General features: G+C 40.8%; 6 protein-coding genes across 8 annotated transcripts in view; 5 read left to right on the top strand and 1 right to left on the bottom strand.

Moving 5' to 3' along the window:
• LOC141007708 (ubiquitin carboxyl-terminal hydrolase 2-like) overlaps positions 1-4728 on the top strand; it is an 11314-nt gene extending 6586 nt beyond the window's left edge. Inside the window, exons 4-12 of the mRNA XM_073480095.1 lie at positions 774-885; positions 1004-1114; positions 1827-1891; positions 1988-2091; positions 2456-2536; positions 2655-2733; positions 3197-3304; positions 3409-3529; positions 3825-4728. Coding sequence (XP_073336196.1) covers positions 774-885; positions 1004-1114; positions 1827-1891; positions 1988-2091; positions 2456-2536; positions 2655-2733; positions 3197-3304; positions 3409-3529; positions 3825-3930 — 887 coding nt within the window. The 3' untranslated portion in view covers positions 3931-4728. The remainder of the gene's footprint in view (positions 1-773; positions 886-1003; positions 1115-1826; positions 1892-1987; positions 2092-2455; positions 2537-2654; positions 2734-3196; positions 3305-3408; positions 3530-3824) is intronic.
• A 21441-nt stretch (positions 4729-26169) lies between these two features.
• Positions 26170-54977, top strand: tlcd3a (TLC domain containing 3A). Its single transcript, XM_073480137.1, has 5 exons — positions 26170-26472; positions 37158-37244; positions 42115-42334; positions 48179-48274; positions 52192-54977. The coding sequence occupies exons 1-5, from the start codon at positions 26351-26353 to the stop codon at positions 52495-52497; spliced, it is 831 nt and encodes a 276-aa protein (XP_073336238.1). The 5' UTR covers positions 26170-26350; the 3' UTR covers positions 52498-54977.
• An 11702-nt stretch (positions 54978-66679) lies between these two features.
• LOC141007463 (uncharacterized) lies at positions 66680-78431 on the top strand. The gene is made up of 14 exons (XM_073479828.1): positions 66680-67261; positions 67392-68283; positions 73865-73934; positions 74021-74170; positions 74261-74419; positions 74518-74679; positions 75934-76149; positions 76273-76413; positions 76563-76625; positions 76744-76801; positions 76918-77043; positions 77129-77243; positions 77550-77701; positions 77863-78431. The coding sequence occupies exons 2-14, from the start codon at positions 67741-67743 to the stop codon at positions 77987-77989; spliced, it is 2082 nt and encodes a 693-aa protein (XP_073335929.1). The 5' UTR covers positions 66680-67261; positions 67392-67740; the 3' UTR covers positions 77990-78431.
• A 1600-nt stretch (positions 78432-80031) lies between these two features.
• On the top strand, positions 80032-91365 carry LOC141006924 (adapter molecule crk-like). The gene is made up of 3 exons (XM_073479226.1): positions 80032-80536; positions 82647-83245; positions 86172-91365. Exons 1-3 carry the CDS (start codon positions 80317-80319, stop codon positions 86304-86306), a joined length of 954 nt encoding a protein of 317 aa, XP_073335327.1. The 5' UTR covers positions 80032-80316; the 3' UTR covers positions 86307-91365.
• Positions 91366-92842: 1477 nt separating this feature from the next.
• Positions 92843-108448, top strand: LOC141006932 (14-3-3 protein epsilon). Its single transcript, XM_073479240.1, has 6 exons — positions 92843-93060; positions 99150-99352; positions 100926-101032; positions 101857-102063; positions 103537-103673; positions 107252-108448. Exons 1-6 carry the CDS (start codon positions 92997-92999, stop codon positions 107302-107304), a joined length of 771 nt encoding a protein of 256 aa, XP_073335341.1. The 5' UTR covers positions 92843-92996; the 3' UTR covers positions 107305-108448.
• A 4793-nt stretch (positions 108449-113241) lies between these two features.
• On the bottom strand, positions 113242-252011 carry gria4b (glutamate receptor, ionotropic, AMPA 4b). 3 transcript variants are annotated; one of them, XM_073479216.1, is made up of 16 exons: positions 251921-252011; positions 245730-245888; positions 183072-183311; positions 168209-168393; positions 163182-163235; positions 161974-162132; positions 157889-158056; positions 157261-157365; positions 154872-154982; positions 146599-146805; positions 140814-141187; positions 129188-129386; positions 127712-127959; positions 124143-124257; positions 121354-121491; positions 113242-113919 (listed from the first exon to the last, which is right to left on the bottom strand). In XM_073479216.1, the coding sequence occupies exons 1-16, from the start codon at positions 252009-252011 to the stop codon at positions 113755-113757; spliced, it is 2718 nt and encodes a 905-aa protein (XP_073335317.1). In that variant the 3' UTR covers positions 113242-113754. The 3 variants fall into 3 exon arrangements, with proteins under 3 accessions (XP_073335317.1, XP_073335318.1, XP_073335319.1); XM_073479217.1 differs by lacking the exon at positions 124143-124257 and adding an exon at positions 123411-123525; XM_073479218.1 differs by lacking the exons at positions 113242-113919; positions 121354-121491; positions 124143-124257; ... (2 more) ...; positions 140814-141187; positions 146599-146805 and adding an exon at positions 153763-153795.
• Positions 252012-288358: the final 36347 nt, after the last annotated feature.

Below are 288358 nucleotides of genomic sequence, written 5' to 3'. Positions count from 1 at the left end.
TAAACCAGAAAATATTCACATTTAAGAAGCTGGAATCAGAGAATTTTAAAAGAGATTACTCTCACCGATTAACTGATTATCAAAATGGTTGTTTTAGTTGATTACTAATCAGTTAAATGCTGCAGCTCTACGTTTTTCCAGTTGAATCTTTCCGTGACAAAATATTCTCGACTCAGCGTCCACTGAGTAGCCCTGCCAGAGCTTTCAACAGCACGTCAGGGAGATGACGTCAGTGGATGGAACTGGCTCAGGTGTCATCGCTTGACCCACTTTGAGTGAGTGACAGTACGTCACCGTCGCCCGACGACACCTGAGCCAGTCCCATTGGCTGATTAAGACCTTGAGATGCAGTCGAAGTAAGTCGAGCTGAGATCATTTTATCGCCTAATGACCTTCGATTGCCATAAAACTCTGCCCTGGTTGGAGTCCAAGCTGTCTGCTTTTTTTTTTTCACATCAAGCTTAAAGCAGAATATTTGTTTTCACACAAATGAGTGTAAGTCTCCCGTGAGTTCAGGCTGGTTTGCATCACAGCTTGATTTACATTTACATTTCTTACTCGAGGTCAAAACTCTGCATCCTGAGGCAAGTTAAGGAATGCAGATTACTCTCAAAATCCTCTGTTTGTGACTTTTAGAAGGTAAAGAATCGTCTAAAATGACGACACGGACCGGATCTTTTAAGAGAGTTGCTCACAAATCGCAGGTATGTTGTTTTAATGATTATGGTTTCATTTTCTGTCTTCGTTTCTCTTCCCTTCGCCTACTGCCTCAGAGTTTGCGAAGCTGACTCAGAGCCTGTGGACTTCTGTGAACAACGAGGCCATCAGTCCCTCTGATTTCAGGAGCCAGATCCAGAGATACGCTCCCAAATTCGTGGGCTGCAAGTAAGTCTTCCCTCTCTCCTTCTGCTGTGAGCCTTTTCTACTCAGTCCACTTGAAAAATGATCGCTGATTTCTGGGAAATAAAATAAAGTAAGAATTTCTTCTTTTGTCTCTCTGCAGTCAACAGGACGCCCAGGAGTTTCTGCGCTGCTTATTGGACGGCCTCCACAATGAGGTGAACAGAGTGACGGTCCGCCCGAAGGTGTCCGTCGAGGACTTTGACCACCTCTCGTAAGTCAGCACCCCCCAATAAGTCACTCATAACCTGCTCTGTTAACTGACACCTCGCACATGCCTGCACGCCTGACTGGGCTGAAATCCTTAAAAACTGTGTAATTATTTATAATTAGCCTGTAATGAATTACCTTCAAGATTTTATTAGTTAAAGGGACAGTTCAGGTAAGTCCCTCTTACCTTAGAGATATCAGCTGTAGGGATGTCAGCATCCTCTCCAATGTAAGGGAACTAGATGGCACTCAGCTCGTGCTGCTCAAAGCATCTAATAAAGGAACTATTTTCTTTCCGTATCACCGCGCAAAAGGAAGGCTTGCTGACTAACTAAGCATTATCAATGTCTACATCCAGTCAGTCGGTGAGCAGACGCACGCTTCCTTCTGCTCGATGATACGGAAAGAAAATAGTTCCTACATGAAACTGCTCACAACACGGTCTGTGGATCACTCGAGAGTAACCGGGTCAGGATTTTCTGGAAAGCGACATTGTTGTTGAGCTTTTCAGATTGTTTTGGCACTTGAAGCACCACAAGCCGAGTGCCATCTAGCTCGATTACATTACGATCAATATCTCCCAAACTTGGCAACTCGCACCAAAACAGTCATTTGCAGAAAAACTTGGATTTTCCATTTGATTTTAATTCAAAGTACCCAGTAAGGTAGACACACAGCGGTTTGACTTGAGCTCTACTGTGTGGTTTCATTCACAGGGATGAAGAAAAGGGCAAGCGGATGTGGAACATGTACCTGGAGAGAGAAGACAGCAAAGTAGTGGGTAAGGGACTGAACTTTAAAGCCTCGAAACCGTCCTTTAAACCACCCTAATACACATATTAAATATAATTCTCCATCTCTTCGCTCCTGCCTTTAGATCTGTTCGTGGGACAGCTGAAAAGCTCTGTGACCTGCACCGTCTGCGGCTTCCGCTCCACCGTGTTTGATCCGTTCTGGGACCTGTCGATACCCGTCGCACAGGTCAGAACGACCCTCGGACATGTTTAGCCAGCCGTATTTTGTTAATTTGGTGATGGCTGCATTGTGAAATGAGTCATTGTTTGCCTGCTGCTGTCATATTGTGATCATAAACAGACGAACTGGCCCTGCTTTGACACGTTGTACTGCATCATATTTACCCTAAATATAATACGCTGCCTGGTTTCACGTCACGGCTGCGTACGTCACGTCCCCTCTGTGTTTACATGTTAAATAAATGCTGGTACAAGTTGTTCAAACTAGATTGCCAGTATCCAGTTACAGCATCTGATAATAGAGTCACTGCATAAGAAATGCATCAGTATAAAGGAGTTTTGTTCTGATTGCTCTTCATCTGTCTCCGCAGAAGAGCACGGGTGAAGTGACTCTCAAAGACTGCATGAGACTCTTTACAAAAGAGGATGTTCTGGACGGAGAAGAGAGACCGGTGAGAACCTCACACATCACACCGCAGTCGACACTCCTTTGTAAAGGAGATATATGGATTATTCAGCAGCAGCAGCAGCAGCAGCATCTCACTGCCCTCTCTTTGTTTTTCCTCTCAGACCTGCAACAGATGCAAAGCCAGAAGGAAATGCACCAAAAGATTCAGCATCCAGAAGTTCCCCCAGATCCTCGTGCTTCGTATCCTTTCTCACATCTTGTTATTATTACAAAAACACCTTTAATCTGATAATCAGAAAAATGCCACTGACGTTTTACCAAAGTAATATTTTTATATATTTGTCTTTACTTTTACTTTAGAGTATGACTGTTTGGTACTTTTTACAACACTAGTAAGGGGTTGTTGTTGACTTAAAGTATGAGCTGTATTTTAATGTGAAGGGTCGTCCAGGTGGTCTAACTACTCTGATACTAACCCAATAAACTGTAAGCAATATCTTTGAAATGGGACATCTTTGCGAGCGAAGTGATGAAGGAGTAAAACTTTCAAATAGATGTACAATTATAAAATGAATATATTTCCCTCTGAAATGCAGCAGAAGTTAAAATATCCCAAAATACGAATACTCAAAATTGCACTTGAAGCAGCAGAGTGTTGTTATTTTGAACCAGTGTTGCCTCCTTGACTCAGCGTCCCTCTCAGACCTGAAGCGTTTCTCCGACTCCAACAACAGAGCCAGCAAACTCTCCACTTTTGTCAACTTCCCCCTCAAAGAGCTCGACCTGCGGGAGTTCGCCTCAGAGAGCGGCGGTGAGTATCAGCCGAAGAAAGAAAAACAAAACTGTCGCCAGAGGAGAGCACTCTCCGAACTCAGCTGGACCTGATGTTCTGACCGTGTTTGTCTCTCCCTGCAGAGCGTGCCGTGTATAACCTGTACGCAGTGTCCAACCACTCTGGGAACGCTTTGGGAGGCCATTACACGGCCTACTGCAGGAACCCGGCGCTGGGGGAGTGGTACAGCTACAACGACACCAGGTATCATCAGATAAACTCATAATGTTATCAGTTTCATTATACTGTACGCACCTGTTATCAAATCATTGACCTCATTCTGGCTGTATAAAGGTGTGTCAGCGTGTTGCCGAGCGAACCGCACTGATTGCGTGAGGGCATGTAGGGACATGTGGTTGGGAGTGGCTGCTGTGTGTTGCAGCTTCTGTGCCTGTATTCAATTAAAGAAATATGTGGATGGTTCAAAATCCCACCAGTGAGCGAGCAAAGAAACACTCCTCTGTGGTATTAATACATGTGTACTGTGTGTTGTGTGCAGGGTGAGCCCCGTGTCCTCCAGCCAAGTTCGCAGCAGCAACGCCTACGTCCTCTTCTACGAACTGGTCCCCTCCCCGCACAGCAAATATCAGACATGTCGGCTTTAGACGCCGCTGCGGAGGAGTGATAAGCTGCTCAGCCTCAGAAGAGGGAGTCTGACACTGCCCGCTGCGAGAGAGCTCCCCCGTGTGGAGAGAGTACTGCCATTACAGACTGTGAATGTGGAGCACAAAGAGAAAGAAAACACCATCTTGACCTCCTCTCAAGGTGGTTTTGAGGGGAAAGGGTGGATGTGAATGCACATTTTGCACTTCAGGATTTCAAGTCGAGCTCTGAAGTTTAACTGACGCTGAGAAAGTACTTATTTAATTGTGACAAAGGTGTGAAAATTCAGCTCAAGGCACAGCTGTGAGTATGAGGAGTTCATCTCATCTTCTTATTTTTCACACCGAAACATTCAAACGCTGTGCCCGGACCTGAATCTGCACCCACTCGAGTGGATTTTTCTTTGTTTTTTGCACTTTGAACGTGGACTATTATTACGTGAGGACATTACAGACACTTGAAAAATGCCTCACGCACAACTGCAAGATGTAATTTATTGTATTTAACATAATGCCGCTAACTGTATATGTCATTAAAACGCAGCCTTATGGGTTCCTCTCACTGATGCAGAGAGGACGTTTTCTGTCAAAAGAAAGCACATTTTATTTTTGTACAGTATTTATGTGCAGCGCAGTGAATGTAACTGTACTGTGGGGGAAGCCAGACGTACCAAAGCAGCTGTGTAAAACTGCATCAACAACACTTCTTCTTCTTCTTCTTCCAGCAATAATGTTGCTGACTTTGCATCTAAGTCAGTTCAGAGTCTATAAATGATTAAAATTCAATGTTGACTTGCACAACCTCACGTGTTTATTTTCTATTTAACCCTTTTTTAGCCGGATGGTCAGATGGAAGTCGAGGAATAGTTCACAAGGATCAGAGCAGTAACAAAAATATGAAAGGTTTTAGACATTGTTCACTATTTCCTTTGACTCTTCAATAGACATCATGTATCACATATATAGATGCAACAATTAATCGATTAGTTGTTAACTACTACATTGTTTACCTACTATTTTTGTAATCGCTTCATCAGTGTAAGTATTTTTTTAAGGAAAAAAAAGGCAAAATTTTCTGATTCCAGCTTCTTAAATGTGAAGTTTTTCTTGTTTCTTTCCTTCTTCGTTGACAGTAAACTGAATATATTTGGGTTTTGGACAAAACAAGACATTTGAAGTCGTCATCTTAACCTTTGGGAAACACTTTTCATCATTTTCGTACACTTTATAGACCAAACAGCTAATCAGTTAATCGAGAAGCTAAGCTAATGCAGCCCAAATCATGTACAACAAACAAGAAAAGAAGCCATACATAACTTAAACCAATTAAAGCAGTAATGGCTGATTTTGATGCAAACTGAAAGAACATTCGACATGTTATCACCATAAAAAGTTGTTAGCAAGTTTACATGTCCAGCAGACACAAAGCAACAATAGTTTTTGTTAAAAGAAGTGTTTCTGATCTCATGATGACCTATATATCTATTTTCTCTCTCCTTTTAGCTCTGTTGTTGGTCTCAGCCAACTCCTCAAGGAAGTATGTGGCTGTTTGGAAGCTAGATACTACATTATGTTCACTAGCTAGTCGCTATCTTCATCTGTCTGCTGTTAAGTGCTGAGCAAGTGGTGTACAGAGTGAAAAAGCTGTCTGATGTGGCAGAAGATTTGGGGGCCAGAAAACCAAAACAATGAGCTAAAGAGGCTTTTAGCACCCAATATTTGAATAATTTCCTTAAAATGTAATTATATTAGCAGTTAGCCTGATTTAAAATGTCATAAAAACCCAATAATTATAACATTTTCTTAAAAATGCATTACATGTTGTTTTAGAAATGTACATTATAAATAAAAATCTTATTACAACATCAGTCAGGACAAATATTATTACATTACTGATCATTATTATTTTTTATAACATTACATTATTGGGTTTTATTACATTTTCCATCAAGTTAAGTGCAGGTTTTATACATTTACAGGAAGTTGTTACATTATTGGGTGCTACGAGGCTAAAAAGCCCCACAGAGCTGAAAAGATCAGCAGAGTTGGGTGATAATTGTCAGCAGTGATGGACTGTAACTAAGTTCATTTACTCAAGTACTGTTTGTGTTGGTGACTTTCACTTTGATCAAAGTAATATTTCAACAGATATCTTTACTTTTACTCAAGTGTGACTTTGGGGTACTTTTTTTTACAACCCTGATTCTCTGTGGGTTCATCACAATGAGCAAAACCTTTTACAAACACACAGTAATGATCCATTGTCAACATAAAAAATGCTGATTAGTGTGGCTTTAAGTTGCAGCGCTCGTCAGGCTTAATAATTAAGTAGCACAACATGTAGTAATTTATTAGATAAATAACGTAACAAAGAACTTTCAGCTTCATAAAGGGATGTAACACAAATGTACAGATTGTGTAATAATATTAAAACCCATGAAACTCTATTATACACTAAGTGGTTATTCGTGCAGCATTAGCAATCAGCAAAAGTTTAAAAAATGTGTCATTTCCTGTGTTGATTACCAGTATTGAATACAGCCAGTTGGTGTGTGTTACATAACAAGCAGAGGTCAGTAAGTGCACGAAGCCTGCTGTGAGGTTTCAGGCTAAATGAGCAGATTATGGTCAGATTGGATTTATGTCAGAAACACCTCTGACCCACATACAACGAGGCCACCTGACACAGGAACATGTTTCACTCTGCGTCCACAAGAGGGAGCTGTGTGGAGACAGACAAGGTGTGAACATGACTCTCAGATACTTATTCTGTTTAACAAGAGGGGTGATTTTCAGAAAGATGTGGTCAGAGAGGAGCCTCAGAGAGCAACATCTGGCGACCTGATATCTTTACTGGTTTCATATGTCATCAAACCAATATGTCAGTCCAACCCCCAACCAAAGGTTTACTGTGGACACCACTCCCATCCGAGTAAACTCTTGTCCTTGAGTAACCGAGCTTGTTAACACCAGAGGGAATGGGAATGTGTGTGTGTGTCTGTGTGTGTGTGTGTGATTGGGTTTCTGAGGCTTAGACAGATGATCTGTTTGCGAGGAGGCCAATTTGTGAGGGGGAACAGATAGAGTTAGCGGAGCAGGGCCGAGTGTTGTTGTGGCTGTAACACTAACTGAGCCTCTCCCACAACAGGGGATGGTTTAGAAAACTCACAGTGAGTGGGATCAGTGCCAGGTTAGCCCGACACAGATACAGAGATATACAGGGCTGACATTTATCAACGTCCAGGGTTAGATAAGGTTAAATGTGATGCAGTTTGATTGATTTATTGTTAAACTATATCGTAATAATCTCACAATTGTTGATATAACCAGTAATTATGACTAAGTTTTAGACTAAGATGTCTGATTTCTATGCCTGAAATCTCCCGCTATGAAAGCTGAGTTGAATTTTAGGCCTCGTGTGCCATCAAAATGTCAAAACGTGGGGCTGTCATGCAGAAATCAGCAATGACAATGTGACGTAAGCAAGCTAGCTAGTTAGCTACCGAAACATCAGCAAACTGATCGTGATTTCTTCTGCTTGTTATAGAGAAAAGGACCTAAATACATTGAAACATCAGAGAGTGTGCCTCTGAAAAACCTCAGTTTGGAGGGCGTTGTAGCCCGAACGCTTCACCCAACACCTCTATCCTAACACAACCTGGACACCCTACCCCTAAACATGAGCGCACAAAACGGAGGGACGAGGGGTGTATTGGGATTGGGCCGTGGATTTAGTTTTATTGTTTCCTGTTCTATTTTGTAAGCTTCATCCTCATGTGTCATGTTGTGTTACTAACAGGAAATGACCAAAAACATGCCAGCAGACACCGACATGTTACTTTCGAACTGTACTCACAAATTGAGTGAATTGATTTCAATGTGTCCCATTTCTCCCTCCACTTAAAAATGGGTTTCACATAGTGTAAACTATATATACATTGTAAAATGTAAAAATGTACTAATAATACAAACTCAATATTAATGTTTTCCATAACTGAATAAACAAGCTGCTCTCAGAGGAAAATCAGGTCCCCAGAACACTGTTTGAAGCTAGAAAGGTGGCAGGGTCCGCCAAATACAAACAAAGTAAAACAGTATGAAAGTTTGTTTGTTTATTCAGTTTATTCAGTCATAACAACAAAGAGAGTTTGTTTATTTAGTTTAAGCAGGAAAAGGTTGCACCTTTAATGTTTGGTCTTCACTGTGCAGGATGATGTGGTGCGCTTGCATTGTGCGATAACGATGTTCAACAACTCCACATTCAAACATCAAGAGACTAAACATTATTAAAAACAAAGTCAGTGTCGTGCTGCCAAACTCTGTAAGCAAAAGTTAAAATTCTAGATTTCACGAGGAAGAAAAGAGAAAGAATTACAGATACACAAGCTTAATCGAGAATTATCTTGGTCGTATGGATACAAGCTGTCGGTCCACACAAGTACAAATACATACAAACTCATTCATGAACATTATTCTTAAAAAATGAGTGAATGTCTTCTTAGTCAAACATTCACTACAATGTGAAATGATGTAAAATCTATTCCAACATCATTTTCATTTCATTTTCATTTTCGCAACGAGGACATTCCCCTCCCCCAACATGTGCGCGCGCACACACACACACACACACACACACACACACACACACACACACGCACACATGCACACATGCACACAGTCCCTTTGGCTGCCATGCACACCATATGGGCTGATCACACAGCTCAGGGTATTAACAGATATTTGCCTGCATGGGAGCAGCGTTGTTCACAGTCGCTCTTCATGTTGACACTTCCATAGCTAATGACCATACCATAAACCCATGAAGGCTTCACGAGGGCCAAAGTCCACCTTAAACTGAGATCGTTACATAATGGGAGTTTGGCCTAATGGTCACCTCACTTGAAGGTTTGGCACTAAAACCAAATCTCTGCTCAGGTCGCGTCAGGTCTGCTGGCAGTGAGGGTATCTGTCCACAGTCGAGGCAGGGCTACTGAAGAGAAAGAAGATACTTTCTCCATAAAATATGATCCAGGTTCACCTACAATCAGTTAATAAATTATACATTTTTGTTTTGTACAGTAACCCTTGAGGCCTGGACCCAACAGTTACCAGAATAAATGACGGGTACATCTGCAAAACCACAGATGCATTAAAACTTTTACTCTTGTCACACCACATATGCTCTGGTTAGGTTTAGGCACAAACACCACCTGGTTAGTGTCAGAAAAACATCCCGGTTAGGCTAAAATGACCTGTTTTGGTCGCCACATACACGGCAGGGGAAGTCCTATGGTCTCGTTTAAAACACCTGATTATGTCGCCACAAACACAGCCGAAATAGTCTGACTTCTCATCAAAAATATCTGTTTTTTGTTGCCACAAACATGGCTGGAAATGTGATGTGGTCTCCTTAAAAACACCCAGTTTTATCGCCACAAAGTCGGCCGGATGTAGCCTGACTTCTCGTTAAGAAATCTTGTTTTTGTCATCGCAAACATGGCTGGAAGTTTTCCCCGAAATCTCCTTAGGTGTCACATTTTCAAATGTTGCTGCCTGGATCCCAGGAATGCTCTGTATTGGCATCCGTGGCAGCGTCATAAAAATTAGGAAAGCATTTATTGAAAACTAGGAGCTGTGTGACAAAAACACTTCAGTTTGATTTTGACTTCATGGGAACTTTCAAAATAAGGGTATTTTCCTATATTTCTCTCTCTCTGTCCCCTCTTCCTCCCTAGCCTCTCCTCCTCGTCCTCTCCTTTTCCTATCTTTTCTCTGCCGGACTATCAGCCACCCTGGGACTCCTCTCTGTCTCTCCCCTGGCTGTTGGTGCTTGATCTTCGTCCTTCGGGAGATTCAGCATCTCCTTTTTGTCTCGCTCCCTTGTGAGCGTGTTGTCCTTGTCCCTCTCCCTCTGTGTGTGTTTGTCTCCTATCTGTTTGAATGTGAGCTTGATCTTTGCCTCTCGTGTGTTTGTTTAATCGTCCTCTTTCCAGATCTCCATGGTGGAGAGGTCATGTGGCTCTGGTCTTATCTGTCTGGCAGCACGGATCTTGCTTGATGTCCTCCAGGATCCATTTTGTTGACAGTATATTATCTCTAATTTTGTCATCATACTGTAATTTTACAATGTTGATCTATTATGTAAAGTCGTTATCTGTTGCGTGTCTGTTCGTCCTGTGAAAGTTATCCCTCCTCTGATGCTCTTCTTACATTCTTCTCCTGTTACAGGGTTTTTTCAGGGAGTTGTTGCCTGACAAATCATTACAAGTTATATTTTACCTACTGTGGTTTATATCAGCTGTCACACACTGTATTACACTCCAACACGTGAATATTAATGCAGAACTATGTAACTTCTAAGGAAATTATTCAGGAGAAAGGTAGTGACACTCCCGGGTCGTCAAATACAGACATTTAAAGGTGCATTATACAGTTTTGGGGCATAAATGTAATCAGAGGCAAAATATTTTTCATGCCTAAACAAACTGTGTTCGTTTTCATGATTGAATAACTGAATAAACAAACTGACCTTAAAGGACAACACAGTTTCATACTGTTTTACTTTGTTTATATGTGGCGGACCCTGCCACCTTTCTAGCTTCAAGCAGTGTTCTGGTGACCTTATTTTCCTCTGAGAACAGCTTGTTTATCCAGTTATTGGTAGATTTTGTATTTTTTACCTCATTAATACTGAAAATATTAAAATTCTGAGTTCAAATTTCTTCTCCAAAACTACATAGTGCCCCTTTAAGACATTAACTCAAGTAGGCAACTAAAACCAGGACTTAAGTTAGCATTTTTGCACTTCCGGTTCCCTCATCTCAGAGTTTTTTAATGGGGTTTTCGGTTAAATGGCTGAAATAAGGTTCGACATAAAATACTGAATACCCCACGTATTGAATTATAAAGTGTTTAACCTGTTTAGGTTGAGACAGACTGCCTTAACAATATGTCTACAAAAACAAGTTTTAAGAAGCTAACGTTACACACAGTATCAGATCATTTCTCTCGGCACATGTGTGGAAATATTAGGTTAATTTTGAGTTTTGAATACGGTATATTACAACTAGGGTCGCAGCCTATTTTATACAGTAAGTGGTTGCAGTGATGTACCGTTTTCTGGGTATATCGTGGTATGAAAATTGACAGTTACAGTATAAATATTCTACCATATTAGTGTTATTAAAATATAAATATTTTGTCTGACAGGAGATAATATTCCAACAGCACCATATATTTTCTCCACGAGGATGAGATTTATTAACAACACATGTGACTGACAGGTCATCAGTCTCAATCCATGTCATATAATTACCAGTATGATATTATCCAGGTTATTGGCCATCATCGGACATTTTGGTGCATTTCATCAATACCTCCATACCGCACATAAGCAGTGGCTGAGGCCTACAGCTCTACCTCTGGAGTACAATAAACAATTAGAAAGCAATCAGGCTTTAATCATTATGGTTTTCTCTGCAGCCATTAGACCTCACCGGGAGGAGAAGTGGTGATTATATACCGTACAGCAGAGAACAATGCAGTGTTAGCTGGTCAGCATAAATTATCATTAAGTGGAGCTGCCGATATCAGATTGCACTTAACTCCTGACTCATTTAGAGCAAAATGATGTTACTTTTTGTTATGTTTTGGTAATTTACTACATTATTAGTAGATGTTTTAGACAGTCTTTACCTCAGTAACTGATCACTGAGCAAACTCCAGTTGTGAGATGCACCCGAAAGCTCACATAAAAGCTTTTAGGTGGCCTTGGATTTAAGATTATTTTCATTGTCAAGAATGAACTTTGGCTTATTGTATTGAACCACCGTCTCATTATATGTTGCAACCGCTAATTTAAGCCTGTTATCTTGTTTCTTTTCTCATGACTTGTGCATTTATTAGACTGTAACCTCGTTACACTCATAAAGTGAACAAACAAAACAGGTTTACAGGGAAGTACTTTTATGTTATCAACATCTGGACTTTACCTGGAGAGCTATTGGTAAATTATGAAGATGTAATAACGTGTCAGGGACGACAATTAAGAAAAAAAGGAGGAGAACAGTTATTTATTGAATGTACAGAGTGAGAAAACTCCTTTCCACTCAGTGAAGACAGAGTTAAGTTAAAATAAAAATATAATGTCATTCATAATCTGCTAAAATCATTCAAATCAAAGACTTATTATTTATTTATTTTTTTAAAAATATGTGCATAAAGGTGGAGCTGGATGTATTTTTACTTAGTGGCACTGATGTCTGTGACATTTCATTTTACTTTAAAACACACACACACACACACCATAGACTTCCATCCTAAAAAATAAAATAAAAATAAAGCAATTTATTACAAAATTATTATTATTATTATTATTATTATTATTGTTAAACTGAATCCTACATATTTAAAACCAAAAGACCAAAAATATCAGACACTTCTGGCAATTACATTCAATCCATCTTACAAAGTGTTTCTATCTATTTCAAAATAAAAGTACTCGTACTAAAAGATGAAAATATTATAAAATACATTTTCTATCACAACAGAGTTTTTTTTTTGGGACCAACTCTGGATCAGATTATTATTATTCACCTACAGCCAAACAATCAATGACTCAAATGTACTTGTATGTCTTCCTCTTGGCCCATGACATCATCATCATCATCGCATCATACGTGTTGTTTTATTCTGACATGAGCCTCTCAGACAGTACGGTAGGATTTGGGTCAGTATTTTGGATGAGAAATGTCTGTGCTTACAATCCACTGACACTTAGATCCTCCCAGTTTTCTTCAGAATACCAAAGACACCACCACCTGGAAAAACATAAAGGCTTTTTAATGTTTATCATCTTAAGGAGTTTGAGTTTCTTCAACTATTTTTGACTTTTACCAGCAGGGAGTAGCTCCTTCATTTACATGGTGTACCTGCCCATCAGTAGCGCATCCAAAAAACATAATTTAATCCTGCTTGCAGATGTTTTAATTCTCCTTTTTAAAAAAAAAAAATATTATATATACGACACGTCATCGGGAATTAGCTACCATCTATATATCTACAGTTTCAATCCAAAAAATTAATGAATTTAAGACATGACTTACTGTCTAAAAATATGATTTATTATCTCATAATGTGACTTCATAAGAACCATAAGTCTGACTATTTTATCGATGGCATTTCTAACTTTTCTTTAATTGTTCTTCTCTTGAAGAAGAATGACTTTCCTACAAACTATCACTGTTACTGTTACTGTGCATGTCTTGATAGACTGATATCAAACCTCCAGTCACATCCTAGTTAATGGAAAACAGGATGATGGGTTATTGAGGAAGCAAGTTACGTGCAGGGTGTGCTTGTATCGTACTCACCAAGCGCAGCCACCCCGGCAATAGAGCCAATGGCAATACCGGCGATAGCGCCATCTGAGAGCCCTGGATCGCCAGCAGCCTCAGTGACTGGGGGTTTTTGCGTGGAGTCAGTGGTGTTCCCTGAGGGAGGGGCAGCTGTCTGAGTGGTGTTCCCTGAGGGAGGGGCGTCTGTCTGGGTGGTGTTCCCTGAGGGAGGGGCTTCTGTCTGGGTGGTGTTCCCTGAGGGAGGGGCTTCTGTCTGGGTGGTGTTCCCTGAGGGAGTGGTGCCATTGACAGGGGCAGGTGTAACCGGTGCGGGCGTTGTTGAATTTGTGTTGGTACTGTTGCCCTCTTGTGCTACACACAGGGCAACTGTGTGGGTAAAAGCAAAAACAAAAAGACATGATTGAAAAAATGTTCTTATGATAGCACATTAGAAATGTAAACTGTCACAATATTTATAGAGTTTATCTCACCACTGATTTTTAGTGCTACTTCAAAAATCTATAAAATAAGATGCCTAAATGTTTGCAATGATTTCAGCAAAGATTGAGAGTATTTAGTGAGAATTTTAATGATCAACCTAAACTTTGATCCAAGCTCCGTTAAAAAAGCTGTGGCGGTGACAAGGACAAGCCCTCTAAACAAACACCATCAACATTTATGACTCTGAAACTATGACGTCCATCTAACAGCCCTCATCTCCTGTCACCAAACATTAGAAAGATGTTCTGGACTGCACCTGTTCTATCTTCATTTTTACTATAGGCAAAAGTTAGCTAATGCATTAGTAAAATGTGCTGTGTGTCCTATTTTTTCACAACATTCCTCCGATTATTTATTAAGCTATGTGCCAACACCGTGAAATCAATTCCTCTCCTGTCAAATGATTAATAATCAGGCCATCAACTGAACCTTAAGCTAATGGTTAAGCTCAGACGTACAAAGTTCAGCGTGTCTTTATGGTCTTTTGTAGAGAAATTGGTTCAATGCCAGAGTCAAACAAAGGGAAGTATTTCAGTATCCAGGAACAAGTTAGCTTGTAAACAATCTGTGCAAGTGATCATTGAGTTGATACTGTCGACAGCGTGATGAAGGAAACTGCGTATCTCTTGGACAGTTCAAACTTTATCCAAAGGGGGCGATCTTTTCTAAATGCCTGTTTTTTATATGATCGGTCTGTAAGGTCAGCTCGACGCCTCCCTGATGTCTTTCTCTGATGAAGCTGCCGAGCCTGTTTTAGCCGGTCAGAGTCAAGTTAAGCAACAATACAGAACATTGAAACTTATTTAATAAACACAGCTGTGGTTAAGGTTTTTTATCACTCCAGATATTAATTTAATACAATTTCGTACTCAGATAGAAAGTTCTTTGCCCTGAATGGATGAAGGTAAAGGTGCCTCGACCCAACCTCCACACATTTATCCTCCCATTTCCAGCTCACAGTTTATTGCACATATTTTACGACATTTGAGAACAACCTTACTGGAAATGAAGTAACTACGACCTTCGGCTGATATTTAGGGATTGTTTTGTGTTTAGAGATCACAATAATCTACATTGTGCTCCTATAACGTACCGATTTTTGGTCATCTGAACTCGCTGGTGTAACTTTTACAGTTAGAGAAAAAAAATACATATTGTTACAACTTTCTAATAAAGTGGGTTAGTCATTGTAAGAAATGTTTAATCATTTAATTATTAGCCTTGTAGCAGTAAGAACAGCTTTTGGGTTGACAGGTTTGGAAAAATAGTAGGCAGTAGGCAGACTTGTAACTGATAAAAAGCTATAGTTAGTTGCAGCTAATAAGCTCTTTAAAGGAAACCTTAATAAAAGTCTACAGTGAGTGTGGATATTCATATTTACCTGCAGCCAGAAAGGTAAGAACCAGTAGATTCAGATTCTGTTTCATTGTGTTGGAGTGAAGTTTCAGGGTCTTGGTGTCTTGAAAGATGCTCTTTGCTTGGGAAGCTTCGTGGCTGGAAAACACCAAAGGCACAAACATACAGACTGAAGTAATTTCCGGGCCGAGCACACAAGTGATATGTTCTGGTCACTATCTGCTTCCCTGGGTCAGAAACAGGAAATGTATTCTCAGCCTGAAAACCCCATTAATTATACCAACTACTGCATTGTCACGTCCAAAAAAAACCAAACAGGTGAAACTGACCTAAACTCACTTTGCCAACCTTTTTATCTGCTGATTAGAGTTTACAATCCCTTTTATGGCTGACCCAAATCTCTTTTACCAGAAATGCACGGTAGCCTTCATGAGGATAGAGGAGTTTTTAAACAAGAGAGATGATGTGGAGAAATAATATGTTTGGGAAAATTAATCTTATTCTGAAAAAAATGATGGTCCTGGCAAATAAAAGAAACCAGACACATATAAATAAATAACACAATCTGTCGTGATTTCACATAAAAGATTTCCAACCCAACATGATGAATCAAGATGTTACACAGATGTTTGTAAGATAGATGTACCTTCACAGAGTTTTGATCTTCCCTTACAGATATACGACTTCATGAGTAAAGCTGAGTTACTCACCTGAGAGGCTGACCTGTGATGACTTTCTTCTTTTCCTGTTAGACTAGAAGATATTCTCAGACACCAGCTTTTATTCTCCCCTGTCATCACCACCCCATCGTCTCCAACCCTCCCATTTTTTATGGTGTGTGTGTTGCTGTTGTAATACATCACCACTAACAACCAGGTAGACGTTGCATGTATTGATTTAATAGGTTTATTAATGCTTACCTCGGGGCTATTTTAGGTTTTTATATCATTTTCCTACAACGTGTACAAACGAGTGGAGGGTGGACACGGCACTTCTTCAACTTCTTCAATGGCAGGAAGAAAAACAATCAATACGTGATGAAAAGTCTTCGGTCACATGCCCAAAACGGCCAGAGTTTTTATGTTTACCTGACAAATACCTGTTGTGGCTGTATGATTTATAACTGTTTGTCTCTGACACAGAAGCAGAAGTATGTTGATGAAGGTTCCTGGTCATGAACAGGTCATGGTAATTCAAAGTGCTATATCGTAGGCAACGGAAACAAGTCCAGTTGCCTACGATATAGCATGATATCTATTATATGTAAACGACTTTCAAATAATGTGAAGGTGGATGGTTGGGTCAGCAAAGTGTTCTTCACCTGCTGTTTCCGATCGACAAGTTTCTTTTAACAGTGACTGCAATCTTTTTCCAACATTAGCCAGATAGTTTTTGCGCCTTAACTGAACCAAACATTTACCATAATGGAAACAGTCCGACTATTCATTTCATTTTAACAGCCAAAAAATGTCCTGATGATTGGGGTGCCATATCAGCAGACGTGGCGAAAGTACACACATTCTCTCCTCAAGCAGAAGTACAGTTACTTGTGTAGAAAAACTCTGATAAAAGTACTGATTCAACTTCTTTACTCAAGTATAAGTAATAGAGTACAGGCTCTGAAATGTACTCAAAGTATAAAAGTAAAAGGTTTCCCTCTGAAGGACATTTCTACAGGCCATTTCTGTGGAAAGTGAACTAAACCTCCTGTCATATTAATATAATTCAAAGACTATTAAACTTAAAGGAAGAATCGTTAGGATTTGTTCTAGCTGTTCCTAAACGCACCACAAAGATAGCTGATTATTGAGTCTCATTCATGGGATGTCAAATAGCCACATTTTGGGTTGGTAAAGCGTCCTGAGCAGCAACTAAATAAGAAAATCCAGTCTTTTACGTCGTTTTGTCTCACTACCTTCTACCTCTCAATATCAGATAACATTCATATGGGCCATTTTGAAGGCAATGACAAATTATCGATTTTATTGTTTAGTTTGGAAGACTTGTTGCAAAAACAGCAGAAATCCGCCCCCCATCAAGTTGCCCTTAAAAAGCTACAGCATCATTAAATTGTTTGGACTACATCTGTGCCAGGATTGTACAAAATTACTAGAAAACTCGTACAGCAATGCATCACGTACCAGGCCTTCGGTTATAGAAACACTTACAGAGTAAATTGCTCTCTTCTTCCAGTTGTTTTCTTAGGCTTGTCCTTGAGTCAGAGGCACTAGAGCCGGCTAGCACAAGTACCTGGAGCAGTAAAGATCGATCCAACGTCCTTCAGTTTGCTCTGTTTGGTGAGCAGCAGTGCAGCAGACTGTGGCTGAAAACACACCGTCACCATAGCACGAGTCATTTACATGGAAACGGTGTGGAAGAGTCATAGCTGCCAATATTTCCCAGTGACCAACATAACAAACCCCTGATGGTCAGTTTATAAGACACTGCTGACGTGAATGTGTAAACTGTATTTGTAAAACTTAGCCCATTAAATGTTTGTGCACATGTAATCAGCTCTGAGGAGTCATTTCCATACCGGTATATGTGGTGGAGCCCACAGAGGTTGTGCATGATGTGGCCACATGATATGGACACCAGACAGAAAGAGAAGAGACATACAGTGTTTTGCCATATGTGCTGAGTGAGCAGGTTACAATACAATACAATATTGGGCCATTTAATAGGGATGTGCCAATTTTTTGGGCCTAACATTGGTATTAGCCGAAGTGGGGGTGGTTGACTGACACAGGCCTATCAGCAAATAAGGTGACATTCACCAGCGTGGGTACATAAGCTGTCTTTTTTACTGCCTTTCTTATCGCTTTACATTTACTTTTTGTTTACATTGATTTATGTTATGCAAAGTGAATGTTTTTGTTGGGCTAGGTATTAAAAACTCTCCTCATTGAGTTGTGCAGCAGGATAAAAGGGATTTTGAAGGAGTTATTTTTCCAAAAATGCCTTTTTCATGGGAAAGAAGGTTATATTAAAGGTTGTTTTATAAATCATTGACTCAATGGACATTCACAGATAAGTGTACTGAAGGGCAAAATGGTGGTCAAACAGTTCAGCTAGTCTATAATAAAGAGGGTCTCTTTGTTTATTTGACCAAAAAGAAAGAATAAATAACAACAAAAACAAAAATTGTGAAATATTGGTGTCAGTATTGGTTTTCCGCCACATTCTTATTTTAAATATCGGTGCATTCCTACCATTCAGCTAGCTGAGCTAGGTGAGAGGACTGATACACTCCTATGTCTGTACTCTAAATTTGAACCTACCGCAAGCAGTTGGTTAGCTTAGCTTAGCTTAGCTTAGCTCGAAGACGATAAACAGAAGGAAACAGTCAACCTGGCACCGTCCAAAGGTAACTAAATCTGACTCAAGCTAACTAAGTAATGTGGTATATCCCATTTGTTTAATTCAAACAAAAACTTACATTGAAAAACAAAAGTCATCATTTTTATTTCCTGGCCTTGGTTGGTTGTAGCATAAGACTGTACAAAGCTTCTCTGCGGTGGCAATGCTGAGAGCAGGAGGATTGTGTCAGGAGAGTAATGCTTTAGATTAAAATCTATTCAAACATCCAACATGTCGATAGAAAATCTAAAACATGAAGTACGCAAAAAGGGAACAAATCCAACATACTTTAAACAGGGTTAGGTTGTCATGAAACAGTTGGACCACCACCACCAAACCATTAAGTGCAGTACAAAATAGACTTTTTATTTTGTTTCTGTATTGTTTTTCTATTTTCAGGAAATAATCCAGTAAAATAGCTTTACAGTTGTGTAACTGTTTAACATAAATGCTCCAAACACTTTTTTAAAAATCCTTTTAACATATGAATGGGGTGGATGTGGGTGGATACTTTTTAAGTGAATGAATCATGTCCATTTTTTTTACAATCGTCTTTATAAAACCTGACACAATCAGATAAGGAATATATGAGATCTTTGTGTCACCAGAATATAAATGATAATCTGGGTGTACTTGTAACATTGCCAAGCAGAAGCATGTGTGGATTTAAAAAAACAAATGTCCGAAAGTTGACTTTTGTGGGACGCCTGGACAAAAAAAAATGTTTTAGCAGATGCACTAACAAACACGGATTCTCCTGATTTTCATATAGGTCATAAACACTGTGAATTAAAGTCTGATCAGTTGTGTTGAAGGCAGCAATGACAACAGGAAACAGACTATGTCCAGTGGCAAGGCCTCTTCCAGTAAACAGCATACAAGAAAGGAAAGTAACTAAGTGCATTTACTTTTTTTTTTTTTTACTTATTTACTTGAAGAACTATAGCTGAGTATATTTTTGAAGTACTTATATGAATTTTCAAAGACATCTCCGAGGCAATTATTGCACTTTTTACTCTCTTGACTCACTTTAACGACCCTCGACTGGGCGTAGCAGTTATGTTCAAAGAGCAAGGTAGGAAGTCAATCAGTCAAAGTTTGTTTGAAAGAAGTGAGATTACAAAACCCACTCCTTATTTTATGCTAGAGGCTGGCAGCCCAATGCTACATTAGCCAGTCCAACAACTTTATAGCAGTGCAATGCTAAACAGACAGAGCACTTTTTTAAACACACAGCAGGCCTGTAATTTTTGCTGCTACGGGTCTTTCAATAAAAACTAAATACATCAAATGCTGATATTTTATCTTCACGACTCAGACAGAAACGTTCAAAGATGTATGAAAGTTTTATTCATGTTGTGTTTAGTCACGTTCGCCGACTTCCCTCGTGACTCTCTGACGTATCATTGGATGTTTTCCCGTAAGTTATAGCCACAGGCGACCAAATGAAACCAAAATAAAATAAGAGATACATCTGGCTTGGAATATTGTTTATACATTTGGGCTAATATAAACTAGTAACTCAACAAAATACATCACAAAGATCTAGTGGGGGTTTTTTTTCAATGGGGAAATATGACATATTTTATCTTTACGTGAACACGTCTTACGCCACTGGTGTCCCAAATCACTTGGGCTTGGGTAAAGTAAAGGTTTTGTTTTTGTTTCAGTGTAAATAAAGATTTTATTGGTTGTGTTTTAAGTCACTTGCTTAACGACTTCTTTAATATTTAACTAAAACACAATCTTTGATCGTCTGACGTTTGAAATAAAAAACGTCACATGAAGCGTGTCAATGAATGTCTCACAGACACTTTCAGTATGAACATTTTGCAACTTGGCAGACTCCTCATACACTCTAATTTAATTCATTATAACTTTACTTTAAAAAAGTCAGGAGAGTGTTTACCTTTAGAATTACCAAGTAGAGTAGGCTATTAGATTGAAGTTTTACGAGCTTAAAAGCCTGAATCATTTACAATTATTAGTCTGCTTTACTTGGTAAATGTGAGGTAATTGGTTTCCAAGTAAAGTCAACTTTTAAGATTTACAGTGTATGGTGTTAGATCTGAACCAGTACACATTAAACACAGGACGTTCTCTTATAGACTGTTATGAAAATAATAGCTTCAGCTTGCTTGATATTTGTTCTCAGACAGACACTCTTAATAACAATGAATACCTTCCAAAGATGGAGCCCGTGGGAGTATAAAACTAATAACACAGCAACACAACTACAGTCACGTTTTGTCTAATTGTGTTTCACATGTCGTTCAGCTCTCATTGGATGAATTTAAAAAATGCCCCACAGGAGCAGAGGAGCTGTTCACCAGCTGTTTCTGACCCTGACGACCTTAAATACTTGATTAAAGTGTAACAATGACAACAATAACAACAATATGACTTTTTTTATTAGTATTAATATTGTGTTTATTTGAATCAATCTTCTAGATTACCTGACATGTGTGTGTGTGTGAGTAAAAACTGATATCACCAGATTTTTATAGGTTCATTAATGGTTATGGTGTGGTGTTTTATTTGTGTGTGATAAGTGTACCGAGTGCCACTTTGGTAAAATGGCTGACCAATTGATCAGATAATGTAAGATAACAATTATTAATATATGTGACAACAGTTCGGAGGTCTGTGTCCGCTGAAGTTGGTCAAGTGTCCTGCCTACTGTAACGGTCAAACAGGAAACATACTGACATGCTTTTGTTTTGTTTTGAGACTTTAACGCAACTTAAAAACCTATAAAAGTCTGGACAATCTGACGTGACAAGGTGTGTGTAAGAGAATCAAACTGACCAGGTTATTATAAAGAAACTGGAGGAGCACTGGTTTACATCAAATAATGCAGAATTCCTTTTTTTTAATTCCATGTTTCTTTACTTTTTTAGATTAACGGCTGCTTATGATCAAACACACATAATATAAATGATTGTGTGTCAATCACAGTGTAGTGGCAGCTGAAGTGCTTAACGCAAGAACACTTACATCTTTCTTTCAATCAGAGAATGAGAGTGAAACTCATCTCGAGCAGCAGCACTTCTCCTTACATTTTCTAAGAATATGAAACTCAGACCGACTCTGATATAGTTCACGATGGCAATAAGGAAGCGATGGATATTCAGGCAGCAATTTCCATTGACGTGGATAATGACAGCTTATCAGAAGCCACGGATGCACCGGCACTTATCTTATAGATATTGTTATCAGTGAGTCATGATGGAAAATTCCAGCACTTCAAACCTTCTGAGACATTAACACAGACCGTCTGAAGACCTGCCACTACTGACCAAGTAAATGTGTTACAGTTATAGTTTATAACTGCACAGTTTAGTCCTATTTGACTTTACGATCCCATTTTCATTGTGAGTAAATGTACTTTGTATGAGACGAAGGTACAACGCTAGATTTTTGGACTATTGTTCAGACAATAGGATCAATTTGAAGATGAGTTTTAGGAATGGATCAACCCTTTCTCACGATTTTATGTCAATAATTAACAACAATTAATCGATTAGTCGAGGAATTGTCAGATTAATCGGTTATAAGATAAAGTAACGGTTAGATGCAGCATATAAAAGAAGACTCAGTAAGTGGATAACAGTTATGGGATGTAACTTAATAAAACTTCTACTTTACTGTTTTGTACTTTACTGTACTATTTTGAAGTACTTGGACTTGGAGCATTTGTATTTTCTGCTACTTTATACTTCTCCTCCTCCACATTTTGCAGGCAAATATTTTACTTTTTACTTACTTACTTTTACAATATTTTTTGACCTGACAAACATTTTAAAATGACTGATTCTCAATCGTAATAATGTTTTTTAAGGAAGAGAGATCTTTTATTCTGCACCTCTCTACAAGCTCATATTTTTAAAACATAATTTGTCGACATAAAAATGTTATCAATATGACTTTTAATTTATTCTCGGCATTTGGATAAAACACTGATTCCATTATCAGAAAAATGCTGTATATTGGATCTGATTATCGGTCAAACATGTAAATGTATGTATAAATGTACTTTTATTTGTACTTTTGATACTTAACAATTTGTAAGAAAGTAGATTTTTGAGTCTCATTCCCATCTCACCAAATACTGACACTTTGGGATTGTAGGATGGGTCGGCTGCCGTCTCAAAGCGTCAGTATTTGACGAGTTCTTACAAATTGGACTTTTAAGTACATTCATTACCAGAAAATTACTTTTAATACTGAAGTACGTGTAAAACAGGATATTAACCCTAACCCTTAAAGACTTTTACTCAAGTACTATTCATGTGGGTGATACTCACTTTTACAAAATTAATATAATATCTTTACTTTTACTTATGTATGACTTTAAAGTACTTTTTACAACACTGGTGTCTGCAGGGTGTAAGTTGGTGCTAACATGTAAAATGTAAAAACTTCCCCCACCCACACATGTAGACAGAAAGATTATTGTCTCTATAAGAGGGGTTCATGGAAACCATTCTGAACATGTCAACTCATATCATTTTGATCTTTATTGTGCTTTACATTTTTGCATATTTCTAAATACATTTGAATTTAATCAAATCACCAGACACTAAATGATGCACTGTAGTGGTCCGAGCCATGAAGTACTACAGGTCATGCGCATCAGGCCTCACCAATCGCTCTGGACTTACTGACAAGTATAGAAATAAGAAAATATTAATGAGATTATATAACTAAAGGGAGGAGCATTTTAATGTGATACACAGTAAAGTACAAGGTTCAAGGTAACGTGGTGGTGTGGTTTAAATGACAGATATGACTGATATGGTTAAGTAATGGCACTTGGTGTTTCCTATAAGGTCATTTACACGCAGCAAAGGGCCTCAGGTCAGACTCGAACCCCGGACCGCTACAGCGAGGACAAGGCCTCTGTACACGGGACACCCGCTCTACCGACTGAGCTAATGGGCGCCCTGATTTTTGCATATTTCTAAATAAGTTTGAATTAAATCAAATTACTACGCACTGCCTTCCTGGAGGAGGCAGTAGTAAGGAAGTAGTATTCCAAGTAAGAAGTACCAGTTGTTTTCTGGAATACTACGCAAAATATAATAAAGCAGTTGTGTGCATTGTAAATACTTGGAAGTGTGCACCCACGTGTAGTGATCCAAGCCAAGAAACAGTTGAGTTCTCATGGAGAGGCCTTTCACAACACCTGTGAACATAATGACTGCAATAGGTGTGATAGCCCAGGTGTGACTGGTTGTTAAGCTGCCTGGGGAGAGAGCTCAGTACAGCACTGTAGGTGGGTGATAAGTGATGTCTTAGGCCACCTCCTCTGTTCAAAGACGGCTGTTCCAGTTTGAGACAGATGGATTCCTTTACTCCTCTTTCAAACCATCTGTCTTCTCTGGCCAAGATGTTCAAATTGTTGTCCTCAAAGATGATTTTTCTCCTTCAGATGTACGTAGACAGCAGAGTCTTGACCTGAGGAGTTGGCCCTCCTTAAGGTTAAGTTTAAGAAATAAGTTTTAAGTTAAAGAGGGTTTATTTTTCCAAACTCACACAGTCACCTATGTTGATCATCCTATAGTTGTCCTCATATTATCTCATATAGAGATATAGAGATGTAATGTAAATATATTTAAGAATGAAATGTCAGATATAATGTAGTATATTATGGTGAATATTATGATATACTATGGGATATGAGATATAATGAAAGGTAGTAACATAAAATAACTTCATGTAGTACAATATATTGAAGTATAAAGTGTAGTATAATATACTGTATAAACTCGTCATTATTGAAACTACAAATTCTGACATTTTTCTGAGGAGGAAAGTCTAAAATATCTTTATATCTGCCGGTCCATATACAGTATCAGTTTGACCTATGTGGTATATCATGTAATACCAGTAATAGGTCTAATATACACTACAGTATATATCATCAATTTGCATGTAAAATGTCACAATGACAAGACAAACAAACAAAATCTGTGACTTGAATCACACAAAGTTTAACATCCAACAATAAGAGCAGTGTCATGTATATTAGTGTAACCCAGATGTCCTGTCACAGTAACAATAGGCTACACTCAGTGAATCTTGATGCCAGACACTCTTTAAGAAGTCGGCATCAGACACTACCCAACAAAGCCAGTGAGCCTGGATCAATTGTCTTTGAAGGGAGTGTTTACCTGACAGCTGATAGCACCATCTGATGGCTGATAGCCTCAGTTTAGCATGGATGAACCACAGATACAGGAGATACAGAGGTGTGGATGCGACTGGCACACTCTTCAGCTGTATGGCACAATTTAGCTCACTGTTTGGACACTAACAAGCACTTATAAAGCCAGCTAAAGCGAGAGTGGATATTGGACATGACTCCAAATAACCGATAATGTATGTCTGTGTCTGCTCAATGTGGAAACAGGCAGCAGCATGCTGACACTTATGAGATACATAACAACTTTAGAAGCTGATAATGTGCAAGTATTTTGTTTACAGTATGTTCTGCTCCCCCCAAGTATCCAAAAACAAATGAATGCAGATTTAAGTGAAGTTTTGGATGCAGGACTTTAACTTGTAACCTTGTTTGGATATCATGGTATTGCTCCTTTTACTTAGTAAGTACATTTACTCAAGTACTGTACCTAAGTACAATTTGAGATACTTGTACATTTATTTGACAGCTCTAGTTAGTTGTTCTACAGATTCAACTTTTACATCAAAATAGATCTGAAACTAATATTTCCCAACCATTTTGGTTTGTTGTGGCCCCTCACAACAACAACAAAAACAGTCTGATGTCTATCAGTTTGTTGTCATTTGAACCAGAGAGACATTTTCTACAAACTATTAGTTCTCCCAGCCAATATGGTTTCAATTAAGTAATTGTAAAAGTATCCACTCTTTCATTAAAAAACTGCAAAAATTAGAGAAAGGTACAAAGAATTCAATATATGTTTGTCTATTTTCTACTTTCTACTTCTTTCACTATTAGACAGTGGTGGATGAAGTATTCAAAGAAGTATTCAAAGAAGTATTATCAGAAAAATGTACTTAAACTATAAGTCCAAGTAAAAGGAGTGCCCTGTAAAATATTATTTACTACTCTCGCATTTTATTAATTTGTATTGGACTGCAACTTATGATTATTTTCATTGTCGATTCATATGCACATTATTTTGAAAGTGACAACGTTACCACAATTTTTGTTTTATTCTACCAACAGTACAAATCCATACACTAAGAAAAAGCTGGAAAAATGAAATGCTTTGTATATAAAAAAGACTTAAACAGCTGGTAATTAATTTTTAAACGGTCAGCTAATCGTTTCAACTGCATTTGGGTCGTTTAATTTGTAACAACACGTCGTGTTTTAGAAGAAATTCATATGAAAAAAATCTCGATTAGAAAAATAACAGACAAATAACTGTGATGAAAGAAAGAGTAGCTACAATATGTCCCTCTAAATGCAGCGACAGTCACAGATGACGTCGTCTAACACAGATTGTTGTCCATCTGTCAGCCAGCGAGCTGAGTAAAGTTTGACCTTCAAAATAAAAGCGTAACCCTGCCTGTGAACCCTGTCACCGGAAGTGCCCGCTTCATTCCGGCGCCGGGTCACGGCTCTTATTCTGACAGTCACCGCAGAAACTTTGGTGTGTTTCCTTGATTTTAGCTCGACAGCGGTGCTGCTGCTGCTGCTGCTGCTGACTCTCAGCAGTGTGTATGTGTGTGTGTGCGCGGATGGTGGACCGTTCCCGGTGAAAAACACCGACCCCCGGCCTCACTAGAAATGCCTCACCGCCGCGTGTAAACGGGCGAAACTCGCGGAGGGGAGAGCGTCAGGTCTCGGGGCAGGTTTAGAGGAAAATACAGGCAGGATGTTGCAAGTTTTAGCTTGTGGCGCCGTAGTTTTCCCCGGTCTCTTCTTCGCCTTCAGGAGGATCCTGCCGTGTGTGTTCAAACACTGGAGCGATGCCGACGTGGTGCTGGTCAGCGAGAGGTAAACTATCTAAACGCATCACTTTACACAACACAACCTGTCGAAATGCCGCCTAGCATTTAGCATCTTTATAGCATCCCATCCTGCTATGTGACTTTAAGCTAGTTGTCGCTCACTCAGTTAGCTTAATGTGCTGTTATTTTGATTTTTTTAACGCGCTACGAGGACTGTTAGCTACTTACATCACATTACCAATAATATTTATTGTCTTTTATCTTATATTTAACCGTTTATATTGTGTTTTTTGTTATTAATGAATGGGCACAGTGTCCCTCGAAGAATCTTTACAGGGATGATTGGCAAATATCACTGCAAAACTATGAGTCCCTTACAGGAAAATAAATGCTATACTGATGCCATAGTAGACTGAATAATACCAAAGCCTACATTGTTTCTGTGTGTGTATGAAATTGGTCTGTATCTGAAAGACATCATGTGTGTGTGAGATGGGCTTAAATGTTCTGCTAGCATGCATGTTTTCATAATCATTACATTTTTTTTGCATCCACCAGGGGCCTTGTAACTGCTCATACAAACATTTAAAGTGACATTTATGTTGTACGTGAATAAACCCAAAACTGAGCTTGATCCAGAGCTGCAACGATGAATCGATCAGTTATCAGTTTGTTAAATTCATCGGCAATTATTTTGATAATCTATTAATCAGTTTGAGTATTTTTTTTTAAAGAAAAACAATGTCACAGTTGTCTGATTCCAGCTTTTTAAATGTGAATATTATCAGTTTTTACTCCTCTATTACAGAAAACTGAGCAGCCTTCGATTGTAGACAAAACAAGACATTTGAGGACGTCATCTCAGGCTTAAGGGACTATTTTCTGACATTTTAATAGACCAACAACTAATGGATTAATCGAGAAAATGATCGACAATGAGAATTATCATTGGTTCGAGCTCCTAGCTTGATCCATGTGTTTTAAAAAAAGTAAATCATTACATCTGAAGCCTCCTCAGTAACCTAACATCTCATGGGTGTTGAGTTGCAAAGTAGTAATAATTAATACAGTTCACGCATGTGTGTGTGTGTGTGTGTGTGTGGGTCAGTGTGACTTGCTCACATGTGCACAGTTCAGTTCAATGCTCATTTGTACGCTGTCACTCTTGCTAATCCTCTTCTGAGCTCCGGTCAGGGCCGACTGCTGAGTTAGCTATGCACTGGAAAACACTGAACTGTACTCCTGAATAACGCTTCCACTAATTTACTAATGCTCATCTAACGGAAAATGTTGTTCTCACAATCGTCCACGCCTCGGGGGGATGAGCCACTGCTCGTTCACCAGGAAACAAGCCTCCAAATTCTGCTGTATCTCCTCTGACATGCAGGTCACGAGCTTGGATCATGCTAGTGTCTTTGGTTTCTGTGGAACAGTTTCAGATTCACCAGGTTAAATGCCATAAAACTCCCTGGAGTTGTTGAAATGTCCAGTATATAGATTCTCAGAAAATGCATCAGTGAATATATATATTTCATCTTGCTTCCTCTACCTTCTGCAAATCTCGTCTTGTTAGATAGTTGTGTTTGAATATTATAATAATAGCTGAAACCCTTGATTGGCTGATTATCAGATTTGTTTGTCCCTGGCCTGTAATTCGATTTCAAAACATGTGGTGACACCACAGCAGGAAATTCATGCCAGTTAACTTTAACTAGAAGCATATGTATGTAATATAATGTAATGTTGTTTAAGGCTGCGGCTAACGCTTATTTTCATTATCGACTAATCTGATTTTTTTCACAATTAATCGATGTAGCATTTGTCTATAAAATGCCCAAAGTTACATCTTCAGATTGCAAAAACCCAACGACTCCTCATTTACTGTCATAAATGACAAAGAAAAGCAAAAGATCCTTACATTTAAGAATCTGTTACCAGCAAATGTTTGCTTGAAAAATGATTAATCTCTTATCAAAATAGTTGTTGACAATCAGCTAATCATTGTAGTGTTTGAGGTAATTAATTACATTACTGTAGTGGGTGAGGTAGCAAACATTTACACAACTGTGAGATGTCCGATTAATCACTCTGTTTTACTGTGATACAATCACTTTGCTCTGAAGTGAAAGCATACAATGCTTGTTTGTAAGTTAAATGTACACTGATGTAGTGTAACACTTACATAATGCTGGGGGACTTGTGAGAAACAAATAAATCCAATCAGCAGAGGTGGAAATATTAAATTTTAGTCCCTAGAATTGGTTAAGCTCCTAGGACAATGGATCTGACAATTCCCACATTGTAACGTGATCGGATTCCTCACTAAACCCCTCACTAAATGTTTTGTGTTCACGTCTTTGCAACTCTACATCTCCAGTGTGTAATGCAGGCTTTGGGTAAAACATTCTTTGTCCAAAAGTCACACAAACGTGACAGCTGCAAAACTATAAATGTGCTGATACCCTTTTTTTTTTTTAACAGCTGTATACTACTTAACCTCCATGGATGTTATATATGGATGTGGTTGAAATTACACAAGTAACTGGCCGATATGGTCTACTTGTGCAGTAAAAAACTGTTGTGGTATACAGATGTACATGACGCTGCTGGGCAGTTGCAGGATCTCATTTCTAAACAAGAAATGATGTGGTATTGGATCAGTGCTTAGACTTGTGTACTCCAGATGCAGCATTTTAGGCAGTATCGGATGCAATGAGGCTACATCCACCCATTTTTTTAAAAAACGCATAGCCTTTGCTACGTTACCGTCTGTTGCCACACTACTCCAGCATTTCAGGACCCCAGAAACGAAGACTTATGAAAATGCTGCCGGCCTTGTTTGAGTTTGAAAACTCCACGGTTGCGTTTTAATGTGGCCGCGTTGAAATGGTGACATTAGGAAATGATGAGGCAGAAAGCTATGTCAGTTACGATGTCTCCTTCCCTGATTCGTCATTCCCCTGTCCCCTGTTGTCCTTTTTCTAGAAGAAAACAACAGCAGGTATTAGCCTCGATTACTAGCGTTGCATACTGCTATCGGTATCGGAACAACATAACAACTGAACATTAGCTGGAAGCTAGCTAGTGACGCACAAGTCGACCGTGTCCTTGACATTTTTCCTGTTGGTGTTCAGCTCAGCAGGAACCTTGACTCTTTTTTTTTCCCATTTTCATTTTGTCTCTGTACGTTAATGAAGCAAATAAATAAAGCCTCAGAATTTGTGTGAATGTTTTGCACCAGTTGAAACATATTCAACTTGCTGTGTCAGTTACAGGCTGACTAGTAATCTGTTTGTCATACTTAAGATTGGTGGAATGCCCCTTTTCATTTGAGACACTGAGAGGAAGCGGCTGCATTTGCTTTTTACAGTTGTAATGTTCAGTTGGTGATAAGTGATAACTGCCTAAACAGGGTACATGTAACATCTTACTTTGTCATACTGTACCTCACGATGTTGTCGTTAGCTCTCAAGTGTGTTCAGATGTGTACATTTTTAATATTTTTAAACATTATGTTCACATCATATTCATATGGCATATTTCTTTATAGGCTGCTGTAGTTTCTATTTTGAGTTTACCATAAACTGCGGTTGAGCTGGTATGCAGTGTCATGCTGGGGTGTGTCAGTGCTGTAACGTTTTAATGGAGGGAGGTGGAGATTATTTCATCAGTACTAGAAACAACACTCAATTTATTGTTGAATAAGAAGTGAGAATAATCCTCAGTCAGCACAGAAAAAGATAATCCACAAACAGTTGCTGAGAGTCATCAAAGAAAGACTTCTTCTTCCTTACTTGCAACTGGTTTTATGACACCAAAATAGAATTATTAATAGGATGAAAACTACGGAGACAACTTTGCTATTTTTTAATAAAAATATATGTTTTGGAACAAGGTTTGCGCTAAAAAGGAAAGGCCTTTGCGTTAGTGTATATCATCTGTAGGGCTGTAACTTGCAATAGTCTGCAAGTGATGGTTTACTATCAGATAAAATAAAGAAAAACAGCAAATTCTCACAAATGAACTGGTGGGACTTGAAAACAGTTAGCATTTATGCTTTTACTCAAATACTAAAATAGTTTATTTCTCATTTTTTGACTGAGTGTTCAGCTCAAATCTTCCAGTGGCCATTTAAGGACATCTCAGACTATCTTCAACCTAAGCTTAACTCTGCATTGTGTTTTTTTTTCCACAAAAAGACATCCCTCAGTATCAGCTCGGAGAGCCACACAGGGAGAACTTCCCTAAATGTGTCCAGTGTGTCTGGAAAAGAGAGAAGTGGGTAATGAGTGTCAGCGGTGATGACCAACATGACTAAACTGACAAAAAAAGATAAACAGGTGATCTCTGAGAAACAGGTCAGAACTGAACCAATCAAAGCTAAGCACCAAAAATGTAAATATGAAATCAGCTAAAAACATCTCATGTCGTTAGGTGCAACCTAACCTACTTTAAAGAGAAACACTTGACTTCACGAGGGATTATAAAGCTCAACATCACTTGGCACACGCTAAGCTCGAAAGTCTCGTGGCTACTGTTAACGCCTTTTAAGGTTCATACATCAGCCGCGCTCTTAATGTAACGACTTATATATAGTTATTGCTTTCAGTATGTGCGACCTCTAGTACACAGTTAACTTGTACAGTGGCTCTCAAATGACCACCAGTAAAACACCAGAAGTTGACATAAATATTACTTCAAGAACAGAGTAAGTTAGATGTTCACACTTTAAAATCTTCAGGTATCAAAAGTAAAAGTACTTATTATGTGGAACGGGTCCTTTTACAGTGTTATATTATTATAGAACATTATATAATGTATTTAATAGTGTTTTAATCACTATCAGATGCATGTAAGATCATTTTAATGTTGTCAGTGTTGAGCCAGTTTTAGATGCTTTCCCCCTGAGCAACTTTTTCTGCATTATCTCTAAAAAACGGTTCATTTCGGCGTATACATACTCCAATACTGATATATCTGGAGGCCAATATGGGTCTACTGGTATACCGGACGGATTCTAGTAAGTATGAAGCAGCATATAAAGGAAATACTCTGTAATGTACTTTTAAAATTATACTTAGGTACAGTAGTATAGTTAATAAACTTAAGATACCTTCTATCACTGTATAGTGGTGGCGTAACTTACATGAGAGAAGTGGCTTTCAATTGATACCTTTTCTAAAAATATGTAAAATTGTTCCTTATACTGTGTTGATCATTGTTTGCCTTATGGTGGCCACTGACACAAGGCAATAGTTCGCCAACCTTTAGGGCTGCAACTAATGATCAGTTAATCTGTCAGTTTTCTTATTTTTTTTAATGTATCATGATATAAAACTAAGAGAGTTGTCACATTTGCAAAGCTGGAACCAGCTGGCATTTAAACAGTGAAACGATAAGCAAAAGTATCAAGATCATTGCTGTTGATTGTCGTATTGATTAACTGTTTATTTACGACTACCAAAGTGGTTTAGAAACAATGCAGTTAGGGATGTAGCTGCATCCATTTGTGCGATTGAGAGGTTGCGATGGGGAGACGGAGAGAGAGTTCCTTCTTGCCATGAAATGCACTTTACCCTGTTTGCTTTTTTTTGCCTCCGCTGTCACTTTTTCTTTAGCTCTGCTGCAGTGCCAATGGGACCACAGATTACGTAGCCCATTTACGGGAGGAGCAAGAAAAAAAACCCACCTCTCCTGACTGTGAGACACTGTGCGTGTGACAGATCTTGAAAGAGCAAGTGGTCCGTGTGTAACGAAACAGTCAGTAGGAAGACTCGGTGGTAGTGAAAGAGAAGCCGAGGTTTTTTCACCGGCCTGACACAGCAGGAAAAGAAAAGGCAACATTGCCGAACAAGGCAGCGAGGCATTCTTCCCTTTTTCCCCTCCACACGCTCCTCACCCCGTCAACCTCAACCTTTCATCAGCAGGGAGAGAGGGGGTTATTGCCGGACACACAATGAATGGGCTGTGTAAAATCTGGGTCTTGTGATAGAGTATGCGACCATACAGCCCTAGAAGGCAGCGAGGCGTGGGGGTAAAATGTGTGTGTGCGTGTTGCGGGGGGTAGAGTTCATAGAGGAAGGAGAGAGAGAGAGAGAGAGAGAGAGAGGCCAGTTAGTCTTTTCCCGCTTAGGGTCTGTCATTTTGTAGTTGCCGGTCATATGGCCTTCGTTGCCTTGCCGATGCCGGTGTCATGGCCACATTCCCATGGAGATTGGTGTGGGGTGGCAGCAGGTTCAAGCAGGAAACCACATAAATACCTTCTTTGTTTCTCAATCTTACCATTTGCCACAGACTATAACTTGTTAAAAAAAAGAGAAAGAAAGACGTCTTTATTGGCCTTGTAAAACTAGTAATTAGTTACAACAGAACTAAAAGTCTTAAGCTTTTCTTGCGCAAGGGAAATTCACAGGTCCTCTCGGTTCCTACCAACTGAGACCTGAGTCCGGCTGTTATTTCTTCATGGTTAGGCTCTAGTTGTATTAGCTAGGGTCTAGCTAGGTAATACTGGAGTGGATCCATAAGGATTTATGATCAGCTCCAAGCATATGGTGCGGCATTGTCATCAGGGGGAAAGATGTATTTTTTGAGACAGACCGAGGGTATATAATGGAAAAAAGCAACATGCTGTGTTAATACCCCAATCACACTGAACAAAAAATCCACTAATATCTGGCATTTTTCTTCAATGGGAAGGTTGCAGCTTGCAGCTTGCATAGGGGTGTCACGATTCTCCAAAATCAAGATTTGATTTGACTTACGATCATTGGTTTAATGCCCTGACAACTGTCACTCACATTTTCAAGTTCTGCTTTAAGAGGAACAGCACCTTCCTATGTCCTGGTGGCTTTTTGCAGGTTAAGGTTAGGCAAGTTCAAATAATGTTCACCAAAAATAAAAATATCTGGCCTGCCAGAGATATGCTGCTTCCTGCTGTTCACAGTTTCCTGTGCGCTTGTGATGTCGAACATTACACAGCAAAAAAATTAAACAAAAAAAGTTTGGTAATGGGAAAGGAGTCAGTTGCTTATGTTTGTTGGGTTAAACTGCGTCTTAAAAACCTGCATACGCACTAATTTTGGTGTGAAAATTGCTTTATCGATTGCTTCTCAAGCTTTGGGTCTGTTTGGAGCGACTGTATTTAGGATCAGGTCTTAACGTTCTTGGATCTGGTATCTTTTCAGACCAAAATTTTGGATCCATGAACCCAACATGAGAAAATCACAAGATTCACCAAACACAAAGTGACAGTGTTGCTATTTTCAGATCCTAATGGTGGAGCAGCTACAGATGTAAAAGTTTTCCTTAGGGTTGTCCTTGAATAAATGCCATGTGGTCAGTAGAATCGAAAGAGCAAAAATGTGCTCAGTGAATTTAATGGCAATCTGTTACATTATAAGATCCCATGTGTGCACTGTTGAGCAAACTAACTAGGAGAGATTGTGTAGCGTCTTTTTATTTTTTTTTTTTTTTTAGATACCATGTCAGGGGCAAACGTCTGACAAAGGCTGCCTTTATGAAGTCTGTAGAGGAAATGTCAGTGGTCATATTAGTAATCATCCACCCAAATTTCACATAATTCTGACTTGTATTTTTTTGAGAAATCTTATGAACAAGCTGGAAATACCTAGCTACCAGAATCTTTCTAAATAAATACCGTAAATTATTATTTTTCTGACTTTTGGACTCAATTGAGACCTTCAAATCCTATGATTCCTTCCATAATCATTTTGTAATTTGGAAAAGTTAGCTCAAGCAGCAAATTGCAAATTAGCGCCACAACAATCGATTAATCAATCAGTCAATCAAAAGACAACTAACTACCAAATATTTTGATAATCTGTTAATTTTTTTGTCTTCTTCAAGTAAATATGTAAAATATTTGCTGGTTCCAGCTTCTCAAATATAAGGATTTGCTGCTTATCTTTGTCATTTTATGTCATTTTTGATAGCAAATGAAGAGTTTTGGGGTTTTGGACTGTTGGTTGGACAAAAGACTTCTCATCAACTAAACAATTAATCATGAAAATAGTGGGCATATAATTGGTTGTAAATTGCAGCCCTGCAAATATGATATATTTCTGGTGGTAAAAAAGGAATATAGTCCTCAGCTCAAATCTGTTCGGTACTGTCCTAGTGCTGCATTAATCCTAAATAAGACTGACAAAGCAAAGGAAGTGTATAAATTGAAAATTAGTTTTCTGTCGAGCCCACACAAACCTCTCATCTGTAATGAACAAGGGATGAGTAGTTGTTGAGCTCGATGCAGTTTCACAAGGTAAACTTTGTCTCTTTTCATTGATGTAGGTGGTGATGAGTGGGTGGTGATGTAAACCAGACCCAGATGATGCTGAAGAAAAGTTAAAGCATTTAAAAGCAGTGGTGTGTTAAAAGGACGACTGTCTCTTATGGCTGCAGTGAGTGTCGGGGAATGAATTACATGTTTTCTGATTTCAAAGCAGCTTACTGTCAGTGCTGCCAAGTTGGAGTACAGCCAGGGACAGAGCTTGTCTGAGCAAAAGCGGCCATTCATAGTTTGAACAAATTGGTGATATAATCCAGCGTCCTGTTTTTAAAATGGACAAAAATTAACTCTGTTGTGCCATTAGGAAATAAAAATCTGCATCTCTCTGACTGTAAACTGAACGTTCATCAAGTTCTTTCCAGGACAGCCACAACATTACACTCAGTAGGGTCATAAATTCATGGCTTGTGAGTATACTCTTCAAATGCAACGCCTGTGAATGTTGTGTATGACTTATGCCACCTCACACAGTGACACTTCAAATAGAGATGTACCAAGTTCTCCTATGTCACAGGTCTGTTTATAGACGGGGAAAGTCGAGGCCAAGCACTGCTAATCCCATGATGGGACACTGCACTTGTAGTTCTGACTGCTGTAGTAGGTCACCTGAATGAACCCTTTTTCAAAGACTTGACCTAGATTATTCAGGTTGTACCATGATCATAGACCTATCAATAACACAGATACGTTAACAAATCAAATATCATTTCTTGGGTTAGGCCAATGTGGAAGGTTCACCAAATAATCTGCCTTTCATTTAGTATTAAAATATCAGTTAGGCCAAGTGGCTAACCTGAGCCTGGTTTTAGTATCCTATGCAGGACTGGAGATCAGAGAAAAATATAATTGAATTTTCAGTGAGTCTCATAGTAATTATCTATAGATCGAGGCTTTATTCCATTCAGGAATACCAAACATTTACTCTCATGGCAGTCAGGGTTTCCGTTATCTAGTAATTACTTTTTTTTTTCATGCCTCTGCGCCTGTGATATTATTTGTTTATTTTTTTGCGTTGTCCTTCTGGCCCATTCTTATGAATTTGTTATTTCAAGAACACCTGGAGCAAACAGACTCAAGGATGAAATGATTAGAGTCTGGCGGTCAAAGGTCAAGGTCACTGTAACCTCATGGCAATCCATTCTCGTAAACAAGACATCTCAGGAACGACTTGAGGGAATTTCTTCAAATTTGGCACAAGGATTAACAAAGGTTGATTGACACTGTGACCTCACAAAACACATTACTCAACAATTCATAGGTGTGTCTGAAATGATAACATGATGAAGTGATGATATTTAATATCCTAAAGGTCAACTTCACTGACATCATAATATTTTGCAAAAAAAATGTTCCGGCCATTATGTAACACCATGGCTCAGGAACAGTAACTTGACTGGTGTGCAGAGGCATATAACCACGATGCAGTAAATCGTTTGTCTGGCATATTACAATGTGTGCGATCATAATGTCCGTGAAAATACTTCCCTCCAAGCACAATTTGAATGAGAATTTGTATCAAAGGCGGAGTAAGCAATTAGATTGATTGGTGAGTTGCATTGTCACGCTGGGAGTCTGGAGTTTAGAGAACGAGACTCAACAATCAACTATTGTTCTACTCTATAAACTTAAGTGGATTGTTGAGTATCATTCCCACGTCATCAAATATTGACATTTTGGGTTGGTCATGGCATCAGCTCAGTAAACACAGGTAATATAACCTGACTTTCTCCCATTTGTCCGGGACATTGAAATCTTCCAGGACACTAGGACCGGACCAAACAGAAACCAAATAGAAACGCTAAGGCTATATCCTGCTTTCTGTGTTCATAGAGGTTAAAAGGACAGTATGCTACAGAATTGAACCAATTATAGTGCTCCAACCCTAATGAAAACCAATGCTGCTTATTAAAGCTTCCTATAAATATCCACATATAAGGCTAGAGTCGATAACATCTAAAGGTATTTAACAAGCAACCAAACAAGACTAAAAGTCTACAGCCCCGATTGCGGCTTGGTGAGGCTATACTTATCGTACGCACAGCTGCACTTTGAGCTACATGTTAACATGCTTACAAAGATGATGGCAATGCCAGTAATGATGATGGTGCTAGAAAAGTTGAGGGGTCATCAAAGTTACGACAGTTCAACCTGTGGGGAACATGAACGAGATGTCAAACTGCATTACAATTCATGCTAGGATTGTCAAGACATTTCATTTAAAACCAGAACTACCTGTCCACCTCCAGATGGCGCTAGAAGGAAAGTAAGGCTAACATGGTTACAATCAAAAGACAAATATCCTGTTTTATATATTCGATTCTGTGACTGCCCAGAGTATGATTATTGAATGTTAATGAATGTCTTGGCTCAGTCACATCATACAAACGTTCTCTCTCTCAATGTTTTTATGTGTTTGTCTTTCTTAGGCTGGTGTCCTCCATCCACGCCATCATGGCAACCACGGCAGGAGTCATCGTCGTGGCATCATGCCGGGGCAACGTCATTAGCGAAAGGTTAGACTTCATGTTATTAAAGCCCTTCATGAAACGGTGGTTACTAGTGGTAAACAACTACAGGTAAACCTCTTAATCCCCTGATTTCCCAATCAGTCATTACGCTTTCTTACCTACACCCATAAGATCCAAGGCCCTGTTCAGACCTGGTCTCAACCAAGGCGGGGCATTATAAAGATATGTATCGTTATCGTGATATGAGACTATAATATCGTCTTAGATTTTGGATATCGTTAAATTGTGATAATGGATAAATGGTGTTTTTTCCTGGTTTTAAGAGATGTCATTTTCTGAACTTACCAGACTTTTCTAATACTTGTCTTTACTCATTCACTCATTATATCTACATTGTTAATGATTATTTATCAAAAAATGCCATTAAATGTCGTTAATATTTTGTGAAAGATGTATTGCCCAGCCCAAGTGTCAACATCTGTTGTGAGTGATCCAATCACAAGTTGACAGCTCTAAGTATACTGTAGTTGTGAAAGCCCCCTGTTTCATCTGATTTCACCATTTACACTTAATTAAAGAAGGAAGACAACATTTTATGACAGTAAACATGTCACATTTTACAAATACAGTTAACAGTAGCTTCTACTGTGTTGCCTGAGGAGAAATCCCCAGACTCCCTTTAAAAAATGATCAATTTTGTAAGTTGCTGAGTTAGGGCAAACATTGTAAACCTTATGAAATCCTGTCAGTGACAAATTCTTGATTATTTGCGGCATCTTATTAATTCGGCAAACATTCTATCAGTTTGTTCCAGTGATGTACCATTTGTATTTGCAAATAGAGAACAAGGAAGTGAGATCCGATGACAAATGGTCACTCGAGACATATGTTAATGCCATATTCTAACCGATGAACTGTAAGTTTTGCTTGTGATAGGATCACACAGGACGGATGTTTAGACCATTTTCCTGGTCAAAGACGCACTAGAAGTGCGACAGGATGCTTTTCATTGACTTGGGGAAGATGAGAAACGCTCAGATTTATTCAAATGTCCTCTGATGTATGGTAGCAAAATCCTGGCAACAACCAAATCATGTTTGTTTTTATTACCTCTTGAAACAAAAAAAACCCCTGCTGTTTTCCTCCCCACTCAACTAACAGTAATACTTCAGACATAATAGAAGAAAAGTTGTCAATGCCTTCCCAATTGTCTATGATTTACTGCGGTTTGAACAAGCTACAAGTACTTGGTTTAATAACTATGCATGAAAGCACATTGCTCTGAAAGTGAACTACTTTGTTGTGCTCCAGAGCTGTGGCTACGTGAGAAAATAAACCAATGTAAGGGTGTAAATTACGCGCTCAATGCACACATCCGTAAGCTTTAGGCTCATGTGAGACAAGGAACAACCTGCCTCTTTGTATTTGTATGTGGGAACACATTGTTAGCTGTGTGCTGCATCTTCCAGCCTGGATTCATCACAGTTCAGTGTCACATGTTTCTTTTACAAACATACTGTATCTGTTTCTCTCAGGGATGGTAAAGTTCACATGTTCCAGATCTCTCACACTACATAGGTTTATTACTGTACGTAATTACTGTCCTTGCAGCGTAATATCTACAGCGCAGCTTCGAGAGTTTTTTAATGCCCTGTTTTATCTGTACTAGAGTGTACCACTATTTTTTCAGCTAGCAAGTGGTTCCTCATCCACCCTACCCTTATCCTCCACATCACCTTGCAACCTAGTGTTAACAATGCTAGCATTAGCCTCCCACTGCAGTTTCGAAAAGTGTCATGCTAAGCTAATGCTAGCTTCTATTAATCCCACCAAGGCAGCGGCCAGACCCGGGCAGTCCCAGTTTCAGGCTGCTAATCTCCGCTGCCCCTCCCCTTCACCCACAGGGCTTAATTCCTCCACAACGCTGCTCAGTTCTGGTGCCCTGTGACGTGCACAAGGCCTGGAGCTTATCAGACACATGCTCCAGAGTCAGCCCCATGAATACTCTAATACTCCATCACAATCTGTCACTTCATTTAGCCTTTATTGCCGCAGTTGCCATAACTTAAGCAAGGTTTTGCTGTGGAAAAAGACCTTTACCTGGGAAATGGAACTGGAGGTCTATTCAGCTCCATCCTGATGCTTTAGCTTTACAATACGTTGAGTGTGTTAGCATTATTCATACAATAACACATGGTCACACAAGGATTATTACAGTGTCCGTGTTCATATCACTGAGCAGTCAAATTGGCCATTACCCAGTGCAATCAATTTCATTTTAGTTGTACTAATATTGTACTCAACAAAGGGAGGACAGCAACATCACAATGAAGAATTCAGACAATGGAACAGGAAGCATCAGCAAATGGATTTAATCATCAGAGTTTACAGACCGACTTCCTGGTTCAAATTTCAGTATCTTTGGCACGTCTATGATCCAATTTCTTGTTTCTTACCAGCCGACATATACTGTAGGCTCATACCAATATGTCTATGTTGAGCTAATATTGGCTTCCTTGATTTATCAGTCAAACCCTAGCAATCACTTTTAGTTTTACCTCCAAATAAAGAAGTTAAATTATATGTCTAAGCTGTTGTTTGATCATCTGACTACTTGAGTTTCCTTCTCCATTTTCTTCCTTGTAGCAATGTCTTCATGTTTACTGATATTTGCAACTGACTCTGATGAATATGACATTTTAAAATATAAACGATATCTAAAGCTACAAATACAAAGCCAAAGTTGTAATAAACTGGAATTATTAATTATTATTACTATCGTAACCTCAGAAATCCTGCAGAAATACAACTGCTTTACATACGTGCTACTCAACAGCACAAGTAGTTTTAATTTATGGTCTACAATACCTTGAACTTATTGCTAAAGTAGTGGTCTGATCGGTTAAAAGGTGCAGCACAAAGCAAGTGTAGAGTATTTGTGTTCGTGTGTTTAATTAAATCAGACTAGAAGATAATAACTATAAGACGAGAGTCTGTGTGTGTTTACAAAAACAGTTCATCTGTATTCTCCATTGCCCTTAACAAAGCAAATGTATACACTAGAGAATCGACTGATGCCGCCTTCGTTCTCCCCTCAGCTGTTTGTTGTGCCTTACTGCTCTTAATCTCCATTCACTGACCTTAAGAGCTAAACAACTTGGTCAGAGGTCAGAGGGCAGTAGCTCAGCTCTGCCCTGCAGCTTTACTCCAGCCTGTCCACATAATTAACCATCACTGTAATCGCTGCTCATTAGAGCACTGCAGCCTTCCGAGTTGTTTATTATACTGTACTTACATAAGCCTGCGTGAAAGTCTCTACATGCTAATGTTAGAGAGGTGAGGCATATAGGTTAAATGAGTGTCTGCCCGTGTGTGTTTACTTTTACTGAAGATGAAGGTCAACGTGTTCACCATCTACTGGTGCCGAATACTGTGAAAATGTTTAATAATTTACCTTATCTCAACCGTGTCCTGTGAGGTGGTCCGTTTGGCCTGGTGACCTGAAGTCTCATGACGTTTGGTAGGGTAAAAACGAGAATCAAAATTGAAATGAATATTTTTTTCTCTTGAGGACGGCATGTATTTTCTTCATGCAATCAGATGTAATTATTAGTGCTTTTTTTTTACAACAAACAACTTAAATGTAACAACCTGGAATGTTAAATTTAACAATAATCTTGTCTGCTCTTTGGAGCACCGTTCAACAAATCTCGTGTGTGTGTATAACAAAAATAGATACAGTACAGCAAGGGAGGACTCGCACACAGAGAACAAAAAGATTCAGACTACAGTCGTGATTTTAAATGTCTCAAAATGTCAAACAGAAATAGATTAAAAATGTAACTTGTACACAGCTCACCTATAGCCAGATGTAGGCCATGTCCAGTTGTGAAAGGAGATTGCTTTCATAATAGATGATCCCTTGTTATGCAAACCATTTTATTTTTCATCTTCAAACTTCAGCAGGTTGGTGCTCAAACAGATTAAGATCTGTTTGATCCTCGAGGAAAATGCAGTTGGTAACCACAGACTGTTTTAAAATGAAGTTATTACTGATGAAAGAGACTGACCGACGTGTTTATGTTTTCATAGTTTAGTTTTTGAGGCAATGCTATGAAAGGTGTACAGTTAGGGTGGACTGTAAATCTTCTGTGGTTTCTTTAGGTATGCACAGATATGGAAATTCTTGACGGGTAACCAATAGCCGATACCAATACTGGTACCTTTTTATTTGTTGTTGTTGTTGTTGTTGTTGTTAGTTTAAGAGTAACTTGAGATCGTGTCATAAAATGTCAGTGGAATATCTTGCATACAGCAAGTCAGGGATCTTTCTCAGAGACGGTATTATACTCCCACATGGCCAACGTTTCTTTTTCTTACTTTCGTTTGAAAACAAGGCACACATGCACCCAATGTGACATCTTCAAATTGTTTCTTTTGTCAGCAGTCAAAAGCCAAAGACTCCTCCAACAAATATTTGACCCTTAAGCTTGGAAAATGACTGAGACGATTAATCAGTTATCAAAATTGTTAGCAATTAATTTTCCTTTTGACTGACCAATTAATCGACCAATCATTGCAGTTCCACTCTATGTTTACAGACATAGACTCTTTTGCTGGGTTTCTGCTGTTCTGACACATTTTTGTTGTCCTAAATTGCTTTTTCTTACACCGCACATTAGTTTTATGTCCATGGATTTTCACTCTTATAACTTGCACCTGTCATTTGTTGATACAGCTTATGAATGATTTGAGCTTAGCTTGATGCCACGGATCACCCGGCTAATGTAAACACGGCAAATTCATTGTCACATTAAAATGAGACAGAAACAATCACACGTTAATGTGATTAATCTAATGTTGAGAACAGATGTCAAGCTTTCATTTACATGTTTTACTTTTGTTTCTTCCTCAGGCACTGGCTGGCCACCTACTTTGTCATCTGGTATGGTGTGCCCTACATGACATACGACATCTTTGCCATGTACCTCAGTCACTACTACCGCTTCCGCGTCAAAGGGCACGAGGACTACAAGCAGCATTCGCTGAGGACCGTGAACTCCTTCGTCCGCAGGGAGTTCCTGCTGGTGTTGCATCACATCGCCCTGCTCACTATCCTGCTGCCTGTCACACTGGTGAGAAGAGGAGACCATTTTTTAAAGCACTTTCATGCTTTGAGCATTTATGATTTTGAATTGTTTTTTTCTACCTTCAGCCAGCCATTGGTGTCTGTTTATTTCAGTATGACAGTTGTTGGAAGTTGAAACTCACTCCTGATACATAAAGTCATGTGGTCTTTGAGTCCTGTCCATTGCCAGTAATGCGTTATTAGCGTGTGCTGTAATGTGGTGCATTATTTTCAAATCAATCTTTGCTTTAAGTTGCATTATCTCCTAATGAATACTTAAGTGGCAACAAAAAATAGACATGATGCTCACTGTCATTGATTATCAAGTCATTGTCAAGGGTCTGCAAGTCAGGTTTCAGCCTGTGCTGATATAAATGGACCTTGAGGCTGCCTCGAAAGTAGGGAAGAGACAATATGTCTCAATTAGGAAAGTATTATGCCTCAGGAAGTGGTTGGCAGTAATGTCAAATGTACATAATATGAAGTACATTAGTGTGCAAACATGGTAATCTAGCTGGTCTTCAAAACATCTATTATCTCGCTGGGTTTGTGTACGCTTCCTCAGAATTACTGCACACAACCAGATCATCTCAACAACAATGAGTACACATCATTGGAAGTTACTTGTAGCTAATACAATATTGTAGTACATGTATAAACTTGTCCTAATCACTGAACCTGCTATTCCTGATCATCATCATTTTTTTAATTGCCGTTCCCCTCATTGGTGGCTGAAAGCATTGTCATCTGGCCACGAAAGCCACAGAAACAATCATTATGGCATTACTGTTACAAAAGCTATTAACCTTTTACACAGTGGTTGTACAGAGTTAGATTTATGATGAACAGAAAACCATACTTACTTAACCTTAACCTTCCAAAACCAGCAATCTGTGGACCGCGTCAACTTTATGTAGCAATTGAGCACATGTTCAGAGGTGTTAAAGAAGGTAAGGTTTGAAGTTATTTTTCATATCTACACCGTGATGCGTGCCTTCAAGGAAAGATTGACTGAAAGCATACACTGTTACCCTGATAATCTCCTGTGACTCCATTCTGGGGACAGCAGACTAATAAAACTAATCTTTATTTATATAGCAGCTTTTAAAAACAGAGTTCACAAAGTGCTTTGACAATCAAGCAAACACAGGAAGATAATATTACAGACTAAACACTCAATAGTCAAGCTGAACACAAGGAAGTCTAGTCTAAGGTGAGTTAAAACAAGAACGCACAACAAAAAATGTAAACGCACAAAAAGTCAATACAAGTCATTACAAGTTAAAGGAATAAAAGTGATAAAACAGGCAAAATCACAGAAAAGGAAGAGAGAGAAGAAAAAATATTAAAGAATTAGACGACATCACATCAGAGGAATTAAGAACAGATAAAAAGAGCAGTAAAAGGATTAAAAAGCAATAAATAGATTTAAAGATAACAAATAAAAGCAGTAAAGGGCGGTAAGAAAAAAGGAAAAAAAAGACGTCACAAGGGAAGAATTAAAAACAGATAAAAAGTCTACGAGCAGTAAAAGGAATGAAAAATGGAAAGATGAAAATTCAGTTGATGACTTCACCCGGCGTGCTCTTAATGTCCTTGGTGATATCAGAGGTGGATTACACTGATGAACCAAAATCATCAAACTTAAAAACTGAAGTGTGGATCAAACTCTTACCATGAAGTTCTCAGTTTTATTTAGTAGAGTGGAAAACTTGGTTCAATGTGGTCAGTTCACAGGAAAGTGTTCAGGCTTCAAGGCAGTAAATGGCAGGAAAGGAATGAGAATAGCAAGACAGTAATTATTGATGACTCTCTTTGAACAAATAATTCTTAATTGTTGTCTTCTACGTCCTTGAATTGTAAGTGTTGCAAATGGACAGGAAGAGAGACTGAAAGGTGCAGGTTGTTTTCTGCTGAGAAACAAGTGTTTGAGGAAAATGGAGATCTCAAAACACGGAAAAACCAGTTGAATGGATGAATAGATGTTAAGTGAGGGCAAAGGGAGAAGCGGACAACAAAAGAGGGGAGTTAGTGGACCATGATGACTTCTTGGGCAAATAAGAAACCAGCTGAACTGTTAAATGTGTGTTCAGTGTCAACAGTTTGAGCAGTAAAGTGAATTCCTCCAATAGTACATGTGGACGTTTGTAATGGTGCTCCATGTTCTCATTAATGAGATTTACCAAGATTTACCTAAAGCCTTCTATTTTCTCGAGAATACATATCACGTACTTGAGTCCGGTTATTCAGGAGTTTGCTCAAGATCTGCTGGTAGAGGATTTATACAGAGAGTTTACAGGAGCATGTGACACAGCCACTCTCCTCTGTAGGTACTATCCCAGGTTAGCAGGCCAGGTGCAGTGGAAACCCGGCCCTTTGTTTGCAGTGGCAGTCAGTGGCAATGTGAGATCACATTACCCTACATTATTCAGCTCCAGCTGCAGTCATTCTCTCTTTTCTCAAAACTCACCACCCCTCCCTCCGTTCCTCCTCTTCTCTTCCCTCACTCATCAGCTTTATGCCACTCTGGCTTGCCGGGGTATTACATGAGCTGGTAGAGTTATCCAACAAGCCATTAAAGGGCACTGACATGCAGGAGGAGGAAAAGGCCAAACCTTCAGCTGTAGATTATGTCGACTAATTGAGTACTGTTAACAATAGGTTTCTTTGTCGGCAGATATATGACATGACACTGTCGGAAAACCACTGTAAATTATTAAATTAATTGACGGCTGGAGTCCATTTAGATCTGCCAGTTTAGGTTTCCAGGTATTGTGCATATTACTGGGATACTGGAACAGAGCCATCTTTAATGGTATTACTTCCACATCTTGCTACAAGTCTGCTATCAAAAGCCTATTGTATCTGCATTAAAAGGTAGATGATAATAATACAGTAAGCTGGCAAATGAACCTGACATTGAAGTTTAGCTACCTGCCAATCCCTCAATTATGGTCACAACAAAGGATGCAATTTAATCTGTCAATTTAATTTGGTTCTTTGGCAGCACCTGTGGCAATAAATGGAAAATGCAGGTGTGTTTTTGGACCTCACTTCCCAGAAATCCAAACATTGTTGCCCGTGGAGCGTCTTTGGTTCAGCATTTGTTTTATGAAGTTTCATTGTTTGCAGTCATTGATCTTTCTTTTTTTGTTCAGCCATAGTAATCATTCACTCACAATGAGACCGTAAATGACAGTATGTCGTGAGTGAGTCGACGATAGTCTGATTTGTTAGCTCTGCCTACCCTCTTTGGTGGATCGACCACTGCCAGGCAATGGAAAGATGGTCACTAACCGCACCTCTTATGATTTTTCCTAGGAATATCACACAGACATCCGGTTCGTAATGTGCAAATGCAGTCAGTCTTCAGTGGGCAATGGGCTCAGTCACAATTGTGTTATCACATTCGGTGATAGATAGTGGCTTAGCAGTCGTGTATTTAACTGAAACTGATTATTGCTTTAACAGTCAGGACCAGTAACTGAAAAGAAAAAGTTGAATCAGTGCATCCCTAGTCGGAAGGTTTCTGCTCAGAGTTGAGATGGGTCAGTCCTCAGATTAAGATGCTTTCCAGAGACATCCTGGTCTAGGTATTGTGGATAATTCCAAGTAGGAGAAGGCCTCAAGGCAGACCAACAGATTAAAGGAAAAACCTGAATAAGTGAGTGGAGAAACAACAAACATCAAAAGTTTTAGACCGCGCTCGCCAACACCATCACCAAAACATCAAATGTGGGAATACTTTTGAAAGAATGGTATTCCATCTCTCCAGTAGAGTTATAGAGACTTCTGTAATCTTTTATATAATACCAAGCCGCATTAAAGCTTGTCATAAGGTATGACAAGTGTCAAGTACCTTACTATGACACTTGTGTTGGCCTGTCCTTTAGTTCGTGTCCCATCTGTAGAAGACACTCACCTGGGAAGGCCTCAGATTACCCCAGGAGGAGTCGGGGGAGAATTGGAATATGACTCCAGAGAAGCACGTTCAGATTACTGTAATTAGTTTGCTGTCACCGCAACCTGCTCATTATATTGTTGCCTTATATTTAAACAGGTTTTTAATAACAGTGAAATGTGTTGCCCCAACATCTAGTCTAAATTGCATGTATTTTTTTTTTACAGGTTTACTCTGTAGTGATACATGAGATTGATTTTATGTTCTTGTCAACCTTTTAGTTTGTGGCTAACCAAGATTCTCATGTTGTAAATGCCTCTAATTTGCAAACAGGCTAACGTGTGTTGCAGAAAATTCAAATAAATCCTAGGACAGATGGTAAACTAGCAACCACAAATATACCTATTGTTGTCAGTGGCTGCAGGCAAGCTAGAGGATTGAGCGTCAGAATAGTGAGTTGTGGCTCACAACGCGAGCCAGTTTTAAACTTTTTATATCCAATGTATGTCATGTCAGATAAAATATTTGCCAGGTAAAGTCTCTAAATTCTGCCACATTCATCATCTCAAACATACATAGACAAAGGTAACACACGCCCATGACAGGTGGGGGTGGGATGAGGTAGCCAGGTAATTGGTTAGGCGTGGTGTAAAGTTCCCCGCTGTGGTCTCAGTCATTCTTTCATGGCCAGATGGCAAGGCCACGTCTGGAGCCTCGCATGATTTATTCATTACGAGCACACAGCAAACTAGCCTACCAGACAGTGCTTGTCTTTTGTCTGGAGTCTCTTTATCCATCTAGACTGACTCACCTATTCTAGGATGGCCTCTCCAACTGCACAGCACTGTGCCGCTGGTCAATATTTGAAAGCTTCATTCATTACTTATGTACAGGACATCACTCCCTCCTCTGCCCTGGCTCGCTTCTGGCTGCCATTTCACCATCTTGGAAGTTGTGGTAGAATGAGTCATCTGCCTTTGTGCTTGGTATTGTACAAAAAAACCATAGAGATTATCTTACCAATATCAGATAAAGGATTTTACTCAACAGCCTCTGGATGTCAGTCTTGAATTTAATCCACCTAAATCCAATTTAGGATTGAAACATGCACAGTCCATCTGTGACTGTGGAGCAGAGTACTGAACCTTGGTTGACCTTAAGTGTTAATTGGAAAATAAAGTGAAATATACATCTTTTGAGGATGTAGTTCAGCCAACTTGTTCAGTGATCAGTGATCACCACCTTTGCTGGCTGTTGAAGAACATCCCACCCCTACATTGGGACACAGCTATAGTTAGCTATAGCTTTATAATCCTGGTCTCCAGTGTTAAAGTCAAAACTATTTTTGCATCTGCCAACCTGGCTTACATAACCCTTGTTTTTGTCGCTCTACCACCTGCTTTTGTACCAAACTTTGATTGATCAGAAAATTGATCGTTTTTGGCTGTTTTTGCTCTCAGCGAACACAAAACACTGAAGGAATTCATGTAAAATATCTTATAAAACTAGTAAAAGCAAGCTTTGATTGGAGCGATGTTTTGTTTACTTCAGAGCAATTAAGTCAAACGACCGTGTGTAATAAGAAGCAACCTTATGTAAAGGCTTCAGTGGAGCGATTTAGTGTAGAAGATTTTAGGACAAAGCCCTGTTTCAAATGTTTTAACACCCTGAAACATGGGATGTTTTATGGTGTGGATTTTTGCTCAGATTGAGAGATAAATATCTCTGCCACATTTTGGCTAACAGCACCTTCAGTCCAAATGTATTGGAATAAATCTTAAAAGACACGTCTGTTGTAAACCTGATATTTTCCTCATGTCTTTTGAAGCCTCCCTAAGCAGATTTCCACTGAGACTGTCACAGAGATTGTCCTTGAATGTCAGCTGTGTTTTTTTCCATGCTAATGTTTGTTTGCTCACCCTGTGTGTGCTCTGTTTGTCTGTTCCACAGTTCTTCAGAAGGGAGCAGGGGGATTTCTTCATCGGCTGCTTGTTTCTAACAGAGCTCAGCACACCCTTCGTCTCCCTGGGGAAGATACTTATTCAGGTGAGACAGCATGTACACATGTGCGTTCACCAGACACAAACGGGGAAGTCATACACCGATCAGGACTAACAGGTGAAGTGTAAAACTTGGGTCCTGGTATTCATGTGGAGCCACTTGACACCCCCTCACAGCAATGGCGCTCCCCAATGGCAGTGGCTCCCCCAGCAGGACAATGCACCCTGACACACCACAAAACATTGCTCAAGAATGGTCCAGAGAACGTCACAAAGAGCTCAAGGTGTCGATCTGGCCTCTAAATTCCCCTGATGGCAATCCGATTAAGCATCTGTGGGACGTGTAGGAACAAGTTTGATCCACAGAGGCCCCACTGTGACTCAAATTTGGCTCTGACCCATTCAGCCATGGACATGGGACAAGGGTTTGCATTTTTGCAGGTATCACGTGTAGTTTTCCAGCAACTGAAAATACCCAAATCCAAGATGTCTGGTGGGAAATATGCAAGAAATGTTGCCAAGACAACTTAAATATAAACTTGTATTATGCCAAAGTTTGGTTCTGCCTCCGTTTCTAAGACATGGAGAGATTCATCCCAGAAATGTCGGCATGAAATTGAATATGAACAGTCCTGGGCAAGTTTTTATAAAAAATATACAAAAGAAAACAAGTACTGTAACCGAAGCCAGCAAGACCTAAGAATAGTTTCAAGCTCCTGCTCCTCAAGAAATGGAAATTGCAACAATCGCCAGAATGGCAAGATAAGGTTAACTGGGTGGCATATCGTTAAAAAAAACGTGTCGCCAACAAAACCATTATGTACTCCTCTCTTGCCCCGCGCTCCGTTTTTTTCGAGCTGTCTTTGGACTCGCTTAAAAGTTAAAATATTAACAACTTTGAGCGCAAGTCACAGTGCAGAAGTGCTTGTCAATGTCACACTTGGCCCATGCACACCATCAGGGCATGAAAAGGTGGACGAAATAGACAAAATGTTCTGCACTATTGTCCTGTGGAGTCTGGCACCAGATCGTTGGCGACTGATCCTTTGAGTCCTCCGTGTTGCCAAGTGGGGTTTCACAGCATTGTGACAAGATTATCAATGTTCTTCACATCACCTGTGGCTGATCAGTGTACATCTCTCATGGACTGTACAACATCCCTTTTATCCAAAACTCATGAAGCAAAAGGTTGTTGAGTAAATATTACAGATGAGCCTCCATTATTTTTGCCAGACAGGTCAACATCCATGCATCCAAGCTGGGCAATCATTTACTAAACAGGCAGTGATTGTTCAAGGCCTGTCAAGCATTAGTATTCTCTGAAAATCGACACTCTAAAGAGGACTATAACAAGTTTTTGGGCACTTTTAGGGTCTTTTTCTTCCCTTTTGGAAAAACCAAAAACACATATTAAAAAGCTTGCTTGTCTGCTCTCACGTGATCTGCAAATGTTCTAACCCAAGCATTTCCTCAAGGCCAAGGATCACACAGGCTACGCAAAAAATGCCCTGATCACGGCTAGCACATCCACTGTTTGCTATTTCCCCACTCTGTGGAAACCGGTCCTGTATGCTAATATATCAGAGTTTAACAGACGTTTACCCTCCGGCAACCACAGCCAAACTTGTTAAACTAGATAGCATCACCTTCGCCAAACACATTTGTTATTCCTTCTCGTAAAAGGCTTCTCACTTGTAATGTTAAAACTGAAACGTGCTGAACATACATGCAGAAAAAAACTAACAATAAAGCATAACTCTAACGTCTATCTTGTATGTCCAAATGTGTGAGCTAAGCTACCGACCACGTTATGTTAGAGCGATACAACAGTCTTAAATTTAATCTCTCCTTATAATATTTTAGGACTAACTAGCTCTACACTGCATTACAAGAACAATATACAGCTATAGCCGAGTCCTGTTACATCATGTATGTAACATTCAAGTGCATATTTAAGGTTCTTAAACATAGAAATAGTCTTTTCTGCCAGGGAGATTGCATTTCTTAACTAACTCATGGTGCAAACATTAGCTTAATTAGCCAGCTAGCTACAGCTAACAAAAGTTGCACTTTGAGTCGACAAGCAACCATCAAGCACAGGCCAAAAAACGAGAAGCAACCCTTTTCTTCCTCTGTCTGAAAACAAGGACAGAGTAGACAGATATTGTTCAAGTAATGCAGAAAACGTGTACCACACAGGACCCACTGCATGTGTTGTTGCACTGGAACACAAATACTGATTATGTGACATGAAGAGCAAATTTCAGAAAACATACCTTGGTCCTAAAAGACATCTCAAATATGGTACACATGAAAAACAAGTGCTTCTTTTGGGTTTGACATGATGACAGCTTTGTTGATATGTTTTATGTTTTCTGTCACATCAGATTTATTAAACACCATTCATGGAAATTATAGAAATACACCCAGTAACTGGCACTTATTCCACACCTTTAACTTAGCATCAATGCTACGACTCTCTGCCTGGACAACCGAAAGTCATTCATCCTTTTTTCAGTTCCTACTCAGGTGATGTGCAGGGCCTTGCATCATCAAAAACATGAGTATCTCTGTTACATTTGGGATGTCGCTTGTCGCCGTACCATCAATAATTAAGGTGCATAGCTCACCAAAAATCAGTCGGTAGCATTCAGCCGAGAAGCTGTGGCACTGTTTACTCTCCCTGCATCTTTAACCATCCACTGCAGTCAGTGTGTTCATTAGGTCAAACCATGCAGTGAGCGTCACATCCAACTGTACTATACACTCTGACATAGTCAGAGGCTGTGTGTTGTAGAAAAGCCATATCTAAGAATAGAAGAGTCTTAGTGTGCATCCCAGCAAGTCAGTGAACCGTGGGATTTCAGGTCTTTGCTGACATCTGGTGTCAGCAGAGAAAAAGAGCAAAGCAAGGCTCCAATCTCCAGGCAATGTATTTAAAAAACGCTGCCCTCCTTCGGGCTACATCAGCACTAACAGAAACTCTGCCAGACATTTTCACTGCTCTCAGTTAATTCCTATTGATTTCTGTTGTGTGGACCAAAGGTTCCCACAGTCTTTTACATTAAGGAAGAGAAAAAGATCATTGACTCATACGTGATTTTTTATGTTTGGCATGACTTTGTAATGAATGTTGTAAGAAGTCGTTACAGCAGTTGTTACCCAGGAATTTATTTTAAAAAACAAAAGGATATACATTAAAACATTAACATTAAAATCACTGAGAGGTGAAGTGAATAACATTGATCATCTTGTTGCAATGCAATATTCAGCTGGGAAACGTTGGGTCCTGGTAGTCATGTCCTTTGACACACACCACCCACCCAAACACAGAGAAGTAAACCCCCTCATGGCAGTGGCTCCTCCAGAAGGACTCTGTGCCATGCCAATCGAAGCTGATCAGGAATGGCCCAGGAACATGACAAAGAGCTCAAGGCATCGATCTTGCCACCAAATTCCCTAGATCCCAATCCGAACAAGCATCTGTTGGACATACAGGAACAAATCAGGTTCATGGAGGCTCCACGTTGCAACCCACATGACTCAAAGGATCCACCACCAAAGCCCTCGTGCTGACACCCCCCAAAGGTCCTATGTCCATGTCTTGATGTGTAAGAGCCAAGTCTGATCCACAATGGGGCCTCCTAGGATCTGATTTTGTCCAGGCACGTCCCACGGGTGTTTGATTGGATTGGGATTTGGGGTATTTGGGGGGGGCAAGGTCGACGCCGCAGCTCTGTTGTGGCTGATCGGTGTATATGTTAAAATGTAATATGTTCACAGTAAACATGATAACGTTCTGGTCACACCAGAAAGTGGAGCAGCAAAAACTTGTTCCCTCAAAGGTCAGAAATGTCGAGACAGAAAGAAACTTGGATAATACATTTTTTATTTCACCATGTCTTTAAGTTCTACTTTAAAATCCAATTTCTGCCCCCTTCCTCTTTTTGTCTCCTCCACCAGCTCAGCCTCCAGGACTGCTGGCTGCACAAGGCCAACGGCGGTATGGTACTGCTCACCTTCTTTATGTGCCGCATCGCCCTCTTCCCCTACATGTACTGGGTGTACGGGCAACACTATGGCATCCCGCTCTACAGCGTTCCCTTCCACCTGCCGCTGACCGCCAACCTGGGCAACTCGTGCATCCTGGCGCCGCAGCTCTACTGGTTCATCCTGCTTTGCCGAAAGGGCTACCGTCTGTACAAGCGTAGCCGTATGCAAGACTCGTCTCCTGCTGCCACTATCACTGACAATTCTAAGGATGATTGATATCCAGTTCACGATTTGCTCGCTCAAGACGCACACTCAGCTACTAATGCAACTACTTCTGCAAAGGCACTAGATTGACTTAACACATTTCAAACCCCACCATTGTACTGTAGTACACCAGGACTGCCTGCTCTTGTCCCACAACTCCTGGGCATTCTCCACACAGTCTAACTCCTCTGTTACAAATCTGCTGCCTATGTGGACCTCTCCACCGATCCAATTCTACTACTGAAGTTTGATGATTTGGAGTTTTTGTTTTGGATTTTGGCTCCTTCCTGGATCTTGTTGAAGTGCTACGCTGCGTTTGTTAACATTTACAACACTGAAGAAGGATCATGTTTGCTTCACTGCGAAAATAAAACATGGAGTAAGAGTACTAGAAACTGAAGAAGAGCCTCCGCGGAGAGACATTATCTTATCTCTTCCTCTTACTGTGTTTACAGCCTCTGCTGATTTGGAAGGTCTGTTACAGTGTGTGTGAGAGTCGCTGTTACTACAGGATGTATTTATTTTTATGGTTTTTGCTGTAATGTGTCGGATAGTTTTTTCCTCTCCCATCCATTCACTAATCACGCTGACGAGAAGGATTAGGAAAAGTGGTGGGTGGGATACAAATCCAGGCAGTATTAGCAGGAATAACTGTGAGGAATACATGTCACCTCATCCACATCTTAGAGCTAAAAACTGCTTCATTTGCTAAAAAACCCTGTTAATGTGATAGATTCTGAGTTCTTACCCTTTTTTATTTTGTTTTTTTTTTGTTTTCCCATACAGCATGTCATCATGGCATCAGTTTGCAAATCTCCTTGTTCACCTCCGTAACATCCAGCACACTTTTACAGCCCTTTTATGGCTCCTTTTTTTGTTTTCCAGAAGCCATCTCCTTCAACAGGGTGCTAGCTCTGTATGCGTAGTGTATCCCCAGGAATTAACGGTGCACTCAAGTTCTTGGTAAACTTCCATTATAACAAAGTTTCAGGAATTCATTCTGGCAATATCCTCTGGAGTCGGGAGAACGGTGGCACCAACAAAGGATTACCTCAGTTGTGGGAACCATTTTACTTTTTTTTTTTTTGCAAAATCAAGTCATTTCACATGAAAGCATGGCTTATATAACTTCAAAGTTTGGTCAAGACCTCAAATGGATCACTGCTCTCAATGTCTAAATAGTAAATGTAAAGCCATGATAGGATAAGATCTGGCCCTCTGTTGCAAAAAGAAATGTCTTTTTGGACGAACGAAATTCAGCTTTTTCTGTAACCTTTGCATATCTGAGGGTTTTTACCCCACTTCTACAAAGCAAAGGGTTAGTTTGGGTCCTTGCTACTGACCAATTCATCTTTTTGAATCCACAATCTCTGTCTAGATGACACTGGAGCATCGCAGCTGCCATAGAAACACTGCGACGCTAACAGCCCCAAGTCTTTGAGGCTCACTTTACAGACTGATATTAAAGCTGCTGGAGATTTTTTTTAAAAAAGTCAATCGGTTCTGCTCATCAGGCCACACATTACCCCATTTCCACCAAATTAGTTCTGGTTCTTGAACTGGTACCATTCAAGATTTCCTTGAGCCCTTGGCGCTATCTAGTAAACTAGCTTGGCGTTTCCACCAATTCTGAGCGGAACCACTGTATTCACGAGCCCTTTTCTGCACTGCCTGTTCAAGGCGGGAAAAACTGGTCGTTACTCCGCCTCGCCATCTGTATAAACGTCACATTTTGTCTCTAACCCGCCAGCAGAGGGAGGAACCAAGCTTTAACAGACAGCCCATTGAAATGACAAACCAGGGCTGCTTGGTTCAGTGTAAAAAAACGATGTGGAGGCGAAACTCGCTGAGTAAAAGAGGCTTAGGATGCACAACGCGCCACGACCTTCGGCTCGCGCTTCAGTTCAAGGAAAACCTGCTTTTTTCTGGTTCCAGACCAATTTACTTTTGGTCGAAAGGCTCAGAAACGGCTCAAAATTTGGTGCACGAACCGGAACAGGACTGGTTCCATCTTGGTGGAAAAGCCCCCTCAGAGGGGGGGGTGATGAGGACACGGTGATGCCCAATGGTTGGGACGAACTCAGGGCCAAGGTCAGAGCAATAAGGTGGGCAGCTGCTCACCGGGGCAAACTGAAACAGAGCGTTGACATGAAAACGTCACGGCTATCAGGAGAGATTCTTCCTGAAACTGATCTGTAAAATACTTTAAGAGATGACATCCAGTAAGTGTTTAGTTTCCCCTGAGGCTCCAGAGATTTACATGCACCTGTCTTATCAGCTGTTGCATTGAGCACTTCACACAGGGCTGTGTATATACATATACTACATGTTTTTAGAGATTTACATCAAGTTTTAGTTTCATCACACACACACAGAAGTTTTAAAACGTAAAGCTATATCTAGACATCGCAATTAGAACTAAGAGGACCATTTTTTATCATGCAAAGCAGTTATTTTTTGTCAGATTCACAGTTGCATAAAGACATTTATCGTAAAAAAAAAAAAAAGGCATTTATGAGAGAAAATCAATGCTTCACTTTTAATCTTGAGAATATTATTTCGTCATATCAAAGAATAGATAGAGGATGTTATTTTCAGAAGGATGACACAAGACCCTGAGTTTTAACTCCTCGGATAATATTCTTGGTCGTTCGAGCTTTATAGTGAACTAACCGATTAAATCTGCGCCGTTAATGGCCTTTTTTTAATGTCCTGCAAATTCAATCTATGCAAAAAAAAAAGAGGCTGCTGCGGTGCATGTATACAACACTAATGTCCAGTTATATCAGATTAATCCAGACGCCTCAGTATGTTGTGTTCGTTTCTCTTCTTTTTGGGACCATTCATTTGTTTTCTCCTGTGCATTTCTACTGGGACTCCACAACACAAACATGGTCTCGTGTCGCGTTACAAGTCGAGGTGCTCGTCTTTCGAATCTTCCTCGCTGGTGTTTTGATTAATTCGAGTTCATATAATGCTGAAAAAAGTGTAAACCGGTGATTTTTAACAACTTTTCTAGCAATATACGGACGACGTTTACAAACTGCAGCTCAGTTTACAAAACGGGCTGAGTTTTCCTGTTTGCATACTGACCTCAGGAGGCTGCGACTTTTTTCAAAAACATCCAAGTTTGAACGAAACTAATACTTTTGAATCGATCTGAATGAAACTAACTTAGCCTAACCCTTACCTTTTGTTGTAGATTTGACGTGGCTAGCAAGCTAACGAGCTTTGTTGCCATTTTAACGTTAATTCCAGTTTTAAAAGGCAACAAACTTTCTTTCCTTTATCCGCATTTTTGTATCTCTGGTTTAGAATCCAAATTTTTTCCACGTTACTTTCTCAGATGCTTTTGTGTCATGATGGCTGTTTCCATTTTGCGTTAAAGCGAGCTTATGTCATTTTTCCCAATACAGCAGCCACTGTGCATCAAGTGACGATTGGTGGGATCGTTGTGAATTCATGGTTTAGCTTCACGATAGTACAGACAGTCTGTCAGACGTTGGTGAGCAAATTTAAAGGCTCAACTTGTAAGAAAGTTGATTTTTGGAGGATCATTCCCAACGCGTCAAATACTGACGCTCGGGGACGGCGGCCGACCCGACCTAAAGTCTCAAAGTGACAGTATTTGCTGAGTTGGGGCTCAAAAATTAACTTACAAGTTGGGCCTTTAAAGAAGAAAACATGTAACATTAGCAACAATAGCCACCAAGAGCCACTGGCCATACCAGACCAAGAAAACGCCCGAGTGTGTTCATGGAGCGGAGATATGTTTCATGTTCTTGCTGGAGGGGCCCCGTAACTCGAGGGCCTCTTCTGATTCCCTCAAAAGTTTCAACTTTCAAGCGTTAAGACCGCTGAAATGACCAGTGTGCCGCTGTTGCATTGTGGGTCTGAATTGCCTACTATCGAAAAATGTCTCGGCATTCGATACCAAATTTCAATACCTAAGGAGTTAATCTCATCAGAGTCAGTGAGCCAATGAACATGCAGCATGGAAAAACACGAGGTTGCGGCCACAGACGGGGCTCCCGACTTAAAAAAGTATCGTTCAGGAGCCGTTATCGAAGTCAAGCCATCGGTACCGGTGTCGAAACTTCTTTAACGATCACCAGCCCTGTGCTGTAGTGTTACCGTGCCACGTGTGGCGATCTTGCAGTACGTTTTCTGCCCCTCGCTACGGCGAACACATCGACCTCCACGTCAGGTCGGGACCGCAGCGCAGGGAGAAAAAGGTGATGAGTGTCCTTGTTTGGTCGACAGACTGTTTGCTGACGAGCAGCGTGAGGAAGAGGCAGTAAGGAGAGCCGAGCCGCTGAATGATGGGGCTTGTTTGTCTGGTTTGGCTGCAGCCCAGCAGAGTGCAGGCCTCTTTTGTCCGCTGCTGACCGGGCCGCTCTTACTGGAAACATCCCAGGCTCTTTGTCCTGCTTTCAGACCAACTCTCCCACACATTTTTCTTGCTTTACTGTCCTGTTCACCCTCAGCCTCTTCGTGCACTCGTCTCCAGATTTGTTACCTGTACTCGATGCACTCGTAACAGGCTGCGTTACTCTCTGAAAGCCTCCTCTTTGTGCATTATTGTCCTGGTTTTGATTTATATTTGGGAGAATGCATTTACATGAACAGTGAAAAAACCTGGTTCTTCATATCCCTGTGTAAGTTATCACAGCTCTGCTGAAGGTGTCTTGACTATGAGACTGTTCAGAAACCTGCACGAGGTGTACGCATGCCTTTCAGTATCCTGTTTTCCATCAGGGTACTCCAGGTAGTGTATCCAGGTTTCTGATGAGCTGTTTACACGACTCACTTCGATCTTAACCAGGATACTATTGCGCAGGTCATTCCTTTTTTTACAACCATGCGTCACCCCCCCTCCAGCCTCCATCCTCCCATCACTCCCGCCTCGTGTCTTCTGCTTTAACTCATCTCTTGGCCGACGTGCTTCCTCAGTGATAGAAAGTTGCTGAGAGCGTCAGCAGAGCAGAGCGAGCCCTCCCTCCTCTCTGCCGCCATCTGTCGACAAGATTATCTGCTTGTCCACTCAGCAGTTTACAGGCAGGGATTAGTCGGGGCCAGGCGGGCATTTCCTGCGCTTCATATATCTCTTTTTTTTCTCATTTTTTTTTTTCCTGCCACCATGACCTCAACCTCCGCTTAATACCTGGGAAAAAACTGACATATGGAGTAGTTTCATCGACAGTTTGATTCACAGTGGGAAGAAACATTTATACCATCATGACACAAAACTCTGCTGTGATCGATGTGCTCGAATCATTTTTTTTAGATGTTCAGAACGTCACACGTCGAGGACTCTTTGAGTTTGACAGCCACAGAAACCGTCAGATCTGACGGACAGTTAAGGAAAATATCCGTCACACTCGACAGAGAGTCGAGGGGGGGAACTCGTGACCGATGGAGGAGATGAAATTTAACCATTAAGATTTGATCAGCAGTCTGCATGCGTAGAAATCATGGAATAAATATAGAAAATACGACATTCCACCATCGATCATCACCATCAAACCTTCTTGTTTTCTCTTTTCTTTCATTTTGTTTTTCTGGTAATCATAAAAGGAAACTTCTATATATTTGTAAGGGTGTGTGACTGTGTCCAAAATTCAAAATGTAATTTCGTAAAAACGGCCATATCAACTGATGACTTCCCGATGCGTGATTTTAATAAAGACCCTTAATATCTGATGATGTTGGGGGCCCAAAAAAAAAAAAAAAAAAAAAAACCTCCTACACTTACCTGACTACAGTGTTTTCATAGCCAAGGGGAAGACAAAGCCACATTATATCCATCGCTAGCAGTCTGGATCGCTGCCTCATCGCACACAAACTGATCCAAAATCCCTCACGAAGAATCATGAAAAAGGCTCGAGGCATGCAGAGTACACATATCTTTAACACGTGATAGATTCTTACTGTAGAAAGTCTTAAGTTCATCCTCTTTGCTCAGGGTTCGATGAAGTTAGCATATGTGTGTGTATAGAGGTTTATTGTAAGATGATGAAACTGTGAGATTGATTCTTGAAGATGATCACATCTAGAATGGTATGCTGTTTTCTTTTCTATATGATATTTTTTAAAAGATGATTTTTTTTTTTCTTCTTCTTCCTTGTTAGATTTCTTTCTTCTATTTATGCTTTCCTGACACGGCTTGTGATGCTTCTATTAAGGGTTGGTAAACCAAAGACTGTCTGGCACATAATCACAGTAACTGTAGCGATTATAAAGAGAGAGACATTTCATTTTTCTGTATTTTTAGACATAATGTAGACGCTGTGACTCACTTCTCATTTTACAAAATAACTACCCTCCGGTCTTATCCTCTTTATCGGACTCCCAGAGAGCGACCAACTTGTCGGGTTCGTGATGATGTTTTTACTCCATGATACATAGATTTACTGATAAACTTTTGATTTATCCAAAACAAAAACACAGTAACATTAAAAACAAAAGAATAAAAAAAAGATATGCTTTGTTTTCTTTGTAGTAGTTAGGCCTATGTGAGAATTAATTTGTGTGACTTCTATTGAATGGGAACATTGGCACCAAAATCGACCCAAGTACAGCATTGGCCTCGCCGTGCTAACGCTGTTTAGCTTAAGCAACGCTCTTCTTGGTAACACTGTTTTCATTTTTTTGTTGTTGAAGTTCATGCTAACAGTTTATTTTACATTGTTGAGCCATATCAAGCTCCAAGCTATGCTCACAGTTGTGTTGTGCTTGACTACAACTTAAGCACAGGCCTACACTGTGTTGAGTAGATTAGTTAGCTTCCTGCTAATTTTGAGTTCACTCCATGCTAAATGTTTTTGTGTATACAGTTATGTGTTTAGTGGTTGTTCCAAGCTAACAACTCCTACCACACTATACCAAGTTGTTGAACGCTTCATTTTACATTACCAAGTTTTAGTAGCCCTGAAGCTAACATTTTGGTGCAACAGTTGTCCTCTTGTTAACATCATTGTAAATGAGAGTACTCTCCATGCTAACACTGGATGGTTGTTCCAAGCTAACACCTCATTTCAAAGTACCAAGTTATAGTAGCCTATATGCTACCATTTCCGCACAATAGTCATCGCCTTGCTAATGCTAATTTGAGTGAGAGTTCACCCATGTTAACACTTTATCACATAGTTGTATGTTTACTGGTTACAGACAGGCTAGTGCTTTATCTTTTAAGTGCTAGCAAGTGATATCACACTGTGAAGGTATAATAAGCTCAAAGTTGACACTTGACATTTATGTGCAGTGGTTGTTCCAAGCTAACAACTCATCTCGCATGCTACCATTTTAGTGCAATATTCGCCCTCTTGCTAACATAAGTAATCTCCATGCATACATTTTAGCACACAGTTGTATGTTTAATCGTTACAAACATGCTGGCAAGCATCATGCTAGCACTAAATATCACACGCACATACTTACTCACGAGACCATGCTAAAGTTATGTTTTACAAGCTAACACTATGATAGTAGGCCCCATGCTAATACTTTAGCAGAGGCCTGCACTAGCTACATTGAGGCTACTGCCACTGATCTTGTAGCATTACAGAAAACCAGTGACCTCCTTTGGGGTTAGCATCTGTTCTACCTTTGAGAGTTTCTTTATTCTGCATTTTATAAGCTTCAACATGTTCCCATGATAGCCTTCTCTGTCTTAAGCTAAATGGCTGTAACACCCGTGGAAGATTTTGGTGTCTTTGTTCCCGTCGTTCGATATAAATTAGGTTGTACATGTTTGGAGTTGCTGTTGATTGTTGAGATGGGAATGGGATCTCTTTTGCAACCCTTGACACTTTTTTGTTTGAGTTTGCTGCTTTGTATTCACACATGGATTCAGGGTTGGTCCCTCTCTCCTGTGGGGGAGTCCAGGATTTGGGCTGGGGGTGAGTTCGGCGGTGGGTTTTAGGTGTTTTTCCACTGACTCGCCAGGCAGTGAAGGCTGGATAACAGTTTTAAAGCTAGAACGGGTTCAAAAACTGGTGGTCTAATGTGGCATTCATGTCATGTTGGACGTAAATAAGAGCTGATGGATGGAGAGTAATATTTGAAATGCTGGGATCAGACTACACAGTGGCATCATCTGGGACAAAAAAAGAGCTAATTTTACCCCCTGTAGCTCAATGTACCGACAAAAAGACCTTCTTTCACCTAGTTTGACACTTTTACGACCACGTCAGTGACCCATAGAGGCCCAGATAGCTCCCCCATATACAACTCTACAGACAAAGAAGTGAATGAACTTGATGTGAACAGCTTTGTGGGCACCGTCAGGTGGAACAGTGACGTTAGTCCTTTCCCATCATGTAGAGATCAAGCTCTGATTGGCCGGCGTCAGTCGTCTGGTCTGACGTGTCTGATCTGTGACTCTATAGGCTTGTTAGGGCCCGAGCAGGGAACCTGCGAGGTCCCTATTGTAATTGCAATGATTATTATTATTTTATTCCTTCGTCCAAAATGATCGCATTTTTCACTGCCTGAATGTGAATGAAAAGTCGATTTTATTTGGCAAAGTCATTAGGCTTGGCGAAAAATTTTATAATCTGTTGTTGTTGTGAATGTGCACCACTAGGTGGCGCTATTATCAAGGAAAGTGCGTTTTGGCTAATAACTCCCACATACTTTGTCGCACCTTCGAAAACCTTATATCCACGCGTTCAGTGAATTGTGCTGAATCTCTTGATATAGGCCACGCCCATTTATGCTTTGCGTTTTTTTCACTAGCTCGCGCAATGTCGCAAACCTACTTTTTCGAACTCCTCCCAGGCAATTTCACCGATTTGCACCAAACTTTGCACACAGCATCTGTGGACCCTCCTGACAAAAAGTTATCAAAAGAATTTTGATATTCAAAAAAATAATCAAGTTATTAAAAAACAACTTCCTGCAGATTTCGTTCCAACCAGGAAGTGTTGCATATCTCCACATTGGTTTGTCCAAATGACGTGAAACTCAGGATACTACTTGCTCATGAGGCCCAAAGGCTCTGTGCGAAATTGTGGCCGATGACAACTAGGTGGCGCTCTTTAAATTGAAGTATTTTATATCTCGACATCGGTTGGTCGGATGAACACAAAACTTGTTACACTCATTGCCACTGCCCTCCTGATGACAGCTGACAAAGGGGTTAGTGATCTGACACTAGGTGGCGCTCTGGTGGCAGTTTCATTTTATATTTGGCACTGTGCCCACACCATAACACTTATGGATATGAAATTCATAGGGTTGGTATAGACTGGCCCCTGTAACTCACACACCAAAAATGACCAGCAGGTGGCGCTATCATCAACACAAACCATTTTTGCCTAATAACTCCCACATACTTTGTCACACATTCAAAAACCTTATATCCACACGTTCAGTGAATCTTGCTGAATCTCCTGATATAGGCCACGCCCATTTGCGCCTAGCGTTTTTTTTCGCTAGCTCGCGAAATGTCACAAACCTACTTTTTCGAACTCCTCCCAGGCAATTTCACCGATTTTCACCAAACTTTGCACACAGCATCAGTGGACCCTTCTGACAAAAAGTTATTAAAAGAATTTTGATACGCCAAAGAATACTCAAGTTATTAAATAACAACTTCCTGTGGATTCGGGTCAAAACAGGAAGTGTTGCATATCTCCACATTGGTGTGTCCAAATGACATGAAACTGAGGACACTACTTCCACATGAGCCCCTAAGGCTCTGTGCAAAATCTTGACCCATGACCACTAGGTGGCGCTATTTAAATTGAAGTATTTTATATCTCGACGTCAGTTGGTCGACTTAACACGAAACTTGGTACACTGATTGCCAATGGCCTCCTGAGGACAGCTGACGAAGGTGTTACCGATCTGACACTAGGTGGCGCTCTGGTGGCAGTTTCATTTTATAATTGGCACTGTGCCCACACCATAACACTTATGGATATGAAACTGATTGGGCCGGTATAGACTGGCATCTGTAACTCACACACCAAAAATCACCAGCAGGTGGCGCTATTATCAACACATAACCGCTTTTTGGCTATCAGTTAAGACATGCGCGCACAATAACGGGGCAATGGGTCCGGGTAAGGAGCACGCCTCGACAGCAGCACGGCCCGACCCGCGTGGCCTGCGAGGGCCCGTTCATCGCTGCTTGCAGCTTTAATTTTTTATTATTTTTACAGGGAGCATCGCATCAGAAAAAAGGTGGACGGAAACCACAATATTAAAAAAAATGAGTTGATGCACTCAAGTTCGTTAAAGTACAACACGTGCACATTTGAACACTTAATTCAAAGAGGCCATCTTCCTGTGGGGTTTACTGTAAGTCACGGCACTGATGTAGGTTCACGTGTGTACCAGATCTCATACATGTTGGTGAAAGAAGTCCTTGCGGTTGCATTCAACGACTGAACTTTGTGCAATGTTTCTTGAGTTCTTGAGCATGTTAACGCCCTCACAAACACCGTTCTTTTGGAGGAAGAATAAACATCATTTTTGAAATTTCAATAAGGCCTTCGCATGTTTTGTGCTCGAGCCCTCAGCCAACATTTACATCACGTGAAGAGAAAGAAGCCGGGAAAAAAAACACCTGAACACCTCCCATTTTCTTTTGTAGATGGACGACTAGTGTTGTCTTCTTCTTCACCATCTTTAAGTTTCATTGGCGGTTTGCAAAAAACAGTTTTTGTTTACCATTGGCGACCTCTTCTTCTTCTCTTGTTTATCGCAGCCATGTGTAACATCCCGCCAGCTTCTGACGATTTGCTCTTAACCAGTCTTAACCACTTCATTTCAAAAGTTATCTACAAATTCACTTGACGTTAGATGGAAACACGGTTGATGACTTTCAGAAAGGCATTAGTATCATGTAGTCTGATCCCAGGAGAAGCTGTAATCACAAGGTGAACATGCACTTTGTTGTTGACCAGTTTATAAAATGTTTAAAAAATCTGATAAAATAAGATCAAAATCTGCTAGAATCACACGTAACGGATCATTTTGACGTCTAAAGTGACGTCTTTAAACGCCTTTCAACTACCTTCTCTGTTCTGGTTTCTCCTGACATGACCTGAATGCGTCATCGGGCCGTCGAGCTGCACGTTCAGATTTCTGGGTGAACTTGGAAATTAAAAAAAAAAAACTGTGTTGCATGCTGGGGCTGATTTTGATCCGTGGACATTGAAACCAAACTTTGGTCTCCAGTGCCTTTGTGAAAGAATCTTATTAGGTGTGACAGAGCTGAGGCGGCAGGCAGTGTTTACAGGTTGTGTCTGTATTTGTGGTGTTTTACCGTCGTCACAATAATCCTCGCAGAGAAATGACAGTTTCAGTCCTTTCGGTGTTTCACGTAAATCACGAAGGAAAGTCTCGTTTGTTTGAAGAAGCATACGATTCATATTTAAACAGACTGCTATGCATTTACTGCTCGAATGAGATACAAGCTGTTGTCTGTTGATTCTGTTGAAACGTAAGGCCTTTATGTTCATATTTTGTAGCATTTAATCTTTGTTTTCAAATCATCACACGAGTCCCATGATGTTGTTTTTCTAAATGAACACGGATCATTTGAGGTTGAAGCCCTTTAAAGAGTAGATTTACGGTAGTCTTGGATTTGTTTGCTGTGTTCCTGTCGCGTCGGACGTCTCGTCTGTCGGACGTCTCTGGAAGATTTGGGATTTTAAAATCGTGACCTGCTGACATATCGCTCAACTGTCCCGCCGTCGGGGTGTTTAACTGAATTAAATGCAGCACCTTCACAACCTCGAACACTTCCTGCCCCACATTATTTTTGATAGCAGTCTAATTTTTCATACATATATTATCAGATTTGACGCATCTGTCCTTTTTTTTTTTTTTGTAGCGTGACCCTTTTTTTGAGGAGGAAATTTCCTTATCTGAGAAGAAAGACGGAGACTGTTTTACGAAATAGCTTCAAAGAATCGATACAAGAGGAAATATGTACTGTAGCTGCAACTTGTGAATTCAGAGCACCCCTTTAAAAATTCAATAAATTTGATTTGATAGACTGTTTTGAACACGTGTTTTGTTTTCTTGTCTTGTGATCTTGTGTCTGAAGTGTTTGTGTCGTATTAAATCGGCGTGTTTGACTTTGATTTATCTTGACTTTGTGTTCGTGTGAGCAGAGTTTCTTGTAGTAGGGGGATGATTCATGGAGCTTTATAGTAAGTGTGGTCTACAACTTTACACAATAACACCAAAATATTGATGATAGTAAATATTTAGGTGTTAAAAGGGGCCATAATCTATTATTTCTACTCAGGGCTGCCTCCCAAATCACTCCCTAGTTGCTACATTGTGCGTTTTAATGACTCTCTGCATTAATTTAAGTGTGAATTCTCAGGATTTAGGCTGTGAATCCCAAAGTAACTCATGATACGTTCCCCACAATAACAATGAAATCATGATACAGCAAGTCTGTGACACCTGATACAAGCGGTCATCTAAGATACATCGCGATGTCTGCGGGACTGAAAAGAAAAAATACTTGATTATATTGATTTAAAAAGGCTGAACTGCCAGAAACGGGAACAGACCTGGAGTTAAAATGTTAAGTCTGTGTTGTGTTCACTGCCGCCTGCTAAAAAATCCCAAAGTGCAACGCTCCACATTTTATGGATGCAAAAAATTACTCACGCCACTCTGAAATTGTTCCCAGGCAAAACATCACACATGCTAATCACACTCATACCTCAAACCCTTCTGTTACAATGTGGGATCACCTGGATGTACGTGACACGGTCGTGTGGTGTTCAGACGGAGATGAGACGGTAACATCCAGCTGGACATCCTGAAGGAATCTGAGGAAACTCGTCAGCCTGCGTCAAATAAAAATGATGTCCATTGTCTGGGTGCAGTGTCTCTGCCTGGTCCTGGTGCCTGTAGGTCATCTTTCAGCTGTAATGTGAAGTCATGACCACCCAGAGGCACTGCTGACTCAACTGACACCTGAGGCTGCTGGAGGGAAGACGGTGGTGTGGTGACGCTCATTGAAAGAATAATCCTGTTAATGAATCTTAAATCTGTTGGTTGAATAAACCAGACTATGATTCTTTAAATCACTTTCTGAACACCATATTTCTTTAAAGGCAGCATGTAAATCACAAGCAAGAATTAATAACCATCATTTTATCATTTGAGGTCAATGCAGCAATGTCAATGCAAGCTGTTTTATAGGAATCTTTACAAACAGAGGCAGCTTATGAAATCCTGAAGGTAAGAAAAAACAGTAATAAATAGTAGTGTCATGGGAATTTCAAAATAAAGGCGTTTCTTAGCGATGGCGGCGATATGAATCGATGTTTTAACTTTGCATCGATGCTATTGGATCGTTGATCATTGATCCGGATCGATGTATCGTTACACCCATAATGAATCCATCAGTGGGACTCCAGTTAACTTTAAAAAACTTTCAAAATCTCTCTATTTCTTGAAGTTTAAAGGGGCTCTATGTAACAATTTTTTGCAACTTACGTATATTAATTGTGTTTTTGTTCATATGTGAGCAGACTGTAACGTCAGGTGAAATGAGACCTTCCCCGTCTCTCTCTCGTCGTCTATACAAGCCTGTGGACGATTTGTCTCAGTTGCTGGACTCTGGATTTCTTTGTGAAGGACTCGGGTTGGATTTTCTGCGACAGTCCAAAGGATGTGACTAACAACCAGCTTCCAGCACAACACAGAGCTTCTTTCAGGTCTTCTTCTTTCAGCAGGCTGCTGTATGTTATTGGTTTATGTATGAATCCATTTTGTATTGTATCTGAGAGAGACCAAAAAGCAATGAGGGCTTCTATTTGAGAAAATACCTATTTTCAGGTATTTGGGTGGAGAGAACTCAACTCTCTGCAACTTAAAGATAAAATGACGTCTCGTTACCTAATTACCTGCATGTTCATCAGTTTCCTAATGTTTCCAAGCAGCATTATTGTTGGCGACAACAAGTGGCTCATTTTTCTTTTCCTCAGAGGAACAACTGCACACAATAAAGGACAGAAAGTGAGTTTATTCATTCTTTTAATCCATAATGGAGACGTGAAAGCAGACAGAAATAGTGCAGGTAATCAGCCTGACTCGATCACCAGTCAGAGAAACTTCTCTATTGCCTGTTTAAATATGAGGTGTTGCCAAAGTGGTAAGTCTTTTGAATTTGAGGTTTAGCAAAAAATCTAATCTAACCCAAGATCTAAGGGTCTTTACATCTTTATCTATTTATTAGTTTTTGTTTGTTATTTATTAAATTTGACTCTGGCAAACAAAAAATAAACACTTGAATATATGATGACATACGACACGTACTACCTACTTTACACTTTCAGGTAATGTGAAAAATAAAAAGTATTAAAATAAAAAAAATATTGACGTGAGTAACTTTTTTCGAATGCATAAAACCTTTCTGCCTTGTTGCTTCCTCGTGTTTAAATCCCTTTCAGAGTGAAGTTGGTCTTCACTTAGACTGAAGCATTCACCATCTTGAAAATCGACCCTTGGGAACCTGCCGTCACACCGTCTGGTACCACCGTTTTACAAGCAGCAAAGAGACACAAAAACATTTGAATAATGTTGGCCCCTCCTGCCTGTTGGACCCCTCTCTCCGCCCCCTTTATGTCCCAAAATACAGAAGCAAACCTGTTGCTCCCCCGGCTCAGGAGACCACAGATAGCTCAGACAACACGCTGAGCTGGGGGCAGCAGGGGTGGACATCTAGGAAACAAATAGTCGAAGGAAGACGGAACAAAATCGTCTGCCTACCTCAACTGGAGCCCCTCGAAAGGTTAGTTTGATCATTCCTCAAGTCCCGCATGAGCTGAGAACCTGATCTGTCCATGCCTCTTTTCCCAAGATAACATTGTGCATGAGTTTTTCCATGACTTATAAATAACAACCGCTCTTACTTTGACCAGATGAGAGGGGAGAGTAAGAGAAGACGCACATTGAGAGAAGTCCTCCATGGATCTTGATGGGACACTGATGAGAGGAATCCCCCCTGCGACCCTGATCAACCTTTAAAACCCTTTCGCGTCTTCGACTTTGGTGAAAAGGTGGCATGGAACGTGTCAGATGACATTGAAAGTTTTTCAGAAGGAAGGAATTTGTAGATAAACCGTTTGGTGAAGAACTCAGGACGAGAATCGGAGAACGAACTGAAAAAGGACAAGAAGAGATTTGAAGGTTTGGTTCCTGAGCTCTGAACCGACCACCCCCGTTACTCATTTAACTTCTTCTGGGGTGGTGAGAGTCGAGAAAGAAGCCATGGATGTAGCCACAGAGAGCGTTCAGGAGGCGATGGTAAGCGAGGCTCTGGTCCAGTTCAAGACCACGTTGCAAGCAGCCATCAAGGAGGTGCACGTGGATGTAAGTGCGTTCAAGCAGCGCATCGAGCAGAGGATCGAGGAGCTGTGCATTTCAAACGGACCGTTGGCCGGGGCTGTGACCAAGCTGCAGGAGGAGAACGTGCAGCTCAGGGCGAAGATGGAGGCCCTCAGCCGCCTGGTGGAGGGTCTCGCTGGGGTGAAGATCGAGAGGAGTCCTGCTGAAGTGAAGGCGAAGAACGTGGAGGACGGTTTAGAGAATGGACATGCACAGATACAGTCCAAGACCCAGGAGGAGCAGAGAGGTTTGGTCAACTCTGGAAGATCTGACAGCAGCCAGTCCAGTCTGTCCACCTCCACATACTCTGATCCGTCAGGGTCAGGTGGAAGTGCAGGATGGGGCCACGCTGCTGCTCCTGCTTCAGCTCCCACCTACACCCGAGCACCTCCTCCATGGAGAGCAAAGAGACACGCAGAAATTAACGTGAGTACTCGTTCTGCTTTTCTACAGACACACCGTTTAAAGAATACCTGCCTCTGGATTGCAACAAAAGAGGGATACCAGCATGGACAACATTATTAGATGTGTTTGTCTGTAGGATAGCAACTGAAAATTTAAATTATAGATTAATCTGTTGATTATGATTATTATTGAGTCTGTAAAATGTCCAGAAAATGTAACAAACACTCATCAGAGCCCCGAGTGACGTCTTTAAAATGCTTCTTTTGTCAAACCAACAGTCCAAAACCCAAAGAGTCTTCAATTTATTATCATCAATGACAAAGATCCTCACATTTAAGAAGCTGGAACCAGCAAATGTTTGAAATTGCTTTATTGTCTATTTGACTCTAAATGTGACCATTATTCACAAAATGAACATCATGCTCCATTGAAGAAGACTTAAAACTAGCGATTGAGACCATAAACTCATCAGGAAACTGTTTACTGAGGTAATAAATCAAGTGAGCAGAAGCCTCATTTCCTCATAAGCTTACATAGAATCAGACTTCTTCTTGAAACCGGGCCGTTAGAAAGAATGCAGGTTTAAGGCACTTTCGCACAGACTTCACTTTTCAGACCTGCAAGCTTCTGAAGCTTTATTTCAGACGGTTTTGGCTTCAGCTTGGTAGCAACATGAGATGCTTACCATTGCTAGCTGCCATCAAATGAACTAAACTGAACAACTTAGATGTTGATGATGGAGCATTAAGTGATGAATCAGATGGTTATCTTATCTCAAACCGTGGTACGTCATAGCGGAGGGCTAAAGACCCGCTGATTTCAGGGCAGAGGAATGTTGGTTGGGTTTGCGTTTCGACGGGACAGCTGGTCGTCCCTCTTCAGGGTGTGTGGGGCTGGGAGGTATTATTGACAGGGACGTAGATGCAATTTAACTTTCCATTCGGAGATTTGAGACTTGGATTGGCTGTGAAGCGAGATTCCTGAACGATTAGGGCACAGATATTTATTTATACATCTGTCTTCAGAGGGTGGCGTGTGAGTGACGTCATACAAAAATGCAACACAATACGTGGACAGAAGCACGCAGCGTCGTGTCGGATACCGTTCCGGTTCGTCAGCTACATCCCTGACTGCTGACCTGATTTCACTTCCACGACTTCAGGACTTTTATTATCTGAGGAAATCAATCAGGAGCTGATCATTTAGACTTTGCGGTCCTCACACCTGTACCTGTCTCCAAGGAGGAAGCTGCAGTGCCGTTGAAGTCGATACAGAGCGTGCAGAGGCTCCAAAGAGCTGCAGCCCAAACCCCAAAAATACATGTGCCCTTTGGAGGACCTGCTGTCAGAAAACAGGGTCATGAGCAGCAGAGGGCTGAGATGAGGGGGGGTAGGGAAGGGTTTAAGTGTGTAAATGTGTGTGTGTGGTGGCGAGATTGTTCTTAAATCCATGAAGGCCAATGTAAGTCTTTAATCACAGTGACAGTAAAGGTTGTAATTTGGATATTCAAGGTTAATGACGCTGGATAACTGAAAATAACGATATGATAGTAACTAATAATAGTCCTGGCTGCTGATGCTATCACCGCTGCTCTCCAGATAAATGTTGGAGGCTGGAGTCGGAGGTTAAATATATATTGGAGTCTAATCCTGACTCTTATCCACGTCCTCACATGGAGGTCTTGATGGATCAAGGCGGATCAGTTCATACGCATGTCTGATCTTTTTGGATGTGACACCACGTTCTAATGGACCCGGTCGATGCTACAGTGATCTACGCGGTGACATTTGGAGGGATCGTACGGTACATCCACACACGCTCTGAATGCCTGACATAAGCACAACTTTGTGGGTGAGAGTAGGAAGAGGAGGTTGGAGAGAGTCAGGTGTGTCCGTTAGGAGCCAAGCACTCGACAGTTTCCTCCTCTGAACACAAACACAGAGCTGCTGAGCTTTTCTTTGGCATGTCAGGGTGCTGCTGACAGACACAGAGGGGTGTAGGGATGACGTGTTTCTTCTAGGCTAACCCGGAAGTTAGCATCGCCCTGGTTCCCTCGACGAAAAACCAATGAGATTTTTTAAGTTTATGATACTTTCGTGTTTTCTTCAGCAAGATAATCTTCACAGATGAACCACTTTTTCTTTTTCTTACCACTGATTCTTGAAGCGTAAATCAAATAAAAAGCTAATGTTGGGCTGTAAACAGACTACACTGCGGTCGCATGACACACTATACGACACACACTTTACTTTACAGGTTGTAAAGTTAAAGTTAGAATAGTTTGTAACTGAAGTCGGCCTGTAAAGACGCACTAGTGAGTCGATGAGTCTCCGTGTTCGACACGATGACGTAAAGTCTCACTTAGCCACTTGTTAGCAGCCACTGTTTTAAAGACACCTAAGGGCTTTTTACTGAAAACCAATTATAAAAACTCATAGACTTTGAGACGAGGGAACTGGATGTGCAAAAATGTGAACTGATTTCCAGGTTTTAGGACTACAGACGACACCGCTCTGTTAGTATTAGAAAATCACAGTGCGTATTACTTTAGGCCGCTGCGATGCAATAATGTCGACGTGCACAGATTCTGCAAGAAACACGCAGCGTGGTCCGGAAAAAGAGTAAAAGATACATGTAACTGCACCATCATGGTACGTTACTCTGTAGAGTGAATGCCATGTCAACTACTTTTACCTCCGCCATGGAGGTGTCTGTTTGTTTGTTAATGGATTTTCACTAAACTTGGACGGAGGACGGGTCTCGACCCCAGAATAGACCCCATTAACTGTTGGTGCAGATCTGGATGAATCCAATCCTTTTCTCAGTATCTTCAACAATGCGAGAGAGGGCTTCTTTCAACTTTTCGTAAATTTCTCAGGGGACAATTCACAGCTCTTGATGAAAAAAATCTGGCGTATTTAGGTGTCTGGTATCTATGGGTGAGTACAGACCGTTGGGCCTTGGGTTATGTTTTTGTGTCTACCAGAAGAATCAAAGTCCGAAGTCTCCTTTTAGTTCTATTTGGTTTCCAACTCCCCAGAATTACCTGGCTGCTAAATCCTCGACTGTGTTCAGCAGCTCGTTGCTAACTTTGTCTGTGTTAGTGTATTCGGTTCTGAGCTTTTTCACTGAATACAGCTGGAAAGGAGATTGATAAGAGCGCTGAGGCTGCGCCAAAACAAACAAGTTTTGTGCCGTAAAACCCAAACGGGGAGCTAAAAGAGTCTTCAACGCTCCTCCCATGTGTGGTTGCTTGATTGATTGGTGGTTTAGGTGTCTCAGAGTTGGGTCATTCTTGTCAGACTACTCAGTATGCATCTTGTTAGCCGTTACTTTTATTACCAAATCTGTAAAATAGCTAAAAACTGTTAGAGTGTTGTAAAAAGCTCAGTACGATAACATATGCTGGCTTCTGTCACTCCTCCATGGTGATAAAAACCATTTGGTCAGTAATGTTTTCTCACTGCTGACATAATGATCATGCCTGTGTTTATGTGTTTGTCGTCCCCAACTCAAGTATGTTTGTCCGTCTCCAAGACAGAGCCACGGTGGTATGGAGGTAAACCCAGGCAGAGGTTGAAGGGATTAACAGGGTCAGACAGTCGGACTGTGACATCCTACAGGAGCCCACAGATCACGATGGTGCTAATCTCCCTCCTGACGACCAGTTGACGGACCGGCTGAAATGGCTGTATTACGTAGCTGCCAGATCACCGCGTGTGTCTGGAAAGCAAAAGACTTTGTGGGGGCGTGAGTGAGGGGGCAAACGCAGGCCACGCTTCAGGCTGATAAACTTAGGTGCTGTTTGAAGTGCTCGGGCGAACTCACTGATTTCCGAGGCATCCATTTGAGGCTATATTGGGATGTAAGAGGAGTGGAACGGAAACTCTTGCAAAGGGGCTGATTGCAGAATCTAAAATAGCCTCTCAGTGGGAACATGGGTTTGTTGGCCACAGCTGTCATTAGAGGAGATGTTTTCAACTGTTAACAGCTGAACATCACACATTCAGAGAAGTCAGCACACACACAGACACACACACACACACACGGACAGATTTATCTCAGATGATAAAGGCTTAAAATTAATTTTAGCTCCACAGCGTGCAGCGGTCTGAAAGACAAAAGAGCCGTCTCTGTTTGTTGTGGGCGAGCGAACGTTGAACCCGGTGAGTGATGTTACTGAGGCAGATGTACAAATAGTAACAGACAGTCAGCTGTGTGTCTTACATCACTCAGTTACCTTCCTGAGGTAATGGCTGATAAAGGAAATGGGGTTTCTTGCATTATTTCATTTCGGTTTGTTGTGTTTTATGATTCCTCTTCAAACTTATAACACACGTTTTTCTCTCTTTTACTTAAGATCCTTTTCTTAAGCATGAGCATCAATACAATGTACTGATACAATGTAGATATACAATCTATCTATCTTATATTATTATTGTTATTATTATTGTTGTTATTGTTATTATTATTATTATTATTATGATGCTTTTACTATCATTTATATTCATATCTCAATTAGTTAAGCTGTTAACACTGCTGTGGCTGCTGTATCCCCCCTCCTCCCGTCTCTCCCTCACCCCCATCCCTCTCTCTCTCTCTCTCTCTCTCTCTGTTTACCTCTCTCTCCCTCTCTCTCCTCTCTCTCTCCTTCTCTCTCTCCCTCCCTCCCTCCCTCTCTCCCTCTCTCTCTCCTTCCCTCTCTCTCTCCCTCTCTCTCTCTCTCCCCCGCTGTTGTTAAATGTGTGTCTTTACAGACAAAGACACACATTTAACATCATCACCAACAATGAAGAACATAAATATAAATATAAATATCCAGCAGTGTGTGTAACACACACCTCATATCAAAAGGTTTTGGTTAACAGAGCTATGCTAGAGGGTATGAAGGATCTCTGGGCCCTGGAAGGTGTTACCCTGTACCTCCATCCTGATGGTAACAACTCATATTCACCATAGAGAGGGTTTGATGCACCACTGAGGGCTGCCCATCCTTTCGCTGTCACTCGGTGCACACAAAGCAGAGTCATATTGTCATGTTGTTGACCCACGGTCTTCACTAGACATATTAATAATCTTACTAAGTTTGTTTTTCGTCACTACAGTCAATGAAAAAACAAAATATTCTCTATTGTAATCCTTTCCTATTGATGACACCTGTGTCTATATCCTATGTCAGTTTTTCCTCAGTTATTGTGCCGAGATATTTATATTTATTTACAAATCCAATAAAGTCAACCTTGATAAATGCTTGGTATCCCGTTTATGGCTCTGAAATCCAAAATCATTTCTTTATCTTAGTAGAACTTGCGTGACACCAGTTAACAAACTCATCCACACATATACGTCACCATCAGCGATCAAACCATTTTAACACTGACAGCATCAGATGAGTTAGCCCTTCACTCTTTGTATCAAGAGTAAACAAAACTGGAGAGATGACGCTTCAGTGTGGGGCCCCCGACCTGCAAAACAAACAACATGCCACAGACACTCATCGCCGCAGTGCAGCGCCACATGCACCCAATCACAGTTCTGCTCATGAAAGTCGTTATATAATAGAACTGCATGTTTTTTTTTACTTCCTGTCTTTCCTGTACAGGGCACTGATGCCAAAGGAGAGAAAAGTGATGCCCACGTTGCCACGATTGCACGAGAGAATGGTAAACAAGGTACGCAGATCATCTGAGACGTTCTCCACACAGGTAACCTGACAAGCTGACCTCACCTTTAGTTATGTTTGGTTATGTCTCCTCAGAAAGCTCATCAGCGGACTCTGACGCAGTCCAAACTGCTGAGGCTGTTTCTCAGTCTCACAGGCCTCTCACCGCCAGCATGAAGCCAAATCTAGAGTCTTCTGCCTTAACTAACTCTGTTCAGTCCAACGTGGAAACTCCCAACACACCTGGTCAGTTGGTTTTACAAGTTACATTATATGTTTTGGTAATGCTTAATATTCAGGGAATGGAGGTCTTCAGTTGATCTATTTTACTTCCAGACCAGGAAGAATCAGGTCTTCTGAACAAACCCCATCTTCCCCTCACTGCAATGACAAAATCCAGCTGTGAAGCTCCAGCTGTTCTTCAGTCTCCTGCGTCTGTTCCCAAAGCAACAAAAGAAACTCCAGCACAGTCAGTCGAGACTCCGGCTAAATCTGGTGAGCAGAAAATCTAATTCTGTCTCGTAAAATCAATATATTCCTTCATTTATGCTAAGAATCTGCTTCTCTATAAACAAACGCATCACTCGTTACAGATGAACCCCAGCCTCATCTTCCTGTCACTGCCATGAAAAGCAAACTGAATCCTGAGACTGCCACCAAACCTGACCAGTCTCCAGCAGCTGCGCCTAAAGCAGCTGTCCATTCTCCAACAGAGGCTCCGACAGGAGAAGCAGGAGAATATCCTTTTGGAAGAGGTCGGTCTTTGACAAACACTCAGACTATGGAGATGCATTCAAAGGTTCATGCTTGTGAATTACGAGCACTTACGCAGCTGCAAATATCCCAGCGATTCATTTTAAATATCCAAATCTAAAATAAACAAATATTTATAAAAGTGAAAATGTTTGAAAAATGTGTTATTTTGTGAATCATATTTTTAATAAAGAGGGTAAGATAATGTGCTACAGACAGAGACGAGTCGCTTCAGTGCAAGACTGTAATCAATTTTTCTCAACAGTACCACAAAAATAAGATAAAGATAAGACTTATTGATTCCTCATGAGGGAAACTCACTTGTTACAAAATAGAATAATAGAAAAAATTGAAATAGCATCACAATAATGAAAATAAACACTATATACACTGGTGTATAAAGAAATTAAAGAAATAAAAGTGTGTATTTTTCTTGTCATTTTTAAAGAACCGTCGAAAATTCAGGATAAATGGGAACACATTTTTGACACACCTCATTATATGAAATAACCACAGACTTCCATGTGCAAGAATTTCAATTTATATACAGAGTTCTTACCAAAAAAACAATTCATAAATATGCAGGGGCCTAATCTGTCTTCAGTTTGCAGATTTAGTAACAATTACATTTAATTAATAACCAACATATTTCGGTGCTGCCCTCTAGTGGCACCATTCTGGACCACAGTTCAAATATGGCTAAAAAAGAAGAAGTGGACATCCAGGCGATTTAAACATGTAAACCCAACGGTGGTGAGCATCCTTCTCTTTCCTCCTTTGAAAAAATATGACACGAACAAGTAGAATTCAACCCTCGAGTTAAACATCTCACAACAGTGGAAATATTAGCTGCACAAACCGACGACAGTATGTGACATAAGCTGCTGGGATTTCAAGGTTCAAGGTAGTTTAGTATAATTTCATTATACAACACAGGGTTGAATAACGAAATGAAACATTAAACATATATACAGTTATTTTATTTAATTTACGTCAGAGTTCATGTAAACTGCAGCAATGAGACGGTGATGATAATGTGGTCGGCATCTTCATATTAAAAGTTCAACTTTAGGTAAACACTGTCACTTTTAACTGCGTGTGAGCTCCGAGCATCAATGCCGTACTCACAGAGTCCACCTCTCTTCCTCCTGCGATAAATTTCATATTTCAACTACAAGATTTTGTAACATTTATGTTTTTATTTTCACTCCATGTTTCCTTCCTGTGATTATTTCATTCTGTCTTTGCTTGTGCAGGTACATCTGGAGCAAAGGAGTCGAGGTCGCAGTTATCCCAGGAGCAGTCGGGTTCTGGATCTCAGGCCCATTTTGCTCTCACAGCTGTGACCAAAAACAGCTCTGAGACCTCTGCTGCACCCAAACCTGATCAGACTCCTGCTGCTGCACCGAATCCTTCAGTACCAGAATCACCGACGGTAAAGAGAGGCGTAGGCGTATACCCGTTTATACACGGTGAGTACAGTTCCAGGATATTGAAATGTCTGGAGATAAACACAATAATCATCAAAGCAAGCTTGAATTGTTAATTCATACATGTACAGTGACAGTTGTGTGCTTTATTTCTTTCTTCATTAGACGCCACTCAACCCAAGCCACCATTGACGCTCTCCACCATGACCACATCCACCACAGAGTCGTCATCCACGACTCAGTCTTCAATTATTTTAGCATCACAGGATCCTGCGGTTAAACCTGGGGAATATCCCTTTAAACGGGGTGAGTTCAACCAAGGACAGGATCCGTCTCTCAAATAAAGGTCATGGGTAGTTCCTTGTTTTTTTTAAATCTCTCCATTGTGTTACATATTTTATGAGATTTTTAATTTTCCAATTATTCTCCCTTTTTGTCTCACCTCATTAATTCAGTACCAATTCTCAAGACACCCAGTCCCAGTTTAAAGAGAAGTGTCAGCTTTCCTCAGCCTGCAGGTAAAACATAGTAAACCCTCAACAGGGCTGGTTATATAAGTCATTGTACAAAGGTTTTTTTTGTCATTTTTGTCTCTTTTAATCTCACGGCATGTCTCTTCTTTTTGTGTTTCCTCAGAAAAATTACTTCCCTCCAAATCAATCATAAAATCTGGCTTCTCACCTAATCTGGACAAGTAAGTCACGACCCTGAAACCTGTTAACTATTCTTAGATTGCACTTATGCAACGGAAATATCTTGTCAATATACGGCAGCTTCAGTTTTATCTGACTTTCACTGTTTTCTCCACAGGAAAGTGAACAAGACAGGTGGGGTTGAGTTTAAGCAGGATTTGATAAAATCACAAACACTCCCACGCTCCAATGGGGCTCAGGCCAAACGGGCCATGTTTGAGAGGATGAGCTCAGACCCTATAAAGTGAGTGTCTTTAAAATATTTTCATTTTGATCCTGATCCACACATTCAGTCCCAGATATGAGTGAGTTGTATTTCTCTTGAACAGGCCGAAGGATTCAAAGCCGAAACTGAAGCGCTCTCAGAGTTTTGGAGCGTCCAGTGCCAGCGGTATAAAACAGATCCTGTTGGAGTGGTGCCGCTCAAAAACCATCGGCTATCAGGTACGACAGTGGAATATTTTTCACCCAAAAATAAAAATTCTGTTGTTTAAAAACATCATTAAAAAGTCCGTTTTAAATAAGGCCTGAAAAGTCTGCTGTCAAAAACACACATTTGAAATGAACAACAGGCTTGTGGAAATAAGACAAATGATCTTAAAGTAGCTCCTAAGATGCTTTTCTATAATCTCACACTGCACAATCTCACAGTAATGTAGAGAAAAGATAAATGAGAGCAACGGAATAAATGCATAAAAGCAAAATGTACGTGAAAGATTTAACCTGATGCCATTATCACCCGTCTCTCAGAACATAGACATCCAGAACTTCTCGTCCAGCTGGAGTGATGGGATGGCGTTCTGCGCTCTGGTCCACTCTTTCTTCCCTCTGGACTTTGATTACAACACGCTGGACGCCGCAAACCGCAAACACAACCTCCAGCTGGCGTTCACCACCGCAGAGTAAGCTGGCTCGAATGAACTTAGTTAAGCTGTTGAGCAATTTTTTTATGGGAGTGTGGGACTTTCTCCACCAGCGACAAAGAAGTAGCCTCTATTAGTAGCTATAGCATTCGCTGTATTTGTAAAATTTGACACGTTTACCATCAACTTTTCCATTTCAGGGAGCAGGCTGACTGCCTCCGTCTGATCGAGGTGGAGGACATGCTGGAGATGGGGGACAAGCCAGACCCTATGTGTGTGTTTACATACGTCCAGTCCCTCTACAACCACCTGAAGAAGTTTGAATAACTCTGTATCAGAGTAGATTACACAGCCTAGATGTTATTAACCACAGTGTGCCATGAACACTTTGAACGAGCCGACTAATGTGGAGTCCAAAATCAGTTTTACACAGTGTGTGTGTATTCAACAGTTTTCCTTGAGAATTCACAGCTGACACTGATTCTTAAAAAAATGCATTTTCTTATGACATGTTTTGTGATGTGTGTGGCTCTAAGGTTTTTATGTAGCTCTCAATTCACTAATTATGCTGTAATCTAAGAAGGGAAGATTACCTCTCAGTTAAAGAAGTATTAGGTTGTGATAGCTGCTGTGTTTGGGAGCAGGTGCAATGTTACAAACCAAAGATTTATGAATATGAATCAGTGTAGAAATGTTCCAGTAACAATAAACTGGAGTCCTGCCCAAGTTGAGTCTTGAAATATGGCAAAATAAAGCGATTTTATAGTATTTTCCTAGTTTTGTTAATTGTGGTAAATTGCTGCAAAGTCGATTATGGTCATGAGGTGAAGTGTTAGTGTAATTCTGTGAATAATCCAACTAATTGTGTGCATGCAGGAGTGTCAGTCTTTCAGTGGCACAACATGCGATTACCAGGAGACACATTGAGGTCAGTCAGTCAGACTGGTGCTAGTTGATATGACGGTCGTCTAGACTGCAGGCTATATATGACTTACACTTTTAAACAATTTGATTTTAATCACAAAAATCACATGTGAATCAGTATAAGGGCACAGAAATTGGACCTTTAGTTAAGATTTAGTTAAGATTTTTTTGTATCAAATGTGAAATGTAACTCTAAGTTTGGTTTAGGGGTTACCTTTACTGAAGTGCTGTACTTTTTGACAGCTTAAGTTATTAGTGACTAGTGAGTAAGATGTGACTTGACATATGAAGATCTTATAAACTATGTTTTGTTATAAATTAAGCTACCAACAGTAAGTACCAGTACATCTGAAATGATTCATCAAATAGTTTATTGACAGGGAATTATTTAATTGTTGATTTATAATCATTTTTCATTTAATTTTTTTCCTTTCCTTTGAATTATTTGAATTTTTTTTAATAATGTTGAGGTCTGGACTGCTCGTTGGACAAAGCAAAGTGAACTTTCATGTTTTACATCATCTACAGTTACTCCCCAAACAAACATGTAGCCTAATTCTCACTCTGCTGGAAACTTCTCTCTCATCGAGTGAGTATTGCAAAATAAGAGGTGGCGACATGTTTATGCAATGATGTGATTCTAATGAAGACAAAGGGGGGTGGCGTGGGAAACCAGGCCATTTATCATCCATGAGTCAACCCATAACCGAACAGCTAAGTTCTCACAGTTATTCAGAGGATCCTCACTGATGACGCAGTTTGGGAACAAATTATGAAAATCTAGGTTTGGTGGATGGATTTCTTTTATGTAGCTTTTTTCTTCACACTTTTAGAAAAATTAGGATTTTCATGCAAAATGTGCCAGAAATAGGTTCATTAAATGGAGTGTACATTGCCATCTACTGGTAGCCCAAATGTAGCCCAGTGCAAAAGGACATTGACCTACAATGCATTTTAGGAGGGACTTTCAGGAGCAGACATTTGTACTATCACCCTGGAATTTTATATTCATTTGACAATTTGAGATAACAAATTGATAATTAAAAGTTTAATTATAATTGCCAAATAAAACCTTTGCCTTATACTTAATAAATGCGTGTTTGTTAGCAGTTTAAAATCTGGTTAAGAGCCAAAGTCTGCAGAAAAGTTTAATTATGGTGCGTTTACGGCTTAGTAAATAAATGAGAGAAACTCACGTTGTTGCCTTTTGCTACCGCATTGTTCTAAGTAATTCCTCAGAAATGAAAGATTTTCTACAGGTAAATAAAAGTGTGAATACTACTAAATACTTATACTAAATAAACAATGGAAGGCACTTTGTGTAATGCTGCAGTTTAAGGGAGGTAGAGGAGTCGTTACCTCGTATCTACACATTTTTTAAGGGGCGTGAACGCAACGCTTCCCATTGACCAGGCATCCCTTCCGGTAGATGAGGTCAACTTTTCCCCAGATCCGCCATTTCAGTCCCGGAGTTTCTTGTTGCACATTAGTTTTGATTATTTAAATATTTGTGTCATTTTAACGCTTAAGCTGTTGACTGTTGGGTTTCGTGAGACAACAGGAGTCCCGTCAGCTTAAACGCCGTGACATTATTTGTGTTAGTCGCTTAAAACTGCGGTATTATACCGTATTTTCAGAGGCAGCGTTAGTCTACCAAAGTTTTTGTATGAGTTGCGGATAGGGAGAGGCGGCGGGGAAAGGCCTCAAGCCTCGGACAGGATTTCACAACCATGGCTGGTAATTTTGATGCCGAAGACCGTGCTAGCTGGTACTGGGGACGGCTAAGCCGCCAGGACGCGGTTTCTCTCCTCCAGGGACAGAGACATGGCGTTTTCCTGGTGAGGGACTCAATCACCAGCCCTGGAGACTACGTGCTGTCCGTCTCAGAGAACTCCAAAGTGTCCCATTATATAATCAACAGCATCAGTAACAACCGGCAATCTGGCTCAGGTAATGTTCAGTTGTTTCACCTAGCAAGGTACTTGACCTGCCTTGCTATACATGTTCACCCGATACCAACGTTTCAAGGCTTATTTTCATTTTAACTGTGGTTTGCTGTGATTTAGTCCCAACTCCTTCGCCTTAGCCGCGCCAAACGCCCGTCAAGAATTGCCCAATTTAACCTGATGTAGGTAAAACTTAAAACATACCTGCCCTTTATCGCAGCAGTTTAAGTATTTCACGTGTTTTCGGGTGGTACTCTCGACATCGGCGTGTATACAATCTAAAAATGTTCGCAATTTTGTACGAAATTGAAAACTTTCACACTGCTTGCTACCGCCCAGTATTTTGGACCCGTTAGCGTTAGCTAGCTCAGCTGCTAACGCTAGCGTCTGTAGGTAGAGAAGAGGAGTCTGTGTTAAGTTTTAACACTTTTGACTGAAATTATATGTCACTCGCTTTATTGCGGCTAATCCCCATGTATGAAATGTATCAGTTGAACGTGGCAATTTAAATGAAATCGTAACGCTAATGTACAAATTGTGTGCTTTTTTTGTATGAGCATCGTAAAGTTAAGTGGGCTACTTTTTAAATGGAGTTCGGTGCTTAGCTAGCTAGCTAGCTAGCTATCAACAACATATTAGGCTTGATTTATTCAACCACCAGACTGTGGGTCATTTATGAATCTCTCCTGACTGAGGGGCTGAGGCGGTGTTTTGTCCTTGTGTAGGCAGCAGGACGGTAGTGAGGTGGGCTGGGCTGCTGCTGCTGCAGGGATTGAATGAACTGGGCAGGCTGGGCTGTCACAACTGGAGGATGACTGGTCGGATTGGCGTTTCAGGAATGTCTGTGATCCTGCCCTGTTGCTCATACATAGTCCTGCTCACAGGTCTGCTGCTGTGCTTGTGGCTCGTTGTCCTTTCTGGGTCATTTTTTAATTTGTGTTTCCCTTCAGTAAGTCATCAATTGATGGGCCATTGTGGTAACTACATCGTCCCAGTCTGTCAGAGAAAATATGACAAATATTCAAGTAATTGTGGGCACATTTCTTTTAAAAATCACAAGCAAGTAAATGATAAAAGTGTAGGAACAGTTCCCAGTGTTTTGGGCTGTTATTTGAACCAGATTGAAATATGGAGCCAAAGTTTAAACTGAACCAATAAGTGTGATGAAATCTGACTTATTTAGTATGTTTCCTAAAACCTGTCCAGTGTTTACACAAAATGATGTGTGCTAAAGCCACTCTAGATTGGGTGGTATTATCAAGGGTTTCCCTCAGCAGCGCCTCAGCTGATTTGGGCACCACCTAAGCCAAATGAATGGAAACAGAATGACACATCTAATGGTTGCAGTTGGTCCTTAGTGGACTTCTTTAGCAAGCTTTATCATTAAGGGTTTATTATTTATTATCTGCTCTGGCTTTTCCAACCTTTTTCCAACTGTTTGTCACAAATATGGTCATTATAACCATCTAAAATGATGTGAAATTGCTTTTTTTTTACTGTGAAACATGTAAAATTTTCCTGGAAAGGACCCCTAACCCCTCTCCTGTAAATATGACATCTAAGTTTTGTTAAAAAGAGGGAAAACACTGATTATGATAAAAATTTGTCAGGCTGTAGTTTGTCTGCTATGTCGATGTTACCGACTTCACTATCCTTTAAATATCTCTGGTTGTGCTAAGTCATTGTTGACACTGTTGCAAATCAACAAGCAGATTTGCTTTACGACAACATTGGATTTATAGGATTTTTGCATGAACGATCAGAATCGCATTGAGTTGTCTGTGATTTAAATCACTGAGTTATCCCAAACCAGCATTCAGGTTTTTGTGGTTGCAGGTAGTTTCTTGATTTTGCAAAACATTGACTGTACAATGATATACAAGTCAGTGACACTGGAGCCTCATCATCCCCTGATAGTCTCCCCAAACACAGCACTCTGTGGTTGGACTTTTCAGTGAGAAGTTAATCTTCTTGTGTGCTGTGTGAATACAAAGTTGTGATTGTGGTGCTCGTTGATCAGTCCAAAGACGTTGGTATTTATGTTTTTTTTTATTTGATTGTTTCTGTGATGTTTTACTATCAACAAACTAACAAAGTCACCTTTCGTCTGCCAGGTGTGGCTCCTCCTCGGTTTCGGATTGGGGATCAGGAGTTTGAGGCGCTGCCAGCCCTGCTAGAGTTTTATAAGATCCACTACCTGGACACCACCACACTCATAGAACCCATAAGCAAGGCCAAGCACACAGGATTCAGCTCCTCTGTTGGCGTCCCGCAGCAGTCCGATGAGGCAGAGTTTGTGCGGGCGCTGTTTGACTTCCCCGGCAACGATGAGGAGGACCTCCCCTTCCGCAAGGGCGACATCCTGCGCGTGCTCGAGAAGCCGGAGGAGCAGTGGTGGAATGCTGCTAACCAGGAGGGCCGAGCCGGGATGATCCCCGTGCCCTACGTGGAGAAGTACCGGCCCGCCTCGCCCACTGGTGCCAGCCTGGGTCCCCCTGCTGCGGGGACAGGACAGGGGGGGCTTGTTGGAGGGGTAGCAGGCAGCACTGACGGAACAGGGGCCCCTCAGGCCAACCCTCTGGGGGACCCGGGCCAGTACGCTCAGCCTGTGGTCAACGCTCAGCTCCCTAACCTACAGAATGGGCCCGTCTATGCCCGAGCCATTCAGAAGAGGGTGCCCAACGCCTACGACAAGACTGCGCTCGCTCTGGAGGTATCAATCCCACCCACCATTCATTTTCTCCAAGGCTGTCCTTCCATTCAGTGTTAACCTCTTTTCTCTGTTTTCTTTTTTTGGTCTCAGCTGAGGCAGTCTAGATTGTCCTCATTGTTAATGGCTTACTCATGCATGTGAGCATGCACACAAAGTATCTTTACAAATGCAAGCTGACAGTGCACATGAAGACACTCAGAGTGGAGATGGCTCTATAGAAAAGATGGACACAGATCCTTTACAGTGGCCTCTCTTTATGTACACACTGTGGCCTGTTGGATTAATGTGAGTGTTACATTGTACATTCATTACCAGCGAAGCCCAGTGAAACAAGGTTTGTTGTTTTGAGATGTTTACTTGGAACAGATAGATGCTCAAATTACTAAAAAAATGCAGATAATGTTGGAGGGGTAATGAAGACAGTTTGACATCCATACTGCATAGGGTTAATGAGCCTAGCCTGATGACCATGGATTTAGAGCTGCAAAATTTGAGTTGATTTTGATAATCTTTTAATCATTTTAGTCTTTCTTAAGCAAAAATCTCAACCATTTGCTTGTTCCAGCTTCTGAAATGTGAGGATTTGCTGCTTTTCTTTGTCATTTTTTTTATTGTAAATGAAGAGTCTTTTGGTTTTTTGATTGTTGGTTGCAGAAAAAAAGCAAGTTGAAGATGTCAACTTGGGCTCTGGGATATTGAGATGAGCTTTTTTCACTTTTTAAAAAAACATTTTATAGACTACACGCGTGATTGTGAAATAATAAGATTGATAATAAAAATACTCCTTAGTTGCAGCACACACCATGGGAATACTTGGTTATATTGGTGGTAGCTGTAGCGGCTTTTCTCCCAAAGCCTCCTTCTCCCAACTTGTTCCCATCATTGATACGTACAGTGGGTTTGTATAAAACACTTGGAGAGCTGCTGAAGAGTAGATTCCAAAACTAAAGCAGATTCAATTAAATAATCTTAAAATGAAAATACATTTAATCTATCTTCACAGTCTACCTTTGGGCAAGTGCTGATTTGGTACCATCTCTGAACACTCACATTCCTATAGCTGTCACTTGTCGGGGCTCTAGATGTTCTCTCTGCAGCCCAGGCGCCACCATTTTGTCTGAAATAAACGTGGAAGATGGTGTATATGTGTGCTTCTGTGTGAGATGAAGCAGACAAGATGACATTAAAGTGTTGACGAACCCCTGCTGGGCTGTTTAAAATAGGTCACAATATATTTGCACAGCCTGCCAAAGTATAGACTATGTAGGAAACAGTGTGAAGTCACGATTCACAGGGCTGTACACAATGCTCTCACTGTAGATAAGGACAGCAATTAGTCTGTAATTTTCAGCTGGCAGCTCATCTGCTTGCTGTAATTTACTTCTTCTGTACATCTACCTCATCTGTTTTTAGCTTCTAACAGAGGAAACACTATTAAAACTTTTAAATTAAAACCACTGCATCAGAAGGACTGCCAATACATATAAAATAGGCACTGCAGGGAGGAATTGACTGATGTGGGATTTAGAAGGTGAATAAAATATTGTTATCTGGACTAAAGCTGCTGTAGCTTTCTCCAGACATCTAAATTAACACATGTATATCTGATTTCATTGACAATTCAAATGGTTCTGGTGTTGTGCCCAATATTGGTCTCCGAGACAGAGAAATAGTTGGCCAACCAGGGGTTTGAATGTGGGTTTAAGAGTGTGAATGTCAGAGCCCGACATAGCTAGTGACGACATCTACCTTACGAAACATTGGAGTTGCTGTACTACCAATGCCTTGATTGAGTTTGTATGTAATATTGTGAGACTTTGTCATTCTTGTATATAAACACCAAGGTCAGGCAATATCATAAACCAACTAACCAATCAAGCCAGCGGTGGACCAACCACTCCCATGTTCTGTGAGGTAAAATCGCTGTTTTTGTCCATGGAGTCTGGTGGCTTTGAACAGAGCGATAAAACGACTGTTTTTGTTTAAGCGAGAATGATTTTACTTTTTAACAAAATGGCTTCCCTCCTTAGGGATCCGTGGCAAAAACAAGCACTTTTATTTAGTGGATCTACTTTGACGGGAGCTGTTGCCCCACATTGCAGTTCATTTTGCAACTGCCAGCTGACGTGGTCTACTGAGGCGATTCCAAAAACTTTTGCACCTATTAGTCATGTAGACACCAAAAAACAAAAAGGGGGTCAGGTTTATAAATAGCGGACGTGCCCTTTACATTTGTGGATTTCTTTGATTGTAATGAAAAATGTCAACTGCTCCAAGCAACTGCTACCACCACGCCTGTCTTGACTGAACATGATGTCGTTGAGACGGATGTGTCACTCAAAACAAACCAGCCTCCCTTCCTCAAAAAGAAATTTAAATAATCCCTGTGTATCTGTCAAACTAGGATGTCTGTTTGCTGTTCTGCAGTTGTAAAGATGAAGATGTCGCTACTGTTTTTTTGACATTGAGCTTGTATCGATGGATTCGACTGATATGACCTGATCCTGCCTGTAAATACAGAGCGGAGTTATTAAAATTACGTAATTCTGTAGTAGTTTTAATTTGGATTTTTTAATTTTTTTTTCAATTTAGTTTTTGTTAGCTTCCAGAGAGGATTTTTTCATTTTAGTTTTTTTTTTATTGTTTGAAATTGTTCAATTTCATTTGGGTTTTTTCAAATATCAATATAACAATAACAATCAGTTTTATTGTATTTTTTTTGTATTAGTTATTACAATACAACACAATGTTCTGTGAAGGCAATTGACTCAAGGTCATGCTCACAACAAGTATGAGGAGGCATATTTTTATCAAGACTGGGATGTCAGTCATTTTTAGTTAACTACAATAACCTTGGAGGGGAGAAAGAGATAGAAAGTGTTTGTATTGTATCTCCTTATATATCTCTTTTTTTCTCATTTGCCAGGTGGGAGACATGGTAAAAGTGACCAAGATCAATGTGAACGGCCAGTGGGAGGGTGAGTGCAAAGGCAAGCGAGGCCACTTTCCCTTCACCCACGTTCGACTGTTGGAACAACACCATCCTGAAGACGAGAGCTGAGAAACAAACGCACTCCCATCATCACCTCGACAGTGTCCAGCACATCCCTTCTCCTTCGGCCATTTTGTCATGCTCAGAAAGAAAAAGATTGATACAAGCACACAGTATATGAACCTATGAGCTCAACCGGTCAGGGACTCTTGACCCTGCCAATGCAAGACTTTTTGGGTGATCTTACCTAATGTCATTTTGAAAAGTTTACACTAAGGTCAGACTGATATCGGTTCACCTACATGAGCCTTCTTTAAAGTTAGCATTGCACACTGTTGGCTTCCTCCTCGACTACAGCCTCATGAAAATGTTCCAAAACAAAATGAAATATTTCTTGTATTCAGATAGATGGCAGCATTTATCGGTTTAATATTTATTAAAATGAAGCAGGGGTAAACAGTTAGCCTACCTGACTCATGAACGAGCATGACAACAACTCTGAATCAGCTTTATTTACTTCTTGTCATTCATTAACAGGTGTAGAAATGAGACACTGTTTTTGCGAGGCTTTCACACCCAAACGGTTTTGTTCAAACAAACTCTGGCGCATTCACATGTTTGGCTTGGTTGATTTTGGTCAATGTGAAAGCTGTTCATCGAACTCTTCCAAGAGACTGCTTGAAAAATAGGATTTCAGTCTTTTCCAAGCAAACTGTGATGCGGTTTGTTTGTTTGTTTGTTTGTCAAAGCAGACCAACCCCAGGAATTTGTGATGGTAGTTATGATTTTATCATGAATTCAAACGCTAACCTACATTTATTTACTACTAAATCCACCTGTTGACTGGGATCTGTCAAGATGGTCTCCTGCAGTGTGTGATGTGCATTATTCCGCAAGAAAATCCAGTAACCATGGTAACGTGTGCACATCAGCAAGTAAGCACGGCGATCTGCTTCAAAAGGAGTTAAATCAGAGGTGTGTTGTGCTCGAGTCTTCAATGTATTTTAGCATTTCTTCATTAAAAAACGTAACAAATGTAGAGACCAAGAAAGAAATATCCCCCTGCAAAACACCTTTTTTTTCATCCCGGTTCTGCCTATTCAGCATTGTTTCTAACATGTGGTCCAGGTGCAGTCTTGACTAAATAATTCTTACAACGATTTATGTCTTCATGAGCTCTTTGTGCCACCAAATAGGGTGAAGTGCAGAGATGCATCCAGATGATGCAGGATGACCAAAATCAATAAATCTGTCCAATCATTGAGCGAACTCTCAGTCCATATCCCTTAATGTTGCTTTTTGTTACCTGTTTTAACAAGTCAGTTTGAACAGGAAATGGACCAGCACCAAGAAGCAACAATCTTTAATTGTTTTTCTTTAGTCTAGACTGAAATAACCAAACTACAGGCGTGAAAGTGAACTTGTGTTAGATGTTAGGGTGGCTTCCGGGATCAAAAACCAGTCGAGGCAGTGAAGCTCCTGTCCCTGAAAGAATTTAATTAGTTTTGAATTGAATAAACGGCAAAAAAGGAAAAGGAAGGACAATTGTCAGTTTGAGACAGTTTCGATCCAGAATGGGCAGTATGAGGCGCCAGTAACCGATATCAGTCGAGCCCTAGTATACACACCTCCAGCCCAGTATTGAAGTCTGCACCACACATCCACAGCAGAGTCGACCTACTCTTTCCCTTCCTGTGGTGTCTGTGTATCCCCACCCACTACATTTCATTCATACACAGAAGGGAGAAAGAATCGATTGCACACAGGAGACAAAACACTCTCTCACAGAATCATGAATCAGTGAGTTTTTGTAGTGCTAGACTGTGAACCTCGGAGCGAAACGAGCAAAGACTTTTCCTGTCTGGTGGAGAAGGACGACGCTCCTCCTCGCCAAGACGACTTCACCAACTTATTACATCCCACACTACAAACCAAGTCCTCTTTTTTTGTACTAAAAGTGGAAAATATTATGATAGAATTGACTATATATATATACACACACACCTTACATGCTAAATACTGTAAACATTCTTCCTTCGTTATATTTGATTTTCTTTGACTTTTTGTTACCGGAGACTGTGCATCTATTATTTTATGTTCCTCTTTTGAAACACTATTCAGCGCCAACGTGGATGACTCCGAATGCAGCCGTGTGACAGAACAAAATAAGCATCCTTTCAAGGAGGAAAAAGCGATCCCCTGAGGCAGTTTTAGAAGATGAGAGGAGAAAGGTTGACGGATTTTATTTTTGTCTTCCAGCAGGCTTTTTATTGCATCGTCATTCTGAGAAGCTTTTCAGATAAAATCCGCCCTGAAACACTAATACCACTGCATTTTATGTACAAGTCGTAAAACAGACATTATGTCACTTCATAAGGTTTATTGTTTCTCATTTGCTGTTTCCTCATTAAATACACATGTTATTATTACACATAAAGCTTTTGCAAACACACACAGGCCCACTGAGCATTATGTCATTATGAAAGTAAACCATAAAATGGTCTTTTTCTATTCTATGAATTTTGCTCTCCTTATCTTAATGGCATTTTCTAACATCCTGGATCAGAATGCCTTTTCCTCACCACTTTAGGCTTTTCTACTTAACATTATCCCCATTGTTACTCAGTGTAACATAATTAGGTGACTTGCAAATGGAAGTAACATGACAACAAATCATCCTGTGGTCATAGTCTTATACTTGTGTATTACATCAAGCTAAGATCGGGTTATACTTTTTGTGTATAAACTTTCCAATGATGCATAAATGCAATTGATTCCTCTTGTCTGGTGCCAATGTTAAACTACAGTAGGAACATTGTGAGTGGCCAACCTCAGCTACACATAGAAGTCAGTCAGCTGGGAGGATAAATCCTCTCTACCTCATGTCTGGTATTGAAAAAGATGAGACGTGTTATTGGTATTTATTGGCCCCAAATCTGGATCAGTCAGTCAGTATTGTTTTTGATATTTTAAAATGAACAACACGCAGCCAAATGGTTTCCAAACTATTTGGAATATGACTATTTTCAGATCATGATCTATCTTGAAGGCGCCCTCAGTCTACTTTCGAGGTGAATTATAGGGATAGTGGGATTTAATATTCTCTTTCTTCTGTTTCCCAACTTCACATAACCTCGTTAAGTATCAGATCCACGGTGTTTGGAACAGGCCAATAGAGGGTTGTAGCCAACCAGATGGATGTACTGATTTGACAAATTGATTCACATGGCTCTTTCTTGTGTGACTTATTGTAGACAAAGCAATGCGAGTAATAGCTAGCAGCATGCCGGATGAGGAGCTGGTGCCAAAAAAGACCTAAATGCAGCCCAATTGCCAGAATAAATGTTAGCTAGGTATATTTCTGCAAAACTACAGATAAGTTTAAAGTGAACGTTTCTTTACGTTTCTTTGGGTTCAGTTTCCTAGTTCTCTCTCGTCACAGCGCTGTGCTTGTGGTCTGCTTAGGTTTAGGCACAAAAACCACTTGGATATGGTTAAGAAAACATCATGGTTTTGGCCTACGGTAGCCAGCAGCTGGAAATGGGCCACAGGTCAACTTAAAAAAACACATGGTTTTGTCGCCATAAAAATGGCTGGAAATCTCTCCACAGAGTCGAGCTGCTGTCGCCCGCTTGGCAGCCCTGTGGCTTATAATAACAAGCTCAACCATGCCCTTTGGTCAGATGTGTAAAAAAAATGCCTATGGACAAATATTCAGACCTCACTTCCCACAGTGTTTTTTTATATTTACTATAAAGACTGTATGATGAGAAGTTGTAAATCTCACACATACATCGAAATAGCATCGGCATGGTTTCCTATGAAGGCCTAAACACCTCTTTTTAATCTATATTATAGATGCATTCATGGGCACATTTATTAGTTTGAATTCCTTCAGTGTCCTCCATGTGCTTAAAGTTATCCCAGCTGTATGTTGTTGGAGGACAAATGCAACTGATATCTGGTGAAATTGTGCTGTTTTGCTGTTCTTTTCAATACAATGTGTTCAGACAATTGGAGCCAACAGAGGTGTCGATTTGCAAACAGTCACGGGTGAATTTGTGTCCTCTTAAAGCTGACTGAAAGAGTGGAAATCTGTGTACAATTTGATTTATAAACCAGATGGAAGAGAGTGCAAATGCATATTTCTGCATTAATATGAATACACAAAGTTTGTCTCTAACCTACACTAAGTTTTTATTCATCTGGCCTCTGACTGATATCCTGAAATGTAGTCTTGAGTTCACAATGTTTTTATAAAATTGTAAAAAAAAAATGTCCCTCCATTTTTTTGTTATTGATACTCAAATTAAGGAAATTATTTTTTGTATGCCACATTAATGCCATATTTTTATTACTTTAATATGTTTATTGGGAATTTTGAGCCACACTCGTGGGTCATATACAGCCCTGTATATGTTAATAAACACATGCAATAGTTCGAAGCCCCCATATTTTATGTTTCTTTGTTAAAATGAAATATTTGAGCCCAGAAAGTACATTTAGTGGTAAATGTTCTCATAAAAGTCAGCTAATTGTAACTGCATTGTTTATTATGAGGGTATAGGTGACCAATTAACAATAACTGACTGGTCTGTCCTTTCTGTAGTGGTACCACTTAATTTATAAAGTTTTTTAATCCTATTTTTATATTTGTTGTAATGCCTTTATGCAAAGAGTTCATTGGGTATTGCTCCCATAACTCCCACTAATTGTCTTGCCTTTGCCTTTGAGGGATAATTTCATAATTCCATGACATTATTTGAACTCAGCTGTCCCACTGCAGGAAGTTAAAGACCAATGAATACTTTTAAAATGTTGTGTTTTCAGATACCATTGTTGATCCTACAATGTGCACCTTATCTCCTCTACAGCTCGAGAGAAAACGCATTGAGTCTCTTCATGCCAAATCATTTTTAACTTCCTTTTGTTTTTTCACAGTGATCATATATTTTTGCTTTGACTTTGAAAAAGACCGGAACGAGTGAAATAGGATTTTTTTTAAAGAGTACAATATGTCAAAGTCTTATAAAAATATATTATTTGAAGTTAAAAATTCCTTTTTTTTATTTTCCATAGCATGTAATGTGTACATATACCTAGTCAATAAAATATGTACCAGATTGTCTGTTTGGGTTTTACATTACTGTCTCCATATGGTGTGAAGTTATTCCATTTAATTAAAGTCAGTGTTTGTTGTTGATGTTGAATTGTCTGATCCAGCTTTTCACTCAACTCCTACATGTGATCTTAAAGGTGCAATATGTAAGAACTTCAGTTTAAAATGTTCAGAATGAGGAGAAACAACAATGTTGAGGTTGTGTTAAAGACATCTTCTTAAGTTAGCATGCTAACCAGCTAGCCGTGGCCCATCTTGTCTTGTGATACCACTTTGTACATCAAGAGGCGATAGTCCGATAGTAAAGCTCAGGCAGACGGAACGAATAGGAATGCTAGCTGCACGGCCAACTGACCTAACTAGCTGATGGCAGCTACAGTTAGCAGCAGTTAGCGGTTACTCTGGTTATATGCTGCCCCCTATTTGCTTGGAGTATGAATTTCACAGGTGGCTTATTCTTACATTACTTTAAGTGACACCAGCTTTTTAAGTCAAGATTTTCTGCCTGTTCACATCTAATACAGAACATTTTGTCTCACCAACCCTCAGAACAGATTTGTGGTGTAATAAGTCCAGAAAAGAAAAATAAATAAACCCACTGAGTACCAGTTATTTGTGTTCTCGGGTTAAATGAAGGTACTGTATGTCCCTTGTGGTTGAATTCTTCTGCATTCCCATTGTATTGTATACTCTACACCTCTATAACGTTGCTACGCTTTATTGCACCACAGTCACTAGTACTACGTATGTTAACAATGTGTTAGTTACTATAACTAATCTTGCAAGACATTTGAGACTTGTAATCTACATTTATTAATTATATACTCATCGAAATTTAAGATTTTAGTGCTTCACTTGACAGTTTATTCTGTGTTTTTTATTTTGTGTTTTGTGAATATTTTTGGTCCCTCAAAATGATATGACACATTACATTTTACCTTAATTGCACATCTATGCACATGCAGATATGCACCCATATCCCAATGTCCCTAACTAATTTTTAGTAGTGGATTTAATTCAAAGTGGAGTAAAGTATTTTTATGAAATGTACCATAATAAAAACTACATTATAAATAAAAAATATCCTTGGCTTCAACTAAACTATAAGAAATTACCATTCAGGCATGTATGATCAACAAGCCAATTTATCACAAAATTGCTTGCTCGCAGAGGGTGAATTTCATTATAAATTCACTAATTTATGTATCACTTTTGGTTAGATAAATGACTAATAATTATTCAAAGCATAAAAATAAATGAGTATTTGTGGTTTATATGTATGCCGAATTAATGACTTGACCCAACAGAACAAAAATAACCAATATTTGCGAAGTTAAACGTATGGAGAAACAACCCGACACTATATTTGTGGATTTTTGAATTGAGTTTGCCGGAGTGATCTCAGAGAGGGAGGTTTATTTCGGGATGTATGGCACGAGGGTGTAGGCGTACATGAAGACTGCTGCGTGGGTTTCCCGGATGGAGCAGCGACGCCATCTTTACGCCAGTGCTACCGGTCGGTCTTCGGTTAAGCGGAGCGGCACAGTGCTGTTGCTGATCCACCAGTAGAAAATCGCCGAGCAGCCGATAATCCTCCCTTTGCGCCGGGACGCCACGAACAGTCCCACCATCCGAGCACCATGGCAGAAAGAGAAAACCTAGTATACCAGGCGAAACTCGCCGAGCAAGCGGAGAGATATGACGGTAAGGGCTCCCGAATAACTAAAAGCAACAGCCATTGCAGAACGCCTGGCCCCTCTTCCCCCTCTGTCTCCCTGCGCAGGGGGCTTGGAGACGCAGGTAAAGCAGTTCACATGGATTTGTTGGGTGAGAGACAAAATGGCGGAGATTTCTTCAGCAGAATGAATCAGTGGAAAAAAAAAAACGTTTAAACGAGCCGATTTTAGCTCAAAGAGAAAGCGCGTTTCGCTTGAAGAAACGCGTGCTCTGTCGCGTGTGCTAGTGTCTGGTTAAGATTTAGCTTACGTTAGGCGGTGGGGCTAAGCTAGTCCCCCCCCCCCCTCCTGCCCCAGCTAGCGATAGTTAGCTAACACTCGCTATCTGAAATGCTAAGTGGCTGGGCTAGCCTTTCTTCAGCCCCGACACGCGTCACGCCAAACCCCATTCAGATATGTAACAGTGCAGCAGACGTCCACACCCTGACAAACATAACTTTCGCCTCGTTCAGCTCTGCAGTGTCTTATCCAACGAGCAGCAGCTCGAGGGGGGGACATATATCCGAAAATTGTGCTACAGTTAATGCTAACGTACCGCCCCCACCAAGTGTTTTGGTCGGAGAAGCCCCCTTTCAGCCTGGCAAACCAGTTAAAGCCCGCAGAAAAAACTTAAGATTTGACTCGATTCTTCATATCGTGTTGGATGAAAGCCGAATTTAAAGGGCGACGTTACTTTTAATCAGTCCGTGTAAAGCGACTAGCTCATGCTCTGCCAGGTGAGGCTGTTGGACGTGGAACAAAGCTACATTCAAGTGTGAGATGTGAAGTTAGCTTTGCGTTTTGTTTTAAGCAGGCTGACATTCAGGCTGCTGCTTTAGTGAGGCCAGCATCGCCTTCCGACTGCGAGGTGGCCTGTGTATTGATTGATGGATCCATCGCCAATGGTGTCCAAGAATAGGCGGGGCAGGGAGTATCGCTTCTATTTGATTGGTAGCTGAGCAGCAATCTCAGCCAGAAGTTTAGCTTGAGCCAACTATTCTTTTGTAGTTAATTGACTGGAAGTCCTCTTACCAAAGCAACGTTTATTTAGCTGTTCATCAGTCAATATGCAATTAATGTGCAGTGTACTTCATTAGTCAACACAAAGAGGCCTTAAAGGGATAGTCCGGGTGTTTGGATGTGGGGGTTGCATGAGGTACTCATCCCTAGTCGGTGTATAGAGTCGATGACCGTCAGCTCTCCACCTGTGTGGAGAAGCGGCGCTGTAAACCCGACCCAACAGCAAGACGTATTTTAACCACCTAAAATAAGTCCCACCTAAAAAAACATATTTCTGTCTAAGTGTACACTATGTTTTGAACATTTTTAGTGCTTTCGTTGGCGTCAAACAGCCTTTCCCTTTGGCACGGCATTCCCTCAACCATACAGTTCATATTCCAACGCACAAGCGGAATGTAGTGCCTTGGGAAAAAGCTGTCTGGTGGCAAAAATGTTCAAAACATAGCCTACACTGAAATGGATATATATATTTTTTAGGTGGGACTTATTTTAGGTGGCTAAAATACGTCTTGCTGCTGGTTCAGTTTACAGCAGTACAATGTCCTGCTGCGTCTCCACACAGGCGGAGAGCTGAAATACTGCAGGTAATACATTGACTAGGGATACGTACCTCATGCACACTTCTTTGGCTTCCTTGGCTCCTCCACAGTTCACCATGTTTCCTACAGTAGCCCACAACAGACAAACTGAACGACTCTAGAGGGATTTTTGCATTTTAATTGGCCATCGTAGGGTTGGGTTGGGTTGAGACGAGGGTTGTTCAGTTGATTGCTGCAACTTCACCTCCTGATGCCGGTAAATTTAACCTTTTAAGTGTGACTCTCAAGCTACATTTCTAGATTCATCCACTCATAGTAAAAGACATGTTACATGTGCTGCTAACAGTGGGTGGAGTCCATGATACTTAATACACTTGATGGTAAATTCAGCAACTATTAAGCTTTTTTGAAGTTGCTGTCACTCTGAATCATAAGGCTCGTGGGTATTCTATCTATTGTAGTATTTAGAGCTGTCTATCAGGCAACAGTTACGGACAAAACATGATGTCTCAAGAACTAGGTTGAAATAATCCAAGCTGGTGACTGTAACCTAAAGCTATAATTGTCATACCTAGGAGAGTCCTGTATTGTTAGGTTCAGGAACACTGAAGACATTCCTTCAAGAAATGTGAACACAGAATAGGGAAAACAGGTCAGGAACCTGCTGCTCCTGCCTCTCCACATTGGGCCCCAGTTTGTTTCACCTCACAGCTGTATAGCTTTTAATGCTGAGAAAAATGTTTAAAAAGCACTGAGAGGTCATTCAGTTGGAGTGCAGGCTGGGCTGGAGGGTAAAGTGATCAAAGCAGCATAGTGCTCCTCCTGGCCTGCAACCATCTCGTATCGGGTTTCGCCAGCATGCTGCATAGAGCCCCGCTATTGGCTTCTGCAGATAACACCCTGTCTGTGAAGTTAAAAGCCGAATGATTGACACTGCTCTTACCTCCAGGCTAGCAGCTAGCTTGAGCATGGGAAGCGTGTCTTGTCTGCAGCTTTTGCGTTTTCCTATTCAGCGTAATAATATATTGTTTCATATCTTCTTTTTATTATCCAGACATTATATTTAATGACCGTTTCAGAACCATTTTTAATCTATTTAGATGTTTATATTCCTGCAAGCCCTCGTTGAACTGCTCCTTGTTATTCGATTGAAGAGGCCCCATGTTGTGTCTGTTTTACAATAATCCCCAGGGAAACTGCTTGTTGTGATGATTAATAGCTCCTTCAAAGCAGAGTGTCAAATTGCATTCATTGCCATTTCATCCCTGCATTCATTCAGTTCATTTTTCACACCACACCCTACTGACTCACCTTGAGGATCTGAAATGTAAAAGTAAAAGGAAGACACTGGCTCATTGTCCTGGCTCCATTCCCACAATAGGTGTCCATAGGTGGTGAATCTCTGCATTAGAGGAGTTTATACTTGGGCAGTGTCCCAGGCACTCCATTAATAAAGTACTGAGGACGACAGAAACCTTTCAAGACTCTGCGCTGTGGTTTAAAGTCTTCGTTAATGGAAAGAATATGTGCTTATTTCCAATGAAGCAAATCAATGTATGTACCCCTTTCCCACAAAATGTTAATAATTATAATGGAGGAGGCAGCTTTAAGATCATCTTAGATTATCTTCACATTTACCTCCAGTGGATTAATCCAGGCAGATGGTTTTGCTTTCATTTGCCAGATTTCTATCTTTGAGTTTCCTGCCTCTACCCCTGTACGACAGAGGTCATTTTGTTTAGTTAGTGGTGCTCAAAGTGTTGAAACATTTGACTGCAACATTTCTTCCCAGAAAAAGTGTCCCGGTTAATCAGGACCGTGTACCAGTTTCAGTAATACAATCCTGGACGGTTTACATCTATGTTTACCATGGATTTGTAATGAGAATTGGTTACAGCGCCTGAAGTGGAGCCCCATTCATTCCTATGAAAGCTGCTCAGTGGGGGCTGGGAACTATTTGTCAATTATACAAGATCTGCTATTTGTATGTACTGTAGCATATGGCAGCACAGGCTTGTAGTGAACTTGTGTGGAAAAAGACAGCACCACACACGTTTTACTGGAGCCTGGTAATAATAACGAGTTACCACCAGGTATTATTTCCAGGCACTGGTAAATTCAGGGGAAAAATAATGGACTTTTTTTTTTCTCCAGACAAAACCATAGTCGCATGAACTATTTTAATATTTCTAATATAATGGCTTTTTGAAAAACCTATTTCTACTGCTCAGTGGCGCATGAACCCAAAAAAGTTCAACTTCCCAGTTATAAAAGTGCCTGGATCTTCCACTTTATGGGGCCCATAGAGCATGAGGACCAGAGACTTCCGGTTTAGCCTCCAGCTAACTTGAGTGGAGATGAAATTAGACATTCCGAGAGGCGCGTTGCAACGTGGGTATTGGAGGATGGGGGAAAGAGAGGAACAGTTGGGTGTCGTCAGCATAACAGTGGTAAAAGAATCCATGTGATGTGATTGCACAGCCTAGTGATCTAGTGTATAGTGAAAACAGAAGTGGTCCTAGTACTGAGCCTTGAGGGACACTAGTTTCCAGAAAGCAGGGTTTGGACAAGGAGCCATTCCACGTGACCTGAAAGGTGCAATTTGTCAGGTATGATGTGAACCAGGTTAGAGCAGAGTCAGCGATGCCAAGTTCAGCCAGAGTGGAGAGGAGGATTTTGTAGTTGACTGTCAAACGCAGAGGATAAGTTGAGGAGAATGAGGACTGACGAGTGAGACGAGGCTCTGGCGGCACAGTCCTGAAGCCTGACCGATCAGGATCAAGGAGGTCGTTTTGTGAAAGGTAGGAGGACAGTTGGTTTTAAACGGCGCGTTCCAGGGTTTTAGAGAGGAATGAAAGAAGAGATACAGGTCTGTAGTTGCAGATGTCAGCTGAGTCTAGGGTGGGTTTCTTTAGGAGTCACCAGCACTATTAGATCTTGGCACAACAAGCATGCTGCATGCTTATTGTGCCACTGGCACTGGCGAGATTAACTCCTAAGTTATTATAGTTTGGTATCGAATGACAAGACATTTTTCAATTCTTTATAGTATCGAGGCAATTTGGTCGGTAACATTACCCAGTCTTACTGTAGTCAAACTAGAAGGCAACAGTTTTGCCACTATGAAAATTGTCTTCAAAGCCTGACTCTCTTTCTGGAGGCTTGAAAGAGCCTTAGCTTGCGGACTTCTTCTTTGTTGGCACAATGCTGCGTATCTTGGCACACTATTGCCACCTGCAAATCAGATGAACAGTTTGAAACCAACATATTGCATCACCTGCTGCAAGAAATCTAAAACTCCACAGGGTTTTAAAAAAAAAAAGAAATGTTGGTTATTAATGAAATGTTACCAACATATCTACTACCTGCAAAAAGAAACTTGTCAATACTTTCTGTAGTCACATCTACAGTCAGCCACTAATTATTGGCCATTTGAAACACTAGTGGAACTAAATGGTGACGGTCCTAGATGAAGTTACCTATGAGGTCGGACCGGCCCTGTATTTCAGGCCAAACAGGTAAAAAGAGAGATAAAAAGCCCAGTCAACCAGTCAAGTGTCTGTTCTTTGCTTGGGGCGAGGGGTAAATTAATAGGTAGTTTAAAGGTACATAAGGTCAGGGGTAAAGAATGGTATCAACTGTCAAGAGGGCCGGGGGCATTTATGACTGTACAGCCAGAGCCCAACTACAGGGCTTGATGATAGGTCATTTAACACTCGTACTGTGCTGCCACTGGAATGCTCACCCAATGTTTGACACGTTTCACCATGTGTATTGATGAATGTACTGTACTGCGTTTAAAAATAAACTCCCTACTCTCCGGCAGAGGTCTTCACAGGTTCATTTCATTTAGCAAAAATCCTTTCAGAACTAAATTCATTGTTTAAAAAATAACCAAATCCAAATTAGGCCTGCAACTATCACTTCTTTTCTTTATCGATAAATCAGGCGATTCTTTTCCTGATTAATCGATTAATCATTTAGTCTGTAGAATATCGAAAAAAATATCGAAAAATGCTTATCACAATTTTCCAGAGCCCAAAGTGACGTCGTGAGATGGCTTCTTTTGTCCAACCAACAGTCCAAAACCTAAAGACTCCCCTTATATGACAAAGAACGGCAGCAAATCTTGCTAAAACACTCAAAACAAAAGCATTTCTGTACAGCAGTTTGGCATATTTGCTGTCCCACATGCCGATATCAATCTATCTGTGATAGGCTAAAACGAGCTAATAATAGAAAACATGCCAATGAATTAGTTACGCTCTAAATGCAAGGACTTGATAGTGTCTTTTTTCTTAGTTTTGACAGAGCTTACTAAGAGGACAATTCTTACTTTGTCTTGTGTTTTGTCACAGAGGGGCTGAATTGGATATTAACATAAGAAAGACTGACAATGAGACATGAACAACAAACGGCCAAACTTTGTTCTCAGTCTTCCAGTACTTTTTGTACTGGGGGGGGACGGGGATTTGAGAAGCCCATGCCTAATGTTGTTTGTTCCCCTGTGTCTTTACAGAAATGGTGGAGTCGATGAAGAAGGTGGCCAGTATGGACGTCGAGCTCACAGTGGAGGAGAGGAACCTGCTGTCAGTAGCGTACAAGAACGTGATCGGGGCCAGAAGAGCTTCCTGGAGGATAATCAGCAGCCTCGAACAGAAAGAAGAAAGCAAAGGCGACAAAGAAGACAAACTAAAGATGATCCGAGAATACAGGAAAACGGTCAGAACCTGTCACACCTAACTGCTTAACTGATTGCAGTATTATAGGTTTCATCATGTTTATTGAAAACAGTCTAAACAAACTACTTAAGAGCCAAAATTTGACAAGAACAATACGTAAAAAAAAAGTACATTATCTGTATGAGTTTTTGAGATGTTTATTTCTTCTTTTGTGATGTTTGACCACCTTGAAAGCTGCAGCAGCCCATGTTCTGCCCACTTTGAAGGGAAAAGTATTGGAGAGACAGAATGGCACAGCTGTGGTCTCGCTGCACTGATGTCCATAACAGATTCCAACAAAACATTAGAAGACTTCTGTCCTGTCACAGATTATCTTCCACTACTTCATAGAGCAAATATCTCTGGCTTTTAATGCTCAAAAAGTTCTGAATTGGACACCGTAATGAAAAATCCAAACCCGGTGGACTGAAGTAGAACTGATTGGAAGTTGCTACCTGCTTTTGTGATTTCACAGAGATGAGTGCAGTTGTACTCTCAGGTAATCGAATTTCCATATCCAGTAGGCAAGATGCCAGAGATGCTTTACCCCTTTCTGGCAGAACTTGTTAAGCTCTCCTCCACCCTGAGGGGAAATTGTGTGATTTCACAGCCCAACAGCACTTGTCTGAGTGAAATAATGAGGGAGGCAGCAACCACGAATCAACTTTAAATCACTTTATCTGCTGCAGAGAACCTCCCAGTCACTGGCGGCACCACTGAGTGCAATGCAGCACAGCAGCCTTAAGTCATGTAATGCGGGGGAGGGAAAGCTTTATATGACTTTGTGTGTGTTGGAGCGTGGGTAAAATCCATTATCCTACATACTGGCATAATTGCTGAGAATTTGTGTTAAGACCTAGTAGAGTCTTTATTGCAAGATTTAGTAGATATGGGACTTTGAGTATTAAATGCCCAAATTAACGAGGGCTAGTAATTATTAGCATTTGACGGCTCTGTGCTTGTCATCACCGTGCCTCTGTATTGCCACCGATTCCCTGAATTGATTGGATTCTGGTCTGTGTTCGATTCAATACTGATTCTGTTGGGGATAATACGGGTTACAAGGCCACTTTTATAAATAAAAAAGATTCTGAGACGAATGCTGTAAATTGTACAAGGAATCCATCTTACGTGGTGCATTATTAAAATATATTGATGTTTAGATTAAAAATTGAATTTAATGGTTAAAAAAACATAGAAACTTCTTTTTAAACGACCTTTGTGGCACTTAATATAGATGTCTGGAGATATAAGGTGCTCTTGAATGCACCATGAATTCCCCATTGGCATCCACGCATGTTGCCTCACAAAGCAATCTGGGTTTCAGAGTTTATGAGATGCAGCTGAACGCATTACGAAGTCCTTGTACCAGTTACCAAGTAACACAGAGGCTAAAGTTCACTGGGGTTAGGGATTCATGCCAGTCACGACTCAGACATGATTTTTTTACTACCGATATATCAAACCTGAGTTGATTTGACACTGAAAGGAAGAACATTTTTGATCAGGCAGCTGTAAGTTTTGTGTGAGCACACAGACCGTTTACAGCAGTGTTGATGTGTTTTGATCTGCAGGTTGAGACGGAGCTGAAATCAATCTGCAACGACATTCTGGATGTACTGGACAAGCACCTCATCTTAGCTGCAACCACGGGAGAGTCTAAGGTTTTCTACTACAAAATGTAAGTATCTACTAAACGTGTAACAGTTGACATGTTAAAGACGGGTACAGTTAGATTTGATGAGTCATCCGTCGAAGGAGTAACGTTATTATTTTCCTGTTTTATTTCCCGACATCAATAACATTCCCAAGGCTATTAAACAAAGTCTACGGGTTCTTGACTTGCTGTTGGCTGACATGAATGTGATTTTCTATTTACAAACTGGGAAATACAGTAGAACAGGTTTCTCCCTTGTTTAATTAGACTGCAGATTGCCACGAACCTCTGTTCCTCCTGGCAGTTAATTATTATATGCATGTGTCTGTCTGAGCTGCTTCCTGTTAGATTTACAGTGCAGTCATTGGATCCAGAGTCTAACCCAAACCAAGACATTAAGTATTCCTGTTTGCTAAAGAAACCTGGCTGTTTATCACTAAATTTAAAAAAACAAAACAAAAAAAAAAACATACCAATTGTTGCCAGTTGGAGGTTTTCAGCCAAATATAAACAAAGTAAAACGATATGAAATTGTGTTGTCCTTTTTAAGACCTGTTTGTTTATTCAGTCATGAAAACAAAGAGTTTGTTTATTTAGTTTTGTTTAGGCATTAAAAAAATCAGTCAGTGAATATTTTTCTCTTCTGATTAAAGTTTCTTCCCCAAGGCTACATCGTGCTGTTTTTAATTGTGCATGGTTTCAGCAGAATTTGAGAATTTTGAATATTCTGTGTTATTCCAGTAACACAGAGCTTTGTCCCATTTTAAAATGTTCAGTGAGGCTCTGGACTCTGGACTGATGATGTGTTTGTTTCATCATGTGTGAAATCTGTCATTCCCTCTGCTCAGGAAGGGAGATTACCACAGGTACCTGGCAGAGTTCGCCACAGGCAACGACAGGAAGGAGGCAGCAGAGAACAGTTTGGTCGCGTACAAAGCTGCTAGCGACATCGCCTTGACCGAACTCCCTCCAACGCACCCCATTCGCCTGGGACTGGCCCTTAACTTCTCCGTTTTCTATTATGAAATCCTCAACTCGCCAGACCGTGCTTGCAAGTATGTGTGATTTTTCTTTTTTTTTTTCTTCTTTGTCTCTCTCACAAAAACTTTGTCATAATTCTTTTAAGACCTTGATTTGATTCAGCTTTTGACTTAAAGGTCACATTTTTTCAGCTTTGACTATCATTTCCATTTTCACGTTCTTCTCTAAAAAGAGAGGGGTATTTTACAACAACAGATTGACTTCATCCTGGTGGCTTTTCTCAGGTTAATGTCAAACAATCACCAAAAAATAAAATATTCAGCGTTAAACACAAAATACCGCCGTTCAGGGATTCAACAATAAACAACAAATGATTTAATTCATTTTTTTACTGAGTTGTTTCCAATCTGCCCAAACAAATCAACAAGGGATCTCTGAAGAAGAAAATAAACCCAACGTCTCCAACACCGGTGGGTTTGTGTGCACACAGGATTAAGTGTCTGGAAGTGTAGCTGCAGGCTACCTGTAAGCTAGGTGTGTCGTCTTTTAAAGGGTTTTTTCCCCTTCAGACACGCGCAAGTAGGCGAGGGTGGAGAGGGGAAAATACAGAGAGAATCACTGATCCTGCTTTTGATTTGGATGAACAAAATTCAAAGCTCATTTTGATTAATTTTTTTAATTAGAATCAAAATTGTGACACCCCTGTTTATTTGTTATTTTTGATTAAACAGGTTGACTTGATTATTGAAAGGAGTTATTTTATTAAGATGAGTGTTCTTGAATATGTTGGAGAGACCATAAAAAGTAAGGGAATAAAATCTCTCTGTGGGTTTTAAAACCCTCAAATATCAGAAATCTAAGATGATACGGCATCACATAACTGATAAAGGTGTGGCATCTGCAGTGTTGTCCTTGGCAGTTCTTTCATTCTTTAAGTTGTTTGGCAGCCTAGTTTTGTTTGAGTGTCACAGAGTGTCACAGTGCTCATAGTGCCAGAATTGTGGAGATTTATTACTTAAATCTGCAGCTCTACTCACCTTTTTTAGCCTCTTTTTTGTTTTATGGCCTGCACATCTACTGTCATTGCTGGAATAAATATTGGATTAATGTTATTTCTGCCCCCTAGAGGCCAAACACCCATGAATGCCCCTTTCAGTGCATTAGAAAAAGTCCTGTGCAACTATCGCAGTGGGCCATTTTTGTCCACTTTGGTAAATTACATCCACATGTTTTTTCAAAAAAAGAGAAACTTTTCCTCTTTAGATGTGGATCAAATCCCACATGAAAAGAAACAGTGTGTTCCAGCTGTTGGCTGATGAGGCTGCAGAATGTTGGCTAAATGATTCTCAGGAACCTGGCAACTTGAAAACAGTCCTGAAAGGGAGCAGCTTAATTTCCATCGCGGCACATGACCTCACTGCCTCTGCTGTGGAGCCGTTAACAGACACAAAAACACACGACTGTTCATGGAGAAAATGAATATATAGAACAGATACTGTCGTGTTACTGTATGTAACTGTGTTGTCTCGTATCCTCTCTGCTGACAGGTTGGCGAAGGACGCGTTTGACAATGCCATTGCAGAACTGGATACGCTGAGCGAGGAAAGCTATAAGGACTCAACACTTATCATGCAGTTGCTACGTGACAACTTGACACTATGGACCTCAGACGTGCAGGGAGATGGTGAGAGAGACGCTCCTTTATTCTCAGGCCATCGGTTATAGTTGGTTACTAGTATTATCTCTGATTTCTGGGTAATGCTGACTGATAAATGAACATCATCTATGCCTTCCGACAGATTTTAAAGCCTATTTGTTCCTTTGAGTCTTGATAACCTTTGGTAGAGGCTTCTTGTACACTCGTGAGAAAAATGAAAACTATGAGGACTGAATTAATGATCGTGTGCCAAGAAGATTTCTGATATATTCTTAAAAATCTTCTCGAAAACAGGGAATAACTATCTAACTTCTTCCCTAACAGCACAGTGGTTTCTCTCCCTCTTTTCGACTCACTCATCTCTAATCATCTCTCATCTCTCCTGTAGAGTCTTAAGGACAGCCTTCTTCCTTCACTCTTCCTCCATTGTAAAAGTGTATTTTGTAAGTCCTTCCTCCTGTCGTTGGCTTTTTCACCTCCAGCTCTCACTCCTGTCTCACCGTCCTAACCTCCCTCACTAACCTCCTCACATTACAACGTCCAGCCTTGTTGAATGTTTTGGGGTTCAGAGGATGCGGGTCCAGTTGCCCACGATGTAGCACTTCGAATTACCGTGACCTGGATGACTGAGAACCTTCATCAACGTATATAAATAATCGTTTATTTTTCACCTGTACTTCACCTTTTACTGCACAAGTGGATCTTGAGTGCTGTGAGTTTCAGTGTCTTCAGGGTGTCCGCAAGTCAGCAACAGTAAAATTCATGCCAGGTTGTTTACATCTCAACAAAGGTTACACAATACTGTCCAACGGAGAGAAGTCCTGATTTGACTTGATGTGATCTCACTGTGGTTTTAATAGTCTTTTAAAAAGATCAATGATGTGAAAACTATTGATTTTAACAAAGTTAAAGTTGGTTCACATTTTAAGACAATAATCTGTAAACTGGTTTTGCCTCCTGTCATCATTCCCCCTGATGATACTGCTCTGTCCAGTGTCCAGTGAGGCTCATCCTAGGCAAATGAGATCCAATTAAACAGGGATGGTAAAAATACTAAAAGATAAAGTACAAAAGATAACACAAGTAATAAGAATAAAAATAAAATTATAAAATACAAAAACATTTTTTTAGAGAAGATAAAATAGAATATAATGATACTTTTAAAATGTTGATGAAACAGAATAAGTTGTGCAGATAAATGAACAAATGTATATTGAAATACACTAAAACCATAAAATTATCAGATGCAACATAAAAGTCAGACTGAATAGATTTTCAGTATGTAGTATTTATTCTCAGCTCCTCTTAGGGAAGTGTAATGGCTGAAGGCAGCATCACCAAAAAAAAGTTGGGATGCTATATTCAGTTGGGTTAGATGGTACGAAGACACGATATTTAGTGCTCAAACTAATAACCTTGTTTACTGTAAATATACGCTCATTCTGAATTTTGTGTCTGCAACATCGCGGTTTGAGACGGTCACTTGCACCAAAGCCGCAGCAGTGCAGGTCGTGCCTCTACCTCATGAAAACTTTAATATTAGGCCTTTTACATCCAGTATGAGAGGAGATTCAGCAGCGAAGTTACTTATTTCTCAAAACAAATTTGTTCAGAAACAATTTTTAGTGGACTGCTAATATTCGTATTAGATTAAATGGTTGTGATTGGCCGGTCATAAGCTAGTACAGATAGAAATCTGTCTGAACTGGAGGAGCAGATAAAACATGAGCGCACGGATTCTTGCTCATGTTGTGACCCTCCAACTTGTTCTGTTAAGAAAATATCAGGACTTTTATTATTTTAGTTTTCTGAGTTATTAATTGCAGATATGATTTGTTTACAGGTACTTTGGGGTATTGTATGCCTGTATTAGTCAGAGAGACGACAGAGAAAGATGTGCAACAAAAATCCCCGACCCAACGTGAATCAGGGACGTTTTGGTTCGTGGTCACCGCCCTGACCTGACGGACACCAGAACGCCTCAGCTCATATGTTTATTTCTTACTCCGGAGGTTCAGGTTTCACTTCAGCTCTCTATAAAAAAACTTCATCATCACCTTTTATTAGAAAACGTGGGCAGAAACACGAGTGATGAGTCTCCACTATGATGGATGAAGGTTTAGATCCATCCTTTATAGAGTGAAATAACTTGCGGACACCCTGCGCCTTCACCGTGCACGTGAGCACCACTGAACACAGCCCACCGGGGCGTTGCAGCACAGTTTGGAAACCTGTGAATGCAGCTTCTTGAAGTGTGATATAACAGACAAACTGCAGTCACAGCATGTGAGGCTGCTGCTCTATCTCCTGTGGCTTTCTCACATCCCAGTTAGCCGTGGTGCTAATGAGCGCCGTTACAGTTTCTATTTTAATCATGATGGATTCTCCAGCCTTTTGTTATTTGTGCCTCTTAATTCTTCATTACACGGATGGCTGTGCTGTCTCTATGGTAACCTTTCTAAGCAACCAGTCGTACAGGTTCACAAGGCATTTACCCCCGTCAGTAAATCTGACTGGCTCGTTGCGAAGGCGCTGTGGATTAACTCTTGCTCACTGGACTGCATGTTGACACTATACTTGAAAATGTTTTGGGTTGTTTAGAGCATGATGGACTGATGTCTGACATTTCTGAGCTGATCCCAGTAATTTACTGACACTAGGGTTGGTAGGAGTTTAAGTGTAGAGGCACAGTGTGCTCAACTCTGTTTTAGTACATCATAACAAGACACGAGCACTCCAGCACCTGTGGAGCCGAAGCTCATTGGCTATCCTGGGGCTCCTGCTAACTCCTGTCTCACAAACCTAAGTGAAAATATTAAAGCTGAAACAAGTAGTTCACTGGAAAATTAAAGAAACTCTTCCCATAAATTGCAAAACGTGTCTGTTTGGATATTTACAAGTTCAACATTAAATCATTTTTCACCCAAACGATGGGAAAATGATGTAACTTAAAGTCTTTGGTGGAATTCCCATGACTTTACTTCAAGAAATTCATGACATGAATTGGGGAAAATTCTGGATGAGTTGGCATGAAATACTGAAGCCCTGAAGGCAAGTGAAGATTTCCCATCATTCATTTTCAGGTTGGATCTAAATGGTTTTCTCTCCTGTGGTTATGACTTGAGAACTGGTGGGGAAAAAGTTTTGGAAAAAATGGAAAGACAATAAATGTTTCTACATACATTTTTTCCCCACCAGTTCTCAAGTCATAAACACAGGAGATAAACCCATTTAGATCTGACTTGAAAATGGATCATCAAGGGGAGAAACTCTTCACTTGCCCCTCAGGGCTTCTGTAATGAAATGTTCAAAATGAAATCATTGTGTTGTAAAGTGGTAAAATATTGAATCTGTGGACCACTTGTTGCTCATCAGATAATAAGAATAAGTGTTTATGACACGATAATAGAAATAAAACATTAACTGTATTTTACCCACTACGAGCTGCCAGCCCTCAATTATAGCGAGAGAAATAGATTTACTGTCATCTGAAACAAAGTTCGTCCCTCTTGTTCGACCTCGTGGAAGCGCTCAGCCACATTTAGCCGCCTTTTGAAAATCTCTAATTGAGGTTTGATTGTTTGATGTTTGTGTCGTTCTCTCAGGTGAAGAACAGAACAAAGAAGCACTGCAAGACGCGGAGGAAGAGACCCAGTGAGACTGAACAACACAACACAAGACAAGCCCTCCTCCTCCTCCTCCTCTTCCTCCTCCTCCTCTCTTATTTCTCTCCTCCCAGCACTAGCTCCTGTCCCCAGCCACAGTTTTCAACTGGGTTTATACCGCAGCCCACTCTCTTACCTTTCTCTACCCTTTCCTCCATTTCTCCCCATCTGTCTCACCTTTTCTCCTCGTATGCACGTCATCTCCCGACCCTCCCCGTCTTGTCCCGCTCGGGTCTTCATTTCCACTCCCAGGGGTTTTACCTTCCTTCTTTTTTTTTTTTTTTGCAAGCCTGTACCCTTTAAGGTTCATGTCCTCTTTTACTGTTTTTATTTTGCTTTACGTTGCTGTATCATCTGTTGCCAAGTACGCTTGCCTGTATTTGTTAACACACATATGCAAGGGTTTATTTAAAAGACAATACGTTGCTGTTCAACTTTTTCCTGTATATGTGTGTTTATGAACAATATATATTGTCCATGCTTCTGTCGGTCAGTTTTGAAACATTTTCAGTTTGCAAATTGAGGAAACACAGCAGTGTCGGAAGGTTTAAAGGGATGCGTTAAAGCTTTTAGGAAGAACTAAGTGCCCTCTTTACTTTGTGGTTACCAAACCTGCTCCTTCCACACATTAATACATTTTTTTTTTTGTTTTGTTTTTTTTAAATGACAAAAAGCAGAATGTCCCCCTTCTCCGAGCATCACTCTGACCTCTATTCTTGTCCACTCTCGGACCAAGTATTGTGCTGCGAGGCTGTAGCGCTCTTGCTAATGGCAGATAGTTAGGTAATGGCTTTTTAGCAGACAAACCGTGCGTATGTGTGTGCGTGGGAGGGGAATGCTCAACACTCTTGATTGTAACGTAATGCAGTTTTGCATTGGCACTATATTGAGAAAAAAAAAAAAAAGTTTGGGAAATAGAGGCCTGCTGTATCTTTACTCCCCTGACTCTTTCAGGTTTTTTCCTCATCTCAACTCTGTCTCTTTCCTCTCATTTCCTCTCTTCCTTCTGTTCAGTATGTGTAACGTGAATCTGATTTGTACTACTGGATGTTCTCACCGGAGCCACAAGTACCATCTGTATTCTTACTGAAACACAGCATGGAATTAACATTAAACTTCAAATTGAAAAATGTTAAACTCACCTGTGTCGGAGGTTTTCTTTTCCTGTTGTGAAGGCTTGTTTTTAATGTGATGTTTTAACCACTAGAGGGCAGTGCAGACTCGCAGCAGAAGAAGGATCCCTGCATGTAGCTGAGATCGACCGCAGTGATTTAAGGCTTCTGCTGGCAGTGTTGGAAGAAGTACTCGGAAATATAAATACTTACAAGTAAAAGGTCTCAATTTAAAATCTGACTTAACTTAAAGTACAGAAGAAGTGAAAGTAGTCTTCACTCTTTGAGGCCTCTGATTGATATAATAAGTAACGTTATTGATACTGATGCATTAGTGTAAAGAGCAGTTTACTGTTGAAGTTTTGCCAGGATAATTTTTCAGTTATGCATTTTCTTTTTTATCTGTGAAAACCCAAAATAAATGTTTTTTAGAAGATTTTTTTTCATGAGTGATTTTAATTTTTTTCACAAGTGAAACGGTGAATTAAAAAAAAAAAAAGTTTTCATGAGTGGGTTTTTATTTATTTTCTTTTAGCAGGAAACTTTTTTTTTTCATGTGTGAAACTGAGTGAAAAAGTATTTTTGAATGAAAAGATTCAGGGACTCCTCAGGTCAGGTGTAGGAAGGACAAAGTTTCCCACAGCAGCTGTACGTCCCCCTGCTGGAGCTCCCTGGTAACTACTGCTGGTGTTTAAAAAGGCATTTTGAAAATAAAACATAAGAAAACAAAAGTTCTGTACTCTGACTGCTGCAGCTGACCGTAACCATAAACTATGATGCAACATGAAAAGGCTCATTTATCAGAAAGAGTCCATTAAATGTTACTGTTGCTCTGACTTGATAATAATACACAGTATTCCAGCTGTGACACTGACGGCACCGATTATAACACTTTCTTCTCCGTTTAAAACATAAGGTTGTTGTGCACTTCAGCCTCTTGTGGTCAAAATTAGTCTTACAAAAAAATCTCCTGCCAAACTTTTTTTCTTTCAGGTCTAGACATGAAAAAGAAAATGTCCAGAAGTTGTTTTCAAGTGCAATTTTTTTATTCTGGAATATTTTTTCCCACTTCTGAGTGAAAAAAATTGTTTTTGGGGAGAGTTTCTCCCCAAAAACAATTTCTTAAGATTTTCTCCAGAAGAAATATTTCTTCTCTCCTTTTCTGGAGAGAATTTTTTTTCACGTTTTCACTCGGTTACACCCATCCAAAAAAAAAAAATTATCCGGTACAAAATATTTTTCTCACTTTGTTTCAGACATGAAAAAAATGTGTTCCTTAGACATGAAATGTTGATTTCACACATAAAAAAAAAAACTTCAGTGAAAAAAATAATTCTCCAGAAAAAATTTTCACATGAATTTTTTTTCATAAGAATTTTCCATGTGAAACCGAGCAAAATAAATTTACTTCTTGGAAAAAAAAAATTTTTTTTTAGTTAAGTTTAGTTTAATCAATTTGCCAGGATAATCTTCCTTAGAGGTGTGGCTGAAAAACTTGTGAGTCAAGAAAAAAATTTCAGAAGAATTTTTCAGGAGAAATATTTTTTTCTTTTTTTTCACACATTAAAAAAAACGTCAGTGAGAAAATTATTTTTCCTGAAAAAAAAAGTTCACACGGAATTTTTTTTTTCTGAGAATCTTTTCATGTGAAACCGAGGGGGAAGATTATTAGAAAAACTTTATTTTGGCTCAGATAATCTTCCTAAGACATGTGGCAGAAACGTTTTATTTTTTCAGGAGAATATTTTCATGCCAGTGAAGAAAAAAAAATTTTTTTTTCATACATGAAAAAAAATCTGAAGAGAAAAATTCAGTTTTACACAGAACCCAAAATAATAATCCTGAAACCAGGTGTGGTAAAAAGAGTTTTTCAGGAGAAATGTTTTTTCCACTTGATTTTTCACATGTAAAAAAAAAAAAAGTGAGAAAAAATATTTCTCCTGAAAATATTTTTTTCCACATTCACATTTTTTTTCTAAGAAAGCACAAAAAAAAAGTTTTCACTTGAAAAAAAATTAAGGAACTTAGAAAGATTATCCTGGCAAAACTTTATTTTCCACCAGTTCTCAAGTCATAAACACAGGAGAGAAAAACACTTCTGCAGACATCACCTTTTATATTCCACGCATTTTTCTTCCTTTTCTAAACCTGGCACCTACATTACCCACAATGCAACTTTGCCGCTGAGTGACATCATTGGAGCCAATAAATGCAGCTTCTTCTGCTTTTTCCACATATGTAGTAGAACTCTTTAAAACCTGCAAACTCTCTTTAATGTGTCAATTCGGTGAAGTTACCCTTTAACGCTCAAGTCCTAATATTTAGACACTGTTTCTGGTCTGTGGAGCTACGTGCACTTCGTATTGGAGGACGTGCTCCCTGTGGTTTGACCTTAATGATGGAGGTGGAACATGAGCGGGGCTTTGTTATGATCGTGGTTATTAAAGACCACATGGTGACACGCTGCAGTGTTTAACATCTGGCAAGGTCAAAGCTGACTGCACACTTTCTGTCCTCATGTCCACTTCATCTCCTCATTACTGGGCTGCTCCTCTCTCTTATCCTTCTGCCTTCACTTTCATATATTCACTTATTAAATGAGTATTATTGAATTTCTCCAAGGGACCAACGCAGACTGATCTTCATCGTCGAAATGTTTTGCGAGCAGGACATAAACACGACGGCCCGGAGACCACGTTTCTGCAAACCAATAAAAACATTTCTACGTTACGTGTCATGTCGTGTTTACATTACATGTGTATGAGCTGACTTTCATTACAGGAGGTGGAGTGGAGGGTGGTTGTGTTAGAGAGAGGCTGCTGAGAGAGAGACCACTGTTCAAGACAAAGAATGACCAAACCACTGGAGGTTTTTAACAAACATCTGGACATTTTCCAGCCCCGTCTGTGGCCATAAAAAACAGATATATAGACAAGTCGCCGGTACATTTCCCAGCTGTATTAGTGGCAACCAAACCAGACATTCTTGACAAGAAGTAAGGGCATTTTCCCGACAACAAAACTTAAATTTTTTTTTACCACATTCGTGACATTTTTCAGCTGTCAATGGCAACAAAACCAGATATTTCTGATGAGAAGTCGGGACATTTTCTATCTGGGTTTGTCACAACAAAATCAAATGCTCTTGACAGGAAGTCAGGACATTTTCCAGCCGTGTTAGTGACAACAAACATGAATATTTTGACGAGAATTAAAACATTTTCAGCCGTTACTGGCAACAAAACCGGATTTGCTTGACGAGAAGTCGGCATTTTCCCAACAACAAAATATTTTTTACAGGAATTTGTGAGATTTTCAGCTGTTAGTTGCAACAAAACCAGATATATTTGATGAGAAGTCAGGACATTTTTATGAAACCCTAACGTCTCAACATGTGTGGTTTGCAGAAACGTATATCACCAACATTGATTCTGGCGACAACACAAACATCAGCCACGCTTCTCTCTTATCTCCACATAAAATAACGACACGGCACGTTGCAATTTGAAATCTGTTTTTACTTAAAAAAGATCAAAATAAAGATGTACAATTGAACCAAAATAAGACGCCATATTACACTTCAGCTCTAAAGACAGATGGCAGGACAAAAAGGCATGACCTGAAATATTTCAGCTGGTTTCTCCGCTGCAAACTCCCCCCCGCCCTCCCGTCCAGCCACGTTATGTATGAGAACCGGGAGTAAACGAAAACATTTAGAACCGACGGCATCGTCGACTGGTGTTGCTGAAGATGTGGCGTCTCGTATCCTCTCGCGGACCTGTCCCTCCGCTGATGTCCGAAAGAGATGAGGACACTTCAGTCAGCGAGACTGGAGCGGATACATTTCTGCTACAGTGTGTCCAGCCTCCCTGTAGGATCCACAGTGTTTCAATAAGGAAGGGCTCTAATCATTGTTCAACATACAGACAGCGGCTTCATCAGCTCGGGTTCATAGACACTTCAAATAACATATAGTGAGAGAAAATGGCAATTTTTTTTTCTTTTTTAAATTTCGCATCCTCGTCTGGACTCATGTCTCCACACACGTAATGGTCTAAAAGATCTACCCAGATAGTACTTGACTGTCGACATTTAAAACCAGGAGACGGACAGTTTCTTTTTTAATTCCTCAGTACAAAAAATAGATCAAAGAATGAAAAAAATAGTTATATTCTGACGGCAGAAACTCGATTTATAAAGCTCTACTCATGAGCGACTGTCTGGGTCTACGTCTGCACAGTGAGGGGTGTGGTTTAAGGATTGGGGGTGGAGCTACTTAACATTCATCGTTGAATATATTAATGAATTTTAACAGGTATCAGAAGATTCGGGCAGTCGATACCCCTTCACATTTAGAGTTTGAATGTTTCCTATATAATACAGTTTCAACGCAAAGTCTTAACACTGCCCTCCTCCTTTAAGTGGCATCGTCTTTTTCATTATTGCGATGAATAAAATCTTTAAAGATGATTTTTTTTTACAAAAAAAGAACTGTCTCTGTCCACTACAGTATCTGCTATGTACATCTGTTTAAAAAGCAAGCATGTTACACAGTCGTCCCTATGTACAGCTAAAGTCTTCATCTTGTTTCGTCACTGAATATACATATTTACTTATTTTCACAGTTTCCTATGTTTGCTCATATATTCAATATCAATAGATTTTCATTTTCATAGTACGAGTACAAATATTTTGATCCTCACGGCACCGAGCGACGACCCTCCCAGTGTCTCTTGTTGATATCTAGTGAGATTGTTGATCTCTTGAACGCTGCTCATGTCTGTGTAGCAAACAAAAACAATCTTGATTGTGGTTCAGTTTTTTTTTTTCTTTTCTTTTTTTTTTTTTTTGCCAATTTCACAGCAACTCCTCCCCCCAAAAAATGCACAGTTTTGAGTTTCAAGTTTACAGTTTTCTGGTCTTCGTCTGTATCATTTCGTCATGATATTATTCGTGTTCGTCCCCTCGGTTCCTCGTCCGTCACTGGAGTTGTGGAGGTTGAATGGCTCCAGTGGATTCCCGTGACCCTTTGATTCAAAACATACGCCTCCGTGTGACCACACAATTGAAAAAAATCGAGATTGTTCTGCCTCTGGTTTCCACAGATTTCTGAGAGAAATCGTCGAGCCACAACAAGTCATGCGCTCTGACAGTGGGAGTTATTGTTTGCGCCTCTGTTTCCGTCCCGTCTCGCCCACTGGAGGTGACCTGTCGGGTGTGTGAATCCTGTTTTCTTTGTGATTAGTTTCTGGTTGTTTCGTGGGCGGTGTGATTATTGTTTATTTTTTTTCTCGTTGTTATTGGAATAAGGCACTTGAGAGGTTTTTGGTTTTCACGGGAGCTCAGAGGAGACCAGGGCGAGGCCGGAGCTCTGGCGCAGGGGAGGCCCGGTGTGGACGGCCTTGGGACAGTCGGGCGTCAGCACCCGTCCGTTCTCCCCAACGCTGCCTGTGATGGACAGACGGGCCTTGTTCCTCATGGCTTCTGTAAATGTGAGCTGGGGAGAGAGATAAAGAGAGAGGTTTGTGCACAGAGCAGGTGGACATAAGAACAAATGTAGGGCTGCAGATTGGAGTTTTAGGATGTGTTTCGTAATTATCCTCAGATACAAAGTTTTTTAAAGAAAGCAGAAACTTTTGGTTTAGCCTCCAAATATTTGACAATCTCTCTAAACTGTTGCCCTGGTTACCTTGATTCGGCTGCTCGGGTTTCTGTTTTTAGCGCCGTTGCCACGTTCAGCAGTTACTTTGGTGATCACAACCTAATCTTAGCCCACTGAAGCTACAGCCAGCACGACAGAAGAGAGACCCAAGATTTAATAAACTCTGGTTTTCTGTTAAATCAAAAATAAATTAAACGTGGAGACTTCACACTTCTTAAGTGGTTGTTGGGGGCTAATAATGCTAATGCTAGCCACAGGGATCTACGGAAGCCCTGAGGGGAAAGTGAAGAATCTTTTTTCTCATCTGTGGGGAAGATTTTTCTTTCATGGTAATGTTTTCTTCATGTGTGAAACCAAGTGGAGGAAAAAAAATAAAAAATCTTTTTTCAGTTAATTTTATTTTCATGTGTGAAACTAAGTTTAAATTATTTTCTTCAGGAGATTTTTTTTTATGTGAAAAGAAAATTTGAGGAGAAATAAAATTTTCATGAAATTTTTTTCAAGAAAAAGTTATCCAGAAAAAATGTTTTTCTTGTGAATGTTTTTTTTTAAATGTGTGAAAGTGAACGAAAAAAGATAAATATCAGGAGAAACATTTTTTTTGTTCAGGCTCACATGAAAAAATCCTGAAGAAAATGTCTTTTGACATGAAACCCACTTGGTTTCTAGAGAATCTATTTTTGTTTGTGTGTAAAACTGAGTTTTTCTTCAGATTTTTTTCATGTGAGAAAAACATTCTTCTGATTTTTTTTCTTCACTCACATGATTATGAAAAAAAAACCCTTTTCCACCACGTCTTAGGAAGATTATCTTACATGTGTGACATCAAGTGAAAAAAACGTTTCTCCTGAAAAATATTTTTCTTCAGATTTTTTTGTGTTAAAAAATTTTCTTCTGAAATGTTTTTTTCTTCACTCACGTGAAAATTATCTCCTGAAAAAAAAAGAAAAAAAAGGGTTTTCTGCCACAAAAAATGTTTCTTTCTAAAAATCGTTTTAAGTTTCTTAATTTTTTACTAATGACGTTTTTTTCCATGTTTGAAACAAAGTGAGAAAAATATTTTATACAGGACAATTTTTTGGGGGGGGATGCGTGAAACTGCGTGAAAATGTGGAAAAAAAGAAAGAAATTTTTCATGCACTAAACTGAGTGGGGAAAAAAATGGAAAAAATATTTTTGTCACATGGAAAAAACAAATTCCACTTGAAAAAAAATTCTGGCGATTTTCTTTTTCATGTGCGAAACTGAGTTTAAAAAAGTTTGGCAAAAGATTTTTTTTTTTTGGCTCATTTTTCAAAAAAAAAAAAAAAAAAAAAATTGTAATACTCATTTTGACCAAAACACTTTCAAAAAATGTTTGAAAAAAATTCAGGAGGAAAAAAATATTTAGCTTTGACAGGAGAAAGGAAGAAAACAAACTATCTAAAACATGGGGTAGTGCTGCACTTCAGCCTCTTGTGGTCAAAATGAGAACTGCAGAAACAAACTGCAAACTTTTTTTTTTCACGTGTAACACGTCGAAAAAAAAAATTCTCTTGAAAATAATTTTTTGCCTACTCGTTTTCTTTCTCCTGAAAATGTTTTAATAGAAAGAAAAAAAATCCCTGAAATTTTAACTCTCCCCTCGAAGAAAAACATGAAAACTTTCGGTCCTATTTAGAGCTGCTGAAGTCTCTTGTGGTCAAAATGAGGATAACAAAAACAAACACTTCCTGCCAAGACGTCTTATTTTCACTTCACACTTTTAAGTTTCACAAATAATAATAAAAAAAAATTCTCCTCAAAATGTTTTTTTTTCGCTGTTTCAAACATGGGGAAAAATTCTCTTGAAAAAAAAAAAAGTTTTCACTCAGTTTTTACACATGCAGGAAAACTGACTTTAATTTTTTTTAAATGTGTGAAAGTGAACGAAAAAAGATAAATATCAGGAGAAACATTTTTTTTGTTCAGGCTCACATGAAAAAATCCTGAAGAAAATGTCTTTTGACATGAAACCCACTTGGTTTCTGGAGAATCTATTTTTGTTTGTGTGTAAAACTGAGTTTTTCTTCAGATTTTTTTCATGTGAGAAAAACATTCTTCTGATTTTTTTTCTTCACTCACATGATTATGAAAAAAACCCTTTTCCACCACGTCTTAGGAAGATTATCTTACATGTGTGACATCAAGTGAAAAAAATGTTTCTCCTGAAAAATATTTTTCTTCAGATTTTTTTTGTTAAAAAATTTTCTTCTGAAATGTTTTTTTCTTCACTCACATGAAAATTATCTCCTGAAAAAAAAAGAAAAAAAAATGGTTTTCCGCCACAAAAAATGTTTCTTTCTAATAATCGTTTCAAGTTTCTTATTTTTTTTCTAATGACATTTTTTTTCCATGTTTGAAACAAAGTGAGAAAAATATTTTTGGGGGATGCGTGAAAACGTGAAAAAAAAGGAGAGAAGAATTTTTTTTTTCTTGAGAAATTTTTCATGCACTAAAGTGAGTGGGGAAAAAATGGAAAAAAATATTTTTGTCACATGGAAAAAACAAATTGCACTCGAAAAAAAATCTGGTGATTTTTCTTTTTCATGTGCGAAACTGAGTTTAAAAAAATTTGGCAAAAGATTTTTTTTTTTTGGCTCACTTTTCAAAATTTTTTTTTTTTAAAAATTGTGATACTCATTTTGACCAAAACACTTTCAAAAAATGTTTGAAAAAAATTCAGGAGGAAAAAAATATTTAGTTTTGACAGGAGAAAGGAAGAAAACAAACTATCTAGAACATGGGGTAGTGCTGCACTTCAGCCTCTTGTGGTCAAAATGAGGACTGCAGAAACAAACTGCAAACTTTTTTTTTTCATGTCACGTCGAAAAAAAAAATTCTCTTGAAAATATTTTTTTTGCCTACTCGTTTTCTTTCTCCTGAAAATGTTTTAATAGAAAGAAAAAGCTCTATTTAGAGCTGCACTTCAGTCTCTCGTGGTCAAAATGAGGATTACAAAAAAAAAGAAAAAAAAAAAAAACACTTCCTGCCAAAATGTCTTTTTTCACTTCACACTTTAAAGTTTCACAAATAATTTTTTTTAAAACTTCTCAATTTTTTTTTCCGCTGTTTCAATATGGAAAAAAAATTCTCTTGAAAAAAAAAGTTTTCACTCAGTTTTTACACATGCAAGAAAATTTACTTTTTGTCTCAGATGAAAAAAAAAAATCACTTCACTTCCTTACTAAAGCCAGGCAGACCCTGTACAGATGTTCACCTGTAAAATTGTCACTACTGACTCATTTTAGATTTGAGCCAAATTTCTGACAAATCATACGACGTGTTTTTCATTGATAATTAACAGCTGGAACAATCAATGAGAAAAATAAAACTCCCCTGGAAGAAAACATTAATGTTTTTAGTCTTATTTAGAAACGTGAGGCAGCTGCACTTCAGCCTCTTGTGGTCAAAATGAGGATTACAAAAACAAACAAACAAAAATTTTCTCCGGCCAAAACATTTTGTCACTCGATTTCTAAGTTTCACACTGAGTTTTAAAAAAATTCTCTACTTTTTTTTTTTTTTTTTTTTAGAAAACTTGGTTTCACTCATGAAACAAAATACATTTGTTTCTCCTGATTTCTTTTTTTTCACTCGATTTCACAGATGGAAAAAAAAAATCTCTACCCAAAACTTTTTTTTTCTGCCTGGTTTCACACATGAAATAAAAAAAAAATCACTGTTTCTTAAATGGGGAACAAAATAAGGGCTATACGCTCTCTTTCTTTTTCATCTATCTTTTAAAACATGTTCGGTTGAACTCGACCGCTAACATCACGTCTGTCTCCAGGAAGTGTAATAAAAAGCAGAACTAAATCTCCAATCTGCTTCAACATTTTCTGTAAAAACAACATTTAGAATAACTTCACAATACAGCACAGCTGTACAGTTAAATGTACAATCATGTAGCAGAAAACACCTTTTATAGCCATTCAGTACAGAATCAAGCCAGCCCCATACTACATGTAAATCCATTAGCGACAGAATTATTACACAGTGAGTGATCGTTGCAGGCAGTGGGACAGGGAAGCTGACTAAGCAACAGTCAAGCTAATGAAGAGTTTGTGCTGAAGTGCTGATGGGGGACACATAACCACGTTGGACAGATATACACCGAGCGTGAAGAGATATCTGAAAGTCTAATGGTCGAAGGTCCTGGGGGAAATATCCGAAGAGAAACAGCTCACACCAATAAGATCCGCTCGGCTCGAGGGACTCTTCACATATGTTGACTTTAGCCTGACAATGTGTAGTGTTCATTTATTACACAGAGCTTCCTGTGTGCTCAGGGCGGCTTTCTCATTACATTTGTCCTTCCTTTCTGTAAAGTGATGGTCTATTGTAACTGACAGACCTGAGACAGTAATACCCCTGAGCTACAGCATGTACTGTTCAGGTTTAAAGGGACAGTTCGCCCCAAAATCAAAAATACACATTTCTTTCTCTTGTCTGTAGTGCTGCTTATCCTTCAAGCTTGTTTCTGTGAGAGTGGCGGAGGTGTCGGCTGCGGAGACGTCTTCTCATGAATATAATGGAACTAGATGACGCTCGACTTTTGGTGTTTGAAGCAACAAGAAAATACTTTTGAGAGAAACTCTCCAGCGACGTCTCTTTACAGAAATCATGAGCCGGTTACTGAAGTTAATCCACAGACCTCGTTGTGAGCAGTTTCATGTAGGAACTACTTTTTCTCTACAGTCAGAAGGAAGCGTGCATCCAATCATGGATAAGTGGTTCGCGCTCATGACAGAGCGAGACGTAAACATTAATGGTATCCTCCTCTGTAAAGTTCGCTAGCTTAGTTAGCTTCATTAGCTAGCCTCTTGTCCATGAGTAGATGCATGCTTCGTCGTCATCCTACTCACCAATCCTCCCGATTTTTCTGTGAAACCAGTTTTCATTGTTTCCTCCCAGGGTCACAATTCTCCTATATTTCTCCCAATTTATGAACATTTTAAAAACTTTTCTCCTCTGGCACCATACAGTGTGTAATCTGCTGTCCTGTTGCACCTCGTCCTCTTCAGTGAGAGACACGCAGACAAATGGAGAGGGGAGAGAATACTTAAACAAACTTATCAGTCACCCCGGAGAGAAGACTTCATGTTTCTGATGTAAAGTTTTAAGGGAAAGGGGCTGTAAAATCTGCCACATCGATTTTTCTGTCCCACCGCGTCAATCCCCACTGAGAGGGCAGCGGTGTGCTCAGACTCTCTAAAGGGCAGGGGCAAAAAACAAAGTTATTTTGCTATTTTCATTCTTTAAATGTCACCATAATGAAGGAAGCACAGTCTTTGAATCCTGAAGTTTTTTGGGGGGTAGGAAACTTGTAAATCCTCTCTATTTTTCAGGTCTCAAGGTTGGCAAGTAGCAAACCAGATTCGTTTGGCGGGTGTAGTTTGGTAGAAAGAAAATAGTCGCTACATGAAACTGCTCACAACAAAGTCTGTGGACTATCTTGAGTAACCAGGTCAGGATTTCTGGAAAATGACATCATTGTTGAGTTTTTTTAAATGTATTTTTTTGGTTCTTTGAGTCCCATGTAGTTCTGTTATATTGGAGAGAAGACAGACGTCTCTACGGTGGGCTTGCCTGGGTAGTCGGTGTTCCTGGTGTTAAGTGGCCGTCGGGCATACACCGATTACATCACTTGCCCGCCGGCCTGACCGGATGATGAGTGTTACAATTTCAAACTGTCTCCTGCAGCTCTTCATCTAACAGCTCCTTCTTGTTCCATTACTCCCACAGACTGAATAAAACTACTCCTAAACTGCTGTTACACTGTTTTGGATAAACACTAGCGGTCCTAAACTCACTGGACACATTGAATTTCCTGTGACTACTTCAAACTGAAAGTGTGTGTTTCACCAGTTAAGTGCTTTTAATGTGAAGCTGCAGCAGTAGGACATGTTTGTTTTGCATTAGCAGTACATTAACACAGCGCTCTACAAGCACGACACCGGTGCTGACACAAACTTATTAGTCAGCGAGCAAACTGACACCGCAGCAACCCGACTCTACAGCCGATACCTCTGAAATTGGGCCACTCACACCAATACACAGCACTACAGGTAAGAGGAAAAACATGTATCTTTGATTTTGCGGTGACCTGTCCCTTTAAGTACATGTATATGTAAACTACAAAGAGCTTTTTGATGGTTTACTATGAGAAAACAGGGCTTCGGAGGGTCGGACTAGACATTAGATGGACGGATGTGCTGCAGTTTGATGAGATGTCCTCACAGATGTAGACGTGTGTGTACAAGTAAGACATTGGTCCTCATTTAACAGGCGCTTTCCTACCTGTTAATATACTGTGAGTCCAGTGGAAAAGCACCAGAACTACAGGTCCAAACAGTAGCACTCAAATTAGGGCTGGGCAGTATATCGATATTTAGACTATTTCTTAGATTTTGTTGTTTTTTCCTGGTTTTAACGGCTGGATTACAGTAAAATAATGTCATTTTAAGAGCATTATGTCGACTTCTGTAAGTGTAGAAATGTACTTTTAGACTGTTTTTATGATTTCTATGTCAATAAAACTACCTAATCCTACATAATTTGTGTAAACCTGCATTTTTATTCCCGCAGATGTTGATAAAGGTGATCAATCGGAGCATTTATCGTGTATTCTCAACATTATTGAATTCCTTTAAGTACCAGACGTGAATATCATCATCTCACTGACTCCAGAGTGAGTAATACGTTTTTTTTTATTTTGGGTCACACGGTCGGTACGCTCGCTTGATAAATGAGGGCCAACGTCTGCAGCCACACAAGCTGCGAAGCATTGAGGCGACGTCATGTTTGAGGATGACTCGTCGCTTCCTGTCACATTGAGATAAAAAGCTCGAACGCAGACCAGGACGTCACATGACCACAGAGTGAGCAGATAAGACAGAGAAGTGGGAAGCATTTTGCCACTGGTCACGACAGTCACTCAACATGGCGAAGAAGCTAGCACGGGGAGATGATGGGTTCACTTACAGTCTCTGTGCAGGGAGCTAGTGGGGGGGGGGGGGGAGGCTCTGGTACGAAAAACACCAACTACATCTTATCAGCTTCCCCATCGCTGCCGTACCCAGTGAAACCCTCGCTAAACTCAGCTACGTTGGGGACGCTGGGTCTCGGGCTCTTGCTTTGGTTTTGGCTAGGCTCGGGGCTATGGCGGGGGCTGCTTGTGTGGCAGGGGTAGCAGTGGTGTTGGGGATGGTGGTAATGGGGGTGTTGGGATTGGGGCTGGGCCTCCACCTTCATTCTCTTGGCCTCGTTGCGTGACTTGTAGCAGAATTCAATGAGGGCCACCAGCATGGCCAGGCCCAGGCCCCCGACGAGGATGTAGAAGACCCCCGCCACGTTGCTCAGACTGAGGGCCTGGGACGACTTGTCCTGTAGCCGGCGGGGAGAGGGACAAAAACACAAGTCAGCGCTGGTTTTTCGCAGAAGGATACAAACACTCAACATTTATACAAGAATAAGACAGTTTGGAAAAGTCTCACATCAACTTCACGTCACACACAAACACACACGACACTCATTTATCTCTGCTCTGCCTCTGTCCTCTCAGCCTGATGCTGCACAGCTGGATGGAGCTGTGCTCGCTAAAATGCTCTCCTGCTAACAGCCTGATAGAGAACTCAGTAATCTCCCTGCATTAAAGGGACAGTTCAACCAAATAAAAAAAAAGCATATTTTCTGAAAACTTCACCCACAAACTTTTCACTCCAGAAACATCGTGATTCCCTCTTGATTTGGATAATCCACAGAGCACACTGGACCTGTTTCACCTCTAGGTCCCTTTAGACTGTGTGACAACAACTATTGCCGATTTTATTTTGCATTTATAGGTGGGTTTACGGCACATTTTCAATTTGCGCACACAAAAAAAAAAACACAGTGGAAACAAGAAAATAATCTTTAAAAAAAATATGTCTCAAAACCATTTTTTTTTCTTTTCTTTTAATAAAAAGAAAATAAATAAAATGTATTTTCGAAGTGTCTTTCCATGTCACTTGTCAAGTTTTACTCACTTAGAAAAAACTTAAAGATAAATCATAACCCCTCTGAAAGGCGATGGTGGCCTAAAGGTTAGAGACAAGAGTTTGAGAGGTTGACTGTTCAAATCCCTAAACTGGCAGGTCTCATTGACTTCTACCTGAAAAACTAAAGTAAAAAAAAAAAAATCTTAACACATCTGAACTAAGGTGTATTTGTGTAGATTTGAATGTCATAGTTTAAAAAACACCTCTAAAAGTTTGTCCCATCAGATTTGCAGAATCCGTATTTAACGTTGTTTTTTGCTGACCAGACAAAAATCTATCTGGATACACCAAAAAAGGATAATGTCTGTCTGAACATAGCCATTGTGACCTGTGGCAGGTCTTTAGTCGCGTGAACGTGTCTCACAGCGCCATCTGGTAAAGTTTAACTCATGAGAAACTAAAAACTCACACAGCTAAAGGGCCCTTACACCACTTTACACTGCAGAAACAGTCCCTTTCAAAATAGCATCATCTCTGGATTACCTAAAACAACAAGGACATCGTTCCTGGAAAGAGATGTTGCTGCTGATACTTGTGTGTTAAAGTTATCTGCATGGCTACAACGAGAAGAAAATGAGGATGAACTAGCCCTTTAATGTCCCTCCGTGCTTCGACAGGCTGACATTGACCTTCTCACCCGCTTTTATGCAAATGTATGCAGCTGATCAATCTGAGCTCCTTCCTCACTCACCTACGTCCTTAAGGGACGTTCAACTTAACACCTCGACACATAAAGACTGCCTGCCATGCATAGTCTCATCTGCAGGTGACAGTGTGTGTGTGTGTGTGTGTGTGTGTGTGTGTGTGTGTGTGTCCTGCACTTAAGGATCGGATTAAGATGTGGAGGGTGCACGCTGCATTAATTATATGTGGCTCTCCGTGCTCTAGTGAACACACACCGTGGGACTACAGCTGAGGCTTACAGTACATCTAGTGTGACATACAGTAACGTCTGAACATGCCCTGGGACCATCTGACGTGACGACCAATGTGAGCGTGATCCTTCGTCTGCAGTAGCAACACATAGCTTAGCTGCTGTAAAACTGTTAGCACTGCACCATGCCTTGTTTCTGTCATGCTGTATCCCTCAGGCTACGCCTTAAGTCTCTACCTGCGTGTCTGTCACTCGCTGTTTTCTCAGAGTATTATGTGTGTGCGTCATATCAAGCCAGCCTGCTGTAATAACAGAACAGTACTGCCAGCGTTATACAAGTGTGCATAGAGACAAAGAGAGGAGGGGAGGCTCCCGGGCTGCTGGAGACTGACCTTACTTCCCGAGTCCTTGGGTCCACACTCCCCTTTATCGTACCACCATTTGTTTTTCAGTTTGTCTAAGACTCCTGCTTCACTCAGTTTCAATACGGCAAGGTTTACAGGCGTTCTTCAAATCACGGGGGGACGAGGGAAGGGTGGGGTGGGGAAAATAACATAAATAACATCATAGGACATGTTATTTTATGTTATTCAATCAGAAGAAGCCCAACAAGAGCAGCTCAGTACTCTTCACAAAGTGACGAAGCCGGGAAGGGGCCCCACTTAAGCTACATGTCTCTTTGCTCGTTGGTCAAGATAGCTGTTCGGGTCGGGTTTATTTGGAGGTGTTAAGGGGACGGGGCGGAGCTAACAGACATATAAACGTGGGGCCCCGGCTGCATCGCTTTTCTGGAACGGGCGCATACTGCCGGGACCTTTCTTATAACAAGCACGGAGGCTAGTACTGTCAACCCAAAACTATTGGCTCAGAAAATGCTTACGAATACACTTAAAAAACCTGTTTGGAACAAGATGCTATAATGCTAAGAGCAGAGAACTTTTAAATGGTTTAACCTGTCGAATCTATAAGCAGCACAGCGAATATTTTTGCTTCGACAGTACTCGCTCTCCTCTCCAGATTAAAGGTTTCCTCGATCGACCCGGCAGATGCTCCTGTTACCAACAAAACACATTTCTCTTTTACCCGCATCAAGGTCACATGGGCATAGCGACATAGCGGCTAACCTTCTCGCCACCGCCTCCGCTGCCACACTCTCCTTTGTCGTACCACCACTTGTTTTTCAATTTGTCCAACAGGCCTTGCTCATTGAGTTTTAACACAGCCAGGTTAACTGCACTTCTTGAAAACGATAAAACATATTTGGTGAGAGGGGGTGAGTATGCTGTCCAAATTTGGGAGGGAAAAGGAAGAGGGGGGGAGGGAGAGGGGAAGGGAGGAGTAGCAGTAAGAGAGGGACAAGGGTGGAAAAGTGCATTAATGCGTTTACATCCCAGGACCCGAACACACACCGAACACAAATCCCTCTGCTGCGATGTGTTGTTGAAAATAATGTAGTCAAATAATATTACCTAATGATATATTATCTTACACTACTGTCTGGAATAGAGGAATAATACTTATTTTTTAATTAAAAATCGGATTTTAGTTATCGTTGTCTGCATCTAAAATGAGGACAATTATGCAAAAATGATGTGTTGATGTATGTAGCCATCACGTGCATTTTGAAAACGAAAAAAGCTCAAAACATTAAATAATCAGCTAAAGACAGGCTTCAACCAATTCATGGAGTTTAGAGTTAGCATTAGCTAATGCTAGCTAGATACAGCTGATAAAATCTGGTGTTAGTCATCATTTAGGCCAAGAAAAAGCAGTCGTCTGCAAGAAATGAAGACGGAGTTGTCAACGAACTCAGAGTTTTAGCGGTAGCGTATGCTAAGTAGCTGTAGCTAATGAAGTCTGCTAGCAACCATCCACAATTACCCGCTAGAAATGAACAGAGTTTTCTACCGTCTCACAGAGTTTTAGCATTAGCCAAAACTAGCTAACTACAGCTTTTTCTTTTCAATTCTTTTTTTTGTTTTTTAGCTAGCTACAGCTATAGCTATCGTTTCAGCCAACAAAATCCAGTAGTTTGCTAAAAATAAAGTTAGCATCTTTTTAGCCAACGCAGAGTTTTAGAGTTAGCGTATGCTAGGTAGCTACAGCTGATGAAATCTACAAGCAACAGTCGTTCTTTCAGTGGACAGTTATTGTCGGCTATAAAGGATAAACTAGCTATCTACACCTTTTCTTTTTCTTTTTAATATTTTAGCAACAGCTATAGTTTTACCTCTTCAGGCCTTGAAAAAGTATTCAAATTAATCAGCTAGAGTAGGGAATATCAGTAAGGAGGTCGCATATAAACATTGCTTCACTTCCTGAATTTATTTTGTGACATTTTGATTTAATTCTACACAAACATGCATGCAGATATTTTTCACATTATGATTTTTCTACCCTAACATGAATTAAAACCTGTAAAAGACCACTTTAAGACTTTAAGTAATTAATTTTTGGTTGTTTTGCATTATAATCGTCTGATTTAAAACATTAAACACTGGCAGAATATGTTGGCAACCAGCATCGTCAGTCCCAAAATATGGTCTTTGAGAAGCAGACACCTCTAAATAACCTGTTTTACACATGTATACAGTGTAATGTATGTCAGCCAATTCACCGCTTCACAGGATTTCTGAGCATTAAGCTCTTCTGGAAAATCCTGATTGACTTGCATATGAAAAGCTGTTGAAAATAAGTGTGCGTTTTAATTTCATGGCTTCTATCGAAGGCTGCGGTAGTGATGTGCGACGATAGTGTAGACTGAGAGAGATTTGTCTCAGCGTGCATTTTGATCCTTTTAATTCATTAGCATCATTATGAAAAATAAAAAAACAGTCAGAAATGGAGATGGATCAGAAACACAAAGCAACACAGCAAATATCTCACTTCTCGCTGACGATGACGTTTGTTTCGAGGAGCCATGTGAAATAACAGCCGTGAACAACAACGTTGCCTGCTCTTCATGTTGCTGGTGTGTTTCCTCGCTGATATCCGGACAAGTGACTGACAGAAGATGATAATCCCCAAAATAACAAGATGGAGGCCTGGAAGGGGGGGGGGGGACTACCGTGATCTGTCAGGGACTCTTCCTGGTCAAAGCAGTGGCTGAAAACTGGCACCAGCCAAACAAACCAGTAGCTGCTCTTAGACTTGAGGCTTCACGGGCAGAGGAATTTACAGAAAACGACTAACAGGGTTCGACTTACTGGCTGTGAGGAGTTGGCTGCTACCTTGTTGGTAAAGAAAAAAAAAAGGCTTAATGTTTGGCTACTGTTTTTAATGCACTCTTTAATTAATTATGTAGCTCGTTTACATGGACCCTTATATTCTACAAATAATCAGAACAGCGAGAGCAGCGAGAGCAGCGGAGCTAAAATGCATCATGTAACCACCTCAGTCGGAGGTGGATCTGAATTCATTTTCAATCAGATCGAGTGCGGTGGTGTAAACCTTTGAACATCTGTTCAGTAGGAAAATATTAGCCCCTGATAACCGGGTAAATGTGTAATCCAAGTTTGGCTCATGTTGGGGTAACATCACGTGACGTTCCTTCACATGGCGGTGGAAAAAGGGAAGTGGTCTGTAGCCGACACATCTAGTCTATCTTGAAAATTGTATTAAAAAGTGGCGAACGAAAAAATGTTATATTTTTGGCAGATGAGACTCTATTCAACAGGCAGAAGCACTTTGCGTATGTCCAAAAAGCTTTATTCTGATTAAATGCTTCATGTAACGAGATTAATTGGAATAATCAGAATTATTTAAATTGAGTGAAGGAATATTGTCCATGCAAACACAGCTGAGGACAGAAATGCTCCAATTTTCCAATATTATCTAGATACAGCAGAGTGGCTCAGAGCTTTTATATAAAAAAAGTGCTCTTGCTGGTATTTTTCAACATGTGTGTCTTGTACAACAATGTTCTTGTACCTCCAAATAAAATAAATGAAAGTGTGAACAATCATGGAGCTGTTCTCCACAAACACACACACCCATACACACCTGTGAAGTTTGCCTCTAGTATATTTATCCATTCCCGTCAGTGAGACCTTGCCGGCAGGCTTTGATCGATGAGCGCGCGTATTGAGAGTGCAACTCCCCACAGTAATGACACTGTATTCTGTGGCAGGTCTGTAAATTCCACTATGTGCAGGAGGCAGTGACAGAGTCTGGCAGAGTTACCCAGGGCTGGGCGTTCACATGGCTCCCGAAACACTAGTTCAGTCACTTAGTTGCAAAAGAAAGAAGCAGTCAACCGTGAAGAGAAAGAAGCTGAAGTAGCATTAGCGAAAATATCTCCTCTAATTACACCTGTGTATAAAAATGCAGATTATCTCAGATGGCAAATTTCTAAATGAGACATTTTCAGATGAGTTTACTCGAGCCTGTGGGCATGCCATTCCAACATGTCTGCCAAAACAGCAAGCACAAGCACCAAAGACTTTACCTGGCGTGGAGATCTGTAGAGAAAAAAGAGGAAATGACCACCCCTGCGTCATCACGATGACCCGCACATGCATGCAACAAACACAGATGTCAAAGAAAGCCACTACTACTGCCCTGAAACAAAGACAGAAAACGCCCCACCCGCCCACACCAAGCAGAGACAGATAGTGAAAGAAAAGGCGGCACACCAGGGAAGGTGGAATACCATAACAACACGTAGAACATATTGTTACACTATTCCACCCACCTTAACTGTGAACCCTTGGGTGTAGCTACTCCGTAGCCTTTGGAGTCCAAGTTGCCTCCCACTTTCATTGTGTCGCACGGCTTCCGCTGCTCCGTGTACTCGTTCATGGTGGACTCCAACAGGAAGGCGTATTTCCCTTTGGACTTGCGGACTCGCGCCACGCCCTCGGCCGTGGTCTTGGTGAAGACGGTGGGCTCGGCCGACTTCATGTATCCCCACATCTTCTCGTAGACGGCGATTTTTGACCGCTGTGGGGTTTGGAGGAGGGTTGGAGGTTCAAAGGTAGATGTGATGTGAGAGATGGAGAAGCATAGCCACATACAGCAACAGGTGGAGGAGACATGGAGCATCAGTTCAAAGATATTCAGTTTAAGAAGAAATGTAATAAAACCTGAAATATGTTTCCTTACAGAACATGTTTTGTTTGTTTACACTCCTGCAACACTGTGTCTGCTCGTGGCAACTAAATCACAATGTCCCCGATTATAAATGCAATATTTTTAATAGATTTACATTGTTTACATATGTCATAAATGTGCTCTAAAATAAATTACATTATAAGCTAAATCATTGTATTTGCTTAAATTTCTGTTATATATAGTATTGTATTATTACTGTATACTGTGTGTATATGACATTCTGCCCACATATAATATATTACATTACGTACTTTACTGTATATAGCTATGTTCATAGTACTATTATCAGTGTAGTAAAAAGTACCCCAAAGTCATACTTGAGTAAAAGTAAAGATATCGTGTTTTCTATTTTAATAAAGTGAAACTCACACATACAAATAGTAATTGAGTATCTGATATTAAATGTAAAAGTAAATTATATTTACATGGATGCAGATGCTGTATACTATGCTCTGATGCAGCATGTAATCTGCAAAGTTACTGGTAAATAAAGTTATTAAATAAATATAGTGGAGTTTAAAGTTCAACATTTCACAATTGTATTTATGTACAGTACTAGAGTAAATGTACTTAGTTACATTCCACCACTGTTATCATTCGTACCTATAGTTCACATGTCACAGTTGCAGTACTCCACACAAAACACTTATAACGTCTAATGTATTGTAATATTTGTATATAATAATATGTACAGCTCTTTTAATGTTGTCTGTCTAATTTAATTTAATTTGATACTTGATATTTTATTTAAAAAGTAGTATAACTGTTTTCTAAGCCGGTCTCTATGTTCAGTTCCCCTCTGGGATCAATAAAGTTTAATCTTTTTTACATCCCACCCGATCAAAAAAAAAAAAAAACGTCATCAGCAAACATCACTGAGGGCAGCGTGCCTGTTTCCTCCAGAAAGTATTTTACAAAACGATAAGTGTAATTTCCAGGACGCAGGGTTGCCTTGGAGACCTGCTAATCTCCCTTATGTTCCTGCAAAGAGTGTGAGAGTGCTGCATGGGCTCCCCTACCTGAGAGGAGACCATTAACCTCAGAAACACCAACTCACCCTGAAGAACTCTTTGGTGGAGCCGGAGTCCAGAGTGCCGTAGGCGATGTCCGTCTGCTTGGCCAGATCCTCGGCGCTCTCAATGGGGGACACCATCCTCTCAACGGTGAGGAAGGCAGCCAGGTTGGCCGTGTAGGACGAGATGATGATGAGAGTGAAGAACCACCACACTCCTCCCACGATCCGACCGGACAACGATCTTGGAGAGCGCAAAAAAGGAGGGAGGTGGAAGAATATTTGCAGGGACAGTTTGGAGGGATTAGGGACGTACAGAGGATGGATAAGATAAAAAAATAAGAGGGACGGAGGGAGAGCCGGGAAAATGATTATTGGAGGAGGAGGTAAAAATAAGGGCGAGGAGGAGAGGAGGACAGAAAGACAGAAAACAGTCGGTCAGTGCTTGAAAATACAGCGAGAGACAATCAGAGTGAATGAAATATGACTGTGAGCATGAAGAGACTATCTGCCACCACAAGGTGGAGCTCCGACAACACTCAACCCAGCCACAGCTGTATTTACCCCTCATTAGTGCAGATTGCCTCATAAAAAAACTCCCCCATGCTTGTGTTGACCAGCTCTGATAAAGACCAGGTTGGCTACTCCTGTCACCCATTTCTCCCCCGCCCTCTCCCCCCTCCACCCTTTCTTCTTTTTGTTTATTGGTGGGATGAAAAAGAGCTGCAGGTCCCCTGGCCGGCGTGTAGCGGCGGCGGCACTGTTCTTTTCTTGTTTGTTCGCTCAGGGGAGACGGATAGCCTGCTGCTCGGGAGCAGCACAAGGTCGTGAGGAGAATCTTAAAGCATAAATGCTGCATTGAGGAGAACAAACAAGATCTCCCCTCGGTGCAAATCAAACAGCGGAGGATACAAAACCCTCAGGCCTCCCTGTCAGATGGAGGGAGAGAGGGAGAGATGGGGGGGATATGAGAGGCATCTTGCAACAGTCAGTGTTTTCTTGGCTGGTATTTCTACTGTGTCTTATTGCAATCTGGCTTTATTCCACTGTCCCCAATATACACTAATCTCCAGGCATGTGTGACGTTTACAAAAAAGGGTGGTTGCATCCTTTTTCTCGGTGATCCAACACCTGAAAGAACCTTGGTTACCTGAATCTTTTGGAGAGACATTTAGGACACTTTATTTTAACAAATAGGAGGGTTCTGGCGCTCTAACCGCAGAATGAGCGAGGAAACCTCTGTTTTCTCGGTCTGTACCGATGAAAGTGCCTGTAGCAGTGAGGAGTGCTGCAGTCGAGCATGTGCATGGAAGCTTTGCCCATGAAATAGACTTACTTGACGTATTAGCTCTGGATTTGAATACAAATGACTTCCCTCTCTTCTTCTCCCCACACTCCATTTTCCTCCTCCTTGAGACGATTGCGGCTTTTTGAGCACAGAGAATTTAACTGTAAAATAATGACTTAAGAGGCGGAGGGTGTGCGCGATAAGATGAGTCCTATCCTCTCTCTATTTCCTTTTTTTTTTCCCCACCTGCCAAAATCCCTTCCTTTCTCTCTATCAGACCGTCTCCATCTTTTTCTCTTTCTTGCTCTTTTCTATGCCAGCAGCAGTGGATTGTGGGAGTGTAATAATGGGACCAGAGGAGGAGTGTCTCTCTGCCATCCCTCCAACCCTCTGTGCTGTGTGTTTGCTGGCTGATACCGCTGACTTTGATCCACAGTGACACACTGCTGTGTCTTGATGGGCCTGCAGTAAACAGAGGGGATGGGGGAGAAGCTTAACGCTGCGAGTTTGGGTAATTTTCAGGCCACGTCAGTGTTTTCACTCGTCTCTGCACAATGACGATGGGATTCTACGTCATATATGTTATGATAATAAAGGTTATAATAAATATGATTCATTTTTGGAAGGGGTCGGGGGTCTGTGTGTGACATTCACACCCGCTTCACACCATAATTGGCTTGCTTTGCCAAGCTTAGAAACGAGCAAGGGGTTGAACTTTTCTCTCAAACACTCTTTTTTTTATTCATTCGCTTTTTCTGTGAACAACCAAGCGAAACACTGTGAATGTCTTCCAAGAGAGACCGTCTGAAAATGTGCCCCGTTATCCTCATATCTAAATGAAAAGTGCAGGTCCTGTTCAAAATGTGCCTGGTCGGAACGGGCCGGTTGCTTCGCCTGCAGTATTGCTACTTGCAGACCACTGATCCAAACTCCAACTCTGAACTTCATCAAGTTCTCAGCAATACAGTCAGACAGAGATTCCCTCCGTTTTTAGCTGGATATCACATCGCCCACCTCATTCAAAATAATAATTTTTCATTTCAAAAGACATGTTTCTGAGCGTGACCCTCTTTTCTCTACATGGATACACGTATCGAGGATAAAGTACCAGCTGGTTAAAGCGCAGTGGCAACTTCATGACCAACATTTTCGGACAGCACCCTGAATCTTCCAGGGTTCCCTGGGGAAAAATTAGCCTTGAGACATATTGAGCTTCCTCATAAATGAAATAACAACTGAAATAATAGAGTCCGAACGTTTAGTAACTTCTACGACTCTCTGATGTATCATCTGACGTTTCCCCGAGAGTTACAGGAACAGGCAACTAAACAAAGCGCACCAATACCTTCAGCAAAATCACAGATTTTCTGGGTTTATATTGTGCTTTAGTGGTTTTACCAAAGAAATGTACAATCACTGACTTCTGCTGAGGGTCTGGGGTAGAGTAGAGTTGTGTTGCAGTGTATGTGTAAGAAGCAGCCTTTGGGCAACTAAACTGTCAGAAAACTAAAAAAAAAAAAAAAACTTCAAAAAGTGAGATTAAGAGAAATATGTGCAAGCTAAGGAGATTAAGAGCTGATTTTTTTTAGCTGTGAGGGATGTTGAATCATTTGCATTTCTAGTAATACATGTGTCTCTCCAAGTGTGGTCATTTCAAGTGTTTTTGTGCAATACGAAGCTCAGCAGAAACGGTTTCACTGTAGCTGCATGTTGTAAGCGTTGGGGAGAACTTGACTGTAATGATGTACGAGCTCAGTTTTCCCACGAGTGGAGGAAACAAGAAAACCCAGACGGGGGGAAGTATTAGAAGAAATAAAGTGGAAACAAAATAGAAATTGGCTCCAGTGTTGGGGGAATGGGATTCTTCGAGCAGTCCAGGAAGCCTTGGGGTAGAAAGAAGACTAAACGTAGAGAGAAAAAAAAGAATAATTTCTGCAATTATACAGCAATTAGTCAGCACTTTTCCCCGACTGTTTGACGCACTTAAGTTAAATTAATTTTTACTTATTAAAAAGGAGAGGAGAGATCTAAAGAGGCTGGCATGGCCTACTTGTTGGCTTGGTGGTATTTCTGCTCTCATCTGCAACGATTAATGTAATTAATCTGCACATTATCAGCCACACTGACATCTCAGCTAAATATGTGGTTTATCAATTTAATCTATTAATCTAACTCACAAACCAAACAGAAACCCATAATGTGTGGCCCAGTGTTGATCAATCCCACAGAACTAACCGTTTCGTTGAAATTGTGAGTCAGCAAATTTGTTTATTTTAAAAAATACGTCGAAAAATCTAACTCTGACTATCCCTAACCCTAAAGTAGACTTTTCTAAAATATTTTGTCACAGCGATGGTTTGGTCTGTGGTGTGTTTTCAGCAGCATCGACTCTACTGAATGATAATAGGAAGGAGTATTACAGGCAGCAGTGTATCTCTATGATCCTCTTGCGCTTCTGCTACCACACGATGCTACTTGTTGAGTATATAGGCTTCAATAGAGTATACAGGAATCCAGGGAAGTACAGGAAGTAGACAAGTCCCCATTACTGCTGTGGCATGTCCCTAAAATATCCGAGTGTTTGAAATCAAGCGGTTCTGAGAAGAGAACAATTTTCTACTTGTAGATTTACTTTATATTTAACATTACTTGACAACTATGTCTAGACATCAGGAAGGACCTGTGCAGTTCTCAGCTGCGTTAACAGAAGAGGCAAACTTCACAAAAGCCTTTACTTCATGGACGTGTCCCTGTCTGACACCATACCAATAAGATAACTGATAATTTCACATTTATGTTAATTTCCTACAGTATTTTGCACACCTGAGGGTGAGAAAGGCTGAGATGTAGTAAGCAAAGATGAATGACTACACTGCGTGGCTCTACCAAGGTGCAGGAGGTTGACGTCATGAGCACAACAGCAGACCTGCTGCATCTCTTCTTCGTCTTCTTCACTGTGATTATTTGCAAACCAACCTCAAAGGTGCATACCGACACCGACTGTATGAAGAAGAAGATGTTGCACTTGTTCAGTCAGTGAAAGCATTTTGGCTTCGTATTCTTGGCTCTGTTTATCGACTGTACTTTCTCTGATACCAATAAATAGCTGGTAATATGAATTTCCCAAAATCGGATAATCAATCATTTATCGGCTCAATATATATTGTGCATTCTTACTTTATATAGATTTGTTGGGTGTGCAAAGGACAAAGATGTCCTCCACTTGAAATGTGGTGGATGTTCAAGTGTTTTGTATCTATTTCTCCATCATCTATCCCGGCAATTGTTGTAACCAATGTCTAATATGTACAATATGAATAACGTTTAGATTGCCATCCATATAAGGCACCTTTACCAGTAACTGGGGGCCACTATCTGATGTTGTCAATCCATCCACATACAGACAGTGAGTCTTTTTGACTTGCCAAATCTGTTGCTGGATTCTTCTACAAAATTGAGTATTTAAAGTATACAGTTCAGAGAATATAATGGATCCGAGATGAAGCTGACACATCTGCTATCAACATCAATGTGTCAGGCAACATATTGAGCTAAACAACCCCTTTGCTTCTACACTCTCTCTGCTACTAGAGGATAAAGAGGAGGGATGGCAGGTTAACACGTAATATACATTTTGGCCGTTTTGTTAAAAAAGTCTGCTTTTAAAATTGATTTTTTGAATCTCATTCCCGACTCGTCAAAAAAATACTGACGCCTCGGGATTGTAGGTCGGGCCGGTCGTCATCTCAAAGCGTCAGTGTTTGACAAGTTGAGAATGAGACCCAGAAATCAACTTTCTTACAAAATGGAGCTTTAACATGGAGGCCGGCATCCCACCTCAAATTGCCTGCTGCTTTCATACACCAAACGTGACTGACTGAATGACGGGGAGACATCCAGAATACTTCCACTAAAAATGCTGTATCGGGTGTAAATATTTTACTCGGTGTATGCGTCATAAAGCTTCAAAGAACAGCCGGAACAAGCAGCATATAGAATAAACAATATAAATATATATGTGATGGTGTAGTAGTGAGGAAGATTGTTTATTAAGGTAAAACAATGTTGAGTAGGTTAAGTGTAAGTTAAAAGTTAAAAAAGAAACATTCAGGAAAAGTATTAAAATACAATTATGGTTCATGTTAATATCAGTTACCAAGCTGCAAAAAAGTATGTCATAATGTGACGTGAGGTAGCAAACTTTAATGCCCCACTTCTCTCTCTTCCCTCCTTTGATGTGAGAAGTAAAAAGCTGCTGTCAGAGATGATTTGGTGCAGAGTGTGTGGAGGTTTTCTAAGGATTTAAGGAATATTTGTGGGACAGATTGAGTGAAATGGGGACATTCAGCGACATGAAGAGGAAGAGGAAGAGATAAAGTGAAGAGGGAGAGCTCCGACCTTGAGCAGAGCCTAAATAAATGAGGAGGTGATGGTGTGCTCCCAGGGTGACACCTGGGGGCGAGACAGCACTATTTGACTTATTCATAGCAGACAAACCGTCAATCTCTGCTTCTACTTCAGTTTTCTGTCCTCTGTCTCTCCGCCTCAGCTGCAGCACTGATGTAAAATTTTAAAATCACTGTATTACTGTAAATACTTAAATAGAAGCCTGGTTTCAAATAAAAAAAGAGCGCGCAGATAAAGGTTGGTTACAAATCTAACGTTGGGATGGAACAAATATAAAAAGACTATATATAAAAATTGATACTCTACAACTCATTTCAACTCTGCACATATTTTAGTTTTTGAGATTTAGTTTAATCTGCAGGAAATACAGTATTCCCCGAGTGCCTACATTGGTATTTTTGCTTATTGTGATATTGTTTCTTGGACTATCTTCAGATGCTAAATATGTTCACAACTACAAAAAAACAACAACTACAAAATGCACTTTGTTCAAAACTACTATTTCAGGGGAAGCAGGGGAAGGGGAGTCTAACAGGGACTAAAATGGAGCATTCTGATAGACGGTGAATAAAGGTGCTACAGAAATGGACAGCATGAGGAGAATCGTGTTTTTTGAACATTAAAAAGAAATGGTTTTGTTTTGTTTGTTTATTTCCACTTCATGGTTTGTCAGGTTATGTCTAGTCTGTCTCTGTTCTGTGTTTATGCACTGATAAAAAAAAAAGCTGCACTGTATTAAGGTGTCAAAAGGAAAAGAAGGTTGAACCAAGGCTACACAAATAAGACTTTCAATAACAGCTTGAGGTGTTTGAAGAAAGCTACCTTCTTTGCCACCACGATGTCGAAGCAGGAAACACTAAACCGTCTCTTGACTTTGAAGCGAAAGACCACTGTCGTACATTCTGATGCAATCAGAGCCTCTAGCAATGCACATAATTTGAGAGAATAGTGCACCAAATCAAGCGAGTGTGACGAAGGACGAGCCCTGCTGACATAAGCAGTAAGCGATGCAGCAGAACAGCAGTGTGTCAGCTGGATAACAAAGCTAATTGGCATTGAATTAATAGAATAATGGGAGTCTTGCAGATAGACCACTTGAAAGTCATTTCTCCTTTTCAAACGTGGCTTTTGTTGGCCTAAATCCACAACTCAAATTAAAAGTTACGCTTCATCTGTCGGCATCAGGAAATTTGCCATCAGTATGCACGCACTCCGAGTTAATCAGGACTAATCAAGCCAATCGCTGCATTCTCATTAGCTCGCCAGAGATGTGGCAACTGTGACTCAGCAGAGGAGACAAAGATAATCCATCTGCCGCAATGAGATGGAAGTGACTGACAACACCTGGAACAGCCATGACCAATTACAGCGACGTGAAGTGGCAGACGGTGAATGTTTGTATTGATATTTTCTGACTTGAAGTGACATCCCGCAGTCTCGGGAGAAAATAACTTAAATTATATTCATCTGGGATTTGTAGTCAATTAAAAAGACTATCATGTCACCATTTCATTTAAGCTCCCCTCTTCTCCTGTTTCCACGGAGACATTACCATTGGAGACCAGGATATTAATCACTGAATTAATTATTATGGGCTGCCTTGAGGGAGCAGAACGGGGTATTAACCCTTATTAACAGAGAGAAAGAGAGAGAGGAGAGGAAGACGTTCTGTGCTATGTCAACCTCTGCTTTTTTCTTTTGCAGCTGTGTCATGAAATGAGTAAAAGAAATACTATATGAGGAAAGGTAGAATAATATACGAGGACAGAAACACGTGGAGGGAACACAACTAGAAACAGACTGAAGATTAAACTAGAAAAAGCTAAAATGAGGGAGATTAGGAGGCTGGGTGGACATACAAATTAAGTGCAACAAGAAGTTCTCATAGTAAAGTAAAAGTATTGTCACTTTACTTTTATATCACCAGATTATTATTTCTGATGTATCAATCTGTGGCGGCTGGTCAAAAAAGGTCACTAATTGGTGAATACATTACACCAAATGGCATTTCGGTCGGATTATCTTAACTCTTACCTGCTATTTGTTTGACAAGTAACCTTTAGCTGTATGCCATCCTCCTTCACTACACCTACAACAGAACCAGCTGAAGTCCAATTAAAATTCACTTGATGCCAGCTAATATAAATGTTGTTAGTGTGTAAACAAAGTCAAACTCGGTTAGTCAAGCTCGATGCTTTGAACACAAGGAAAGGCTTGTGTTTCCCAAAGTGTTTCCAGTGGTAAGGTGATTTCTAAGATGCAAAACCAAATTTTGCTTCTTCTTTATTTCTTTTAAATCTTTATTTTTAAAGATGCCCAGTGGCTAGTCTTTTCCTTCCCCTCTGACTTTGTTAGCTGATGGCTAATAGGTTGTACTGGTGGTATTGTATTCTTTTTTTTTCCATTTTGTTTTCCAAATTCAATTGTTTTATTAACTGCTTGTTTACTTGTATTTCAAATCTTGTGCTGCAACTGGATTATCTTCAATTTAAAAGGCTCAAAGCCAGCTGTGTTCATGGTCTAACTTTGCTAGCTGGTTTGGAGTTGGAGCTAAGAGTCACTCATACAAACAGACTTGTTTTCTGAGTAGCACGAACGAGTGATTTAAGAGTATTTGTTAAATTAATCTCATTAATCTCGGCTGATGACACGTAGCCTTTTTACAGTGATTGCAGCAATTCTGAAATCTCACGCACCTGCTGTTCAACAGGTGGCATTCATCAGGTTCAAACAAGAAATTTACAACAATTTTTGTGCAGTTAAGAATGTTTTTGGTGAATCTGACTTGAATCATCGCTACATGCGAGCAAGTATGTATTAACACACTGGTATTTGATTGGTACTTGGTATTGGCTAACATTCAGGTATTGGAATCAATATTGGGAACGAAGAAATGTGTCGGAAAATTCATGCAAGACTGTCAAGACAAACAATCTACTGGGTGAAACCTAAACCTACCAAAACCTACACATATAAGTCGATCCATCACTGGATGAACATGTAGCCTCTAAAACTTTCAGAGACTGAGTCACCACCGTCCAGCCAGCTCGTGACTGTAACACATGAGCAAGCACCGCGGCCCTCGCCCCGAATTCGTCCCATTCACCTCTGGCCTCGTCACTCCCTCCACGGCGTCTAATCTCCCCTGTGTGAGGGGATTTGCATGTTGCCCTGTCAGGCTAAACTGGAGTGGAAGCGCTCCTGAGCTCCGGGGCTCGGTGCTGATGGATTGGGAGAGGCCCATGGGATTAGCGGTGACAGGTGGAATGCAGCGGGGACCACAGCCAGAGACAGAGAGGGGTTGAAATGTAGACTTTTCATTCTGACGCCGACATTGTTGTGCGGCTCTTAAGTCCTTATCTGCAGTACACAGGCATAGATGTGGCGAGCAGGGGGTGGTGGTTATGGTGGTGGGTGGGGGGTGGGGGGTGGGGGGTGGGTGGTCTGCACACATGTGAACAAAGCGAGTGTACTCCTTAAATGAGTGGCCTTAATCACAGTCACAGGCCCGCTATAGTGTCCTCTATAGGTTGCTTACGTGAGGCCAGGCTATAATTTCCAAGCCGCTCTAATGTACCTCGGGATCCTCCATCTTGTGTTCTCCTCTGGTGTGGGGGAGGCTGAAAGATACAGGCTGGTTTTGGTCCTCCTTTCATCTCCTAAAATCTTACCAACTCTATTACAGTACAACATCCATAAGGGCTTATAAAGCAGATAAGAGAAGTATTATATGAGTGACTTAAAATAACTATAGAAGCCATTTTAGCTGTATCTTAAAATAACCCAAACAATCCATCTTCTTGAACTTTAAGCTTGACAAAGCCATTCAAACAGCTGAGAAAGGCTTAACAGGAAGTGAGAAACCATCAAGAATTACAGGCTTTACCAGTCTATAGGTTTCACCATGACAGTGCATGTCAGCAGAGAGAATGATGACGGACAGGAAGCCTGATCTTTGATTGGAAAACAAAGACGACCAGCCCCTTAAAGGCAGGAGAGGAACACAGGCAGACAGTTAACTGTACAAGCTCCAAATTCTCCACCCTTGAACCAAAGTACGCCAATCTTACTGGACATCAGAGCCCACGGGATGCTGAGTTTGAGCCTCGTAATTTGGACAAAAGGGAAGAGAAGTCACAGACACGGTGAAAGACGACACCTAGACATTGTGTTCTCAGTGAATCACACCATGGAGCAGACAGCGGCTCGACTAAAAATCACGGTCGCTGATGTAACTGGAGCTCAAATACACAAAGTGCGAAGCCACGACTGGAGAAGCTGACAGACAGCGAGACAACCTAATTCCCTTACAAGCATTCAACATAGTGTGTATGCAAGTCAGACAGTGAAGAACACTATGGCTGGAGAAGAGAAAGAGAGACAAAAAATCAATACGAGCAGAGACGCACACTGTCTCTTTCTCTTTCTCTCTCACAAACACGACCACATATACACACAGGTGTGATGTCACTGTGCACGTACAGGTATATACACACAGCATGAGCAGCAGACACATGAGACGGTAGCTAACAACACAAAACACAGAACTTGATACTTAATACCTCTATATTATGGTTTTAAACTACAGCTCCATGCAGATTACCACTTATATGCAGCAGGTTTGTGCCGTAACTTATCTAAATGATACAAACAGGCTAGAATTGGTAAGATGCCACACATCACATCATCAGTGGCTGATGAAAACCTCATATTTCCAAAATATTAATAAGTGAGAAACTAAGGAAAATGTTCTTATTGTTGAAGATAAGAGTGAGATGAAAAGATTAATATCAATCTCAAGGTGCTGGAGACGAGACGTGTTAAGCTACGCTAGCAGTGTGACTCTAGGAACGTTACAGAGGGTTCGTCGGTTTACCACTCTGGTTCAGAAACAACTCTCTGATGCCCTGAAACAGTGTGTAATTATTTATGACATTTCCTTTACTATATAGCAGGGGGAAATTTGTGGTTTTGAGCATCGGCGTAAAACCCACATCCTGGGAAATAATTATTTGTCCCTCCCCAATTTCAGTCAGAAGTTAAATAGCATGTTTTTTTACGTTAAAAGCCCCAAAAATAATAATACAAAAAGTTTGCTACTCCCAGCCTTTGTCTCACAATGGTTTGATCCACTGCCCCTCGACTGCCAGTCTGATATTGATCCTTCCATCTCACTCTGAAGGAAAGCGATTAAAGCAAACAAACTATTCTTTTAACCACAAAGCTGTTTTGGTTTTATCTTTAGGGTTGTGTAACCTTCTTAATCAATGCAGAATTACACAATTCAAGTTAAGTCAACAGACAAGTGTAGTTTTATTAAATTATGAGGTTTTCATATCATTTAAGTAATATATTATATAAAGTAAATAAAACACCACAGTCATCTCACTGCTACTACAATGGTACATATGGTTATGGTGGAAATGTATCATATAAATCATAGCCATTCTTCAGGCAGATATTTGCTCAGTGCCAACAATAATGCATCTAAACTTCAATAAGAAAATAAGATTTTTCATGGATTATGATGGACGATGCAGCTTGAATGTGAACATCAGTTGCGACTCCAGCTAAGGACACACTACACAACTGTAAGAGGAGTGAGGAAATATTAAAAATCACACTTAGAAAGTGTGCACAGATTATCTGAATTTCTGCCAATGACACCAAGACAGCACAACATACTGATTTTGTCACAGGCCACTGCTTGTCATAGGAGGGTGTCAAGATTTGTCCACTTTTAGTTTGAGTGAGTCAAACATGTCTGAAATAATGACAAGGCGAGGGATTCAAGCACTCGTCTAGACTAATGAGGAAAAAATCCAATCGGACGTGATGGCACATAGCAATTATAATCGGCCTAAAAGTTGTGTAATGTGTCCCCAGCCTGAGTACAAAAATGCCGTAAACATCAAGTAACTTTTGTACTTTTTTGAGATAAAATCCTTTGATATTTAAATAAAAAGTGTGTCTTACCTGGGGGAGATGTCACAGCCCTGCTGCATGAAGGCGCCCAGGGAGAACCAGAGGGAGTTGAAGATACCAAACTCATTGGGGGGCTGGTCGCTTGGCGGACCGTCGGTGCCCTCTTCGGGCTCCTCGGTGTGCCATTCGTACGGGCTGAAGCGGCTGACCAGGAAGAGCACCACGCTCACGCCGATATAGGCGAACACGATGCACATCCAGATCTCGTAGGCCAACGGGTCCAGGAAGGAGAATACCCCCGGTTTGGACTTTTGGGGTTTCTTGATCATGATGGAAATGCCCAGCGACATGAAGGGCTTGGAGAAGTCGATCACCTCCTCCCGGACCAACGTGATAGTCAATGGGGCCACAGCGATTTCCGCTTTCTGTCGGGGATTTGGATGAAAAGGAATTTGATAAGCCATCTGAATGAGAGCAACTCTAAATCCAAATGATGACAGATAAACAAATGCAAATGATGGATCATCTCTCTGAGCCGGGCCGCGCGACAATCAAACATCACTTAGTCACACATATGACACGCTGAAGGGCTGATAGCCAGCCAGCCATCAGTAAACAAAACAACAACAATTAGCCTCTTTTTCTTTTCTCCTCGGCTAATGTCGTCGTATCTGAATTTCTCCCTTGACTGAACAAATCTCAAAGTGATCAAGTTCACTCGACTGCTGAATACATAACGGAGTGATCAAGTTAAGAGAGAGAAAGAGGACGAAAAGAAATTGAAAAAGAAATTGTGAGGCCCTCTCTAAAGCTGAGAGGCTTAGCTGAACTCTTGGAGAATCAGCACGGAGGATAAAATAATGTGTCAGAGAAATATGCTTACAGCACAGGAAGGCAAAAATGGGAAACAGCCACCTCTGTGGTTCTGCAGCTGTGGAAAACTGCACACTGGCTTGCTGCAAATCCACAAACCAGATTACAGCTAGTGACTTAGCAACACGCATGACCTTGTCTGCCTGGCTTGGGAGCAAAAAGGGCTTAATATCAGCAAGAATTTAAACTTTCATTAGGACCATCTGACACTTAAGGAGGTCGGAGAGGAGAAAACAGGGATGAGGGAAAGAAAATGAAAGCGAATTAAGTTCTTTCATCCTCAGCAGAATGCACTAAGATGACAGCTCCGGGGCGTTCAGTGTGTGCTGAAATACATGGCAGGTTAAAGGGAGGCTGGGCTTTTGTGGTAGCACGGGGCTTTTCATAGAGAACTGGGAAGAAATGAATGGTCTCTGAGCAAAGTGCTGACGGCTTCCATGTCCTCAGACATTCCCATGAACAGTGCCAGCTTCCTCTCTGCCCACAGTCTACACTCTATGGTGCAGTACTCGCTACACACACTGGTGCACAGCGAATATTTCCAAACACATGAGCTGGTATTACTATACTTGTGAGGGGCTTCCACTGAAACTGCTTATTCTCTCCCTCGATTATCTCAAATCTTCACCCAAAAGTAACCTTGAAGTTATAATGTGGAATATTTTGTTCATTTTTATTGTTTGGATGTAACGATTGCTGCAAAATGCTCACAGAAACATACATCGGATCAAAAACACACATTGAAATCTTCGTCAGATAAAATTCATATAGACAAACAGCACCAGGCCATATGTATACACAGATAGGTTTACATCACCATAGCCCATAAGAAAAAACACATTTTTTTAGCACAAATTATTACACAGCTGCTGCTTGTCTCTATGAATTATACCTAATGAAGGTCTGAGGTTTGAAACATCATAAATAAAGTAAGAAAATGAGATCAACGTGTCTGGATTTTTAATTTTTTTATATAAACTGAGGAAATATTTGTACTTAAATCATTTTGGTGGATGGATGGTACACTGACTTGTAATTGGGTGAATGGTGCCTCTGTCTTTGACTCCTGCCCTGAACGTCTGCTCCTACACTATGTTACTAGGGTTGCACGGGTACCATTTTCTGCAAGAAGTGCGTGATGGTTTACAGCACTGCGTCACACACCACCAACTGTGGCTCTTCAGCTAGCTATAAGAGACTGAAGAGACGTGACGGAGGAAGCTAAGAATAGGAAAAAGAGAGTATGACTGGGCGGTGGGGAGGGAACAGGGTGTGATTTGTGCAATCTGTGGTGCAAAAGTCAATTATTTATGTTATTATGGCAGTTCGGGGAAAGATTGTGGTTTTGGTTGAAGCAGACAGACACACTGACTTTTTACTATTTAACCAAAATCTTTCCTACCTACATCTACACATGGGGTACAGGACACCCTCTGTGTAGACCTCCTTATGACTTGTGTGCAGTATTAATTAAATTTGATCGCCTGATTGCTCAGTTTCAGCCGACATGCTTTTCCAAGCCTTTTTTTGGGCAGCTGTGCCTGCAGCAACGAGTCCTGGTTGATCAGCGGCGCAAGATGACTTTCCAACAATAAAATTATTAAAAAAAGGAAATTAAAGAGGACAACTGGTTTCTAGGGGTTAATTTGAGATAAACAGGATTTAAATTGAAGCTCAAATAAGCCCTCCTAAATAATAAGGATCTTCCGTCTTTGTAATACAACATTTTTTAACTGAGACCAAATGAAAATGTGATTTCTCTGATCACAGATTAGAGACGTTCTCACTCTCACCAGTGATGATGACATTAAGCCCACTCTTTAAATGAGCCTTACACATCAACAAACTAGTGTATCTTGCTGTTAATCAACACTGTCCCTTGTGACCCCTGTTTGTGTGTTGCTATGGCGATCCAAGCGAACATGGGTGCATCATGTTTCCCTCCTGAGGATGAAACGATTTGCTATTATTATTGTTAATTGCTGCTTTTTTATTCATTGTTTGTGACGCTTAAATGACACATTTGATGTGTTGACCCTTGACCCTTCCGATGTCACAAAGGTGAGTGACAAGGCTGGACTGGCATAAACACTGAGTTTAAATAAGTCACTTGATATGAAGTTCTACTTTATCATTTTTTGACTTATTGTTTGTGGTGTTGTTGTGAGCCACAGATTTCACTTCTGTAATAAGCCGTTCTATAATGTAGTGAATGCATTTCTAACAGAATCTTTCTAGATTTTAAATTTAACATCTCGACAGTAACTATTCACATTAAATGCTCATTATATTTCTCGTTATTCTGAGAAAATCAACGTGTGATACACCCGTATCTGGAGCTAATTAGAAAGTTTGAAAGGTAGATAAATAGAAACAAAAAGAACATTTGGTCTGGGACAGAGAGGGTTAAAGTCAAAAGCTGTCTGATGACAGCTGTACTTGTACTTTAATCATGTCTTCCATTCAAAGCAAAGCTTTTGAACAGGATGTGTTAAGCTCACAGTGCTTGTTAAAGAGATGCAAACAGCCGAGAACACAGCTGCAGTTTTTCTTCCTGTGCTTTTGACCAACCTGGTTAGTCTTTACACCCAAAGTGCAGTGTACTGCTTGATCAGTCCTGACATATCCCGAGCTGCGCCTCTCCCCGCACTCGCTGCACTCAACTTTCACAGTGACTCACTGCACCAAAGAGGCACAGGCGAGAAAAATGCCACTTTGTGAAAATGCCACTTAACTCATCACAATAAAAAGGACCAGAAAAACTGTGGTTTCTCCTTTTGTAACTCAGATTTATCTCAAACAAATTGCTGTTGCTGCTCATGCACAGCACAGATAAAGCCTGTGAGAAGCTTGAAAACTGGATAAAGGTCAAATAATTCCTCTTCTTCTGTCTCCATCAGTGGCAACACAGAAAATAAACATCTTTTTCACCAACAATGTTTTGGATTGTTAAACCTCTAAGTTACAAAATCTTCACTTTGAGTGTTTTTCTTCATCTCTACATCCTCATATGATTGTTTTTGTCCTTGACAACATAGTACAAGAACACAAACACTCCTCTCATCATCCCACACTGCAGGCTTGCCTCCACTTTGATCCCACAGCAAGGTCAGCAGCACAAAGACATCTCAACCCCAAAACCAAGCCGTCACCCTCAGAGATTCTTTAACGAGCTCCACAAAGACACATTTCCTCTTTAACCTCTCCGAAAGATCAGCTCTAATGCCCCTCTAATACCCCTCCTCCTGTTGGCATTAACACCACCAGAGACTGTTTACAACTTCATTTCAGACGGGTTTAATTATCGACACAGCAAACAACACACAGGAGCCGCAGACAGAGATTAAGTTGAACTCTGCAGATCAAGAAATACATATAACAAGTCTGTTAACACGTACTGTCCAGTTCGACCGTCTGTAAAAGCTGTATTCTGCACATAACAAGACATACAGAGTGTTTTATATATTATAATATTTTCAACAAACTGTAAATTATGCGAGTGGACTGGGCTTGTTGTTTACCTCAAGTGCCGAGAAAAACTGTTTTTATAGAATCGTGTTTTAGTCAAATGTCTGCTCATTTGCTGTTGATCCAAACTTCTCCATGTTTACCTGTTTTCTTAATAAATGTCATTTCCTCAGCACTAATTTCATCACTACAACACCACTCATTTTGTTGCTCTGAGTTTCTCTTCCCTCACAGAAATATTGTTTTCATTCACTTGTTATTTCTAGTTGATTTCATTTATTGCTTTTTTCAAAAAGCAAGTAAAGATATAAAATGTAACATTTCCGCATTAAAATGTAGAAAACGACTTTTGTTGAGTTGTTTACTTTCATTATCCCAAACGATTCCAATAATGTTTAAACCCAGAAAAATCTGCAGTGTTACTCACGGTAACCACGCGTTTCATTTTTTCACTATAACCTCTGAGTAAACACCAGATGATTTGTCAGAAAGTAAGGAAGGAAGTCTCCGAACGTGACTAAACATAAACATCTTTGTCCTTTAACATTTCTGCATTTCTTCTGGTTGTTTAACAATTAGGACAACAACCCCCATGATTCCATGCTACTTCATGATGTCATCAAACTACGTCTTTTGTTTTCATTGCTTTGATGGAGAGCAGCAGTTACATACTGAGCACTTAAGCAACTGTCAAAAACACTTGAAACATCATGCAAAGTTGTTTCACACAAAAAAACCCTCCAGCAGGTCAAACTGCACAATCACTCTTGTTCCTGTGAGGCTTTTAATTTGAAGTTTGATCATTACACGTTTTTTTAAACAGGGACCAAAAACGCAAAACCGTCGACAAAGATTTCAGTTAATAAATTAATGAAAACAGTTAAAACTCAGAGCAGCAGAGTGGTGATGAATTTAGAGCAAAGAAAATCTAACATGGAGCTTAATTTACCATTTGAGCTATGATTCCTTTATTACAGCTCATGTTTCTCGATGTTTTTTGTTCGTGATCAGCCTTTATTCATTTGTGCTGGTCACGGCTGGCGTAACTTCAATAGCAGCTTTTATTAGAGAACTTATGATGAATTGTTTCCACTTAGGAATTTATTAATGACGTTTAAACAAGCACAGATATGAAAAGTCCACATTTTTATGACTTTATTGTGATTATGACAAGGTCATCAGGATAAGAAATGATGAAAATACTGTCTTGCTTTAATGGACCCTCCGCTTACAGTTTGAAAGAATGAAGTTGACTCAGCTGAATAAATTCTGTCCATTTTCAGCTTTAAGAAAACTGAGAGGTCCGCACAGATTAGAGGAAGACACAATATTGTCTCTCATTATCATCATGAATCTTACTGACAGCATAGAATTAAAGTTTGAATGAGATGACTCAGCTGCCATGAATAGCTCATTTCTGTCCTGAATAGTGTTTCAGGGAGCCCAGCTTGAACGACTTCCTGTCATCCAAAGAGTAAATAACAGAAGTTCTTACCCCGTACACCAGCTCCCCGACCATCCCGTTCCAGATCTTCGTCTCCGGGTCCCTGGCGCCGTACTTCCCGTCGGGAACAATGGAGATTTTGTACTTGATCCCGATGTGTTTGGCGATCTCCGAGGCCAGGTCCACGCAGTATCCCTCGTACTGGTCGTTGCCCTCGTACATCTCCCAGTTCTTCTTAAGCATCACATAGGGTCCCTCCTACACAAGGGACCATAACCAGTGAACCAGACCGTCAGACGGACAGACACACGGACATGAGGGCTCGCACAATGGAACAGACAACAGAATGACAAACAGGAGCTGCAGCTCATTGATACCAACCAGTGTTCAGGTTAGAGGGACCCTGTGGAGTTTTTTTTCACAACTAAGAGTGATATGGAGAAATGTTTTGATGACCCGGCCCCCGTCTTGTTTGTATCGCATGCCCAAGCATGCAGGTGAAGCAATAGACATTGTTGCTGATGGTTTCATGCTTTTTCATTGGTCGGCATTTGATGGCACTTTGAAACATAGAGAAGCAGCAAGAGAAGAAGACTCCTAGCTAGCAAACACGGATGTAAACAATAAACAGTGAGCTTTAAAAGTTTTATAAAGCAGAGAATGCTTCTGACTTTTTGGGAGGCCTCAAGGTGTTATGGTGAGAAGAAATCTAAACATGATTTTTCTTTGTTTACAAGAAAACTCCACAAGATCCCTTCAGTTTCAGTTCAGGAATGGATTTCCTTCAGGACTTTACAGCGAAAACATTTGATTTGTCATAAAACAATAAAAATTTTAAAGCTGCACCAGAAAAAATCAACAGCTGATTGTTTTGTTTTCTTATACATAAAAAAAGCATTCTTTCAAGTTATGATCGTAACATTTGAATTCAAATATCGTGAGTGAATTTCACTTACGCACCGTAGCTTTTACATTATCTACTACTAATATATCTTACTTTTTTTTAACCCAAACCATGAGAATTTCCAAAACCTAACCAAACTGCGTGGTCATATGTAATTGTTTTCCTGTTGTTGTGGGAACGTTCATATATGTGTATATATGTATCGACCTGTTCAGTTGTTTAGGTTTCTGCATTGAGAATGTTGCAGTTGGGAACAAAACACGGTGACATAGTTGCCACATCCATCATAAATTTAAACATAATTCAAAACTAAATTGTTTTAAGCTGTAGAAGGTAAAACCAGCTTTCTCCACAACTTAATCTTCGGCTTCAGCTCATTGTTAGTGACACAAAAACTGTACAACCCAATCGCCAGAATAAATGTTGGCAATGTATGTTGCAGACTTGACTTTCTTTATGTTGCAACTTTATGTTTCTTTTGATTCCTTTTTTTCATTTTATATTGTGTTAATCATTTGCTTATGCTCTTGTTAGGTTAAGGCAGAAAAAAAGGCTTGGTCAGAGTTAAGATAAGATCATGGTTTGGCTTCAATTTTGCCCAAAAGTCTGGTGAAAAATATTCAATGGTTTCACTGGTACAGATGTTGAAACGCAGTCTTGAAGAGTGGTCACATATTGTAGCGATGTGAATATGGAACGTATGAAATGAATCAATTTGGCCAACAGTTTATCCCGGCTACTGGGTTAAATATAAACCTCCTTACTGTAGTAGTAGTTTTTATGTACACCAGCAGAGAACCAGACTTTTTCTAACGCAGTTGTTCATCTTTCATACAGATGATCAAACGAGGAGTTTGACTGCATGTCCAAATTTGCAAAGTGCAGCTTTAAATGTAAGAAGAACTTCAAACGGACTGCTGGGAGATGCATTTTTTTTATTTTGCTGAAGATAATTCAGCGTAAAACAGAAACGGATGATGCGCGTGTTATCAGAATGACAGCCCCATGCTGTATATACACAGCACAGACTGGGGTTCAGGCAGGAAAGGGGAGAAAAATCATCAAAGCGTTAATGTGGATGCATGATACACAGAGATTCAAAGAGAAAGGAGGAAAGTATGACTAAGCAGAAACGGAGGCAGACATAAAGCTGAAGGGAAGTGAGAAATGAGCTGCAGTCAGACTGAATGACTTAATACCTTAAACAAGCCTGACTCGACTTGAACACTTAAAGTAATCAGAGGTAGATACATCAGCCTGCGCTGCGACCAGCGGAGGGTTATAGATCATTAGATTCGCTGTTGCTAAGAAAGTGACCTGAATGTAAACCTCGTATGGTTTCTGCACTCATATTTCAAAACAAATTGCTTTTGTCATGGAAGGCAGCCTATTGCATATTGAGAACGGGAGCAATTTATTCCTCAGATGTGTTTGCTTGACATTGCCCCGGGCCAAAGCAAGGTAACCAAAGACTCCTCAGTGGGGAGAATGCAAATGCTCGGCTGAGCCTGCGGCACAACAAAATGTTAATGTACAACATAATAGATGCCACAGTTTAGGAGTTTCCTGTCAAAATAAGACATTTGGAATATGAAATATACGTCTCACAACTGCTCTTTCAAAAAATGTTAATTTAATAATTGCAATTTTAGAGAGATACTTAAGCTCAGTCCTTGCTGAATTTACACATGCAGTGAATTATGAAGGTTATTACAACACATTTTGCCATTAGCTATAATGGATCCATAATTCTTCTGTACCTTTGCACACTGTAGTTATTGCATACTGATCATACTGATATACAGAAATGCAATCTGAACGTTTAAAAGAAGGGCTAACCTGCTGCTGAAGCCCTATGGCAAAACTGAGCCATGCAACCAGTCACGTAGCAGACTAACAGCCTCAGAAAGCAACCAGCAAACATCCCAAATGTGTCAAGAACTATGAGATAGTTAGGAAAAAATTTGATTAAAACTAATTTGCAAGTATTTAATCTATTTAAATTGCCACACAGTAAACCTGGGGCCTTTGGGGCCTCTGATGGTCTGGAGCTGTCTTTTTTGTTATTATGTTGTTATGATCCTTAACATTTCCATGAAATCAAACACCCATTCTTGATACTATATATCGATGTCAATGTATTTGCAGTCTATAATTACCTTTCTATATTGTAGTTTTCAATTGTAGTGTCGAGGTTCGCCATTCCCACACAGGATTCAAATATCCTACCTACCCACAAGGAACTCATCTCATTGACATCAGCCCCACTTTTTAATTCACAAGACTGAAAGCCTGTCAGAGCTTTATTAAGTTATTTCTTACAGCCTCGGCTCCAAATTAAAAAGTAGAAAAGTGCCGGTCAGTACGATTTGTGTTCTCTGAATTTTTTTACGATCCCTGCCCGTAAAGAAGCAGAGGCAGAATCCTGAGGATGCCAATGTTTCTCATTTACCTGGTTAAACAACTGACTGTCTTGGCCAGGTCTTGCTTGAAATTTGTTTGTTTTTTTAACCTTAACGGGACTCTCCTGGTTAAATAAAGGTGAAATACAAATGAAAAATCTTTAAAAGCTATCAACTTGCAAAATGGGGTGGCTTATTTTGTGAAGTAGTTATTGGAAATGCAGTGTGTTTGTTGTGATGGTTAGCAGAGACAGCAATTAATCAACTAAAATGCTTCTGCAAAACTAGCCATTGTTAATTTTGGCATTTTTAAAACAGTGAGTCACTTTTATATACTGCAGGGTGATGGAACAGAGTAGGAGCAACCACAGACTCTACACACATGGAAATCCTCATCAAGGTAACAAACATCTCGATGTTTTATTTGGAAAACTAGTCACAGCATGTGCAGCATGAAATCACTGGCTCATGGCATGATGCAAAAGGGCTGATTGTTGACCGAATTCCTTTTTTAAAACAGTGAGAGCTTGTTTGGCTGCGCTGTAAACCACATTTGCTGTTTCCACAGTAACCATGACTGCTGCCAAATCAACCAGGACTGAAATCTTAAGGATTACAACTTTTAAGCCCGACAGTATGTGTAGGTACAGTCAAAAGAGACACTGTGGCAGACAGCTCCTCCACCCAATTCAGGGATACTGAGAGGATACAAAAACAAGCAAAACACAGACCATCAGAATATTAATTCTACACATGGTGGCTTTCATTATTCTATAAGCAACACTCCAAGGACAATCATATCATGTTTTCTTTTACTGCCAGTTTCTTAAATTTTATAACAGCTGAAAAATGGAATTCATGATGAGCTTTTAACGAATCTCGACCATTTTAATGATGAAAACTTAATTTACAAGTTGATCTTTGCAGATGTATCAAAGGGAAACAGCTCTAATTCATATGATTTAGCAGGGTGTATGACAGCGCTGGCAGCCGGAGGAGCAGAGGGAGTGGCAGAGATAGAGGATGCAGTCAGTGTTTCTGGCACGAGAAAAGAGCCGTGCTTCAGAGGTCTTCACAGCAAAGGCCAGCGAGGCTGACAGGCTGGTCAATAATCTCAACCACACTGCTTCACTCACTGCCTAATGAGACTAATTAACATGCCATTAAAAGCACGTACACACTCTACAAATCCATATGTACGTACATAACACAAACACACACATGCAGCCACATCAGAATTGTTAGCCTTCCTAAAATCTGCCTGTTTGGCTTTGGTTTGTCAGCGTTTTGTGGATTGTGTAAGATAAACAATCTGCTGCACATTCTGTTTGAATATGAGCAGTAATAAGCAGCAGAATGACCGTCCATTTTGTGCATTTTGTGGTCACAAAAACAACATTTTATGAAGCAAACACACAGCGACCCTTCTCAGTAAGCGACTCATTTCTGGGTCTCGGTCATCAGGAGCCGCTGGAGGCTCTAATTACATTTTTATTGAATTCAACGCAATTGTATGACATTTAAAAGGCGCAGCACAAATACAAAACATGTTTTCGCGAATGTCCACTGTCCTTTTTTCACAAAAAAAGTGCACTCGAGTGGCTGCTGCAGTGGGACGTCACAGTCTTGTCAAGGGTTTTATTTCACCTTGGAGCTTTAGTGAATACCAATATTGTAGTTGAGCCTCGACCTCATATGCAACCTGTACACTTAGTAGTAATCTATCATTGTCACTTGCAAAAAAAAAAAGTGAAAATAAAGCAGAATTTAAGACTTGTGTATAAACCACTTCAACATTTTTTGTTCTGTCTCTGCTTTTTTAACGTAATATAATAATTTTTGGACTTAGCAAAACCCTCTCACTGCAAAAATGTTTTGTAAATTATTTATTTCTACTTGATGAATGTCAAAATTTGATTATTAGCTAAATGAATGTCCCCAAATGGAACTTTTATTCCTAAAAAATGTAAATCAAGAGTAAAAAGAAGTACTTAGCATAAAGTCGTCCTGCTGTTGGAGATCAGAACAATAAATAATCATGATGAAATACTCAAATTTACTGCCGACAAAATACAAACAATACATAAAATTTTTCCCCTTGTTGACTATTTGCACATGCACCACTGGAGATTTTTGGTTGTGCCTAAAAGCAATTCTAAATAAGAGGAAATAAGTGAATGTAACGAGAACAGATCTGTTCATATGAGGCCCAATTAGTTGTCAAAACAGCTATTTAGTTTGTCAGAAAAATCTCAATCCACAAAATCCAGCCATCTCCTTCCTTCCCAGGAAAAAAGATAATTATAGCAGGACCGTGACTGTACTGTACTGTACTGTATCTCTTGCCCTTTGGCAGACTAACAGTGGGCCAGGTTTAAAGTGCAATGGAGGGGTTTAGAGCCAAGACTTCACTTCATCAAAGCTTTCAGCCTCCTTCTGCCAATAAGACGACAGTCAAACTGTGGGCTCGTCTATGGGAGCTTCACTGTTAATGAGCCAACCTCCAGGCAGCTGTGGCCTGAGACGTCATAAACACCCTAAACCAAAGACAAGTGATAACTATACACACTTTAAATGAAATCCATCAAACTAAATTACAAAAATACAGTCTCGGGTTACGGTTCGGGTCTCATATTTGACACTTCTTTGTGATTTCAGTCAGGTCAGGTCTGATTGACGCAGGTATGATCTGGCTTTGGGTCGCCAAAACAAACTGAACATCTGGCAGAAATGAGGATACAAAACACCGCTAAAAATCAAGAAGACAACAAAAGATTATAGAATTATTAAGACCACATTGCACAGAGTGAGGGACCCAAAAAAACAAGTGGTCTGGTGCTCTGCCTCTGCCCTCAATTCTTTGTCTGAGCTTAAACTTAGATCTCATGTTGACAAAAACGTGACAGAAAATCGATACAATCATCACCACTTCTTCTTTTGTTTTTGTTCTAGTACAAAAGCCTTATGAGGATCTTTAAAGTTCAAGTGAAGAGAAGCCCCGGGGAATGTTTTGTTGAGAGCTACTATTTGCCTTAAAATCTACAGCCAGATGACAAAATTGATACGGATCTCACTGCAGTACAAACCAAAACCCAAGCGTACTTCCCGACATGTTGAACTGCTCCTTTATAACTGCTCCCTACAAGTTGGTAAGACACGGAGGCAGCTGTGATGTAATATAACACTGAGACACTTCATTAAGTTTATGCTAAATAAACATTACTCTGACGAACATTTAAAGCGGGAGTGAAAGGCAGCCGTCACAATGTACCTGTAATATCATGCTGCATAAAAGCGTGATGGATATGAACTGAGGATGATTATGAGCGCATTAGTCTTTCTAAGCTGTTTTAAAGCTTACAGGAAGCCCTCAGAGTGTGTAATGTACTGCACAGTGGAGCAGGTAGACGGAGAAAGTGACAGATTTAGAGCAAAGAGGAACTCAGTTAGACATAATGTATATTCAGCATCCTGCTACTGCCTCGCTTTATAGTCCGGGGTCCATAGATCATCGAGAACCAGGATGGGATTCAAGCTGTGATTGGCCACACAAACACACCGGGCATGACAATGTATGAGTCTAACACACACAAACAGGTGTAGTGGGAGCTTGCTAGTAAACAGACACTGTGCTTTTAGGAGCATTTTAGCCCCAATGGGTGTCCATCCACGTCCTTAAAAGACTTTTTCCCTCCATTTGCATTTCATTTTCCTCTCGAAGGGCTCCATTACGGCTCTGAGTGGCTCCATTTCTTGTTCAGCTTTCTGAACAGGGTGTCCATTAACATAGATGCCGTGTCTCTCCTCTCGCCCAGAGTCTTTAGGGCTTCATTTTGGCTCGGGTTGTTGTGTCCGTCACTCTGCCATTAAAGGGCTTTTCATATCCTGCTCGCGTCCACCAACTGGGGCTCAGTTTCTTAAAATGGGGTTCCTCATCAGGGGCTGAAAAGAGGGAGGATTGTGCTGAGCTGTGACTCTCCATTCCCACCTCCTTCCCTCCTCAACTCAGCTGCTACATGTACGCTCAACATCTGGCTGCTTTAGTCAGAGTCACTGCTTACAGCCAGAGATTCACATGCCATGCAAAGGCCATTCATTTCAATCATGTGTAAAAATGCTTTGACTGATTTTATGAACTCTTTTATCTGTGCAATAAGAACAAAAACCCTCAGTAATGGCAGCTGGTAATAGAGCTGTTTGGCTGCTTTTTGAGATGTTTATCGGTGCAATAAAAGAACATCTAAGTGACGGTAGATGATTCGGAAGTTTCTACTGGAGTAATAAAAAGAAAGGCGCTTCCTTTAAGTGTCTTTTTACTGTTGTAACAAAGCATATGTGATCCCTGAAATCTGGTCTGTCAGTACACAAGGTAAGGGCCTTTAAGTGTGGGAAATGTGAGCATTGGATGGGAATGTGCTTCCTTGCAAACTAAATCCTGGGATATCATCAGTGTTCAAGGAGTTATGTGTGATGAAATGTCGGCTTTTTGGCTATATAAGTGGACTTTGAGGGGAGATTATGTTGTCACACTCCTGTATTGTGGTCTATTGAGGCTGCTAATGTTTGGTAATTGGTGTCTCTACCTTTTCAGTGATGGATTTCTCCCACTGAGGATGTGGAGTGTCTGTGTATAATGGCAGAAAAGTCCTTACTCTTTGCTCTAAATGCTGCCAAAAAAACTTTACTCCTGATGATTTTTCTGCGAAGCTAAAATAGTCAAACTTTTGTGGAGTTTCTGCACGTACAACAGCATCAGACAAAGAAAATTACCCAGAAATACCGCAGTTAAAGTGCAAATCCTGAGAGTACTGTAGTAATGCTTGAACAAAGGAAAGGTGGTCTGGTCTGATGTGTTTCCACTGAAGCTCAGGCTCATGACTCTGCATATCCTTCAAGTATTATGTGATCTGCAGCAGCACTAGATAATAAAGTCTCCTGGTGTTACAAATTGCTAAGAATACGACTGCATGTGTGTGTGTGCGTGTGTGTGCGTTGGCGAGAACATGCCGGTCTCTTACCATGATGGTAGTGACAACGACTGTGCGGTTTTCCATGCCAGACGTGTCGTTTGGAAGCAGCGGAGAGTCCTGGATCAGAACCAGTTTGTCCTTGTCGTTCCAGTAGCCGATCTGCCGGGAAACAAAACATGAATGAGATTGTGTATGTGTTCATTTAGTGTACAACTCGCTGTGCTATCTTGGTTCTGCCAAAAAATATTTGGGCCTTTCTGGCCCAAATGCAAAGCTTGGTATACAATAATTGTTTTTAATAATTAGTGACATGGTCCAACAATGATGACTGTCTTGGTAAAGTCCTTCAATAATGACACATTTGAGTGGGAATGGGTTGAAAAATAGGCAACTTACATTTTAAAAATCATTAACATTACAGTCATGAACTATAATTAAACCTTTTGCTGTTATAACATTTACAATTGTTTCTTTTGTCTAAATAAAGACAAAAGCTGTTGTGATAACCACTCGTGATTGGGACATAAAACACTGATCAGCCTGAATATGGACGAAGTGGAAGAAGATTCAGTTACTTGGAAGAGTTTGCACGTTCAAGTTGCTGGAAGTCGAGCTGCTAAGAAATATAATTTTAAACAATCCAAGAAAAAAGATTCTGGAAAAGAGATTTTTTCCAGAATCTTCCAGAATTTTTTTCTCAACTTTCTCACTTTGCTGAATTGTTGCCACCTGTGTGAGCTGATGAAGGTCATGAGATGAGGTTGAAAGCTGACAAAAAAATTTGAAATTGGACTTCTGAGATGGGCTTATGCTGTTAACAAGGTCCGGACTGAACTTCTGTGTTGTAAATTGTCAGGATTTTATAAAAATGAAGAAGAAAAATTGTGAGAATTAAGTAAAAAAAAAACAATATAAAGAAAGAAAAAGCATGGTTATGGTTAAGTTATCGTATGAGTAAAAGCCATTACAGTAGAAGCAAAACTATTTTCAGACCATAGTAACATGATTTTATGCGAAAAGATGAAACCATATTTTGACTATGTTCAGTTACAATATCAATCAAATGCTCCACAGAAATGTTTTTACTTTCTTTGTAAACTTAATTCTCATAATGTTTCACTTGTTCTCTTGAATTACAAGTAAATTCTAAAAATCCAGAGTGTTCGTGGTTTTAAACAGTATTTTCTGGTTAAACGTTCTGATGAAGTGCATGAACTTCTGTTGAAAGCTCTGAACACAGCAAGTAAGTAGATTCAAGGTCATTTTATTAAAATACCAGTTCCCAGATTCAGGTATCAGAATTGGACCGAAACTGAAAAAAAGTGTATCGGTGCATCTCAATTTAAATCAAAACCTCATCACATCCTACTGTGATTCCTCCTAAAAACACTTAGTTCTAATAATGAATTATTGCAGAGCCTCAGCTGAAACACCCTGGCGCAAGATTCCAGTTTTAAGATCCATGTTGTTCTGCTTCTTTTTGTCAAAAGCTATTTCACTGTTGAGCTGATGTTACTGTCATCTTCCAGAAATCCTTCAGGGTCAAACTGACCAACTGGAACTGACAGACATGATATGTTGTGGTCACAATATTACAATCTTCTGTCTTAGCAACATCGAGAGGACACGCATGGAGGGCACTGCTCGGCTGATATGTGATTTTTAATAAAGAGCCAATATCTGCAAATATTCTGGCAAACTGATATATCGATCTTATAACAGACCAGAGCTTTGACTGCCACCATAAGCAGCTATAAGTCAGAGAGAGAGGGAACACTGAGCGAACAAGCTGGCTGCTGGTTGGCCAGAGGGAACAGAGATCTGTGATTGGATGATATCTCCCTGTGTGCTGGGGCATCAGGATGATTGAGGAACATGGAAAATGCAGTAGAGAGGCTGTGACACACAAACACACACACACACACACACACACACACACACACACACACACACACACACACACACACACTGTGTCCTGACAGGACCCTGACTGTGCTGCAGGACGACAGGCCAAAGCAGCTTCTGATTGATGGGAACTCCTCTCTGCTTCCTGAGCCCCTCCCTCCCTCCCTCCCCCTCCTCCTCCTCCTCCTCCTCCTCCTCCTCCTCCTCTCTACCTTGATTGCTCTCCATTTCATTTTATCCTCTCACCATCACTCTTACAAGTGCTCTCTCTCTCTTTCCATTTTACCTGCATTTTCTCAACAGACATCCATCCTCTCACACCAGACCCAGAGAGGCTGGAGCTTTTTTTTTACAACCTACTTGACGATAATAGAAAACGCCACACTACATACTGCGTCATCCCGGCCCCCAGATACTACCCATGACAGCAGTGGGCACATGTTTCTGTCTAAAATATACAGTATTACTGACTTTACTAGGACAAATATTCATCCAAAACACAAAATGAAAGCAGTGTGGTGTGATGTTTTACCCGTCGCGGTCCATTATTCTTCAGTTCAAACACGTCCATTGTGTAGTTGACCCTGCGGCCATAGTGGTCAAACTGGACATTACCTGTTAATCCCTGCAACCGGACCTGCACACAGAAGAGGAACATAGAAAAACACAATGATATAACAGCAGCACACAGTATTTATTAACACCACAAACATGTTGAAGGACAAACTTCAGCATCTGAAGGTCCACTTGGGTCTAAGTTTGTAATAAACCAGGTTGTTTAAAGATGTTTAACAGTGAAAAAAGCAAATCAATACAAAGTGAAAGGAATTCAAGAACGAATGACGAACATTTTTAACATAGTTTTATGAAAAATCCAGAGGAGAAATCTGAACTGAAATAGACAAATGTGTATTTTGGATGTTTTCTTTCCAACATTCTGAAAGAAGACAAGTTATGAAAGCAAAATAGCACAAAATCTCAAACTTGACCACTCCATGAAACCTGTAGTGTCTGGCCTTACGTTGGGAAAATGTTTTTTATTCCCACTGTGCCAAACTTGCATCGAACCATGACTCCTAAACCTGGTTAGAACTGAACCGTGACTTCTTTCTACACCCTTCATTCGTCTTTCATTCCCCCTGTTCCTCTTTCCCTCTCACCTGTTTGAGAGTGCGTTCCATGTCGATGCCCTGGTTCCACGGGGCGGCCGGGTTGGCGAGGCAGTCGCCGGCATTCCCCCGTCTGGAAATGTCCACCTTCTGCCTGCGCAGGTTCCTGAAGGCCTCGGCCATCACCATCACCCCGTCGTATGTCAGCGCTGAGGTGTACTGGGAGACGAGAGGAGGTGATCAGAGATATGTGATATACAGTATGTGGGTTCAGTTGGGTTGTCTGCTGGTTTCTTCAGCTAGTTTAAGAAACTTAAAGGAAAAATTCTGTCATATTCCACTAAATGCCAATAGAAAGTCTGGTGAAGTTTTCGTAGTCCACATAACACTGCTGGAGACTCACAGCAACTGAAAATTGCTGAAACTGAAATTTCAGAAAACAAAACAACCGGAGAAAAACATAAAATGGCTCCAGACAGCTTGTCCAGTGTAATCCAAGTCTCCAGAAAACTTGACATCCCAGACTGGTTTGAAAAGTTATTTACTCGCTTGACGCCAGGCAACTTTTCCTTTAACATTGCATAAAAACCCTGCAGAAGGTTCAACTCTGGCCTGTTAGACTCATTAAAAGGAAATAAAAACCCAGTGTGGACACACAATTTGATTTGTAAATTACAGTCTTTGCACGCTGGAGGCCACCCCGCTGTTCTGTCTGATTTGTGTGCTGGAGGACACACACACACCGGGAAAAGGTATGAGGCCAATTAAATGCTGATTTAGCTGGACAGGCAGAATGTTCTGCAGTATTTGCTGGTCAGATCTTCTTTAAAATAATGTGTGTGTGCTGCCTGTGAGAGTTTCTGCAGGGCCAGGCAGTACCTCCTAACGGCCCGGCTGTTGCAGAGAGGCAGCAGTTCTTACTCTGCTCATTATTTTCTGGAAATGGAGAGTAGCAGAGGGAGCGATGGGAAGAGCATATTCCCCACAGTGTACACCTCCCAATTTCCCCCAATATATCTTTGACCTGAAGACTCCGTGTTGGCTCTGATTATTTGCGTCTACAGAAATCACTCTCTCCGTCATGAGTCGTACATTTCCCTAAAACTTACCTCTGGCGCCGCAGAAAACTAATTGAGTGAATGACGAAGAGGCAGGAAGATGGAGAGCGAGCACCGGGGAAAAAGAAAGGGAAACGGCGAGTGTTTTGTCCAGCCGGGTAGCAGTCTGGCATTAATTATCCCGGCTAGCAGGAGTTCATTAACTTTGCCTCCGGCCGGGGGTGGCTCCTATTCATTAGCCCACTGCTCACTGTGACATTATGGCTCTCTACGGAGACTGCTGCACTCTATCCCCCTGTTACTCTTTGATGAGCTGCCCAAAGTAACACACACATTTACACACAAACAGGAGAGGTGTGGGATAATATAGTCCGGAACATCTTCACTGCTCAAAACTGCCAAAGACATGAACATAAACAGGGGAAGGGATAGTGTTGGATTCATTATTTCCAAACAGTGTCAGCTTGCTAATCAATTAATCAAGAAAATAATTGACATATTAATTGACAATGAAAATAATGGTTAGTTACAGCCCTTCATTTCTGTTTCCTCTGAGAAATGTTATTTTTGCCACTTACAACAACTTTTACAGCTGCATCAATCTCATGCACCATTTTGCTATTTTTTGCCCATTTTTCTTTTGCTATATTTCCTAAATGTAGCTAGGTAGCTAGCTAGCTATGTGGCAAAGCTGGGATTGGTTCATTATGCAGCTTTTCAAGGACTGATGATGACATGCTGAATATTTAAATGCCCCAAAACTGACAAATAAAGTCCCCAGCTAGCCTAACACAATGCCAGACATGCCGTCTACCTATTGGTTAGCAACGTTAGCTGTAACGCTAGCAGCCTGGCTATTGTTCACCTCTTGAGCCTAGCAAGGAGCAGTTTTCTGAGCTGACTGAAAAAAGTTTGAGTCCAGCTCCCTCTTTTTCTTCTTTTCTTTTCTGGCATCACAATTTATGTGCAGGTCGTGCATTAGGAAGGAGATTTATTCCTACATTAGCTAGTGGTTAGTTCAGATCAGTGAAAAAATTCTCATGTTATCTGGACAGTTGCCTATGGCGCAGGATTTTCAGGCCACATTTTACTGAAGCAGCAATAAAGAAAAATGTTTGCATTTGTTCGAAGTTATACTGAGTATGCTGGTTCAAAATAAAGTGTGGTTATTATTGCATATATTTAGAATGAACATGATTATTGCTCCTGGGCCCCAGAAATCTTTCCCTTTCCCCCCCTTATGGGCGTCCCTGGGTCCAAGAGTATCCAACGACCCTTTCCTTATCCACCAAGTCCATCTCCCTTATTTGCACATCGAGATCTGCTCACAATGTAGACAGACACAACATAACAAGAATGCCTATTAATTTCAGGAGTAAACGCAAAGATCCTTGATCAGATATCAAGGTAACAGTAAGGTAATGCGGTAACAGCTCACGTGTTGATACCACAGCTCTCCCTGTCGTACCAAAGCTGGCTGTCATACACAGAGGAATCTCTCATTAGTTCACTACCTGCAGATTCCTGAAACTTTTAAACACAAGGCATCACATCTGTCTTCGCAAAGTGAGTAAACATGCCAGAACAAGGCCCAACTCACCGGTGGTGTTAATATATTAGAAGAAAGAAGAAGGGCCGACTGTGACTCAGGCTGTGGACAAACTTAATGGGGAGCAGAGTAATTTAGTCTGAGTGGATTTCCAGGAGAGAGAGCAATTTATCAAGAAATGGAGTGGGGGTAAACACACACACACACACACACACGCCCACACACATAATATCATGTGATATCGCCCTGTGGTGTAAACTTTTAATTTGAACCACCCCAATCCATCAGACACACACACAAACACACACTCGGCTTGACTCACACCGTTTCCACTCCACTGCATCTGGTTTTTAAAATAGAAATCTTTGTTGGATACAGATTTGCTGGGGGGGGTAAAGAGGTTTGCTGGCCACCATGGCGTGATGCCTTCTTGCCCCATTGCCATTCTTAATCTGTGTGCCTGAAAAGATGGTAAAGTGGGTCAGTCTGTCACATCACTACATATGACAGCGGTGGACGAAGCGGAGCAGATTGCTGCTGCTGCTCATGAAGATGATGCCTGTTATTTGGGTGCATTTACTCATGTATTTGTTTCATCAAAGGCTGCTATATATTAGTTTTGGCATCAAATAAGTCATTTACTCTCCTACATTTACTTGACTTACCACTTTCTTTACAGATTCAGATTTAGCATAAACAAAACAAATAATAAACTTATAAAACAGAGTGCATTGTGAAAGATTAAATCAGTGTTTTTACATAAAAACGTAGCTCAAACAGGTTACACCTAAACCTGAAATGCTGCTTACAATCTGATAAGTCGAGACAGTTTTTCATGCACTTCTGTCTCAGTGTGCTGCTGCTGCTCCTGTGTGCACACTTTGCAAACATGCTGATATACACTGTACACTTTTCATCTTATCTGGCACTGTCCTCGCTCATTTTATCTTTCTTTGCTTTATCTGCTATTTTTTCGCTGTTTCAACAGCCGAGTTACCCTGGAGGAATCATGAAAGAACTGTGTTTTTGCACATTTTAGCCCAGTGACTACAAATAGCATGTAATTTACATGACTACCCATTCTTCTTCTTCGGTTGTTGGCACATTTCTCACCCTCCAGGTAGCTGTTGGTTTCGGTCCATTTCACAACAATTTGAACATTAAATTGCAGAGATTTTGGGACTGATCTAAAAGCTCACATTTGAGATTTGACAACACCAACTTTCTTTATGGAAAAGGGACTAAAATCACTTGATTTAAAAAAAATAATAAATGCTTAAATGGCTTTGCCAACATCTCTGAATCCACCACCAAGGACTTTTCAGAATAAATTTCAAATAAACACATTTTGTGGAGTGAAAGTATTTAGTAGTAGGAAACCTATGAACAGTACTTGAGAAAATTGTAGTTAGCGACATTCCATCACTGGTTTTTCTCAACTTTGACGGTAAGATTTTTATTTTTACTGCAAATGTTTATCGGTTCCAATTATCAGTTATCGGTCTCCTTGTTCGACCCCTAATACATACCTTGGGTGGGGCATCCGAGCCGGGGTACTCCCTCTGATCGAGCTTGTTCCAGCGCTGCATCAGTTTGATTACCATGGGGTTGCTGAAGTCGACCAGCTGGAAGCCTGTAACGTTGGCTCCGCCGTGCATGAAGCGCTCCAGGTTGATGTCCTTAAAACCCTTCAGGGGCAACAAGGAGAAAGAGCGGTCATGGGCTGAGTCCAGTGATGGCAGAAAGAAACAACAATGCAAACAAAAAAATACTATTTTGACAGCTGTTGTAGGTATTGACAATGACTGATGATGAACCACAGTAGATTTGCTTTAATTACGCTATAATTAATGAGCTAATTAAGAGCAGGTGAAAAATGTGTCAGTGCTCTTAAGCATTGATCCAAGACCATCATGTTCCTTGTAGGCTGTCAGAGGAAGCTGAACATTACAGCAGTCTGTGTCAGAGCTTAATAGTTCTCATAGTTATGAATTCAAGTCCCTGATCCTGAAATAGTATTTTTGACAGTTCTTACAGGATAGATGCACATTTTTTTTCAAGACCATCTTGTTACAAAACCCACATGCTCATAAGCACACTGTTTAGAAGTGTATCTACAGTATCTAGATCTGGAGAAAACAGGACCCTGGGAACTTATGACCCAGGGAAAGCACATATGTAGAGCTTGGGAACATAGCAGCCTTTGTCATGTCCCCATTACCTGTCATATAAATATGGGGAACATAGGACCCTGGGGAAATGGGACCTTGGAAATATAGGACCCTGGGAGGGAACATATGTACAAATATGGGGAATATAAGAACTTGGGAAAATAGGACCTTGGCAACTTATGACCCTGGGGACGTAGGACTTTGGGAACATAGGTCCCTGGGAACATAGAACATCGAGAACTTAGAATGACCCCCACTGTCCTGTAGGTAAGCACAAAGTGTTTTTGTGCAGAATTGTCATTTGGGTCACGATTTTGGTCCGGTATTAGTGAATCTTGCTAATACATGTGGTGAAAATGTGCATCCACAATGTGTCCTGCATGGTATCTGCTCTCACAGCCAGTCCTTTAAAGACACTGGAACAGAGTCGACACAATTCAATACCTCAACAATGTTTGAACAACTGGACTGAAACAACAGTGAGGTGGGAGTAAGGACGGGGTAAAGAACATGCAATGAGGAGAAAGACAGAAGCAAACATGGGAAACAAAGAAACCATCTCTCACCAGGTTGGCCATGATGTAATGGTAGCCTTTGACATGTTTCCCGACACTGACAATCTGTGAGGAGGCGAAGCACAGCTCAACGTTAATCGGACTGGATTACAGCATAGCAAATGTTAATTACATTAAATGATGCATGTGACAGGCGAGTGTGTGTGTGTCTTGACACTGTGGGACCGTCAGGTTTAATCCATAGAAGATCGGACGTCTAAACAAATAAACGGGCAGTCACGTCAGTATCTCATGGAGGAAGTGAACGCTTCACGCTTTCAAAGACAATGCTTCTCGACACTCTAACACAACACACACACACACACACTTACAACCACAAAGCTGCATCTTGGTGATAAAAACTGATTTTGAAAGCTGACATCCGCTGGGAAGTCCCACTGGACATGCAGTTAATAAGCGCATGAATTAAGCTTAAAAAGCGCTTTAAGTCTTTTAAAAAAAGCTTTGATTGATCAATTCAGCTTCACTTCTGTCAGGACCTGAGCCTCAGGTGGTAAAACTCTACTGTTGGTGAACTCCCACAGCTGCTTTATGCAAGATTAAGTATAAAAATACATCCATTATATCAATCTGAATCACGACATGGAGCTGTAGGAGAGATTAGTGTCCAATCCACTGAGAGGTTAGAAAGAAGTCAGTTTGCTCATATTAAAGGAACCATTCACCCGATCCTTCTTATAGGGACTTTTTCTTCAGTTGAAAGTAGTTACAGTCAAAAATATTCACAGTGAGCTCTGTGGATGAGACAATATATATATACATATATATATTTTTAATTAAAAAACAAACAAGTATCGTTAAAAGAGAAAGAACCATACAAGATGCCATTTTCACAGTTTTGACTGTGCAAAGCAAATAAATGCTGCTTTGACAAACATGAGCGCCAGGTTTTTTTCTTCCTCTCGACGAAAAACAAAAACAGCATTTGCGGAGTGTGTGTTGCCATGTTTCGTTCTGCCATGTAGTGCCTCTTCTTTGTGTGTTCAACAGGTTGTTCCCAATTAACTGCTGAAATATCATTGTAACAATATTGTCATTTTCAATAAATTTGACCATATGGCCTTCGTGTGGTACATTAAAAATAAACACTTGAGACATCTCAACACATCTTTTTAAAGGAGAATTTGAAAATGTAATTGGCCACTGTCGGGGGCATATAACCAAAAACACCGCCGTCAGTCCTAAAAATAATTAAATGGCCATCCTTGTATGTCTACAGACTTTAACACTTATATATAAATCCCTCCTTGGGCTGGTTCCTTCTTATTGTGTGTACATACACGTGTAGGAACCAAATCAATATGGCCTTCGCTCTCACAATATTCTACAGATGCTGGCCCCCAGAGTTAAAACAGAATTAGAGAAAAAAGCTTTTAAAAACGCTGAATAATCTACAGAAGGACCTGAAATTGTCAGATTAATTACTATGGGGGAATTAGGATCCATTTTAAAAGACCCCGAGAATCGTAGTCTTGGTCAATGTGTTTCATCTGTAAAGCGATGGATTTTTGTCATTCACAGCGAGGCAACTGTTACGTGCAGTAAATATTCTTAACGGCTTCATTCAGATTGTTACAGAATGTGCCAGTTTGTCACAGTGTGAGACGAAGCAGAGTCACTGTTGGAGAAAATGAAATGAAGGAAGATGAGTTTTCTGCTCTCTCACAGGCTGCAACACTGATGGATTTTAAAACTTATTCTGGCACAGACGCTTTAATTAATAACCTTTGGGAGCACAAAGAGACGCTCGCACTCACTTCTCACAGTGAATCACCTACTTCTCATCAATTTCATCATTTATCAGGTAGAAAAGGCTACTAATGATTTTATGTTGAACAGTGAACAAGTGCAGAGTGATGAGACGAAAGATTGGGACTCATTTGATTCCTATTTGCTCTGTATGTGGAGTGGTTTGCTGGATATTTACACAAAATATACAATAATATTATGTATTATAAGAATTGAAAACTCAAGGCTGTTTGAGGGTTTTTCAGTTTTGTTTTCATGGTTTATCACATGCAGGTTTTTTGTGCCAACTAGATTATATTTAAGTGACACATTTATACAGTGCTCTTTAAAAAGCAGAACAAAACATGCGTATCGTACTTAACCTCCAGGCCGCTGCAGCCTTTACGTTAAGGAGATGACATTTAACGTAGACACGTGCCATGTTGGAAATGTTGATCCGACCGTCGTGACTTTAAAAGTAAAAGTGACTTTTTCAGACACGAGACCAACGTGAAATATCGCCGACACATTTACATAACAAGGTGCGAGCCTCAAAGGGGCTTCACAGCATCTATCATTGACATTTACTGAAACACCTCTTGGATTGTAATTCTTTGAAAAACTAAAAAAACTTTGAGCCCTTAAGAGTTTTCATTCCCTTTTTTCATTTTGCAGCTCTGATACAGTTTCTTACAAATTAGTCACCAGCAAATTATTTTCCCATCTGTAAATTAAACTGATTTGCATTAGGAGATTTTACGCTGTGACATTCAAAGTAACATCTGGTTGCTTGTGAGCCTTGATATGTATTGACCGTGCTGTTAATAAGCAGCTAATGAGGCCCAATTATGTATTCAAATCCTTGTCCTGGATCAGGAGAATTTGGCGAGTTGTAAATACAAACACAGTGGCAGTTGGCATGAAGACAAGCTAAAATAGATGTTTATGTTTTTGGCAGAAACTCTGGCCACCGCAGCACTAAATGTTAGTCTGCTGTATCTACTTGTGAGATGATTTGTGCAGTGATCTCAAGATAGGATGGAGCAGGAAGTCTTTCTGCACTCGCTCTCTCTTTCGCACATCTGCAAAGTAAATTGTTAGCACTATGACAGATGTCAGAGTGGAGATTTCCTGAATAATTAAACAATTACAGAGACACCAGTTGCCCCAGGGAAAGGAGGGAAGAAGAGGAGAAGGAGGAAAGTAAACATCATATTCTGAGTGTGTTTTTGCCAAATAACACCACCAGAGATCAGAAACAGACTGTTTTCAAGTTTGAGAGTTTCTAATTAGCACAAATACACAAAAAAACAGAGTGAAACAAACATCGAGCGGGTGTGTGAAGTAACTTCTCTTCTGTGTTGAAATTTTGTTTCTGGGATCCGTTCATACATTTCAGAGAATGGAAAATAAATTAAGCATTTGGGTGATGTTGTTAATCTTACTGTTACTAATATAATGAGTTTTGGATTTTAAGGTAAAGAAAAATGTCTCATTACTTTCCTCGTTCTCATTTATTAAGAACAAATATTCTCTTCATTTTCACTGGAGTTTTTCACTGGAGTTTTATTTAAATCATTTCTGTCGGTTAAGACAAAATTGCACTAACTAATTTAATTGGTGAGATCTTGGAGACGAGGCAAAAAAACACCAGACAATTAGATGGGGGTGTAGCCTGATTATGTAAAGTGAGTATAGCAGGTCAAAGTGGAACCAAGAAGTTTGGCTCTGAACTCCACTGATGTTTGAAGAGAGCTGGATATGACATGAGATGTCAGCCTTGTTGCTTATTCTTTCCAGAGCTCAACAAACAAAGTATTTTCCCTGCAGATTATAAGAGACATTTTGTAAATTGTGTCAGGACACCCAAACTGCAAAGAAGGGAGGAAGTATTTCTCTTTGTATTATGAATTTTCATGAAAATGTAATATTTATAAATGGGCCGGTGGGCTCAGACAGAAAACACTAATGAGCATGTGCATGGAAGCAAACTAGTAAGAGAGACAACTTTTTTGGTGTTGGTCCTGAAGGGAACAACTTTTACTGGAGTGATTGGGCACCATTTTGGAATCAAGTATGCTGTTCTTGTGATAAATTCATTGGAAACTGAAGGCCCCGCCCCGAATACCCAGTCTGCTCTGATTGGTCAGCTCAAACATGCCTGACCCAGCACCGCTAACAACTGCAGAGCAGCTGCGAGGCATAAATTCTTTAAACATGTGACATGGTGACCTAGTGTGATGTCACAAAGTCACGGAATTAAAGGCAAGACTACTGAGGAGGCATTTCAGGAGCAGTGTTTTCTGTGGGAGAGAGGAGCTTCTGTTTTTAACTTTCAAGATTCTTTGCATGCACGAGAAACTATATAAAACACTGAAGGAGGGGGAAAAAACAAAGAAGAATAATAGGTCTCCTTTAAACTGACAGTTTGGGTAATAATTTGACTACTCATCTTTGTTTTCCCTCCAAATAGGTTTGCCTAACCTCAGGGTTTGTTTACATCCCCTGTGATCATCCATCTGCTTGTGTTTCTTGTTGCATTGGAGTCGATTTGTGTGATGTTGTCTTATCCCCACATCTAAGCAATTAACTTGGCGAGTATAATGTTATTTCAACCGATAGTACTGATGACCATAGGTACACATTGTAATAATCCGTAGTATTCCCTTAATATTATCTCAGGCGACATGTCCTTTAGCAGCAATACTAAAAATGTAAAGTTCTATTTACTTTTCTAAATTGTCTGTACTCTATGGAACAGACAATTTAACACTATTACAATTAGAAAACTGTGTCTAAATGTTCCTGTGTGAAACTACAGTCCACCAGGCACTGTCAGTTGTTTCTCAAAACTTTCCTGTGTGATTGGAATTTCATTAGATAGTATTAGAGAAAAGTCTGCAGAATGATCTGTTTTCAGCAGTAGGTGTGTTTTGAAGGTGATTTTGTAGCCACATTCACACCACAGGTGAAGTTATTCTACCTTATTGGAAAGCTAAATCCTGTTGAAGCCGAAGCTGCAGGCTTGAATGTGAACATTAAGACCAGTAAATGAGGCTGGACTTTTTGTCAAAAGGTACGTGCTCCAATTCGCTCGGATTGCTGCTTTTTGAAGCTCCAAAAGTTAAAATATACGGTATTACACAAGCAGTACCTAATGTCCTTCAGCAGCTATTGCAGATTTCAAATTCTGCTTCAGGTATGAAGAAGGTCAAATGCTTCTTTTGAACAGCAAAAGTACAGAGACACACAAAAAAAAACCCTTAATGCTGATGTCATGGTGGCATCACCTGTTCCAGCATGTTCTGCAGTCTCTCTGCCTCAAGGTCAATCACAAACTTCTTCTCCTGTCTCCGGTCCAGGTCCTCCAGCAGTCGTCTGTAATTGGCATCATTGAAGTTTTCGACGCAAATGGCACTGACCTGCCAGTTGTTCTGTCCTGCCTTCTCCATGATGGCCTGCAGGATGGCATATCCTGATGCAGTCAGACACACAGGACAAGAAATGTCAATGTCGGGGGAAAGAAAATACAGGGTACAGCTTAACTTAACACAAAATGCGGGACAGTTTCACTGAATGTAAGAAACAAATCCATTTTTCTTTCAGGACATTTTCTACACCAAAAATGTATTGATTAATTTAGTTAAGAACAGCCAATATAATTCTGCACCTCACTATTTACATCTAGTGCCGCTCTTTGCAAATGCAGGAAGCAGTGTTTCCTTTATGTAATGAGGCGACAGAAAAGGGTGGTCAGCAACTTTCATATAGCAGACGACAGTATATGACCTGTTACAGACCAAAACTATAACCAAGAAAATTACCTAACCTAAACCATAATGTAGAGAAAAAACAGATATTGGAGATGGAAATGTTGACACTGAAGATAAAAAAAAAATTAAATTGTGTTCACGATTTCAACAGTACTGTCCGACAGAAACATTCATGTCTGGCATTAGGGTTGAAAAAGACGAAGCACATTAAAAAGTTGGATATTAGTTTGTGAGATATCCCACAAAAGGGGGAGAGATGTAATTACATTTTTGCTGAGCTGAGTTTGGCGCCCAGCTAATAAAAAAGTAAGGAATAAAAAGTAGTTTTTTCATGGATTCCTCTCCAATTGAAGTTGAATATTTTTTCGTATTTCTTTAAGGTTCCTAGGAGTTTTTCATTCACTGTTTATCACAAAAACACACACTGTGTGTCTTCTTGATGCCTAAAAGAATAACTATTTGTAATGGAGTTACATGATTAGATTACAAAACCAGAAGTGCATACCTCCGCCCAGGCCCAACAGTTAGCTTTATTTCAATCAAGCCTAATCTAATCTCAGATTTAATAAATTTCAATTTGTTGGATCAGAATTTTTATTGGGATCTGCATAGAAACAAGCAACTGAAATTAACTGATTTTTTTCACTAAGATCCATGCATTATTCCCAGAGAAATTACCAGAAATGTGGAAAAAAGCCCCATCTCACAAGGTTAAAGAAAGTGATTCTGGGTCTATTCTGGGGCTGCGAACCATCCTCCATCCAGTAGTTTTTGTGCAATCCTGCTGACAAAGCAACCAACCTAAAAACGGACTTCGGTGAATTTCTGTTTCTTGGCTTGCTATCGCCACCTAATGTAAATCACTGGAACTGCATGAAACCAACAACAGTAGTGTATCTTACGTCGCCAGCATGCTAATGCACTAACGACTGCGTCCTCGTGTTAGTTTGTATGCAAGTTGTATGACACAACACTGCGTCACTTCGAGAGTTTAAACATTTTACATTTTCATAATCTTCTGAAGAATCACTGCACTTATGTGAATAAAAAGTGTTGCATGTATCCCATAAGTGTCAATGTGTTTATTTGGATTCAGATCTGGATCCAGATTTAACTTTTCTGAACATTTACTATTGTCACACGACCACTAAGTGCTCCCAGAATGTTTTTTAGCTGTCAGTGTTGCAGCTCCTGAATATGTTTACTGATGAAACTGACTCATATACTTCCTGGCCGAACTGTGGCACAGCGGGCCATCTGAAGTTACAAACCACATTGCTCATAATTGGTGGGTTGAGTCGCAAACTGGCTTTAGTTGACACAACATCCCTGGCAAAACAACCTCTTTCCCATCCAGAAGGAACCTCACTGAAGCAAACTTCTCAAAAGCTTTTATCCTTTTCCAGCCAGATCCCGGCTTTTGGTCCAGTCGGGGAAACAGGCTCGGACGTAGCATTACACTCTGGATGATGGGGGGGGACCCTCGCTGTCAGGATTGTGTATAAAGAAGATGAGTGTCAGAGAGAAAACTAGGGAGCTGTGAGGGCGGCTGTTCTCCAGCAGGAACAGATGTCCCCCTTAAACGGCCCCTCCTGGTGGCCATCACAATCTGGCAACCCGTCTCCCTTTGCTCCCAATTAGTGGATTAACCTGTGCTCTGGCAACCCGGCTCCCTCTCCACCTCCTCTATCCCCTCCCCGGCCCCTACTGCTCCCCATTAGAGGGATGTCGGTGCCAGGAGGGACTGCTGGTTGAGGCGACTCACAAATGGATGAGTGCTCACACACGCATGTATCACCTCAGGCTGTCCTCAGTTGATCCTAAAGCAAGAACTGGATCATGACATTTCGGACGAAAAACTACAACTGTTGGGAAGCCAAATGGGGATGCAATCATTGTTCCTTTTGTCAACAGAAGTTAAATGGGTTGCATTTTTCAAAAGATCGAAAAGTACAAAGAAATTCGAAATCTGCTGTGCCGAAGTACTGAACTGTACAAGATGTGGTATCAGAGCGGAACTCTTGGGGCAGACAGTTTGTCTTTTCTATTTTATGCATTTATTCACAGAAAACAAGAGACATGAGAGGAAACAGGGGTAGACAGATATACTAATGACGGGCAACAAAGGTCCCACCGGACCCTGGAGGGTCGGCAACAAGGCAAACATTCTCGAATACTATTATCTGCTTATATTTAACATAGGTGTTTATGTTGTTACGCCTAATAACACCACATCTGTGGTTGGACATGCACATAAAATAAAAAAAGGACAAATTCATGTTAACACTCTGTGCTGCATGATCGCTTGCTAGCTGGGAACTCTCAGATTAGCTTGCTATTGGTAATGCCAATGCAGCTAGTCCTCGCAGTCACATGACCTTTGTCTCATAGTGGTTCCTCGGCATCTTGAGCAATATGCTGACGTCAGCATAGCAACATGCTGACATGCTGATGTTCATCAGGTTTAATGTTCACCATGTTTATCACCTTAGCTAAGTGTGTTTGCATGTACACATTTGCTAACTTTAGCTAAAACAATGTACAGTTAAGCAGAGAGCACCTTTACTGAGATTCATCCTGTAGGGACCAACACCATCTGTATTAAATTTAATGGCAATCCATCCAACAGGCATTTTATCTCATCTACTTTTAACCCATTTCATCCATTTTTTGTGTTATTCTCATCTTTAAACAATCTGTGGTATCCATCTGTGTGTTGTATTTAGGTGTGAAGCTGTTAAGCAGCAGAACTGTCCGTCAGTTGATCAATCTGAGTCCATGTTCACACTGTAAATCTGTTTTTTCTCCACTGAGGAAAACCCAAAACAGAAAAATGACTAAGGCTGCTTTCAAGACATTCAAAGTCTCCAGTTCCCCTGCTGTGAACATGTTTTATTTTCCTGACTTAACATTTACTTTGTGGCATTTGTGTCTATCTGCCCAGGGACTGAAAATGGATGGTTGGCTGGTAGCTAAATCTGATTCAAAGCGTCTCTTGTTATTGCTTGAAATGAAGGTTTTTGTACATGCTCCCTGACAAATAAACATAATACAAAGGACAGAGTCTGTGCAGGCCACAGACTAACAGGCTAAAAATGACTCCCTTTGGTAGCTGCAGCTACTTTGCTGCTATTGACTGTATTGACTGAAGCTGTTTCAGCTACAAATGAGCAGCTGTTTGGCTCACTGTTAGTGGGCTGTGGTGTGAAACCATAGTTTATGTTGTTACGCGGGTGTCTACACTAGTATCCTTTTGGTTTAGTGTAGAGTCAGTCTTTCCGTGGGCAGAGGTGTCTGGCAGTTTGATAGTGTGATATATATCCTACATTGTAAATAAAATGAATTGATGCAATTGTCCTTTATGCTTTGAATTATCTACAGTGTGACGGCAGAGGAGCAGCTTATTATGAGGAGTCTCTGTGGTGCTTTTCAATGTCATTTGTTTTGTATCTTCTATGCTATGACTGACCGTTGCTAAGCCCTGTCCGGTGTATCTGTTGCTATGCCTGTCAAACTCCCATGGCACATATGCAGTAAACAGTAATATTGGTGCAGGTTTTAAGGCTATATGTGTCTTTGATTTCACACAGAAGGTAAATTAAAAAAAAACAGGTGTCTAATTTCTGGCTGACAACTGAGGAATTTTGTTGCCGGAAATTAACTCTAGCAGATTTTATCTCCAGCGGACTTTTTTTATGTTCAAATTAATTAGCTGAGACTAGAAAACAACTCGGTGACCAAAGAACCGAGGTTGATGCCACAACATGCAAGCAAGAGTTCATAAAGATTATGGACATGCCAGAAAAATGTGATGAACAGGATAACTGCTATACAGCTACGATTCAGAAAGAGATCAGTCAAATTTCATGTGACATCTCTTCTCGAATCAGTTTGTCTGATGACAGTTTCTGAATGGTGAGAATTAACATTTAATGTACTGTAAAACTCTAAAACTCTAAAGCCATGCTAGCAGCTCTTAGAGGCTGGAGCAAAGACTCAATGAGACCTCTAAAACCTTCAATAATAAGGGTCACCAGAAGTACAGAGCCACCTGAAGGTTGTCTGCTTCAACCTGCTGTGTGTCTTTATCCTTTCACCTAGCCTATATTTGACAAAGGGGAATCTAACTGCCTTGAATGTGATCAATGCAAACCTCCATCCAGACAGAGAGAAAGAAAGAAAGAAAGAAAGAAAGAAAGAAAGAAAGAAAGAAAGAAAGAAAGAAAGAAAGTCATTCTTCTCTCAACCTCAGAGTGTCTAGAAGACACAAAATAACAAATAAATAAAAAATAAAAATTGATGAAAACTACACTAAATCTTTTTTGACAAATCAATCACAACACAGGCTCAAGCAGGCTTTTTCCAGGGCTTTCAACCCCACCACACTGTCTTCATCAGCAGATGGAGTTTACTAAGTTGTCACTGAGATGTATCTATTTTTATGCAAAATGTACAAGTTGTTAGGATTTCATCTATACCATCATTTATTGCAAAAAAAATCAAATTACTAAAATGTGAAAAATGTAGCAAAAAGTGATAGAAATTTTCATCAAAAGACTAAAACTAAAATCAAACTGAGGAGTCAAGATTCACACTGTTGCTTCCACCTCACCGGATACAAATAGGCAGCTGGAGTGAGTTGCTCGTACGTGATGCAACAATATGGTATCCCATCACGTCCTATTGTGCCGCATGGTGCACACAGCGCATGGACAGGAAAGCACAGTGGCGGCAGTCGAGCCAAGTAAAGCGTGCAAAGGGCCAGCTGATTACCAGCTGATAAATGTGTAGCCCTGGGGCTGTATGTGGAGCAGCAGCCAGCCGCAATCAGCATCAGCGTCAAAGACACAGCCACGGGCGAGTGTGCAGACTGACGCTGGAGCATGTTGTGCTGATTGGAGCAGAGCTGGACACTAGATGGAAGCAGCTGCAGCATGTGGAGATGAGAGCAAGCGCACATCTGGGTTTATGTGTGTGATTTCTGCCTCTTCCCTCCCTGTTGTCCCGTCTTTACCCAGTATGATGCAAACTGTCAGTGTTTGCCTGCTCAGCCTCCTTCCTTCCTTCCTCCCTCCTCAATGAGTCAGTCCTTTTTCCTTTCACCCCTTTCTCTCCAAAGAGTACATTGAGATGTTTATGCTTTTAAAGGGAGCCATTCATCATGGTCTGTACACACTGCTGCTACCAGTCCATCTGCTGGAGAAAGATCCTCTCATTTCCTCCTCTGCTCTTCTTCTCTTCTCCCCTCTGTCCTCTTTGGCTGTTGTCTTCACCTCATCTCATCGCTCACTTCATTTCTCCTCTTCTTAAATCCACTGTTTTCTCCTCTTTCCTCTCTTCTGTTTTATATTTTTCTCCTTCTGTCATTTCCTATCCTTTCCTTTAATTTCCTTTCCTCCTGCTTCCTCTCCTCTCATTTCATAACCTCAATTGCATCTCCCTTCCTCTTTTCTCATCTTTTGAATCATCTTGTCTTCTTTCCTCGCCGTGTTTCCTCTTTCCAGGTTTCTTCTAATTTCATCTCCGATTCTTTGGTTATCTCGTACTCTCCTCCCCATTCCTTCCCTCTCTACTTGTTTCCCTTCCTCCCATTTCATCTCCTCTCTTGTTTCCTCTCCTTCTTTTCTTCTTCTTCTTGTCTCCTATTCTCTTGTATCCTCTACTCTTCTCCTCCCCGACTTGTTTCCTCTCCTTGCCTTTTCTCACCTCTTCTTTCCTCTCCCCTACACTAGTTTTCTCCCATTTTCTCTCCCCCTCTTTGGTTTTCTCTTCCTCTTTTCCTTTCCTTTTTATCCCTTCTTGTTTCCTGTCCTCTCATTCCCTCTTTTCTCCTTTCTTCACTTGTTTCCTCTCTTCTCCTTTCATTTAATCTTGTTTTATTTCTATTCTCCTATCTTCAACTCTTTCTCCCTATACTCCTACTACTACTTCTCATTTCCTCCTCACCTCTTGTGTCCTTTCCTATAATTTCCTCTGTCCTTGTTTCCTCCTTTCCGCTCCTTCTGCCATCCTTGTTTCTTTCCTTATATTTCGTCTCGTTTTATAATTTCTTGTCCTATCCTCTCATTTCCCCTCCACTCATCTTTCCCTTCTCTTGTCTCCCCTGCCCTGAATCCTCTCTCCTTCTTCCCTTCGCCCCTCCTTTAATTTCCTCTCCTTTCCTCTTCCTCTCTGCTTTTCTTGTCCTCTCGTCTTTTTTCTCGCTTCTTGTTTACTAGCCTCTTGTTTCCTCTCCTTGCCTTTAACCCCTCCTTGTTTCCTCCCCTCTTGTTTCCTCTCATCTCCTTTCCCCAATTTCATCTCCCTTCCTCTAGTCTCCTCTTCTCTTGAATCCTCTCCTCTTCTTTCCCTGTACCATGTCTTTCCTCACCTCTTCTTTCCTATCCCCTTCTCTGTTTTTCTCTCATTTCCTCTGCCCTTCTTTGGTTTTCTTATCCTCTCTTCTCCTTTACATCACTTTCTTCTTCTTTCTTGTCCTCAGCTTCCCTTTCCTCCTTTCTTTGTTCCTCTCTTCTCCTTCCCTCTTCTTTCATCTTGTTCCATTTCTGTTTTTCTATCTTCATCCCTTTCTCTCTCGACTGGCATGTTTGCATTTCCTCTCCTCTCCCCTTTTTATGTCTCCTCTGCTCTCATCTCTTTCTCTTGTCTCCTCTTCCCTTGAATCCTCTCTTCTTCTCTGTATTCCTCTCCTCTAATTCCCTCCCCCCTTGTTTCTTCTCCTCTCATCCCTTAGTCTCCCCTTGTTTCCTCTTCCCCTTGAATCCTCTCTTCTTCTCTGTATCCCTCCCCTCTTTGGTTCGCTGTCATCTTGTTTCCACTTATTTCCTTTAGCTTCCTCTCCTCTGATTCAATTTCATCTTATTTATTCCTATTCTCCTACCTTTGGCTCTTTTGCCATCTTCTTTTATCTCCTCCCTACTTGCCCCCCCTCTCTCATTTCCTGTCTTCTATTGTCTCATCTCCTCTCTACAACATTTCCTGGAATCTGTTTATATTTTTATCCTTTTTTGTTTTACCTTTTGTTGTTTTTTTTCTGTGTGAGTGCATATGTACTTACGGGAATTCTAGGAAGGCTAATAGGAACAGCACTCACTGTAGCCACACACACACACACACACACACAGTGCCACAGTATCCAGCACCTTGTATCTCTGGTGCTTTGATGCAGGGAATCAGACTGGCGCTCATTGACTGAGCTCAGCCATGCGTGGGCTGATTCTACATTATAGTCAATACTGGATGAATGCCCGGCCCTGTGTGTGAAAAAAATCCTCAGGCCAAAGTGCTGCAGCCTGCACGCCCAAAAGCCTTCTCAAAAGCACTCGCACGCACGCACACAACACGTACATGTACAGCCAGCAGTGCTGACGTGCACTCACACATTCATCCCCTCCAACAAAGACAGCAGACCTCGTGACATATTTGAGGTTTTGAAATATGCAAGCGTGCCTCTTCAGAGGAACTGGCTGAGTACACTCTTACTCACACAACAACTTCATGGACAGAGTGCAGTACAAAAACCTCCACAGGAAATACAGATAATAATAATAATAATCTGAAGGATGGTGCCTGAGCTCGTACAGTAATAGCCATTCTTCATTTAGCCTTTCCAGGCCATTGTCGATAGAACACCTCATGATTTTTAGGACTGTGAAAAATGCTGCTGCAGAAATTTGCTTTCACGCTATGGCAGACAGGAAAACAGATTTCAAGAGATCAACTACAGCTGGTGGGCAAAATAAACGAAAAAGGGAAACTAAAGGGAGGAAATATAAGAAACTAATAAAGAAAGACAAACTATGGAGGAGGAGAAATGAAACAACTGAAAGAACCCAATCACTGGCATAAATGTTTCTTTATGTTGTAACTATATGTTTGTTTAGGTCGAATTTTCACAACCCTGTGCTTATACTCTGGTTTACGCAGAAAAAGCACTTGGTTAGGACAAGGAACGCCTCAAGGTTTGGCTAAAGTTATCTGTTTTGGTCACCATGATCATGGATGGAGATGGTCTGACTTCCCATAAAAAAATAGCTGGTTTGGTTCACCTCAAAAACAGCTGAAAATGTCCCCAGGTCTCCTTGAAAAACACACGGTTTTGTTGCCACAAAAACAGCTGGAAATGTCTGCAGCTCAATCATGAATTATATCGCATTATCTGTCAAAATAATCGCAATATCCCTTTTTGACCACATCATGCAGCCCTATGCAGTTGTCCTCAAAAATATCCAGGGGTGTGAATTGCCTTGTTGGATGGTAGTCACATCACAACCAGCCCCTCTACCTCCTAATATGAAAAGGTGGCTACCATGCATATAATGTGGACATTTTATGCCACATTTGGTATAAATATCAACCTTCAATCTGTGGTTTGCAGAAATATTAACTGGTAACATTATATCCTGGTGACTGGGCTGGCTGAAAAACTGCCTTGAAATACTACGTTGATAAAAAACCACAAATCCATGATGGAGAAAGCGCTCTCTTTTTTCATGTAGCATTAACTGATACAACTGCAGGTCATCAGCACATTTCATTCAACCATAGCTGGCAACAGTCCCCACGGTGAGCCATCATGTTTCTCATATCTGCTGTGTTGTTCCAGTATATCATATCGCTGACAGATAGTGTTTCCCACTGTTAGGATGACAGGAACCTCCATAGAACAGCAGAGCTCAAACAACAGTGATCAGTCAGTTGAAATAAGTTGCTGCTGGCTGATTTCAGCACCATGGACAGAGCCATCAGGAGAGCTGTCACTTTCAAAAGAAATCAGGCTCCAGCGAATTCAGCAAATACTTCATTCTTCTAATTAATCTGAACGTAACCCACAGATTCTGTTTGAGAAGTCTGCTGTGGTTACACCAGTGTTCACTTCGCTCTACCGACTTCACTCTCAAGTTTCAATAAGTATATTAAAAACTACTGTCCATGACAGTTGTGACAACAGTGATGTAGACACAAAGAATCACCGAATTTAACTATTACACCGACAGACAGATACAGGGAGGGTTACTTTTGTAATGTACTCCACTACAGATTGCTGCACACATGGCTAAAAATGTAATCTGTAACGTATTCTAAATAGCCTACTTTGCATTACTTTTGTAATACTTGTAGGGATGCAAATTGTAAGCAATTTCTTTAATTAGTACAGTTTTAACCACTGAAACTATCTATGCTTGATGCCTATTAACACAGGGCAACATTAGGAGTTAAAAGTACAGATAAGTAAACACGACATTATTTGAATGATAAAGAATTAGCTCCCATCTGTCACTATTCCAACAACTGGCCCCACAAAATCCAAACCACATTGAGGCTGCTAATGGCTAAAATTTAATAACATCAGTTTGTATAGAAATGTATTTTTGTACTTGACAAATTACTTGTATTTTAGTTAAATATAGTTTCTTATACCAGTATTTTGTCATTTATTTTGATATATCTAATAAGCAAGAATTGGAATTTTTTTATGTTTATGTTGACAAGCCAGCAGTCAGCTCTCTAACAGACAGGATAACTAATCTAGGTGGCTAATTACTAATTAGTTATTAAGTCGAGTCGCTGGTTAATTTGTGGTACATATCCGCAACAGACCGAATCACAATGTTTGTTTACAATAACCCCTTCATGACGCATTAGCTTGTAACAATTTTACCGTCTGTGTGTAAAGTGTATACGTCTAATTAATCTAAAATGCATGTTTAATGCTTTCCTATGTCATTAACAACAACATTTCCACTATGGTTAGCTTGGAGGACTAATTTAATTTACCTGTTGGGTCACAGACAGCTCGAGTTTAACCAAACTAGCAATTAGCATAAAATGTCATGAGCTGTTGTGTGGAGATCATAAGATGCTAGCAAAGCAATACAGCACATGAAATAACGTCAGATAGGTCCAACCATCATGTTTTACTACAGTTAGGGCTAAAAATGGCAACTGAATTAATCAAGTTTGCCCATTTTTTATATCTCCAAAATGCAATTAATAATTTTCTACCCGGAAGTGTCTGTTGTTGTTAGCGCGACGTCACGGTGATTCGGTCTGTTCGGCTAAGCTAGTTAGCCAAAACAACGAGTATAATTAGCATGACAAAAGAAACTTACTACAAGGTGCTTCTTGAAATTAGACGTGGAGTCTTTTGATGTGGAAAGCAGCTTGTTTGATGACATGCAGAGCTTTCGCTGCACTTTAATGGTGCGACATTTTTTACCTGTCTGTAGGTAAAATGTTCTTTATATTTCCATGACAACAACACAGTCCCGACAGTTAGCCAGGTCATATACGTCATCTGCGTCATAGAGAGCGGAAGCCACGCCCCCTTCCGGTTTGCCCCATGGGACCTTATTCCAGTAAAACTTTGTATGATAGTGAATTAAGAGAGACAAAACATGAATCACACATATTAAGTCTGTGAATTTAAAAGATATTTTTTTGTCATAAAACTGTGAAAATACGTAATAGTAAAGACTACACACTATACACTGTCAATATGACCAGATTTATTGTGATTTTCATCTCTTTCAGTACCTTTTTGCCATGTTGGTGTTGGTGTTGGACACGATGTAGTTCACTGAGCAGCTTAACACAAAACTAGATGATATTTTACTTTAATTACGACAAATTATAAAAGAAACATCTGTAAAACTGTTGACAGAACATCAAGACCTGCAAACAAGGTCATTTATATCTCTTTCTATTATGAATTTTTGATCCACAGATGTTTTACATTTATAAAACTTCCAATAAGCTGAGAAAAGCTAAATCTAAAAATCTGCGACATCACAACTCAGATGAGCAGACGAGCAGGTCTCATTGGTTTGAATGGGCGCCGCCTTTGCATCTGGTTTCTAGTTCTTCTATATAAATCTATGGTCCTGGTATCTAATTAGTAAACTTAATTGTTCTTTTGCTGATGCAAATGTAGAAATTAATGATCATGACACCAAACCATTGAAGAAGTAATCTGAAGAATCATGGATAGAGGCAAGGTTGTTTGCTGACTTAGTAAAGTTAAACTCGCTCACAGTAAAGGGCCGTGCACCAGGCAGGACATGTAAACAGTCTGTGTAGGGTAGCAGCAGGTCACAGAGTTGAAAATTACTTTCACACTTTATTGTTGTTATCCTCAAATAAATCCCTGCCCTCACAGCAGCCTCATTCTTATTATGTTCATATTCTATCGAGCACTGGTTCAGATAAGCTTTATTGTTGCATTATTGCAACGACTACATTTTACACAAACATACACACTTTAAATCACTTAGAAATATTTAGGGCAGAGCTTGTTTCTCCGACGACAGTCAACATATTTTGCAGCTAATACTGCACACTGACTTTTCTCTCCACATAGATGAGACAGTGGAGATGGATGAACCCAGGATATATATATTTTTCCAAAGAACATGTCTCTTAAATCCTCGTATTTCTCACAGTAGTAACAAGTGAGATTCTGTCTCAGCCTGTCTTTGATGACAAAGTGAACACAGCCCGGCCTCCCTGGGTGTCTGTTCTGCCTGCAGTTGTACGAACAAGGACGTAAACAATCAACATCTCCTAAAAGAGAAGTGAACTCCTCTCTCAGACTGTCTCAACTCTGCACTGGGAAGCCCATAAACATCTGAAAAGTAGTTATGCTTGCTGAACCTGACATTGATGTAAACTGTTCATCTTTTGAGACACAGTCAGAAGCCCTGCTGAAGTGTGATTCAGACTGCAAGACTGTCAAAATCTAAAAGCTTTGAATTCAACTGTGTTATTAACCAAACATCATATGCAGTATATACTGTAGGTGCAGCTTTATTTTCAGGCTTCTGAAAGCAGCTGTAAGGAACTTTCATTTGTTGTTAATCCTGGCAGCCCCTGTGGACAAAAGTGGTGTGAGCACCATCGCCAAACCAGGCCGACGGTCAGCTGTCGGGCATTGTCGGGGCCATCAGTGAGTGTCCGGGGCACCCTTGTTGGAGGCTTTTTTGCCGCTTGAGCATGTAGAATCGGCGGCTGCTCGTTGGTGAGAGGAATCACTCTGATTGGCTGTTCAGCACGGAATAAGCACGGTTTCTTCTCATTTTTTGCCTTTTCGCCAGTGACATTTGCAGATTTTATCAGACATGTTCTCAATTAGAAGCAGATATATTACCAAGAGTGGTGTTAAAAAATGCACAAACAGGAGCTGATGTCTTTGTGGTGTGTTCAAGTGCAGCTTTTTGGATGTTAGGCGACACAACAGTCAGCCTTTACCACCACATCTGTTCTGTTTTTTCCTCCTTTTCTTCTTCTTATTTTGGGTATTTTGTGCCTTTTATCATTTGACAGGACAGTTGGAGATCATGACAGGAAAGGAGATGGGGGACAACATGCAGCAAATGTCAGTTCTCTTGCTATTTTCTTGCTATTTTTTGCTTTTTGAGACACTGAAGTCTTGAAATATCTGACCGTAACATCTGCACTCCTCTTGCAGGCTAATTCTGATCTTGAGGATTGAAATTGAGGCTTCAAGCAACCTAAAAGCCAGGTTGTGTGTCCTCAGCCCGTCAAGGACCTTTTGTTGTGTTTTGGGGGAACACCTGATCAGATACAGGCAGGTTTTGTTGAGAGGAGAGGAGGCTTTTTACCCAGTCAAGCGTGTACGACCTGAGATAAGAGAAGAAGAGTAAGGGGGGATGAGTTGTTCTGAGGGGAGGCCGTCCTGATACGGTCCTCTCTCTGTAGCCCCCTTACATCCAATCTGCTCGTTCACTGCAGCCCCCACAGCAGCAGAGAGACAGAATGACTACCTTCTGGAAAATGTATGAAAGCGAGATGTGGAGATCCAAGCAGTGGCCCATATCCATTCTGTCTTGTAATGGAAATGTGACACGGGGGGTGAGTACAAACCTATTGACTCTGTGTGTGTGTGGGGAGGGGTGGTGGTGTAGGTGGGGTGGGGGCAAAGATTGGGTGGGTGACAGAAAATATGAAAGGGGGAAAAGAAGAAAGAAACACACACATGGCTGAGAGGTGGGGAATGGAGCCAAGAGACAGATAGAGAGGACGTCCAACACGATCCACCACACTTCTAACAGCAGCTGCACTGCAATATCGATCACTTAGTGGCCCCAAGACGTGTTGCGGACACAAAAACAGCCATTATTTTAGAGGCACGTCCACTCACACAGCTGGGTTTGTCATGTAGGGGGCATTAGGACAAAGAAATAACATAAACCTGCCCGCTGACAGTATTTGCAAGACAAATAACAGCAGCTTAATGCAACGTTTGAGAGCAGCTGACAAATCTCATGAGCATCTTCTGATCTGCCACCTGTTTGGTTAAAGGTGAAATATACAACATTCACTGCCACAATTTAATGAACTAGAGCACCGGTATCTCAGACAAAAGCAAATGCGCATGTTGTTTGCTCAATAAAGGTGAGAAAACGACGTTTGTCACCAGATGGCCACCATTTTGTGTTTTGATTAAAAACAGAGCTCACCAAACTCTGCAGATCTTTTAAAGTATTCAGCAGTAATTCAGTGTGACAATCTGTGGGATTCAGCAGAGTGTTTTTGTGTCATTTTTGTGATAGACAATATTAAGATAACAAAGATCGTTTTAGAGGAAAGATAAGCGAACATAACACATTAAAACAACCTAAAATGACCTCCAGCAGGCTGAAATGAATATTTTTTGTACTGCGCTTCACAGACTAACACTGCTCAGTCCGAGTAAAAGTCACTGGAGAATTCATTCACCTGATCCCTCGCAGTTAATCTGTGTTGACAAATGGGTCCTCGGCAGTAAATCTAATTTTTGACATCATTTAGACAACACACAAGGTGGTGGAGATGTGTTAATGTTCTGAGCTTTATAAGCAGCATCTCTATTCGTTTAAAATCTGCGGAAAAAACAGCCGAGGTGTCATTGAAATTCTGCAGGCACAGATTCAGTGTGGGCCTGAATAATATAAATCAATATTCTGTTACTTCATGGCCTATTTCTTGCTAAAACTGGTTTCCCAAACATATTTTAATGTACTTTTTAGCTCTGAAACCACAAAGTGCCTTACCAGCCGACCATGTTGAAAATGAGTCCGTAGTGTATAGTGCAGTAAATGCAAGATTACACAGCACAAGTGCAGTTACTGCAGTTTGGCCCGGATTGTACACCTCCCTGCGTAGTTACTGTCACGGTTTCATGTGCCATGTTTTGCTGCCGCATGTGGAAATTCTAATCTACATGAACATAATTCACATGTAAAAATGTAAATTTCTTACGTGGATATTGTCAATTTATGTATTTAAGTGAACACATGCTAGCACTGCTTCCATAAAGAACACATTTCTAACTTTCAGCTTCCAATAGGAAAGACAGAAGCAGTGGATCCTCATCACTCACCTCGGTCTGTGTCGTAGAGGAAGACAAACTTGTTCCAGTCGTAGTGGTCGAGGAGGGACAGCAGAGCCCCCCTGATGGACGGCCGGAGCTGCAGGGTGAACTGGCTCTCGCCCTCGGTGGGGAAGCTGGGCGTGATGAGGGAGATGTGCAGGGCGCTGCAGAAAGATGTCAACGTGTGGACGGAGCGCTTGTCGTACAGGCCGAAGATGGCGAAGACACCGCGGGAGTACTGCGAGCAAACTGGGGAAGAAAACAAAAAAAAAGGAAGAAGAGGGAAAAAAAATACATTAACTTCTGTGAGTTGTGAAGCATTCTTAAAACATACAATGAAAGCAGCCAGATGAAGCCAAAAAGGAATCTTGAAGAAGGTTGAGAAAGTCACCTCGCTCCATCAAGACGAACAAACAAACACCTTTTGTTTCTTCAGAGCCATTTATATTGTCAGTGTGATCCACATTTCTCCTGTGCTTTCAATCCCGAACAGTTCCTGCCAACACACTGCGCTCAAGTCTTTCTTTGTTCTGGGTGAGTGTGTGGCTTGAGACTCTGTTTGGCTCAACATCTGGCATCACAGGTCCAACATTTTAATTAGATCAATTAATCTAAATCAAGGCTGCCCAAAGTAGGGCCCCTGGGCCAAAGTTGGCCCGCCATTAAGTTTGAAATGGCTCGCCAAAAAAAGGGGGAAATAATTACGTTGATTAATTATACAAACCACTGTGTAAAATGCTCTTTAAATATGAAGGATTCCTTCTAAGTCTTTTTTTTTTTTTCATAATCTGACCACGACAGGTGACTGACACTTTCCTTCAATTAAGGGAACTTGTGATCTTAGGACCACTTTGCATCTTGACAATACAAAACATACAAGACAATATATGTTTGCTTTTGGCCTGTGGCCCAGTTTCAGTTTTGGCCCTCGAGGGGAAACAGTTTGGGCAGCCATCACAATTTGAATTTAGAGCTACATTCGTCTATTTTTGGCCACTTGGGGGCAGCAGAACAAGCTGGGTCTGTCATTACAGGTGACCTCTACTCTTACACACAGTCATTTGATCTAGTGTTTAGATCAAGTGCAGCTTTAAACATGATGCATTGTTAAAATACTTTCATTACCTCAGCTACGGAGGTTATGTTGTCACTTTTTGGCAGCAGGATTACACAAAAACTGAACAGTTATCCACCACACTTGGATGGAGGATGGGTCTCGGCCCAGAATAGATCCAGGGGGAGACTGTCCAATAGTTATCAGTGATTATCAAGTAGCATTTTTGCTTAAAATGCCCATCAATCGTTTAAAATTAAGTGATACAGGGCTATCGAGTTTGATATTGTATTAGGTTTGACTGAAGTAACGGGGACTGTTGGGCCTTGGCGGAGGTATGCTCTCTACTGAGTGCCATTGTGGCTGTTTTTATTGGTCTCTCTTATTTTCATCTATTATTCTCAAATCAAGCATCCACAACAAAGACATTGTGAGTGTGTGAATCAGTTGACTTATATTTTATTACGCACATTTCTCCCATGATAATTCCATTGTGTACAGTAGGAGCAAAACAACACTACACACAATGGGTGCTCATCCCCGGAGAAACACATTGTTTAGATGACACACATCTCAGCACAATGCCCTGAAATCAAAGCCTTCACATGTGATGCAATGATTTACTTAAAGATAAACAGAAGAGGAGCTGGGTTGCTAACGTGAGCAGAGATAGCCATCATAATTGACAAAATCACCTGAAAACAGATGCTGAAAACAAAAAAACTGAGCTGTTTTGAATGACAAGTGATGACTGGGAGACGCGGTGCAAAAAATCACCCCAGCAATGAATGCTTGGCACCATGACTGGAGACAAACTAACAAACCATTATCCCGCTGATTACCACTTTAAATCCTTTCAAGAGAACCGCTGAACGCAGTAAACAGAGATCAAAACCAAACGCATCCGTTTCCTCTGATGCTTTCATCTCAAAGGCTGTTCTCTTCCCTCATTTAAGACGGCAACAACAGTACCAACATCTCCGAGCGGCGCGTTGAATCACTCGTTGGTGTGTAGATATATTCTGGAGGACGTATTCCCCCATTAACTAAACACAACGCGCTCACGCTGCGCTGCCTCATCACATCAAAACAGCACAAGCTGAACCTGCATCTCGTGTCTCATTGGTCAGACTTTGAATTAAATGGAAACTTTGCATTTTCATAAAGTGGCGCAGCACAAACAAGCGTGTGCTGCTTAAGGAGATCTCCTCATTAAAGAAAGGTCTGGCTGTCTACAGGAGCCGTACTTTAATTGCCCACTTTTTACACACAACGAGAGAAAGGGAAGATAATGAGCATCCTCTGCCAGTTTCCGGGTACGAGGAGAATCAGAGCGGGAGGCAAAAGTGAAGGAAGAGCTCAAGATGTTCCTCTTGTTAAGGGGAAAATGGGGGGTGGGGAAGCAAACAAGAGGGCTGCTTTACTGACAAACCCGTTGTTTCCATGCAGAGTGCAGTACTTTACTGTAGGGACACGGAGAGAGAGAGAGAGAGAGCAGGAGTCTTCACTGATCTGCCTGCAGCCTCCTCCCTCAGCGAGACAAACAAGAACACAACGAGAGAGACCGAGCGAGGAAAGCCACGCTTCTTCTGTTGTACTCACAATTAAGGTACATGGAGGTGCCGGGAACTATCAGGATAAACAGCAGTCAGGGCTTTGCTGTTGAGGGGTTTGTTGTAACATCGCAGTTCAAGTTTGCATTTACACGCGTCAGGACTCATTTAAAGTCGGTCTCAGTGTTGGCTGGGGAGATGTTATTACAAATATGAATGCACATGACTAGAAAAAGACTTCTGAGCTATCTGTCTAATGTGAAATGACAAACTGAACAGTCTTCCTTCTCTGCAGGGAAAATTCCAGCCCAGTTGCCAGAATACAATGTTTTTCTTTCAACATTTCGACAATATACGTATATGTATGTAATATCACATCCATGTTACATGTATATAAGCTGACTTCCATGTCTGGAGGCGGTAGGTGAGGAGGCCGCCAAGCCAGAGACCACTGTTCAGGACTGCGTTTCAACAGTTGTACGTGTCGAACCACTAGTTGTTTTTAAGGACAATTTCCAGCACTGTGATAATGTTGCTCCAGAACTGTTGGATGTGTAAATAAGGAACTGTTTGCAGTCATGTCAGTTAAAGTGATCATAGGTCAGTGTGTACAGTTAGTTTCCACAGCCCACAAGGCGCCAAAGAAATCAGATATTGCAGCTTTAAGATGCAGTTAGTAAAATGTAATGACTTGATTGGCTAAAAGCAGAGGTTCTGTCTATGTAGGCAGGGAAACAACAGCATCCAGACTGGTTATCGTACAGATAGGGGGCGCTGTCACACAAAACATAAATATAAAACATACATTTGTCTGTGTGTGAGCACAGGTCATTTACAGAGATGATCTGTATGCTGGAGCAGAAAAAAATGCTGTTATTTGCACATATGGACACACCTGCTCCCTAAAGACCACACTCAAATCTACATTAAGGGCGTGTGTATCTTAGTGTGTATGCATGTGTGTGTGTGTGTGTGTGTGTGTGTGTGTGTGTGTGTGTGTGTGTGTGTGTATTGAGGGATGAAGGCTCGCAGGATTCGAGGTAGAGAGAGCGTCCAGTCAACCAAGAAAGGAGTCCAGAGGTTGGAACATCCACACAGCCCACTGATGTGCTCTCAAGGGATGGGATGACACACACACACACACACACCTCTCTGAATCCTTATATGTCGGCCCACAAACTCTCTCTCTCTCTCTCTCGCTGCTTTGATACAGAAATGCCAGTTTGAACAACAACACATCAATATGCATGTAAGGAAACATGCTGGTCTGAGATCAAACCCTCGCTCACACTTTGTCTCCCCCTGCTGTGTTTGTCTCTAATTACTGCTTGTTTCAGATCACAAGGGTTTAACTCATCTGCTTATTTTGAACTCAAACTGACAATAAATCAAAAACAATAACAAAAACCACCAAATAAATAATGTGTTTCAAATACTGCTAACATGCCATATAATGAGATGTCACATCATGTTATATGTTGATTGAATTTTTATGTTAAATATCCAACTGCTGCCACTCTGACAGTCACACAGACGGTCAGACGAATAGGAGCAATAACCCAAAAGCAACAGAATGGATTATTATAACACTGAGAGGAATTAATCACATATTCACATTCATATCACAAATACTGAAGGGCAAACTGCAATCTACAAGTGAATGGGGTTTTGCAAAATCAATTGCAACAACAGAATTTATGATGAGATTAGCTTTTAGTTTGATTTATTTATTTTGCTGCTCTCAGTGTCGGAGGAACTCCTGTAGAATCCTCGCTGGACTAGGTGCAGACTTTTATTTTGAAGGGTACACATTGACTTCCTTCTTTGTCATGTTCCTTAAGTGTTACTTATGTATATATTTTTTTGGAAGTGATGCTTTCATGTAGAATTGAAAACACTTTGCTTTAGAAGAATAAAAAGAAGGCATTAGTTTTTTTTTTAACTCTTTAAACTGGACCAAAAAACACACGTGTGCACAAACAGGACCTATTGACATCCATAAATGTAAGGAGAGCTGTCCGAGCGAGAGGTCTGCCCAGTATCAGGTGCCCTAAGCACCTAGGGTTTCAGTGCCCTGCTCAAGGGCACCATGGCAGTGCCCGGGAGGTGAACTGGCACCTCTCCAGCCAACAGTTCATGTCCTTGGTCCACACTCCATACTGACTGATCCTGCTGGTCATGAACAAGCCCTAAGCCCCGAGTCTCTGCGGACTGAGCTACTGCAGCCCCCTAAAAGGGAATGTTTTGTCTTTTGTCTTTTATTTTACAAATCATATATACAGTATACACACTTCCTGTGTACATTTTGGCACACAAGAAGCTTAATATATTTCCAGTTTATGTGGAGTAATTAAAGGATAGAGGTGGAAGAAGACAGATGTTTTACATAATTAAAAGTAGCAAACCCAAAGAAGTAATCGGTTATAAATATAAAAAATGTTCTTAAATAAAAACAAAAAAGATTTGCTTTAAAATATAATTAAAGTACACTTCAAAAAGTCAAAGTAGTCATTATGCAGAAAGGCCCATCTCAGACATCATATAGTGTATTACTGTAATATACTTATTGATACATTAATGTGTTCATCATTTCAATGTTAAACCTGGTCTGCATGGATGCATCTCATCCACTTCCAGTGAATTCCAGTCACTCCCCTCTGGTCGGAGGTCTACAAACCCCGAGATTAGAATCATCCAAGCAAAAAACTAATTTATTCCCAGGGCAGTAACTCAATTAAACAGGCCGCGTGATCTGGAGTCTGGGGAAATACATGGGCCAGGGGATGTGAAATAAATGGTTACTACTCCATTTTTATGATAATTGTTGACACGCACTTTAAATGTCCGCCTGGACTGTGACGACACGGATGACGGCTGCTACAGATGATCTTTGCGATTGTTGTTTTTGTCTGTCTGATGTGTTTAAATGTGTCTGAACTATTCTCTTCTGTACTGTACCGCTAATGACCTCTCAGAGGACATTAAAGTATAAATCAACCATATACTGCTGTGTAGCTTGTGAATTTACCCACCAGGAATCAATAGAGTCTTATCTTATATTTAGTAATGCATCATGATTTATTTGTTGATTGTAGTATGTATTATTAAGTTGAATCTGCAAAGTAACTATTAACTAAAGCTATCGAATAACATCTACGTCTGAACTGTAGCGGAGTAGCAGAAAATGGAGAGTATGATTAAAAACATCAGCGTAAGGTTTGTAAATCCTGCAGCAGCTGTCCGATTGGCTGCGTTACAGACGGGCACCACTGATGCTGGAATATCCCATAAAGTTTCTCACTGTGAGTTCAGTCCAACTCTGAGTGTGACAAAGGATTCCTTCAAGGTCACATTTTAAACACATTCAGGAGCTGCCAATGAGACCATCCTGCCCGGAGCAGCTCTGGCACAGTGGACAGAACAGTTCGGAGCCTCAGTAGAAGCCAAATGGCAGATGATGAGTGTGATCCATTTCATTAAAATAGATTGCCTCAGCAATGAAGGAGGAATCCATCAGCACCATAAACAGCTAACAGCTTGGCCCATTATGGGATCTTTCCCTGGGACACATTTCTGTCAGTTTGTGTAGTTTTACTATCACAAGAATACTTTTATATACTGTAGGCAGGGGCTTAGACTGACCTGCAGACTGATGGAAATCTGGAGTGACTTTATAAGACTATATATGCAGATCGGGGATATAATATGTAACATTTCTGCATTAAAACGTCTAAAAACGACGTGACCTTGGTTATATATTTTATTGAGTTGTGTGTTGACATTATCCTAAATGTTCAAACCCAAAATCTGTAATGTAGTGTTTGATTTGCTCCCCTATAACTTGAGGGAAAACATCAAGATGAGGTTGACTAACATAACGTGAGAAAAACTTTAATAACCTCGTCTGTGACCATTTCTGCCTGAGTCACATCAGATGGATTTTCATCTGCAATGAAGACAACAACTCCCATGATTCAATGTTCTCAGTCACAGCGTGTCAAATACAGCAGCTTGGTCAGCGGCCTTAGGCTTAGCTATGCCACTCCACCTGCCCCTCTAGCGTCAGTTTAGCATGTGAAGGGCTCTGCAGTCAAGTTTGCAGTGATATGTAATATGCAACGACTGGTTAGACTTTCAAAATAAAGCTTGCTGACAAACATTTTACTTCTTGACATATTATGTATTTTGGACTACTCCTGATGTTGTCAAAAGGTTGCAGTTTGGTTAGGTTCAAACAAAATTCAAACACTAGGTCCCATGTTGGACCCAAACTCCAGACTCCGAGGGGATAGTCCTGTGTTTGACCCGTCCAACCACCCCGTCCATTCTGACTGTCCTCGCTATTTATACTACTGCACTGGAAGGGCACTTTCAACATGACGCTGCAGGGTCAATATTAAAGGTGTAGGGCCACTGACCAGGTTGGTGAGAACAGGCTGCGACATCACAACGTCATCAAACTACTTTTGTTTTCACTGTTTTCATTAAAAGACCTCTAGCAGCAGACATTACATACTGTGTCTTTAAACAATACAGGAAGTACAATTCAAAGCTCTGAATGTGCCTCTTATAAATAAATTAAAGTAGCTGACTGGAAATTTCTTTGAAAAACTGGAAAGATTTGCATAATTAAACGTGTGCAACTGAGTGGATGTAATAGGAAAAACTGTTTTAAATATTTAACTCACTGTATAACTTATCTAACTTTTCAATTATACTGTTAAGCTGCCTGTTAGTGACGGTCATAACTTCTGGGAAACCAGAGCATCGGTACTGGATGCAGACTTTACGAGACTATTTCTGCACAGATTAATTTAATTTATAGAGGAAGTAAAATGCCGAGCTCTGACAGCATTTCTCAATGGTTCAAACACCTTAAACTGTAGCTCAATTTCTCAAAACTCTGATCTGACAGGTGATTGAAGTGTTTTGCCAGTTGAGTTTGAACAAATGAGCAGTGAGTGAAGCCAAGCTGTGATTAGGGTTGGACATTTTGAAAGCCAGTGTTTTCCAGGTTAACAAAGTGTGCTTAATTATGTGATCTAGCACTTCTATTTGAGCAAAAACAATTGGATTATGCTCAGAGTTTGGCAGTCAGGACTTCGTCTTAAATTGTCTAAAACCGCCTTAAACACATGTAACTTCGGACAATGCGATTGGGAGCTCAACAGGGCAAAGCTTAGGGTACTATAGAGTCAACAATACGAAAATACTCAGCATAAGATCCACATGCATTACAGAAACAACTTCGATAGCATGTCAATAGGACAATGTCAATTACACATATACTGTAGAAAGCACCAGTGAATCTCAGTCAGTCGTTGTGTTAGTAAACATTTCTTGGTGTAAGCTATATTTCAGAACATTTTTAACAAATAATGATTTTAAAAAGTAAGAGGGACAAAATCGAGTTTCATTTGGTCCCCTATAACTCGAGGGAAAACATCAGGATGAAACGTCAGAGCGAGGAAGGAAGCTGACAAACATAACTTGAAAAAAACCTGAATAACCTCGTCTGTAAACATTTCTGTTATGTCACGTCGGATAGATTTTCATCTGCAGTGGTGGCTGTTTAACAATGAGGACAACAACTCCCATGATTCAATGCTTCTTCCAAACTCATCAAATACAGCAGCTTGGTCAGTGGCCAAAAGTGGTGAGGACATGTCCCCGGCGTCCGGAGTGTAAATGACAACTATGCATGAAATAAGTTGACTGGGAATATTTTGTAAATATTGGAAAGATTTGCATTATCAACATGTGCACCTGGGTGGATCTAATAAGAAAAACTGGTTTAAATATTCACCTCACTGTATAACTTGTTTGACTGTTCAGTTTTACTTTCACGCTGCCTGTTAGTGATGGTCCTATCGTCTGGGACAAACCATTTTTCTGCACCTAAAAAAAAATCAATTTCAGAGAAATGTCACAGTGACTTTCACTCAGTCTGAGATGTGACACTTTCCACATGTGTTTTAGGACAAAGATTCACAGAAAATCCAGATAAGGATCGCTCCAGAGCAAAGAGACAGCAGAGGCCAATAGCAGCAATCCATCAGAGTCAAGCTGTATCAAACAGACTCGGCTCGGTATGACCTAGTAGTGATGTGACAGCAGTAGTACTGACAGCGAGTGGGCGGCCGCTAGTGACAGGCCGGCCTCCTGGACTGGTCCATTTAGTCCCACACCAGCAGTGACCCTGAAACAGCATCCGCTGGCCTCACACTCCACTGCACAAACAGGTCAGAGCACACACACACTCACTGCAGCTCACTCTGATCAATGGGCCAGACATTCAGCGTGTCACACACTAACAGAGCAGAGCAGCAGAAGCTCTCCTGTCATTTTACATAACAGTCGTCTGAAAGCAGCTCACATCATCTCTTCTAGCAAAAAAATAAACCTCATGTGAGTGAATCTGGCTCGAGTGCATCTTCTGTCTGAATCATCTGCAACTAAACAAACCCCTCGAGCTCGGCTAAGCCATGCTAGGCTAACGCTAAGGTAAGATAAGCTTTCCAGTCTGCTCCTATTGACAAGCAGGACTTTAGGCCGCCAAACTGCTTTGTCATCAGTGCTCTGTGTAAATCAGCGGACGGTTGGATAAGGTCTAGTGCCAGTGACACACTTTCCCCTAGGTCCCCCAGGTGTCAGAACCCCACCCACAGCACAGAGCAGTGTGATGATGACTGCCCCCGACCTCTGCCCCGTCGATACATCGATCTCAGCTGCACAGAACAAAGCTCCATTATTTACCACTTGTTTGAGAGCTCAAACATCCGATGCGGCAGAGTTATTCAGCTGAATTTATGGCAAATTCTTTGCATATCAAATCATTTGCCAAACCTGTTTAAATCAATGACATTTCAGCTGAAAAGTGGAATAATAACAGCATATTATCCTGAATGATTTATCACTTCCTGGATTTCTTCTCCTGTAGCTGCTCAATATCGACCAGCCTCTCAAACATCCATCTGCTGAACTATTATTTATATCACTAAAGCAATACCACCACATAAAATTTAGAAGATTAAAAGTACTACATAATATAGACAGCGCATTAACTTAATATTGCTATGGCTGAAACAGCCTCTCATATGGAGCTGGAATCACCGCCTCATGGTTGGACGCCTCCACCAAGTCTGTCCAGACTCATATAATATGTGTAGTAAAGACTTAGAAGGAGTTTAAAAGAAGGTATTAACAGCAAAACTCAAAATCAGCAGAACCAATGAGCTGGGAGTGGCGGACAACGGTGCATAAAATGTGGATGTTGCTGCAAAGAAGCTACACATTTTAAAACACCATCTCTTCGCACAAATTTTCAACCCAGCGGCACAAAAGATCTCTAGGGTCACCAAGTCAGTATCAATTGTGAAACACACTATAGTCGCAATCTCCCCCCTCTGCTCCTGAGTTACGGCGTTGAATAATGGCCAGAACAGTGTCTTTGTCTTTGAAGAACATTACAAGGTTGCAATGTTACAATCATTTATCATTTAACAACGCCAGGGTTGCAAAACAAAATTGAGGTTGAGTCCTTTTTAGCTACATCCCAGAAAGAGAAGGAAAAAACTAAACAAAACAGTTTTATATGGAGGAGCGTGGAGGGAATCGTTGAGTCTCACAGCCGGAGGAATAAGGCTGCTGCATCGTCTGGTTGTATGGCAGCGATTACTTCTGTATCTTTTGCCAGATGTTAGTGAAGTTGACCTTTGACCTTTTAATAATAAAATGTCAACACTTCGTCATTTTAGTTTTGTTGTCAACAGCCTGAATCAAAACCACCACTCACTTCCTCATACAAAGTTCATCTTTCTGTACTTAAGATACAATGTGCATCTTAAATATGAGTCAAAAAAAGGTTTCAGTTGCGGATTAATACACATTTGGTGCTCCAGTAAGAATTTCCAGCAGCAGGATGTTGACTATATCAGGCTTTACACAGATGATGCTTGTTAGCAGATCAGTACATTGTTGGTTTTGAACTTTATATGAAATTTGCTGACAATAGGAAAAAAATGGAACAAGCACCAGTTTTATTGTTTAAAGCTGAACTTAAGAGTCTTTCACTGATCCCTGAGAGATGCGACGCGACGCGTGACGTCTAACCGAGTAAATCTCCAGACTTCAGACCTTTGTTTGCTGTTGATTTTCAACTCACTGATTGGGCTGTCCTGGACAATGTGACGTGATGTTCCTATTACATTGGCCAGCTGGCTGATATGAATATCTTTATTGTATTTCATTGGCTGAACGCAGCACTATTTCTCTTATTTGGCTCTTTATTTAAGATTTATGAAAAGCTTTACTTCATACAATAAGTCACACCGGAGTGAAATAAAGTTGACACCAATACTGTGTTTAGGAAACTCTTCATGTGCGATGAGGTGGCTGGAATTACTGTAAAAAGCCATTTATGAAGCTATTTTCCACCATAATCAGCTCTTGAAGGGAGTACAATAGTAGCAAGACATCTTCATCGACTCAAGAAACAAGCAACATGAGTGGAGGTCTTTTATGAAAAGGGATGGAGAGGACGAGAATGAAGCCCCTTTGTGTTCGTAATGGTTCCAACGAGCTAAAAATCAATACAGACCTCTGTCTGAGCAGTCCAGATGAAAGGAAACCATCAGTATTTTACCGACCGAACACAGCACTCACGTCGGGCAGGCAGCCATTTTGAACATGATCACAGCGGCAAGCAGTCGCTCAATCCCCCGCTCTCAACTCAACACCTCCACTGACACGAGTGCTGTCAGACACAATACAGTGGCTTCACCCAACGTTCCCCTTATTTAGAGGTTAATTACTTTGCTGAACTGGTTCCCATTGTGTAAGCTGGAAATCAAAGCGGAGAATCACTGTAGACGAGCCGCAAAGCAAAACTGTCTCAAATGAAAACTTCAGTAACGGCAAATAAAGTCAGTGACCGACAGAGCCCGTCTTTATCACCTTTAACTGAAAGTGTTCCAGTGTAAACATGTTTTGCAGCTTCGCACCGCAAAACCCCCACATTTTATCAAGTATATTTGTCTAATTTCCAGTCGAAATATCTCATCGCACTTAATATGAGACACATTTTTTGTCTTGTATTCATTGTTTTTTAATTTATCTCTGAAAAGGCAATTTTCCACTGTGTTCTGACTGCTAATTAGTAAATTACTGTCAGGTTTTACCAAAACAAAAGGACCCAAATACAAGACTCAAAGCAGGCAGATAGTGGAAACCAAAAAGCAAGCTTTAATAACCGAGCTAAATCCAAAAGACAAAAGGCAATAAAAGCAAGAATTCAAAAGCTAAATTGAGTATAAACCAGGATGACACGAGGAACACGAGCAGCAATTCAGGTGAAACATGAAAAACCCAGAAATCAGTTAGCATCTTTCCACTTCTGGTTCCCTCGTCTCATATTTACTGGGTTTGTAACACCAGAAGTGTTAATATGTAGAAGAAAGTACACAAAGATACATAATATTTACATGAATTTATAACGATATGTTCATAATTTAGAGCAACGACATGAAGACTAGAACGCAAACTAAGCTAACACCATCATGATTTTTTACAACCTCACAAGAAACCATCACAAACCCCAACTAATGCTGCACAGTCCACAAAATGTGTCATTTTCATAATACAAAATGTTTAAATATGTTTTATAACTGCATCTAAACACGTACGAGTAAAGCAGTAAAGTAAAATACTGAGAGGTTGTGTAGAGACCCCATTAAAAAAAATTCAGTATCTGCAACAAAACCATGCTGATGTTGTTTCTCGGTCCCCCCAAATATCCTGCGAACAACAAACAAACCGAACCGACCACTGGGACGGAAACATAACCTCCTTCTGCAGAGACAGAAAGAGAACAGAGCTGGAACAGCTTTCATCAACTGACTGCAGAGAGAATCAGGATCGTGTTTCGCTCGCAGGTAACACGAACATGTAGAGTATTTAAAAAATGATGAAACGATACAACACATTCACACGGCGTCTGTGTGTCTGCCGTCTGCTTGAATCAGTTAAACCTGGCAACTAACAACATACTGCTGCCTCCTTCATGTCCTGTGTGTGTGTGTGTGTGTGTGTGTGTCAGATTGAATAAAGCACTTGTACCATGTGCTTTTGTGCATTCAAGTGCATGTTGCATGCATGTACGCATTTGTGCGCATGACTTTTCCTTTGGCATCAGACACACACAAAGAGAGAAAGAGAGCGAGAGAGAGAGAGAGAGAGGGAGGGAGAGAGGGAGGGAGAGAGGGAGGGAGAGTCCCACTGGACACCATTGCAGCACATTCCCACATAATGCATGAGTGCCACTGACAAACCATGTCTCACTACACACACTCCCCTTAAACACACATGTACACATGAGCACACGCATGAACCGTGCAGCGCCGTGTTCTGTCTGCTTGACTCCGTCTCCCACCATGCCCTGGGTTAAAGAGTGGTGGTGCAGGGCGGCAGGGAGGAGACATGAAGCTCTGCTCCGCACAGCGTTTACACACCGCCCCTCCTCCCCCCACCCTCCGCCCTGTCATACCATCAGGCTGAGGCTGAATGCTACTAGAATTAGCGGTCGACTTGTATTTATGTGTGGGTTTCTGTAAGCGTACACGGAGGACGCTGGTTAAACGCAGAGTGTCGAGCCTTGAAGGGTAACTCGTCCAATTTTAGTCTGCTAACACACTTTAATGTGTAAAATTGGTGGAGTTACCCTTTAACCGTCTTGACGCAACAATGGAAAGCACCAAAGAAATTGTGAGTGTGCCGAAGTCTCGTGGAGTGGATTGACCGAGATGTGGCAACTTTTCCGCATATGAATCGCCAAAAACACCAAATACTTCCAACCTGCTGTTGCTTGTTTTTATAACGTTGCTGTGTGGGTTGAAGTGAGGGACATTTCTCCGTGAAGGATCTATTTTGTTGTCGGAGTGCAAACGGGGTGAATTCTTGCGAATCCCATTTCAGTTAAATTGCTCTGAAGTTGTCTTCCTTGTCGTTCAGGAAGCCTGAGATGCATTTCTTCACTGCTATTTACAACCATTTTACAGCTTTCTGTTGTTTTGTCTGAGTGTGTGCTTCACAATAACAACAACTTCTGATTGTCAGTCTCTTCCTGTTTTTGAGATAGAGCTGTTTGTTTGGATTGAAAATGCTCATTCAGGTGAGGGTTCTCTATAAATCTACAGGGGTGTAGAGAGTTAAAACACTGAGTCCACCAGAACTTGATCTTATAAAATACATTCAAATCTTTTAATCCAGTGAAAACCTTTTTTATTTATCCAATCATGAAGGACAAACCTCCTATTACAGGTCAAACACAAAGCTGCATAGCGAGCAAACAAACAAATAGCAAAACATATTTATGTATGACTTCGTGGAATCTATGTATTCAGAAAGTCTCATTACAAGCCTGCAGTAAACAAATGTAATCAAACAAACTGCATCACATCCATCATATCAGAAGCTGTCCGCCCTAAATATCGGCAAAATGCGCATAAAATCACACATTGAGAGACAGAACTGGAGCTGCACAATTTCGCTAAGTGCATTCTGCAGCCGGTGGACTCCTGCTTCCTGTGCTGCTGTCGCCCATGTGGGGGAAAAAAAAAACATATGACAGATGGATAAAATACAGCTATGTGATGGCCCCATGACCCTCCGTACTAGCCACACTTTTATGAAACCAGGGGGGTAAAACACACATTTGATTTCCGAATCAAAAAACATAAAAAAACAACAACAAATATAACAGCTAATAATGTATCAGAGCTCCTCAGAGGGATCGTCAAGAGGCACAAAACGCTCCAAACTGTGAATATTTTAAGTGCAACCACCAAGGGATGAGTGAAGTAAACTCCTCGTAAATCCTTTGCCACTTAGCATCCATAAAACATGAGCCAAAGAGAGGCAGAGAGAAGGAGGGAGAGGGGAAGTTATCGGGAGATAATGGATAACAGCCAATCAAACTGGCCGGGCTTCCTGCTAAGATTTTAGCTCCAGTGGAGGAAGAAGTGATGGAGAAAGTGAGGCTGCGGTGTGAAATACCTTCCCTTGTGAAGCGCGGGGTGAAATGAGCAAGCGAGCGTCGCCGCTAAATGACATTATAGCCCCATAACGTGACAGGCATGGACGATATTTTAACATGTCAGAGGAGGAAGAGCAACGCAGGAGTGAGTCATAAAATTAATGATGGCTGAATTCCATTTAGTTGCTTTGGTTTACTGTGCACGCTGGCTCGCTGTCACACTCTCATGGCTTACTTTAACAGAACAGAGCCGTCGTTAATGTGATTAGTAACACTTGTGCTTTTTCCCACCATGACAAGTTGAAATATCTTCTGTGAAGAAAGGCCTACAGTCATTGGTTCAGCTTTTATTTCTGACAAGGGGACAAGACTGCTCGGTGGGTGAGACTAAATCCGAGCTCCTGGTACTTTCAGGGGTTGCCGGCAGCTCTGTTGATAAAGATTGGTCAAGCTGATGTGTCATCACATCACAGCCGGGGCGACAAACACAGCATGTGGCAGAAACAGGGATACAGCCGAGGAAAAGAGTCAATATAAAGTTACAGAGGGAGAATGTGGAAGAAATACAAAACTACATAGTGGTCCGGAGCTCTGGACGCCATTTTGGCCCAGCGACTGAGCTCGTGGCAGCCCCAGCAGTGCCCAGGATTCTCCTTCAGTGCATTATGTTCTTGTGAATGTGAAAGAAAATCAATAATAATATCAGCACCACTTCTTTTATGGCGTCCGTTCCATAACCACTTATATGACTTGCGTAGCAAACAGCACATAAAGAGGATGAGGTCAGTCACACTGTCGCTTATTTAATGAAGTGTATCCGACAGTTTGGATGATGATTTTAACGTTTCACTTTCACTTTGTCTGAACTGCCGCAGGACTTATGGATGTGAATTAGCTTGAAGCTATGGATGGTGACATGAGCTGTACGCTGTATACTCTCAATAAGAAATAAATAAAAAAACACCCTGACTGGTCATATGAGAACAAAGTTATCGAGCCAGGATAAGATAAAACATAGTTTCCTTTAAAGGCCATTTAAAATGTTGCCACACTTGGTAAATTCATTCATTCAATCAGTGTTTTATTCAGGGAAAACTAACCGATCATTACCCTCTTTTACAGCAATGTTCTGGATTCACATTCATACGGGCTGGAAAGTTACAGATATGGTAACAAAACCCTGTAATATCAATAAAGAATATATTAAGCCCAAATGAGAGCAAAAAGTTCAATACAATAAAAGCAACTAGCAAACATGTCTGGCATAATGATATACAACAATAAGAGCAGTGAAATGACAGAGAAAAAAATTAAATAACAACAAATCAATAAATAATAAACGGGAGCAGGAAGGATATATAAAACAACAGTAATAAAAAACACTGAAACGTAGAATATATCAAATAAACACAATGATTAATAGACATGTCTCTGAATTAACCAAAGCAGTAACACACAGTGCACAACAACCATCTCATCCAGTAAACACTAAAGATGATCTACCCACACCGACAATAAGAGCGCCAACAGAAGAACCTTCTTTAAACCTACCGAACTGTTCTTTTGGCCGTGAAAACAAGACGTGAACACGTCTCATCATCAACTCTTCTATCCAGTTGATATGGCAAACTTGTTTCAACCTGTTCTAAGCGCCAGATGGTTTGTTGCACAAGACAATCTGGCAAGTCATCCTTGGAAAATGCTCGCTGAAGGGCAGGCACTTTCAAAAAATACTTGGCAGGTGATTGGACCATCTGTCTATTATCGTCTATTACAGGCTAACGGGCTATGCGTGGTGGAAAGTCTTGCTTTTCATCTTAGCGTCCATGTTAACGAGCGCGGCTCGCATACGTGTCTTTTTTTAATATTCACTCTCTTTTAGCTCTGATTTTGGTCTCCACCAGCTCCTAAGGGAAACATCTGCCTCTTTACTCTTCACTATGTTCACCAGCAAGTTGCCAAATGGCACTATGAGAGCACCGAGAGTGAACCAAAAACAGTGAAGATGTTTTTGTTGATGGAGTTGAGGAGATGTTGAGTACAGGGGAATTTTAATTTCTGCACTCACTGAATTAACATGCTGTCAGAGTAAGCTGACTCATTTTTTTTTTTTCTAAGAAGAGGAAGCCACAGCGGAGGAGAGTTTGATAGACAGATGGCTGCCAAATATTGACAAAGTGTGAAAAGCAGACTATTATGTGCTGCGCCATGAGCTGGTGTCCCACAGAGCCTTCACACAAACTAACTGAGGAAGATGCATAACTGTCAGATGAAGCATCAAATAACTGCTTGTGCAAACATGTGCATTACTTCCACATTAGAAGTTGTACAGCATGTTTAATATGAATATTTTCAATGAATATAAGTTTAAATTGTCTGGAAGACTTTTATCAGCCTTATCTTGTAAAATATGCTCCAAAAAATAGGGGGCAGCATATCTCAAGTGTAACCTTCAACTGTTGCTCTTTGTTTGCTATCCTTGGCTGTGGCTACTGATAGCTCTAGTTAGCCGCTAGAGCTAAAGCTAGTCGCCCTTGAGTTTCATGGAGGGAGTCACCACAGGCGACAGGGTTCGGACTGGGACAAAACACAGTCTCTGACCGACAGACAGGGAATGGACAGTATGGAGGTGATTTACAGCAGCTCCGATCAGGACCATGATTCTGGGGACGAGAAGATTTGACAGGCGAAAACCGAAGGTGAGTGTGGAAAGACAAATCAAGACTGCAGCATACACTTGTCTTAGTTCGGTAGAAGAGAGAAACTTGAATTCATAAGGTGTACAGTTGTATTATTCTGTCTATTAAGGAAAATAGATATAAGAGTATTTCATTTCTTCACATTTTGTGGGTTTATTTTGTTAATTTATTACACTAAAAGCTAAAGGGGATTCTGAAAGCTAGCAGTCTTGGCATACACCACACTATGGCCTCTTATGGTACACAATATTATTATGAGACCGGCGGGGCAGTGGCTAGCTGGTTAGCATGCTAACTTTAGTAGACATCTCTGCAGCACAATACATAGACATCTTTATAACGTCAACACTGTTTTTTTTCCATTCTAAACATGATAATTAGTTCCTTTTTTGGATATTTTAAACTCAAATTCTGGTCATATCTTACAGATTGCCCCTTTAAGGAGGAGTTTTTGGCCCTATTTCCTGCGGTTTAGGACTGTGGTAATAACATTTTACACACTGAGTTAAATGCCGATGAGGGTCGAGTTCGGATCGCTGAGAAAAGGTCACGTATTTTTGGGAGCGTCGCCATTTTAAGGTTCATCCATCACTAAAGGCCATCGTTTATTGTTTCACACAGTGGAAGTAAACTTCTCCTTTTTTCCTACCGCCCTCCTCCTGTTAAGTCTTTATTTATATATTTCATTAGCTCTTCTTTTCCTCTCTCATAACCTCGGAGTATTAAACAAAACAAAGGCCGTGTGTCTTATTTACAGCCCGTTTCTTCACACGCTTCTATGAATACAGACGCAGTGTTCTCATGATGTGAAATACGCTGCTGCTTTATCAGCCTTAATGGGTCCAAACCTCACATGAAGCTGGGAGGCACACATACACACTCAGTGTGACACACATAAATACCCACATGTGAGCATGTCAGGGAGAAAACCAATAAGCTGCAGTATGGCCCCCCTGACGCTCACCGCTGCTGCCGCTGCTTCATATCAGTATAGCCTGATTTACAGCAGCTGCTGGACATTTCTCTGCTCCACAGGTGACTTGCCCAATAAACTCAAGGTTCATCCAATACAGACATCAGCAGTGACAACAGCAGCTGCCGTAGAGTCTACTGCTCAGACATACACAGCAAAACACACCTTTATTTAATCCTTCATTACAGTACAAGCAAATACCAACACTGTCTTAATGGATGTATTGTCACATTACTGGAGTGTGACTTTTGGGGTACTTCTTACAGTTGATCACAAACATTCAACATCAACACATCTGGAGATGAAAGGTAATCTGAAAAGTAACTAGGAACTAAAGCTGTCCGACAATGTAGTGGAGTAAAAAGTACAGTATTTACCCCTGATGGAGTGTAATGGAAGTTTAAAGTTACATAAAATGGAAACACTTCAGTAAAGCAGTAAAGAAATTGTACTGGTACAGTACTTGAGTAGATATACTTAGTTACTTTCCACGTTCAAAACACGGATAAATGATGATAATGTAAAAAATAAACTAAGGGAAGTGTTTTGTTTTTTTGTTGTCGTCTTCTGTTAGCATTTCCACTGATGGAAGTAACTAAGTACATTTACTCAAGTATAGTACTTAAGTACAGTTTTAAAATGGTTTTACCTCCCATTTTCTGCTACTTTATACTTCCACTCACTGCAAATATTGTACTTTTTACTCCACTACATTTATTTTATAACTTTAGTTACTAGTTACTTTGCAGATGACATGCTGCAGCCTATCCAAATATATGTATAATTTACTTTTACTTGTACTTTTGATCCTTTTAATGACATTTAATGTCAGATACTTTAAAACTTTTACTCAAGTACTATATAGATTGGTGACTCTCACTTTAACCAAAGTAAAATTTAAACACAATATCTTTACTTTTACTCAAGTATGACTTTTGAATACTTTCTATAACACTGTGAATAACTGAATGATCATTTATTTAAAGGACATTTTAAATAGTGTTGTTTTGCTTTTGTTTTCATGAAAAATGTTGATATGAAATATTTAATACTCAAACAATACACAGCAATATGTCTTTGAGAGATAGTGTTTAATTGTGTCCATTGTTTACTGTATGCTCTTGTTATTAAAAGATAACTGCATCATTTTTATATTGTATGAAATCTCAGAAGTTACAGAAATTACCAAGATGAACTCGTCTTTATGGGACATCCACAATCAAGAGGTTGACAAACTGTCAGGAAGGAGAGACAAGCTGCAATTTGCATCAGAACTTGTTCTCGTCTGAGTCATAAGTCAGTCACATCCGAACACACAGACATGTTGGACATATTTTTAGATTCAGTGTGACATACACTTCCCGAGGATGTAATTATCTCAATGTCTATCGCTAATTAACCACCCATTAATTTTGTTTAGAAATCATAGAAGAAATAAGCTCATTATAATCCAGAACTTGGCTGAGAATCATCACGTTTTTAAGTTTTCTTCAGTATCAAAGTAATCCAGTGACAGTTTTCTGTACATCCATGTGCACTGTTGCAAACAGGAGCTGCTCATAGCTAATACGGCACACTTAAATGGCAAAATACGGAACAATTACAGGCCGAGAAAAAAAACTTGTAGCCCACAGCTACCTATTAGACAAACATGGATGGATTGCCATGAACTTCGACATTCAAGAGCTTCAAAGAATGAAGCTCACTGATTTTTCATCTACTGCTACCAGCAGGTCAAAGTGTCCAATTGACATATCATCAGTGACACATCCCATCATCAACTGGACGCATTAGCACATAATTAGTGCAGACATGAAGGCCTTTCAGATGATGACTCATTGGGACTTGATCCCCTGACTCTTCATCAGCCACCAACAGCAACTGTCCAGCACTGCATTCTTGGTGAAGAGCTAATGTTAGCATACTTGTGCTAAACCAAGATGGCAGAGGAGGTAAACATTTCAAGGTGAACATGAGCAGCATGTTAAGCGCTATAATTGCAGACATACTGTATGGCCCTGGTGTTCAGTGCAAGGAAATGCTTTCTGGATGGATAGAAATGCTGCATCTGCCATGAGAGAGAAGCTAATGTTCTCTGAGACCAATAATGCATGGTGACAAATAAGTGAGGACATTGGACACTGCCCAGTGCTTAGCCAGGTTTTTGAAACATTTTCTTAAAAGAGGAATGTACCACTAACATTATGTGTAACACAGCTAGAATGCTATCAATATTAGCTATAATGCCATCAAACCTTTAACTTCAAAAATGTAGACTACAAGTAGAGCTGTAGGCCTATTACATGTATCAATAAGTTGGCTAATTTGATTATCCTAACTTCCTGTGGGCCTCAGTGCACACTGTCTGTCCAAAATCTGCTGCAAAAGCTCAAATAATTTACCTTACTTGAGTCACAATCCGAGAAAAAAATGGAAGGAGGAGTTTTGCGAACACATCAGAGATCATGGGCGTTCCCACAAGAATGAATGGATTTTGGGTTGACTTGCATGTACACACAGAGCCATGTGTAATCGAGGTGTCAGTCTTGGTATAATTCCTCAGTAGTCTTGAATATTGAATCAAATGCTTCAATCATACATTCTTCAGGAAAAATAGAAATTTGAACAGAACAATAAGAAAACAACTGAAAAATACAACATGCACTCATGTGCTCAGCATGTCCATTTATCTGTATTACACTGCCCAGAAATATCACTGCTAGCTCCAAGCAGTAGGTCACATTTCCTGACACTATGTAGTTTACCAATGAATGTGAGTACATGACTGTAAGTGTAGCCAATGAACGACTGTCGCTGACAACATCAGCAGTCAGCAGTACTGTAGGAAAAATACAACGCTTCACTATAGCACCTGAATGCAGCATCAGTTATGTCGCACATCAACGCCCGCAGATGCAGACACGTCACCGTACATGCTGACGATGACAACACTGAGGAAAAGTAGCTGAGTGGACAAGGGGGACGCAGACAGACACAACAACTGACACCAGGTGCTGTGTGTGTCTGTGTGTGTTTGCACAGTTTGTGTACGAGCATGTGTATTGGTGCAGCGAGGGCTTTGAAGCCATTTGCATTTATACTGCTATTTATACAGACTGAAAAATGTTTTTCTCTTTCCCAGTTATTTAATTATATTCCAATCATGTGTTCACTTTCATAAAGAAAAAAATGTACTTTAAGATGCATGTGGAGGTTTGAGTGCATCCCTAATGTAAACTAATCCTGTTATCATGGTCTCCAGTGTTGGAGGATGGGCTCTGTTAGCATGTTAGCTAATGGTATATGACTCACTGGATGGTCAGAAAGCACAGTGTGGGCCTGGGGGAAGAGCTGCTCCACGAGGCCTCCACCTGCTCAGCTCAGTCAGGTGGCTGCGGGTCTGCTGTCAGCCCTGGGGCCCAGCTCGGAGCTGCGCCACGGGGCCCTGACGAGCTCCCCACAGAGGAATATTATCGCTAATAGGATCTGTTTTAGGTCACGGAAGTGCACACATGAGCAGACGCCGATGTGCGCACACACACTGAGACATCATGGGAAAGGGCATTCGGAGGAAGAGGAAGCTGAACACTGGTTGAAGAAACACTCTGCTTCAATGATTTTTGAGACAGCGTATCCACCCACTTACACACACACACACACATGAGCACAGACAGACAGACAAACGCTCACACCAACGTGCACGCACGCGCATACACACTAACAAGAGCTGGGAGATTCTTGGTCTGAGGACAACGGTTCTTTTTCGGCTGATGCTGTCAGATCCGCTCATCCTCAAAAATGCATGGAACTGGGAACACACACACACACACGCAGACACACACACAGACACACACACACGCACACACTTAAAAGTAACAGAATAAACAATGAGGGAATAAGATTTAGGCAAACACGCGGATGAATATTCATGACATGCAGTTTGTGTACGTGGGGTGAGTTGAGGTAAATCAAAGCTGTGAGTCAGGAAAGGGAGGAACAAGAGGAGGACAGGACGCAGAGCGAGGGCAGTACAGACAGCGATATCTCAGCAGCCATAAACAAACCAGGACCGAGACGTCGCTGCAGCCTCCCTCCCCTCCTCCCTATGATTCAGTCCTCCTCCTCATTCTCTGTATTTCTATTATGTCACACTTTTATCTTCCATTCATGACGGCATTAATCATGTTAATCCACAAAGGTGGCTCCTTTTTTTAAAGAAAGAACTAGAGAGGCCTTCATCTCAGAGGGTTACAAGAATGAGTAGGATTGTGGTGTTCAGTTGGTTTTCTTCATCGCCAGCAGAAAGGACTTATCAATATCTGTCCTTCCATCCAACACTGTGGTAGAGAGAGGGACATCTCAAGAGCTTCAGCAGATTACTATGACATGAAATATGGATAGTCATGGTCGCCGGAGGATGACTCCTAATGACCCTTCGACCTTTTGGATGACATCCTTAATTTGAACTTGATCAACACTTGCTCGGTGAAAATGTATCGGAAAGACTAATGTCCAGAGGGTCATTGAACTTTGCAGAACACAGTCATGCTCCCTGGAGGATGAATCATTCTGTTTCTTTATGAAGCTCTTGGCCTTTAACCTTTAGGACAAAATGTAACAACACAAACTTTGATGTCATAATCATCTATTGTGTAGACTGCTATGACACTTCTGAGCATGTTGTTGGGGATAAATCTTTGTGATTTTAAGGATCGCATGACTGTTTTTTGTCGTGTCATGCCAATTTTTTCCCCAACATCGAACACTTAGTCTGAAACTGTAAAAAATATCCACACCTGCGATGTTTGACTCTCTTGTCTTATTTTTCTTTGTGTTTATAAACCAACTTTAAAGGTCCATACCACCACCTACTGTATTGGAGCGTGTAGATGCTGCGCTTGTTAAGTCGATGAAAGCAATTATCGGCCAATAACCGATAATACAAACATCTCAATGATTTATCTTGCCAATCCCTAATAATAGTTCTTACCCCGTGTCTTGACCACAAGTGTGACAGACGCGTCTTTTACTCGTACATCTCATTGCAGCAATCAGCAACAGCTCTGTGCAGGCTCACCTAAGGTTTCTAGCACAAGAAAACATGCTCACAAGCAAATCATATGATTTCAGATGTGCAAATATTAACTGCCACTCACACAATATCAGTCCTTGCGCACAAATTCAACACCCGAGAGGTGTACAGGCAGCTGGGAGGAAGAAACAAAACAGAATGGCACCGGCATGTATAGAACAAAGGTCATACACACTCTCATGCGCTATGGAAGTTGAGTTCTGTGCTCACAAATAGATCTGACTTTTGACAATATGGCAGAAATCAAGGGAGGCACTGGCCCTCTTATGATTGGTCTCTTTCAGTGCAATCACACCCTCCCTGAACCTCCTTGTGTAGGAAACTGTTTGCTAATCCATAACGCCGTTACAAAGTGACAATATGTCAGATGTTTTGTGTTCAGCTTGTTCTGCAGTCCCAAAGTGGTTAGAATGAACTGAAATCAATTAATAAAGCATTAAAAACATACCAGTTTATTATCTACTGAAAAGCCCTGCAGCTCTGAAGAGGTCAGAGTAGTAAAAAGTGCAAAACCACTGCAAACTACAGCCTCAGAAAATTAAAATGGAAATGGGTTTTCAATATTAAAGGCTTGACAAATGTCAGATCTACTCAAGAGTTATATTGGACTACATTAAATCGCACAGGTGTACTCAATAAACTTATATCTGACGTGTGATTGTCGAGATTCTTTGAAACGTTGCCTCAGAAATGCAAAACAATGTCAGACATGAAAAAAAAATCAAAGTGTTTCATGTTCATCCCCGGGAATGTGGTCCAGACCCAACACTGTTGTCACACAGCTGACATGTTCTGTCCTGCCGCTACCTTGCACTAACCGCTGTAGAGATATTTGTCCTATTTTTAGAAAGCGCTGAAAGCAGCTCAGACAAGCAGAAAATATCAAAAAGCACACAATATACTTGCAGAGTTACCCAGCAAAGGGACGGGAGAGGGGTGAGGAGGAGGAGGAGGAGGAGGAGGAGGAGGGCAGACAGTTATCAAGAACTTAAAGTAAGCGTCAACTTGGATTGCCATGCAGGGAACGCCGGGAGGAGCTTCCATCCCTCCGCTGCCTTTCATCAAAAGGAGGAAAAGAGGAGAAAACGCTGCAACGGCTTTATGTAAATTCTGTGTATTTCAGTCACGTATATAAATCTGCGGCGGGCGCTTATGGATTTACATTACAGCTAATAACAAGCCATGCAGTAAGATGAGAGCGGCAACACACTCCGGTAACAAGGTCATCATCTCAATGACAACAATAACATCCACGCTGCTGCTTGCTGAGTGTTAAATACAGGCTCGTACGACACCGTGAAATCTTATCTTCACCCGTTTTGCTATTTTTCCGTCGGCTTATGTCAAAGGGACTGTGAAAAACTGGCATTAACCGTTTGATTTTCACTCAGTCCCTCTGGAGGAAAACGGGCCGCTCACCGTACGACTTCAGACAGTAATCGAAGAGGAAACAAACAAATGGGATAGAAGAAATAGTTGTTTATATTACAAATCTCTTCAGAAACACCACAGCAGAGAGCGCAGAGAGGAATGCATTCAAAGAAGTGAATGTGCACAAAAAGTAATTAATTCAGTAATGAGATGCTTTCACCCTTGGGTGGTGAACACAGAAGGTCATGGGGCGGATGAAAAAGACGTCAACCAACAACGACCTTCAGGGAGTTCTGCTCACCCGCACACACACACACACACACACACACACATATATGCACACATAAATAAATGCCACTGTGCATGGAAGAGACAGGGAGCATAAACACAGAGACATCATGAGAAAGATGGGAGGAAGCAGGGAACATAAAAAGCCTCTTCAGCTGAAACAAATGGAGCTCCGGACCAGAAAACACCCACGACTGAAGAAAGTACTTTAGCTGTCCCCGCCACTTGCAGTGACACGGGACCCATTCTTCAAGTCCAAAAGAGAATATACCTCCACGTTATAGGACATATATCTGCTGTAGTCTCCATGAAATCATACAAAGGTTCCTGAAGAGCCATGATGAAGCTCAGTGTGTCGGCTCTGGCTGTCACCATCTTGGCGCTGCCAGACTGTGCTTTAACTCCCATCAAATACAAAAGTGGGCAGCATTGGCAAGATTTGTTTTATTTAGAAATTGCCAGATTCACACCGTTTGTCATAGCAAGAAACTATTGTCAGACTGTCAAATTTCCAATGGTCCTTGAACGAACCATGTACTGCAAACTGTCACATTCAGTCATTTTTCTGCTGTGGGTTTGTGCTGTGGTGTGCTTGCTGTGTTTTCGGAGGTGCGCTGGGGGGCTGGGCGGGGTTCCCCCTCACCGGAGCTGCTGACTCACACACACCTGCAGCAGATTAGCAATCAGCGCCTGCTGATAAGCCTTGGTTTTCATTCTGCATGTGGTACATGGCCCCTGTTACTGCTGATCTCTTTAGTGTTTTCTCATGTTTCATCCTGTTGATTTTTACTAACAGATCGAACTTAGTTTTTTGCTCTTTTTGCCTTCACTGTTTGACCGCGTTCATCTACCAGCTGCTCCGCTTCCAGTTACCCAGCCTTCAGCACCTCTGAGCAGCCAACTGGCAGATTCTCCAGCCAGAGCCTGTGACTACTCATACTTGCATACTCCCTGTGAAAGCCTCAATAAAATGTGCTTGCTACACTACTCCCTGTCTTGTTGTCTGCTTCTGGGTTCAACTACATCTACAAACATTTCCATCAGTAAAAGCATCTAAGCTGTAATAGGTGCCACAAACGTGTACAAGATTTCATACATGTAGGGAAAGGTTGTCCCAGGGACTGCATTTTAAGGGGCACTAGTGAGCCATTGTGCACCACTCATGGCCAAAAATGATAAAATACGTACATTTCTTTCATGATTGATGTCTGTGCAAAGTGCCATGAGTTTTTTAGCATTAATTTAAACATGTTAAAGCGCTAAAAAAAAGAAAGAAAAATTCCTTGCATTTCAAGAAGGTCTATACATGGTTTGTTCGGACCCTGAACAACCTAATTTAAACCTATCCTAAACCCTATTATTCCATCAAAAATCACTTTTTTCCCACATTAAGCAGAGACAGTACAACGTAATAACGCCATTTTGCTATTTTACAATGTTGATGTACATCAGCTGTTCATAAAAGCAAAAAAATGATAACTTGGTGTGAATGTATTGTTATTTTTTGCTTGTTTTCTCTTTCATTCTTTACCTTTTTATTATTTTGACTTCCCATATTTAGTCTGTAAGTCAATTTAGTTTTCTTCACACCCAGTTTTTTTAAAGTACAGCCGAGGCTGAAGGGAATCCTAATTAGTTTTGCAGGTGTGTTGGGATAATTGAAAGCAGGACTTGATGATGATGATGCTGGATTAAAAAGCCACCAAAATTGCAATACATCGAGAGGGAGACATGACTCGGATATTTCAGTCCAGATTAAAGGGGCAAGCTGACTAACTGACACTGTTTGAGTCCAGCTGCTAGCGTGGCTAAAAAATCTAAAGAGCTTTAGCTCAAATGAGGCTGAAAAACTGGTGGTAATGTATTTTACATCGGCGCTAACGATAGCTTATTATTGTGACTGCACCATTTCACAAATGGAAAACCGAGAGCGAGCCGTGTCTGATTCTGAATGAAACATCAACAACAATCAGCTTCAATTATCAGTCTGACCTGCGAGATGAACAAACAGGGGAGCTTACAGGAGAGATGACAAACCACATGAGAGAGCGAGCGAGCGAGCGAGCGAGGAATGGCATGAATAAGAAGCAGAGAGAGAGAGAGGGAGGGAGAGAGAGGAAGTGGTGATTGAGTGACAGTGCCTGGAAAGCATGCCTCCATTTAAACACCGCCACAACTCGCAGCCAGATGGGAGGGTTAATGAGAAGAGAATCATGCCTGAACACGACGCCACGGTGTTGGGCTGCACCATCAGGGAGCGCTGCAAGACCCGACAGGGAGTGTGTACATGTGTGTGTGTGTGTGTGTGTGCGCGGAGGCTTTACAGTATGTGATGTGTGTGACGAAGGATTGAAGGTTGATGCTAAAAACTGCGTCACTGGCAAACACCATCTGGCTGCTCAGAGGAGCGTGGACACCCAATCTCTTCACACACATAAACACACTCGAGAACACTGTTACCACGTCTTTAAGAGTAATTGTCGAGACAGAGAAGACTTTCCCCCCCATTTTCGCAGCCCTTCCCGGGGTTTAAGCTGGCAACTGTCAGGCTGCAAAGTGCTCTCACACACAGCTCCATCTCACTGCCACTGTAAAGTTAAACAGCATGCATTATTAAAACACAGACCATGAATAATCCAGAGCCCGTGTTGCATTTACACGCCTCACGACACAAGGGGAATTGTTTTTTCTTCTCGGTTTAGATTGCTGCACAATCAAGAAGTTGAGCCTTCACCTTGAAGATGACGAGCTGGACGGCGCGGTGACACCATGAAATTACTTTTCATTCTGAGAGTTAGAAATATGTTGCACACACTTTAAACTGATGGACACCCCATAAAATGATAGCTTTAGGGGATTTAAACCTTTTATCTCAAGCTGTAACCATCATTCCTTACTTTATTTATATGCTTATGAAATGCAATTTGACATTATTTGGGCTGAAAAGTTTTGGTACTGCAGTCACCATCGTGTTTTGGTAGATGCGGTGTCAGGATGCATTAGCTTCTGTAACCATGGATGGGCAGCATACAACTGGATTACTTTTTTTTTTTTTTTAATTGTATAGAAAAATTTCTACATTTGATTTCAAGCATGCAAGATCTTAAGGAGTAAGTTGCACTTTTTTAAAAAGATGATTATTAAATGTTGTGTTCGTTTCCCCTCGATGACGACAAGAAGCAGCGATTCCATCCAACCGTCAAGTGAATTTGAAGTGTTTCCATCTTCTATTAAACACCTTAACTCAACACCTCAAGTGAGCATATAAACGTTTCTTTGTTATTTAGGCAGTTTTTTAAAATTTGCTGTTTCTTTAAAAGACACATAAAACCACAGTGATGGAAACACAGCGAGTGAAACTACATCTGCGTGTTCGACTGCGTATGAAGGTACACAATCTGATGGATTAATGCAAGTGTTGATGCTTAAGGAAAGGCCCCATGATGCGGTATCAGGTGCTCCTTAACGTGATGTTTCATTTCATCCGAAGCACAGTGTTGAGAGGGGACATCATGACACCATGAAGGCTCATTTATTAAACTCATGAGATATCAGAGCTGTTGTTTGCACCTACTCATGCAGGATCAGGTCACCATTACAGGGTCTTCAAGACATGACGGTTTTCCAGCAAGTGTCCTGAAATGATCCTGTTGGCCAGCTTGAGATGTTGTGAGATTAAACCCATCCATAATGACTGTACGTACTGTACTGTATGTGTTGGCTCCAGTTCTCCATATTCATCCTTTAAATGCTGTACACTGAACGTATTTATGGAGACTCTGTGTATTGTCTTTATCTGTATGCTGCGGTGTCTCCTTGTATTGAACTGGCTGTGAAAACAAATCTCCCTCTGGGACAATAAAGTCTAAATCTTCTTTCAGACAACATTATTAGCGGCTTGTAACTGTCCTAGATTTGAAAAATGTATCATCAGGATGTTTTTTCAAGGTTGGAGAAACTGCACTGAACTCCTGCGTGTCCACCGTGTCACATTGAGATAAAGTTGGGAGCTGTAAAGATAACTTTACGACAACTGGACGGTCTCACGGAGCACTCTGCTTTGTACAGAGGGGGCACACGGTTAGCCGTCACCTTCGATCCTCGCGGGAATATCGGGCCCAGCTCCAAACCAGATACTGTATCTACCTCCAAACTCCATCTGTTATCCCTGGTGTGTGCTGTTCTTTGTCTCTCTCCTTTTTCTGCAGCTTCCTCTCCTCCCAGATGACTTGTGAATGCGTCTGTTCCCAGCAGCCCATTCCTCCTTTCTTCGCTCTGTATTTGTTCTGCTGCTAATGTAGTCTCTCTCTCTCTCTCAGTGTGGAGCAGAGATGACATGGCAGTGGGTAACTCTGGGCTCTTTTGCTCTCTCTCTCTCCTCCTTCTGCCACTGTTACACTTCAGTAAAGCTCAGTACAGTGGAGTGCTTCAGCCTGTGTGTTTAATTGCTTTTCACTTCCAAGACGCCTCCCTGCTGGCCCAGACAGAGAAATTCATACATCAGATGATTGGGGTGAGACCCATAAAGTGCTACTGTGGTGTCTCATCTGGGACCTTGTTTCTGCACTTCACTTTAACAAAAATAATCCACTTCTACAGATTCCCATCTACAGCTTGATGACCCCGAACTGATGCACAGTAACCAACGGGTGACCAGTTACTGCCGGTTTAAAAATGACCCCACCTGGCATCTGAACGTAGATAATATAATAAGGTTAAGATGGTGCAAATTCAGGGAAAGATTACTGGGTCAGATTACTTTGAAAAAGGTAGTAGTTAGTTGGATGTATTGGATTACAATTTTTTATTTACTTATTCTGAATACTTTTGGATGGTTTCTCCCGAATTAAACAGTGAAAACACTGCACCATGACTTGAAAATGTTTCATAGAGTAGAAAAGCAGTGTTCACTTGGGTGGTTTCGACCAGGTAGTACATTAACGGCCGCACATGTATCTTTGGAGACCTATTTTAGCTTTTTATATTTTCATTCCTTTTATCCGTCCGAGAGCACGACGCCATCCGTGATCGATTACCTAGTGAACAATCAGTCCTCGCTCTCCTGTGTACTGCACTCTCTGGTATAACATCCCTCTTGTAAACGCACTGGTTGTGATGAGACCGTTCCTATTCAGTGTAGACCTACTTATGCTGTTATTTTAAATGCACTTAGCTGTCATTTGGTGCACGTTGGTTTTTATTGGCAACATAATTAACAAGCTTCCTCCACACGCGGCTCACCTGCTGTTATGACAACAGAGTCACTGGTAAAAAAAAAATCCTGTCTTTTGGTCAACTTATAAAAAAACTTGTTGCTGACGGAGAAAGCAGAAAGGAGAGAGAAACAGAAAGACAAGCCAGCGTGCTTTAAGGTGGACAATTAAAGCAGCACTCTGTCGCCTAATGTAGGCAAACTCTTAAAGGGATTTGAAAGAAAGATAGTTGATTATTAAGCGCTCCCGGTGACGGCTAGTGCTACCAAACAGGCCAAGCGATGAAAAACGTTTGAAGAAGAGAAAGAGGCAAAGAGAGCTGCATGGGGAAAAAGAAAAGGCGTCGCGCCCACAGCCCACAACAAGAAAGTATACTGCCTCTCGGCCTCCTTGCTTGGCTTTAGACTGTGGAGTGTATGAAGTCCTGAGTCAAGCTCCAAGCAAAGACAGCTACCAAGTTCGTTTTTTTGAGTCCTAAACAAGTCAGCATGCCCTCTTCACAATTGTTAATCTAATGTTTATTTTCTGCACAGAGTAACAGTTAGCATAATAATCAAGTGTGCCTTTGGTGTAATATTCCTGTGACACAGTCATTTGTCATTTCTGAGTCGAATGTTTTGCATCTCGCCTTTTGAGTCTTTTTGTATGAGAGTGATAATGTGAAGTATCTGTCAGCTCAATGTGATTGGCTGGCACTGGACTGATTCAGCGTGTATTTGTTGTTAGGAAAATGAAGAATCGCTGCACATTTGGGCTTTGGAGGCTATAAAGTCATTCCAAGACAAAAGGCTAAAGTCTGAGTAAAGTCACAAGTCATTGGTGTTAAAGTTGAGTCTGATTTGGTCCCGATGAGCAGATTCATGACTCCAGTCTGACTAAAGTCACTTCTGGTCAACCCTGTTAAAAATGTGCAGCCACAGACTCCAACATGGATGCAATCAAGCAACTTCCACCTCCCACTGCTGGTCAGAAAAGAGCGACGCATTATCTAAATTGTTCACAATGTGAAAGCACAGTTTGCTGTTAGATGGCCAATCATCAAAAACAATGTGCGCTGACTGTAAGTGCGCTCCATTGTACCTCATTTAACCTCGCTAAAAGTCACTTTTCTCCACAACGTGAGATGCCCCCACATGTTTATCTCACGCCACCGGCATTCTCTATCATGCTCGTTACCCTTCATGCTCCAGGCTCCTCAGGTTGATCTATCTTTATTGGTATGTGCTCTGGAAGACAGCTGGACCTCTTCATTTCTGTATAAATCTCCATCTGAGCCAGACAGCGGCGACTCTACCTCATTACGGCTGGTAACACGCGCTATCAACACCATTTGGGATCAGGATTTATCTTCTCATTTTTCCCGGCTACTCCCTCGCTCACTTTTGCCGCACAGACGAACAGACGAAGCTCACACAGCGTTGAAACTGTTGGACTGAAAAGATTATGTTTTCACAGCAGAGTTCAGACAAGGTTAGACGTGTACTGGCTGGTACGTCATATGTATGTGGCTCTATGGATGGCAGTCGGTCAGTACCACTGGTCCAGACTGCAAGTATTTAGCCAAGTAAAGACATTTATGGTTCCGAGAGGATGAAACCTGATGAGTTCAGTGTTTAATCTTACTCTTAAACACAGTTATTGTAATCACTTTAATGGAAAATAACGATAGTCACATCAGTCTCTGATGTACTTTGCGTTTAGCTCTAATTATCAAGCGTTAGCATGCTAACACGCTAAACTTTTTATGAACATGGTAAACATTATACCTGCTAAATAGGGTGATTAAAAAATGTTTAAACCAGTTTAATATTAAGCCCAATAGCTGACCCGACTGGTAATACCGCATTTTACCACTAGGTGTCGCACATCGCTGCTCTCTAATGGAACATAATGAGAGCCCATGAATTAGAGTGAAGCAGCAAAGATTAAAAAGAGAAGGACACATTTTTCATTTTTATGAATTAATCCTAAAAACTGTAACATCATAAAAACTTAAAGTCATAATAAATAATACATAAAAGTGCAATAGTGCTTCCTCACCTATAAACCAGTAAGAGTCAGACAGTTTTTTGTTGAGTAGTGTTATAGATGTTGGAATGAAGGAAAGCTTGAAGTAGGAGTGCCACGATACATCAATACTGACAATAATCAGAATAACTTTTATTAGAAGACACAGTAATTAGCTAGCTAGCAACTACCAGATTGTGCGGCTACTACTGCTGCACACATTGTGTTGTGCAAACCTGATATTGTGACAACCCTAGCTTGAAGCGGTGGTTTTCAGTCAGTTCACTTAACAATCAAAACAGTGTAAGCTGGTACACCAGACTGGACTGGAAAAAACGGAAACCTTCCCAACTCTGCTGCTAAACATCAGCATGTCGTTGGTAGCATGTTAGCAAACCGACACAGCTGTGCCTATACAACCCCACGCAGCTGCTACCATACTGACTCTTTTGGACTTTTGGTCCACCAGTTTTGATGTGCCTATCTTGGCACATACTTCAGCTATGCAAAACTACATTTACAACGTGTTATAAAAACTGTAGCCCAGAGGCACTTACTGTGAGATTTTCGTGAGAACTTGCAGTCCATTTTCAACATGGTTCTGCTATATGCAGCCACAATTTATGACTGAAAGTACAAAGAGAAATAAAGGCAGGCAGGAGACCGTGTCACAACAACCTGAACTAACCTAGTATTTAGTGTTCCTGACACCAATATATCTGCAGCCCTGCTATTAACCTCTGGGTTGCTACACTGCATTACTGTGTCACCGTGATTTAGCCGGCAATAATTTCTGCTTTTAACCCTCCTGTAGCTCCACACAGAGGTTTCCAATTCAACTCGGAATAGGGGTTAAATTTTCCATAAGGGTCTGATGAGAAAGCCATTAATTATAACTGAACAAGAGCTCCATGGCTCTGTTCGCTATGTCTGCTTTCATCAGCACATGCTTTTATAGGTGATACAAATGGACATTTTAAAATAGAAGTCCTCATGAAAATTAAAATCAAAAAATGGAGAAAATTAGAGTTTATTTTGTTCCTTCTTTGTCCTTCTCTTAATTAAGACTCATGCCGAGACATTACATTAAAACTCTCGACTCCATGTTCTCTTCCTGACTTCTTACTTAACACTATAAGCTCTATTTTGAGTTTACAAAAGGCTCCTCAAATTCACATGAAAGCTTTGTGTTGTTTGGCGAAAACCTCCCAGCTTCCCTTCAGAGCTGAGCTACAGCACAGCGGTAACAGTGAACAAAGCAGAGATGATAACGGGTCGTTTTTGGTATTGTAGTGGCCCTCAAGTGTTGTTTGATGTAATATCCAATGTCTGAAAAATGAATCTAAAATGAAAGAATGCAGCAGGACAGAGGATGAAAAACAATCTGGAGGTTTTCACCGAGTGAGGATGAAACAGATGGTGACCTGGCCAGCGGGAACAATACAGCATTTTCTTATAGCATCATATGTCCTGTTGTGGCAGGAAGGTTTGTACGGCTTTTCTTCATCCACGGCATGAATTAAATTACTACAGTTCAGGCGAAGTGTGCGACTCACAGCGTCCCTTTTAGAGGTGTGATGCACCTGAAAACTGTCACAGATCTGTGAGAGTGAGTGGGCAGATGAGATCGCTGTCAGTGTGAATATCAATAATTAAAACTGCTGCTGTTTATTTATTTGTCCTGGTCTGCTGCTCACTCAGCCTGCTCGCAGGGCGGTGTGGAAGGTTTACCTGCGCGCATTTCTTACAACAACAACAAACACAAGAGCATTTGGATTTACACAACAGGCTTTTAAATTACAACACACTGTTAAAGAAATAATGAGTGGTTTCTAACCTTTCTGGCAAAGACCAGTTTTGTTATTTTAGATGCATGTGAGCTGTCAATAGCTTTTTATTAACTGGAAGTATGAATGAAATGACTAAATACAAGCTTTTTTTTTAATAAGTTGATTTAATGTAGGAAATGTTGTGCTGGTCGCAGGCATGTAACTACGGAAACAAACAGACTTATACTTTTGGCTATATAAGCTTTCAAGTGACAAGAGCACCACCAACTTCCTCATAAGCTCAAGTGTTAATTTTAATTTTTTGCCGATTTTCCAAACAACTGTCATTCCCACATTTTTCACTCTACAAAAATAAAATCCACACCACTGTGTTCAGCAATGTCTCCTGCCGCTCTTGATATAAAATTTAGGCAATAGCCGTTACTTAGTGCTGGGAAAATTTGTATTAATGTTTATTTGGATGTTGAGGTCAGAGCCTGTATGTCTCAGAGTTGTGGCTGTTCAGAAGATTCATGTTTAAGAATACAGCTGATTGGATCAAACCCCATTAATACACATTGTATTTATTTATATGTGGGTCTTGAGCTCTCCAATACGGCGTCCACACAGGTGCATCTTGGCAACATAGAGCAGCGGCCAATGAGGTATCTACATTTCTATGGTTTCACAGTTGACTTCCATCCCGACTCCCATGATCCCATCCGACTTACCTTTTTTTGTTTTCAGACCCCTAGTGGCAGAAATTATATGCTGTGCATTTAAAAAAAAACAGGATGAGGTTGACTAAATATGATAAAAACTAATATTTTACACAGGACTAAGACTCGTGTTTGAAAGCATTTTCTTCCATTGTCTCTGATTCTTTTTACAGTAATTCATCCACACTGTGCCCTGTTTTTTTTCCTCTGCTGCTATAACAACCAATTTCCCTGCAGAGATCATTAAAGTTTCCTCATTTTTCTTTATGGCCTCAGAATAAACAGAAGCTGCGAGAGGAGGACACCTGACTGGATTCAGTCCAACATCGAGCTGGTTTTGTGCTGTAACAACACAACTCTATTCCCCCTTTGCTACATATCCACGTCGATGAAGCCCTGCATGTGTGTGTGTGCAGGTGTGTGTGTTTACTTTTTATATTAGACTGGTGTCAAAGCACATCAGAACATCTCTCCTCCCTCCCTATCTCCTCCTCCTGTCTCATGAGCACACTTCCTTCTGACACTCTCTCTCCTCCTCCTCCTCTGTTTTTGTGCCTCTGTGTTATCTTTCAGTCCCATCAGTCACCCAACAGACACCGACTTCTATCTAAAACATCTTACAAGGATGCACATCATCAGGGTTTACTGCATTTAAGACTGGCGAGACATGTGAAATATACTCTGGCACACACACAAGCAATTTATGAACTATGACAAATATGGAGGGCAGTAACCCAGGAGGAGCCGCACACCGGCACCGTGTCTGCTGCTGGTCGATCCACATCTTCGGATCGGAAACTGAAATATCTCAACAATCATTGTGTGGATTAGCATTACATTTTGCACAAATGTTCTCAGTCCCTGGAGGATGAATCCCAATGAATTGGGTGTTTCTTTCAGCTTGATATTTTCAGTTTTGGGTAAAAAGTCACATCTGATACTGGATTGATTGTCACAAGGTGTGGCAAAGATGTTCATGTTCAAGATTGTGATTGTCACATCAACACAACTGATTGGCATTTGTCTCGGTGAGCTCACCCAAGCGCAGACAAGGGAACCACACGTTCATAAAATACACAAAGTGCATGAAGAGAGTATGAACAGATGAGTAAGATAAAATCAGATGAGTAAAATGATCTCTGAATGAATCATAAGAACTTTGGTGCACTTCATATTTATTCTCTTGCGCCACCATTGGATCAAAATTGACCTTGTTAATACTTTCATGACCAAATATCTGCAAGATTAATGACATCCCCCTCAGTCTCAGCTGTACTTTGTGTTTAGTGCTAATGTACACATGTTAGCATTCTAACACAAGTGTGGCTATTAGCTAACTGTTTTTGCAGCCCATTTTCACTCCCATCTCGTCAAATATGGCTGCTTTGGTTAGTGGCCCAAAGCTTTAAACTGTAGTTTAGCTCTCTAGCTTCATTTCTGAGCGTAGTTGTACAAACGGACAGAGAAGTCCACATCCAGAGGAGGTCAAGGTGGTTGGATTTCCTCCCAGGAGACCCATGTTTGTGTCCTGTGTGTAACCAAAAGTCAAAGTTGACATGTTTTACCTTAAGCAGGTGACCGTACGCACTTATTTTAACCAAAATCATGATCTTCTCCTAAACCTAACCAAGTAGTCCAGGTGTCTAATGCAAGCTTTATTGTGAAAGTCTAACCGGATATCGCATATTCATATTTGCTGACTTGACCTTGGAGTGCATCATAGTTTGAAGCTTAAAGCTTCTGTCCTTTGTTTTCTTGAGGACATAAATGGAGGATATTTGTCTTTGATAATGTTTTACTCGTCAGATTTAGTGCAGAGAAACGAAACACATGGACTCCAGCAAGAGAAAAACAAGATCTGAACAAGGAGCACGAGCCTCCTGCAGCTTTACTCGCCGTCTTTAACCTCAAAGAAAACATTTCAAACACTTGTTTCTGAGTCTGACTGAAAGTAAAACACAGAATGCATTCTCCGGGTAATCCCTGTAGCTGTTGTATAGCGCAGCCGATTTACTTCCTGATCAACTTGCTGACAGATTTACATGTAGGCAGTCATGTTTGTATGAATTACTTCCAGTTTAGCTTGAGCTCATGCTGAAGTCGTTACAAAGATTAGGAGGATTATTCTTTCCTGTTCGTTTTGTGACGATTAAAACATCAAGGCAGCTTTCACTGACTACCACTGATTGCTCTACAACAGCTACTATCCAGGGAACTGATACCAATTCTGTTCAATTTAATGGTTTAAAACAAAGTACGACAAAAGCTTCCAGGCCGACAACAGAATTTCCCTTTGAGTGTACTTGGATGTATACTAGGACGTTGTTGATCTGACACACACATTTCAGAACAAGTGTTTTAAGCTGACGCAGGCACCCACTTTCACAGCTTCAAACGGCTCTTATCTCATGTTGTCATGAGTTTTTTGTTTGACAGGGGTCTTGCATAATGCAGGTTTAAGACACTTTGGATGTTCTTCAGCAGGAGGAGCATCATCTGGCCTGTCTGCCTCATTAACCCACCCTCAGCTCCCCACGGAGACAGGAAATAACACTGGGAGGAGGCCTGGATCCATGGAGTGGTATGAATGATGTGATGTGTGCGTGTGTGTGTGTGTGTGTGTGTGTGTGTGTGTGTTTGGGGGACAGATATAAAAATGGGGCAGAGGAGCTCAGGGAAAACTGAGAAGTGATGACGTACAGATGGAGGGAACAAGAAGACGAGGACAAGTTGCAGTTTTGCAAGTTTTTTGTGATCTTTAAAAAATTCATACAAAGTTTGGCAGCTGAAACTGCCGTTACACAACGTGTCACACAGCTGTGAGTCAATATAAAATGACTTTTCATTACAAAATATTATAATTATCTGGGTCTGTTCCAAAGACTTTGTGTCCCAACAGAAGTCTCGAGACAAGTTGTCATCCAAAGTGCAGCTTGTGCTTCATAATACAGAAGCTTGAACTCATATTAATATGAACTAATGATTTTATGATGATGTTAATATACAGTTTGACACACAGTTGCCCTCACTGGGCAATGAACAGGCTTCCAAGTATCACAGCAGTTTGTTAAACTGTGATGAAATTCAATCTGTAGGATTAGTGTACATGAACTCGTACAGGGATCCTAAAGGTTACATTTTGTCCCTGTTTCATGAACAGATTTTTGTTAACATTTAACTGAAATCACAATCTTTCCCCGACCTTAAATGTCGCCTAAACCCGACCACAGACTGGATGCAAACCCTGGATTCTGATGTAAGAGCCCTGCACCCTGTGTCTCATTCTGAGAATCACCGAAAACATTTTAAATTTGTCTCCATGTCTCCATTTTGTCGGATCCTTATCCCTAATTTATTTTTATGTGTAGTTTCATTCTATCCCACACAAAAGTCCAATATACCAATGCACAAAGATTATTCTAAATAATGATGTACACACAAACCGAACATGATAGATAATGTGGAAGACAGCGACAGACGTCAGATGAAGTTGCATTTCTGTTTTGTTTTGTCGCGAGTGTTAAAGTGACCCTGTCCCCTCGAAATTATGTCTCTGCATTCCCAAGTTCTTTCTTCATTAACGTTGACAAACATGCTGACAAACATCGTCGCTGGATTATGTTCACAGGCAACCTTTTGTCAAATTAATAAACAGAGCTGCAGAGACGGTGGGCATATGAAGTGCAGGATCCGTCTTGTCTGGTGCAGTTCAGGAAACAAAAACACTTAAGTGAAGTTTAAATGTTGATAATCATGTTGTGTTTTGTCATTCAAGCGACTGCAGACTTTCTCTTTATTAAATCAAGACCACGATCTTTCCATAACTTGTATATTGCTGTAGCCACTACGCACAGAAAGGCAAGATGGAAAAAGTCTTTTACTGAATATTTATCTGTTACATTTGGTATCCCAACTCCCCAAATACGTCAACAACATAGACAATATAATCTGGGCGGGGTACTGTGTGAAGCCTAAACTCAACATGGACTTGTTTTAACATATTTAACTTACGTCACATACACAACTTGACTTATTATACTTACTTTCAGCCAAAACATGATATTTCCCTAAACCTATCCAAGTAGTTTTGTTGCCTAAACCTAACGTGTTTATTTTTGTCACCATGATGACGAAGTTCCCCTGACTCTGTATGTGCTCTCAACTGAAATAAATTTAATCATGACCAACAAGTGGCCCTAATGACTCTGAAACTCAGAGCTCACACGTGTCCTTGACGACTCTGTAAGGACACTCCCACACAGAGTTTAAAAGCCTGCAGCTCCCCTCCAGTTAGTTAGAACTGAAGAAGCCTCCTGGATGAGAGGTGAAACATCCAGTTGCCTACGATACAGCACTTGCACGTCATGACCTTCATCAACACAAAGTCATGTTATTTGTACTCAGATTGAAGAGACCTGGTTGGTCATTTTAGAGGGAACCAAAGGGACCCATACACATTCGTCATTGCCACCAGCGACCACAGATGTTATCACATCAACCAGGCCTGAAACTTCTTAATTTTAAATCTTTATTCATGGTTTTCTGCTAAAGACTTTTCTCCAGCAAGCATTAAAATCTAAATTATTTTCCTGGCATCCAGCAGCTTAACTTAACTTTTATGAAAGCTGCCTCGCTGCAGTCACACCGCCACCTTGCACTGTCCTCTGATGATTTGATGTCACAAAGCTTGGCCGAATTTCAAACTAATATATATTGTCAGAGATAAACTATTTTTTCACCAAAAAAGTGCCAGGTTTTATATTCCCCTTCAGGTTAAATAAGAAAAGAGGCTTCACACTGCAAATGGCAGAAGACGTTTGTTTTCTTCATATTTAATACCTGCATTGACTCCAGAGAGCGGTGGAGGTGGCAGAAAGAGTTGATTTACTGTTAAACCTCCACCTGTCTGCACTGCAGCGGCGTCTTCTGACACGTTCTTCTTGAAAATTTAAAATGTTGTTGCATAACAAATGTATTTCCCATCTTGTTCCTGCTGACAGCTGGCAACAAAGTCGGAATTTTTCCAAACAAGCGCTCGCGGCGATATAACAGAGCGGCAGTACAGGAGGGACCAGGTGTTCCTACATGTATACTGTACTAAGTCATACAAACACAGGATGTCAGGAGTGTTTGCTTCTGTTCACTGATAAAAAAAAATATCCCGCTTGATCTACTTTACATTTTTTGGCCACTTTGTGCATCAGATTATTATGTGGATCAAGTAGGAGTAGTTTTTGTATGAACTAATTTTTATACAAAAAATACACTTGCAAGTAAAGTCAACTTCAATTTGCATTTCTCTTCAATTTTTAATTGAAACCTACTTAGGTTTTTTTAAATTTCCATATTACTTACTTGAGGAAGGGTCTACTTTGTTTCTCCAAATGTGTCGTGTCATTTTAAAGTTACATTTACTCACATTTTCTGGTTTTCTTACAGTAAACTGACAATATCAATTCTTAAATATCAACTTAGATAACGTAGGTACGTGTGTAAAGGACGTTACAGAAGTAACACAGTGATTTGAACCCAAACCACAATGTTGTGCTTCTAAACCTTACCAAGTACTTTTCTTCTAAAACTCTCACTGAGGAAGGTCTGGTAAGGCTGCAATGATCATGTTGTTTTGGGAACGGTGATCTAGTTTGTCATTTTGGGAGACGCTAACAATCGACCTCTTCAGTCCTTCAGGTGTGAGGATGTGCCATCTTTGACGTCACTGGAGGACATATCACGTCTTCACCGAAGTGTCAGTGTTTTCAACGCATGGATGGGCCTGAAATTCTCCCGGTAGAAGGTGCAAGACATTATACATTAGAAAATCGAATCCCATTGTGCATTGCTCCAAGAAACAGCCAATCACAGAGCCTGGTAAAACTTTTATTTACCTGCATAGCTTCGAGTTGACTTTAAGCAGACATTTTCAATTATTTCAACAACTATGGTGCAGCTTCTGAAGCGTCCAAGTGTGGAAACACAATGGGAAAATATTCTGGATCCCACAGCTCCTCTGACTTTGCAGTTATATCGGTACAGAGTAAATAAAACAAGATCATTGTCTTAAGAAGATTGGCTGACGTGTGAATACATCAGTTTTCATTTTAGGGTGAACTGTTCCTTTAGTTTTTTACTGTTAATTTCACAGATTTTATTCTGTCACATCTACAGCCCCTCAGACTTATCATAAAGGATCCTCGCTCTCTCTTTCTATCTGCAACCATTTGCATTTTCACCCTTATCTCTGATAACATGACAAATCAAAGTCAAACACGCTTTTCTTTTCTCCCTCGTCTCCCTCTCCCTCCATCTTTCCTTTTATCTCCTCTCCCTCTTCACCTCCATCTCCATCTTTTGTTCCTCTTATAGAATCAAACATCTCATCGGTCCCAGTCGTGCAGCGTCGGGGCGGGGGGGGGGAATGTTTCTCTCTGACCCATTAATGTGCATCATCATGCAGTCTGTTCCCTCAGGATCGGGCAAGTCAGCGGATTTAGTGTGAGAGGAGAGGAGGGGGTTTAAGATCCCCGGTCAGGATTCACGGACAATTCATTATCACTGCCACGCAGGGGGAGCTGGACGTGGTGGTGGGCTGCAGGACCACGGCTCAATAATACGCGTCTTGATTCTCTGACTGAGCTGAAGTGAGGAGCAGAGAAATGTCAAGGGCATCGCATAAACAAGCCGCTTCCCTGCTCGCTCTCCAAATCCACTGCAAGCTGTCTCAGAAAATAAGCCCTTACGTCAGCTGTGGATGTGCATCTGTGTGTGTAGAGAAGGGGAGAGGATAAAATAGGGCCTGGCTAAAAATCTAATCAGTGTTGTATGATTTCTTATTATTTTTATCTTTACAGTCTTGTATAACCGAGAGCAACGCAACTGCTGAAAAACATACTTTACTTAGAGAGGAGTGCTTGCTATCACGCTCCCTCCAACAATGTTGCAACATGTATGAATAGCAAATCATGCAAGTAAAAACTGCAGCGTAACGTAATTGTGATTGGCCCCTGTTGCTCCACACAATGACAAAGCCCAACCTACATTTGATGTTTTAGATGACAGAGTCGTGATAAAATGCTGTGAAAACAACCTTTTACGTTGTTCACTTCTGTCGATGCTGCTGAAAGTTTTGTCACTCAGTGGCTAAGTTGCATTATGGGTAATGCCTGCTGTTCTATCATTACACTGTTGGACTCATTATGTACAGTTTGGAAATAAATGACAGAACCAGAGATATCACCTGTTATATTCCACACATTCTTCTTCCTTTTCAAACTCTGCAGCCTACATTACCCACAATGCAACTTAGCCACTGATTGACATCACTGGAGGCAATATCAGATTACACTCAGCTTCCTCTGGAGCTACAAAAGGCTCTAAACTACTGATATTACAATATAAATATCAATAAGGTGTCAGTATATGTATCCATGTTTTATTCATATAGAGCCTTTAACTGCACATAAGTTCCTTGCTTGTTGATCGAGTATTGATTTTACAACCGCAGCCAAAACGATCCATCTTTTTTGTGCGTATAATGTAGGGTGAGCCGTTTCTACTTGGGTAAGAGGAGAAGTTGTCATGTCGGACTGTGTACGGCCCTCCAAAGCAAACAACTCCACCTCCAGACTCAGAAATATGAGGAAGCTGTGCTGTAAACTGTGGCTGAATCAGTTCAAAGATTCATAGCTGCTGTCTGTGTAATAAGCATCACTGCAAATGCACTTCAGTAAGCGAACGCAGCACTGTTCACACGGCCTGTTGCTCGTAAAAGTTGTCACATTCAGTATGAAATTATCCAATGCGGGCGCAGCGCATACGGTTAGCTCAGCAGTCTTTTAATAGGCTTTTAATGAGGAAGCAACATGCTTATAGAAAACGATGCTCTCCGTCACCAGTGAGGAGCTGCTCTGCTAACAGCTAAAAGCTCCTGATTCATTCAGTAACGATGGTGTTTCTGTGTATTTAGAATGTGTTAATAAAGATTTGTTGAGCAAGTAAGTAAAGTTTAACTCATGAAGCATCTTTCAAAGAGCAAGGTCACAGAGTGAATGTGCTGAAAACCGCTAATGCTCTGCGTACCAGGAGCTCACACTGTTGGAAAGCAAATGAAATGCAAGTTGAGTACTACTTGAGTTGGGCGGATTTTTAAATCCATTAAAGGATAAGTTCACCCAAAAGTTTTTAATTCAGGCATTATCTTCTCACAAGCATGCCGATGAAAAGTCAGGTGAAGTGTTGCAGGCGGAGCATTCTCCTCAACAACTGAAGTAGATGGAGACTTATTTTAAAATATATAAAAAAAAGAACAGCTAAAAAAACATAAAATGGCTCCATTCAGACGGGGTGCATGCTGACGCTTTTAACTCCACAGCTTCAGTGAGGATTTGGGCTTATAAAGGGTGTAAATCAAGTCTTTTTGGATGTTGGAGCGTCCGGAGACTTGGATGACAACTGGTGAGCTGTGAGGAGCCATTTTATGATTCTGATTGGATTTGGATGAACTTCAATTTTGCTGTGAAGCTCCAGAAATGTTTTGTGGACTACAAAACTTCACCTGACCTTCCATCAGCATGAGGGTGATTATTTAATGACTGAATTAAGATTTTTGGGCGAACTTATCCTTTATATTTTTAAAAGTATATCGAAATACATTCATAGATCATTTTCCTTTTTATGCAAAATGCAGAAACACACACGAGCAGCAGTATTTTTGCAGATCTGTGTGTTTTATTACAGAAACGTCTGCTTGCAACATTGAAACATCATCATTCGTTCAGCTTCTTGATCGCATGGGAGGGACTGCTCTCTCTTCTTCTCTCTCTTCATGTGTGTTTCATGAGTGGCGGGGCAATTTAGGGTTCAGTCAAGGCTTGTTGCTTTTTACAAAAGCTATTATTTTTGTTATGAGCTGTCCTCTCATTTGTTCTCTGAAAGGAAAGAGTTTGGAAAATAGTTTTATAGTTGCATTGTACTATGTAGCCTCCTTTGTGTTCGAGAACACTTAAATCGTTGTTTTATTGAATCTGTCATATTGAAAAATTGCTGTGTTTATACATTTATTTTTCATTGTTTCTTAGATATAAAATGTGGGTGTTTTTTAATCGATTTTGTCAGATTTTGATCAATTATTAGGCTGGAAAACATTAAAACAATCTGGCAACACTGCTGACATACCAGCAGGAGCAGGAGAAGCAGGGGGAGGCTACACATAGACACTCTTCAATGTGTATATAACATGTTTAGCATATTTTAACATTGTCAGTAGAGTCATGTTCAGTTTTTAGGATTCTTATTTTGCCTCACACACGTCTTCTTTTTTCTGTTTCCGTCCCCGTTTTATTCAAAGCAGCCGTACTGGGAGCATCCCGAGCTAAATCACTGTCATCAACCCCATCATTAGAGTGATTGTGAATGGAGTTATTAAGCCACCATTCATGACAGCAGAAATGCCCAACTTCTCCCAATCAGCTCATCCACTCCCTCCCTCTGTCCGCCGACCAATGAGGGCGTCTCTCTGGTGTGATAAAAGTGCAGTAATTCGCCAATCATGTTGCAATCAGGGGCTCTTCTCTGGCAGCCTGCTGGAGAGAGTTAAAACGCTGAGACCGTCCAACAACAGCTCTGCCAAGCTCACACACACACACACACACACACACACACACAGTGGTGCACAGAGGGGGAATGGCTCACAGAAAACTGATAACTAGTAATGATCCGCTCTAATAATAGTCTCATCATTAGATGGAGCCGTAGTAGCATCGGGTGAAAGGTCATAGTGTGTGTGTTTGCATGTGTGTGTGTGTATGTGTGTGTGTGTGTGTGTGTGCCTGCGTTTCACTGACTGTATGTCTGCCTATAGAGACGTGAAGTGTACTAATGTTGGGAACCAGACTGTGAAGGGTGCAGGAGTGTAAGCTTGTTGTCTAACTGAATCGATGGCGACTGATTCAACATGGCTGGTTGAAATGTGTTACACTGTGGTCACAGGAAGCAACATCACACATTCACAAAGAAACAAAAGCACTGCAAGTACAGAAAAAATATGTATTCTGAATTAAAGAATTTAACTGTCAGAGTCCACCTTTATAGTATCCGTACAAATGCTGCAGCATGACAAGCGATGATGGGGATGTGTGACAGCTGACGATCTCTGTGGAGTCATTTAACACTGAAAAGTGACTGAGCAACTGGGACGACTTACTGCAGCTGTTTTATCAAAGGCAGTAAACGCTTCGGAGGGAAAAGACAGCAAACAAACATTTAAACCTGTACGGACACCACAAGCATCCCAGTGGAACTAAAGTCCTGAAGCTAAACTCTTTGAAACTTGGATCTCACTCATACGTATGCATCTAAATGTAATAGTGTGATTATGAGCCTGGTTGTTTTCTGTGTTGAGTTTGGAAAATATTATTTCAACCTGAGTAAAATCAAATCAAATCTAACTAGCTTCCAAGTTCACTCTTTACATGGACACTTAACAAAGTGATCCAGTAAGTGGTGCTTTTACCAGCCGTCCTCATCAGAAAAATGACCATAACGGTGAAAGCAGCTTATTACGACTCATATTTACGTTTTTTGTTCGGCAAAGCCTTTTAGTGTCCATGTTAATTATCAGTAGAAGGAAGTTAGGAGAAGTAGTGTAAAGAGCGACGAAGTCTGCATGAAGTTAGCATGCTAACCAGCTAGCCCCATGCCAGGAATCCTCTTTCTACCAGAGGTCCAAAGCTCCTGAGCTGGATGGAGGGATGTTTAAGACTAAATAGATATATAAAATATAATATATAAAAACAAAACAGTTCCCAGCAGTGAGCAGCCGCACATTTGTCGGGAGTATGAATTCAAAGTGGCCAATTCTGATGTACTGCACCTTTAAGTTACATCACATGCATGATGTAACTTTAATTTAGTTACAAAATGAAGGTAGATTAGAAATAAAGGACCTGCAGTTAAGTTAGCAACAATACTTAATGTACAACGTCGAGTTAGACTTTCAAAATAAATGGTTAGGTAAGGTTAAGGTCAAAATAACGTAACGTAATATAAGTTACGTGAGCGACGTAACGTGCGTGATATCATTTACGTACGTTCACTTACTCGCGTAACATAAATTAGAAACATCACTCTTGACTCTTGGTCACAAACAGGACGCGACCTCGGTATCTGGAGGAACAGGCCTGTGAATGACTCACCCAACCAGCCCCGACTCAGACTTTCTCGCTCTTTATACTACTCCGCAGGAGGGGCCACTGACCAGGCTGCTGTATCTGACACGTTATGTGAGTGGGCTGAATGGCGACAAATGTTGCTTTGGAAGTCACTAGTAATTAACCTATGCAGACATTTAGGTAAGAGGAAGTGTTGGCGTTTACATGCCACAAAGCAATAAATCAGGATATGTATGTTTTAACGAAGTGGTTCTGCCTGTTGTTGAGCGTCTAATCAGCCATAAACATGACAGCAATCGATGGAGCATGAAGTCGTCGTAATTTGGCTTCGGTCATTCCGACAAAGCAACAATTATCTTAACAAAATTTGAACTTTTAGAGGCTGTTTACCAGCTTTTGAGTGAATCTATTGGGTGGAAATTATTGTGTCAAAAACAGGCAGCTGTAAGTGAAACCATTGTGGGATTTACGCTGAACTTACGTCTAACTCCAGGTGATTAGTTGATATATTTCACGTTTTCTTCCCTTTGGGCTGGATCGTGCCAGTCTCTTCCATTTAAGCGTGTTACGTGGGCCATTTTAATTAAGACTGGGCTATTATTGAGATCGTCAGTGGAATATTATGTTCCATGTAAAACAGCTAATGTTTCCCATTCTGATGAGATCGGTCACACTCTGGCATCTGTCAGCACTTTTCTGAAGGTAAACCTTGAAAAAAAACGGCCAACCCAAATTAGAACAATCCATTTGGCTCATTTCCATCTTTTTTACTCAAGGAGGAGAGGTCAAAGGGCAGGAGGTCATCATAGCTGTGGGCCGCGGAGACTCAGGTCACGGTTCACTCCCTCTTGATGCCTTCCAGTGGGAGTTTGACTGTTTGACCTCCAACTAATGAACACAGCTGCTAATGAACAAAGTCCTCGAAGGCTTTCTCAATCAAAGCACCTCAGCTCGCACTGGAAATCTAATGACCATTAAACCAGAACTGCTAATTGTTTGGACACACCTACTCATTTAGCCAACAGATATTTCCTTCATTTGTCTCCGCGGCGTCCGGAGCAGCAGAGAGCTTCATCGCCTCGGCTCGTCTGTCTGCTTTTCTGCTCCTTGTGTAATTTGGAAAGTAATTTCGGCTCATAATGCCGAATTACCCCATTAACATAAAGAGAAGAAACTGTGTCACACTGTGCTGAGTCATCACAGTTTAACTATTCATCTCCATATCTGCGATGATTAACTTTTCTGAAAGGCAGAGAGTGCATGAGAGAGTGTAACTGGAACAAACAGGAAAGTTTTATGTTAAATAAAAACCTCTTTATTTTTATTTTAGAGATGATGGTCACAACATGGAAACGGCTGCTGTTCACCTGCAAATAACCTACAGGATACTGAATTTCCCCTCAGTTGGGTGCTTCCATTATCAGATTTTCTTTCTTTCTTTTTCAGCAAGCTGCAAACACGTCTTACACATTATACACTTATAACGTACATGTTCGCAAGTAGAGCCTGTTAAAAGCTGCATCAGCAGTAGCTTAATACAGCGCTCTACAGATATTGAGTGTCACAGACAAGAATTTTTTCTTTTAAGATGTCCACTGTAATTGGTAACACCGGCTTTGTCACAAGTTTATTAACTGACGGGGACATTTTGTCTCGGTGGCATTCCATAATTGGTACAAACACGTCTTTTTTAAAAATACGAAGACCACTGGAGCATGTGAGAGGAGCGGGCTGTGAGCAGGCGGGGTGCTTTTTTAAAAAAAGCTGGAGCATCGTCTTATTTCCCACTCCATCTTGCTGAAACTTCACTGCTCACATTACATCTTAATTACCCGACTTTCATGCCGGGAGGTGGAGGGGATAGTGGTGGAGTTACGGGCGACAAGGCTGACAGACATGTGGCCGCAGTTCGAGTCTGTGTTATTTTTAAGGAGAAAGAGGGACAGATTCCAGCTGTGTTTGTTGCGACCAAAACAGGTGATTAAGGCCAAACATGATGTTTTCCTGACCCTAACCGAGTGGTGTTTGTGCCGAAACCCAACCAGACAATAAGCAAAGAATTTTGACTGGCAAGAAATAGAAAAATGAACCTGAACAAACATAAAGCAGGAACATAAAGAAAGCTTGAACTTATCTGTGGTTTTGCAGAAACGTACCTAGCAAACATTTATTGTGGTGATTGGGTTGAACGAACCTAACGTGTTTATTTGAATTAATTTCCAACTGAACTGTTAATCATATAAAAGTAGATATAAAAGTGAATGTTACAATAATTTTTAGACAGCTGAAAGGTTAGTGATTAGTTCGGTCTGTGTTTATTCATATTACAACCACATGGAGTGACAAACACTGGATGTTCCAACTGTTTATCCATTACCTTAAGTTGATTAAATCAATTATTTATCCAGTTTATTCATTTTTCTAAATTACTGCTGCTGAGCTACTCTATAATTTCTCTATGCACCCCCTGACAAAAGCAGAAGTGCCCCTGGTTGAGAATCACTTTAATATCACATTATAATAACTTTATTTTAAGGATAAAAAAATCAAAGGTTTATCTGCGATGGGCTGAAATATTGTGTTACAGCAGCATCAGTGATCAGACTCAGCGATCTATCTAAAGACTTCTAGCATTAGCCGCCTTTAGCTACTTGTCGTAACAGAACGAGTGAGGCAGCAAAATCCTTGAGTGTTTTAAAACGTTTAATATCTTATGAATTTTTCTTGTAAGAGCGTGAATGAGCTGTTTCTTCTTTTAAAAAGTTGCACAGTTTCACTTTATATGTTAAAAATAAAAGGATAAGATGAAGACAAGAGGGCAGGGATGAGTCAAAAAGCTCATTTCACAGCGTTATAATGAAAACACATGCATGTATTTGACTTGATTTCAGCCTCCTTCTAATCCTTTAATCATGACGATGTTTATTTGGATCATGAGCCTCATGTCTTCACTGTTGTCCTTCATACTTAAGGAATCTTCTTCCGGCTTGAAAATCAGAGGATCGCAGTGTTGCGTCTACTTCCTGACGTTTCAGAAAATGTGATAGCGGCTCATGCGTGCAGTACGTATGAGTCCGTGTGTGAGCTGTAGCAGCATCCTCCGGTGTGTGAGAACAGCTCCCCTGGCCAGAGTGTGTTCCTGTTAAAACCCATCTGTGAAATCACACGACTTATTCACTGTGATCCGAGCGCAGACCTACTGCTATCTGCCTCCCACTCCCCTCTCCGTCTCCGTCAGCCTCTTAAAATATTCCGGGCATCTCCGTCTCGCAAAGCAATTCACTTCAATCCGTTAGGCTTTCATTAGCGTTAATGTTGCATGGACAATGTTTATATTAGCAGCTGACTGGTACGGTTGTTTGAAGGTCGACGTGGATTGAACAGCATTATGTGCACATGCACTCCAGCTTTCAGGTGGCTTTTTTAGTTTAAGTTTGAGTCTTAAAAACCAAATATAACAAAGATTTTAAAACATGCATACTACTCTAAGATAAATCAAGTATCATACTGTGGGTCTCTGTGACCTTCACCTGATATGAAGTGTTGTCTCAAAAACAGCTGAATTTGAAGCTAAATTCACTGTGAATATGATCAGCAGAGGATAAATCCTGTTGATTATTTTGACCTCCTGATGTTTCTTGTATTGTTACAAGGCCAGCATTTTCACTTGGACAAAAAACGCTATAAAACCCTTTGGGACCGCTTGCTGTTAGCTTTACTGAGCATATTCATACTCCACAGAGGATTACAAAGGTCATATTATGCTTGTTGGGTTTTTGCCTTTCCTTTATTGTGTTATGTAGCCTTTTTGTGCGATGAAAAGGTCTGCAAAGTGAAAAAGCCCAAAGTCAAAGGGAGATACTCTCTCCCACTGCCTGAAACGCCTTGTTTGGAGTCGAGCCTTTACTTCCGTAACTTATGTGCGTCACTGTGTAACAGCCGTCATATAAATATATATTTTTATATGTTTATTATAAAATATATACACTCCAGTCAGATGACATACAGTGCTCCAGCTGTAGCAGCGTTATTTTAGATCACACTACCTTGCTCGGCATGACCCACCCTACTCTGCCACTGACTGGCTACATCCTGCCCGTTAAGTAATGCGCATGTGCAACTCTCATCAAAGGTTGGACAGAGGCGGGGTGTCTCACTCTGTAGCTAAAACGGAGCGTTCAAGACACAATGTGTAAAGGGGTGCTGCAGCAATGCACCATATGAGAAAAATAATGTGTTTAAATGTAAACTAATTCTACTAGGACCCCCAAATAAAAGTATGAACCTGAAAATTAGCATAATATGACCTCTTTAACCATTTCCATTTACAACCTTAGTTACTGTTGCCAGGTCGGACAAGCTCGACAATAAAAAAGAAACATGGCGATGCCGGTCCCGTTTAGCCAACACTATAATCTTCTAATCTGACACAGGGATCATCTTAATAGACAGAAATATTGTGTAGCCTGAACCAGACATTAGAAGAGTATGTTGGTCCATCCAACTCTTTGCATCTTCAGGATACAGCACAAGGGTTGGACTAGGATGGACTGTTTGTCCTTGAAACACAGCTGATCTGGTTTCTGACTGGCTGATTGATTTTGTGTGAGCATCATCTGGATAAAAAGACACAAATGTTGAAACAAGTAACACAAAATTAGAGCAAACTACCTTATTTCCTCTCCAAAGTTCTCCAAACAAAATCTGGTTCATTTTTTCGAAACACACACGTCAACTCTTCAACTCCAGCCTGCCTTCATTATGCCCTTGTTTACTCATATCATTAAGTATATCCAGCTCTGTTTTCTGTGGCTTTATTTCAGATGCAAAGTGATGCATTAACAAATCAAACAGGAGCTCAAAGATGCTAAAATTTGAACAGAAGTGTCTAAATGATTAACACAAAGTGTCTGGCATCACTTCCTGTCCTAGTTTGGAGAAAATCCATCCGAACATCCTCATGTCCCAAAATAGATTTCTAATTGAGTAAGACGGTGGTGAGGCTGCTTCACACCCCGGCTGGCTCCGAAATATTCAGCCATGAGGAGAAAACTAATCACACTTATTTGTCTCTCTGCTGTATTTTTATGTACCTTCTCACAGTTCAGCATGGCCTGCTGACACACTTCAGCTGGAGCAGACAACAAGGGAACTGACCTCCGCTTGTTCTCCTTAGTTACTTTCTGTTTCTTGGCTTGGAAGATTGATGAATATTAGAGGCTTTTCTGTACACAGTAACATCTGGCTCTCAGTTTTTTCTTTCAGTCAACAGACCGTCTTTCTATTTAAATATTCAAACAAAGACAAATATTTATCTCCTGGTTCAGTTTGAGAAGAATAAAGTTTGTTTTGAGCCTGAAATTAGGTTCAATATTTCCTCCCAGACTGCAGCTAACAGTCTGAAAAACTTCAAATTAAGGCACGACTATTACTGCTCGGTAGAAGGAATAAAACATTCTGCCTCCCGACAAATTAAAAGTTGAATGCACCTGTTCTCAATTCAATGCACTGCGGGACTTTGCAAAAAAACGGCATCCGTTTTTTGTTTAAATGCCTGAACAACCTCAATAGAAGCTACATATTGATGTGCAGCTGAATCAACCTGATAACTGTGGTACTGTTTCATTATTATGTTTTACTCTTTACCATTTTTTGCCACTTATGGTCACAGTGGGTGCTGCGCCACGGGCAATTTTAAATGGTCTAATGTTTTTCAGGGGCTTTTCCTGTCCGACAGGAATGAGAACTTGGTGCATTGTTTCCTCTGTAGTTGTTTTGTAGCAGTGGTAGCTTTTGCAAATCTTTAATATATGTTTTTATTGATGTCTTTATTTCTATTCAACTCTCATGCACTTTGTAGCTTTGTTAAGAAAGGTGCTATATAAATAAAGTTTATTATTATTTAATTTTTTTTTAAAAGCTATAGTTACTCGCTACTTTGCAGATTCTGACTTTACGTACAAATATGTGACCAGTTTATAAAATATGGTGCACTTTATAGATTTAACTACCCAGCAGTGTGTATATAAATAGCCCCATTTGTAACCCAAACTGTAATAGAAACATGCTACTCACATGCTAATTCATCAATAATAATAATAGTCCAAACATGATACTATAATACTCACAGGTGCCTTTTTCTGCAAAATATGAAATTTGATACTTAAAAGTACATTTTCCTGATAATTCTAGTAGCATTTTAAATAGCCACTAACTCTGTCTCCCCCTTGTTTGAATATATATATATATAAAACAGCATTAACATTCCCCTTTTTCGCTCTAGTTGTCCACTTGATGTTCACTCAGCTGTTTTTTTTATTTCTTCACTTACTTCACTTTAGTACTTCTCTTTTGAAAACATTCAAACTGAGGGCAGTAACGCTCCTCAGACAAACGATCGATTTCACGAATCAAACAGCTTTTGAAGGATCACGTTAACAGTTAAATGTTGTTCAGTGGACGCTGTGCGCTCAGAGGTCTTCCTGAACCGTCCTCCACGAACACACACACACACACACACACACACACACACCTCTGGGGGCCACTTACATAACGAGTGAACAGATCAGGAGGGGGAGGTGCAGCAGGGAGGTGGAGTGAGGGAGAGGGGGGAGGAGCGGAAATGAACAGAGAAATTACATTTAAAATATTCTACATTTAGATCGTTACACTCACAGTTTATGTTTTCTGAAATTTCATAAAAATAAGTAAGTGTCTTCATTTTTCCACTTAAGGACTTCTTTGGTTTATGAGATTATAATGCGAGCTGTGTGTAATCAGTGCAGTTTCTCTATGTTCGGTTATGTTTTCTCCAAAAGCAGGGATGCTGAACGAGTCATACAGGTGTGATAAATGATGTTAAATGATTTTATATCAACTATTAAATTCATCACAAACTATTTTGATGATCGATGAATCAGTTTGAATCATTTTTAAGAAAAAGAAGGTCAAAATTATCTCATTCCAGCTTCTTAAATGTGAATATTTTCCGGTTTCTCTCCTCCTCTCTGACAGTAAACTGAATATCTTAAGACAAGACATTTAAGAATGTCATCAATGGAAAAACGGCATTGGTGGTCTAGTGGTGGGGTTGTAGATGGCGACCCACTGAATACCCCTCGCTTTCCGAGCGTGCAGGAGAACCTATGGTGGCCTGAAGGTAAGTTTACATGAAGGGCTCTCTGTTTGGTTTGTCTGTTCTGCTCCCTCTGTAGATATAAAAGCAGTTCTTAGTTTCACGTGATTATACACTAATGAAAACATCATCGTTAATATGACATTTCATTTCTCCCTAAATCCACACTGGACCTTTAAAACTCTAATCTTTTACTACAATAATGCATTAAAATCACTGTGTTTGGGCAGGTTAGCAGGGTGCAGACTCTTATGCAAAGAGAATTACACTCTGCTGTTTTCTCTTACTGCAAAGTCAACTCTTTTATTGGACGTCCTTGCATTTTCCCACCGCCACACGTACTGTACGGTGATGCAGGGGACACTTTTCATCAAAATGTCTTCACTAAATTTAGCAGCGTATGACTGAAGTTGCGCCGTCACACATTTCAGGCGGCGGTGATAAAATGTAGAAAAAAGTCACGATGAAAACAGCTCCGGCTCTGCTGTTACTCACATTATCACGCTTACATTTTACCTTTCACCAGGCTAATGAATCCCTTCTTGTAAAACTCTCCTCACCCCTCCATCCTCCATCTTCCTCCCTGCTTCGCCACATTAATCTCTCATTAGCGCCTCCTCCCCCTTCCTTCTCTCCATCCTCTCTTTCTATCTGAACACCAGCCATTAAACACACAAGTATACATCGCCGAAAGGCCTGTGTATCAGATGAATCCTCAGATGAATGGGGGCCACAGACGGCCATTTAAAGGGCAGCACTACAGAGCAGAAGAGCCCCTCTGAATGGAGATAATAGACTTAGATAGCGCTAACATCCTGCACAGCTGGATTATTTAGTGGTGTTTCTCAGACGCACACACACACAGGAGAACATAAGACACAAATGTGGGAGATTTTTCACACTCGAGGACGGACGAGGACGAGGACGAGGAGTGCATGTGTTCGCGTGCGAGCAGCAGGGAACATGTAGGTCTCCTCTGCTGCATGAGTGCATATAGGAGCACAGTCTGCTCGCTATCTGGATGTGGAGTGAGTCAGAGCGCCACTCTGAATATAAATGAGTCAATGCAGATTAAGATGTCACTGTTTCAATGAAGGCGGAGGCAGGGGCAGCATGTAGGAGGTCAAATGAACCACTTCCCACCCCCACACGCCTTGAAAAACCTTTGTGTGGCTGTGTGGTTGAGAGGTTACCACGAAACACACAACAAGGATCAGCTGGATAAATGAAGTGCAGTGAAAAGGTTACACACACCGCTGAGGACTCAGAGGAATACTGATTCGATTTTTACTTTATTTGCTACATGGTTGTGGTTAATGTCTGTAAAGAGTGTGTAAGCATGGAGATGTAACACTCACTGTCATACAAACTGCCATATTTCCATCCTTTACAGATGCATGTCATTAAATATTTAACTCCATAATCATTCTGGTGAAGAAATCCTCATCTTTCCTCCTCAGTCTTCTATTAAATCACCTCTAAATGTCTTTCCAGAGTTACGTATCGACTACACATGGTTTATGTTTGGATTTTTGTCTCGTTTGTCGACATTGCTGTGAATTTAAAAAGGACTGTAGCTCAGCGGCCGCTTAATATCATCCAAATTTGCTTCAGCATTCGGCCGACGTCATACGCTGTAAACCTCATGTGGCCGGTTATAATGACGTTGTATTTCCTCATCTCTGTAATTACTGAAATTACTGAGAATGAGGCAGCACTGCAGGTCAGAACGGGCAACAAACATCGATCAGACCAGGTGTAAACAAGTCAACAGTTTAGTCAAGATTATCTGAACCATTTGATTTGAAGTGAGAGCACCTGAAATATTGTGAACAAACCCACACTGCACAGCAAAACTGTGAGTGCAAGCAGTGCTGATCGTCAAACTGACCAAGTCTGTCACCCTAATTAACCTGTTTTTAGCAATATTGCCGCACAATGTTATGTTTTACCCCTGCCAAGAAGGTTATGATTTCAGTTTGGTTTGTTTTCTGTTTGTCAGCAGGATAACGGCAAAATAATGGCTCAATTTTCAGCTTGGTGGATGAGTGTAGCAAGGGCGACCCATAAGAGCCGATACAGATCAGAGGGTGGATTCTCATTATTGTTAACACAGCAAGACACAGCATTTGGCTTTGGGGGAATAAATGCATACATCTTAAAAACCTATAGATGGTACAGTTCAAACACACACACATACATACATACATCGTGCATGCAGCAAATGTGTTGACACACATAATTCTGACTGTTTTGGAAACAAACCCAGACAATAAATAGTTGCACCTGCAGATTTTTTCATATAAGAGCGGACTGTTTGCCTTGGAAGACGTCCGCGCTCTCCAGGTGCCCTTCTGTTAACCAATGGAACTGAAATTAAAACCCAAACTTGTCATAAACTTTAGTTTCTGCTAATTCAATAAATACATTTTTTTACACTGATGGGACGGCTGGAAAAAAATCAAGGAGACAATCCACATCTAATGCCAAAAAAAACATCCACGAGCGGAGCGAGTTCAGGGGTCGACAGCTGAGTCAGCTTAAGGAAGATAAATTACAGTTGAAAGCTCCAAAAAAAGTCTTTAAATATTTTGTGACATATGTTAAAACAAGAGTGAAGAATGAACATCCAAACTGCTAAAACAGTTCCTGAAAAAAACTGTTACTTTTGCATCATATTGATATAAACTGTAGATAATGTGAAAAATGTAGCTGCCTCTCATTTTCTCGTTGAAACTTTGACATTGACTCTTAACAAGAAGCCAGAGAAAGTGTTTGCTTGGACCTCAAGGGACATACAGTATATCAGTTAGGACTCTGGGCTTTTTATCACAGTTATATTATGATGTTAAAAATGTGATGAATTCCTTTAAGGAACCAAAATCGGATATTTTTATTTTTAAGGAGACCTCGGGACCAAGACAGACATTTTAAGCCAAGTGTTTTTTGTGCCTAAACCTAACCAGAGTGAAAGCAGGAAATGGAAAACTGAACCTAACCAAATGTGAAGTTGCAACATTTATTCTGGCGTTTGGGTTGACATTCAAGGTACAAACAAAAAGAAAACTCCAACACCTGTCACTTTTAGTCGAATCCGATGGGTTGACTGCAGTCCCAGTCTGCCACCAACAAAGAAGACTTCTTCTTCCAATTATTCCCACCACGTATTCTCTTCATTTTCATTCCACTTCAATGTGGAGAATCTGAGCTTAGAGAATTATCCTGCAAGGGATTGCTGAGGTGAAATCTCCTCAGTGAGGTATTTTTCTCAAGTGTATTATCTGTTGTGCTGAAAATAAACGGGATATCCCGAGTCCTCGAGCATCGCACTCATACCGCGCACACAGTGCCTCAAATTTCTCCTCTTATTCAGAGAAATGTCACTGCTGGTACACAGAAACACCTGGATGTTCTTGTTGACTTTCAGTCTGAATTCCCTTGAGAGATGTGCTCACATCCAAGGGACGACTCAAGTTCAAGGACTCTCCACCACTCACTCTGACTGTCCTGAACCACCAACAATGACACCTTGAGAGGAGGGCAGAGAGCCATCCTGCTGGCTCAGCGTTTCATAATAAACCAGGCAGTCTGTTGTTTTGGCATTTTACTTCCACACATGTGAAAGCCGGGGTTTTCTGTCTTAATAACAGCGCTCGTGCATGCGTCATCTTGAGAAGTCATGGTTGAGCCTCACCGCAGTCTAATGTAAGCGATGCATCACGCAGCATTCGTAGGTGACATAAGGCCACATTTAAACTGATGTTCCTCAAGGCCCGTCAGTAACAACTGTGTCACTGCTGTGACCTGATGTCCTCGTTGGAAATGCAGCAATAAGATGCAGCTTTTCACTTCATCACAAAGTCTGAGACACTGTGCGCAGAAAAATCAATCCAATGAAACCTAATGGACGGACAGAGACCAATTATAGTTCCTTTCTCATTATGAGAATCCAACCTTTCAGTTCCAAGAGGAACATTGTGTCTTTTCTTCTTCTCACTGAAGACGTAAATCTTTGAAAACGCCTCAACACATACGTTCGTTTGAGTAATTTCCTCCAACAGCTGGGCAGCAGAAGCGTTTAGGAATAAACAGGACAAAGCAGTGAGTTTTTGGGGGGTTCATTTTCAGCAGAGGATTAATGAACATTTGGTGCTTTCGTGTGATTCTACTGGGATCGACTCAAAATAAATTACACCGTGTGCGTGTTCGTGGTGATGAATGTTACCCAGCGCAACAGTGTGACTCATTGATGGAGCTCTATGGAACAATAAGATAAAGCATCGAGGCTTTAGCTACTGTTAATAGGATGAGTTCATTGTTGGTTTTGGTCTTTTCATGGATTTGTTAACAACAAGACGATATTTCGAATATCACCAGGTTTATCCTTTAAGATTACTCTTTCTAGAATTTGAAAATGACACCAGAAACCCCTGCGCTGCAATCAAAAAAGCCATATTTCAAAACCTCGAATAGCCCGAATACCACAAAAAACAAATTTTATGCTTGGCTGAGGTGGCAGAGTTGGCGGATCACAAAAAACAAAATGCATAAATGTGCAGCGGAAACATCCCTAGTGAATAAGTCATGATGTACACAGAGAATATTTGTCACTCAAGCATCCACTGGAGAGACGAAGGATAGCCGCAGACAAAAACAGACCAGCGGACTGTAACATTCCTCGCATTAAATAATGAAACGAACATAAGTGCAATATTTCCAGTGTTTCACACACATATAGTTCACTTGGGCGGTCAGCACAAGTATATTAACAGCCACCCAAGTATGTTTGGCGACCCATTGACGCATTTTATACTTTTATTTTTTTCTGTGCGAGAGAACGTCGCCATCCACGATTGATTAACTAGTGAACAATCTTACCTCACTCTTCACCTCCCATCTACTGTCAATCACACATGCTCTGCAGAGAGACGCTCTCTGGTTTACTGTAACATCCCTCCTGTAAACACACTGATTGATTGTTATGCGACCTCTCCTATTTAATGTAGGCCTACTAACAGTATGCCATCGCTTTGTACAGACTTGTAGGTGCACTGGTTGCTGAGATGTCGTTGGTTTTGATTGGCTACATACATCAACGAGCTTCCTCCACGTGCGGCTCACCTACACTTACGACACTTACGAAAGAAATCCACAACACAAGGTGTGTTTTTTGGGTCGACATTTTGGGGCTCTAAGCCATTAAAACATGTTTTCTTACATCTGGTGAACAAGATTTGCAGGCTGGGACATCTCTGCAGCACTACAATACTTCATTATAACACTGATTTCTCACATTTTACCTTTATAAAAAATGTGCAGCTTCTTTGCAATTTTGGATTTTGGATATCAGCCTTTCTATATTCAAATGATATTTCTACGCACAGCGGCTCCGAGCTTATTTAACACAACAGGATCCTTTAAAAAAACGAGCAAAAATCTGTTGCTCGAACACACACCTAGTTACTGTCTTATAATTATATAAATTATTGCATGTAAGTATCTTAAAATATCCATTTGTTGGCAGAAGCCCAATTTGCCCCCACAGAGTTGAGAACCATGTATAAATTCTGAGCCTGTGGGAGATCCTCAGTACCACCGCTGCGACGGAGAGAATAACAAACGTCTCGTCCAGCCCTCATTTGTTAAAAGTAATTACACCAGGGTGTCACAATTAACTTGATACTGAAACATTATACTGCAATAAGACCTTTGAAAGTTATGAGATAAGCAACAAAACAAAGTTTTAAATCAGAGTACAATGCCAGCAACCCCGCTGTGACTTTACAGTGAATCAAACACATGAAACAGAATCTATCCGAGTGTCTTGGTCCACTGAATTATTATCAATGACAATGAGAACATACAACAACATTTGTCCCCGTCCTCCCACCAATTATTCCCATCAGCCTCCCTGACAGCAGCACGCCGAGCCGCTGAATGGCCTAATCTCTCTTCACAAATTAGCTCCTTCTCTCATCTCCCCTTCCCAAATGTACGCTATGCCCTTAAACGTCACATGCTAACACTGCCTATTCATAACCATTATCTCAGGGCCGCTGACAATGGAGCGAAAAAAGGGTCCGTGGAGCAAAAAAGGAAAAAAGAGGGGGATAAAGACACTGTGAAATGCAAAACGAGGGGGTGAAAACAAGCGATGCGGTTCGATCTCAGATTCCCCGCTGGCCCTGAGCTATCAGAGCCATTGATTGGCTCATGTAATTCTGCTCTGATTTGGCTTGGCCAATCAATGCGTTGCAGACTCACTTCCTGTGACTGTGCAGCCATTAGACGAGAGGTGAAAAATCCCATAGTTTTCTTCTGTTCCTGGAAAATATACAGTTTAGAGCCACCCATGCCTCCACTGCAGGACAGCCGCTGCTCTGCGGTCATGGAGAGCTCCTCTGACAGTCGTTTCCTGTCTCACCGCCTCATTTCAGCATCTGTATTGACCGGGCGAGCACAAAAAAAGCCTGTTTCGAGGATGGTGTAACCTTGCAAGTGAAATACAAGCAAAAGGATTATTGAAATAAAGATGTTTCATGTTCTGCAACCCTGGGCTCTTTTTTTTACAGAGACGCTGCTTTTATGCAAATTACGAAGAGTGTTTTGAGCAGCTCATAAAGAATTCTCAAGCACTTAGCAGTAGTTTGGATCTAGATCATTATGTAGAGGCTTCCTCTAAATAAGCAAACACACTGTATGTAAGTACTTTAAAAACTCAGACCGCATTAATATTCATGCTTGTTCCCACAGACCACTTTTTATATACTGCAACCGTCAGCTGTTTGTTTGTGCATGCATCTATACAACACATATCACCCTGAAAATTGTTTTAATTGTTCATCTTGAATTCATTTCTTGTGCTCGTAACCTACTTTTGCATCTTTCTATCTGTGGCTCATCTGTCCACAGAGACCAACACAGCTTCATCTGCTGTAATTTCATCTTAGAGATCATTAATAGGCAAAACCTTACAGATACATTGGTGTTACTTATATTCTTAGATTCATTGTGAGTAACACTCTCTGAGGATATCATCATATCCTGTGTCTGTGTCCATCCAAACAACTATGAATCCGCTTAGAAACGACGCTCTTGAAAGCACTAACAATATAGCAGAACTTGCCTTGGAATCATCCCGATTTGACATTTTATCTCGTATCAAAGTAATCTGGTGATAGTTTTCTGTACAACCATGATAACACTGCAAACAGTAAGTGCTAATAGCTAATTCGGCATGCTTTTAATGGTGCTAGTTGTTTTAATCGCTCATTTTATTTTCTATTTTTGTGCTTCCAACTTGTTTTTCTATTATTCTATCTGCTGCTCATTTGTCCACAGAGACCAACACAGCTTCACCTAGTGTAATTTAATCTTAGAGGTCACCAGTAGGTAAAACCTTCCAGCTATATTGGTGCAATTCAATGAATGCATACATCAGCATGGTTTCAAGGTTTCCAATGAAGAGCAAATATAGGCTACATGGGAGACATGAGTCATAACTTAGTGAAATCTGAACACACAGACATGATACACATATTTTTAGATTCAGTGTGAGTTACTTTCTGAAGATATATTTGGTGCATGTGTCTATTTAAACATTCACAAATCTGCTTAGAAAATCGGGGGAAAGATGCTCCTTATAGCCCTACTTTGACAGAACTTGCTTGAGAATCATCCCATTTTTAAGTTTTCTTCAGCATCCAAGTAATCCAGCTTTAGCTGTCTGTACATCTATGGGTACATCGGAAAAAGGAACTGCTAATAGCGAATTCGGCATTCATTAAATTGTGATAATTTACCAAAATGGGAGTTTGGAAGAAGGAGTAATACCCCGAGACTTCATTTAAAAAAAAAACGGCTACTTGCTCTTCTAGACTGATCACAAAATGAGAACATTTCTGCAATCTTTCTCTGGCCGTAACACACACACACACACACACACACACACACACACACACACACACACACACACACACACACACAACACCCCCTCAATTACCAAAGAAACATAACAGCACTCCATTCTCTGCTTAATTTAGCTATTGATTTTTCTAACACCAGATCACACCATAGATAGTAGAAGACATCAGGCTGCGTTGTTTTATGGTCTCTGTGAGAGCCCCCACACCCTGCAACACACACACTTTTACACACACCTACACACACACAGACACACACACAGAAGGAAAGAAAGAGGACGTTTCCCCCGGGATCCGCAGTAAAAAAATCACTGCCTACTACTGTTAGCATATCACGGCAGAGTGTGTGATTGTTGTTTGTGTGTTTACAGCTGCTGTCCCCTTCAGCGTGCGTAGCTTTGCTCAGATCAGATGTGAACCAGCAGACACTCACAGACACAGCTGTACTGCCACATCATCACACACACATACATGTATATTCACACACAAATATACTGAAACTGAACTGAAAGAAAACCCTAAAAAAGTGTCACAACATTTACACCATTCTCATTTGAAATGATGTCATTCATATCATATTATTACCTTATTCTATCATTGCTCTAACTTCTGAAACTGCTCATACTCATTATAACAATGATATACTTTTTCATCTCGATAGAGCCGGAGAGAATCCACCTTTCAAAAGGATGATGCCAGTTTATTGCACCTTGGGTCTTTGGATGATGCATATCCATTATGATAACATTGTACTCACCAAAATGATTGCTGAGATCTGGCAGCACTGCAAATTAGCAAATAAAAATAATATAGGTCCAGCGGGGCAACAAACACAAGCAGTCTGTGGATCAGACAGGTTGTAAACAAGCCAGAAGTTTAGCCAGTTATTGAAACACTTGAGTCAGAAAAGTAAAGAAGATTGAACACAGCTAGTCACCAGAGTGCAATGTCGGCATTTTTCATTTCTGAAAACCACGGATACGATCATGATTTGCTGCCAAGCCAGAGATCACTGTTTGAGACTGTGTTTCCACATTTGTAAATGATAAGGGAACTAAATACTTGGTTAAGTTAAGGGAACTAAAATACTTGGTTAGGTTTAGGAAAACATGGACACATTTCCGAAAAACAACTTCTTCCATTCCATTTCCATTTTCCGGTCTCTTTCCCCGAGTCACTTAGCTATGACTTTACAAAAAATTGATTGGTCAGTTGCAATGATGGTCCTTAAGCAACATTGATTATGATGATCCAGGAACAGCAACAAAGCTTTAAAAAACCCTTTAACTTCTCAGTTATTATCATATTTAATTTGCTTTATCTGTCTGTTTAATCTGTGCACAAACTTTACTTGACTGAACAAAGGCCTCCAATAATGACACAGTCTAAATCCTATCTCCAGCTCCTTACTACACTATTTCTTTAACTTGGTGAGTACAATGTTATTGTCACAGAAAGGATTAATGGTGAAATTAAGAGCACAGTCGTTATAAAACTGAATTATCCTTTAATCAAAAGCCAATATCGTCCAGAAATCTTGGTAAGACGCGAGCCCTCACATTACCTCACATTTCACACACTTTGCTGTCCAGGAAGCCTCACTTTCTTGTTTTAGTGCGATCATAAACTCCCACAATGCACAAACACAACACAAAGCCATTCGAGTGACTTACAGGCGTTGGTGACGGCGAAGCTGTTGGCCGTCTCGATGTTGTCCACGTGAGGCACCAGGTTGAACGGGGCTTCCGAGGCGTTCGGGCTGGTGTTGTGCAGGAAGATTGCCAAACGAAAGGCAGTGTACTCCTGATCAGTGTTTCTGATGAACAGACCGCCTGAACAGAAGGGAAAGAAACACATGACAATGTAAGAAAAAAAAAGAAAAAAGGAAGCACTGGAGAATAACCCACAATCTTACTGCAGACAGTTTAATTATAGCTGACAAGCACAGAGACATGAAGTGAAATGAAGGCAGAAAACTACTAAAACAATGTCATCATCTGCAGATTTTCACCAGTTTGACTACAAATTAGATTTTAAGAGCCAGTGTGAAACACTAGTTTACTAAGAAAGACAGACTTTTATGACATGGGGGCCACACACACACCTCCATATTTATTGGTCATGCTGGTAAAATAGTAAGAGGGAGGAACTCAAACTTAAACTAACAGTATGTAATGTCTGCCTCTGAGGGTCTCTCAATCAAAACAATGAAAACAAAGCTGTAGTTTTATGATGTTGTAAAATAGTCGTGTGGGATCATGGAAGTTGCTGTTTTCGTTTTTAACAACCACCACTGCCAATGAAACTCTATCTGACGTGACTCAGGCAAGAAATGTTCACAGGGGAGAAAAATATAAAATATAATGTTTTATTGTTAGTTTAGTCACTTAAACTTCTCAGGGTTTGAACATATATCAATAAACATCTGGAGCCTCCTCAAGGGTCCTGATCGGAGAAGTAAAATTGCACTAATGTTGGCAATAATGCCACAAACCAAGGAATAAAAGGTGCTGATTGTTATTGTCTCCAAAAATAATCTCTATCAGCATTTTCTGATCTGATATGTCAGAGGTTTCAGATTTCTCCTCCTTATACAACCACTTGTTATTATGTGCAACAACAGGTTTAGTATCTGAGCATCTGACTGCAACTTGTCTTGGATGTTCATGGATGTCATTTTCATTTTGAACCTTCCAAAAAATGTCAATTGGACCTCGACAGTGAACATTAGAAAGATGTCACCAAAACTTCAATTCTGGATCTTCAGCAGAAGTGTTTTGGATGTGTCTGATCACGTCAGATCCCCAAGAGAGTGGTGCTAGCAGAAAAGTCAGGTGATCAAAGTCAGTAGGATACATCTTCTGGGAATAATGAATGTCTGAACCAAACGTTGTGCCAATCCACCCAGTAGATGTCAAGATATTTCACTTAAAACGTGAAAACTTTGACCTACATCTGGCTCCCAAGGTAAAGTCAGGACCATGAATATCTGCACCAAAGTTCATGCCAAGCCATCCAACAGGTACTGAGATATTTCAGCCTGGACCAAACTGGTGCACCCATGCTGCCAGTGTGGCTAAAATCTACTTGGTTATGGTTACGGTTACAGAAAAACACAAGGTTTAGGTTAAAAAAACGTCATTGTTACGTTTAAGAAAATAACTTTCTGGCTATGGCTGGGAGGGAACTTGATCATGGCTACAGGAAACAAAGGTCCTTGTCTGGTTACATAGGTCATATTTGTCATGTGAATAAACACCTGCTCTTTTTCATGTGAGGACAACCTCAAAATGGTGGTTTAAACCCAGATAAAGTTTTGGTAAAAGCTTTGAATGAACTCCCTTAGCAGCTGTGGTCAGAGAGCAACCTCTATCATATTAGAGGTGGACACAACTGGACGACTGGACAATATATGAGATGTAATAAAAGGCCAATATTGTTCTGGTAAATCACTTTCCCCGATACCCTACTGCTGACAATCCAAAGTTAATCCAACAGTAAAGCAACTCACGACTCTTTAAGCTCTACTAGCCTTTGTGAGAGTGTACTGTAGGATGCAGTCTGATTAGCATGTAAATCACCTTTGTTTCATACTAATGCAAGCAGAAAAGTGATATATTATCCACCAGATATCTTCCTGGATCAACACTGCTCTTCTATCAGCTCTTCACGCAAGACCAGCTCATAATCAGAGCCTCGCGTTCTTCATATATGGAGATCCTGTCGACGCTGTTTATGGTTGCGCAAATGTCAGTGGCGTTTCAGGTCAGAAGCAGTTTGTTTCACATTTGAAAGTCTAACTTCAGGCTGTATTTCTTGGGATGCGACAGTATAAATGTCATTTAAAGCAAAATGCCAGTGTGTTCTTTTCATGGCTGACCTCTTTAGAAGGTAAACTTTAGAATATTTTACTCCTCTATGACGCCCACGCATGTAAATCCTCTTCCGTCTTTTTGCATAACTCTGGAGAACTGGGGGCTGCTATGAGTTTCAGATCATTTCAGCTGTGACGGCTTCACGTCCCATTGACTCACAAATGCTCTCTGGAGGTGTTGATTCCTGATTTACAAAACATAAATGGTGTGAACATTTTGATCAGCAGGAATGCCCTTTACATGTTACTTATTTGAAAACTTATCTTAAACGCTAAATAAATCAAGCGTTGACCTAAATCCCGCTCATTCAGCTTCTGGTGGATGTTACACAAAATGAGATTCAGTACAACAGTAAACACTGTCGGGGCTTCAAGACTTTGAAGTTTCATAAATGCCATATGGTTTGCCAAAAACACGGCTCTCGTGGCTCCAAAGAGCCTGTTTGTTTTTGACCTAATTTCCAGCTGGTACATGTTATCTGGATGAAAACATCTGGATCACAGGCCTTTGAATTTTTACACCTGGTGGCACAATCGTTCCTGTTATCTCAGTTCTGCTGGCACTGCGATCAGATCTCTGTATGCAGATTATGCAGGCAGGACTGGCCGACATGTCAAGGGAAGAAATGCAGGAAACTTTCGAGGGGCTACTAAGATGAGCGAGGTGAGGGTCACGTTGACACAGATGGACAGCGCCGATGGTTCCTGTAGGCTACTTTTGGATAGCATTGCTGACCAAGCTAACGTTTTAACTGTAGGAAAGTATTGAAAGCCACTGGAGAAGCTTCATAGGACACTGCTAGCTTGGACGCGTGACCCTCATCTTGCACGTCATATTGGTCCCTCGAGAGTCTTATGAAGCAGCGCTGCTGCATGGGCTCTATTTATTATTTTTCATTTGCAGAGGAAGAGGTTGTCTGTAGCCGTTTGACAGCAGGTAGAGGAAAACCTTTCAACAGACTGGGAAGATTTTTTTCCTGAGATTGTGGTCACACTGTGCAAATTACACCTGAATGAGATCCAGTCGAGACAGCAAATCACCAGCACTGTTAGATCTCGGCACAACAAGTATTCTGCATGCTCACTGGCTCATTGACGCTGATGAGATTAACTCCTTGGGTGTTGAAATTTGGTCTCGATTGACAAGATATTTTTCATTCCTCGATAGCCTCGAGGCAATTCGGTCAGTACCATAGAGGTATTGCAGTTCAATACCCTAAAACAGGAGTGAATTACGCATCATCGGTTAGGTACCTGACGTCGCGTAACTTACGTTCTGGTTTAGGCTCAGTTTCATCTCAGGTTCAGAACAGCTAGCTAACAGCAGCTACATAGCAATTGCCGGTTACACAACCAATATGCTGTCCCCTTTTTGTTTGAGTTCAACAGGTGGCCAATTCTTAGATATCACACCTTTAACCCAAAGTTTGATCTTTAACTAAACTAAAGTACTTTTCAGCCTAAACCTAACCAAACCAGAATGTTTTCAGAATGTTAATAACAGTCCAGAAGTCAGAAAATGTCACAATACAGCCCAGTCACCAGGACATAATATTATCAGTTAATGTTTGACATGTGTACCAAACGTTGCATATCACATTCACATTATGTGCTTATTAGCCATCTGTCACAGCAGGTGGTGGAGAGGACGGTGGTGTTATTACTGGAGACATTTCCAGCTGTTTTGGCAACCGAAACAGGTATTTTAAGCCAAACCATGATGTTTTGCTAACCCTAACCAAGTGGCTTTTGTGCCTAAACCTAACCAGAGAACTAGTACAGCGCTGTGACATATATATTATTGCTGACCTGACTGCAGATTTGTTCACATGCATAATTGATACTATAGGGCAGCAGGTAGTTAGAAGCTTAAAGACACTGACCATGCTGCAGTATTTGACGAGCTGGGAGTGAGGACGTGTTGGCATATACAGTGTCTGTTTAGAGATGTTAGCCATGGCTTCTCTCGACTGCATTTCTCTTTTGGATAATCAGTAAACAGACAGTAAACAATGACGGACACACGGAAGAGGAAGTCTTAGATTTCCAAATATCCACAGGCCAAACATCGATTGTTGACCCCACAGGCTAAATCAGTGTCAGATGATAGCTGATGGATTCAGAGGTTTCACCTGCACCTGGATCCAGATACAGTTCACATGTTAATAACAGGTGTAAATGGGGTCTCCGTGTGTCAGTGAATCTGGCAACACCAGTTACACCCCAGTGAAAAACCTGTGAAGAGGCACGGCCTTAAGAGAGTTTACACACCCACACACACCACACACCACACACCCACACAGCCAGGCTACTCAGATGATGTTAGGATCTTCATTAGAAGTGACAAAAGCTTCATGAGCCTTAAAGGAGAACCTCGAAATCCTCACAGAAGTCCCTCAGTGTTGCTTTCAATATCAATTTTTCCTGATTTGCTTCGACGGTGGATTTGAATTTGATTCTTGATTTTGTGTGTGACACAAATATTTTGGCTTTTGTTGTTTTTGTTTTGTTTTTTGTGTGTTGGATGTGATGGATTGACTTCCTGTCAAGAACGTCCCCTGTGCCCTCCATGTGATGCATGCTGGGACAGGCTGCAGTCACCATGACACATGAGACAGTGAGCAAATGAATGAAAATATAATGAATGAATATAATTCTCAGGCTCCACCTTCACATGTATCGCCTCCGTCAGACTTAATCTGTGGCAGTTGTTGGAGCATGTTTGCCACCACGGCTGTATTTGTGTTTCTGTGTTGCACAGCAAATCTCCCTCTGCTAATAAGTGTTGATTTTCAGTGGCAATTATTTGAAACTGACTGACTGAGTGTTGATTGGAGAGCTGTTTGCCCTCTCTGAGAGCTGGTGGAGCTTTTTTGGTGGCTCAGAAGTGTTAAATGAAGTCTGACGGGTGAGGAAACACTGGTGCATTGTGGATTTTTTTTACACTCCAAGAGGGCAATTACGGAGCTGAGATGGGAAAGGTATTATGACATCAAGAATGTAAACCATAATGAGGAGTGGTTTGAAAAAATATCAGGAAACTGTGACTGAAACAGCATCAGCGCACAGACGCAGGTTTTAAACCCCCGCCCAGCTCGAGTGTCCCCAGTTTCAGGGGTGCTGTTCTGTAACAGACCCTGACCTCTGCCCCCTGCCTGGAGGGGTTGGGGGAATTCGAGTATCACGTTGATATAAAAGGACAAGGAGAATCATTTGAACAGCTTGTCATTTTTCATCAGCCTGACCGGCTCTGATGTGCCTCAACTCCGCTACAAGCCGGGGTGCAACGGAGGGTCAGACCACGAAAAGTCTGAGGTTTTAACACCTTCCGCGGTTCATTTCTGCTTTTCTGATAATTGATTTTTTAAGGAGTGCTGTGATGATGAACAACTGGAGGTCACAGTCTGCCCTTCTCTTCATCCCCATGCCTCTAAATCAACCAAGTCAATCTTGCCTGCCAGAGAAATGAAAACCACAAATCCATCATTTTTTTTTATTTTCCTCCCACTGAATGCAAAGATGGGAAATGTTTGAATAAACTGGGAGGAGAAAAAAAAAAAACAGGAGGAAACAGTGCAGCTGGCAGGCCTGTGGGGACCGTGGCAGAGGTTTATTGCAGCGGCAGGACGACACCGGGGTCTGCGAGAGTGTTAACAGCAGTCAATGCACAGGCAGCCTGCATAGGGAATACACACACACACACACACACACACACACACACACACACGCACACACACTTTGCTGCTCTGATCTGCTGCAGTGGCGGAGTGCACCGGGATACACACTCCAGCCTGCAGATACAAAGCGCGTTAGGTGTGCGTGTTTGCTCAACGTGCATCAACAGAGGCGTGCATGTGGCGAGAATGAGACAGAAATGTGCACTTTGAGGAGTGCTGAGGTGTTAAATGGCAGAGCAGAGGCAGCAGACAGGACGTCCACGGCACATTCATTCACATGATTCATGTCTGAGGCTCTCTCACACACACTCACCGATCTGAACGCTGCTCGGGAAAGCACCCATTGTCAGTCCCCAAAAGCCCGAGAATATCAACAGAAACCAGTCGCCAGAAGAAATCCTCATTTTGTTCCGGTTATAAACTGATGAGAGACATCGAGCAGGTTTAATTAACACCCCCGGGGCAAAAGCAACATCACGGGGTAGGGAAAAAAACAAAGAGAGAAAAGGAGAAAAAAATGCCAAATGCCCCGTTAAATATCCATGTCTGCTTTTTGGATGGCTTCTTGTTTTGTTTTTTTTAAATTCTCTTGGATATCTCCCCGCAGAGCCGCCGCTCGTTTGTACCGTCAAACTGCGTCCGTCCGTCCGGCGCTGGAGATTTTGCGCACAACACCACCACCACCACCAAGATGAGGAGGTGGAGGAGGGGAGGAGGAGGAGGAGGAGGAGGAGGGGGGAGAGAGCATCAGCCAGCGGCGGCCAGTGCGTCTGGATGCGGCTCAACTCGCATCACAGCAATAACACACATGCGCCTTTTTTCTTTTTCTTTTTTTTACCCGAGCGAGCGACTGAGCGAGCGACCGGGGCAGGAAGGCAGGAGGGGCGTCAGTCAGTCCGTCAGTCCGCTCAGCAGCACCGAAGTCCCCGCAGCTCGTTTAACACCAAAACTTCCAGATGTGCTGATGTGAAAACACACACTGACTGACTGACTGACTGACTGACTGAGACAAATGATCACAGGTCGCTCTTTCTGCATCACAGCCTCATTTTTAAAAAGGTGCAATGAAATGCTTTAATTGCCCCAGTTAATAAGATTATAATGAACAAGCTGCAGTCTCTAGTTCCCTGTGTGTGAACTTCTATCCTGCAGGATTAAAATGGCTCCACACTGAGTTGTGTGCTGTCATTTTTCACCATAATAGCAGGCTGCCTTGTGTCATTAGGTTCCAGTTATATGTACTATGCAACCACTGCCCCAAAGAATACATTAATAAACCCAACAGCAGTGATTTATAGCTTTAATGGTCAGTGTGATATATTGTTAAATGTGGGAATTACAACACAAAAATATAATAAGGACATGCAATCTGTTTTATGTGTAAGCTTCCCTGCAGCATCATGTTTGTGTTTCTACGAGAAAATGAATAGAAACAGCAGAAATAATGGTTATCTGAAGTGTCAAAGGTCTTTAATGTGTCATCAGAAGCAGGACCGGATCAAATGGATAGACTACACACTACAGTATCAGGGGCAAAAATTCATTACAGTTCTTTATTTCCTTATTTACACTAACTCTGTGCATATGAAATAGTCAAAAACAAGGGTTTAGGTGAAAAAAACAACCAATTCAAGAGCAAAACAGATTAAAATAAAACATAAACTTGCATTTTTTCCAAGTTTAGGCCTATAAGAACTGATATAAACTATATATGTTACTGGATTTGAAATCTCATTGGTTACATGATGCGTCAGTCATCTGGAGGCCAGCGTGTAAGCAGTTTAGGAGAGTGGAGAAAGAAGAGAGAGTGACCACGTCAACATGACCACTCATTGGCTGTTGTAGGCTGTAGGGCGGGCATATAAGCAGTTGACAATCGCAATTTTTTCCCCCCATTTCGTCCCAGTTTAAATATAGATTAGTGTGTTTTGGACTAAACATGTTACTGAAATGGATCTACTGGACATTTGGGAATAAGAAAAGACAATTTTTGTTGGAGTTTGCTGTGCTACTGAAACACACAGACACTTTATTGGTGAGTTGGCAAAACTTTGTTCATGCTAGTTTGTTTGTTGATTTACCTTGCGGGTCTTATCTTGGTTTGTTTAGCTGTGTTTGAATTGGGTGGGCTGCACAGCTTAACAGTTAAATGCCACATGATTCTTATTATGCTCTTTAATTAAGTATATATTTTAGCTTGTCTATTTATATTTCGGTATCCATACGCAGTTGGTTAGCCATGCATTTAAAAGGAAAAGTATATCTAACGTGAATCAATAAATATATAAACAATGAAATAAAGTTTAAGTTAAATTATACGTTTTAAAATTATTCTAAAATGTATGTTGAACATTATTTCATGTAGGCAGTCGATGTACCTCTCTCCTCTGTCTGCGCCCCCTAGTGGCAAGGAGGCCCTATGCATGTGAAGGTGTCTTCAGCTGCAGTTCCTCTAATGGCCACTAGACGCTGAGTCCGAGAAAACTCAACTGTAGACAGATTATTCTCAGCCAGGGCTACTTAAAGAGATAACATGTAACATTTCTTCGGACCCTTGTTGTGTTTTCTTCAGTTATGTACTTCACAATGATCAAACCCAGAGACCCAGACACAAGTTGACTCAAGGAATCAGTGAAAGAATAACTTCTTTCAGAAAGTGAGGAAGGAACGAAGTAAAGGAGGCTAAACGAGAGGTGATTAAACTTTAATACATCACCTCATCTGTGAACATTTCTACCTGAGTCACATCAGATAAGTTTTCATCAGCAGTGGTGGTTGCTGTAGTGGAAATGACACACCGTGCATTTAAAGGATACGGTCACATTTCAAGTCTTTAATCTTAAAAGAAGACTCACTTTTCTTACAAATCAACAAATTACACCTGGCTGAAACTAATGCAGTCCAATACAACCATCCTGCAATAAATCCTCCCTTCAAGAAGGTTTTCATGTTTACTTCTTGGTGAAACTAGAGATGATGCAGTGTGTGGTGCTGTTGAACCGTATTGTGTTATTGTGACGGGTGCTTCTAAAGCAAGAAGCCCCGAGAGGCCGTGGTTTACAGCTAAGGGGTGTAATTAGGCACGACGCAAGGCTTTATTTTTCTGTTTAGTGAAGACAATAGATGTAAAATTATTTCCTGTCTTGACATTTTGTGAGTTTATTTTGTGTACTCTTCGTGGCAGGATGTTATTTCACGTCTTTATAGGTCGAGTTGAACGGACCACATAGTCTGTTTGCTTTCCCAGCTCTGCAGTTTCTCTCTTTTTCTTTCTCTTTCAAAGAGAAATCAAAATTAACGACAAAACCTGATATTTTGAGACAATTTTTAGCATAGTAACACTGATGTAATGCAGTCACAGGTGTGAGTTTATTCCATGCGGCTCAGCCAATCATAATCAAAGACGGGTACTATCCGTTATATAATATTTTGTCCACCCCATTTCTAACAACCAGGGTAGGCTGAATAACAGAAACGTCTCTGTGTCAGAAATACTACATCCGTATGAAAGTATAAAGCTAGAGCCAGGAGACAGTTAGCTTAGCTTAGCTTAAAGACTGCAAAACAAGTGGAAACAGGTAGCCTGGCACTCAAAATGTTGCACTATTCCTTTAAGCTGATTGTATGGTGAACTAAGACTTTCATCAACATTATTTTAGACAGTAGCATCACTTCAATTATTCTCCATGACTGTAGTAGAAATAGTTTGGAAGTTGTGTCTGCACCCTGTGAAGAGAAGTGTGATGAGATGAACTGTAAGATCGTCTGTTTGGGGTGACGCAGGAGACGGTGAAGCTCCAGTCAGCTCAAGTTCAGCTGATTTTGATGTTTGTATTAGCCTCAGGTGCAGATCTCCTTGAAAATGATTTATTAAAAAGTGTGAGACCCTGCTAGAAGCAGCGCAGGAAGTTGATTTTGCTGGGCAAGTAAAGCATGCCGAAAATCTGAAAACTGTGTTCAAAAGGGATATCAGCACACATTCTTCATCCTTGAGGAAAAAAAAAAAAATCATTCTATGACTCGACAGAAAAAAGCTGCTACCTCTGATAATATTAATGGAAGCTTAAATGCTTTCAATCCAATTAGATAAAAACCTTGCCACAGGAAATCATACCGATGTTTAAAAGGTCATTCAACTCCGATTCACAAAAGGAGAGAACGTTTCAGCTTCTCTGCGCTTCACTCCAGTAAAAGACTAGCTTCTTATGATGTGCAGCCGACGTCCACAAACACTGATGAAGACCATGAGAGGCGGCTGAAAGTGGGCCTTTGAGTTGAGATTATGGTCAAGAATGAACCTCCAGGCTAATGTTTTTTTTTCCTGTATCCAATTATATTTTGTGGCTGCAGAGGTCTGATTTCCCCTCAGAGATCAATAAAGATTCACTTTATTCACTCGCTTTGAGAAAATCCTGCTGACGTTTGGAGAAACAGATTTGATTCCAGCGAAAACTCCCATCAGTCTGCCAATACTTTATCATAAAATCATTATCAATGTAATTCTGTAGTTTTGTTTGTATTTAAGTTGCCACAAAGCAGGAAGGATCTCTGACTGTAAACTAAATCTGCAGAAAGCTAAAAGTCCTCCATGGACTGTTTGGCAGATCGTTGCCTCATAATTGCAGCTCTTGGAATTTGCATCATACGTCTTTGAAAATATTTACTTTGTAGCACTTAAGGATGATGAGCAAAAAGCTCAAGGTTGTTTGTCTCCCGTCAGTTCATCTCCAGTGGATATCAAACGTCTGCGCACATCTCTCACATTTCTGTCTCGAGGCTGCCTGAACACAAAACCCATTAAACCAGACAGCTTTCACTTTAAGTGGATTGTAGACTTTGTGTGTTGTCGTTCATTGTTGCTTTCCTATGTGTTTAAATACACATTTATTTTTTCACTTACGTGTACGTACATTGAACCAAATCGTTGTTTTAAAGGGTAACTCCACCACATTTACACATTAAATTGTGTTTACAGGTCTTTGTATGTGAAAAAAGAAGTATAAAGACTTTTGTGGCTTCAGAGGAAGCTGCATGAAACCTGGTGCCAACTTTACCCTCACTGGAGGCAATTTATCAGATGACATGCTCTGGAGCCACAAAATGATATATAGTATATAGTAATTGTCTGGTTTTGTCATAAATGTAGTAACAAGTTGCTACTCTTTTCTGGTAATGTATACAATATAGAATAATACAGTAAATCTGTGTTCCAATGTGTTATAACCAGGAGCTGGTATTTTATTTCTATATTAAAAGAAATATAATGGATTGTGTTTCTTTTTTGGTTTTACTTCAGCCATCAAGTCAGTAAAAACAAGCACATTTCAGGGATTTTAACCAGAGTACTTTTGGGTGAATTTGGTGTCTGAACAACAACTCAACAGGACCCGACTGTGAACATGGCAGTGGAGCTGACCGTGGTGCTGGATGCCTCTGACTGTGTTACAGCGGTGCTCGACTGGCTCTGTCCAGAGCTTTAAAAAGAGCTTACCAACATCGCTAAAGCTCGCTAATTAACAGATCGTATCTGATTTGTTTAATCTGTACACAAACAGGAATGTAAAGATGTACATTTGTGGTTTTATCCATCATAACAGCCATTTTGTGCAGCAATGTCAACAATGGTATCAAACCTGGCAACCTCAGTGAAGTCTCTGAAAGAAAAATACATTCAACTTTCTGGTTTCAGCTGTCACATACATTCACACCTGTACTACATAATCGCACAAAGCATACACAGTCATGCACAATACATATACCAAGCTGTTTCTATTTATCTTTGGTTAGTACAGGACTCTCACCCAGGAGACTGGGGCTCATGTGTGGTGTTTTACACTAAGTTACTGTATTATTTTCTGTTTTTTTCAGTTCTGTCACAGTTTGGTTAGGTTTACGCAACAAAATACACGGTTAGGTTTAGGAAATCATGGTTACAGGCAATAAGGCTAAAAGACAGGCAAGTCGAGTATGCACTGCGGCATTTGTAAGCGTGACACCACTGGATAATTTCCAGTGGATATTTTTAAGGAAACTTGGATGTATTTGTGACGACCACAACTGAAATTTTTCGTCTTGGGAAGTTTGGCCATCTCAAGCCATGTTTGTGATGCCTAAACTGGGTATTTTGATGGAGTCCTCAGGATACTTCCAGCTGTGTTTGTGGCGACCAAAACCAAATATTTTTCACAGAAAGTTGAACCATCTCCAGCCGTGTTTGTGCCAACCGAAGCAGGTGTTATGAAGGAGACCTCGGGACATTTCCAGCCTTGTTTGTGGCGACCGAAACAGGTATTTTAAGGCAAACCATGATGTTTTCCTAACCATAACCAAGTGGTTTTTGTGCCTAAACCTAATCAGAGCATAAACACAGCGTTGTGACAAGAGAGAAATAGAAAATTGAACCAAAACAAACTTAAGGTTGCAACATCAAGAAATGTAATGCTTAAACTCATCTGTGGAAAAGTACTAAGCTTACTTTTTTTCTGGCAGTTGGGTTAATTTCTCATTAGCTGTCATTTCCTGTTATTCCTCCTCCTCTCTGATGCATCAGCCTGAGCTGAAACACAACAAATGAAGATGATGTTTTTGTAAGTCCATTTTCTGTTCCATTACCTGCTTCTCCTGAACACTGAAATAACTCTATTCCTGTTTTGGGTACATTCAGCTTGTTCACACACTGAAATGCAACAAAAAAGGCACAGAGAAGCTATAAACACTATACATACCTCTGACATCTGACAGTAATTGACCAGTCCACCATCAAAGACGTATTTCTAATGAATAGAAAATGCCTGAAGGCAACAATACGCTGCTATTAAACTTTTTCTTGTGCTTTTCCTGCAACAAAGACATCTTTCAAGTGCAAATGAGGCAGTCAGAAATGTTTTCAAGTTGTACATTTTGCCCAATTGTTGAAGATATCTGTGCTTGCAAAAGAGAAATGTATCATCACTACTGTTCAGGTTCTGATACTGTAATGATCAAGAGGCACACACTAAAAACAGGCGACTTCCAAAGATGAAGGCCTTGAAACAGTTTCCTCCTTTAACACCTGCTCGAGGTAAAGCGAACACCTTGTCTGCTTTTTTTGGGAGGCAAATTTGTGTTTCTGTTAAGTGCTAATACAGTTGTCAGTGCAGGTCTCGAAGGTCTGCACTGATTTACGAGCCTTAATATATTAAAAAAAAAACCAGCAGACTTTATCCAGGTATCATTAAGGTCTCTTTCACGCTGTGCCTGAATCACTAAGAACTTAAAAAATGATAAAATAATGGATGGCGTACGTAAAATCAGTGTTTCATATGCACTTCTATTCTATTCCACCCATTTGTTATCTTAACTCTACCCTTCTGTACGCGTACTTCCATTAAAGACAGCGCTGTGATAAACCCTCCACACTGATCCATGTCTTTAAATATACATGACTACGATCTGTTCCCGCCATTATATATCACACAGCTCCCGCTCCACCGTACTACTCGTTGGAGGTGCAGTTTTCCGTCATCATATAGACGAGGCTTCAGTGTGATGTATGTCAGCCGTTTGCATCAGTCTCTCCGGCAGTTAGCTCTTTGAAATCAGTTCATCGTTTTGTTTTTTTTCTTCTTGTACTCGAGTGTTTTCACGGTGAGGCGTCAGTGTGACACATCGAGAGCGGTTTGACAAAGGTGGCCGTATTTTTTCAGAAGCAGAGCAGTGTTCGCTGTACTCCGACTCTGCAGCTTGACTTGAATGACTCGTCTGTGAATCGTCTTTCCTCTTTTTGAACGAAAGAATAAATATTATTTTATAAAGTTATTTGTTTGATTTGACTTATTTCAGTGAGTATCAATGATTATGATACAAATTCAGTTCATTCGCACACTTGTTTATCTGGTTAGATAAAGTGGTACTTCCTCCTGTTCCCTGTTTTCTGGCACATGTATGACGTCGCTCGTGACACACAAGAAAAAAAACAAAACAAAACAATCATTGCAAAAAGGGTGAGTCACCTGTTTTTAGCAGGTCTGCGTTTGAAAAACAAAAAAAAAAACACATGCATGCTCCAATGTGCGTGTAAAAATGATTCAGGTTACCTTGACGATTTTAAGTACAACTTACCTTTTATTACTTTTTCCTTTCGGCCTTCCAGCCTAATCATGCCTGCCTGTCACTTACAGCGCTGTCTACTTTTGACAGGCATAAATGCTGCAAGGTAGAGCATTCACAAAGACAGCACGGCATTTTAAAAGTCAGTGACTAATCCCATTAAGTAGTCTAACAGTCGATTGCCCTCAGGAGGTTTATCAAACCTTTTCCACATAATAACAATGATCAGTTCTCGTCAAAAAGATCTCGAATACAACCAGCAAGGACTTAGGCTGTGCAGAAAAATGCTTCTCTGAGCCGTTTAATGCAAACAATGTGACTGCTTTTTTTTTTGCAGGGATCGCGGGAGTCTTTCCTTCCCCAAATACCTTAAAATCTGTCTGACATTATGTCCACCTTCTGTTGTTAAAAGGCCGTCTCAAAAGCTCTGATGAGTAGCCTAATATGATGAAGTATCTATCTATCTATCTATCTATCTATCTATCTATCTATCTATCTATCTATCTATCTATCTATCTATCTATCTATCCATCCATCCATCCATCCATCCATCCATCCATCCATCCATCATCTTGAACAACGAACCGACAGTGTCCACTAGCAGTTTTCTAAGTTAGACTAGTTATTCCGTGAAACCCCAAGGAAGTCATATTAAATCTGGACAGTGTTGGAGCCCCATTCATTCCTATGAAAGTTGCTCAGTGGCGCATAGAGCCAAAATGGCTTCCCGGCAATAAAATTACCCGGATCTTCTGCGTCGCGGGGCCCATAGAGCGAGCGCACTAGAGACTTCCACCTACCGAGCCGGCTAACTTCCAGTTTAGCACCCGGCTAACTTGAACGGGGATAAAATACTTTAATCTTGCAGCTCTTCTAGACTTTCTTGCTTAACTCGTGATAGTCAAATGAGTCATTTCGCGGGGGTTGTGATGCCCAAAAATAATGTACAGTAAGCTTACGGGAAAAAGTCTTTTTGGGCGCCAGTGCGTCACATGATGATCTTCCTGGGGGGCTTGTGAAGCCCCTGCTGTGAGGTAGTTACACATGTACTGAACGGCAGCTTGAAACAATGAGAGAGGAATTGATTTGCTGAATAAAATCACTGCAACATTACTCTGGTGTCACTCAACTGAAACAGGAAGCCAAGAAACAGCCTCTTACAATCACTCCGGCTTATTTATTACATAGTGAACTGCATTCTCCCCCATTTTATTTGAGCATAAAATGCATTAAGTCCACAGCGCCCCTTACAAGTTCCTGCATTTGAACAAATAAAGTAAAGCACAATGTGTTTAAAGTGTCCACAATCTCAATTTACTGTCTGTGAGTGACTGAGGGAGAGTTGAGACAAAAGGGTTTGTTTGTTTTTTTTCTATCTGGTCCATCTTTGCTGGGACTTCACTTCATTTCGAGGCTGTATTGAAGTTTGTGTTTGAACAGTCAGGAAACTGTTTCATAGACTGAGCGCTCACTCAAAGTGACTGAGTAATGACTCTAAATGGCACAGTATGTTAAAACTAGACTTCAGAGGAGCTTCTCAAACACTGCTGCTGCTGCTCTACCTCACACTGCTCCCCACGGACCGGGGTCTGAATCTGACCGACTTTATGAATGAGGTGTGTGTGTGTGTGTGTGTGTGTGTGTGTGTGTGTGTGTGTGTGTGTACGCACTGGAGCTCTGCCATAACTCTGGAGTTGAACAGATGGGGAGCCTGCAGTAGGTTTTTCCTGCTCACATCAGGGGTGACTGAGAGTGTTGTTCAACCGCTGTTAGGGAATCCCGTACACACACACACACACACACACACACACACACACACACACACACACACACACACACACACACACACACACACAGAGTCGTTCTGTGTGTGTGTGTGTGTCCTTAGGTGTGTGTGCGTTTGTAAAAGAAAAACAAAAATCAAGTTAGCAGCTCAACAGGATTCATCCACACTCCTTTCAGTGGACTCGAGAATTCAATTCCCAGCTCTTGACACCCAGTTTGTCTGAGCCGGTTTGAAAAATAAAAAAAATGCTTTTGACAGTTTCCAGTAAAAAAATAAATAAAACAGTCGGCAAAAGAAAAAGCAAAAAAATAAACAAACAAATGAGCTTCTGAGATTCACTTGATCAGCAGCCACCAGCTCTCTCCTCCACTGTTAAGCATCCTTTTTCAACAGAACCATCTGAATGGGCCTTCAGACACTTTATAAGCACATTAAAGCACTCAGATGAACCAAGTGGCTATAATCAAAATGTTAACTTTCATTTGTTATCAAGAGGAGCTGATTAGGCTCTTGAAAGTTAATTTAATGACGCTGGACAGTTTGGACTTGAAGGTCGGCTTTCATCGAGTCGTTCACATCCAGTGTTTAAACATGTAGTGTAAGCACATATTTAATAATAATATATCCCCTTTTTGCTTTGTTTATCAGATCCAGGCACCATGGTCCTTTCTCTGGCTGCTGGCTGGCAAACATCACAAACAGCACTGTGAGGATCTACTGCAGGCTGTCACTGACGGTCTCCCCCTGCTGGTTTGATGCCTGCCTCCACTTTCTCATTTTCACTGCTTTCTGGTTGCTCCCACCGGGTCACCAGAATAAATGTAGGCAATGTGTACATTTAATATGTTGAAACTTTACTCATCTCAGAGCTCATCTTTAGTGTAACATGAATGTCTGAACAAAAAATGTCACAACAATCCAATCAGATAGTTGTCGAGACGCGCAAATATGTGATTTTGTTTATTACCCTTTTTTACCTTTTATCACATGAAACTCCAGGAGCAGCGTCTCCACAGGTAACATTTTACTGTGGCTGCCACAGCAACAACAACAAAAAACCCCATTACTTGATCAATCATCTGATCCACTTCCTATATACATGGTTATTGATGATATTGACATTTGTTCCTCTGCCCATGAGACCCCTAAAGCTCTACTTGACTTTTTGTAAATTGTCTATTTATTAGCAAATGATTTTCCTATCACTCTGTGGTGGTACTGGTGGTAAAACGTTTACAGGCCAACCTACATAAAAATATAAACAAAAAACATGTCAATCTAGAGGGGATGCCCGATGTCAGCTACTCGGACAATAAACCAATAAAAAAATGCCTCTTCAGGGGATAATCAACCTGAAATGTGCTCCTACAAGCTCCAGTGAAATAAAATGTCAAAGCTGAAGGTGTATAGGGGCTTGGGCTCCCTCACTAGAATGACATGGGGCAGCCAAGAAAACACAAGAGGGCCTAAACGATCAGAGTTTCTGGCTGGTAATCTAAGAGGATGAGGTTCTCAGTGAGTCAGGGACAGATTCAGAAGGAGTGTGAGAGCCACCTGGGTGTTTTCTCCACCTCTTTTAAGCCTTCACAAAAAGGGCATCGTCACACCAGGACTGGTTGGGAGGTGAATGCCCCAAGTTGCTTCCACTCCTCAATCAGGAGTCGGTCTCCCCACCCTGCTACAGGTGATCTGAATCCCCTGCAGTTAGTCCGGAGGGATTTTAAAAATCAGCCCAAAACAAAGAAAGATAGCAAAGTCTTAAACAACGTGACTGCTACAACTTATACAGTTAAGATGGAAAAAAATATAAAAAAAGGAATGAGTAGCGTTGTATGTCGATTGAAGTGGTGCTCCGACAAATTTTCCAGCAGGGAGAACCAGTGCTACTAAAGTAAAAGTTAGTGTGGAGTCCAACCTCATGGTGGCACTACAGAGAAAGTTGGTCATCAGGCTTCATCTTCTGGGCACCATGAACATCTGTACACAATTTTACAATAATCTATCCAATAGGTGTTGAGATATTCCAGTCTGAACCAACGTGGTGGACCTACAGGGCAGCGTGGCTAAAAATGAGATGTGATCATAGGAGAGTGAAGCTTTTTGTGCGTCAAATGCTGCCTAAAGTGACATTCACACCAATCTGCCACCATAAATTAATTGTTAACCTGTGGGTGAAGCTGCTCTATAAAAGCCTTTTACAGTGAGTCACCAGGTCGAATTTTAAAGCGACTCTGCCGGACGGCTTTATGGTCCAATCAGGAGGGAGGAACTGATCGTCTGGAAAAAATCAGAAGAAGCTTTTAAGGGTTTTGGAGACAAGAGATGGTTAAAGAAAGAAAGTGGAAGGGTGATTAAAAACTGAGTTCCAACGTGTGGATCTTCATCAGTCGAACAGAAGACAGAGATGAAGGTCAGGGGGGAAAATAACTTTAAGTTCATACGCAAAACCAACCTTTGAAGCAGACTTTGTACAACAGCAGCAGTGATTACCCCCTGCACGAAATTCAATTTCCACTGGATGAACGTTCATAAAGAATTCATCCATTCCTCTACTTTGAGGCATTTTTTTTTTTCCTTTTACCAAACTCACTGAAGATTTGTGTCTCGGGATGAATAAAAAGCTTCAATTTCGATTGGTTATTAAATTATTTTTCGGGAATCTACTCACTAGGAGGATTATCATCAGAGTTTTGTTTCCACAAGCACTGGTTGTTCCTGTGCCGAGATTTATTAACAGACTTGTGTTTTGATTTGAAACAACAACACATTTAAACCGTCCTAAAGGGATGAAAACCTGCTGAGTTTATATTCTTGTTAGAACATTTTCTAAACTGTTTTTTTTTTTCTTGCCTGCTTAATTAGTGACATTTCATGTGAATTTTACTCAATTTAGAGTTTGAGAGGCTTATTGTCAGAAGGCATCTCAGGAAGCAGAGCCTGAATCTTAATCAAACATTTCAGAATCCCTCCAAGATATGAAGTTGTATTAAGATAAGACTCTACTCCAAGAGAGTTTTTACAGAAGTCTCTGCTGCAAAATAGAAATTACAATGATGCGCTCTAGTTTTCCTTTGACAGTTGCCAAATGCAGTATATCAGACAGTAGAAAAATCTGAAATTCAGAAAACCGCTTTATTGTGTGGCGGCACATGAAGACATATGAAGGCAAAATAAATAAATAGCTTCTCAATGAGATTAAACCTCAAAGTATGTCATTTGTCGGTGCTCTCCAGACAAAGAGAAGGCCTGAGACGCAATATTTTTTTCTAACGACGTTATCTAGAGAGATTAGGTTGCTAAGGCCAAGTATGCCTCACTATGTCCAGTTCTTACTCTGAGATGCTTGATCCAAAGTCACGCACCTTCCAATGAACCACCATGGGACCTTATTTCAGAGTGGTAGTTAACAGAGAAAGACAAACAGTCTTTTTATTTCGTCTGAACTGTGCAATGAATTACAGATATGATGTTTGTCAATTTAAAGATAATTGTTCAAGTATATAAAGTAAGGTACGTAATCAGAAAGACTACCACCCAACAGCCGCGTACATGACGTTGTCCCGTTTGATGTTCACGAAAACCGATGACTTAACATTGTAGCGCTGCTGCTCTATATTAGCAGCTCAAAATGGCCAGATTTATTGTGATTTTCACCTTTCACCAGAGATTACTTTTTTATTTTCAGGATTAAAATGTGGATTCATCTTCAATCCTGTTTATCAGCCTGACTGCAGCAGCGATCCACATTACTTACCTTGAGTAAAAGCGGATTTCTCTGGTTTTAACATTGTTGTCTTTTTTAGACATTTTAATGCAGGACAGTTGAATTTTATTTCACTGTATTTATGCTTCATAGCAATTATTCCTGATCTGAACTCAGAGGCTTCAGCTGCCTCGACCTTCCTCTAACCTCAATGTTTTCATGCAGCAAAACAACAGCAAACATAATCCAGTTAATGTAAGGCCGCATTATCCAATTTGTAAAGAAGACACATCATTTGTTTCCCAGAGTTCTTGCTCATATCGTGTCATTGTTGTGTTGTCATATCACGTAGGGAATATAAAAAAGCAAAGGTGAAGAGGAGGACCGCTGCTTTCTTTCCTCTCATCTCACTAACCTCGTCCCTCTGCTGTACGGAATAATACATTTCAGTCTGACACCATCGTAACCCCGGTCGAGTCATCCAGATTACAAAAATGAGGTGGTGACTTAATTTTGACTAACAGAGATGCCGTAACAGCGTGAGGCCCCATCTAAATTACCAATTGCCTTGCTTTGTATAAAGTGCAGGACGCATGTGACTAGTCATGCAAGATATTAGTCATGCGACCTGAAATGGGGGATCTAGACCACAGCTTCGGCGATGACTCGGTAGCGTCACCAATCACCATAAATGGGGTCCTGTGGGCATCACGACATGGTGTATCAAGGAGGCTTACATAAGCCCACTTCCACTGGAGACGGCTTTACCTCCAGAGTAAAGAGGAGGGGAGAAAGAGCGAGAAAGAATTCATTTGTATCTCCTCCACATAAATAACCCACGACTGGATCAAATGTCAAATTAAATGGCTGAGGTCTGGCTAAGGCGCGTTATTGATTTCCACAGCCAGGCGGTAAATGGGGGGAAAATAAGGAAAGAATTAAGGATGGAGGGTGATTTTACTGCCAGACAATGAGCAGAGCAGGAAACACAGAGGGAGGGAGGGAGGGAGGGAGTGAAAAGAGTGAAGAGAATGAAGGAAATAGAAAGCGACAAGAAAAGACAGAGGGGATACGAGGCCCTGCAGCAACCCCTGAGAAAAGCTCACTGAGGCAAGGTCTGACTCACAGGACGCTTCACCGGGGAGCAGCGATTTCTGCCTCCATGTCAGAGACCCGGCAGACAGTCGCCCCGATGCAGTCAGCGTCGCCTCTTTCCCAGATTCCCAAATCAAGATCTGTGTCAGGGGTGCAACAAATCCTCTAAATCAAGCAACAAAACACCCTGTTCCACATGGAAGAGAGTGAAAATACTGATCATGTTCAGTTTGTAAAAATCTCTAGAAACTCAGCTCACCTCGGCTTTCAGGTTGTGTTCACGTGAGCCTGATGAGTCACATTTATCCTGAGTTATCCTCAGTTCTGAGGTCACACCTGTAGGCAAGTTCAGAAAAAAACACCGCTATCATCTCACATGAATCCACCTGAATGGTTTTCATCATAAAAACAATTTTGGGAAAGCCTTGGGGTAAGACGTGTTATTTGTGTTTCCATGTAAAAACAAGCCATTAATGCAGTGCACTTAAAATTTGGGACACTAAGCCTGTCATGGTTCCCAGATAACCTGCTTTATGTGCTTTACTCTTTTTTTGTTATATTTACTCCACATTGCCTCAGATTTTCCTGCAGGGTCTGCTGGTTTGTCATCACGGCTGTAACACACTATCGACTGCTGGATTTTGGGATACAGTGACGTACATACCCCAGAGGATACTCTGCTGTCACCAGAATTTATAGGGAAAGACTCCAGATTAGCTCAATTAATTACACAGATATATGATTTGGCTTTTAAATCTACGCTCGTGTTTGTGTTAAACAAAAAGGATTACAAGTAACTACGAGGTTGATCTTTAGTTTTTGTTTTTACACAGACCTCCTAATAATCTTCCAGCTGTGACAACAAGCAAGAAGAAAGGCAAAAATAGATAACATGAATAAATGGATGAATGGCCGAGTCCACTGGACAGGACTGTGGGGTTACGTTGGACCAAAAAGTTACAGTCCAGTAAACCACAATTAACAACACATTCATGATTATATTATCCCTGGATTAAGACTGCTACTGGTATTTAGAGGAATAGTTTGGCATTTCGGGAAATATGCTTATTTGCTTTCTTGCCAAGAGATGTGTTGCTGCTCAGTGCACTAATGTGACGGTTTATTATCTTTGTATCAAACCAGCCCAGTTAGGCGAACCCAAGACACTACTCTGCACCACATTAGCAGCGACAGTGTTCATTTTCTGTTCACACGCTGTTAGATACTACTGTTTTTTCCAACATTTTTTGCCGTGCGTGGACGTAACTGTCTCTGACTTGTTTCCATTTAATTTTGAGGTTTCTGCATCGGCTTCTAAAATGACTCTGATCTGTCGCCAGCTATTTTGTCAAGCACGTTGGCACCGTGCAGCAGCAAAGACCCATCGTACACTTAAATTGTCTTAGAAATGTTCCACCATTGTTGCTTACTGACCCCCTGACCCTGTCAAACACTCATACTGCCCCTATTGTTCATGTCTGTTTTGCATCTTGCCTATCTGAAAGTTCATTTCTGAGGATGTGTTCAACCAACACTGCAAACATAGACAGAATTAGCTAAGCAGCCATCAAGCAAACGCATAGTGTGCACGTTTATCTCCAGCCTTCACCTGCCAATGCATTCAGTAAGATGATGCATACTGTCCACATGCAGCAGATGTCATTCATCCTCCATAATCCTACAGAACATCTGAGACAGCCGGTCATAGTATACATCCATATGCACCCGCTGACACACTGGACCCCTCAGTGATCACAGAGGACACCCTGACAGCCAATCTGTCTTCTGGATGGCTTTAAAACGTTGAAGACGTGGACTCAAGGACTCACCTCCAACCATTAACTCACTGAGCCAGTGATTCCCATAAAGTGGATGCAGCATTATTCTTATGTAACACTGTCTTTTACAGCAGCTCACAGCCCCACAACCGACTAATTCTTGTTTAAACGAGACAGCTGGAAAAAAACTGCTTTTGTGTCTGGAAGCTTGTTTATTCCATTTAGGAATTCCCACAATGCAAGTTGAATATTTTGGCAATAAAGGCTAATGAATAAAGCCGCCCTAAAGGGAATCTTTGCAGGAATTTTACAACCCAAATAACACGAACCTCATCGTCTTATAAAGAGAGGGCTCTTCATACAGTTAGACCATGTTACTAAAGCATCCTTTTCTTTATTACCATTTATTATTTTGTGATGTGAGCATCAAGCAGCAAGTCTTCATCTGATTCTTTTTATTTTGATATTTATGGATGAAAACAACGAGTGGGATGATACCTGATCACGTGATTTCATCTTGTGATCTTGAATATCCATCTTGCCAGGCTTCAAGCTATATCAGCACTCATCAAAAAACTACAGTGGTTCGGGCCAATCTGTGTCAGAAGAGGAACAACTGACAGTTACAGGCGTGGTTTAAGTGTGACGACAAGCAACAGAAGCAACGGTTGGTTTCAAAACAACAATGGCGCACTGGATCTGTTAGCGTAGCTGCAATTAGCATCAGTTATATCAGCAATGGAGAGTTTATTCCACTGACAGAAGAGCAAAGAGCTGCACTGAAGGCTTCTGGATGGAAAATATGTTCCCTCCCCTTTGGGATGGCGCTCTCCTGCTGTTAATCCAACCCAACTGCCAGAATAAATGTTAGCTAAGTGCGTTTCTGTGACACCAAGCTGTGTGTTTTTTTATGTTGCAAGAAGTTAAATTTTCTATGTCTCTCATCACAACACTTAGGCTTTTAGGTTTAGGCACAAAAACCACAAAACATCCAGTAGTTTCACACTGGATCTCCACTACCTGGCTCTGGATAAACCAAGTTAGTGGACCTTGAATTAAGATTTTTTTGTCTGAAGTAAAGTGTTGCGCACACAGACAGACTGACCTGGCCTTTCATTAGGCGAGGGCAACTTAAAAAGACACTTTTTTCCCCTCGATGAGTTAAGTTACACGATCGCATCATCATGTTTATTTGATCTGGGAATTCGTTCAAAGTGCTGCAGTCGAACTCTGACACATCAGCTGCAGTGCAGGTGCGTCCGTACGTTGCAGAGGGACCATCATCCTTCAAGCAGGCAGCGAAAAAGCCAAAATAACCATTATGCTCTCAGAAAAGATGAATAAGCACTCTGTTTTTAATCTTTAACAAGTGGCCCTGCTTTACACAGGAGGATGCCCTCGGAGGTGTACATTAGACGATTTTAATGGAGACAATTTTGAGGCGTGTGGGCTCTTCTCCTCTGCAGAGAAACGATTTAACGTGCACCTCCTCAGCTACCATCCCTCACTGCTTCTGCAAATTCTTTGGCTGATTCTTACCCGTCTTCAGTGTCAGGGAAGATGAGTTCAAAATCTGCTGCAGGGCGAACGGGGGTAACATAGTATTCCTAATAAAAAATGCTTTCAGATAATAATTCTCTTATTGATCTGTACCTTTCCCAAAGAACCCACTAAGCTCAAAAGACTACACCTGTTTATCCCTGGAGGCCACACAGCAAGAACCGAAATCAATTAGTGCACCGCAGAGAATATATTTCATACTGCAGCAGGCGCAGTGCAGCTACAGTTGTATGTTTCTTTAGTGTCAGGCTGACTGTTTCCCGTAGCCACCAGCCATCTCCTTCTGTGCAGACCAAGTGAAAGCCATTGCAGCAGCACTCCGCTTTCATACCCCCAGGATGGTGTATACATATATTATTTGTGCAAGTGCACATGCGCATGTGTGCACGTGAATGAGTGAAGCCTTATGTGCATGCTTGTGTTCCTGCCGTGTGTTGTTTGTAATCTCGTGGCTGCTCCAGGCTGGATTACTCTGTGTTGTGAGTACAAACCAGTCCTGCTGTTATATGATAAATACCCTTTTCTTGCCGCCAACCTCGCCACAATACACACACGCACACACACACACACTCACACACACACACACACACACACACACATAGTTAGCTCTCAAGCAGGTTGGCCTCCTCACTGATCCCACACACATGACATTTTCCGGTGGTGAAATTCATTTGTTTTCCACAGAGCTGCGGCCTGTTTTCTCATCAACTCGCTCATTCTCGTCTACTAACGGCTCCAGGCCATCAAATCTGAGGTTGGCCTTCCAGGAGGGGCTGTTATTTAACTTTAACCAGGCATTTAGACAAAAGGAAAAATGCAGGGGGCTGCGTTTGTGTCGCTTTGTCAACCAGCAAGATGATAAAATGTCATCCAAGAGGGTCAGTTTCAGTAAGAGATTCATGAGTTTGAGGGTTTATCCGAGGCTCAGACAATGCAAGGCAGTATATGATAAACTTGTCCTCATAAAAACGACCATATAGCCTGACTGTGACAGCAGATTATTATGTTTCTTGTTAGGCGGCGTCCTCTAGTGGCTGCAGTAATTATTATGGCAGCAAAGGAGGAAATCAGGTGATGTGGTTTAAAGAGCAACAAAGCTTTAGAGGGATAGATAGTCGGGTTAAACAAGCACTGAGAAGTGCTCTAAGTCTGCACTCTTTCTAACTCTTTCTTCCAGCAGGGAAAGACTCCACTGGTTTCAAAGAGAGGTCTGCTTGTATGTAAGCTTATGAGAAGACGACCCTACTTCTCACTTGATTTATCACGTCAGTAAACAGTTTCCTAATGGGTTTATGGTCTCAATCATTAGTTTCAACTCTTTTTTAATACAGCATGATGTTCATTTTTTAAATTATGGGCCCACTTAGAGTCAAATAGAAGATAAATGAGAATATGCTTCAGGGCGTGGCTCGGGTTCTCGTCAGATCAAATCAGGATATCATCCCTATAATACGGCCCTGCGGTCATACATGACACACACATTAATCAGGCCTGCTGGTACGAGTATCTCTGCGTTCATTTGGACAGTTAAAGCTGGAAGGTTCATGTGGAATATTTGTGTTCTCGTCCACAGCAGAGATTTTATTTTTTTATTCAGATTCAGTGTGTATGGTGTGGACCAGAGGATTATGTTTTTATTTTATCAGGCTGTACTAGAGAACCTAGTCAGATATGGGATGTCAGCATGATGTGGCAACCTCACTGTACAACTCAAAACTAAGCTTACCCATCTGGTACACACCGCCATGAAGGTGATGGGGAGGAAGGAACACCAGCTCCTTCAGTCCATATGTGAACAGTCTGTTCTCAGGCAAGCTCAGAGGATACTGGCAAACCCATCACATATATCCTCCACACAGAATATGAGCTCTTGCCCAGTGACAGACGATACAGAGTCCCCCATTGTAAGCTCAATCGTTTTAAAAATGTATTTGTGCCTGCCTGTATCAAACTTTTAAACAAAGCTGCTTGAGGCTGAAGGGATTCAGTGGTGTCACTGTGTTCTTTATTACGAGGTGTGTGCAATATTTGTTATGTGTGATTTATTGTTGTGACTGACACAGCTGGTGCTCTTCTGTTTTAAATAAAGTGTAAAAAAGAAAGAAGAAGTAGAAGGAGTCACAATTTGCTTATTCAAGGCCAATAAATATGACTTTCCTCCTGGAAGTGGCCCAGCAGTTTTCAGATGTAATTGTCAACGCTGACTCCGTCTTTCCGTTAAATGTGAAGCTACAGACAACATGTGCTTTGCTTAGCTTAGCTTAGCATAGCATAAAGACGTGGAGTGGGCAGAAACAGCTTGTCCGGCTCTATCCAAAAGATTACAAAAAAACAAGTTGAGGGTTTTAAAAGAAGTTGTAACTATTTCTAGGCCTGGAACAGGAACTTGCAACATAAGTTATGTAAGTGACATAGCTCACGTAACATAAGAGATGTAATTACTTAATTTGCCTACATTAAATTACATAAATTAAAAACAAATCACTCTTGATTCTTGGTCACAAATGGGACGCAAACCCCAGAATCTGGAAGAAAAATCGTGTGAATGTTGCACTCAACCACCCCAGTCACCTTGGATTTGGACTTCTCTTGCTCTTTATACCACTGCACTAGAGGGGCGCTTCAAGGAGTGATGCTAGAAGGGTACCTACAGCAAACTTGAAAGCGTATGACCATTGACCAGCTGCTATTTGACTGTGTTGGAGTGAGAGCAGACTGCATGTAGCCTCTTATTGCTTTTTTAACAATATCTTTAGATGCCAGGACACTTAAACTGACAGATACAGCCCCCCATCAGCACATTTATTTTAAAACTTTAACTTCTTTGGGAGATAATGACCTTCATACGCAGCTGTCACCCAGACTAATGAACCTTTTGTGGATGATAAGCTAGCCGTGTTAGCCATAATTAAATAGCAGCTAGCAGAGCCCTGAACCTAGCACAGCAGCATGCGTGAAATGCTTCAAAAGCTGAGACCATTTCTCAGAGTCTGCTTCCCCTCTTTTGTCTTTCATCCCCTGTGGTCCCACCGGTTATGTGAACTTGCCTGCAGTATGACGGTTTTATGATGAAAGAACATTTTCGAAGGGATCGTTATTACTCAAAATACTCCAAATAATCCAGCTCTGTTTAAATGTGTCCCTCGTGACCCTGATGTGTGGTAAATAACCTGAAGCAATCAGCGTCTCCAGAAACATTTCAGTCATTCAAATGAGTTTGAAGACACGAACAATTAAGTCACCATTTCCAAAACATGAATGCAGCTTTTGTTCAGGGACTAACTGAGTCTCCAAAGCCCTGAGCTCTGCTTTCAGATACACCCTCCCACGTCTTATACAGAAGATTCGACAGCTCTTCACTGATCTGCTGCTTCATTGATCCGCACCCCTCCACCCAAAGGCTGATAGCTTCACTTTCTGTGGCTACTGGAGGCTCCTTCAAGCATAATTGGAGGGAGGGGAGGGGAGGGGTATGTTGAGTCCTTCCTCCCCGTTTTCTTCTTCCTCTTTCATTCTCTCCGTCTCGCTTTTCTTTTCCGTCTTTTGCTCTCATCTCATGAATATAAAATGTGGAGTCCCTGCAATGCGCCTGGTTGCTGCCACTGCAGAAGGTCTTAACCATTAGTGGGAATAATCCTCAGCTATGAACTCCTGCTATGAACAGCTTTTGCACTCCTCCGTAAGCTCCTTTCTGAACTCTGCTCTGACTGGCAGAGGTGGGCTGCAGAGAATGAAAGCCACCATTATCAGCTGTTGGGCTGAGTGTGAGTCACAGAGCATGAGTCATTAAATGCTGTCGACAATATGACCTATAAAAAAATTGTGACTTTGGTAAATAGGTTAACTTCTTTGTGTGCTCCCACCTTTCCTCGTCTTCCCCGGAGTCTGACAAGGCAACACAGCTGCCTCCGGGCTGAACTTATACAACCGAGGTTACATCTGTTGCTGAATCTCATCATCTTTACATCCGAGCAGCTTTAGCCTCACTAGCAGTGTGGCTGTAAGGATGATAAAGATCCAGACTCAAATATCTCAACAACTACAGGATGAATTGGCATAAAATTTGGTACATATGTTCATGTTCCCCAGAAGATGAACCCTAGTGACTTTGTTAATGAACAATATTTACAGCTTGGAAATACTAGTCTGTCTCCACGTTAATTACCTAATGTGTATTAAAAATGAGTTGATTATGGATGAAATTATATTGAAAGGAATGTAAAACATATTCTTGTTATTTGCTTTATTAAAGGAACATTTCACCCGAATAATGAAAATCCAGTCTAAGGGTGTCTGAATATCACGATATTCATAATAAAAAATGTAATATTGATATTGTGTTAATAATACACGTGTTTACACATGTTTGGCCTTGTGTATCTTTTGTTTATGAGTTCATCGGACAGCCTTTTGACTGGTAATTGAGTAGTTGATAGTTATTATTCTTTTTCTTCAGTTATGGTTACAGAAAAAGAAACAAAACACGCAGTGAAAACAAAATTAAACATGGATGTGATTGTGAAACTTTTTCTTCTAATTATCTAGGTAAAATCAGATATCCTGACAGGCTTAATCCGGTTATTATCTACTCAACCCCATGCAGATTGGAAAGTCGGGTGAAGTTTACATAACAGTCTTGCAGCATTCTCCTTAACAACTAAAGTAAATGCTGAGTCGTTTTAAAATTTAAAAAAAACAACCAAAAATAAACCTAAATGGCTCTATACAGCTCGTCCGGCATAATCCAAGTCTGTGGAAGCCCCAAGATCCCAAATTGATTTGAAAATACATTATTTACACCTTTATCTTAAGGTGGAAGCTTCACTGAATCTGCTGAGCTCAGAGCTGAGTCCTCTTTGTCCGAGACCGAGACAAGACAGAGTAAAAATGCGGCCGATTCTAAGATGAGACCAAGACCTTCACAAAGTGGTCCTGAGACCAAGACCAACGTTGAGCTCCTGGTCAGAAGTGGATGAGAGAGCTCGACCGCATGTCGAGGGTGTAAATATCGAAGAGTCCCCATCTACTTCAGTGGTTTAGGAGAATGATGCTTTTTTCTGTTTTTCTGTGAAGCTCTAGAAATGTTTTGTGGACCATTTTTGGATGAACTGTTCCTTTAACCTACAACATTACTCATTTATTGATCCATAACTTTTTTATATGATTTAAGGCCAACATGTGCTCCCACATTAAAAGACAGATGTCTGGCTCTAACCTCAACACTTAACTTCATCTTCACAGCTGAATCAAAGCCAGAAACAGTGATTTAACTCTGCAGAGATATATTACTACAGCAGACGAGGCTCCACTCTTCTTCCCCTCTCTGTGTGTGAGAGCCCCAGGGATCCCGGGAGGTTGACCTGCATCCATCAGTATCTTCCACCGAGTGTGAATGATTGGCGCCAGTTGTGCCAAAATCACTAGAAGCAGGACGGGAGGACGGGGAGGGAGGTGAGACAGGACTCCCCCCTGCGTGGGTTCATCCGCTGAGATGATGATGAGACAAATCCTCACACATGTCCAGGTACTGCATGTGTCTGAGCTGCCATTCATTGTTCTCACCTTAATACACACACATCCACACGCTCATCCGCAGAGGCAGGAGCGCTCGTTCTGAATACACACTTCCCCTGTGACGCTCTCTTTTCTGCTGACAGAACAAATGCCTGCGCTCTTGTGATTAAAGCTGCTGTCACAGGGTTTTCATCAGAGGCTTCTCCCTCCTCTCTCTGTGTGCTGTGCTTCTCTCTGCTCTCGTCTAATTTCTCAGCTCTATCTCGCAGGTGCATCACTGGAGGCTGCGTGGTGCTCCAGGAGAACATGGAGGACCTGAAGGGGACAAAAACGCTGGGAATATATGTGATGTGAGCTCAGGGAGGAGAAACTCAAGTTATGAGAGGTGGATAACACTTTAATATGTTGATTTGTAAAATATAACATCAGTTTTTGAGGATAATTGCAGTTTAGTACCAACTTGAACTTATGTAAGATGATCTAAGATGATCAATCCGGTCGTACACAAGTAAAGATGATCTTAAACATGTCTTGATAGATAAAGCTGTGGGTACCAGTGGCGTAATTTTTGTGTCAACACCCCTAAAAAAAAGGAAAGGGTTATTATGTCAGCGAATCTCGCTTTGGGATTTTGGCCAAACAATAAATAAAATAATAGGTAAATAACGCCTTTCACGTCAATTTGGGATCTTGGGGCTTCCAGAGAAGTGGATTACGCCATGTTTTTTTCAGTTGTTTCTTCATGTTTTAAAACAAATCCCCATCTTCTTCAGTTGTTTATGAGAAAACCTCACCTGACTTTCAATCAGCAGGGGGGTAAGTAGAAGACTGAATTTTCATTTTTTGGCGAACTTATCCTTGAAGCTGTTGTCTGCGGTAATGTGAAAATTGATGTAACAATGGGCCAAAAAGGCAGCAAAACAGACTGCTAGCTAGCAAACGTGGATGTAAACAATACAATTTATAAGGTACAAGGTAATTTATTAATCTTTATACACCACAAGGTTGTATATTTATAAATTACAGAACATATATACAGTTATTCATATACAAATATACATGAACACATAGTGCATCTTTTGAAATTGCGTCAGGGTGAATGTAAGCAGCAGCAACAAGACGGTGATGATAATGTGGTCGGCACATTCATATCAAAAGTTCAACATCTGGGAAACACTGTCCATCAGCTTTGACTGAGTGTGAGCACCGAGCATCAATGTTATAAACACAGAGTCTCCTCGTCCAGCTGTGGTCACTGCGGGCTGTGATGGTGCCAAAGTCTGTTGCTCTTAATCCAAAACACCTGCTTTCTTCTACATATATACACACCGGTATATGTATAAACATAAACAATTTCTAAAAAATCATGTTTGCACATGTTTTATGAGGAAGCAAGTGCACCTTTGAACACCTTTTCAAGTCTCAAGGATGTACTAAAAGTGTTTTTGTGACTATATTGAATGTAAACATAACTTCATTGACATGAAAACTACCTTTTGAATTTGAAAAGCAGAGATGAAGGAAAGATAATATATCATAAAACCATCAAAGCAATGGAAAATAAAAGGACGAAATCACATGAAAACCTGCAATTTAATTAACACAACAATTATACTGAGCCTGCACTGAAATGACACCTTTTTTCTAAAAACCCAGAGGAAAATATAACGTAATAAGCATCTGTTTATTATGTTGCTCCTGTCGCGGATGACATTGTGAGATTCCTCCACCTAAAGTGATGTAAATGAGCCAAAGAAATGTCAATCACGGCGGAGCTGTCCTTTTGACAGACTGCTTCCCTTTGATTGCAGGTTACACTCTGAATTTGACACCATAAAATATTCCTGCTGGTTTAAACAGACGGTTGAGCGAGCTCACTCTCCACTACAGTACACTCATGAATACATCTATTTCACAACCAAACATTATGAAGCGTATCTGCCCGTTCTGCACAAACACAGAGGCAGGTATCATTATTCTTACAAGGAAAGCAATATGTTTCCGAACAGAACGAGATACAACACTGCTGTGGTCAATAGATTACATTGTCTGACAGGCCGGCTGTATTGCATGATGAATTGTTTCTCATTACATTTCCAGTTTAAGTTTATCGGAGTTGTTAGTCCCATTACACAGAGCTGAGCTGCACACTGCCGGGCACCGAACAACGGCGCACAGGCACCGGATTCTAAATGTAGAGGGAAATAATGTTGCTTTATTTAATTATTCAAATGCGGTTTTAAATATTTGTGTTTGCCCGTTCTGCTAATATTGACTAACGACACTTTGCAGGACACAAGAGGGAAAAATTAGCTGCTGGACTGCAGCTTAAATCTTTATGGTTGTGTTCCCAGGGGTCCTTTGGCTCTCCGGCCTGTGTGGGGGTCGGGGTCTTTGAGCAAACGGGCCATTTTAAAGCCTATAAAATAAACGTTTTAAATGTTCTAAGTTATTTCCTGCAGCAGTGAGTACTAATATCAGTATCTGACAGGAAAGAAACTGAGAGCCGGGCTGTAATTCTAATTAAATGGTAAGAACAGCTTTCTAATCACAGGTTTAGCACCGCCACATAGAGACAGCTCTATAATTAAACTGTAAACAATAATGGATACAAACACCAACAGTAAATATTGTAACTCTAGTTCTGTGGTAAAAGGCTGTGCTAATAATGGGGCACTGCAGGCTGAGCCGCCCATCTGTATGTATCTGCACAGTGAGTATTTGTACTGTATCTGCCTGGATAATGAACACTGACCGTGGCAACGCTGCTCCTCATCTGCTACAGTATGTGTTCAATGTGTCTCGTCCTTCAACCTCGGTTATGTTTTCTTGTTTCATATTTTTGTTGTTTCCTGCAGTCTCACCCTGATGTGTTTCACCTGCACTCAGTTATCCCTGCCTTCATTGTGTATTTATGTTGCGTTCCGTTGCGTGTCGGAAGTCAGAATTTCCGAGTCGGTATTTTTCCGACTTCCTATCCAAAAGCGTTCCAGTGCATTTGCTCTGGAAAACATGGACACTCGCTGCAAACGGGTGTTTGAATGGCAAATCTGCGGACTTCACAAGCAACTGCAGCAGCTGATTAAACACTTAAGTGCACTTAAAAAAGTTTGTTTTTGCTCCTTGTGTCAAACATTCAAGCCGTAGTTCCCATCGTTCAGTGTTTCTGCTTCTTAGAGCCTTGCTTGTGTTTTTGACCTCCCCTTTGCCTGGCCCTTTTTGGATTGCTGCCTGTTTGACTGCCTTTCTGTGCACCGAACCCTGTAGCCTCCTGAACTGTTTTCTGAGTCATGCCCTTGAGTGTAATCCAGCAATCCTGCGTTCAATTTGATACAGTGTTTCAGAAGAAGTATGTTTTCTTAAAAATTGAACATTTTAATAAAACAGTAGGATGAGGGATGAGTCCAGTTTATTTCAACAACAAACTTTTTGTCCATGCCCTCTAGAATGACATATTGCAGTGTTTTCAGATCTGAGGCCTCGGCAAGACAACATTATTTGTCAGTGGCTTCCGTAACAGTTGTGAAATAAACAACACATCCTCACACAGAAATGACTGAATAGGTCGATTTCCAGCAATTCCCAAAACCACATGACCATTGCAGATTATCAGCAACGGGCCTCGCAGTTTCAGAAAAGATGCTTTGGGTTAAAATATGCACCTTGAATAAATAACTTAGGGTATGTATGAGATGTAACTTAACTACGTTGCGAAAATAACTCATTGTTGACTTTTGCTTTCACGCAGGACAGGAAAAACAGTCTATATGCATTTTTGTTTACGTCATCTGACTTCCTCCTTTGCTGCTGTAATAATTACAACAGCCACTGGAGGTCCCCATTTAACAATATAGGTAAATGCAGGTTATTATGAGCTGCTTGCACAGGCGACTTATATGCTTGTTTTTCTGATGAAAATAGGCTGTTAGGTAAAGGGGAAGATCCCTTTCCTACTTTGTCGCTATACAACATCGCCAAACTTCCGTCTTTGCTTCCACCATTATTACTAATGGACAGCTGCAGCATATCTGCCAGGATTAGACTATCCCATATCACCATACACCGTAGGTTAATAGGATAAATACAAGGATGATAGGATGAAAATATAATGGCTTTTAATTCATCATAAATTAAAGCCTACAGTTAATTAAAAAAACAGCTTTTTCGACACATATTCCACCCAAAATCTGAGAAACACCAGTCTGATTTGTGTCATGAAATCGTGGGATTAACAGGAGAAATTACCATTCAGGAGCACAGCAGGAGAGCGGTTTAAAAATAAGGAGACCCACACAAAAATCAGGAGTGTTGGCAGGTATGCTCGAGGGCTTTGTCACTTGAACATAAACGTGTTGTTTTGGGGAGGCGACTGATGTTCTTCTCGAGAGAAACAGCCTGGTTCAGTTGTATAGACCAAAGAGAGAGAGCCAAAGCGCTCTAAAAATATACAAAAAAGCATCACCCATAATGTGTAACAATGAGGAAAACATGGAGATCCCATTAAAGCAAAAATCAGCCCTCCTCAGGCAGCTTTGGGTGCAATAGGAGCCATAGCTTGGAGTTACTACCCATGAATATCACTGTATTGTCTGCAGGCTTTATAACTTCACCTCCTGCTGTGACACAACATAACATTAAGCTGTGCAGCAGTAAGACCTGAAAAACAAGCCACCGAGCTCCACCACGTCTTTGTCACGACGCTCTGACACGAGACTGATTGACTGCAGACGGCTGCACAACAGGTCATCTAGATACAGTACGACCTGCCCCTGGCTGACTATCCTTCAGGCTGTGTGATGGGCAGCAGAGCTGACACATGCAGATCAGTGCTAACACTCTCCCCAAAGGAGGCAGGAGGAGTCCTAATCACATCAGACAGTCGGGGAAGAAGCTACCACGCAACGGCAACACTACACAGTTCAAAATGGTTGAACTTGGATCCTGACGCTCACCTATCAGAGTCCAGTCAGCAGAACACACTTACTTTCATGTGTAGTCAACACATTTTAACATATCTCAGCTTTTATAAGCTCAGGTAACCTACATGTCTCTTCTTATTCTAAGAAAAGTGCCGAACACATCACGAGCAGTCTGAAATGTGATGCCACAGCTCGAAGGAAGGAGGCGAAGGAACAGCCCAAAGTACTGAGAACAAACCTGGTTAAAAGAGCTTCATGTGTTCTGGATATTATGTGGATGAATTATCCATCATTATCGCTTAATATCTTCCAGTCTCATTAAACAAACCTTGAGTGTATCAGATAAAAAGTCCAAAGTAAACTCAGACTGAAGTGAAGCACCCGGTCACTTCGTTTTCTCTGACTTGAGGACTACTGACAACAAAGAGGCTTCTCTCTCAGAAGTTAGAGAGAAGTGTTTGTCCAGTGCCTTAAAGTCTGTGATCTCAGACTGATATACGTCTCCACTGAAAGTTAAGGCGGGCCGGACAGACTGATCAGTTCTGAAGGGCAACTTGAAGCTCCAGCTATTGTGTCACTATCAGAGAAAGTGCTCTGAATTGACTTCAAATGTGGCAATTGGAGGGCCGTTCCAGACACTTCAGGCCGCTCACACACCGGACTCACAATGTCATGGCATCTGTGTCGCTGTAGTCGCCCCTCTAGCGTCACTTCTTGAAGCGCCCCTCTAGTGCAGTAGTATAAAGGGCAGGAAAAGTCACGGGTCATTCACTGGACTTTCCCTCTAGACACCAGAGTTCGTGTCCTGTTTTAAAAGTTGTGTTAGGTAATAAAGTTAAAGGAGACATATTTTGCTCATTGGCGGGGACTTTGGGCTTTTTATCTTTCAAGATCTTTTACATGCACATGAACATATATAAAATACTGGAGGACTTTAACTTGCGTTACCTGAGTGACGCGTTCACACAACTTCTGTTATGTCAGTTGCGTCACTTATGTAACTATCGTGAAGTTACAAGACTGAACGTAGTTATTTTAACCCAAAGTTTTCCTAACCCTAACCAAGTAGTTTCTGTGCATGAACCAAACCAATCGGTGACCATTTGACAACTTTAATATTGGTCCAAAAGTCATAATATTTTAAAATATGTGAAATGTTGGTCAATGAGCTTTACGTTGAAAGTCTCACCAGACATTGAATATCACATATTATTGTTAACTTTCACTCTGCTGCCCTTCACCTGCTAAACTTACAGCCCTGTCAGTGGCTTTCCGGCCGACTGAGCACATTGTATCGGCCGCGGAGCTCCTCAGTGAGAGAAATCATTCTGATTGGCTGTTCAGCTAAGCGAATCAGCGCACGGGAAGAGAAACGGATAAAGAAAGAAAAAGGCCCTTGAGTCTGTCGCTGTAGTATCCGTGATTTCACCCATTTAGCGCTGTTTCTCCAGATTTTTTCGCCAGTGCCATCTGCAACTTTTAATCGGACACATTCTCAATTAAAAGTGGCTGTTTTAGAGAGAGTGGTGTGTATATCTGCAATCCCAGGTCTTCGGGTTTGATTGAAGCATGCAGAGACCTCGACACTTCTCCCTATTGTCATCACACCAGTGCTCTGAGGAGAAAACACCCAGTTCTACCAACACACATACATGTGCTCCAGCTGGTCCTGGCTCATAAGCACCGCCAGTGCAGGTCGTTCTGATTGGCTCAGCCCGTACAGTACTTATATGCGACCCTGTTAGATGAGAGTGTGTGTGTGAAACAGAACAAAACTGGGATGTGGCAACGAGCCAAAAGGCTGTGCATCATCTCCTCATTTCCAGTGGAAAACGCTCGACTGATCTACTGTTATTTTCTCAATTATTGCTCCGCCAGTGAAGGGTAGGACGCTCATCAGGTCCGCTGCCAACACACCATCCACTCCAGCAGACAGACACCCACTCTCACCACTTACTCTCTGATAGTGATACAATAGCCAGAGCTTCAAGATCCCCTTCAGACCTGATCAGTTTGTCCTCCCCACCTTGACTCTGAGTGGAGCCATGTATCAGTCTGACATCGCAGATTAAGGCGATGGACAAACACTCCTGTCTAACTTCCAAGAGAGAAGCCTCTTGTTCCCAGTAGTGCTCAGTTCAGACTAAATGAAGTGAGCGAGTGTTTTACTGCAGTCTGAGTTTACTTTGGGCTTTTTCTTCTGATAGACTCGAGGTTTGTTTTGCAAGACTGCAATGACGAAAGATTATTAGGCTAATTAAGGACTGAATATACTGAACAGACAGACCTTGAGTTGACTGTACAGTACAGTCAGATGGCTGAGAGGACGACTGTTTGAATGGTCATTCATGTTTTTGGGTTGTAGAGAGTCCTTGATGAGATGTTTTGCATTGAGGGTTATGTTGGACTTGGAGGCAAAACGCTGTTCAATGTTCGAAACAGACTGATGACTGAAAGGACAGAAAGAGACAGAGATAACTCTGAACTGATACATAATATGAGAAATCACCAGAAATTCAGAGCTGCGCAGATTTAAATAACGACAGGTCCATGTTTCAACAGTTTGCAGCAGTTTTTTCTCCTGTAATCCAACGCATTGTGGAAGTCTACTACATTGAAGTTTTAATTATGTAATTCTTATTATTCTTTTGGGGTCAAAATGTATTTCAAATGTAAATAATACATTTGGTGTCTGAATAAATCTGTTTTTATCTCTATTAAAATTGCAAAGAAGGAGAGGAAAGTAGAAAAACATTTATATAACGGGTGATTCCAAACTTTAGTGTGAGTCCAAACTGGACTTCATGAACTCATGGTATATTGTACAATGAGTTAATTAGAGGTTTTTCTGAATTCAGCTGCCTGTTGCTGCTACTTTCGACTGAAGAGAGTGATCTAAAGAGTACAAAAAACAAAGATATAGGCTAAAAGATGCTAAAGCACTCTGCACAGAGGAAGGGAAAGAGTTGGGACGAACATTTCTGCAAACCACGGACATGTCAAAGCTTCACATTACTTTATATGGAAATTTAATATACAACATGTATGCCCCTTTATCAAGCGTGATACTGCCACATATGTTACCTATATGGCAATATGTGATGTGATATGTGATATGAAAATGTCACATAGCACCACCACCGTCTCCTCCACCTCCTGACATCACAGTCAGCTTATTTACATGTAATCCGAGTGTGATAGACACGTGTTGTAGAAATGTTGGCAATAGAAAAGAGGGCTACTTATCTGTGAGTGTCTGGGTTTTTACAGTAATATGATCCCCGTTTAATATAAAGCTTTAAAATAAACAAATAACAAATGCTTTTATTTGGATTTCACTTATTCACAGCAATTTAAGTGATCTGAAGTGATGTTTTTGATCAAACACTTCAACTCAGTTCAAATAAAACAGATGTCGTTGATGTTCAGTTGTAGCGACACGGCAGCAATCTCCCGCTGAGGACAAACAGAGGACAGACAAACCCACAGTGATGATTCTGCTCCTCATCTGCAGACAGACAGGACTGCGTGGGCCGTCGTTATTTATGCCTGATGATTAACTCTTACACCACAGACGGATTTGAAATTAATTAGCTTATTAATTAATTGCTTTATAGACAGTGTAATTATGCTTATTTAGCATTGCATCAAAGAGGGGATGAGTATGTGTGTAAAGATGGAAATATTCAAACTGGCGTGGAATGAATTGGGACATTATGGAGGATTTTCAAATTACTTTTAATGACTGCACCACTGTAATAAATAATCACAGTATACATGCTGCACAATTTCTTTAGATGTGACGCTGTGACCTTGTCCACATTCCCTCGGCAGTATTTCTGCACAAACTGCACAACTCTTTTATCTAAAAAGAGTTTTTATTGTTGTTGTTTTTTCTCATTGCTGTTTATATTACCATCGTTATGATTTTCATACTTTGTTTTCAATCTTTCAATCTCCTGTGACTGCTCCTTGACTCAAAGAACTGCTTTTATCTCTCTACATTTGCGACCGCAGCACTTTATTTCTCCAAGTGAGGAAATAAAATGTCCAGTTTGCATTTTAAGCGCTTGAAGATCTAACAGAATGGTCAAAGATGTCATATTGACGTTGAAGGCGTGCTGATTGATTCACAACACGCAAGAAAATGTTTCACCTTGAAAGATGCCAGTAGTAGTTTAGCGAACATGAACTAGTAACGATGAAAAGACAGCAAAACGCATCTTCCTGGAGCTGGAAAGGTAAAAGTTCACCATGTTGTTGTTAAAAACAACAAGTTATAATCAGTGATTGACCTTCGAAATGAGCCGTAACGTAACCATATGAGTGCGTGCGTGCACTGCACCCCCATTTCCTACTTTGTTTAGCAGATTCCTTGTATGTGAAAACATCCTGGCAACAAACTCAATTCTGATTCGTATTTTAACGACATTTACTCATGTAAATTTGACGTATCTGTCCTTTTTGCATTTCCATTTCATGACACTATATAAACTTCTACTCTAGTAAACTTTGGAGGGAAATAGTTTACTTTATACTCACTCCAGGTATTTAAAGGGATTTAACTGAATTAGTCAGTGAATAAAGTTAATTGATTTGTCAGTTATCAAAAATGAATCAGAGCCTGTTTTGATTACTAAGCTGCAGTCGTTTCCGGTGCAAAAATACCTGAGACATTTCATGGTTTCTCAAATGTGAACATTTTTATAGCTTTTTCTTGTCTTTACAGGAGCTGTTTGTTAGAAAAGTTGATTTATGAGTCTCATTCCCAAATGTGTTAGTTATTGACGAGTTGGGAACAAGACTCAAAAATCTACTTTTCTTACAAAAAGCACCTTTAATTAAAAACTACTAAACTACATAACTTGCAATCCGGACTGTTGGTCAGACAAAATAAAACATTCAGGTGTCACTTTGAGCTCTGTTTGATTGTGTCGGTAATAACGAAGAAAATAACCAGCAGATGAATCCATAATGAAAATAATCTTTAAACACAATCAAGAGAAAAATTCTGCTTAAACACTAATGCATGATTAACAGTGTGTTTCTGGTTCTTTGAATCTCCACTGCTGCTGTGAGCCGGCCGGATCCCAGCCGGGGTTAAAGTGAACAAATAAAGAAAAATGTGCACGTCTAAATCAACACGGTTAATTAGCAAAAATCGATGAGAAAAGCCGAACCGGCTCATTATGGTTTTATTAACGCATACAGAGACAATGAAATATTAATTAGCATTTATTAAGTGCTTATTTATTAAGTGGAGGAGAGGCAACTGCATGCATTTTTAAAGAGGACTTTACTGGAATAATCACTGCAGGACGGCTGTTGTTTCCAGGGATGTTTCTATATAAAAACAGCCATCGTTTCCATGCTCATAACGGCTGCTTATCATACACACACTCCCTCTGACACGTGGACAACAAGAATAAAACGAAGACAATATGATAAACAGTGAAATGCCTTGGATTTTCCTGCAGCTGCTATCTGTCTGACAGATGTTCGTGACTTTATGTTCTCCTCTGGTTCGACAGATCCGTATGATTTCTCTCAAGCTGAAGCAACATACTTCCATTTTCTCCCAGAGGTGACACTTGAATAAAAATGACACAACAGCTCAACACTGACAGAGAGGCAGGTGTCAGAGTGAAGCACCTCTCAGCAACCTCGTCATCAGTAGACTTCAGAATCATTATCCTCCATTTTATAAACAATATTCAGGTAATAACATTCACTTTTTAGAAACTGGAATCACTGGGAACACATTCACAGTCCGTTATCACAAGCAACTGGGACATATTGTAGGAAAAATAGCTTCTGTTACCATAAACACTACAGCACACTGTACCGCAAATATACTGCACAAGCAGCTTTTGCAAGAGTTACATGACAGAGAACAATAACAGGTTCATCTCTGTACAATATAAGAATTAGACCCAGAGTCAGAATGAAATTAACCTAGCTTAGCATCAAGACTGAAAACAAGGGAAAAGGTGCTATGCTAGCTGCTCTTTGAGGCTGCACCTAGGCACAGCGGTGCTTGGAGCTAAATGCTAATGTCAGGTTATCAGCCACAGTCTTAGTTTAGCTTGTTCAGCGTGCTAACCTTTGCTAAGCAGACCTAAGCGTACGCTGCGTTCACGACAACTCAAAACTAGAAGAATTTCCGACTTCTTGCTAGAAAAAGTGGAATTCTTACCTGTAAACTCAAAACTAAACTAAACTTTTTTTCATGTATGCAAGGAGGCTGAACTGTTTAAGGTTCATTTATGTGGTCACTTGCCAAAGAGAGTCACAGTCAGTCAGTATTTTTTGCCGTTGGTGGTCGCAAGTTGGAAATTTTGATGATGAAATTGGTAAAACTTTCATTTCTATAGCTCTTTTCCAGTCTGCTGACCACTAAAGGCGTTTTAATAACACTTGTCACATTAACCATTTACACACACGGTCATACACTGATGTAACAGGCTGCCATGGAAACGTGCCGACTTGCTCATCAGTTGTTCAGCGTCTTGCTCAAGGACACTTCAACATGCAGCCGGGGAACTGAAACAGCAACCTTCTGATTACTGAACGACCCACTCTACTTCCTGAAGCACGGCTGCCCCACTATGCCAACATGCTGATGTAGGTACAATGTATATTATGTTCACCTTAGCGTGTTAGCATGCAAACATTTAGCCGACTTATTAGCACTTAAAACTAGCTGAGGCTCATGAGATCAGGTATTTTGCATCAAGTGTAAGTATTGGACGACCTGAAATTTTGACTTGACCATGGAGCTATGAAAAGTCACAGTTCATCTTGACGGTAACATGAATGTCTCAACCAAATGCTACGGTAATCCTTCCAACAGATGTTAAGAAATGTCACTAAAAACCAAAAACGTTGGATGCTGGTGTAAGATGAAAAGTCATGGGACAACCAAAGTCAGTAGGATTCATCTTCTGGCCTCCATGAAACTCTACAAACTGTCCTGACCGTCCATTCAGATGTTGTTGTTTAGATATTCCAGTCGTGGACCTACAGACCAACATTACCCTGAAAATCACTCCTTCCAACATCTCTCACGGTCACTAATTAACAGACTGTATCTAGTTTATTTAATCTGAAACATAAAAAGAACCATTTGTGCTTTTAGGGGGATTTACTTTGTGCTGTAGTGATGTCTTGAATTGCCTCTGGCTCGTCTATTAGAGTGATAAATTGATGAAAATGGTAAATAAATCGTGTTTCAAAGAAATTCTCCCTTTTGACTCAGTATGACTCAGTCAGTGAGTTTCTGTGATGTGATATTTTTTGGAGTCGAGATAAAAGTTAAAGTTGAACAATCTTTTTCAGGAGAGGATAACTTCATGTTTATTCTGTTTAAATGCCACATCAGTGGCGTGACCAAAGTTTTGATGGAAAGACTGAAGAGTTGGGAACTGCCTGAGAGGAAGACGGATTCACTCAACTACAAATATTCGACTATTAATAGAAAATGGGCGACATGCCATCCCTGTCAAAACGTCTCTGTTCAGAGTCTCTCTGTCATCTGCAACCTCTTTTACTCCCCCCCTCCTCCTCCTCCTCCCCTCCCCGTGTATCGCAGCTGGTGTGTAATTGGTCGATCTGCGTCTCGCACTGGTGTGATTGGCGGATGCGACGCCAGCCCTCGATGACTTCAGTGACACCTGTGCTTCACACAAGACGACAGTCAAAGACACGAACGCAGCATGGGTGCCATTAATTATAAAGGGTTCGGCATGGATACACACATCTTCTCAATGCTCGCTGGGTATAGAACTAAATATAGTTTGGGGAATCTGAGAGGAAAAAAACATGCTTAGTCGATGAAAGTCAACACCAGCGTTCTTGGAAAATCATCCTGTTTGTCTTCATTATGCCGACTAAATGAAACAAACATGTTGGGAAAGTCAAACAGCTCCATTTTTTTTGCCGACACATAATTGTTCCGCAGTATTTCTTTTCAAAACAGGGCCAAGACTCCAGTGAATGCCTGCAAGACACCAAGCTTGAGTTTATGCAGCTCATGCCATAAATAGAAACATGCCACCCCCTGTAGGCTAAAATTCATCCCCACCCCTTTAAATTCAAGGCCGGCCTAATCCCTTCGCTGAGCTGAGAGTTGCACAGCGCTGAAATCTCACTGGAAGGGAGCGCGATGGCGAACGCTTTGATCCTCCATGACAACAGCCACTAAACGGAGCCTATGAAGTGTGGCACATGGCCCGGGCGCTCTGCTTTCTACACACTATGTCGATCTGGCTGAATTTATCGTATTTGTCTCCGTGTTGCTGAACTGCTT

The sequence above is a fragment of the Pagrus major genome, chromosome 13 (genome assembly GCF_040436345.1).
Source record: "Pagrus major chromosome 13, Pma_NU_1.0".
Taxonomy (NCBI): domain Eukaryota; kingdom Metazoa; phylum Chordata; class Actinopteri; order Spariformes; family Sparidae; genus Pagrus; species Pagrus major.
This window is presented reverse-complemented; position numbering and strand designations above follow the sequence as displayed.

Bases quoted from the DNA above. Each gene is read 5' to 3' on its own strand.
- LOC141006932 (XM_073479240.1), top strand. From the start codon at position 92,997: ATGGCAGAAAGAGAAAACCTAGTATACCAGGCGAAACTCGCCGAGCAA. The intron at 101,033-101,856 runs GTAAGTATCTAC...CCCTCTGCTCAG, and splicing joins AAGGTTTTCTACTACAAAAT to GAAGGGAGATTACCACAGGT. The intron at 102,064-103,536 runs GTATGTGTGATT...CTCTGCTGACAG, and splicing joins TCGCCAGACCGTGCTTGCAA to GTTGGCGAAGGACGCGTTTG.
- LOC141007463 (XM_073479828.1), top strand. From the start codon at position 67,741: ATGGATGTAGCCACAGAGAGCGTTCAGGAGGCGATGGTAAGCGAGGCT. The intron at 74,420-74,517 runs GTGAGCAGAAAA...CACTCGTTACAG, and splicing joins CGAGACTCCGGCTAAATCTG to ATGAACCCCAGCCTCATCTT. The intron at 76,414-76,562 runs GTGAGTTCAACC...TCATTAATTCAG, and splicing joins GGAATATCCCTTTAAACGGG to TACCAATTCTCAAGACACCC.
- gria4b (XM_073479216.1), bottom strand. From the start codon at position 252,011: ATGAGGATTTCTTCTGGCGACTGGTTTCTGTTGATATTCTCGGGCTTT. The intron at 168,394-183,071 runs GTGAGTGATGAG...TGACTGCATCAG, and splicing joins CCTCTACGACACAGACCGAG to GATATGCCATCCTGCAGGCC. The intron at 162,133-163,181 runs GTGAGAGATGGT...TTGCCCCTGAAG, and splicing joins ATTACATCATGGCCAACCTG to GGTTTTAAGGACATCAACCT.
- LOC141006924 (XM_073479226.1), top strand. From the start codon at position 80,317: ATGGCTGGTAATTTTGATGCCGAAGACCGTGCTAGCTGGTACTGGGGA. The intron at 80,537-82,646 runs GTAATGTTCAGT...TTCGTCTGCCAG, and splicing joins CAACCGGCAATCTGGCTCAG to GTGTGGCTCCTCCTCGGTTT. The intron at 83,246-86,171 runs GTATCAATCCCA...CTCATTTGCCAG, and splicing joins AGACTGCGCTCGCTCTGGAG to GTGGGAGACATGGTAAAAGT.
- tlcd3a (XM_073480137.1), top strand. From the start codon at position 26,351: ATGTTGCAAGTTTTAGCTTGTGGCGCCGTAGTTTTCCCCGGTCTCTTC. The intron at 26,473-37,157 runs GTAAACTATCTA...TGTCTTTCTTAG, and splicing joins GTGGTGCTGGTCAGCGAGAG to GCTGGTGTCCTCCATCCACG. The intron at 48,275-52,191 runs GTGAGACAGCAT...CTCCTCCACCAG, and splicing joins TGGGGAAGATACTTATTCAG to CTCAGCCTCCAGGACTGCTG.